The following is a 288358-nucleotide window of genomic DNA, read 5'->3' as shown; positions in this document are numbered from 1 at the left end:
CTTGGACACTTGTGCAGGACAATTAATAACTGTGGCTATAAATGCTACAAAAACCACCTTTTCACAATAAGTGTATCCAGATCACTTGATTGAAGTATAACATTTGCTGTGGCCTCTTGCCCTTTCAATGCTCTTCACTGCCTCCACATAGGAGATTTGCTGTACAGCCTTGATCCTTGACACCTCAACCCCTTTCACCCTAACAGGGCACTCAGGGAATTCGGGAAATATGATCCCCACCACAGTTGCAACATTTTACATTCACAGACTCTTCAATAACATATTCCTTCAGTCTGCAAACACTTGACACATGGCCAAACTTTTTACACTTCTTTCATTGCATCAGGTTTTGCACAAACGCTCTTACGGCGATAAATACTCATCAAACATCAATAATACAGATAAACTTAGCTCCCTTTTCCCCCCATACCAGTCAAGCGACGTACATTCTCAACTCTTGGATTTTTTTGCCAAAGATATTGATTATCAATGTCCAATGGACGCCAGAGATGACACCTTTTACTGGTGCCCTGCTCTGAAAATCAAAGCTGTTCACTTCATGTGTCGATAATTTCATGAGGCACAATGCACACTCCTTTTGCTCTTTAGATACACACCATATCAACACCATATCACTCCTGGTTACTTTGACTACATCCACTTTTTCCAACGACGCCTTCACAATCCTTGTGACTTCAAAAGAGTTTCCCAAATAAACATCCTTATCCAAAAACGTATTCCAACAAGCAATGATTCATCAGACTAATTTTCCACAACAATTTTAGCCCTTTTTGTTCCATTCTGGGAGCACTGTTGTCCACTCATCTTTCTCGCTAACTGTACTGGATGTCCTTTCAGCTTCAAACAACACTTCTGCTTCCGCCATCTTACGGTCCTCGCTTTCCGGCCACAAACTGATTCCATGGAGGGCCTAGTGTATGCTGGTTTTTGTTTTTTCCTTTCAAGTAAAACCTAGACAACCAGGTGAGGGGAGATACTTACAAATTAGTGACCTTAATTCATCAATCAAGTACAAGGGAGGAGCTATGGAATGAGTTTGACATGTGGATTAGAGGAACTCTGTGGCACAGGAGGTTGGTGGCACCTTAATTAGGGAGAACGGGCTCGTGGAAATGGCTGGAGTGGAATAAGAGGAATGTTATCAAATAAACTCAGCAAAAAAGAAACGTCCTCTCATTGTCAACTGTGTTCATTTTCAGCAAACTAACATGTGTAAATATTTGTATGAACATAACAAGATTTGACAACTGAGACATAAACTGAACAAGTTCCATAGACATGTGACTAACAGAAATTGAAGAATGTGTCCCTGACCAAAGGGGGGGGTCAAAATCAAAAGTAACTGTCAGTATCTGGTGTGGCCACCAGCTGCATTAAGTACTGCAGTGCATCTCCTCCTCATGGACTGCACCAGATTTGCCAGTTCTTGCTGTGATATGTTACCCCACTCTTCCACCAAGGCACCTGCAAGTTCCCGACCATTTCTGGGGGGAATGGCCCTAGCCCTCACACTTCGATCCAACAGATCCCAGACGTGCTCAATGGGATTGTGCAGGTGTTGTTACACGTGGACTGCCACTGCGAGGACAATCAGCAGTCCGTCCTTTCTCCCTGTAGCGCTGTCTTATGCGTCTCACAGTACGGACATTGCAATTTATTGTCCTGGCCACATGTGCAGTCCTCATGCCTCCTTGCAGCATGCCTAAGGCACGTTCACGCAGATGAGCAGGGACCCTGGGCATCAAATCAAATCAAATGTATTTATATAGCCTTTCTTACATCAGCTGATATCTCAAAGTGCTGTACAGAAACCCAGCCTAAAACCCCAAACAGCAAGCAATGCAGGTGTAGAAGCACGGTGGCTAGGAAAAACTCCCTAGAAAGGCCAAAACCTAGGAAGAAACCTAGAGAGGAACCAGGCTATGTGTGTTTTCCAGAGTCAGTAGAAAGGCCTCGTTAGTGTCCTAAGTTTTCATAACTGTGACCTTAATTGCCTACCGTCTGTAAGCTGTTAGTGTCTTAACGACCGTTCCACAGGTGCATGTTCATTAATTGTATATGGTTCATTGTACAAGCATGGGAAACAGTGTTTAAACCCTTTACAATGAAGATCTGTGAAGTTATTTGGATTATTACGAATTATCTTTGAGACAGGGTCCTGAAAAAGGGCCGTTTCTTTTTTTGCTGAGTTTACATCAAACATGGCTTCCATGTGTTTGATGCCATTCCATTTACTCCGTTCCAGCCATTATTATGAGTCGTCCTCCCGTCAGCATCTTCCTCTGGTACGTGGGGTCCAGTTCCAGAGCTAGGCTTGGGCTGGAACATTGACAACCGTATCCTTTCACTTTCACTATAGTCTCTACAATCAGAGCAAATCACAACCCCGTGATCTCGTCTGACTAAATAAATAGTGATTGGGAATAGAGGCTAGTAAAGGCTTAGAAAGAGTGACTTTAGAAAGTGAAATATGTGTATATTTGGTGAGCAATGACGACATGCCCTCTGCACTGTGGTTGTATGATCTTCATACATGCCGTTAACAATCCCATTACTTTGTGAGTTTATACTTATTATAAACAATCCAAATATGCAACCTGTAGCCTACTGTACCTGACGATCCACCAACAACTGCTGTCTGACTGTACTAATGACAGCTGGAAAGCGGCCACATTGCAGGAAGACATGCAACTCTGTTGTAAAATCAATAATATTTTGAGTCGAGACGTACAGTATCAGTCAAAAGTTTGGACACACCTACTCATTCAAGGGTTTTTCTTAATTGTTTTTATATTTTCTACATTGTAGATTAGTAGTGAAGACATCAAAACTATGAAATAACACATATGGAATCATGTAGTAACCAAAAAAGTGTTAAACAAATATCTATTGTAAATTTGGGATTCTTCCTAGTAGCCACCTGTTGTATTGATGACAGCTTTGCACACTCTTGGCTGTACTTGGTAGTCACCTGGAATGCATTTCAATTAACAGGTGTGCTTTGTTAACCTGTTTAGGATAGGGGGCAGTATTGACACGGCTGGATAAAAAACATACCCGATTTAATCTGGTTACCACTCCTACCCAGTAACTAGAATATGCATATACTTATTACATATGGATAGAAAACACCCTAAATTTTCTAAAACTGTTTGAATGGTGTCTGTGAGTATAACAGAACTCAAATGGCAGGTCAAAACCTGAGAGATTCCTTTACAGGAAGTGGCCTGTCTGACCATTTCTTGAACTTCTTTTCCATCTCTATCATTTACTAAGGATCTCTGCTCTAACGTGACACTTCCCATGTCGTCCATAGGCGCTCAGAGCCCGGGAAAAAACAGAATGTCGTCATTCCAGCCCCAGGCTGAAACACATTATCGCCTTTCTCAAGTGGCCGATCAAGGGACACTGGCTTATGCGCGTGACCCCGACCGCCCCCGCCTTTGGGATTTTTTCCTCTGTTTGCCGAAAAGGAGATTCCCTGTCGGAATATTATCGCTTTTCTACGAGAAAAATGTCGTAAAAATTGATTTTAAACAGCGGTTGACATGCTTTGAAGTACGGTAATGGAATACTTAGAATTTTATTGTCACGAATTGCGCCATGCGCACGACACTTCTTTACTATTTCGGATAGTGTCTGGAACGCACGAACAAAACGCCGCTATTCGGATATAACGATGGATTATTTTGGACCAAACCAACATTTGTTATTGAAGTAGCAGTCCTGGGTGTGTATTCTGACGAAGACAACAAAAGGTAATCAAACTTTTATAATAGTAAATATGATTATGGTGAGTGCTAAACTTGCCGGGTGTCTAAATAGCGAGCCCGTGATGCCTGGGCTATGTACTTAGAATATTGCAAAATGTGCTTTCACCAAAAAGCTATTTTAAAATCGGACATATCGAGTGCATAGAGGAGGTCTGTATCTATAATTCTTAAAATAATTGTTATGCTTTTTGTGAACGTTTATCGTGAGTAATTTAGTAAAATGTTAGCGAATTCCCCGGAAGTTTGCGGGGGGTATGCTAGTTCTGAACGTCACATGCTAATGTAAAAAGCTGGTTTTTGATATAAATATGAACTTGATTGAACAAAACATGCATGTATTGTATAACATAATGTCCTAGGGTTGTCATCTGATGAAGATCATCAAAGGTGAGTGCTGCATTTAGCTGTCTTCTGGGTTTTGGTGACATTATATGCTGGCTTGAAAAATGGGTGTCTGATTATTTCTGGCTTGGTACTCTGCTGACATAATCTAATGTTTTGCTTTCGTTGTAAAGCCTTTTTGAAATCGGACAGTGTGGTTAGATTAACGAGAGTCTTGTCTTTAAATGGCTGTAAAATAGTCATATGTTTGAGAAATTGAAGTAATAGGATTTTTAAGGTTTTGAAAATCGCGCCACAGGCTGGCAGTGGCTGTTACGTAGGTGGGACGAATTCGTCCCGCCTAGCCTAGAGAGGTTAAAAGTTAATTTGTGGAATTTCTTTCCTTATTAATGCTTTGTTGCCAATCAGTTGTGTTGTGACAAGGAAAGGGTGGTATACAGAAGATAGTCCTATTTGGTAAAAGACCAAGTCCATGTTATGGCAAGAACAGCTCAAATAAGCAAAGAGAAACGACAGTCCATCATTACTTTAAGACATGAAGGTCAGTTAATCATGAACATTTCAAGAACTTTGAAAGTTTCTTGAAGTGCGATCAAGCTTTATGATGAAACTGGCTCTCATGAGGACCACCACTGGAAAGGAAGACCCAGAGTTACCTTTGCTGCAGTGGATAAGTTCATTAGAGTTACCAACCTCAGAAATTTCAGCCCAAATAAATGCTTCAAGTAACAGACACATCTCATCATCAACTGTTCAGAGGAGACTGTGTGAATCAGGACTCCATGTTCGAATTGCTGCAAAGAAACCACTACTAAAGGACACCAATAAGAAGATACTTGCTGGGGCCAAGAAACATGAGAAATGGACATTTAGACGAGTGGAAATCTATCCTTTGGTCCGATGAGTCCAAATGTAAGATTTTTAGTTCCAACCGCTGTGTCTTTGTGAGACACAGAGTAGGTGAACAGATGATCTCCACATGTATGGTTCCCACCGTGAAGCATGGAGGAGGAGGTGTTATGGTGTGGGGGTGCTTTGCTTGTGACAGTGTCGGGATTTATTTAGAATTCAAGGCACACTTAACCAGCATGGCTACAGTACCACAGCATTCTGCAGCGATACGCCATCCCATCTGGTTTGCGCTTAGTGGGACTATCATTTGTTTTTCAACAGGACAATAACCCAACACACCTCCATGCTGTGTAAGGGCTATTTGACCAAGAAGGAGAGTGATTGCGTGCTGCATCAGATGACCTGGCCTCCACAATCACCCGACCTCAACCTAATTGAGATGGTTTGGGATGAGTTGAACCACAGAGTGAACGAAAAGCAGCCAACAAGTGCTCAGCATATGTGGGAACTCCTTCAAGACTGTTGGAAAAGCATTCCAGGTGAAGCTGGTTGAGAGAATGCCAAGAGTGTGCAAAGCTGTCATCAAGGCAAAGAGTGGCTACTAGGAAAAATCGAAAATATATTTTGATTTGTTTAACACTTTTTTTGGTTACTACATGATTCCATATGTGTTATTTCATAGTTTTGATTCTACAATGTAGAACATAGTAAAAATAAAGAAAACCCCTTGAATGAGTAGGTGTGTTCAGACTTTTGACTGGTACCGTATGTGAAAGCGTATTGTGGCTACACAAGCTTTTAGTGCCAAGTGGCTTCAAACAGTTTTGTAAGAATTGTGCTTTGTATTCTTAAGTGAATTCTTTAATGAATGCAAGCATGTTGTATGTACCAGCTTGTATATTTTCTGTCATAACTAATGCCGGACCATTTTAAAACTGCAGCGGTCTTTTTTCTGCTAGGTTTAGCACTTTAGCTAGCTAGCCTACTCTGTGGTCAAGATACTTGTTAAAATGAGTTACGAAGCTGTACTTTATTGGGCTTGGGTTAGTAGGTGCAAAGGACATCACTGTAAAGGGATTAGAAATTGTAAAGCAATGAATTTGTGTCTACCAGGAAGCCTACACGTCCATTTTGACAGTTGGCAAAGATGCACTGGTATGGTTAATATTATGTACTACTTGTGAATGCGGTGACAGACTGACAGTGATATTGTGAGAATGCTACAATCCCTCGATCACCTGTACATTTTGAAGTCAGCCCTCATGTAGTCCAGAGCAGGTGATAACTGCATCAGGGTACAATCCCTTCTGAAGTGCATGTTATTGACTTTGCTTCTAGTTTCAGATCAAAACAAGAGTATTGGTATAACATTACATTCATGTTTCTTTAGCTGAAATGACCATTGTAGTGAGTGGCTGGAAATCTTACAGACTGCGGCTTCAGTGATAGTTCCTACTCCTAGTGTTTTCTTAAAAATGGAGTAAAGGTCACAAATTGTATAGTTTATAGACACACACTGTATGTTTGCTAAACAACAGCTCAAGCTGGCAGAATGGGGACAAAGGTTGCCATCAGATAAAGTGAATCCATTATTGCATATAACATGACACCACTGTTTTTCAAGCAAATTCAAAGACATTGTGTGTTTTGAGTGTGATGATCTTTGACCTTAGGAGGACTATGGACGGAAGCTGATACTGGCCGACAGGGACATGGTGGAACAGAAGGCTGATGAGCTCCTGAAAGAGTCTGAGGTCAGTGATGTGGAATATCTTGTGGTGGGAGATCCATTTGTGTAAGGGAGGCCATTGATTACTGGACTTGTTTTTTATGCTGGAAAAGTTGTTCATTAACCTATGTCATGACTACTATCATAGGCTAGTTTCAAAAGTTCTTGCAGTGAACAATGGCAGGCCCTGGCCTTAGCCAAACTATCTCACCACTGTTCCAATAGGATCAAGCCGACTTGGGGGAGATCTTAAAGAGCCTAGGATTGTTACACTATCGCCTCTGTCGCAGGAGAGCATGTCCCCACACTTCACTATACCAAGTCCCTCATGTATATGTCTCACAGGCGCCATCCTACTTCAGACACCAATGTAGTGAATAGCATCAGTGTAATGCATCTTGTGGTTCTTGAAATCATGTCTCCCTGGCAGTGGGCAGAACAAATCAGTAACACTTTACTTGAAGTGCTGTTCAAAATCATGACGCATCCTTAACAGTAGCTAAGTTTCCATCCAATTGGCGACAGATTTTCATGTGAATATTCTGTGGATGGAAACGTGCTTAGTGTCATAACCGCATCTTAAAATGTTTCATTTTTATATAAAAAGCTTATGTCAACTGGAATGACATGACTTATTGTATATGTGCCTATCAAACCTTATTATATATGTGCCTGTCATGACCTATATATTTACGCTAAGGAGAGATCTCCATCTGATCATTATAAATTCATGTTTACCTCAGGCTGACGTGGAGAAACACTTACACACGCCCAAACATATCGTCCCTTGTGGCTCAGTGGGTAGAGCATGGTGCTTGAAATGCCAGAGTTGTTGGTTTGATTCCCACTTGCTGTAAGTTGCTCTGGATAAAAGCATCTTCTAAATGACTGAAATGTACTTTTCCTGTTTACACTGCTCTAATGAAATTAATGTACTAACACTTCTTGACACACCGTGATTGACTATTGTGAGATGTTATATCACACATACTGTACACACATCACTCACCATCATAAGTTAGTAAGTATATACAGTAACCTCATTATAAACAGGTTAGAATCTGGTTGAAATAACATCATTACAAACTGGTTGAAATAAGTTGCTTTGATGAACACCACTGTTTTACCTCTAAACTTACAGTTGATGCTTGCCATCATTTAAGCAACATCGCATGCCACAAATATTTTAAATCTCATGACCTTGGTATGTTTCAGTCCGCAATGGCTATCAACTGCAGTTTCCATTTGCTTTCCATACAAATGGAAACGGAACTAATTGAAATTGCTACAAATCACTATCTCACAAAATCGTTTGGTATGACTGCGATGTTCAACGGAGCACCACACAATTAAGCAAAGTGTTTTTGCAGCTATTTTCCTCCAAAGCCAATGGGGAAATGTTCTATGAAAACTAGTAGGACAAAACTGGACCTAACTGCTGTGTAAACACAGCAAAGTCTCTGGAAAGATCCACTGATTCATTGTACTGCACTCCCATCTGCTAGAGCCACTTGAATGGTACTCAACGTCCTGGTGAAGATCAGCAGAATGTTTGTCTCTGCTCTTTTCCCCTCCAAAACCACTGACCAGGAGGAGGGGAGCGAGGGTTCAGTCAAATTCTCCACTTTCCATCATGGTCACGATTTGCTCCAAGGAATGTTGGGGTTTAATAAAGTTAATGACATCTAAAAACCAAGGATTCTGTTTGGGCCAAGTTTGGCTTTTGAAATAAATAAATCAAGCAGTCGAACAATAAGAGTCTCACTGCCCAAAGTACATCCAAAACCAACCTTACTGTAGCAAACAGCCAGTTGGTTTGGAATGGAAATAGAGCAGCAAAGTGAAATGGTAGACTTTTGCTTTGTTGTCAGGTTTCTAAGGCAGCATCAGGCCATGTTTTTAGTAACACTTGATGTTTATTTGGTTCTACCGCCACCACCCACAGCGACATGGTCCTGAGAGAAGTGAATGCTGGAATACAATGCAGGGTCATCCATAATGCCTCCATGAACGCAGCTGAATGCTGTGGCCTCCAGGTACGTCCACTCAAAGACATGTTGTAACCTAAAACTCACTACATCCCCACAAACATTGTCAAAATTTGTCAAAAGAGCCATCATATTACATCTGGTCTACTAAGCCCCTTCATCTTAACCATTCTGTAGCAACGTCCCATGAAAGCAATCAAAGAACATAAATGCCATTGGGAAAGAATATCCTTGCATAGTCTATGAACTGAGACGGCAGAGCAGCACCAATCCCGCTGAATGTCCAGGCCGGCCCAGGACATCCATAATGTAGCCCTGCATTGACCTGTCAGGGGAGCATTGTGAGCATGCGGGCCCAGCTATCCCACCCTGCCTCTGATGTGGGGGCTGCTAGCTTAGCACAGCTGTGTCTCTCTCCAGTACCTCACGGATTAGCGTCGCTAACGTCAGTGCTGGCAATTGCCAGGGTCTTCATTAGCGGGTAGTGGAGCGCATCAGACGCACTAATTGGAAGCGATCTGGCATCTCAAAGCCATTGCCAGTGAGCAATGACCGAATAGAAGGAGGCTTTGCTTTTCTAATGAAGTGCCCAATGCCCGTCGGATGGGTCAAGGTTTGGTGTGTTTTCCCTGCCTGTGGAACACGCACTGTTTCTACTGTGTTTCACCATCTCCCTCAGGGGAGGGTATACTATTCTATACTATATTTGCCTGTAGAATTGACCTTTCTGTTTTAAATGTATTCCCTGTGATACTACTAATAAGACATTTCAAAAATCACCAACTTGAGCTCAGATTACTTGGAATATGTGGGTGGAGAATTAGCATATTTTGTAAAACATTAGTGTAACAATTTGACATTGGTTTCAAATAAGAGGTAAATAGATGGCTAAAATTAGCTATTACAACTGCTCTCTAACTCAGCTTTTTAAATGGTAAGAAATATATGATGAAAATGCCAGTTTAATGTGTCTTATCAGACCGGCCCTATCAAACAGTGTTTTGTTCTTGCACTGCAGTGTTCTTGTGTTAGCTTATTGGGGAAAGGGGTGGGTTTGGTAGTGTCCTAGTGCATGTTTTGGGTCTGCGTGCTTGCATGTCTTTGCCATGTGATTTTTCACACACTGAAAAACAAAGTCAGTTAAAAAAAAACACACACACACACACACACACACACACACACACACACACACACACACACACACACACACACACACACACACACACACACACACACACACACACACACACACACACACACACACACACACACACAATCGATAAGCTCACAGGAGCACTAAGACGCATTGATTCTCAGACAAGTGAACCAGAACCACAAACTCTTTATTTGAGAAACTGAACATTCTTGCCCACTGCTGTTGTACCCCATCAGAACGCAAAATATAAGCTTGTTTTACTCCAATGTTTGTAAACAATGTAAATGTAAACAAAAGCAGTATATTCTCAACATGGTTCAAAATATTGTCATGATATGGTCATCCATGGCTCTTTCTATGAATGTGAGTGGTTACCTTTCTCCAGGCCCATCCCTCAGCTTTTTACCAAACCAGAGGCAGGGTGGCTGCTTTGTTATTGTTTCAAATAAGGATTCTAGCTTTAAATCATGTTGTGTACATTTCTTTTGGACAGCTGTACAACTTTGGAGAGACAGTGTCCATTGTGTTCTGGACAGACACCTGGAGAGCGGAAAGATTCTATGATAAAATAAAGAAGAACAGGGACTTAGGGATGCACACACTATGCCTGATTGGTGAGTGCTACAATCTCTTTGAAGTTATCAATACAAACATCTAGATTTCCAAAGTGGAAAATCTGTACAGAGTAGTATGCATACACCACCCCGTTCATAGATCACGCCTACAGACAGTGAGTCAAGTGGCCATGGCTTGCTATATAAAGCAAGCAGACAGGCATCCAGTTACTGTTTGATTGAACGTTAGAATGGGCAGAACAAGTGACCTAAGAGACTTTGAGCATGGTATGATGGTTGGTGCCAGGCGCGCCGGATCCAGTATCGGCCGCCCTCCTGGGCATTTCACGCATGACACTGTCTAGGGTTTACCGAGAATGGTGCGACAAACTAAGAAATCCAGTCAGTGGCAGCCCTGTGGGTAAAAACAACTTGTTGATGAGAGAGGTCGAAGGAGGATGGCAAGAACTGTGCATGCTAACAGGGTGGCCACAAACAGACAAATAATGGCTCAATAAAACAGTGGAATGAAGAACGGCATCTCGGAACGCACAACTTGTCGATCCTTGTCAAGGATGAGCTATTTGCACGGACCCTACACACATTCACTAGACTATATATATACACACCATATGCACACTCAGTCATATATATATATATACATACACACACACACACACACCATTTACAGACTCATTAGACTATATACAGTTGAAGTCGGATGTTTACATACACCTTAGCCAAATACATTTAAACTCAGTTTTTCCACAATTCCTGACATTTAATCCTAGTAAAACTTCCCTGTTTTAGGTCAGTTAGGATCACCACTTTATTTTAATAATATGAAATGTCAGAATAATAGTAGAGAATTATTTCTTTCAGATTTTATTTCTTTCATCACATTCCCAGTGGGTCAGAAGTTTACATACACTCAATTAGTATTAGGTAGCATTGCCAATTTTCTATAGGATTGAGGTAAGGGCTTTGTGATGGCCACTCCAATACCTTGACTTTGTTGTCCTTAAGCCATTTCGCCACAACTTTGGAAGTATGCTTGGGGTCATTGTCCATTTGGAAGACCCATTAGCGACCAAGCTTTAATTTCCTGACTGATGTCTTGAGATGTTGCTTCAATATAGCCACATAATTTTCCTATCTCATGATACCATCTATTTTGTGAAGTGCACCAGTCCCTCCTGCAGCAAAGCACCCCCACAACATGATGCTGCCACCCCCGTGCTTCACGGTTGGGATGGTGTTCTTCGGCTTGCAAGCTTCCCCCTTTTTCCTCCAAACATAACGATGGTCATTATGGCCAAACAGTTATATTTCTGTTTCATCAGACCAGAGGACGTTTCTCCAAAAAGTACGATCTTTGTCCCCATGTGCAGTTGCAAACCATAGTCTGGCTTTTTTATGGTGGTTTTGGAGCAGTGGCTTCTCCTTGCTGAGTGGCCTTTCAGGTTATGTGGATATAGGACTCGTTTTACTGTGGATATAGATACTTTTGTACCTGTTTCCTCCAGCATCTTCACAAGGTCTTTTGCTGCTGTTCTGGGATTGACGGCAGCGTGGTCCCATGGTGTTTATACTTGCATACTATTGTTTGTACAGATGAACGTGGTACCTTCAGGCGTTTGGAAATTGCTCCCAAGGATGAATCAGACTTGTGGAGGTCTACAATTTTTTTTCCTGAGGTCTTGGCTGATTTCTTTTGATTTTCACGTGATGTCAAGCAAAGAGGCACTGAGTTTGAAGGTAGGCCTTGAAGGTAGGCCACCTCCAATTGACTCAAGTGATGTCAATTAGCCTATCAGAAGCTTCTAAAGCCATGACATAATTTCTGGAATTTTCCAAGCTGTTTAAAGGCACAGTCAACTTAGTGTATGTAAACTTCTGACCCACTGGAATTGTGATACAGTGAATTATAAGGGAAATAATCTGTCTGTAATCAAGTGTTGGAAAAATTACTTGTGTCATGCACAAAGTAGATGTCCTAACCGACTTGCCAAAACTATAGTTTGTAAACAAGAAATTTGTGGAGTGGTTGAAAAACGAGTTTTAATGACTCCAACCTAATCATTTCACGTTAAAGTCTACACCTGTTGTTTTCGGCGCAGGTAACAAATAAAGTTTGATTTGATATTTGATATTCTGTTATAATATCCACCCTGCACAGCCAGAAGAGGACTGGCCACCCCTCATAGCCTGGTTCCTCTCTAGGTTTCTTCCTAGGTTTTTGGCCTTTCTAGGGAGTTTTTCCTAGGGAGTTTTTCCTAGCCACCGTGCTTCTTTCACATGCTTTGCTTGCTGTTTGGGGTTTTAGGCTGGGTTTCTGTACAGCACTTTGAGAATATCAGCTGATGTACGAAGGGCTATATAAAAATAAATTTGATTTGATTTGATATTTTTGATTTTGTGTGTGTCATTCATTTCTACACACTTTCAACCTTGGGAGGCTGGGACTGAACAAAGCCCTCATATTATGACTGTATTTGGAACAGAAACAAACAGACCTTCCCCCTGTGTGCCATCCCTGGGTGCATATTAAACAGGCCTCAATCACAGTCACAATGGCGGACTGTTTGTTTCTGTAATGGGGAGGCGGCTATGAGGCAGATGGCCCGAAAGCTCATCATTTATATTTATTTGAGCGAGCGAAGTGCACACGGGAGAGCCCTATAATTTGAGGTAATGGATGCTGGTTGAAGCGGAGTCTGTTAGTTTAGGGTCACTCCCCTAAGTGTCCTATGTGTCCCCAGCTGTAGAAGGGTGTATGTGTGGGTTTGTATATATGCAAGCTCTCTGATGTTAACCACATTGACATTAACCCCATTATTCAATTGTGTAACTGGGGAAGCCTGGCATTAGCAAAGTCACCTACCCACCCCAAAAGGGTGAAGAAGCGCAGATAACAAAAGCAGAGGCATGCATTACTCTGATTGGGTCATCTATCATGATGACTCCCTCAGACAACATGTACTCCATAATTCTACATGACAAAGAGGGAATCTCCATCACTATAATGGAACTAGCAGGACCATTGTTGATGGTCTTTGTGTAAGCGTCAGTGAAATTTGATGTTTCATATTACTCAACAAAATGATATATGACTATTATGCTGGTGTGGTTTTGCATTCTCCAGAAGCATTTTCCTGAAAATGCAATGGTGCGAAGGTGACCAGAGAAGGCTGAAAGAGACAGATAATCAGATTGGCCTTGGGTCATTTGACAAGAGGTTGTTCATGGCCAGTTTAAGGGAAAAAACAAATGGTCCACATCTGTGGAATGGTTCTTCACCCCTTAGAGCCCCCCCCCCTTCCAGATATCAGAGTCAAAGAGCAGTCCATGGAGAACCTGATGAGGTACGTTTTTCTCCTTATCCCTCTCCTGTGCTGGGCTGTCTGTGAGTGAGTAGTCTGATTTATATCTGGTCAGTGTTTTCACCCAGCATGGCTCAAACGGAGCAGCTTTCAGGTTTATTGCAGACGTTCACTTAACATACGTACTGTATTGGCAGCTGGAGACGGGCCAGGCCAGTGAGTTATGAAACACTAGCTTGTTTGACTTGGACTCACAATCTGTTATTAATCCCCTGCATGTGTTATCAAAAAAGAAGTATGACTGCTCTCTTCACTTTGTAAATCAACTGTTTTGGACAACAGTTAATCTTATGTCACACTAATGCTTTTCATGTATCATATATCGGTTTCGTCAGGAAGGTTGTAAACTCCTTGTTCAGTCTATATTTCTCCCAGATTTACTGGTGCATATATATGTGCATATATACACACACACTACTGTTCAAAAGTTTGGGGTCACTTAGAAATGTAATTGTTTTTGAAAGAAAAGCAAATTTTTTTGTCAATAAATATAACATCAAATTGATCAGAAATACAGTGTAGACATTGTTAATGTTGTAAATGACTATTGCAGCTGGAAACGGCTGATCTTTAATGGAATATCTACATAGGCGTACAGAGGCCCATTATCAGCAACCATCACTCCTGTGTTCCAATGGCACGTTGTGTTAGCTAATCCAAGTTGATCATTTTAAAAGGCTAATTGATCATTAAAAAACCCTTTTGCAATTGTGTTAGCACAGCTGAAAACTTGTGCTGAATAAAGAAGCAATAAAATTGGCATTCTTAAGACTAGTTGAGTAGCGGGAGCATCAGCATTTGTTGGTTCGATAACAGGCTCAAAATGTCCAGAAACAAAGATCTTTCTTCTGAAACTTTTTAGTCTATTCTTGTTCTGAGCAATGAAGGCCATTCCCATGCGAGAAATTGCCAAGAAACAACGCTGTGTACTAATCCCTTCACAGAACAGTGCAAACTGGCTCTAACCCAGAATAGAGTGGGAAGCCCCGGTGCACAACTGAGCAAGAGGACAAGTACATTAGAGTGTCTAGTTTGAGAAACAGACGCCTACCTGCAAAACACCAGTCTCAACTGAAAAAGCGTGTGCAAGCAAGGAGGCCTACAAACCTGACTCAGTTACACCAGCTCTGTCAGGAGCAATGGGCCAAAATTCACCCAACTTATTGTGGGAAGCTTGTGGAAGGCTACCGAAACGTTTGACCCAAGTTAAACAATTTAAAGGCAAGGCTACCAAATACTAATTATGTAAACTTCTGACCCACTGGGAATGTGATGAAAGAAATAAAAGCTGAAAGAAATAATTCTCTCTACTTTTATGACATTTCACATTCTTAAAATAAAGTGGTGATCCTAACTGACCTAAGACAATTTTTACTAAATGTATAAGGTGTATGTAAACTTCCGACTTCAACTGTATATCGCTTTTCTTGTAGGCATTTTCTGACTGTAGGAGATTTACATGAGACTCCACTGTTTATTATAAACTGAACAAAAATATAAACGCAACATGCAACAATTTCTAAGATTTTACTGAGTTACAGTTCATATAACGAAATCAGTCAATTGAAATAAATTCATTAGGCCCTGATCTATGGATTTCACGACTCGGCAGGGGCGCAGCCATGGGTGGGCATAAGCCCACCCACTGGGGAGCCAGGCCCAGCCAATCAGAATTAGTTTTTCCCACATAAGGGCTTTATTACAGACAGAAATAATCCTCAGTTTTATCAGCTGTCTGGGTGACTAGTCTCAGACGATCCGGCAGGTGAAGAAGCCGGATGTGGATGTCCTGGGCTGGATTGGTTACATGTGGTCGACGGTTGTGAGGCCGGTTGGACGCACTGCCAAATTCTCTGAAACGACGGAGGCGGCTTATGGTGGAGAAATGAACATAAACATTTTTTGGCATCAGCTCTGGTGGACATTCCTGCAGTCAGCATGCCAATTGCATGCTCCTTTAAAACTTGCCATTTTTAGAGTGGTCTTTTATTGTCTCCAGCACAAAGTGCAGCTATGTAATTATCATGCGGTTTAATCAACTTCTTGATATGCCACACCTGGTAGGTGGATGGATTATTTTGGCAAAGGAGAAATGTTCCCTAACAGGGATGTAAACAAATTTGTGCACATAATTTGAGAGAAGCTTTTTGTGCTTATGGGAAATTACAGGTATCTTTAATTTCAGCTCATGAAACATGGGACCAACACTTTACATGTTGCGCTTATTTTTGTTCAGTATAGTTCTGATTCAGCACCAGAATGAAGCACTGGCAAAAAAAACCCAGCTAGATTTCAATGTGCTGAAATAAAATAGCGATGTTATGCCAGTATTGGGTGCTTGGCATAAGGCCGTGTCTTTATTGCTTACAAAGGGCTTGTCTTGTCTACACCTGTCAATTAGATGCAGCTTTTAAATTCCGAACAAGATGTCTCCTCCACAGCACTTGTAGCAGTGGAAGCTGCGGAGGGGAGGACGGCTCATAATTACGGCTGGAACAGAGAATGGAATGATAACAATCCGCTCCAGCCATTACCATGAGCCCGTACTCCCCAATTAAAGGTGCCACGACTTCCTGTGACTTGTAGGTCTGGTCAGTATGAACCCATTGGCCTGACATTACTCCAGACCTCCAGGGCTGCCATTTCATTGCTTTTCAAATGAAGATGTGGGCTTTTAATGTACACATAAAAGCAATACCACTGATTGTCCCTCTCCCTCCCTCTAGTCATCACTGAGAAGATATGCGTGGGTCTGGCCAGGGTGGGAGCTGAGGACCAGGTCATCCGCATGGGGACGCTCTGTCAGCTGGTGTCTTGTGACCTGGCGGCCCGCTACATTCCATGATCGTGACGGGTCACCTGCACACGCTGGAGGTAGACATGCTTTGTCTGTCAGACGTCACTGCAGGACCTCATGACAGACAGCTCAACGTACACCTAATGCGCACACCCCATCTCAAGATGGACTCTCAGGATCTCTGAAGGTTCTCCACAAAGACAGTCTGAGACAGTTACACCCAGGGCCATGTGTTGTATAGGCCTACCAACTCTTATCCATACCGTTGTTGACTTGACTCGCCTAACAGATGAATGACACAAATGCAGCAGTAGGGTCTGGGTGATGGGTCAACATCATGCCATAAAAGGAGAGCCAGTGATTACTTTAGGGCTATTGTACTCTGAATACTCCAATGTATCCCGTAGTTTAATCTCACTATGGCCTTGGAACAAGGGTCAACAAATTATCTTGACGCTCACTGGTCGTTGTCTGTAGTGTGTGTCATAAAATGTCATTAACCCGATTGAGGAAATGAAGAAAAAAGTCACGGAGGAACAACTGCTCAGTAACATCAGTGTCTTGGTAAAAAGTGAAGCTGTTCTGTAGTCTAGTATTGGAAAATGACAACACAGACTAAGGCAAATGCAATCAGTTATTTTAGGGCCAGTTACCCAGACCCAGATTAAGCCAATTCCTGGATTTTAAAACCCCTTTTTAATAGAGATTATCCAAAGAGAATGCTTTTAGGTGATCAAATTGTTACGAGTGTTTGCTACTTCCTATTGTTATTTTCTTAGGCAATCGGAGTTGCACAGCGCGACTACAAAAAAGACAACCTGGAATGCTAGCTACCTTTTTCTGGGTCTGTAAAACCAGCCTTAAGAGTGCGAGATTTGGTAAAGTAATTATTTACAGATAGGAAATCATGGATGACAAACAGAGCAATTTCCTTGTTTAAAGACATGCAGCACCTCTGTCAAACATGTAACAATTAACAGTGGAACTAAACAAATATTGAGATAGACAAGCTTAGCCAAACCTTTTCAAGGTGAAGTTTAAACTATTATCCCATGTCAACCTCCATTCCTGCAACACAAATAATGAGAGAATATAAAATGTGCAGTAAAATCATTTATTACATTGCAAAAGAAGATTGGAACTGGCCAACTGCAAACTTAATGAGGACAAAATCCTGGGTTTTAGGCTAACTTCATTTTGATCTGTTTCAACCACCCCCTATGACAAGGTGGTAAGCAGCTGTTCATGGTTCAAATAAAGCTGCTGTGTGCCGTCCAGGGAATTATGTCAAGCGTGGTCAAGAGGAATTCTTACTTTCCCTTAGGAAATATTACCCTGACAAGGATGTTCGATCAAAGATGGAACCAAAGAGTTGGAATAAGACCCATGTCGCCATCTGATTCCCTCCGGGTCTTGAAGGACATGATGATTCCAGTCGCACATACGTAAACGAATGGCTTCTCACATGAGGATATGACTGATTGTCCATTATTTGATTCAAAAGGCACTTAAGAAACCCAGAATGACAGTTGAATGGCTCAAGTGTGCAAAGTGCAACTAAATGGCCAAACGGAATATGCCCCCTAGTTAATTATGTGGGACTGGTATGATAGATGTACAAACGTTGATTATTGATGGATCTTACATGATTGCAGGGCTTAACACAAAACATCCATTGAAGTGTACTTAAACTCCTATCAGACAATAGTTTAATTAAAACCCCATCTCAATGGAAAAAAGGATCTAACCAAGACATACAGTATGGCCCGTGAGTTCTCAGACATTATTAAGACAAAGAAACGTCCTAAACAGTAGAATGGGTTGAAGTGTGTGTGTGGGTGTGCTGTGTCTGAAGCAAAGTTCTTGTTTTCCTCGCAGACGTCGCATAATTGGCAAGTTTTGGTTTCCATCGTTTTTTTGTTTCCCCCCAAAAGTCAGTGTACTTGTCCTATAGCTGCTTCCGTCTTGGTCCTTGGTTTGGGATGTAAACTTTGAGACCCAGAGAGATGTGGGGGGAACATGGTGGGGAGGAACCCCCACAGCAGCACAGAGGGCTTTGGTCCCAGGACTCCCGGGGACATAGAGAGGAACGAGTCCCCCTACATCGCTGCCACTTCAATCTGGACATACAGTTGCCGTATTCCAGCCTGTGGATAAGTACAATTGAGACAAACAGGCAAGCTTTGCATCAACATCCGTCACAGTGAAGATTTTTTCCTTTCATGTCTCTGACATTTGTGGTCCGTCATTACCTAGTACAGGTGTAATGTCATTCTAATGTTAATAACACAGTATAGTGGTCATTTGTGGTCCGTCATTACCTAGTACAGGTGTAATGTCATTCTAATGTTAATAACACAGTATAGTGGTCATTTGTGGTCCGTCATTACCTAGTACAGGTGTAATGTCATTCTAATGTTAATAACACAGTATAGTGGTCATTTGTGGCCCGTCATTACCTAGTACAGGTGTAATGTCATTCTAATGTTAATAACACAGTATAGTGGTCATGGCAGAGCTCTTAATACCCAGCTTGTCGAACTCTGCTGCTACATCTTTGTTTCACACCTTCCACCTGGACTTGAACAGACTGATCTGCCCATAAACCAAGGAGCAACTTCCTTTCGTCTGCTGAACAGTTGGCAGTTGTTTTCAAATGTTACCAGTGATTTTGTGGTTTCCTATCTGCTGCTGGCTAATCAGTGTGTGTACTTGTAGGAGAATGGCCATGTGTGTGAAATTACAAAGGGATGGCTTCCATTACTACCTGTGTGAAAATGTTATGCGTTTGGCTAAGAATCCATTTGCCATCAGCATCGGGTGCGATTAGCAGCTTGAGTGTGCCGATGTAGACATCTGTGCATAGGGTCCAGAAGTGAGGCTCCTGCAGGTTGTACACACCCTGTAACTGCTGCACCTGCAAACAGACACACACACAGATTTAGAGTGCCATTTCCCACCATGTTTTCAGCTTTGATGTGAGGGTATGGTTGAGGCATGGTTGTGCAGCACTTACCCTCTGGTAGCACTCTGGCAGGGCGTTGTCCAGAGAAGGCGGAGTTCGCTGCATCAGAATCCCAATGGACTCCCTGAGCAAGGGCACCACACTGGCAGAGGGAAAGCAAGAAATAAAAGTTCAGCGTGACTTATTTACCCCAACCCTACACTTTCCTGTTAACACTCATTAACCTGGCAGGCCCAGGGCCAAGGCATGTCAAAGTGATATCGTGCCACTGGGGCAGGAGTCAAGCTGAACAACATGAACCCTGGACAATGACAGAGCTTGCTCGGCGAGGCAGGCAGGGACCCATAACACAGGAGTGACAAATGTTATTTTAATTTGTGGAAACATGGGTAATATTTCTGCTCTAGGGCTCTATTCAAGCCCCATCCCGCAAGTTCAGCTTTACATTGTGATTTAAATTTAAACGCCAATGTTCCTGCTCTAGCAGAGACTGCAATAATGGTAAATGCTGCATATGAAGGCTGTCGGAAATTCCCTTCCCATTTCTATCGCGGAATCTGTAACGCTTCAGCTTTCCAGATTGAATAGAGCCCCCAAGTCTCTTCGTTCCAACATAAAACCTCTGAATTATCTGGAATTCCTCACAAATGGCAGGCCTAGGTCAAATAGGAATGTTTTGCCATCAAACCACCTAGCAGAGTTGGAAGTCACAGAAGCTGCTTTCAGAGAGCAGGGGAAGTGCTTTGCAGACCAAGCCGGCTGCAGCCGAAACTACTCGCATAGTTGAACAGTGCCTTCACGAGGCTGGACAGTGCCTTCACGAGGCTGGACAGTGCCTTCACGAGGTTGGACAGTGCCTTCACGAGGCTGGACAGTGCCTTCACGAGGCTGGACAGTGCCTTCACGAGGCTGGACAGTGCCTTCACGAGGCTGGACAGTGCCTTCACGAGGCTGGACAGTGCCTTCACGAGGTTGGACAGTGCCTTCACGAGGCTGGACAGTGCCTTCACGAGGCTGGACAGTGCCATGCCAGCCCCTCTTGCTCCTTTCTTTCATCTTCTCTCAACAATCTTGCGCCCACAGTCTCAAAAAGCCCATCTGTCATGGCACGTTCCGCCAGACCTGTATTCCAAAGCCACAAGGCCAACCACCACAGCATGTGTGAGCCATTACAGGGTTTGGCGTCTTTCCCTGTCCCCAAAACCACACCCCCTCCATCATCCCAGAATCCCCCCCTACAACCCAACCTTGCCAACATGGGCAAAATAAATGTTGCCCTTCCTCCACGTCTACAGTCTTCCTTGCACTACTGTACACCACACATTAGTAACACACTACTATAACCAGCTCATCAGCATAATGTGTTATTTAATCAGGCAAGTCCATTAAGAACAAATTCTTACTTACAATCACGGCCTGGCAAGAGGCGAAAGGCCTGACACTGACAACAGCAAACAAACGGTGTGTGTGAAGTAAAACGTGCTTCCATACATAAGGCAACACAAACTAGTGATATGGGGTGACAACTACATGTCTCAAACTATCAATTTGTCCTTTGAACTCCTCCAGGGACACCAGGTCCTGTAGTTTTAGGTTGGTTTGGAGGGAATTCCAAGACCAGAGTAATGAAAGGACCTTTTTCCATGCTTGGTTCAAATTTTCGGGACTGTTAGCATAAAACAAGATTGAGATCTGACCTTGTATGTGTTTTCATTTCGAGCTAGGAGAGAGGATAGATAAAATGGCCTTATAAATAAGAATGTACCAGTGTTTGAGCCTGCTTGTTGCTAGGCTGCTGTACATTCTTCAGCTTCGCCTTTGATGAGTCATATGGGTCTGGTCCAAATGTAGCAAACATCTCTCTACCCTACAATCCACCATGTAATTATGAAACGGAATATGGGTGATGAGAAAAGAGAACCTTCGAGGAAATTTGAAGTCAGGAACAACTTCAATCTGCAAACAGATTTCTACTGCACTAGTCTGAAGCCAAACAGAATATGTAGAACAATAATTGTAATAACAGCCATGACATTTTTGTTTTCAGTGTCATTTTGTAATAACTTGGAAAAGCCAAACAATAATTGACTAAATGTCCTTGAATTGCAGCTAAATGAATACATTAAAAGTTTGTTTACGTCCGTCTGTACTTGTAGAATAAGAGCTTACTCGGTAATACAGAAGTTACGATTATGAAGATAAGGGCAGCCATTACAGAAGCTTTTATTTGTGCCAGCCTGACATTAACAGTAATGAGGAGCCTTTTAGTGATCCATCCATTTCCTGACTGCTCAGGAAAGCTGGCCAGTAAACTGTGGTACCACACTTAACAAATCAACACACACGAGATTTGTATAATATGTGTGTTGTACTGAACCATGTATGCTACTGGGGAAGAAGCCAATAACCTCAGTGTATTAAGGTCATAATGTATTGCTTGAAAAGTCATTTTCGTAGTCAGGAGCTTGTCTCTTCTTGTTTCGCCTCATGATTTGATTCAAGTAAGTAAGTCACGTAGAAAGATTTATTCTGTTTTCCAGAAGTACCATGCTCTTCAATCATAAATTCATAACTTTTTGTGCTTAATGTCTGCTGAAATACAAATGTTCATGTAATGTGACATTTATGACCTACTCAGCTGCCTCCATGTTTGCCAATACTCTGGACAATCATCTGAAAACAGGAAAGCTCCCAGCACGAGGAGATTGTGCTCTGACATCATACTATTGTTCCAAGCCTTCCTGTGTAGCCGAGTAGAATCACCAGAGGCCCACATAGCGAAGCTTAATCATAATAATTCATATAGCCCTTTTAACAGACTTAAAATCGCCTTACATTGTATTGAGTTATGTTGCACATTCACTACCAATGTATAACAATACCTTGGGGCAATTCACACAGTCAGACCTACATTGCTCAATGCCTCGGACTGAACAGTCTTGGAGTTTAACAATAAAGCAAAACATAGGATGCTCCACCATGAAAAGCTCAGAAGAAAAACAGCCCTCCAAGCAAATAACTGCAGGTCTCACGGTAATTTACCGTTAATTAACATGAACACATTTAGCTTCTCCTGGCTTCCACAGCCTACAAGCCACTGATATCCTGATGTCAGGTCCTGATCTGGCAATGCCACATATGGCTGTGGCCTACACTAGTTCATTAACAGACAAGATTTTCTTAGAATTCCACTGCATATTTTATAGTATAAAGAACACAATTGAACAAAGCTGAATAAAATTGAAAGGATATTCTCTCCAAACGATTTGAGGGAGTGCGCACATACGGCTATTCTGTGTTGAGCGGTTAGAGAAATAGGTTCTCCTATATGCTTAATTGGCTTGAAACGGGGGGGTGGGGGGGGGGGGGGTACATGGCATCTAGGCACTTACAGTGCTTTCCGAAAGTATTCAGACCCCTTGACCTTTTCCACATTTTGTTATGTTACAGCCTTATTCCAAAATCGATTAAATCAAAAGAAATCCTAAGCAATCTACACACAATAGCACATAATTGAAAGCGAAAACAGGTTTAGAATTTTTTTCAAATGTATTATAAATAAAACATGTAAAGGTATTTCTAAGTATTCAGACCCTTAGCTATGAGATTCATAATTGAGTTCAGGTACATCCTGTTTCCATTTTTCATCCTTGAGATGTTTCTACAACTTAATTGGAGTCCACCTGTGGTAAATTCAATTGATTGGACATGATTTGGAAAGGTACACACCTGTCTATATAAAGGTCCCACAGGTGACAGTGCACATCAGAGCAAAAACCAAGCCATGAGGTCAAAGGAATTGTCCGAGGCACGTCTGCAGAAGGGTACCAAAACAATTCTGCAGCATTGAAGGTCCTCAAGAACACAGTGGCCTCCATCATTCTTAAATGGAATAAGTTTGGAACCACCAAGACTTTTCCAAGAGCTGGCCAACCGGCCAAACTGAGCAATCGGTGGAGACTGCCTTGGTCAAGGATGTGACCAAGAACCTGATGGTCACTCTGACAGAGCTCCAGAGTTCCTCTGTGGAGAAACTTCCAGAAAGACAACCATCTCCGTAGCACTCCACCAATCAGGCCAGACGGAAGCCACTCCTAAGTATAAGGCACAGCCCGCTTGGAGTTTGCCAAAAGGCATCTAAAGACTCTCAGACCATGAGAAACAAGAGATTCTCAAGATTGAACTCTTTGGCCTGAATGCGAGGCGTCACATCTGGAGGAAACCTGGCACCACCCCTACGGTGAAGCATGGTGGTGGCAGCATCAGCATTTTTCAGCGGCAGGGACTGGGAGACTAGTCAGGATCGAGGCAAAGATGAACGGAGCAAAGTACAGAGAGATTCTTGATGAAAACCTGCTCCCGAGCACTCACCGTCCTCAGAATATAGAAAAGGATCACCTTCCAACAGGACAACGACCCTAAGCACACAGCCAAGACAACGCAGGAGTGGCTTCAAGGACAAGTCTCTGAATGTCCTTGAGTGGCCCAGCCAGACCCCGGACTTGAACATCTCTGGAAAGACCCGAGTTTGGTACATTTACATTTTAGTCATTTAGCTCTTATCCAGAGCGACTTACAGTAGTGAATACATACATTTCATGCATTTTCTTTTTTTTGTACTGGCCCTCCGTGGGAATCGAACCCACAACCCTGGCGTTGCACACACCATGCTGGCGTTGCAAACACCATGCTCTACCAACTAAGCCACAGGGAAGACCAGGCTACTAATGACCATCAGCAGCATCAGAGCTTGGAGAAGCCTAATTACCCTGACTAAATGGTCACATGAATTTGACTGCCTTCATGACTATACAGTCACCGCAACAGCCCTACCTCCATCCACACATTCTGAACGGAAACATATGTTCATCATTACAACACATAAAAAAAGGGACACAGACCCACCATGAATAAAGTGGGCTGAGAAGTTAGCCATTTTGAGAAGGCAAGATGGATACATAAATAATCTCAGATGCAAGGCTTTGAACATGATACTGACCAAGGCTACTGAAAAGAGGAGGATGAGGCGAAATAAGAATTCAAAGGAACTTGGAAACCTGTAATTAACGAAATGGAGAGCCAATGGCAATGCATGACATGCTAGTGAAATCTCTGCCCCACAACCAAGACCAACGCTTCTATCAGAAGTCCCTCTGATTGAAAGGAGCATGTGAAAACCTGTTATTACTGTTGGCTACATTAGGATGGTTACATTAAACAAAACGGGGGAGCGAGGGAGACAGGGGAAGCAGAAGCTCCTCTACATTGTCATCCAACAAAATGTAATTAAAACAAAATAACTGCACATTTATAAGAAACTTCAAAATAAGTGAATACTGGTAGCTTAAGAGCTATTATGCATTAACTCCTTGAGTCAAGAAAACGTGAGGGAACAAAGAGAATGAAAGATTGAACAATGTAAACATAGCGTCCTATGTGACCACCAGAAAGGGCTTTCACACTAGTAATGTGGAAGAAGGGTTCCATTTCTCCCTTGGCCATTACCTGACCTCAGCCTGAAACCTCACATTCATTACCAGCCAAAACGATGTCTACTGCCAGGTCCAGTTCATGAGAGGGAATGATGGAACAGAGGTTAAAACGTAAGAGTAGGCCTTTTTGACTAATTGTGTCATTATAGTGGGTATAGAAGTGACAAATCTTAGAGAACGCTTTCCATTTCTATGAGGGACTTGTTCGTTAAGCCTTCAACAATTGGGTCAATATATACTCACGACCACTCAACCCTGTTAGGCCTTTATGTTATCTAAATGAACCTTTGTATGGCACCTGGGTATGTACTGTACAAACACATCTGTGACAATGAGTTGCCACACTAACACGAATCCCTCTCAGCACACAATCTCTAATCAGCATTACCATACAGGGTCTTCACACTTGGTATTTTTTACAAAAAATCTCCGACTACACATAATGGAATGTAAACTTGTCACGTCTTAACCACTACCTCCAGAGGTACAACACTCTCCCGACAGTTGCCCCCCTCTTAGCAGGGCAGTGTAAACGCAAATGTCTCGTTGAGCCAACAATCTTAAGGTGTTTTCACACTTGGTGTGGATGGGGAGCTGTTCGTGGACTATAGGAGGAAGAGGGGAGAGCATGCCCCCATACACGTCAACGGGGCTGTTGTGGAGCGGGTTGAGAGCTTCAAGTTCCATGGCGTCCATAACACTAAGGACTTAACATGGTCCACAAACCCACAGTCGCGAAACGGGTATGGCAGCACCTCTTCCCTCTCAGGAGGATGAAAACTGCCCCATCGATAGCATCTTGACTGGCTGTATCACTGCTTGATATGGCAATTGCACCACCCTACAAAGGGCGGTGCGGACAGCCCAGTACATCACTGGGGCCGAGCTCCCCATCATCCAGGACCTCTATATCAGGCGGTGTGAGGAAGGCCCGACTGTTCACTCTGCTACTGTCCGGCAAAAGGTACCGGAGCATCGGCTCTCGGACCAACAGGCAGACAGCAGTCTTATGGCTTGGGAGTAGAAACTAAATACCGTAGTTTCCGGACTATTAAGCGCACCTGAATATAAGCCGCACCCACTGAATTAAAAAATATATATTATTTTGAACATAAATAAGCCGCACATGTCGATAAGCCGCAGGTGCCTACCGGTACATTGAAACAAATTAACTTTACACAGGCTTTAACGAAACACGGCTTGTAACAAAAATAAATAGGCTTCAACGAAACACGGCTTGTAACAAAAAATAAAAAATTAGTAGTAAGCTTTAGTTGTCTTTTTGCACTGAGTCAATTCCTCACGCTGCTGTTTCCAACGTCTTATCATCGACTCATTAAGACCAAGCTCCCGTGCAGCAGCTCTATTTCCTTTTCCAACAGCCAGATCAATCGCCTTCAACTTGAAAGCTGCATCATATGCATTTCTCCGTGTCTTTGCCATGATGAGGGTGACAAAATGACTACCGTAATCAGAATGATGGGAAGTTTGAGAGCGCTCGATTTAATCTAAACAGTAAACAAAAAAGTTGTTTGACCTTAACCCGTTCGGCAATTTCATTGGTCTAATGAAAGCTTCATGCCTCCAAAAAAACTGAGCACGTCACAGAATGTTTTTTTTTTTTTTTTTTTTTAATTGAAAGCCGGAAAAATCCATATATTAGCCGCGTCATTGTTTAAGCCGCGAGGTTCAAAGCGTGGTAAAAAAGTTTTGGCTTATAGTCCGGAATTTACGGTAGTTAGTTTGGGTACCATAATTATCTGCAATGACTATCTTGTACTGACCCTGGGCACACTCACTAGACCTAGATATATATATACACACACACACACACACACACACACACACACACACACACACACACACACACACACACACACACACACACACACACACACACACAAAACCCTCACACATTCAAACACTACATATGCACACAAACTGACAACACAAACACACATTTGCTGTTGCTACTCTGTTCTTTATTTTACTCATTATTATTCATCCTGATGTCTAGTCACTTTACCCTGCCTTCATGTACATATCTACCTCAAATACCTTATTATTATCTATCCTGATGTCTAGTTACTTTACCCTGCCTTCATGTACATATCTACCTCAAATACCTTATTATCTATCCTGATGCCTAGTTACTTTACCCTGCCTTCATCTATACATCTAAGTACCTCATACAGTTGAAGTCGGAAGTTTACATACACTTAGGTTGGAGTCATTAAAACTCGTTTTTCAACCACTCCACACATTTCTTGTTAACAAACTGTTTTGGCAAGTCGGTTAGGACATCTACTTTGTGCATGACAAGTAATTTTTCCAACAATTGTTTACACAGATTATTTCACTTAATCACAATTCCAGTGGGTCAGAAGTTTACATACACTAAGTTGACTGTGCCTTTAAACAGCTTGGAAAATTCCAGAAAATGTTGTCATGGCTTTAGAAGCTTCTGATAGGCTAATTGACATCATTTGAGTCAATTGGAAGTGTACCTGTGGATGTATTTCAAGGTCGACCTTCAAACTCAGTGCCTCTTTGCTTGACATCAAGGGAAAATGTTAAAAAAATCTGCCAAGACCTCAGAAAAAAATGGTAGACCTCCACAAGTCTGATTCATCCTTGGGAGCAATTTCCAAACGCCTGAAGGTACCACGTTCATCTGTACAAACAATAGTACGCAAGTATAAACACCATGGGACCACGCAGCCGTCATACCGCTCAGGAAGGAGACGTGTTCTGTCTCCTAGAGATGAACGCACTGTGGTGCGAAAAGTGCAAATCAATCCCAGAACAGCAAAGGACCTTGTGAAGATGCTGGAGGAAACAGATACAAAATAATCTACATCCACAGTAAAATAAGTCCTATATATCGACATAACCTGAAAGGCCGCTCAGCAAGGAAGAAGCCACTGCTCCAAAACTGCCATAAAAAACCCAGCCTACGATTTGCAACTGCACATGGGGACAAAGATCGTATTTTTTGGAGAAATGTCCTCTGGTCTGATGAAACAAAAATAGAACTGTTTGGCAATAATGACCATGGTTATGTTTGGAGGAAAAGGGGGAGGCTTGCAAGCCAAAGAACACCATCCCAACCGTGAAGCACGGGGGTGGCAGCGTCATGTTGACGGGGTGCTTTGCTGCAGGAGGGGCTGGTGCACTTCACAAAATAGATGGCATCATGAGGGAGGAAAATTATGTGGATATATTGAAGCAACAAGATTGGTCGCAAATGGGTCTTCCAAATGGACAATGACCCCAAGCATACTTCCAAAGTTGTGGCAAAATGGCTTAAGGACATCAAAGTCAAGGTATTGGAGTGGCCATCACAAATCCTGACCTCAATCTGATAGAACATTTGTGGCAGAATTGAAAAAGCGTGTGCGAGCAAGGAGGCCTACAAACCTGACTCAGTTACACCAGCTCGGTCAGGAGGAATCGCCCAAGATTCATCCAACTTATTGTGGGAAGCTTGTGGAAGGCTACTCGAAATGTTTGACCCAAATTAAACAATTTAAAAGCAATGCTACCAAATACTAATTGAGTGTATGTAAACTTCTGACCCACTGGGAATGTGATGAAATAAATCACTCTATTATTCTGACATTTCACATTCTTAAAATAAAGTGGTGATCCTAACTGACCTAAGACAGGGAATTTTTACTAGGATTAAATGTCAGGAATTGTGATAAACTGAGTTTAAATATCTTTGGCTAAGGTGTATGTAAACTTCCGACTTCAACTGTACCTCTCTCTGCACATTGATCTGGTACTGGTGCTCCCTGTACCTAGCTAGCTCAGTCAGTCAGTTGTCCAAATGAATGTGCACTGTCATAGGACACGGTGCACTGGGTGGGTTTCACGGAAGAATACTGTACCAAGTTATCTAGCTGAATAAACTAAGTTTAATCCTATTTCTGGTAACATTGAACCACTGTAATTTACATCAATTATATTTCTAAAGTGGAATTTGGAAAAGTTATGAGTGTTTCAGTGAATGGTTAGTGAGGGAGGCCCTGCGCTCTCGCTTCCCCAGTTGTTTAGTTCATTTTCATTCCAATCTCCTTTGTATTAGCGTAGCCTGTCAACTATGTGTCTGTCTATCCCTGTTCTCTCCTCTCTGCACAGGCCACACAAACGCCTCACACTGCGTGGCCGCTGCCACTCTAACGTGGTGGTCCCAGCGCGCACGTCCCACGTGGAGTTCCAGGTCTCCGGCAGCCTCTGGAACTGCCGGTCTGCAGCCAACAAGGCAGAGTTCATCTCAGCCTATGCTACCCTCCAGTCCCTCGACTTCTTGGCGCTGACAGAAACATGGATTACCACAGAAAACACTGCTACTCCTACTGCTCTCTCCTCGTCTGACCATGTGTTCTCGCATACCCCGAGAGCATCTGGTCAGCAGGGTTGGTGGCACTGGAATCCTCATCTCTCCCAAGTGGACATTCTCTCTTTCTCCCCTGACCCATCTGTCTATCTCCTCATTTGAATTCCATGCTGTCACAGTCACTAGCCCATTCAAGCTTAACCTCTCTAGGGTCGGTGGGACGAATCGTCCCACCTACGTAACAGCCAGAGGAATCCTGTGGCGCGTAATTCAAATACCTTAGAAATGCTATTACTTCAATTTCTCAAACATATGACTATTTTACATCATTTTAAAGACAAGACTCTCGTTAATCTAACCACACTGTCCGATTTCAAAAAGGCTTTACAACGAAAGCAAAACATTAGATTATGTCAGCAGAGTACCCTGCCAGAAATAATCAGACACCCATTTTTCAAGCTAGCATATAATGTCACATAAACCCAAACCACAGCTAAATGCAGCACTAACCTTTGATGATCTTCATCAGATGACACAACTAGGACATTATGTTATACAATACATGCATGTTTTGTTCAATCAAGTTCATATTTATATAAAAAACCAGCTTTTTACATTAGCATGTGACGTTCAGAACTAGCATACCCCCCGCAAACTTCCGGTGAATTAACTAAATTACTCACGATAAACGTTCACAAAAAACATAACAATTATTTTAAGAATTATAGATACAGAACTCCTCTATGCACTCGCTATGTCCGATTTTAAAATAGCTTTTCGGTGAAAGCACATTTTGCAATATTCTAAGTAGATAGCCCGGCATCACAGGGCTGGCTATTTAGAAACCCAGCAAGTTTAGCCCTCACCAAAGTCAGATTTACTATAAGAAAAATGTTATTACCTTTGCTGTTCTTCGTCAGAATGCACTCCCAGGACTTCTACTTCAATAACAAATGTTGGTTTGGTTCAAAATAATCCATAGTTATGTTCAAATATCCTCTGTTTTGTTCGTGCGTTCAAGACACTATCCGAAGTGTAAAGAAGGGTGATGCGCACGACGCGTTTCGTGACAAAAAAATTCTAAATATTCCATTACAGTACTTCGAAGCATGTCAACCGCTGTTTAAAATCAATTTTTATGCCATTTTTCTCGTAAAAAAGCGATAATATTCCGACCGGGAAAGCGTGTTTACGTTCAAAGAGAGAGAAAATAAAAACATGAGATCCCCTCGTGCACGAGCCTCAGTCTGATGGTCCTCTGATAGACCACTTAGCAAAGGCGCTAAGGTTTTTCAGCCTGGGGCTGGAATTACATCATTCAGCTTTTTCCCAGGTTCTGAGAGCCTATGGGAGCCGTAGGAAGTGTCACGTTACAGCAAAGATCCTCTGTTTTCAATAAAGAGAGCCAAGAAGCCCAAGGAATGGTCAGAGAGGGCACTTCCTGTACAGAATCTTCTCAGGTTTTGCCTGTCATATGAGTTCTGTTATACTCACAGACACCATTCAAACAGTTTTAGAAACTTTAGGGTGTTTTCTATCCAAAGCCAATAATTATATGCATATTCTAGTGACTGGGCAGGAGTAGTAACCAGATTAAATCGGGTATGTTTTTTATCCGGCCGTGCAAATACTGCCCCCTATCCCCAACAGGTTAACATCCATATCATTTATCGCCCTCCAGGTTCCCTTGGAGAGTTCATCAATGAGCTTGACGCCTTGATAAGTTCCTTTCCTGAGGATGGCTCACCCCTCACAGTTCTGGGTGACTAACATCCCTACGTCTACCTTTGACTCATTTCTCTCTGCCTACTTCTTTCCACTCCTCTCCTCTTTTGACCTCACCCTCTCACCATCCCCCCTACTCACAAGGCAGGCAATACGCTTGACCCCATCTTTACTAGATGCTGTTCTTCTACTAATCTCACTGCAACTCCCCTCCAAGTCTCCGACCACTTCCTTGTATCCTTTTCCCTCTCCTCCAACACTACTCACTCTGCCCCTACTCAGATGGTATTGCGCCGTCGCAACCTTCGCTCTCTCTCTCCTGCTACTCTCTCCTCTTCCATCCTATCATCTCTTCCCTCTGCTCAATCCTTCTCCAACCAATCTCCTGATTCTGCTTCCTCAACCCTCCTCTCCTCTCTTTCTGCATCCTTTGACTCTCTATGTCCCCTATCCTCCCGGCTGGCTCGGTCCTCCCCTCCTGCTCCGTGGCTTGACGACTCATTGCGAGCTCACAGAACAGGGCTCCGGGCAGCCGAGCGGAAATGGAGGAAAACTATGCCAGGCCTCCCTGTGGACCTGGCATCTTTTCACTCCCTCCTCTCTACATTTTCTTCCACTGTTTCTGCAGCTAAAGCCACTTTCTACCACTCTAAATTCCAAGCATCTGCCTCTAACCCTAGGAAGCTCTTTGCCACCTTCTCCTCCTCCCCCTCCCCGCGGATGACTTTGTCAACCATTTTGAAAAGAAGGTTGACGACATTCGATCCTCGTTTGTTAAGTCAAACAACACTGCTCCTGCTCACGTTGCCCTACCCTATGCTTTGACCTCTTTCTCCCCTCTCTCTCCAGATGAAATCTTGCAACTTGTGACGGCCGGCCGCCCAACAACCTGCCCGCTTGACCCTATCCCCTCCTCTCTTCTCCAGACCATTTCCGGAGACCTTCTCCCCTACCTCACCTCGCTCATCAACTCATCCTTGACCGCTGGCTATGTCCCTTCCGTCTTCAAGAGAGCGAGAGTTGCACCCCTTCTCAAAAAACCTACACTCGATCCCTCTGATGTCAACAACTACAGACCAGTATCCCTTCTTTCTTTTCCCTCCAAAACTCTTGAGCGTGCCGTCCTTGGCCAGCTCTCTTGCTATCTCTCTCAGAACGAACTTCTTGATCCAAATCAGTCAGGTTTCAAGACTGGTCATTCAACTGAGACTGCTCTTCTCTGTGTCACTGAGGCTCTCCACACTGCTAAAGCTAACTCTCTCTCCTCTGCTCTCATCCTTCTAGACCCATCTGCTGCCTTTGATACTGTGAACCATCAGATCCTCCTCTCCACCCTCTCCGGCGCGGCTCACTCTTGGATTGCGTCCTACCTGACAGGTCGCTCCTACCAGGTGGCGTGGCGAGAATCCGTCTCCGCACCACGTCCCCCCACCACTGGTGTCCCCCAAGGCTCAGTTCTAGGCCCTCTCCTATTCTCGCTATACACCAAGTCACTTGGCTCTGTCATATCCTCACATGGTCTCTCCTATCATTGCTACGCAGATGACACACAATTAATCTTCTCCTTTCCCCATTCTGATAACCAGGTGGCGAATCGCATCTCTGCATGTCTGGCAGACATATCAGTGTGGATGACGGATCACCACCTCAAGCTGAACCTCGGCAAGACGGCGCTGCTCTTCCTCCCGGGAAGGACTGCCCGTTCCATGATCTCGCCATCACGGTTGACAACTCCATTGTGTCCTCCTCCCAGAGTGCTAAGAGCCTTGGCGTGACCCTGGACAACACCCTGTCGTTCTCCGCTAACATCAAGGCGGTGACCCGATCCTGTAGGTTCATGCTCTACAACATTCGCAGAGGAAGCGGCGCAGGTCCTAATCCAGGCACTTGTCATCTCCCGTCTGGATTACTGCAACTCGCTGCTGGCGGGGCTCCCTGCCTGTGCCATTAAACCCCTACAACTCATCCAGAACGCCGCAGCCCGTCTGGTGTTCAACCTTCCCAAGTTCTCTCACGTCACCCCGCTCCTCCGCACACTCCACTGGCTTCCAGTTGAAGCTCGCATCTGCTACAAGACCATGGTGCTTGCCTACGGAGCTGTGAGGGGAACGGCACCTCCGTACCTTCAGGCTCTGATCAGTCCCTACACCCAAAGAAGGTCACTGCGTTCATCCACCTCTGGCCTGCTCGCCTCCCTACCTCTGCGGAAGCACAGTTCCCGCTCAGCCCAGTCAAAACTGTTCGCTGCTCTGGCACCCCAATGGTGGAACAAGCTCCCTCACGACGCCAGGACAGCGGAGTCAATCACCACCTTCCGGAGACACCTGAAACCCCACCTCTTTAAGGAATACCTGGGATAGGATAAAGTAATCCTTCTAACCCCCCCCCCCCCCGAAAAAAATATATAGGATGTACTATTGTAAAGTGGTTGTTCCACTGGATATCATAAGGTGAATGCACCAGTTTGTAAGTCGTTCTGGATAAGAGCGTCTGCTAAATTACGTAACTGTAAATGTATTCAACTGAAATGCGTCTTCCGCAATTAACCCAACCCCTCTGAATCAAAGAGGTGCGCCGGGGATTCAATCTAGCAATCTTTCTGTTACTGGCCCAACGCTCTAACCACTAGGCTTCCTGCCGCCCCAAAGATTGCCACTTTAAGTCTACCAAAAGGTGTTTGAATTTGAGCATGTTTCCATTAGACCTATGGATAAAAAAAAATCAACATGAATTAGATTGAGTAATAAAAGCCCTACTTTTATTCCATAGGCTGGGATCCACCCTTCGCAGCTGTTGCAATAGTGCTTTTTCACTGGCTGTCCACTAGTTTTAAAAACAATGATTGATAGGCAGCTTAAAACTTATTGAATTCTCAACCGTTACTGGGTTCAAATACAGATTTAGATTTGTGAACAGCCATCCACAACAACAATTTGTAAGGCGCAAATAGCTAAATGAGAAAGCAGCAGTGTTATGCCTTCCCTGTGGCTCAGTTGGTAGAGCATGGTGTTTGCAACGCCAGGGTTATGGGTTTTTCTTCCCACGGGGGGCCAGTACAAAATAAAATATGCATGAAATGAAATGGGTGCATTCACTACTGTAAGTCGCTCTGGATAAGAGCGTCTACTAAATGACTAAAATGTAAAATGTGTTATTCACATCAATGCGCTACGTAGATGTCAATAATAAGTGATATCCGTATCACCGTAGACTACATCACTGCTGTCATCCTTACCTCCAAGTGTTTTTTTCAAGTTGGAAAATCTTTGGGTGCCGACAGCAGTCGCACCATTGGAAGACATAGCCTACAAAAGCCTCTTCCTGCAATCCATCTAAAACATTTGGTGTGCCATCATAGTGGTCTCTGATTTATGGTTAGACTCGCTCACGTTGTACAAATTTAAACTTGCGCTTTTTTCAGATTTGAACGTCATTTGGAAAACTGAAAAGGGTCAATGATCCTTTGAATTTAAATGTAATCCTGAAAGTATCATCAAGTTTTTCAAAAGTATCTGTAATCTGATTACAATATTTTTTGCTGGTAACGGATTACAGGTAGTTTTTTTGTTGTAATCCCTTACATGTAATCCGTTACTCCCCAACCCTGGTTTTGGAAGACAATTTGCTTGGATTGTGAAATAGTTTACTGGCCACTAGCCAGTAAACACAAACCTGTGATATTCACGGTCAATTTGAGCTGCAGACCAAGAACGTCACATTGCCAGTCACAACACAAGGCAAGGATGTAATGCGAATTGAAAAGTAGAAATCTCTTTCGCCACTCCGCTCCTCAGAATGTCCATCTCTTGTAGTGGGAATAGGGCCATAGTCATCCATATAATTTCAGAGCCAAATCACCATGCCCAAAGGCCTTGATTAGTGCTTGTATTTACATAGCCCGTGCTAATTTATTCACACCTACCATATCTGGTTTCCAGGCTTTCACCTGGAGTCATTACCTAGCCTTTGGCTGCTTTTCCTCCCACAGGAAGAGAGGATTCTCACCCTGGCTCTTGGTCCCACATGGGGTCCCAGCAAACACACAACGCCATAGAGAGCCAAGGGGGCTGGAGGGGCCTCTAACCACTGCTCTCCACTCACTAATCACAGGCTGCGCAGACTGTTCCATCTGTCCTCAGCCAGCCCAGATACCCCTCCCTGGTGTGAGGCCAGCAGCCACCAGGCCTTACATTTTAGTCATTTAGCATACACTCTTATCCAGAGCAATTTACAATTAGTGCATTCATCTTAAAATGGCTAGGTGAGACATCCTTCAAGGAGGAGGGAGAAGCTGCCCCCCTCCCCTTAATTGTCCTCCAGCCTCAAATGTGGTCAACGTCAGTAAAAGATACAGCGCAAAATGACATCCATTTCTCCAAACAACCCACTGTCCCTCTGCCGGTCCAATAACAAAAACTCATGAATTCGCACTAGAAGAACTACGCTCCATTTCACTGGGTAATCAAATAGTAAATTATATCTGTGGGCCAATATTGTATGAATCTTGAATCCCACAATCGATGATGGCCATTCAATTCCTTGGCGCAAAGAACTGTAGCGAATATAGGCTACTTCAAGTAATTACATGTTCTCTTTCCAAATCTCTCACTTTTGACTTCTGGAATTAATTCAACACTGTTTCCAGTGCCGACATTTTTAATCAAGATATCACAACACAAGGCCCCAAAGCAACTTTACACGGAACTTTAACCTGTTGGGGCTAGGGGGCAGTATTTGCACGGCCGGATAAAAAACATACCCGATTTAAACTGGTTACTACTCTTGCCCAGAAACAAGAATATGCATATAATTAGTAGATTTGGATAGAAAACACCCTAAAGTTTCTAAAACTGTTTGAATGGTGTCTGTGAGTATAACAGAACTCATATGGCAGGCCAAAACCTGAGAAGATTCCATACAGGAAGTGCCCTGTCTGACAATTTGTTCTCCTTCTGCGGCATCTCTATCGAAAATATAGCATTCCATTGGCTTCCATTGGCTCTCAGAAGGCGCCAGAAAGTGGAATGACGTCTCTCCAGTCTATGGGCGAAAAACAGCAGGAGATTTTGTGAGTGGTCAGGCTGAGAACAGTGACACTGGAGATGCGCGTTCATGTGAATTCTCCATGTTTTTCTTTCTCTCTTTGAATGAATACAACGTCGCCCGGTTGGAATACTATCGCTATTTTACGAGAAAAATGGCATAAAAATTGATTTTAAACAGAGGTTGACATGCTTCGAAGTACGGTAATGGAATATTTTGACATTTGTCACGAAATGCGCTCGCGCATCACCCTTCGGATACTGATCTGAACGCACGAACAAAACGGAGGTATTTAGATAACTATGGATTATTTCGAACCAAAACAACATTTGTTGTTGAAGTAGAAGTCCTGGGAGTGCATTCTGACGAAGAACAGCAAAGGTAATCAAATTTTTCTTATAGTAAATCTGAGTTTGGTGAGTGCCAAATTAGCTAGCCGTGATGGCCGGGCAATCTACTCAGAATATTGCAAAATGTGCTTTCGCCGAAAAGCTATTTTAAAATCAGACACCGCGATTGCATAAAGGAGTTCTTTATCTATAATTCTTAAAATAATTGTTATGTATTTTGTGAACGTTAATCGTGATTAATTAAGTAAATTCACCGGAAGTTTACGGTGGATATGCTAGTTCTGAACATCACATGCTAATGTAAAAAGCTGGTTTTTGATATAAATATGAACTTGATTGAACAAAACATGCATGTATTGTATAACATAATGTCCTAGGAGTGTCATCTGATGAAGATCAAAGGTTAGTGCTGCATTTAGCTGTGTGATTATTTTTGGCAGGGTACTCTCCTGACAATCTAATGTTTTGCTTTCGCTGTAAAGTCTTTTTGAAATCGGACAGTGTGGTTAGATTAACGAGAGTCTTGTCTTTAAAATGGTGTAAAATAGTCATATATTGGAGAAATTGAAGTTATAGCATTTGAGGTATTTGTATTTCGCGCCACGCGATTCCACTGGCTGTTGACTAGGTGGGACGCTTGCCCAGGGAGGTTAACAGGAAGGTGATTAATCTCAAAACAAAAACAAATATTCACGGCAAAACATGACATATACCAAGGCCTGTGGAAAATGCATCTCTGAACCCGCACAACATTCTGAGTGGGGGACAAAATGGCCACAAAGGGGACATTTTTTCAAATCCCTGGTTGACAGCCTCCCTCTCTCTCCCATCCAGCCAATTAACAAACACAAGCTCAAAAATTCTGAAATAATACGCCAAGAACTGTTGCAGATGAGGTGCTTTTACAAAGTTAAGGTTAATTGTATGTTTTTAAATTTGTCTTAGATTGGGGCTTACATCTGCTTCTCATTGTTTTATGGACTATTTAATTGCTCCTCCCCCCTTTTCCTTCTTCCCTCACTTGTCCCATATCGCACCTGTATTAAAATGAGTCCTTCATGAGACTCGCTCTGTTCCAAGAAGGAACGCAACATGCTGTAAAATAGGCCTAGGCGGGTTCCCTTGTCCTTACTGTCTAACATGTGAACTGTAAAAAAATAAATAAATAGCCTTTCATGGATGGCTAACGACAAAAACTCTTTGGCTTAAGTCTCAATGACAAAACCCCACTCAGGCAGAGAAAGATGGAGAAATTCACACTCAAGGATGGCTTTGTTCACAGATATGAACAGAACAGTCACATTCCAGATAGGAAGAAAGAGTTGACTCAAACGCTATGAAATGGAGAACAAGTCTACCAGAGAGGCTGTACTCACTGAGTTTATCATTTGCATAAAGGGGACCACTCCCTGAACGCTTTGTCTTTACTGTACAACTTCAGAGGACAGTGGCACACCAAGGAAAATCACCCTAAAACATGAGCGGCAGAGCCACTATGGAGACTACTCATGCCTCTTTCCTGCTCTGGGTCTCGAGACCCATTCCTCACCAAATAAAGCCTCTGGATCACAGTAGTTCCATCAATCACTGGGTAACAAAATATGAAAAGCAAGATATATTGTTAAGATGCCAAAATGTCACCTCTGACTTCTCGTAGGGCCACACGCTGACTACTATTTGGGCTACAGCACCTACCACTGTCTCTGTTGGGAATGGCGAGGTGATCAAGGAAAAGTTATGTTGGGCTGAAACCTGATGTAATCACAAGTCATGTTGACTTCAGCTCCCTAAGTCAGATACAGACTACACAGAGCATCCCAATTAATGCTGGGCATTCTTTAGGGCTGGGTTCAATCTGTATCACTGAAGATCTGCGTTAAAATGTAAAAAGGTCATTTCCGATTGAGCCGACATATGCAGCATTTACCGTGAATGCAGTCTCCGCGAAAGAGGGAATATTGCATTTAAATCGAGCTATAACGCGGATCTTCCGCAATACTTCGGTGATTCAGATTAAATCCAACCCTTTGTGTATAGAGCATGAATCTTACACAGCATAAAAAAGTCTACTTGGCAGCATCATGGCAGTAAATGTTTGAAGAATGCTACAAAGCGGGACAGAGAATGATTTCTGGGATGCCATATGTTCTGGGAGACACAAAGACCCCTTACAGTGGTGGTGGCAGCAGCGTTTGAGAAAGATTAACAGCGGACAGTTTGAAGCAGCGAAACATGACTGAATGCATGCAGGCCTTCTCTGTCATTCCATCTTGTTCTGCAGCACCAGGAGCAGTGTGTCTACGGTGAAGACTGATCCACCACTAAAGACTAGGGCCGGGACAATACCAGTATCGCGATACTCGTTAGTGTCGTGGCAAAGAAATAAAAAGATTTTAGTTCTTTAGGAAAACTAATGTTGGAAACAAAACTTCATTAGGTTGTCATCCAGAGTCAAAATTATTTATTTTGCAAGCTAAAGCACACAATATTTTACATACAGGTTTTTAAAGGACTGTTGAAATATACTTACTCATGTTTCCATACTAGAACTTATTGATTACTTTACATGTATAAGGAATGTATAGGTTGGGGTCAATGAAAGGTGGATAGGAATTTGAGCTATGGAAAGTTACTGAGTGAGACAAGGGGAAATGCAGAAAGTTCATATTCTGGTCCTATGGAGGAAGGCAAAAGGGCAACAGTCTAGTTTTAATTCCTGATAAGGCAGGTTGTCTGGAACTATGGAGGGAGGGAGGAATTTGGCTCGAGGTCAAGTCAACAGATGATTTGAGAATTAATTAATTAGTTGAGAAACCTCTGGGAGGGGGGCCCCCCACAATGACTCACCTACTACAGTCCTCTATCACAAACATACAGTACCAGTGAAAAGTTGGACACCTACTCATTCAAGGGTTTTTCTTTATTTTTTACTATTTTCTACATTGAATAATAATGAAATTATGAAATAACACATATGGAATCATGTAGTAACCCCAAAAAGTGTTAAATTGATAAACATGCACCTGTTAAGAAACTGACTGTTAGAACTGTTAAGGCTCCATTGATTGATGAGGAATTGAAAAACTATTGTTGAAAGAGGGGAAAACGGAGTGGCTAATAAGTCTGGCTGTACATCTGACTGGCTTACTGCAAATTATGTGACTAAACTCAACAAAACAAAGAAACGTTATTATGAAGCCAAGATCAATGATATAAAGAATGATGGAACAAACTTGAAATTATGGGAAGAAAGCCAAATTCAACATCTTTCATCGAATCAGATGGCTTATTCATCACAAAACCATTTGATGTTGCCAATTATTTGAATGATTATTTAATTGGCATAGTGGGCAGACTTAGGCAGGAAATGCCCACAACAAAGTGAGCAATTATATTCATGTATAAAAAATAAATAATGGAAGAAAAGCAGTGCAAGTTTGAATTTTGTAAAGTTAGTGTGGGAGAGGTGGAAAAATTATTGTTAACGATCAATAATGACAAACCTCCTGGCATTGACAACTAAGATGGAAAGCTACTTAGGAGTGGCTATAGAGTCAGCTACCATCCTCTGTGTCATATTTTTAATCTTAGCCTAGAGGAAAGTCTTTGTCCTCAGGCCTGGAGGGAAGCCAAAGTAATTCCGCTACCCAAGAGTGGTAAAGCGGCCTTTACTGGTTCTAACTGTTGGAAAAAATGTGTTTGACCAAATACAATGCTATTTCTCTGTAAAGAAATTAGCAACAGACTTTCAGCATGCTTATAGAGAAGGGCACTCAACATGTACTGCACTGACAAATGACTGATGATTGGTTGAAAGAAATTGATAATAAGAAGATTGTGGGAGCTGTACTGTTAGATTTCAGTGCAGCCTTTGATATTATTGACCACAACCAGTTGTTGAAAAAACTTAAGTGCTATGGCTTTTCAACCTCAGCTCTGAATCCACGATATGGCAATCTAATAGAACTAAAAGGGTTTTCTTTAATGGAAGCGTCTAATGTCAAACATGTAAAGTGTGGTGTACCGCAGGACAGCTCTCTAGGCTCTCTACTCTTTTCTATTTTTACCAATGACCTTCCACTAGCATTAAACAAAGCACGTGTCCATGTATGCGGATGTTTCAACCATATATGCATCGGCAACGACAGCTAATGAAGTCACTGAAACACTTAGAGTTGCAGTGTGTTTTGAAATGGGTGGCCAGTAATAAACTTGTCCTGAACATCTCTAAAACTAAGAGCATTGTATTTGGTACAAATCATTCCTTAAGTGCTAGACCTCAGCTGAATCTGGTAATGAATGGTGTGGCTGTTGAGCAAGTTGAGGAGACTAAATATCTTGGCGTTACCTTAGATTGTAAACTGTCATGGTCAAAATATATAGATTCAATGACTGCAAAGATGGGAAGAGGTCTAGCCGTAATAAAGAGATGCTCTGCTTTTGACACCACACTCCAAAAAGCAAGTTCTGCAGGCTCTAGTTTTGTCTAATCTTGATTATTGTCCAGTCGTGTGGTCCAGTGCTGCAAGGAAAGACCTAGTTAAGCTGCAGCTGGCCCAGAACAGAGCGGTACGTTTTGCTCTTAATTGTAATCAGAGAGCTAATACTATGAATGCCAGTCTCTCTTGGCTAAGAGTTGAGGAGAGACTGACTGCATCACTTCTTTTTATAAGAAACATTGTGTTGAAAATCCCAAATTGTTTGCATAGTCAACTTACACAGCTCTGACACACACACTTATCCCATCAGACATGCCACAAGGGGTCTTTTCATAGTCCCCAAATCCTGAACAAATTCAAGAAAACATACAGTATAATATAGAGCCCTTATTGCATGGAACTTCCATTTCATATTGCTCAAATAAACAGCAAACCTGGTTTCAAAAAACAGATAAAGCAACACCCCGCGGCACAACACCTCTCTCTTATTTGACCTAGTTTGTGTGTTTGCATTGATATGTAGACTACGTGTGCCTTTTTAAAAATGTATGTAGTTCTGTCCTTGAGCTGTTCTTGTCTAATGATGTTCTGTATTATGTTTCGTGTGGACCCCAGGAAGAATAGCTGCTGCTTTTGCAATATCTAAATGGGGATCCTAATAAAATACCAAAAACCAAACAAATCAAAATACATTTTATATTTGAGATTCTTCAAAGTAGCCACCCTTCGCCTTGATGACATCTTTGCATTCTCTAACCAGCTTCATGAGGTAGTCACCTGGAATGCATTTCAATCAACAGGTGTGCCTTCTTAAAAGTTAATTTGTGGAATTTCTTTCTTAATGCGTTTTAGCCAATCAGTTGTGTTGTGACAAGGTTGGGGTGGTATACAGATGATAACCCTATTTGGTAAAAGACCAAGTCCATATTATGGCAAGAACAGCTCAAACAAGCAAAGAGAAACGATAGTCCATCATTACTTTAAGACATGAAGGTCAGTCAATGCGTACATTTCAAGAACTTTGAACGTTTCTTCAAGTGCAGTGGCAAAAACCATCAAGCGCTATGATGAAACTAGCTCTCATGAAGACCGCCACAGGAATGGAAGACCGAGTTACCGCTGCTGCAGAGGCTAAGTTCAATAGAGAGTTAACAGCCTCAGAAATTGCAGCTCAAATAAATGCTTCACAGTTCAAGTAAGACACATCAACTGTTCAGAGGAGATTGCGTGCATCAGGCCTTCATGGTTGAATGGCTGCAAAGAAACCACTACTAAAGGAAACCAATAAGAAGAAAAGACTTGCTTGGGTCAAGAAACACGAGCAATGGACATTAGACCGGTGAAAATCTGTCCTTTGGTCTGATGAGTCCAAATCTGAGATTTTTAGTTCCAACCGCCGTGTCTTTGTGAGACGCAGAGTCGGTGAATGGATGATCTCCGCATGTGTGGTTTCCATCGTGAAGCATGGAGGTGTGATGGTGTTGAGGTGTTTTGCTGATGCTGCCACCACCATGCTTCACTGTGGGGATGTTGTTCTCAGGTTGATAGTTTACGCCAGACATAGCGTTTTTCTTGATGGGCAAAAAGCTACATTTTAGTCTCATCTGACCAGAGTACCTTCTTGCATATGTTTGGGGAGTATCCCACATGCCTTTTGGCAAACACCAAACATGTTTGCTTATTTTTTTCTGGACACTCTTCTGTAAAGCCCAGCTCTGTGAGAGTACAGCTTAAAGTGGTCCTATGGACAGATAATACAAATCTCCGCTGTCGAGCTTTGCAGCTCCTTCAGGGTTATCTTTGGTCTCTTTGTTGCCTCTCTGATTAATGCCCTCCTTGCCTGGTCCGTGAGTTTTGGCGGGCGGCCCTCTCTTGGCAGGTTTGTTGTTGTGCCATATTCTTGGATTGGATTTAAATGGTGCTCCATGGGATGTTCAAAGTTTGATATTTTTTTTAGAACCAAACCCTGATCTGTACTTCTCCACAACTTTGTCCCTGACCTGTTTGGAGAGCTCCTTGGTCTTCATAGCACCACTTGTTGGTTGTGCCCCTTGCTTAGTGGTGTTGCAGACTCCGGGGCCTTTCAGAACAGGTGTATATATACTGAGATCATGTGACACTTAGTTAAAGTCCACCTGTGTGCAATCTAATTGTGACTTCTGAAGTTAACTGGTTGCCCCAGATCTTATTTAGGGGCTTCATAGCAAAGGGGTGAATACATATGCATGCACCACTAACTTCTAGAATTTTTTGAAACAAGTTATTTTTTTCATTTCACTTCCCCAATTTGGACTATTTTGTGTATGTCCATTACATGAAATCCAAATAAAAATCCATTTAAATACAGGTTGTAATGCAACAAAATATGGAAAACGCCAAGGGGGGTGAATACTTTTCCAAGGCACTGTAGTGGGACTAGCATTTGTTTTTCAACAGGACAATGACCCAACATACACCTGCAGGCTGGGTAAGGGCTATTTGACCAAGAAGGAGAGTGATGGAGTGCTGCATCAGATGACCTGGCTTCCACAATCACCCGACCTCAAACCAATAGAGATGGTTTGGGATGAGTTGGACTGCAGAGTGAAGAAAAGCAGCCAACAAGTGCTCAGCATAGGTGGGAACTCCTTCAAGACTGTTGGAAAAGTATTCCTCATGAAGCTGGTTGAGAGAATGCCTGGTGTTCAAAGCTGTCATCAAGGCAAAGGGTGGCTATTTGAAGAACCTCAAATATAAACATTTATTTTGATTTGTTTAACACTTTTTTGGTTACCACATGTTATTTCATAGTTTTGATGTCTTCACTATTATTCTACAATGTAGAAAATAGAAAAATAAAGAAAAACCCTTGAATGAGTAGGTGTGTCCAAACTTTTGACTGATACTGTGCATTTCACCCCCACGAAGGTTCTAGCATCAGGCAGGGCCATGACTACACCAGTGAGAGGAACCAATTAAGTTCCTGACTAGCTACAGAGATGTATTATTGGCTGTCTAGATGTGTAAGGATTGACCCCACTTAGGAGGGTATAAATATATGTGATTGTGTAATCATGCTTTGTCTTTGCAGCTGTATGACCCAGTGGGTGAATAAACTTGGTTTGAGCTTTTTCTAGTTGTCAGTTTGAGTTGTTACGCTGTTTGTTCAGAACCTAAAAGGATCAGAGTTCATTTTTGCCATTGAAAAAATATTGTAATACTGGCATCATCACAGCCCTACTAAAGACATTAAGCTGGATACGAATACATATATTCAGTGTCATGGGAGAAGCCAGTGTGCAATATTCCTTGGGTGTGGCCCTACTTGTGGAGCATTCAATGGATGGGGATTGTGAAATTTCTCTGGAGTTCTCTGCTACCATGGCAAGTCAAAAACAATCAAAGTAAACTACACTAATGAGTCCAAAATCACAACTTATGGGTCGTGTTTTAAGAAGTGTTTGCACTAGTGCAAAAATCAAACAAAGAAAGGTTATATAACTTAAAAGGTATGTCCTGGTTTGAGCTGTACTTAAGGTATTTTGTTCCATCCTGAAGATAATGCTTCCAAACTGTACTGGTGAAAAACCTTTCTAAACCTAGCCCTGAGTGTATGTGCTACTTTCCTGCAGGAGTTTGACGATGGCCTTTAAGTTTCTCTTTTATGGGAATATCTGTAAAATGAGTGTGTGTGACCTGTTGAGAATGTACTGTTGTGTACGGTCATCTCACCTGACTCCGATCAGAATGGAGATGCACATGGAGCAGATGGGGTCAGCGATCATCAGGTCATACTTCTGCATCAGGATGGCTGAGATGATCACTCCAACGCTGCCCAGAGTGTCGGCTACAATATGTAAAAACACTCCTGCAAAACAACATTGGTCGTCATAAGTATTTCATATCATCCTTATCTACAAATAAGTCCCGCAAGCAATACTGGGCAGAAGTAAATAAATAAAAATACATCCTTTTTAACATTCATGCTCAACGCATAAGTATTCTGACTTTGGAAATCAAGCTACTGTGTCAGTTACAACTGAAGTTTTTTTTAACCCAGTTGAGCAGGAGGTTGGTTTGGACTGTATGTAAGGCGCAGCTCTGACACTGGACTCACTTCCACTGACATTATCATGTATGTCACAGTGTTCCCATGGGCTTATGCATTGCTCCGCTCTCCTTGAGAGCAAGCTACAACTTCCCTCCACAGCCCCAAGGTCAAAAGGTTATACAACTCTAATTTCCCCACAACACAGCCTTTTGTTTAGTCCTTTCATATTCACGTCGATTGAAACATTACATGAATGGCATTACTGTTGGAGATCGGCTGGGGTTAGCCTTCAGAAGTTGAGATATAGGCGGCAGGTAGCCTAGCGGTTAGAGCGTTGGGCATGGAACCGAAAGGTTGCTGGTTTGAATACCTGAGCCGACAAGGTAAAGAAATCTGTCGATGTGCCCTTGAGCAAGGCACTTAACCCTAATTTGCTCCAGGGTCGCTGTACTACTATTACTACACATTTCACTGCACCTATTCGGTGTGGAGAATAAAAACAATTATGTTTAAAGGCTAAGACAGTGAAATTATATTAATTGATGCACAAGAAAAGTTTTAGCCTCAAAACCTTTTCCAGGTGTTTTAAAGGGGCACTTCAACCACAAACTATAAATTGCTACTGTGCCTATAACTTTGATTTGGGGCATTTTCTGAAGCCCAATCTAGCACTGCAATTGTACAGGAGCCATAATATTACAGTGACATAGGACCTGTGATGTGGCAAGGTTTTTGATGAAAACTGAAGTTGAAAAGGAATGTTGAGGAGGAAGTCATTCTATGCCAAAAGTACCGTGCACTTTGAATATAGAAAACACAACGGCTGACAAAGAAAATATCAACCAACCTCCTGGGATAGACTAGCTTCATAACAATTCAATCCGTAGCAGAGGAAAGGTCCTCAACCAATGGCTAAACAGGGACAGGGGTTAAGTCACCTATCGCACTGTCACCCCCCTTTCTTTCTCCCATCTCCCTCCATTCTCCAGAGCTCCCTCTGCCACCCCAACTTCTGTGTGGGTCCAGTGTTTCCCCTGAGTAGGCCTCCAAAGGCCCCATTCTTTTGCTCTCTCTTAATTTCTCTCTATGCGCTGGGTGAAAGGGACAAACTGCTTTCTCTTCTCAGCCCTTTCCCATAAAAGCCTGGACAAAGCAGTTTAAAGTGACAGTGCTCCTGGACTCCTCCTCAGATGTACTTGGTGCCTTGAGTGTTCCCCACCAACGACCAGTCCCATATAATCTCACACCATTTCAAATGTTTTGGCTGCGATGTCAGAAACACAATCAAACAGATAGACATAAGGTTTTAAGTAGGCCTATGTATAAAAAGGAAGACTTCAAATCGAGACAATACATTTTTTCTCTTGAACTGGATGACAATTCATGACTACAATCTCAACACTAAATCGGCCATTACGGAGGTGACGGATGGTGGTGTAAGCAAATATTTAAAGAAAAATAAAAAAAATAAATGTGCGCAGTATACATACAGTAGGTGAACAAATTAGTCAATAGCTGGATTAGGCAAATTAGCCAAGTCATTTAAATATTCAGTACCTTGCAAAATCTGTTTGCTGGAGCCCTTGCCTGGTGTGTGCAGTTCATCTGGAATAAATAAATACAGCAGACAATTAGTATTAACTATAGAAAACAGGGCAAACAACAAATTAGATTCACAACAGCATTTCAACTGCCTGCATAGGTTCACCGAGACTTCTGTTGGGACACAATATATAATAACAACAACAAGCCATTTGGCAGACGCTTTTATCCAAAGCGACTTACAGTAATTACGTATGGGTAGCCCCGGGAATCGAACCCATAACCCTGGCAGTGCAAGCGCCATGCTCTACCAACTGAACCATACAGGACCATGACTGAAAAGGTGAGCGAAGTGCTGCCACATACACAAAGTGCCAGCTCACATGTCAAATCATGTAGTGCGAGCAAAGACTGAATTGTGGTAAAAGTGATAGACAACGGTGAGTGCACAGTCATTAATTGCACACACTGAACAGTCAGGCCTTATAAACAGCTCCCTCTTCCCAACAGTACATCTTTGAGTCCCGCTTGTAGAGCTGACAAGATTTGGAAGGTATCAGCAATGTGGTAATAGCGCCACCTAGCGCTGTAGGCAAAAAGTAATTTTCAGCTGGAGGGACACTAATTCAGTGTGTAGAGATTTAAAGTGGAAATATGCTATTCAAACAAAGCGGCCACCCCGCCACTGATTTGCTAAATAGCTGAGGTATGGGGCTGGAAAAATGTGACCACTTAAATTCATAGACAGCTATGGATGCAAGGACTGACCATCCATGGTATCAAAATTATAGCTTTAACAATATTTTGAGGCTATACAGTGTTTACAATGGGGTAAAACAAGCATATATTTGGGGTTCTGATGGGGTACGACAGTTGAACTAAGCTCATAGGCATTTATAAGTTACCCAATGATTCTTGAAGAGTGTATCATGAATTTAGCAACCCTGATTGCAAATTTAACAAGGAATGAGTAGGAATTGATTTGGGATTGGACCCCTAAATAATGCCAACACATTGAGAAGCAGAAAACCTATCTTCAATATGAATCTACATTTTTGGGAAAATGTTGCTGGTGTTTACATTTTCATTCACTGCATATTCACTCTCCTCAAACGTTTTATGCATTTACCTAAATGGAGATATAAAACATTGCAACCCACTGAAATAACTACCTATTCTGGAACAAGAGACAGTGTGAGAATTCTCACACTGCATTACAGCCATTTTGTTTTCTGTGCCAGGTGTGGTCTCACCATGGCAGTGGGGGTCATCGTGGGAGTGCCCGTGCCCATCTCCGTGGCTGTGCCCGTGCCCATCTCCGTGGCTGTGCCCGTGCCCATCTCCGTGGCTGTGCCCGTGCCCATCTCCGTGTTTGGACTCATGCCCATGCCCCCCATGGCTGTGTCCGTGACCCGTACTGCCATTGAACAAAGAGTGGCTGTGGCCATGACCTGCAGAGATAGAAGACACAGATTATTATCATTATTACTGAAAAAATATTCTTGTGCTCAAACACCTACAGCTAAATCTGTGTCAAGAGGAAAACATGTAAATCAGTTGACATTCTATTGAACATAAAGGTGAAAGAAAACACTTGGCCTTGGTGCTCTTCTATTCAGGGTGCTCCCTGCTTGAGGAACGCATTCAGCTAATTAACCTGAAAAAAGTCATACTAGAGTAAATGTCAAATCAAATTGTATGTCACATGCGCAGAAAACAACAACAGGTTGTTTTCTACTTACAAGTCCTTAACATTTATTTTTCTTAACTGCATTGTTGGTTAAGTAAAACATTTTTTAAAAACAAGGGGGTCCCGGTACAGAGTCAATGTGCGGGGGCACCGGTTAGTCGAGGTAATATGTACATGTTGGGGGGGGGGGGGGGGGGGTCAATGCAAATACTCTGGGTAGCCATTTGATTAACTATTCAGCAGTCTTATGGCTTGGGAGTAGAAGCTGTTAAGAAGTCTGGCGCTCCGGTACCGCTTGTGCGTTAGCAGAAAGAACAGTCTATGACTAGGGTGGCTGGAGTCTGACAATTTTTTAGGACCTTCCTCTGACACCGCCTGGTATAGGGGTCCTGCTACCGAAGCTTGGCCCCAGTGATGTACTGGACTGCACGCACTTCCCTCTGTAGTGCCCTGTGGTCGGAGGCCGAGCAGTTGCCATACGAGGCAGTGATGCAACCTGTCAGGATGCTCTCGATGGTGCAACTGTAGAACTTTGAAGATCTGAGGACGCATGCCAAATCTTTTCCCATCTCCTGAGGGGGAATAGGGTTTGTCGTGCCCTCTTCACAACTGTCTTAGTGTGTTTGGACCATGATAGTTTGTTGGGGATGTGGACACCAAGGAACTTGAAGCTCTCAACCTGCTCCACTAGAGCATGCTCGGTCCTCCTTTTCCTGTAGTCCACAGTCATCTCCTTTGTCCTCGGAGAGACAGAAGAACGGAACCAAAGAAGGTGGAGTGAAGGTGAGCACAAGCAGGAGCTATGTTGTTTGCTAAACGGTGAATTGCAGGACATTTACATTTACGTCATTTAGCAGACGCTCTTATCCAGAGCGACTTACAGTAGTGAATGCATAAATTTCAATTCATTTCATACCAGGACGTAGGCAGGGCAAACCCATTTTGGTGACTTCTGGTATATCATCAAAATAAATCAGAAATCGCAGCACGTTTTTGGACAGCTGTTTTAACCTGATTAAGTACAATACCATTGGAAAGTAATGTTGAAAGTTACATTTATGTTCCTAAAACTTAAGTGGAAAATGATGCTGTCGCTGCTTCCTGTCGACAAGACATTTGGATAAATATCAGGTTAACGTGTCCAAATCAATAACCAATATGCAGAAACAGTGTGATGTATTGAAAATATAAACTGTACTATCTACACAGAGTTGAAGTCGGAAGTTTACATACACTTATGTTGGAGTCATTTAAACTTGTTTTTCAACCACAAATTTCTTGATAACAAACTATAGTTTTGGCAAGTCGTTTAGGACATCTACCTTGTGCATGACAAGTAATTTTTCCAACAATTGTTTACAGAACTTCAAACTCGGTGCGTCTTTCCTTGACATCATGGGAAAAATCAAAAGAAATCAGACAAGACCTCGAAAAGAATTGCAGACCTCCACAAGTCTGGTTCATCCTTGGGAGCAATTTCTAAACGCCTGAAGGTACCACGTTCATCTGTACAAACAATAGTACACAAGTGTAAACACCATGGGACCACGCTGCCGTTATACCGCTCAGGAAGGAGACGCGTTCTGTCTCCTAAAAATGAACGTACTTTGGTGCGAAAAGAGCAAATCAATCCCAGAACAGCAGCAAAGGACCTTGTGAAGATGCTGGAGGAAACAGGTACAAAAGTAACTATATCCACAGTAAAACGAGTCCTAAATCGACATAACCTGAAAGGTTGCTGAGCAAGGAAGAAGCCACTGCTCCAAAACCGCCATAAAAAAAGCCATACTACGGTTTGCAACTGCACATGGGGACAAAGATCGTATTTTTTGGAGAAATGTCCTCTGGGCTGATGAAACAAAAATAGAACTGTTTAGCCATAATGACCATCGTATGTTTGGAGGGAAAAGGAGGAGGCTTGCAAGCCAAAGAACACCATCCCAACCGTGAAGCACGGGGGTGGCAGCAGGGTCATGTTGTGGGGGTGATTTGCTGCAGGAGGGACTGGTGCACTTCACAAAATAGATGGCATCATGAGGTAGAAATATTATGTGGATATATTGAAGCAACATCTCAAGACAGCAGTCAGGAAGTTAAAGCTTGGTTGCAAATGGGTCTTCCAAATGGACAATGACCCCAAGCATACTTCCAAAGTTGTGGCAAAATGGCTTAAGGACAACAAAGTCAAGGTATTGGAGAGGCCATCACAAAATCCTATAGAAAATGTGTGGGCAGAACTGAAAAAGCATGTGCGAGCAAGGATGCCTCCAAACCTGACTCAGTTACACCAGCTCTGTCAGGAGGAATGGCCCAAGATTCATCCAACTTATTGTGGGAAGCTTGTGGAAGGCTACCCGAAACATTTGACCCAAGTTAAACCATTTAAAGGCAATGCTACCAAATACTAATTGAGTGTATGTAAACTTCCGACTTCAACTGTACATGTGCAACAATAGCAATCATATTACTTGTATTTTTTTAAACAAGCACCTTAAAACTGCACACGCACCAAATACCTGTTGTTTTGACAAGTGGCAACAAATCCCCGATATCGAAATTAGATTCCATGCTGTTCAAAATAACTAAAAAAACTAAATGGAAACTGGAGATATTTTTTTAATCACTGGGTAGAGAACAACCTGCAGAAGAGTGATGCATTTGGATTTGGGGGTCACCAAAACGGAAAGAGAAACGCAACACTTATTTGTCAATCACTCATATCGTGCAACACAGCTCAAAAACCACACGGATTGTATAAGACATTTTGAAGTGTTGCATTTTGTTTCATGTGGGTCGTAACACGGTAAGTTTGCGATTTCTTTTGTTAATCACTTCCATTAATATCACACTGAAATCAATAGAACGTGGGAAAACGTTTGTGGTGTAGCGCTGTTTGAACTAACACTGTTCAAAGGCCACAGGGAAACTTGGAATAACCTATACATGGCTGGTTAGATGACAACTTGTAAAAGGCTTATGTATATTTTGGAATGTCGGATGTTTATTTCGGGAGGCTGCCATCATGGAAAACGGAACATACAATTTTTTTCTGTTAGTTAACTTAAACGAATCACAACGCGGCATAGAATACCAACACTGACAACGGTTGACTGCTATTTAAGTGAAGGATTTGACAGTCAAATCTGTGTATTGTTGTGTGGCTAGAGACTTAACTTTTCGTGCGATTTCATTAACAAGTTTTAAGTCCTGCGCATCCCAGTGCGAGTGACAAAAATCAAATGGCACAAACCCAAAGATATTGATCTGTTTTAAGCAATCAATCTTATGTCATCGTGATGACTAAACTTTTATTCTAACATCACCAATCTGAGATAAAACGGGTAATTCCAGTAAATTTTATGGGGTGAAAATGCAACCTTGTGTAAAGTAGTAACAAACTGTCCACATTAGCAAAATTCACACAATAATTTAATATGGAAAAATAATTTAACATGTAAACTCAAACTTTTACAACAACGACATCTATTTCTCACTCATTTAGATTAAAAGAATGCTCTCGAACACAGCTGACTGTTAGCTGCATATCATGTGCTGCAGCTTCAAGTCATGTGCATGTGGTCTGACTAGTTTCCCACCAAAACTAGTTTTCCATCATACAGTATATGAGACAAGCTAATATTAGGGTGTTTGAAAAGGGTACAGGGACTGGTGACTTCAGAGTGGACAGGGGTTAGGCGGAGAGCAGAGGGTCTTGGGAAAGAGAGAGAGAGATACTTGGGAAAGAAAGAGTAGAGAGAAAGCCTAAAACATGAGCCTGGGGAGGATTTGAGTGAACAACTTGGGGGACCACCAAGTAAAGGAACCTTAGGAGAAAAATTGATGGGTGCATAAGGCAAATCACCACATGGCTCCACCCCAATACTATATGCTTTTAGACCTAGCATAGAAGCACAAGGAGGAAGGGCAGGAACTTTGAATAGAGAAATTATCAGGAAAGGCCTGACCACTTGGGAGAGTGTGATGATTAGGGGATCATGTAGTGATATGGAGGTGCAAAGTGACACTGGAGAGAGAGAGAGAGATGTTGAACCTTCATCCCCGCCGTGAGAGTGGCCGTGGCCCCCGTGCTGGAACACAAAGATGCCAACCAGGTTAACCAGCAGTCCAGCGACGGACACTGGTAGCAGGCGATCGTGATTCACGTGTGGCGGCTCCAAAGCCCTCTGTCAGAAGCAGCAGGAGACAAGACCAGTCAAACAACATCACAAGAACGTTATTCAGAATGGATCATCTTAAATAAAAAAGGTAGATACAATTGTCAATTTCAGTAAAAAAAAAAAAAAAAACATTGTCCAAACACTAGGCCCATCAAAATCAACCTGGTTTCATTATGTGATATGATGAAAATGATTGTTCTGTGACATACCTCTACACCTTCTGAGAAAATGAAGAAGGCAGTAAAGATGAGGAACAGGCCATTCACAAACCCTGCCAATACCTCTGCCCTCACATACCTGGAAAAACATAAGAATGAGAAAGACAATACACAAAGGTAAACAATAAAGTCTAATCACCTATCCAAATACCAATAGGATTTAAAACAACTGCACCACATTTGTTACATGAGTAGCAATACACACATCCAAATGTGTACTGAAGGTAGGGCTGTGACAGTCATGGAATTTTAGATGTCTTATTTGTCAGTCAAATGACCACCGTTATAGTCGTTCATGAAGCACATTTTCTCCTCTCCTCCTAACTGTCACAGAGTGTGCCCTGTTTTTGGTAAGCCATTGGGTGCATGCATTTCATGATACTAGTTTGCAACAAAACCTTGCTGAAACAAGGAGCAATGAAGTTATATCACGTTGTAGAGAGTCCATGTGCCCATGGAAATGGAAACTTCCGACTTCAGCAGTCTTCCATCAGCCGTTTGCTCCACAACACAAAATTCTAAAACTTTGTCTCCACTCCTCTCGCTTTATATCAGCTGTTATGTGAAGCAGGCTTACTTTTACTTGACTACTTTCGGGTAGAGTTTGTCGACTTAAAAATTAAGTTCACAAAAAATAAATGGTTATGACCTATTTTATTTTCATCACAGTCTTCATCCATAATCGTCGGTTACACGATTATACAATTACCGCGCCAGCCCTAAGTGAAGGTGCACATTCTGTCACAGAAAGTTTTAGTGCTCACCAGGAGGATTGGCAACCCTGGATATCAATAAAGCCATAAGATCAGAAATAATGCAGGTATGCGTATACGCTTTGAGAATGGAGACGTCACAAACGTCAATGTAAACATTAGCAGACACCTTATTAGTTTCAGACGACGTAACCTTTGTAGCTTCACTCTTCGCTAGCACTCTACATCAGGGGAGTAAAACTCCATTTGCCCCACCGACCGCATATAGTCTTAGTTGAGGTCTGGAGGGCCGCTCTTAAAAATGTGGTATATTTGTTTGTAATGGGAATATTTAAGATGAATTAAGTTAACTGAATATTAAGAGTAATTAACACAATACTTAGCATATTTATAGGTTTTCCCTTTCTGCAACACACATGATTTTCCAGTGTTCTGTTTGTGACACTGATTTGATGGTCACTAGATACTGAATGTTATGGGTTGTTCTCGTATCATTTGATAGTGATTGACGTCAGAGCTACTGAAGGAACAAGCACTGATTATTATAAACTCAGCAACAACAAAAATAAACATCCTCTCACTGTCAACTGCGTTTATTTTCAGCAAACTAACATGTGTAAATATTTGTATGAACATGACAAGATTCAACAACTGAGACATAAACTGAACAAGTTCCACAGACATGTGACTAACATAAATGGAATAATGTGTCAAAGAACAAAGGGAAGTCAAAATCAAAAGTCAGTCAGTATCTGGTGTGGCCACCAGCTGCATTAAGTACTGCAGTGCATCTCCTCCTCATGGACTGCACCAGATTTGCCAGTTCTTGCTGTGAGATGTTACCCCACTCTTCCACCAAGGCACCTGCAAGTTCCCGGACATTCCTGGAGCGAATGGCCCTAGCCCTCACCCTCCGATCCAACAGATCTCAGACGTGGTCAATGGGATTGAGATCCGGGCTCTTGGCTGGCCATGGCAGAACATTGACATTCCTGTCTTGCAGGAAATCACGCACAGAACAAGCAGTATGGCTGTTGGCATTGTCATGCTGGAGGGTCATGTCAGGTTGAGCCAGCAGGAAGGGTACCATATGAGGGAGGAGGACAGCGTTCAGATTGCCTGCAATGACAACAAGCTCAGGCCGACACACTGCCCCAGACCATGACGGACCCTCTACCGCCAAAACGATCCTGCTCCAGAGTACAGGCCTCGGTGTAAAGCTCATTCCTTCGACGATAAACACGAATCCGACCATCACCCCTGGTGAGACAAAACCGTGACTCATCAGTGAAGAGCACTTTTTGCCAGTCCTGTCTGGTCCAGCGACGGTGGGTTTGTGCCCATAGGCGACGTTGTTGCCGGTGATGTCTGGTGAGAACCTGCTTTACAACAGGCCTACAAGCCCTCAGTCCAGCCTCTCTCAGCCTATTGCCGACAGTCTGAGCACTGATGGAGGGATTGTGCGTTCCTGGTGTAACTCAGGCAGTTGTTGTTGCCATCCTGTACCTGTCCCGCAGGTGTGCTGTTCGGATGTACCGATCTTATGCAGGTGTTGTTACACATGGTCTGGCACTGCAAGGACGATCAGCTGTCCGTCTTGTCTCCCTGTAGCGCTGTCTTAGGCGTCTCACAGTACGGACATTGCAATTTATTGCCCTGGCCACATCTGCAGTCTTCATGCCTCCTTGCAGCATGCCTAAGGCAAGTTCACGCAGATGAGCAGGGACCCTGGGCATCTTTCTTTTGGTGTTTTTCAGTGTCAGTAGAAAGGCCTCTTTAGTGTCCTAAGTTTTCATAACTGTGACCGTAATTGCCTACCGTCTGTAAGCTGTTAGTGTCTTAACGACCGTTCCACAGGTGCAAGTTCATTAATTGTTTATGGTTCATTGAACCAGCATGGGAAACAGTGTTTAAACCCTTTACAATGAAGATCTGTGAAGTTATTTGGATTTTTACAAATTATCTTTGAAAGACAAGGTCCTGAAAAAGGGACGTTTCTTTTTGTACTGAGTTTAGTATTGATGACATTATAAACACTGATTCTGTAGCAGGTGGCATAGTCACAGCCTTTTGTTTTGTCTTCATACAAGCCTCTCGGGCTGATGTTTAGAGAACATTTGGTACTGTCCGATTAGAATATAAAGGCCGTTGCCAAGAGGCCTGTTAGACATTTTCTCTACTTCTGTTCTGGAGATGTCTTCCTGCTGCAACTGATCAACGACTCCGCTTCTTTTTTATTCACCAAAATGTCCTTTACATAATAGCGACGAGGATGGGATGCTAAGGTTTTTAGCCGTGTTGGTTGAAAGAAGCTTCAGAATCAGCTCTCTGGAGGGGAGTCAAACGTGAGTACTCCTCTTTTGTGGAACCTTCTGTTGTTTCTCTTACTGAGGGGTTTTCTTCCCTTGGCATCTAAAGAGTACCACGCAAGAGCCTTGTGTTGTCAATAAATAATCTTGGTTTCATTAAAGCCAACTTGGTTAATATGATACCGGTATAAAGACACTTCTGGAGCCGTACGACAGTGTAGTCTGTTGGTACGTGGTGGAAAAGCCTCTAGGAGCAACACTGAAAACATGGGAGACGGGTACGTGAGTGCTCGGTGTATCTCAATTAAAATAACTTGCAAACTCCTTTCGATACTGCTATAACAAAAGATCAAACCACCCACGGACCGTATGTTTGAAACCCCTGGTCTACATTGATTGCATACGTACCCATATGAGAAGGAGTCATTCGACCTCCACCTGGAGATCACGGAGGCTGCAAGTCCGGCTAAAAGTGCAGTGCAGTCGAAGAACATGTGAAAGGAATCTGATATCAAGCCTAAACTGAGAGCAAAAAAAAAAAATACAGTACTTAAATGAATGACTAAGTAATGGCTGATAAAACAATAATTTATTCTTGCACATATTAGTTCTAGCTAGCTATTTACTTGTCTATGGGAAGACATTAACTTTATGATAGTGACATTTGAATACTAGCCTGGGAGACCAGACAGATAATCAGCTGGTTCCAGTTAATTTGAACACATGTTGCAGAGAGGATGTCCTGGCAGAAATGAATGCACAGACGTCAAGCTAAATAGACATTTTAATACAGATTGGGGAATAACAATTAGCAAAGTAGCTCAAATATATATAGTATGTGGTGCATTCCCACTGATAGGGGCAGTGCAAGCAACGGTTTATGGCACAATGCTTAGACATACGTGGCACATCCTGAAATAAGAGTTGCGTGTTTTTCGATTTATATACGGTCAGAACTCACCTGTTACTCCATATGCCGTACGATAATTCCACAAAAGCAAAGGACAGATTCAGACAGAGAAAGAAAAACAAATTGCGTGATGTTGTATCAGATAGGATTGATCTGGAAAATAAGAAATTGCACTGAGTTAGAATCCCAGTTGATGAAAGCCGCAAGTTAGCGCGAGTTATCAACCAAGCTAGCCTTGCGCTAATCACAACAGTCGAGCGTATTGCTTTTGTATGGCAGTTTATGAATGAGAAGTAACGTTAGCTATGTCAAATATTGCATCCATTTTGCTGTAAAGCATGTTGACCGCATACAAATATTATACAACCGCCCTAGGTTAGATAACTACAACTAGATAGCTAAGTAAGTCGGAAGTAACGTTAACGTTAGCTAACTTCCAGCTGTGTTGGCTAGTTAAGACATCCATTCCGGCATCTGAAGCTAAGTTAGCTAGCCAGCTACTGTCCCCTATAAATATTTGTCTATGTAACGTTAGCTGACAACAATATCTCTCTGGTCAACCAATATAGATTGTAAAGTAGCTAGCTAATAAATCCATTATGTTTCAGGAAGCATCATTTTTTGGCATGATTTTCAGATATCTGAATTAGCATAGATTCAAAATAGCTAAATAAACATAAAAAGACAGTACAAATACAACAACTTACCTGAACCATCCTGAAATTTTGGCAAGGAGGTTGAATTTGGCTGGCTTGTACTCGTCGTCTTTTATAGATAATGGTAACATTTTAGCAGTCCCAGATTGTGGCTAGCTAGCGACTGTTGGTTTGTGCTGCAACCACCAACTCAGTTCCTTCAAGCAGGAGATGAGACATGCATCCGGTCAACAGAGGCCACTCGCGCTGCCAAACATGTTTTACTAGAAACCATACTGCCTGCCTAAAGCAAGTATGGCACAGGTCAAATACAATAATAAGGTGGATAGGTTTTGAGACATATCTAAAATAAAGCCAATGATATGTTGGTGTATGGATACAGTTGGCTATCCTACATTCAGGGGTTCTGTTCCCCATCAGATTATACTGCTACCCAGAATCCTTAATTGTAATAGAATGCTATGCTGCTCCCCATCATATAGTTATCGTTCATTTGCAGTGATGGGATAAGACTGTAACTATCAATTGGATATCACGAAATTGGGGAGAAAAAGGGGTAAACACTTTAAAATAAATGTATTATTTTGTTGAATAAATCAGAAATTACTGTGCAACACAGGGTAAACACATTTGTAATTACTTTTTGTAATGATATTGCATTTGTAAGCACTATTGTGCAATCAGGGTAATGTAGCCTACTCAGGGTGAAGAACTGTAGGCTGAATTGATCTGAGACAGTATCTGATGTGATGGTTAATATGAATGAAAAACAACATGCTCATGGAAGCTTATAATTCACATTTCCCAAATAAAGTCTAAAATGGAACAAAGTTTACTTGAGTTCCTCATTTAACAACCTAGTATTAAGGTTGACAAAATTCAGTTTTCCATTATAGGAAAAACATAGGCTACCCTATGTAATTTTTTTTCATATAATAGAAAACTTGTGTTTGTCAACTTTTATGATCAGAAATGTATTGAAATTAAGCCCTCAATAATGTAATGCAATTTTGTTCAACTTTAGGCCGAGTTTGCTAAAAGAAAGGTACAACATGCAATATGAAGAATGTACCAATGTATTTATCTTTTTGACCACTAGATACCCCCCAAGCTCTGGATAAGCAAGCTAGACCCCATTGCTGGTGATGGCATGAAATCTATATTGCTGTTTAGGCTGTTGAATAAAAGAGACTGACAAAAAGTAGAGCCAATATATTTAGAAAACATAAGACTGGCTATACATTGGACCGCAAACACTACAAAACATTGATTCTTCCACTGTGAGAATAGTGCTGCAAGTGCATCCATATAGGCACTCATTTCCTGCTCTTCTTGATTTCATTATAAAAGAATAATGCATGAATCCCAGTGAGGATACTACATTAGGGCAACCAGGGAGTGCTGGGAAATAACCTTCATCTATCAGGAATCAAGGTAAGACCCAAGTGCCGACTGTGTGAAGTAACAATGTTTATTGTAACCACAGGGGCAGGCAAATGACAGGTCAAGGCAGGCAGGGATCGATAATCCAGAGCAGAGGCCAAGGTACAGGACGACAGGCATAGGTCGGTAATCCAGAGGTGGAGGAAAGGTACAGGACGGCAGGCAGGCGGGTACAGGGTCAGAACTGGCAAAAGTCAAAAACCAGGAGAACGAGAACCGCGCGACTAGGGAAAACCAGGCGCTGAGACAAACCACTGGTAGGCTTGAACAAAGAAGATGAACTGGCAACAGACAGACAGAAAACACAGGTAAAAATACACAGGTGATAATGGGGAAGATGGGCGACACCTGGAGGGGGATGGAGACAAGCACAAGGACAGGTGAAACAGATCAGGGCGTGACATCATCTCAAATTTGGCAACTTCCTGTGCTTATAAAAAGATCCAAGGAAGGTCCTCTCCTCCCCTGTGTTTCCCACCAACACTATTTCCCTCCTTTGCTTAGAGAAGGATCATGTCTGTGCTACATGTTTGTTGTTATACGTTATTCAATGTAGGTATGCTGGCCAATGCAGTAACTGTATCTGTCTGCTGAAATAAAATAGGAAAGTGGAAGCATACAGTAGGTGACAAAGAGACACTTCACAAACATGAGAGCTGTTGGATTCTGCGATAATCAAGCAACAAGCGAAGGTAATGATGAGAAACTGGGCATAAGGGCTGAATATTAAACAGTTGAAAAAAAAGCAATGTTTGTGAACATTAAAACTGTGCTTCCAGAGGGGAAATGTTCCCATGGTAACTGTGTCTGTTGATCCAAAGGGAAGAACCAGACACGCACAATACATGTCTGCTTTGATAAAATCCCAGAACTGATGAAAATACAAAAAAGTTTGGGTGCCTAAAAAGTTAAACGACACCCATACCCATCTCATAAATTGCCACTAGGACAATGTTGGCTAGGTTTGATTTAGTTGAACAGTTGTTCATCTGTGAAAAAAGTTATTTTTTTGCACAATTTGCAAAAGTATGGGAACTGGCATCCAAACTGGTTGTCACGTTGCAGTGCCATAAATTTGCTACCCAAAATTGGGTAACATCCTTCACCTAATGCCAAGCCTTCATTTAGCCTCTGAAATTGTAATCCTTATTAAACTGTTCATACACTTTGAATAATCTTAGGATTATTCAACAATCTGAAATGAAGAAAGAGAAGTATGGTACCAAAACTTTATTGTATAATGACTCATATTCTTTTGCCATTTTTAATCACAGTACAGTACTGATCCAAAAGACAAAGAGACTGGTGATAAGGCAGAGTATAAAATAAGTGCCAACATCTTCAAAGTCTTACTTCTTTCATTCAATAACTTCATGAATATGCATTACAACAGTATAATAACAAGTGCTTTGTTTGGTAGTATAACACATAAATCGTGACTGTCAATTAATGGCTAACCCATTCTGGTCTCATTAACATGAAGTGGTCTGCAAAACAACAAGTCACATGATGTTGTCTAATAAATGAAGCAGGAACAAGTTCCTATTTTATGTCTATAGAATAACAGATGCTCCTCAGATGGAAAAATGTACACAAGGTTATTTTGTAAAGGATCCTGTTCCACACATCCCCTGATTCTGTATGTCACCTATGATCTGTCTTGCCTGTTTATTGCTAAAGTTGTTTCATCTGAATAGAAATGAGCCTTTGTCAAAACAACCGTACACAAGACATCCAAACCTTGCCAGGATTATTTTCAGCCCTTGTGTCCATGGTACAAGCTATGTGTTTTTGAACATCTTGCATAATGCATTATTGAAATAATACTTAGTAAATTTAGAGTATAGTACAGTATAGATTTGGATGGAGAATTGGAGCGTCCTCCTGTTAAGAAATGGCCCAGATTGTATGTTTTCATCTCCAGACCACCATCGCACAGTTCATCTCTCCAAAGGCAAGTCTGACTAAAATAATTGTGTTTACCTTGGCACTTCTCCAGCAACCAGACACTGGGTCAGAGTGTAAGCCAGCCTGGTTTCAGTTTGCACACCCATTTCTAATCAAAGTCCTGAAGAATGTGAGTCTCTTCCTTTACAAGACTGGGAAATCACTATATACAGTAAACCATCACTTATAAACCACCACTTTTGTGCTGAAATCTTTTATTATGCTTATGATAAATTGGCATACTAATGCATGCATGTCAAATTTGTACTTGGTCCTTGGTGAACTTGTGAGATATAGTTGCCAGTCCAATGGTGCCCTTTAAAAGGGCTGCATTGATGTCGATTCAACCAAATGTTTGGTTTTCTTGTTTACAGGGAGATGCGTGCACAAGGCATTCTAAGGTCATCACAAATTATGCAGCCTGTTGCTCTCCAAGAGCAGAGAACACACAGACAGTACACATTTCTGCTTAAGTAAGAATGCAAGTCTTGGCCAAGCATTTTAATCATCATTGTTAAACTACTTTAACCAAGGTAGACACGTGGCAAGACCAAGTATCCATTCAATGGGTCAAGTACTTCGGCCAAAGGCTAAGTTCCACCGTAGATTAATAAAACATTTTATTTTATATATTTTTTATTTAACCTTTATTTAACTAGGCAAGCCAGTTAAGAACAAATTCTTATTTACAATGACGGCCTACCCCGGCTAAACCCGGACGATGCTGTGCCAATTGTGCGCCGCCCTATGGGACTCCCAATCACGGCAGATGTGATACAGCCTGGATTCAAACCAGGGACTGTAGTGACGCCTCTTGCACTGAGATGCAGTGCCTTAGAGAGCTGCGCCACTCTGAGTAAACAAACCCATCTGCAGCAGGCAACAGGAAAGCAAGCATAACTTTGGTGTCACTTTGAATACAAGCTGACTCCGGCTAGACGGTGTTTCCTTCAAACATTGGTGAGGCTGGCTTCCGGGTTAAGTGAGCAGTGTGTCAAGAAGCAGTGCGGCTTGGCAGGGACGTGTTTCGGAGGCAGCATGGCTCTAGACCGTCGCCTCTTTTTTATTTTTTTATTTCACCTTTATTTATCCAGGTAGGCAAGTTGAGAACAAGTTCTCATTTACAATTGCGACCTGGCCAAGATAAAGCAAAGCAGTTCGACACATACAACACAGAGTTACACATGGAGTAAAACAAACTTACAGTCAATAATACAGTAGAAAAATAAGTCTATATAAATGTGAGAAAATGAGGTGAGATAAGGGAGGTAAAGGCAAAAAAGGCCATGTTGGCAAAGTAAATACAATATAGCAAGTAAAACACTGGAATGGTAGATTTGTAGTGGAAGAAAGTGCAAAGTAGAAATATAAATAATGGGGTGCAAAGGAGCTAAATAAATAAATAAATACAGTAGGGGAAGAGGTAGTTGTTTGGGCTAAATTATAGATGGGCTATGTACAGGTGCAGTGATCTGTGAGCTGCTCTGACAGCTGGTGCTTAAAGCTAGTGAGGGAGATAAGTGTTTCCAGTTTCAGAGATTTTTGGAGTTCCCTTCCAGTCATTGGCAGCAGAGAACTGGAAGGAGAGACGGCCAAAGGAGAAATTGGCTTTGGGGGTGACCAGAAAGATATACCTGCTGGAGCACGTGCTAGAGGTGGGTACTGCTATGGTGACCAGTGAGCTGAGATAAGGGGGGACTTTACCTAGCAGGGTCTTGTAGATGACCTGGAGCCAGTGGGTTTGGCGACGAGTATGAAGCGAGGGCCAGCCAACGAGAGCGTACAGGTCGCAGTGGTGGGCAATATATGGGACTTTGGTGACAAAACGGATGGCACTGTGATAGACTGCATCCAGTTTATTGAGTAGGGTATTGGAGGCTATTTTGTAAATGACATTGCCGAAGTTGAGGATCAGTAGGATGGTCAGTTTTACGAGGGTATGTTTGGCAGCATGAGTGAAGGATGCTTTGTTGCGAAATAGGAAGCCAATTCTAGATTTAACTTTGGATTGGAGATGTTTGATATGAGTCTGGAAGGAGAGCTTACAGTCTAACCAGACACCTAGGTATTTGTAGTTGTCCACATATTCTAAGTCAGAACCGTCCAGAGTAGTGATGCTGGACGGGCGGGCAGGTGCGGGCAGCGATCGGTTGAAGAGCATGCATTTAGTTTTATTTGTATTTAAGAGCAGTTGGAGGCCACGGAAGGAGAGTTGTATGACATTGAAGCTCGTCTGGAGGGTTGTTAACACAGTGTCCAAAGAAGGGCCAGAAGTATACAGAATGGGGTCGTCTGAGTGGAGGTGGATCAGAGACTCACCAGCAGCAAGAGCGACATCATTGATGTATACAGAGAGTTGGCCCAAGAATTGAACCCTGTGGCACCCCCATAGAGACTACCAGAGGCCCAGAAAACAGGCCATCCGATTTGACACATTGAACTCTATCAGAGAAGTAGTTGGTGAACCAGGCGAGGCAATCATTTGAGAAACCAAGGCTATTGAGTCTGCCGATGAGGATGTGATGATTGACAGAGTCAAAAGCCTTGGCCAGGTCAATGAATACGGCAGCACAGTATTGTTTCTTAGCGATGGCGGTTACAATATCGTTTAGGACCTTGAGCGTGGCTGAGGTGCACCCATGACCAGCTCTGAAACCAGATTGCATAGCGGAGAAGGTACGGTGGGATTCGAAATGGTCGGTAATCTGTTTGCTGACTTGGCTTTCGACCATTCTGTCTGTTCCCCAGCTCACTAGCCTTGTTTATACCTGATTCTAACATGCATCCTATGTCCTGATCTTGTCCACATTCTGATTGTGCCCAGATTTTCCGACATGGGCTTACACATGGTGTTAAAATGTGTCTTTTAACTGTCAATTGTGATCAGATTTTTTGGTCCCTCCCTGTATGCAAATTATCGGACAGATATTTTTTCAAAATAATATTGTATTATTTATTGTAAGAAACATATTGATGCCGTAAGTCAACGGTGCCACCTTTCAATGATTTTAGAGGGCAGGATAATTATGATTTAAATGGTTTCACAGTCCAGATCCGTCTACACTTGAAATATATCCAGACACGATGGGTCCCTGATTACCTCTGAAGACGGTCGGGAAGATATTTTCACAATCACAATGTGTCTTTTAATAATCTACACCTGTCTCAAAATGTGGAGACAAGATCAGGACAAAGGACACATGTTAGAACAAGACATAAACAAGACTACTGTCTCCATTTCTACATTCCGCTGTCCTATCTGCCAAAATAAATAGAAATATGAAAGGGGGTCAGAATCTCTGATCCCCTTTAAAAATAAAAGAATCAAAAGCAGGTGTTGACCATTCATCTTAGAAACTACAACTCTGCGGTGACATTTTGAGCAAGAAGTGAACAGGACCTCAGAAGACCCTAGAACGTGAAAATGTTAGCTTATAGTTTTTCATGTAAAACAACCTGTATGGCTCAAATAAGTGAAAACAACTTTTAGTTCCATAGGGAGTTGTACCTGACCCTGTTTTCTAGAGGCCAAAATGTGATTTTTTTTGGCATGTTTTGTAGTGATCTTGCTTTTATAAAATATATTGATCACATTGATATTGATGCTGTATTTGACTCAACCTTTGCCGACAGCAAAGGCCCGATTCATTCATTCATTCATTCAAGTAGGCTATTTCATAGGTTATTATACTGTAATTACAATTTATCAAGTCCTTTCTGAGTACATACTTGGTCATTTATGTTCTGTAATATTAAGTGCTACCAAATTGCAATCAACAGAACATAATACATGGGGGAAAATGTGCTGACACCAGAGATAAAGCACCTCCACATAAAACATAGCCTGGTCCCAGATCTGCTTGTGTTCTTTCGCCAACTCCTATAGTCATTGGCAAGACCGCATTAACAGATCTGGGACCAGGCTGTATGAAACGACCCTGGTGCAACCGACATCTTCTGAACCACAGGGGTCCCCCTCCATAAAAAAGGTTGGAGTGGTAATCAAACAAACAACAACCCTCGGCAGCAGCTTTAGTCTAGTTCTAAAATAAAATATGTCTATTGAGTCTAGTTCTAGTTATAAAATATATGTCATCACAAATCTGGAACGAGCGCTGTTGCTTACTACCAGCGCCGTTGCTAACTACCAGCACCGTTGCTAACTACCAGCGCCATAGCTAAATACAAATGCCCATTGCTAACTAGCGTAGCTGGTCCCAGAGCCATATATTTTTACATATTTATTAACTTATTTCCGGATATCTTTGGAACTACCCACAATACACATTTCTCAACGTCATATGGAGAACCGGTGCTACCTATCTAGTTCCAGCTGGCTAATGTTAGCTACTAGCCATGTTAGTGTTGGCGCGACTATGTACATCCATGAAGAAGAAACCATATAAATGAATGCAAAAAACTGAAGCTCTTTTTCTCCTGTGCGTTTGGTATTGGTGGTCCAGCAAACGAGTGAGTGTTGTAATAGTTTTCCATCATTTGTAGCTGGTGCAGTAATACCCACATAGTGCAGGGGTTACAACTCATTTGTGGCCCAAAAACGAGAAGCAAGCTTTGAAGTCGGAATGGTTTGCCCAATTGAACCGAGCAGGTTGGAGTATGAGAACCATGCCCACATCTACTGTATGCAGTGCTCATTTCACCCTAGAGGGCTTATAGACAGGACAGCAGGATTTGGTCAGTTGTGCACCGTGGCCTCCCACTCCTCTTTCTATTCTGGTTAGAGCCAGTTTATGCTGTTCTGTGAAGGGAGTAGTACACAGCATTGTATGAGATTTTCAGTTGCTTGGCAATTTCTCGCATGGAATAGCCTTCATTTCTCAGAACAAGAATAGACTGACGAGTTTCAGAAGAAAGTTCTTTGTTTCTGGCCATTTTGAGCCTGTACCCTCCGTATTTTTCCTACCTTTTCTGTGTCTAGAGTCAACCATGTCTGACTGCCCCTTGTCTTCTGTTTCTAGGCCCATCCCTCCCCCCGTGTCATCGATGGCCAGCCAGCGTACACGGTGAGACGCCTCCTGAGGGTTCGACCACGGGGCAGGGGTTTCCAGTACCTGGTTGACTGGGAGGGTTATGGCCCGGAGGAGAGGTGCTGGGTTCCCGCTAAAGACATCTTGAACCTGACCCTCATCGCCGACTTTCACCGCTAGCACCCCAGTCAACTAGGTATCCGCCCAGGTATCCTGGCGTCCCTGGGGGGGGGGGGGGTACTGTCACACCCCTGATCTGTTTCACCTGTCCTTGTGCTTGTCTCCACCCCCTTGAGGTGTCGCCCATCTTCCTCACTCTGTGTTTTCTGTCTGTCTGGGCCAGTTCGTCTCGTTTGTCAAGCTTACCTCTCCTCCAGCGTTTGTTCCTGTCCTGTCAGCTCCTGTCTTTTCCCAGCCTCTCTTTTTCTCGTCCTCCTGGTTTTCGACCCTTGCCTGTCCTGACCCTGTACCCGCCCGCCTGACCGCTCTGCCTGTCCCTGTCCCTGAGCCTGCCTGCCGTCCTGTACCTTTGCTCCTACTCTGGATTATTGACCCCTGCCTGCCTTGACCTGTTGTTTGCCTGCCCTTGTTGTTACAATAAACATTATTACTTCAGTCTGCACTTGGATCTTACCTTGATGCCTGATAATTGTGGTGTTTGATGCAAGAAACCACTTGACAAAATAAAATGCATTATTATTCCTATATCATTATTACAGAGAATCAGACAAATGATGTTAGCCTCTGTCCCGTTAAGACAAAAAAAAAGCTCTGTCTAGAAATGTACACGTTTTGTGCTCTTGTAGGAAGCTCTGACGGAAACCGTGAGGCCGATACGTAAGCTTATTAAAGATCAGTGATACTATCAAGAGCAGTGTGCGGCTTCCTTTTTCCTTCATCTTGTTCAACTGTTGCCATGCACATGCAAAAAAGATTGCTCAGATATGCGAGTGCCTTCTGAATTTTGTGCTCTTGTAGGAAGCAATCACTCCCCTATTGCAGACTACAAATGATCTAGAACTGGGCTAATAACTAACTAGCTAAATATGTGCACACTTGGCTACATGCAGCTCTCACTTTGATCTCTAAACAAGTGCATCTACTCACAACCACAGCTGTAAACACAGTTCAGTTAAGATATGCAATCAGATTGGAAACACTTTTTAATTCCCTAAACATTTAAAATAATTCTCTCTACAGAGCAATACCAATTGCATGGGATCGATTGATGATCGATTGTGGGGAAGAATCTCACCCAGTGTCATATATACCGCAAGGATTTTGTGTTTTTTCTTACCTGAGCCTAGAGGATTTACCACTTCAAATGCATCCTGGTAGAGATTGATAGACAATGATGAGAGAGACTCTTGTAACCGTACATTTTCCTTTACATTTTTTTAAGTAAAACAGGGCTAAGTTACTCAAGCGTGCCCCTTGGTCAACTTCATCAACTACATCATCTTTATCAACATGTGCATCTGTGAGTGTGACAGTCTCATCATCTACTATATTTTCTGCATTTTGTCTGACATGAATGTGATCTGCAACCAGCTCCTTATGTTTTCTGCTCAGATGAGAGTTAAATGATGACCCGACCCGGAAATATCTGGAGCAGCCTCTATGGGGACAAGACACCTTTTTCCCATCTCTGATATGCCATCTCAAGTGAGCACACAAAATTGAAAAAAAATAGGGTTCTGAAATGAGCATCCCTGAACCTGGCAGGTCCATGGGAATTCCCCTTGTTGAGTCACCTCATTCTGAGGTTTTGTCGTTTTATGATGCCTATATACAGTTGAAGTCGGAAGTTTACATACACCTTAGCCAAATACATTTAAACTCAGTTTTTCACAATATCTGACATTTAATCCTAGTAAAAATTCTCTGTCTTAGGTCAGTTAGGATCACCACTTTATTTTAAGAATGTGAAAAGTCAGAATAATAGTAGAGAATGATTTACTTCAGCTATTATTTTTTTCATCACATTCCCAGTGGGTCAGAAGTTTACATTCACTCAATTAGCATTTGGTAGCATTGCCTTAAATTGTTTAACTTGGGTCAAACCTTTTGGGTAGCCTTCCACAAGCTTCCCACAATAAGTTGGGTGAATTTTGGCCCATTCCTCCTGACAGAGCTGGTGTAACTGAATCAGGTTTGTAGGCCTCCTTACTCATACATGCTTTTTCAATTCTGCCCACAAATATTCTATAGGATTGAGGTCAGGGCTTTGTGATGGCCACTCCAATACCTTGACTTTGTTGTCCTTAAGCCATTTTGCCACAACTTTGGAAGTATGCTTGGGGTCATTGTCCATTTGGAAGACCCATTTGCGACCAGGCTTCAACTTCCTGACTGATGTCTTGAGACACATTATAATAATTTTCCTACCTCATGATGCCATCTATTTTGTGAAGTGCACCAGTCCCTCCTGCAGCAAAGCACCCCCACAACATGATGCTGCCACCCCCGTGCTTCACGTTGGGATGGTGTTCTTTGACTTGCAAGCATCCCCCTTTTTCCTCCAAACATAACGATGGTCATTATGGTCAAACATTTCTATTTTTGTTTCATCAGACCAGAGGACATTTCTCCAAAAACTACGATCTTTGTCCCCATGTGCAGTTGCAAACCATAGTCTGGCTTTTTTATGGCGGTTTTGGAGCAGTGGCTTCTTCCTTGCTGATTGGCCTTTCAGGCTATGTCGATATAGGACTCGTTTTACTGTGGATATAGATACTTTTGTACCTGCTTCTGCCAGCACAAGGTCCTTTGCTGTTGTTCTGGGATTGATTTGCACTTTTCGCACCAAATTACATTAATCTCTAGGAGGCAGAACGCGACTCCTTCCTGAGCGGTATGACGGCTGCGTGGTGCCACCATGGTGTTTATACTTGCATACTATTGTTTGTACAAATGAACGTGGTACCTTCAGGCATTTGAAAATTGCTCCCAAGGATGAACCAGACTTGTGGAGGTCTACCTTTTTTTTCTGAGGTCTTGGCGGAGTTCTTTTGATTTTCCCATGATGTCAAGCAAAGAGGCACTGAGTTTGAAGGTAGGCCTTAAAATACATCCACAGCTACACCTCAAATTGACTCCAATTATTTCAATTAGCCTATCAGAAATTTCTAAAGCCATGATATCATTTTCTGGATTTTTCCAAGCTGTTTAAAGGCCCAGTCAACTTAGTGTATGTAAACTTCTGACCCACTGGAATTGTGATACAGTGAATTATAAGTGAAATAATCTGTCTGTAAACAAATTAGATTTCCTAACCGACTTACATTTAACATTTACATTTAAGTCATTTAGCAGACGCTCTTATCCAGAGCGACTTACAAATTGGTGCATTCACCTTATAATATCCAGTGGAACAACCACTTTACAAGTCTGTGACTTGCCAAAACTATAGTTTGTTAACTTGAAATTTGTGGAGTGGTTGAAAAACGAGTTTTAATGACTCCAACCTAGGTGTATGTAAACTTCCGACTTCAACTGTACATTGGATTTAAAAGCAGAGAAGTTCTTAAAAATGAAAAGGCACTCCTCGACCCCACAAGTAAAACTGTTTTTTTTGCCACATTTCTATGTTTTTTCCCATGAGTAAGGAATGCTTTAATATTTATATTTAGGCAACAGAAATGGCAGGATTTACACCTGTACATTCCCAATGAAGCTACTTCCAGCTACCAGGCAGCCTGCAATATGGAAATTACACTACCCACAGCCAACAAATTGCATGCACACACCTGAAGAGCTATCAAGCTTTACAATGCAACTCATGCTAACCACACAATCTCAAGAAAAACATTTGTAATGGACTACAAGGCTAAATAAAATATCAGTGTGTGCCTGATGTTTCAGATATACTTCATTTAACGTTGCCTAATTAATGGATGGATAAGAATATCACCTGAAAGATTAGCAAAAGCACGAGGAAAATTCAACTTTTGCGGGAAAATGCCACGACCATGGTCCTGAATAATGCTAGAGAGCTAACCACACAAACCGGAGAAAATGAAAATATAAGAAAACTTTAATATCCTGCAGGGCAAAATATCAGTCTGTGCCTGTTGTTGCTGAATTTATTAATTTAATGGATTAATAATGATAAAAATCAGGGGGGATATTCTACTACACTTCTAATAAATCACATGCACCCCCAGACAGAATAGAGCTAATCAGAGATATTTGGGGAAAGGTTAGGGAAAGCTGAAATGCTAATGTTGTTCCCGACGTTACTCTACCTATATACAACCAGGCCTGCCCTGAGAACAGTCTTGATTTCCACTAATGCGATGCTCGGCGCCAAACGGTCTGTGAGGGAAGACGCATGAGAAAATAAGCTTTCTGTTCTACTCGAGCTATTTTATTAGTCATTTTCTTGGAAAAGTCACCTAAATATTTTTGAGCAGCTGCTAGGTATGTACTAATTCCACATACTATATAGTTCCATATACCTACTGCAGGTTTTCTTAACTAAGCAACTAACCTAGCTAGCTAGCTTGTTTGGATTGTGTTAGCTAGCCAAGTTGACATGTCGGTCAGTTGCGTTGATCTTTCTTGCTGACAAAATAATCAGTGATATTGTAGCTGTAGAGAAAATCCTTTTAGTATTAACAACGTGCAGAAATCCATATGTGTGTTTCTTTGGATAGGCTACTTAACTGGTGGGTGCATGACATGGGTGGCATGGAGCTAACGCTATGGTGGAAGAGTGGTCGTGGCGACACCGGACAAAAATACTGTTCGTATAGGGAGGGAGCAAGTGTTTAGCTAGCTAGGTCGAATGCACCTTTAGTTTGACAGCAGGCACAGACTGACATTTTGCCTTGGGATGTATAATTTTGCTGTGTTTTGTAGTTGGAATGAGGGTCTTCTCAGATGAAAGGGCAATGGTGCTTGCTAACGTTAGCTATAGCTCAGAGATGGGGAATTCCATTAAACCCCTTTCTGTAATTATTCTAACCTGCTGCGTTAATTCTCGTAACGTGCTACGAAAAATCACTTCTGCTAGTCAAAACTGGCAGACCTGCCCTGAGAACAGTCTTGGTTTCAACTATGCGATACAGCTCTCTTTCTCTCTATCTCACACACACCACAGACCGTTTGGCGCCACCAACTACAGCAGCGTTCGGGTACTACTGTACAGGAGGATTACAATTACAGTTAATAACAGTACTTTTCAGAATTTTACCCATAATGCAATGCAATCTACAGCATTAATGCTGTAAAACACATTTAAGGTATTTTACTGTGCATTCTACAGTATTTTACTGTTGAAATTACAGAAAAGTCTTACAGTGTGGCATTGTGTTGTATGACAAAACTACACATTTTAGAGTGGCCTTTTATTGTCCCCAGCAGAAGGTGCACCTGTGTAATGATCATGCTGTTTAATCAGCTTCTTGATATGCCACACCTGTCAGGTGGATAGATTATCTTGGCAAAGGAGAAATGCTCACTAACAGGTATGCAAACAAATTTGTGCACAAAATCTGAGAGAAATAAGCTTTTTATTTTAGCTCATGAAACATGGAACCAACACTTTACATGTTGCTTTATATTATTGTTCAGTATAGTACATTTGTATTTGGTAAGCAAAGTACGTGAGGATGGCTGGGGAGTGGTGATTATTAGGGGGGTTATTAGGTCCCCCGTCCTAAAGTTGGAGAATTTTGCTATTTTTTTTCCCTCTCACTGTTCAAATAAACCTACCATTAAAATTATAGACTGATCATTTCTTTGTCAGTGGGCAAACGTACAAAATCAGCAGGGGATCAAATACTTTTTTCCCTCACTGTACCTAATACACACAAATCTAAAGGGAGGAATAAGAATATGTAAATCTAAATATATGGATGAGCGGCATAGGCATGGTGCAGTAGATGGTATAAGGTACAGTATATACATATGAGATGAGTAATGTAAGATATGTAACATTATTAAAGTGGAATTGTTTAAAGTGACTAGTGATACATTTATTAAAGTGGCCAGTGATATGAGTCTCTATGTAAGCAGCAGCCTCTCTGAGTTAGTGATTGCTGTTTAGCAGTCTGATGGCCTTGAGATAGAAGCTGTTTTTGCTGCATATCAAATGAGATTTTGTTTTACTACAATGTAAAAACAATTTAAACTGAGCCATGTTGGTTTAAAAAGCTGACTCTTCAAAATGAAAAATTGATCAGTTGATCACTGAGACAGAAGCTGTTTTTGCTGCATATCAAATTAGATTTTGTTTTGCTACAATGTAAAAACAATTTAAACTGAGCCATGTTGGTTTAAAAAGCTGACTCTTCAAAATGAAAAATTGATCACTGTTAATTGTTAATCGTTCAGGTGACGAAAATAAAAAAGACAAACCCGAGAGGTAGACTGCCATCTCTTGGATTCCATCCTAAGTCATGATCTGAGATTTCCGTCTAGATGGTAGTAGGGTGAACAGGCAGTGGCTCAGGTGGTTGTTGTCATTGATGATCTTTTTGACCTTCCTGTGACATCGGGTGCTGTAGGTGTCTTGGAGGGCAGGTAGTTTGCCCCCGGTGATGCGTTGTGCAGACCGCATTGCCCTCACCCTCTGCAGTTATGGGCGGAACAGTTGCCATACCAGGCGGTGATACAGCCCGACAGGATGCTCTCGATTGTGCATCTGTAAAAGTTTGTCAGGGTTTTAAATGAGAAGCCACATTTCTTCAGCCTCCTGAGGTAGAAGAGGCGCTGTTGCGCCTTCTTCACCACACTGTCTGTGTAGGTGGACCATTTCAGTTTGTTCGTGATGTGTACGCCGAGGAACTTAAAACTTTCCACCTTCTCCACTACTGTCCATTCAATGTGGATAGGGGGGTGCTCCCTCTGCTGTTTCCTAAAGTCCATGATCATCTCCTTTGTTTTGTTGATGTTGAGTGAGCGGTGTCACTCTGAGTGCCCTCACCTCCTCCCTGTAGGCTGTCTCGTCATTGTTGGTAATCAAGCCCACTATTGTGTCGTTTGCAAACTTAATGATTGGGTTGGAGGCGTGCATGGCCACGCAATCATGGTTGAACAGGGATTACAGGAGGGGGCTGAGCACGCACCCATGTGGGGCCCCAGTGTTGAGGGTCAGTGAAGTGGAGATGTTCTTTCCTACCTTCACCACCTGGGGGCGGCCCATCAGAAAGTCCAGGACCCAATTGCACAGGATGGGGTTGAGACCCAGGGCCTCCACCTTAATGATGAGCTTGGAGGGTACTATGGTGTTGAATGCTGATCTGTAGTCAATGATCAGCATTCTTAAATAGGTATTAGTCTTGTCCAGATGGGATAGGGCAGTGTGCAGTGTGATGCGATTGCATCGTCTGTGGACCTGTTGGGGTGATATGCAAACTGAAGTGGGTCTAGGGTGCGTAGAACTATCCTGCGCCAGTTCTACGCACTGTGTCGCCAGTGCGCCTGCACAGCCCAGTTCGTCCTGTGCCAGCGACCTGCCCTTGCCGGACTAAAGTAAGCATCCAGCCAGGACGGGTTGTGCCAGCCATAAGCTCCAGACCTCCAGTGCGCCTCCACAGCCCAGTATACCCTGTGCCTGCTCTGTGCACCCAGTCTCCTGTGCGTTTCCCCAGTCCGGTGAGACCTGTTCCAGCTCCACGTAAGAAGCCTCCAGTGATGATCTATGGTTCAAAGCCTCCAGTGATGATCCATGGCCCGGAGCCTGTAGTGATGATCCATGGCACGAAGCCGCCAGTGATAATCCATGGTCCGGAGCCTCCAGTGATAATCCATGGCACGAAGCCTCCAGTGATGATCCATGGCCCGGAGCCTCCAGTGATGATCCATGGCAAGAAGCCTCCAGTGATGATCCATGGCGCGGAACCTGTAGTGATGATCCATGGCACGGGGCCTCCAGCGACGTCCCCCAGTCCGGAGCCTCCAGCGACGTCCCCCAATCCGAAGCCTCCAGCGACGGTCTGCAACCCAGAGTCTTCAGCGGCGGTCTGCAGCCCAGAGTCTTCAGCGGCGGTCTGCAGCCCAGAGTCTTCAGCGGCGGTCTGCAGCCCAGAGTCTTCAGCGGCGGTCTGCAGCCCAGAGTCTTCAGCGGCGGTCTGCAGCCCAGAGTCTCCAGCGGCGGTCTGCAGTCCAGAGTCTCCAGCGGCGGTCTGCAGTCCAGAGTCTCCAGCGGCGGTCTGCAGTCCAGAGTCTCCAGCGGCGGTCTGCAGTCCAGAACCTCCGGCGATGATCTACGGTCCGGTTCATCCAACGACGATCCACGGTTCAGAGCTTCCGGCGATGATCCACGGTCTGGTTCCTCTGGTGACACAAAAGCGGAGGGATCAGCGGGCGGAGTGGGGGATACGCCCCGAACCGGAGCCGCCACCAAGGGTAGATGCATACCCGGACCCTCCCCTATATTTTCAGGTTTGCGGCCGGGAGTCCGCACCTTTGGGGGGGGGGGGGGTACTTTCACGCCCTGACCTGAGAGAGCCGTTTTCTCTGTTTAGTTAGGTTGGGTGTGATATGGGGTGGGCATTCTATGTATTGTATTTCTTTGTTTTGGCCGAGTATGGTTCCTAATCAGAGGAACCGTTGTCTCTGATTGGGAATCATACTTAGGCAGCCTTTTCCCACCTGTGTTTGTGGATAGTTGTTTTCCGTTTAGTTATCTGTTGCCTGACGGAACTGTTTGCTTTCGTTTTGTTTCTTTGTTTAAGTGTTTCGTTATAGTAATAAATATGAGCACTTACCACGCTGCGTTTTGGTCCCCTTCTCATTACGACGAAAGCCATCACAAACACTTAAGATTTTCTGGGCTAACAATGTAAGAAATGCAAACAAAATACTGCATAGTTTCCTAAGGACTCGAAGCGAGGCGACCATCTCTGTCGGCGCCATCTTGCTAAGGTAGCCTAGCGGTTAGATTGTTGGGCCAGTAACGGAAAGGTTGCTGGTTTGAATCCCGAGTCGACAAGGCTCTGTTGATGTGCCCTTGAGCAAGGCACTTAACCCCAATTGCTCCTGTAAGTCACTCTGGATAAGAATGTGTCTGCTAAATGACAAAATAAAAAAACACAACCCAACGCTATCACAGGAAAGCTTTTTTAAACGGAAAAGCACTCAACAGTGTTAGCCGTGAGATATTTATCTCCTTTAATACCACTATGGCACAGGCCAGTGAAGCAAGAGAGCAGCTCATGTGCTTCACCATGTACAGAACTGTCCTTTACTCCCCTACACGTGTTGAACGTTAGCTGAGTTCCATTGATTTACCATAGCTAATTGGTTAAAAATGCTTTGTAAATCTTTTCCATTATTATTATCTTCTTTGAGAAAACATTTCTGGTAACTCTTCTTCTAGCGTAGGCCAGCCCTAGACTGGCCAAGTGCATTCTTATACAATACCAACTTGCTGAGCAGCATATCAATGCACACCTCACATGCCCACTCTAATATGTTCAAAGTTAGGCTGTGGAGAGAACCTAATACAACAATAGATACTATAGGAAGAGTTTTCAGTTGCACATCTGACCAAAATGAGATTCAAATGTGATTTTTGATCAAAATCATCAGTGATATTTATTTCCAAAATCCCTCAATATGCTTTTTCACTCCTTATTCAGGTGTAAGTACAGGGCTGCTTATATCGAAAACCAATCAAATCATGAAGTCTATTATATAAGTCTTTATAAATTAATAACACTATTTCTACTTAATGAAGGTGAACAGTAAATGTATTCCAATGAAACTGCTTGCGAACACTTATTCATTCCAGAGGACTGTTTTTTTTCTTCATATTCAGCAACATGCATTTTTAACCCATTCAGCAAAATAGCATTTTTAACCCATAGTCTTGGGATCCATATGATCACAAAATAGACCTACATCCAAGGAGATCCTCTTCACTCTTAACATGGTCCGCTACCAATGGGTCTCTCGCTCACTGTCTGTAAAATTTGAGACATCAGTGGCCTGGATAAACCTACATCAGTGGCCTGGATAAACCTGCCATCTCTCCAAAACAGACCACAATGCTCCATTTGCACCTCCCCTACTCTCCCACATGTCTTTGTCCTCGGGGGTTGTCTTTGTCCTCTTTGTCTTTCCTTCTGAAGCCAGGCATCGGGGCTGCTTCCATGGCGACTAGCCAATATGGTGGAAAGGGAAAAGAAAATCAATAGACAATGTGCTGAAGAAAGGAGCTGGGAACATGATAAAGACTTGTTAAAGCAGCAATGCCTTGTCCTGATTTGTCCACCCTGATTTATTTGCCATATTAAGCACATTGAGAACGACTATCAGTGCCTATGGGGGCTCAATATACGTTTGATTAAAGACATCAATGGCCATCATTTAAAGTAACCTTTAAAGACAGAACATGGAAGCGTGTTATGGACACTAATGATGTTGAAACCCAATGATTTAACAGTTTAGTTTGGCGTGACACATCCTCAGTGTGCTAGAACTCTCTGAACATGCAATCTGATTGTGTAAGACACCTGGGCCTCTTTTCACTACATAATTGAGAAACTCAATGTTCCCTGTAATTAAGAATAGATACTACACTCTTAAAAATAAAGGTAACAGTTGAAACCAAATAAGGTTCTTCAGAATGATGCCATAGAGGAACCTTAAAGGGGCATTTCACTGCTGCTCTAGTTAACAATATATGTCTATTAATATGTTATTGACATATCATATGTTTCATAGAAATCGAGAATTTTCTCACTACATGCAAATACGAGCGTTTCTTCATTTCAGCGGTAGAAACAGGCCAACTAAATTTCCTGGTTGTAAGGAAACCACAATGTCCAGAATTCATGTTGATTTCGGGACATGGAGGACCGCCCCGTTGAGGTGTATCCAGTTGATGTGAAAAATATAGAAATGTGTCGCACCAGCCTTCACTTTGGCTTTCTCTCCTGTCCAGCTCAGGCGTTTGGCCTTCTAGCTGCTGCCAAACATACTGCTGGCAAACGACCTTCACTCATCAACCCCGGACTTGTCTTGTCATCATTACACACACGTGGTTCCAATTCCTACTCTATCACTGTATATATACTCCCTCTGCCGTTTGTCTTTGTCGGTCATTGCAAATGTTACTTGTTTTCCTGAGAGGAATCTCACCTACTATTTCCTGAGTACTTTATATTTTGCACTTTGGGTGCCTTTTTGTTTATGAAGATATATATATTTTTTTTATTTCACCTTTATTTATCCAGGTAGGCCAGTTGAGAACAAGTTCTCATGTAAAACTGCGACCTGGCCAAGATAAAGCAAAGCAGTGAGACAACAAACAACACAGAGTTACACATGGGATAACCAAAAGTACAGTCAATAACAATCGAAAAATCTATATACAGTGTGTGCAAATGGAGTAAGGAGGTAAGGCAATAAATAGGCCATAGTAGTGAAGTAATTACAATTTAGCAAATTAACACTGAAGTGATAGATGTGCAGATGATGATGTGCAAGTAGAAATACTGGTGTGCAAAAGAGCAAAAAAAGTAAATAAAAACAATAAGGGGATGAGGTAGGTAGTTGGATGGGCTATTCACAGATGGGCTGTGTACAGCTGCAGCGATCGGTGAGCTGCTCAGATAGCTGATGCTTAAAATTTTGAGCACAACAGTGTTTGGGTTTCGTCCCACTTTGATCTATGGTGCTTTAAATAAACTCACTAGTTCTAAACCTGCGACTGCCTCCTGCCTCCTCTCTACACCAAAATGTCTGTGTTTGTAGCCAGCGCTTTCAGCCAGCTAGGAACTGAAGACTCAACTGATGGGGATGCCGTGTCGTCGAACGTTGAAAGTGATGCTATTCCATCGAGTTTACCCTTCACTTCAAAGAGGAAGGTATCTGATCAGCCAACATTAGCACAGCAGAAGAGAGGGCAAGCTGCATTAAGGTAGCGAACTACATTTCTTTATCTAAACCAAAATATAGCTATCTAGCTTTCATAATACACTGGCAAGACATTCCAAAGCATGCCAATGTAATTAGCCAGCTGCTATCTGGCGATGAGATTTTAACTTTGCAAGCTAACATTAGCTTCTCAGGTTACGTAACCATTAGCCATTAGCTAGCTAACTAACTACCGCAGATGCTAACGTGACTATATGTGTTCTATTCCATCAACATTTGAAGAGGCTTCAACATCAAGCTCAGCACCAGGAACTAGTGTATGTCACCTAAAATCGACTAAATCTTTCCATGACGAGCAAATAAATCTACTGGAGCCAGGCATAAACATGGTCCGTGTCTTGTCATAGTTGGTGTGTTTACAAGTAGGCTATAACATCGCCAAAACCTGCTAAACCAGCTACCATTACCAACACAATAAGAGGTTCACCAGCTGAAGAACATTCTGGAACCTGCCTGGAACATTCAACCAACACAACATCCATATTCAGTTAGACTGACGTTGTAGTACAATATGGAATGCTTAATATGCTCACAACTGAATTGTGATATAGATATTTCTAGCTGTTGAATGTATATAATGGTGTTTTATATATATTTTTTTACAAGTGTACTGACAAGTGACAAAATGATTCCAGCTGCATCGGAAACTAATGAAGTGTTGACTTCAAATTCAAATAAAATGTTATTTGTCACATGCGCCGAATACAACAGTTGTAGACTTTACCGTGAAATGTTTACTTACAAGCCCTTAACCAACAATGCAGAGTATGAAAATATTTGCTAAATAAACTAAAGTAACACAATAAAATAACAACGTGGCTATATACAGGGGGTACCAGTACCGAGTTAATGTGCAGGGATACGGGTTAGTTGAGGTAATTTAGGTAATATGTAGATCGGGGTAAAGTGACTATGCATAGGTAAAAAGCGAGTAGCAGCAGCTTAAAAAAGGGGGTCAATGCAAATAGTCTGGGTAGCCATTTGATTAACTGTTCAGCAGTCTTATGGCTTGGGGGTAGAAGCTGTGAAGGAGCCTTTTGGACCTAGACTTGGCGCTCTGGTACTTGCTTTGTGGTAGCAGCGGTAGCAAAGAGATCAGTCTATGACTTGAGTCTTTGACAAAAATGAGGGCCTTCCTCTGACACCACCTGGATTAGAGGTCCTGGATGGCAGGAAGCTTGGCCCCAGTGATGTACTGGGCCGTACGCACTACCCTCTGTAGTGCCTTACGGTCGGATGCCGAGCAGTTGCCATACCAGGCCGTGATGAAACCAGTCAGGATGCTCTCAATGGTGCAGCTGTTGAGGACCTGAGGACCCATGCTAAATCTTTTCAGTCTCCTGAGGGGGAATAGGTTTTGTCATGCCCTCTTCACAACTGTCTTGGTGTGTTTGGACCATGATATTTTATTGGTGATATGGACACCAAGGAACTTGAATCTCTCGACCCGCTCCACTACAGCCCCGTTGATATGAATGAGGGTGTGCTCAGTCCTCCTTTTCCTGTAGTCCACGATCAGCTCTTTTGTCTTGCTCATGTTGAGGGAGAGGTTGTTGTCCTGGCACCACACTGCCAGGTCTCTGATCTCCTCCCTATAGGTGGTCTCATTGTTGTCGGTGATCAGGCCGACCACCCTTGTGTCGTCGGCAAACTTAATGATGGTGTTAGAGTCATGCTTGGCCACGCAGTCATGGGTGAACAGGGAGAACAGGAGGGGACTAAGCACGCAACCCTGAGGGGCTCCCGTGTTGAGGATCAGAGCGGCAGATGTATTGTTACCTACCCTTACCTCCTGGAAGTGGACCATCAGGAAGTCCAGGATCCAGTTGCAGAGGGAGGTTTTTAGTCCCAAGGTCCTTAGCTTAGTGATGAGCTTGGAGGTCACTATGGCGAACGCTGAGCTTTACTCAATGAACAGCCTTCTCACGTAGGTGTTCTTATTGTTCAAGTGGGAAAGGACAGTGTGTTCAATAGAGATTGCTTCAACTGTGGATCTGTTGGGATGGTATGCAAATTGGAGTGAGTCTAGGGTTTCTGGTATAATGGTATTGATGTGAGCCATGACCAGCCTTTCAAAGCATTTCATGGCTACGGACGTGAATGCTACGGGTTGGTAGTTATTTAGGTAGGTTACCTTATTGTTCTTGGGCACAGGGACTATTGTGGTCTGCTTAAAACATGTTGGTATTACAGACTCGGACAGGGAGAGGTTGAAAATATCAGTTGGTCAGCGCATGCTCGCAGTACACGTCCTGGTAATCCGTCTGGCTATGCCTGAAACACCCTGGAAAAACACTCCAAATAGTGTCTAGCGGTGAGGTTTCCCTTTAAATGGGATGGTTATTTGAAAACCATACAAAAATCAAGAGCTCCAAAGAACCATTATTGGTTCTACAATAATATGGAACCAATAATGGTTTTTTTGATGTTTTTTGGGGTGTTGTTTTGGGTGTTGAGCCTGATTTGCATATTTCCCATGATGCATTTAGAGAGAATTTTAGAGTAAACATTATCTATATATTGACAAGATATTGGATTGACCACTTTAACAATGCAATTAAATGTCTGCAAAGGCTGAAGACAGGCGGTAGAGGCAGGAACATTCTAGCCAACGTTAGGGCAGACACACGTGCACAACAGGCACAACTCTGATATAAATAGTTTTTCTGAAAGTTGCCGTGATGCCATGTGCGTCCACTTATATCAGTACATTCTAAACAACCTAAACATTACGAAACTTATATTTGATCATATAAGCCCCACTTAGCAAATTAGGAATTACATTTTATGTTGACCAAATTCAACACTCTCATTGACCTTCAGGCAAAATATCCCTATGTCACGCTTTATTGTCACACAGACAAATTTTAGGGTGGAGTCAGCCCCGGTTCGCTTCTTCCGCTTCTTTTGACTACGGCATAAGAGCAACGCAAGATCTACATTTTCCAAAATTCCTAATCTTCTATTGTCATCAACGTATGATTCAAAACAGGATTCAGCCCTTTACCTAGCCTTCTGTGAATATCAACATCCCACTATATTATATATAACATCCCAATTAACCAGTCATGTGGCTTTTTCCTAAGTGAATATGCTATCATTACATTATTTAACACGATACAATACATATTTCATAAGGCCTTATTTTGAGGGCCTAGTTTACCCTAATACAGTGGCCTGCAACTCATGGTTTGCAGGCCACATCAGGCCAGCAAGTCGCATTATACTGGCTTGCAAAGTGATGTGTAATTCCGATTGAAATCCAGTCAGAGTGGGGATAGCTAACATTTTGAATTTTTAAGAGTTAAGAAGACTAAGATAAGAGACTACATAAAGGATCTAAACTCTGCATCGTTGGGAAAGAGCTTGTAAGTAAGATCCCGAGTGGCGCAGCGGTCTAAGGCACTGCATCTCAGTGCTAGAGGCGTCACTACAGACCCTGGTTTGATTCCAGGCTGTATCACAACTGGCCGTGTTTGGGAGTCCCATAAGGCGGTGCACAACCCAGTGTCGTTCGGTTTAGGGTTTGGTCGGGGTAGGTCTTCATTGTAAACAAGAATTTATTCTTAACTGACTTGCCTAGTTAAATAAAGGTAAAATAAAAATAAATAAAGCATTCAGTGACTCATACAAAAGCCCCTGATACTTGTTTGTCACGTCCTGACCAGTAAAAGGGGTTGTTTGTTATTGTAGTTTGGTCAGGGCGTGGCAGGGGGTGTTTGTTTAGTGTGTTTCGGGGTTTTTGGCCAATGGTCTATGTTAGTATATTTCTATGTCTGTGTCTATTTAGTCTATTTCTATGTTCAGGGTTTTTGGTTTGGCCTTCAATTAGAAGCAGCTGTTCTTCGTTGCTTTTAATTGGAGGCCATATTTAAGTAAGGGGTTTTTGTCACTGTGGTTGTGGGTTGTTGTTCTGCGTATAGCCTTACAGGACTGTCTTCGTCGTTTATGTTTTATAAGTATTTTGTTTGTGTTTTTTCCTTCTAATAAAAGAAGATGAGTATACACATTCCCGCTGCATTTTGGTCCCATCAATATGACGAACGTTACATTGTTGAAACGTTCCCTGGCTTTCCCCACTGCAACAGGAGACCCCAAAGCTCCTATTTCAATGAACAGATTTTAGTTATGGAAATAAATATTTAATATTGAACATCTCTACAAACATACAATTCAAACACAATTCACAAAAAATAGGGCAAAACATATTCACAACATACAAAGGAGTATGAACAGTCACAAACATAACAAATACATTCTACATAGGCTTTGATTTAAAAACAACAGCTTCTTTAATCACGTACCAAACCGGCTCTAATATCCCACAGCAATAAAGTAAATGGTGTGGGACAAAAATACTCCATGCACATTGCACACTCTCCACACATGCAAACACTTCTAGTAAGTGTCCACATTAAAGCTGGAATCCTTAACGGTGAAATTGCCACATCCGTTTGCGATATTACAACAACCAAATAAGTTAATGCAAACAACAAACACTGTTTTTTTCCCCGCCGCGGACATGATTGCACGCGCGAAAGAACACCAGCATATGTACTGCATTTTTTTGTTACTACGACGCTCCCCAGCTCTGCTTCGTCAACAAAACAAAAACAATAACAACAACTGTGGGGCGGACAGTGGCGCTGTTTCCCCTACTGTGGATTCCATCTTTAAAGACCTATATACAAAAAAACCTATGAGGCAAATACAGTTTGGCTTGCTTCTCTATATTACATTACCACAATACTGACTTCACCTATTGTTGGGAAACCACCTTCCCATACTGATATAACAAAGTTAATTTAAACTGTACTTTTCAAATGCATTGTAATTAACTCGTTAAACAGTTCAAGTTTTTATCACAGCCAATTACAAATTGTATAATTTTGTTTAAAAACATGTAGCATATTGCATTTATCCAATAGTTGTGACACTTAGACATCAATGGGTTCAACAATAGCTGCAAAGAAGTGAAAAAAGGAGCAAATGATAGTTAGTTGCAGACAGTTAGATTATTACATTTTTTATTGACTTTTAGCTTAGGTTTAATAGAAATGAAAAACATCCAGAAGACCACACCTCCTTAAAGGTACTTCTCTTTTCCTCTTCCAGTAACATCCAAAGGTCATACGGCCTTGTCCTCTGCCCTTCATATGAGACCTGACACTGGACGAACCTCTCATCTGTTCCCTCTCCCCTCCAGGTAAGTCTATGCCTTGGTATGCCTCTGCACACAGTGTAAAAGTCATTTTGCCTGAGGAACCACAAAACACTCACCGATGTGATACTCATACAGTACATGGTCATTTTGGTAGCACAAGTGGGGGCCACAATCTGGCTCCGGACCACAGGTTTTAGACTCCTCTAGTCTATGCAGACCCGGGCTTACACTTGGCCAGCTCATAGAAGCCCTTCCTCCTGGCTCTCCTCAGGTAGTCCAGGACTAGGCCCGTGGTGGTCACCATGATACCCACACAGACAGCAGGAATGACTATGTGGTTCCAGTCTGGTGAAGTACTGGAGTGCTTCTCTGGAGGCCAAGGGAGGAGGGGAAGAACAGGGAGACAGTGAGGACGAGACAGATTTGCTAACATTTTGGATTTTATGTTTTTACAGCATTCGAGTCCTCTCAAATAACACCAGTGTTATTGGTGGATGGAATTTCCTTGGCTTTTGCAAGCTTCACTGTTCTCAAACTACTGTACACTGTTGTCAGGTCTATCTCCGTAGTCACTGTTCCCAATTTCTCAGTTCAACATGGGGTTCAAAGTGGTTTCAAGTAACTGGTTTTGCTGTGAATTATATTTTATATAATAATAACAAATATAATAATTATATTTGTGGTGAAGGGAAATAAAGAGCTCTCCTGTTTCTTCTAGCATGCCAAGCTAAAGAGCGAACACTGAACCACATCACTCACCTATGACGTTGATGCTGAAGATCTCGGTCTCGTAACCCAGGTCATTGGTAACATTCACCTGGTATAAGCCTGTATCATTGGGCGCAAGGTTAACCAGCAGGAAGTTCCCATCCGGGGAGTAGAGCTCTGTGCCATTATCCAGTTTCCTTAAAACCACAGCAGGTGGGGGGAAACTGACAGAGCGACAGCAGATGGTGACATTTTGGCCTTCCTGCACCTCAGCAGATGGATATATCAGGACTGTTGTGTTCCTAGGAGGTGCTGGACACAAGGAAAATAGAACACACATCAATACTGAGGGAAGACACTTGAGACTGCCTTGAGACAACAAAGGACAAAATTGTATGAATATAGTACAGTTATAGTCTGAAATACTGTACGACATTTAGTCTATTGGCAGTTTACAATGCAACATACAATATTTATACAAAAGTATGTGGACACCCCACCGTCATAGGATGCCACATTTCCAACAAGCCAGTTTGTCAATTGTCTGCCCTTCCAGAGCTGTCCCGGTCATCTGGTAAGTGCTGTTATTGTGAAGTGGAAACGTCTTGGGGCAACAAAGGCTCAGCCACGAAGTGGTAGGCCACATAAACTCACAGAACGGCACCGCAGAGTGCTGAAGCGCATAACAATTGTCTGTCCTCGGTTGCAACACTCACTACCAAGTTCTAAACTGCCTCTGGATGCAACGTCAGCACAAGAACTGTTCGTCGGGAGCTTCATGAAATGGGTTTCCATGGCCGAGCAACTACACACAAGCCTAAAATCACCATGCGCAATGCCAAGCATCGACTCTGGAGCAGTGGAAACGTGTTGTCTGGCGTGATGACTCACCATCTGGCAGTCCGACGGACAAATCTGGGTTTGGCGGACACCAGGAGAACGCTACCTGCCCCAATACATAGTGCTAACTGTAAAGTTTGGTGGACGAGGAATAATGGTCTGCGGCTGTTTTTCATGGTTCGGGCTAGGCCCCTTAGTTCCAGTGAAGGGAAATCTTAACGCTACAGCATACAATTATATCCTAAATGATTCTGTGCTTCCAACTTTGTGGCAATGGTTTGGGGAAGGTCCTTTCCTGTTTCAGCATGACAATGTCTCCGTTCACAAAGGCGAGTCGAGGTCCATGGAGAAATGGTTTGTCAAGATCAGTGTGGAAGATTTTGACTGGCCTGCACAGAGCCCTGACCTCAACCCCATCGAACACCTTTGGGATGAATTGGAATGACTGCGAGCCAGGCCTAATCACCCAACATCACTGCCCGACCTCACTAATGCTCTTGTGGCTGAATGGAAGCAGGTCCCCAGAGCTATGTTCCAACATCTAGTGGAAAGTCTTCCCTGAAGAGTGGAGGCTGTTATAGCAGCAACTCCATATTATTGCCCATGATTTTGGAATGAGATTTTCGTACCATTACCGTTTGTTATATTGTTGATTACTGAGCAAAATGTGTGAAACTACTGACAACAGTGTGAAATATCAATGAGGAATGTTCTATAGAACCCATTATCTAGAATGACTTTATGTAATTTCATGTTGTTGAGTTCCTGTGCAGTGTTAAGTGTGGTTTAAGTGTGATATTCTATTTTGGTACAGTGTGACAACAGCTCAGCCAATGACAAACTTATAGAGCATGTTCTTAGATACTGACAGCTCCCCAGGGGTGGAAAAAGTACTCAATTGTCATGCATGAGTAAAAGTAAAGATACCTTAACAGAAAATGACTCAAGTAAAAGTCACCCAGTAAAATACTACTTGAGTAAAAGTCTAAAAGTATTTGGTTTTAAATATACTTAAGTATCAAAAGTAAAGGTATAAATCATTTCAAATTCCTTATATTAAGAAAAACATAATTTTCTGTCTTGTTTTTTTTTTTTACGGATAACCAGGCACACATTCCAACACTCAGACATAATTTACAAACAAATCATTTGTGTTTAGTGAGTCTACCAGATCAGAGGCAGTAGGGATGACCAGGGATGTTCTCTTGATAAGTGTGTGAATTGGACAATCAAAATGTAAAAAGTACATTATTTTCTTTAGGAATGTAGAGAAGTAAAAGTTGGCAAAAATATAAATAGTAAAGTACAGATACCAAAAAAGTTCTTAAGTACACCACTGCAGCTGCCACATGACAATAGAACGGCCACACTCCAACAAATGAGAGCAAATACAAGACCGTAAATAAGAAGCGAAAACAAGAGATCTGTGGGTGTAGAGAACAGTAACTTCATTGAAGAAGCAAAAAAAAGCTTATCAGGGTTAGGGAAGGTTTACTGTTGTTGCCAGTATGAATGCGTGGGAGCGGAATAAAGACTTGTTGTGGTGTGTTCTTGCCAGAAGCTTGGCACCCACCTTTGACTGTAATGTGTGTGCTAGCTCGCTGGCTGCCGTGCTCATTGAAGGCCTCGCACTGGTAGAGAGCAGAGTCTGCTAGCAGGGCAGAGGAGAGGGTGAAGGAGGTGGAGGAGCCGTTGCTGGACTGGAGTTCTACATCCTGGTCCTCAGAGAGTCTCCTCAGCACCATTCGTCCCACCGGAGCCCCGTCCGACAGGCAGGACACCGTCACGCTCTCCCCTTCCTTCACCTCACTGGCTGGGCTCACTGTGATGGTGGTTCCCCTGGGGGCATCTGCACAGCAAACATCAGACTCAGTTTAGGTTTATAAACACAGACATAGGTTATAAACCCTCACTACACAACTGCCATTCATACCTCAAGGACTGAAGTTCAGCATAACGGATTCCTTAAGTTGAAGGCACCAAGGGGGTGGACACCCCACCATAAACACAAGTGATTCAAGCAATTAACTGTTCATGGTCCTCCGTTCAGAACACAATGTGTGGAATCCGGTGTGTTATAATGCTGGGGCGGAACAAAATCCTGTACCACCTTGTGGCTTTCTAGGACCATCCCAATCCTTATCTACCCCATGGCCATAAAAAGTTAATGATTTTATTCAGACTTCAACCACTTACAGTGGAGCTCCAGTACAGTCACCGCCTGCCTCTCTCTCCCACTCTGAGGGATTTCGTCCATCTGAAGACTGACTCTGCAGGTGATCTGTCTGCCCTGGTCCTCCGGTCCAACCGAGAAAGAAAGCGTTGACGTCACATTCTGGAGTTCACTGGAATACTGTCCCATCTCGGAGGCTAGCTCGATTTCCCCATCGAGCCACTGGATCTGCAGGAGTCTGGCTGGGTAGACGTCGGCTACCGAACAAAAAAAGGTGCCGACACCGTGTTCCAGAAAGGGGCCAGTGTTCTCAATGATAGGGTCCGAGGGGAAAGCTGGGGGAGGAGAGAGAAATGGGTAGATTAAAATATTAATATGTGACTAAAAGAACCTGAGACCAGATAGAGATGTGAGCGAGTTAGTCAGGCATGTTGAACGGTAGACTCTTAACTTTGAAGGTTCATAGATGGGGTGTTTCAGATCCTAATGTTGGGACCTGACAAATTCCCATAAGATACCGTTTTTTTTTAATTACTCCCAGTAAGGGAGGCATTAATCCACACAACTTGTGAAACATCCCTCTGGATATAATCCTGGGTCAAAGACCTGGAATACAGCAACCCTTACCCCCTTCAACACAATGACTTTCACATCTAGGAAATAGGAAATGTCTTCACTTCAGTGACCCTGGAGTGTATTTATCATTCTTCACTCCTTGGTGATCCCTCTCTCACATTGAACCAGACTACTGATCCCAGTGCAATCCGACAAAAGCAAACTGGACCTCTGCCTATGTTATGTGGAAGAGCAGCATGAGGGATCATTCAAGCTTTAAGTCTTACATTTGGTTTCATAAGAGGAGGACTATTCTTCTAACCTCCTACAAAGCGTCACTGTACTCTTTCCAAGTCAGTGAAGTGAACCTAAGCATTACCCAAAACTGAGCAAAACAGTTACTGTATCAACATAAACCTGTAGAATTTAATGTGGCCATGGTACCACTGAACAAGTGTAAGGCAAAAAAACACACAACCCCAACTAACTTTGTTTTCAACTGGACATTTCCAAATATGCTTGAATTCATCGTATCAATCTGGCATTGGACTTCTGTAAAAAGGTGGCCGATGCAAAGCACGTTTCAAAGCAAATACATTGAACTTAACCAAGCCATCTTTCTGATGATGTACAGTGGCAAGAAAAAGTATGTGAACCCTTTGGAATCACCTGGATTTCTGCATAAATTGGTCATCAAATTTGATCTGATCATCATCTAAGTCACAACAATGGACAAACATAGTGTGCTTAAACTAATAACACACAGCGTAGGTTGGAAAAAGTTTGTGAACGTCTAGGCTAATGACTTCTTCAAAAGCTAATTGGGGTCAGGATTGGAGTCCAATCAATGAGACGAGATTGGAGATGTTGGTTAGAGCTGGCTTGCCCTATAAAAAAACACTCACTAAATTTGAGTTTGCTATTCACAAGAAGCATTGCCTGATGTGAACCATGCCTTGAACAAAAGAGATCTCAGAAGACCTAAGATTAAGAATTGTTGACGTGAATAAAGCTCGAAAGGGTTACCAAAGTATCTCTAAAAGCCTTGATGCTCATGAGTCCACAGTAAGACAAATTGTCTATAAATGGAGAAAGTTCAGCACTGTTGCTACTCTCCCTAGGAGTGGCCGTCCTGCAAAGATGACTGCAAGAGCACAGCGCAGAATGCTCAATGAGTTTAAGGAGAATCCTAGAGTGTCAGCTAAAGACTTACAGAAATCTCTGGAACATGCTAACATCTCTGTTGATGAGTCTAAGATATGTAAAACACTAAACAAGAATGGTGTTCATGGGAGGACACCACGGAAGAAGCCACTGCTGTACGTCTGAAGTTTGCAAAAGTGCACCTGGATGTTCCACAGCGCTACTGGCAAAATATTCAGTGGACAGATGAAACTACAGTTGAGTTGTCTGGAAGGAACACACAACACTATGTGTGGATAAAAAATGTCACAGAACACCAACATCAAAACCTCATCCCAACTGTAAAGTATGGTGGAGCTGCTTTGCTGCCTTAGGGCCTGGACAGCTTGTTATCATCAACGGAAAAATGATTTCCCAGGTTTATCAAGACATTTTTTAAGAGAATGTTAGGCTATCTGTCTGCCAATTGAAGCTCAACAGAAGTTGGGTGATGCAACAGGATAATGACCCAAAACACAGAAGTAAATCAACAACAGAATGGCTTCAACAGAAGAAAATACACCTTCTGGAGTGGTCCAGTCAGAGTTCTGACCTCAACCCGATTGAGATGCTGTGGCATGACCTCAAGAGAGCAGTTCACACCAGACATCCCAAGAATATTGCTGAACTGAAACAGTTTTGTAAAGCGGAATGGTCCAAAATTCCTCCTGAACGTTATGCAGGTCTGATCCGCAACTACAGAAAACGTTTGGTTGAGGTTATTGCTGCCAAAGGAGGGTCAACCAGTTATTAAATCCAAGGGTTCACATACTTTTCCCACCTTGCACTGTGAATGTTTACACGGTGTGTTCAATAAAGACATGAAAACATATAATTGTTTGTGTTATTAGTTTAAGCAGTCTGTGTTTGTCTATTGTTGCGACCTAGATGAAGATCAGATCAAATGTTATGACCAATTTATGCAGAAATCCAGGTATTTCCAAAGGGTGCACATACTTTTTCTTGCCACTGTATAGTATACTCACAGAAGACCTTGACCTCAGCGTGCTTGGCCTTGATGACAGAGCCACACTTGGCCTCACAGGTGTAGGCTTGCTCGTTGACCAGCCCAAGTGGGCCCAGGTGGAGATGGGAGAGGGAGTCCTGGGTGTGTGCACGGCTATGGACGGCCATGTCCAGCATGCTCCTCCAGTAGAAGGCTGGCTGGGGACAGCCCAAAGCCCGGCAGGAGAGCACCAGGTTGGATCCCATCTCAGCCGTCACCCCCACATCCATCGCCACCTCCAGGGGATACTCTGAGAGAATAAAACCACAGGAGAGAGGATAGATGACGTCGCAGTTTCTATGCTCAGTTCAATTGAATAGAGATAAATTCAGTTCAATTTGATTCTGTTCCATTTTGGGAAAATTCTGTTCAGTTATTTGAATTAAATTAAAACTACTATCCTGCAAGAAAAGCTCTTAGCAAAATCAAATATCTTTACATCTTAATCGACAAAAGAAAAAACAAGGCAAACATTACAGTATATTAAGAAGAGTAAACACACATCACAAAGTAAACTTTCATCACAAAAATAATCTGATGGGTAACACAATGAACATTTTGCCAGAGCCCTCCACTCCACATGATCATCAACAATAGTATTAGAAAAATGTACTTTATTTAGCAGATTCTCTTATCCAGAGCAACTTACAGGAGCAATTAGGGTTACGTGCCTTGCTCAAGGGCACATCAGCAGCTCCTGTACTTATCTCAACTTACCTGGAGGTGTGAAGCCTATCCTCAGAGTAAAAATAGCAGCAATCCACATTGGAGAGTCTCTCAAACGTCTGTACGAGTGTGAACAGATCATTTACTATTTCTGCTATCTGCTATGCCACTGTTCTATGGCTCTTCTACCCAGAGGGGAACCTACTGGCTTGGTGATGCAACACTGTTTGCTTCCCAGAGAATTTGGGTTGTCAGTACGTTTACTAAGACAAATTCCCCATTTCCGATAGAACATGTATTGTTCTATTGTTCTACTGTATTTAGGTTACACTTTACATTGAAATATATTATGCAGCTACTTGGGTAATTACATGTAATATACTGTAACAAGGCAACTATTTTGAAAAATAATTTGTCCAGTTTCCATTATTAGAATCCTGCCCTTGTTTAATGTACAAAGCTGCAATTACATAATTCAAATCTGGTAACTAAAGTAGTTATAGTAACTACTGCGCAAAAGCATAAAATCAACTTAAAATGTAATATTACCCAAATGTAAAAAAAAATCTCACCTTCAACAGAGAGCAAGGCGCTGACTTTCTGACTGCCGTGTTCATTGAAGGCCTGGCACTGGTAGAGAGCAGAGTCTGCTAGCAGGGCAGAGGAGAGGGTGAAGGAGGTGGAGGATCCGTTGCTGGACTGGAGTTCTACATCCTGGTCCTCAGAGAGTCTCCTCAGCACCATACGTCCCACCGGAGCTCCGTCCGACAGGCAGGACACCGTCACGCTCTCCCCTTCCTTCACCTCACTGGCTGGGCTCACTGTGATGGTGGTGTTGGTTGGGGGAGCTGCCAGAAGGGAAATCATCCAGGACAGAGAACACAAAACAAAACTTTAGCTTGCTAGTTTAGATGTTGCTTTATTGAGATTGCTCCTCCAAACAGACTTTTTAGACAAAGCTATAAAGATTACTCCTAACTATTAAACTATCACAAAGTGACACCAAACAGTAATGATCCAAAATACAAAACCAAGGGGAAATTCAAAGTCATCCTACCTTGAACAAGGACGTTCACGCTGGCTGTGATGTTTCCAATGGTGTTGCTCACCACACACTCATATTGACCAGAATCCACCAGTGTCATCTCTGTAAGGACAAGCTCCTCGCTCTGCCCCACAATAACAGCCTGTCCATCTGGACCAATGGCCTTCCACTGTGTATCTGGTCTGGGGCTCCCTTCAGCATGGCACGACAACGTGAGACTGGAGCCAACTCTCACAGCAGTCGGCTCAGATATTGATATATTCTGTGGTGCATCTGGAGAAAATAAAGAATACATTTTTGATGTGGTTGTTGTAGGTAGGCCTCAATGTAATCCTTATTCATGACTCAAATTCCATTGCATTCCATTGAGACATTGCTAATTGCTAAACTGCACATGGTAAGTGTATCTTTTGTATTCAAAAGATTATTTGTTGCCGTTATGAAAGTTAAGTTCCAAATGTTTCCAAACTGTATAGTAGTTCACTTGAACCAGTTGTCCTGGGGGAGTCCTGGGTGTGTGATTTTCCTTTTGTGAGGGTGGAGACAGAACTCTCAATTTCTAACACATATAAACAGAAATTAATCGCACAGCTGACCAAATTCCGCAAGATTTTACACTGGGTTAACAGAGATTACCCTTTGTCTAACATTTACACTTTAGTAACTTACAAAGCACTGTGAGAGACACAGTGGTTTCCTTGGTCTTCTCTTCATCAGGCACACCATCCTGATCGTGAGAGGCTCTGCATGTGATGCTTGCCTCTTTGTCCTCTGGGGTGGGCATGAACCTGTAGGTAGATACAACGGACTCTGCGTCTGTCTGGAGCATGCTGTCTCCTCGCAGCCACTCAAGTCGCAGGTGCTCCGCGGGATAAGCGTCTATCACCTCACATGTCAGAGTGTTGGACTGGCCCAAGAGAAGATGGTCGTAGCCTGATATGACAGGAGCCTCTGGAAATGCTGGAATATAAAATGTCGATCGTAGGGCAGCTACACATGTTTGAAACTGAAATTCGTAGACCTACTTTCAACATGTACTGTACATGTACAGTGCCTTCAGTGCCCCTGGGGCGGCAGGGTAGCCTAGTGGTTAGAGCATTGGGCTAGTAACCGAAAAGTTACAAGTTCAAATCCCTGAGCTGACAAGGTACAAATCTGTCGTTCTGCCCCTGAATAAGGCAGTTAATCCACTGTTCCTGTCATTGAAAATAAGAATTTGTTCTTAACTGACTTGCCTAGTTAAATAAAGGTAAAAAAATAAATATTCATACTCCTTTATTTATTCTACATTTTGTTGTGTTACAGCCTGAATTCAAAATGGATTAAATTGATCACCCATCTACACACAATAACCCATAATGACAAAGTGAAAACATGTTTTTAGATAATTTAGCACATCTATTGAAACTAAAATGCAGAAATATCTAATTTACCTAAGTAATACATGTTAGAATCACTGTCGCCAGTGATTATATCAGTTTTGAGTCTTTCTGGGTAAGTCTTTAAGAGGTTTGCACACCTGAATTGTACAGTATGTGTTCAATATAAAAATTCTTAAAGCTCTGTCAAATGGGTTGTTGTTCATTGTAGACAGCCATTTTCAATTCTTGCCATAGACTTTCAAGCCGATTTAAGTAAAAACGAACTAGTCCACTTAGAAACATTCAATGACATCTTGGTAAGCAACTCCAGTGTATATTTGCCTTGTGTTTTATGTTATTGTCCTACTGAAAGGTGAATTTGTCTCCCAGTGTCTGTTGGAAAGCAGACTGAAACAGGTTTTCCTCTAAGATTTTGCCTGTGCTTAGCTCTATTCCATTTATTTGTATTCATAAAAACTCCCTAGTCCTTGCCATTGACATGACAAGCAAACCCATAACATGATGCAGCCACCACCATTCTTGAAAATATGAAGAGTGGTACTCAGTGTTGTGTTGGAATTGCCCCAAACGTAACGCTTTGTATTCAAGAAATAAAGTACATTTCTTTGCCACATATTTAGCAGTTTTACTTTAGTGCCATATTTCAAACAGGATGCATGCTTTGGAATATTTGTATTCTGTTCAGGCTTCCTTCTTTTCACTCTGTCATTTAGGTTTGTATTGTGGAGTAACTACAATGTAACTCCTCAGTTTTCTCCTATCACAGCTATTAAACTCTGTAACTGCTTTTATGGGGTATTGTGTGTCGGTCAGTGACACAAAACCCAAATTTAATCAATTTTAAATTCAGGATGTAACACAACAAAATGTGGAAAAAGTCAAGAGGTGTAAATACTTTCTGAAGTCACTGTAGAACTGATTCAATTGGACTGATTCAATTCACTAATGCATTAAGTTACATACTGCTAACTTTATAATATGTTGTGTGATTATTAAAGTATTAATAAAGAATTTATTGATCCATTCATATTTCATTTATAAGCATTTATAAGTATGATAAGCATTACAATTCATAAGCATTCATAATATTTATAATAATCATTGAAAAACTTATAAGCATTCATATGCATTTTATATTGGCTTATTACAATGGTTTATGATGGCTTAGTGAATGAAGTTTAATGGACTTACAGTACACTTTGACAACCACACGCTGTTGTTTGGTCAATGCTCCGCAACTGACTTTGCAGAGAAGAATGTCATCATGTACTGTCATCACAGGGTCAAAGGCCGCCACGGATTCCGACCCTGAGGTGTGTATTTTAGCAAACATGGGCTTATCCCCCAGCAAAGCCCAGGACATAGTAACCTTTTCGTTACAATCCTTCACCGAACATTGCAGCTCCTGCCTATCACCAACTCTGAAAAATGCACTCTTTGGTTTTAGCTCCACATGAAATGCAAAGGCTGAAATGTAAAATAAGAATGAATTAGAATTCACATTCATAATCAATAACACATAACGGTAACTATAAAGTAGTCTAAGGAACGTTGAGGTCATGACAGTCAATTATTAGTTATAAGGTAGGCATCTTAGTAAACTAGAATATTTAGCCTATTATGGCTGCATATGTACATATTGTCAAGTACAATAGAGACATTTTCTGATTAGTTCATATCGCAAGCCTACCCATAATCATATTAAAATGTATGAAACACAGTAGGCTACCTACAGTATATAGATTGAAGACAAGTCACACTGATTGTAAAGTATAAATCTGTTGGAATTAAAGAAAAATAAGCTTACCTGTTACTGGTAGTATCAATATCCATAACAGAGACATTGAGCTAGACTGTAAATTTCCTTAGTATTCCTTTGTTAGGCTGTGGATGTTGTGTCTGGTCTGCCCAGTGTCCAGATCCAGAGCCTGTGGATTTATCACTTGTAATAGGGGGGATACCAACAGGGGGAAAATATATATTTAAAACACCCCCTTAAAATACCAAGGATGAATTCCCCCACTCCTTGAGTGGCCTTTAGTCTCGGTCTCTGTCTCTCTCGCTCTTCTTTCTCTCTCTCTTTGTCTGGTTTGGTTGTGAATGACAACCCCCTCTGCTGGTTTAAATGGAACACAAGATGGTTTCCTTTAAAACGTGATTAAATTATATTTTATCAGAGGAGCAAGATATTTGGGATCCCTCTGAAAATCCCAGACATGATATGTTAACTGACATAGACATGTTCCATACATTAACTATATTGATGTATTTGATCTGTCTGGTTGCCTGCCTGTCTGTCTGTCATGTATTTTTTTATTTAATTTAATTTATGCCTTTATTTAACTAGGCAAGTCAGTTAAGAACAAATTCTTATTTACAATGAAAGCCTACCCTGGCCTCCCCTAACCCGGACGACACTGGGCCAATTGTGCACTACCCTATGGGACTCCCGATCACGGCCGGTTGTGATACAGCATGGGATCAAACCAGGGTCTGCAGTGACACCGCTAGCACTGATATTCAGTGCCTTAGACCGCTGCACCATTCGGGAGCCTAAATGTATACAACATGTATTGAGCTAAATTAAATCTCCATTAACATAAATATGTGTAGGCTATCTAATCAAATTCAAATCAAATCAAACGTATTTATATAGCCCTTCGTATATCAGCTGATATCTCAAAGTGCTGTACAGAAACCCAGCCTAAAACCCCAAACAGCAAGCAATGCATGTGAAAGAAGCACGGTGGCTAGGAAAAACTCCCTAGGAAAAACTCCCAAGAAAGGCCAAAAACCTAGGAAGAAACCTAGAGAGGAACCAGGCTATGAGGGGTGGCCAGTCCTCTTCTGGCTGTGCCGGGTGGATATTATAACAGAACATGGTCAAGATGTTAAAATGTTCATAAATGACCAGCATGGTCAAATAATAATAATCATAGTAGTTGTCGAGGGTGCAACAAGCACGTCCGGTGAACAGGTCAGGGTTCCATAGCCGCAGGCAGAACAGTTGAAACTGGAGCAGCAGCACGGCCAGGTGGACTGGGGACAGCAAGGAGTCATCATGCCAGGTAGTCCTGAGGCATGGTCCTAGAGCTCAGGTCCTCCGAGAGAAAGAAAGAAAGAGAGAAAGAGAGAATTAGAGAGAGCATATTTAAATTCACACAGGACACCGGATAAGACAAGAGAAATACTCCAGATGTAACAGACTGACCCTAGCCCCCTGACACATAAACTACTGCAGCATAAATACTGGAGGCTGAGACAGGAGGGATCAGAAGACACTGTGGCCCCATCCGATGATACCCCCAGACAGGGCCAAACAGGCAGGATATAACCCCACCCACTTTGCCAAAGCACAGCCCCCACACCACTAGAGGGATGTCTCCAACCACCAACTTACCGTCCTAAGACAAGGCCGAGTATAGCTCACAAAGATCTCCGCCACGGCACAACCCAAGGGGGGGGGGGGGGGGGGGCCAACCCAGACAGGAAGACCACGTCAGTGACTCAACCCACTCAAGTGATGCACCCCTCCCATGGACGGCATGGAAGAACACAGTAAGCCAGTGACTCAGCCCCTGTAATAGGGTTAGAGGCAGAGAATCCCAGTGGAGAGAGGGGAACCGGCAAGGCAGAGACAGCAAGGGCGGTTCGTTGCTCCAGCCTTTCCGTTCACCTTCACACTCCTGGGCCAGACTATACTTAATCATAGGACCTACTGAAGAGATAAGTCTTCAGTAAAGACTTAAAGGTTGAGACTGAATCTGCGTCTCTCACATGGGTAGGCAGACCATTCCATAAAAATGGAGCTCTATAGGAGAACGCCCTACCTCCAGCCGTTTGCTTAGAAATTCTAGGGACAATTAGGAGGCCTGCGTCTTGTGACCGTAGCGTACGTGTAGGTAGGTACGGCAGGACCAAATCGGAAAGATAGGTAGGAGCAAGCCCATGTAATGCTTTGTAGGTTAGCAGTAAAACCTTGAAATCAGCCCTTGCCTTAACAGGAAGCCAGTGTAGGGAGGCTAGCACTGGAGTAATATGATCAAATTTTTTGGTTCTAGTCAGGATTCTAGCAGCCGTATTTAGCACTAACTGAAGTTTGTTTAGTGCTTTATCCGGGTAGCTGGAAAGTAGAGCATTGCAGTAGTCCAGCCTAGAAGTAACAAAAGCATGGATTAATTTTTCTGCGTCATTTTTGGACAGAAAGTTTCTGATTTTTGCAATGTTACGTAGATGGAAAAAAGCTGTCCTTGAAACAGTCTTGATATGTTCTTCAAAAGAGAGATCAGGGTCCAGAGTAACGCCGAGGTCCTTCACAGTTTTATTTGAGACGACTGTACAACCATCCAGATTAATTGTCAGATTCAACAGAAGATCTCTTTGTTTCTTGGGACCTAGAACAAGCATCTCTGTTTTGTCCGAGTTTAAAAGTAGAAAGTTTGCAGCCATCCACTTCTTTATGTCTGAAACACAGGCTTCTAGCGAGGGCAGTTTTGGGGCTTCACCATGTTTCATTGAAATGTACAGCTGTGTGTCGTCCGCATAGCAGTGAAATGTAACATTATGTTTTCGAATGACATCCCCAAGAGGTAAAATATATAGTGAAAACAATAGTGGTCCTAAAACGGAACCTTGAGGAACACCGAAATTTACAATTGATTTGTCAGAGGACAAACCATTCACAGAGACAAACTGATATCTTTCCGACAGATAAGATCTAAACCAGGCCAGAACTTGACCATGTAGACCAATTTGGGTTTCCAATCTCTCCAAAAGAATGTGGTGGTCGATGGTATCAAAAGCAGCACTAAGATCTAGGAGCACGAGGACAGATGCAGAGCCTCGGTCTGACGTCATTAAAAGGTCATTTACCACCTTCACAAGTGCAGTCTCAGTGCTATGATGGGGTCTAAAACCAGACTGAAGCGTTTCGTATACATTGTTTGTCTTCAGGAAGGCAGTGAGTTGCTGCGCAACAGCTTTTTCTAAAAGTTTTGAGAGGAATGGAAGATTCGATATAGGCCGATAGTTTTTTATAATTTCTGGGTCAAGATTCGGCTTTTTCAAGAGAGGCTTTATTACTGCGACTTTTAGTGAGCTTGGTACACATCCGGTGGATAGAGAGCCGTTTATTATGTTCAACATAGGAGGGCCAAGCACAGGAAGCAGCTCTTTCAGTAGTTTAGTTGGAATAGGGTCCAGTATGCAGCTTGAGGGTTTAGAGGCCATGATTATTTTCATCATTGTGTCAAGAGATATAGTACTAAAACACTTTAGTATCTCCCTTGATCCTAGGTCCTGGCAGAGTTGTGCAGACTCAGGACAATGGAGCTTTGGAGGAATACGCGGATTTAAAGAGGAGTCCGTAATTTGCTTTCTAATGATCATGATCTTTTCCTCAAAGAAGTTCATAAATTTATTACTGCTGAAGTGAAAGCCATCCTCCATTTGCGAATGCTGCTTTTTAATTAGCTTTGCGACAGTATCAAAAATAAATTTCGGATTGTTCTTATTTTCCTCAATTAAGTTGGAAAAATAGGATGATCGAGCAGCAGTGAGGGCTCTTCGGTACTGCACGGTACTGTCTTTCCAAGCTAGTCGGAAGACTTCCAGTTTGGTGTGGCGCCATTTCCATTCCAATTTTCTGGAAGCTTGCTTCAGAGCTCGTGTATTTTCTGTATACCAGGGAGCTAGTTTCTTATGACAGATGTTTTTAGTTTTTAGGGGTGCAACTGCATCTAGGGTATTGTGCAAGGTTAAATTGAGTTCCTCGGTTAGGTGGTTAACTGATTTTTGTCCTCTGACGTCCTTGGGTAGGCAGAGGGAGTCTGGAAGGGCATCAAGGAATCTTTGGGTTGTCTGAGAATTTATAGCACGACTTTTAATGCTCCTTGGTTGGGGTCTGAGCAGATTATTTGTTGCAATTGCAAAGGCAATAAAATGGTGGTCCGATAATCCAGGATTATGAGGAAAAACATTAAGATCCACAACATTTATACCATGGGACAAAACTAGGTCCAGAGTATGACTGTGGCAGTGAGTAGGTCCAGAGACATGTTGGACAAACCCCACTGAGTCGATGATGGCTCCGAAAGCCTTTTGGAGTGGGTCTGTGGACTTTTCCATCTGAATGTTAAAGTCACCAAAAATTAGAATATTATCTGCTATGACTACAAGATCCGATAGGAATTCAGGGAACTCAGTGAGGAACACTGCATATGGCCCAGGAGGCCTGTAAACAGTATATAAAAAGTGATTGAGTAGGCTGCATAGATTTCATGACTAGAAGCTCAAAAGACGAAAACGTCATTGTTTTTTTTTTTTGTAAATTGAAATTTGCTATCATAAATGTTAGCAACACCTCCGCCTTTGCCGGATGCACGGGGGGTATGGTCACTAGTGTAACCAGGGGGTGAGGCCTCATTTAACACAGTAAATTCATCAGGCTTAAGCCATGTTTCAGTCAGGCCAATCACATCAAGATTATGATCAGTGATTAGTTCATTGACTATAACTGCCTTGGAAGTGAGGGATCTAACATTAAGTAACCCAACATTAAGTAACACAATCTCTTTCAATAATGGCAGGAATGGAGGAGGTCTTTATACTAGTGAGATTGCTAAAGCAAACACCGCCATTTTTAATTTTGCCCAACCTAGATCGAGGCACAGACACGGTCTCAATGGGGAAAGCTGAGCTGACTACGCTGACTGTGCTAGTGGCAGACTCCACTAAGCTGGCAGGCTGGCTAACAGCCTGCTGCCTGGCCTGCACCCTATCTCATTGTGGAGCTAGGGGAGTTAGAGCCCTGTCTATGTTCGTAGATAAGATGAGAGCACCCCTCCAGCTAGGATGGAGTCCGTCACTCCTCAACAGGCCAGGCTTGGTCCTGTTTGTGGGTGAGTCCCAGAAAGAGGGCCAATTATCTACAAATTCTTTCTTTTGGGAGGGGCAGAACACAGTTTTCAACCAGCGATTAAGTTGTGAGACTCTGCTGTAGAGCTCATCACTCCCCCTATCACTCCCCCTATCTCTATGGTTTACCACCTAAATGTAGCATTAAGTATACCAATAGCAATATAACTAGTGTCGTGTCTTTGGCTATGCCGGATTCATATAAATCATATAAATGTAATTAACTAGAAAGTCGGGGCACCACGAAAGAGTGTTTATAGAGCTGTTATCTTCCGAATAAACTCTTAAAGACCTAGTAATATTTTACATCAATAGCAGTCAATATTAATCGTCACCTTATTTCAGTCTCATCTGAAAGTTGTAAATTCTTGGTTATCTTCATGAGCCCTGGCTAACAAGTTGAATCAGCAATACAAAATTGGGTTTACTTATTTATTTACTAAATACCTAACTAATCACACAGAATTACATATACACAGAATGCAAATTATGTCATACAGAAAATGTCCACCAGGGACGTGTATGATGGCTTGTTACTCAAAGAGAGGGGGTTGGGCTTGAATGAAAGAGCGGGAAGACTGAGGAACAAAGGGAGAAGCTGTGCTATCGTAAATACAGTATCTTATGCATTCTAAATTACCGCCCATTTGGAAAAGGAAAATGCAATAAATATTTACTCTGAGCTGCCCTTCGGTAGGTTGGTCGTAGATGCTGGCCGTGTTGGCCAACAGAGATCTTCCTGTCCTCGGAAGAATGTCTCTGGTGGTAAATTGTATACGTTGTAGTATCTTCGTTGTGTGTTAGACTGGATACCTCGTCCGTCCTTTCCTAGCCCACGTTTACAGCTGCTGTTGCTAACTCAACAGCTAGGATGTCTCACTTCTTTAGTGAATAAGAGTTCAAAGTTCATACCATTCACAACCAAAGCTCACGCTGAGGTTGGCTTAGTTCTGTAGTTGACATGTTAGTCCTTTTTAACGTATGGACCGTCGTCCTATCGTACTCGGAACAGAAAGTTATTCTTTCGTCAAGGGCTTATATAGTGGAGGGAGAGAAGGGTGTGTTTCATAGTTTATAACCAATGTCTCTTCACAGGGGCGGGCCACTGATTAAGCAGAGCTCTAACCTTATGAAAACCCAATTCTCTCATTTGGAAGCTAAAATTACATTTAATCTTTTCACAAATACTTTCATTTAAATTGCATTTAAATTGCACAAAAATTCCATGTGAATCTGATAACTATAATGTGTAGACTTTCCCAGATACAGTTTATGTCGTCCTGTCATCAGTCATAATGTCTCAGATGACAACCGAACAGACATCATATTCATTAAGTACCAACGCATATTTACAACTGGATCTATTACCAAAATATGGTTCCTTTCCCCCCACTTGTTTGATGTTCCCAGACTCTCTATGTTTAACAAAGGCTATTCAAGAGTCCTTCAGTAGAGTCAGAGAGAGAGGGAAGGGAGAAAGGTATTTATGGGGGGGGGGGGGGGTCAAAAACCTTACCCACAGGCCAACATCATGACACTAGAATGTATTTCTAGGACAACACCAATGCATCTGAGGATATAGACGTCCATGTGATAAGACCAGTCTGATTTACAGACCAGTATTGTCCCACATACAGTGCATTCAGAAAGTATTCAGATCCCTTGACATTTTCCACATTTTGCTACGTTACAGCCTTATTCTAAAATTCAATCCATAGTTTTTTCCCCTCATCAATCTACACACAATATCCCATAATGACCAAGCAAAAACAGGTTTTTAGACATTTCTGCTAATCTATTGTCACGTCCTGGCCAGTATAAGGGTTAATTGTTATTGTAGTTTGGTCAGGACGTGGCAGAGGGTATTTGTTTTATGTGGTTCGGGGTGGTGTTTTTCTAGAAGGGCATTTGATTTATGTATTCCGGGGTTTTTGGGCACTGTTTGATATTCATGTAATTCTATGTTTAGTCTAGTGAGTCTGGTTCTATGTTTAGGTAATTGGGGTGGAGACTCTCAATTGAAGGCAGGTGTGGTCTATTTGCCTTTAATTGAGAGTCCCATATATTAGGGTGTGTTTGTATTTTGTGGGAGATTGTTCTGTGTTTAGCCGTGTGCCTTGCCAGACTGTTATTTTGTCGTAGTGTTTCAGTGTACGTGTTTGTTGTTTTCAGTTTTCCTTCTTTATTTAATAAAGAGGATGAGTACACTTGTCTCTGCTGCATTTTGGTCCTCCTTTCCCGACGACAACCGTGACATCTATTAAAAATACAAATCTGAAATATCACATTTACGTAAGACCCTTTACTCTGTTGAAGCACCTTTGGCAGCGATTACAGCCTCAAGTCTTCTTGGGTATGACGCTACAAGCTTGGCACACTTGTATTTGGGGAGTTTCTCCCATTCTTCTCTGCAGATCCTCTCAAGTTCTGTCAGGTTGAATGGGGAGTGTCGCTGCACAGCTATTTTAAGGTTTTTTCAGAGATGTTTGATTGTGTTCAAGTCCGGGCTCTGGCTCGGCCACTCAAGGACATTCAGACTTTTTCCGAAGCCACTCCTGTGTTGTCTTGGCTGTGTGCTTAGGGTCATTTTCCTTTTGGAAGGGGAACCTTCGCCACAGTCTGAGGTCATGAACACTCTGGAGCATGTTTTCATCAAGGATCTCTGTAGTTTGCTCTGTTCATCTTTCCCTCAATCCTGACTGGTCTCCCAGTCCCTGCCAGTGAAAAACATCCCCACAGCATGATGCTGCCACCACCATGCTTCACCAGATAACAGCTGCACCCCCACCCCCAAATGACTTCCCGTGGCTATGGTCAGGCGCCTTTTGGATAGTATGAAATTGCTGTGGTATCTCAATGAGATTTCAGGGGGGGCTGGAGGGTGTGGAAGAGCACTGCCCTGGTATAGAATGTACACTCTAAATCAGTCTTAATTGTTGAAAAAGACAATCTAGTACACAGAGTGCTCCGTGTTCATCATTTCTAATAATAACTTTTAGCCAGCTGAGTGCACAAAGTTTCTTCAGGAATGTCCTATTCTTGTTGTTTCGTTTTAAAATCTCAAATTTAAATAGTTGTAATCCGCTGATTCTCTTCACGGCAGATCTAACCAATCACACCCCTCTTTTTAAGAGGGCCACTTGTAACGGCCATCGTCAAAATGAGACCAAGGTGCAGCGGAGGATGTGTTCATCTTGAAAGATTTTAATGGACCGAATGAACACTTACAAAATAAACCAAAAAGGACCAGCAACAGTTCTGTCAGGTTACAAAACTACACAGAAAACATTCACCCACAAAACCCAAAGGAAAAACAGGCTGCCTAAGTATGACACCCAATCAGCAACAACCATGTACAGCTGTTCCTGATTGGGAGCCATACCCGGCCGAAACAAAGCAATCCCAAACATAGAAAAACAGACATAGAATGCCCACCCAAATCACACCCTGACCAAACCTAAATGGAGACATAAAAAGGATCTCTCAGGTCAGGGCGTGACACCACTATGCTCCAGATCGCCTTATGTGCTCAGAGGTCCTTGATGAGGATCTACCCTATCAATACCCCATGATCTATTTTAAATGTAAGACTATGTTGCATATTTAAACTTAAATTGGTGACTATGGAAACAAACAGAATGTAACGGTTGTCGTCGGGAATAGAGGACCAAAACGCAGCAGGAATGTGGATGCTCATCTTGATATTTATTTTAAATAAAGTGAACACCAAAAACGAAAAACGCACAAACAACAAAACAGTCTTGTCAGGCACACTCAGCAAAACAAGAAACAATCTCCCACAACACCAAGCCAAACAATTACCCATATATAGGACTCTCAATCAGAGGCAACGAGAAAGCACCTGCCTCCAATTGAGAGTCCAACCCCCCATCAACCTAAACATACAACAAAGGTTCAAATCCTTCCATTGAAAACAAGCATTCCATTTATTTCCATTTGATTGGTTAAGAACAACCTGTTATCTTTACAATATACACTGAGTGTTCAAAACATTAGGAATATCTTCTTAATATTGAGTTGTACCCCCTTTTGCCCTCAGAACAGCCTCAATTCTTGCGGTACCGAGTGGCGAGCGGTCAAAGGCACTGCATCTCAGTCCAAGAGGCGTCACTAGAGACCCAGGTTCGACCCCGGGCTGTATCACAACCAGACATTGAATATCCCTTTGAGCATGGTGAAGTTATTAATTACACTTTGGATGGTGTTAGGTTCTAATTTTTCAGAGTAAATAACTCACCGACACTAGGGCTTAACCAAGTTTAATTCTTCCCAAAGGGTCGTTACAGCTGTATTCAGACAAAATAACATTTCTCACCATCACAATTATATATACCCCACTTTAGACTCTCCTCCTGCTCTCCAATCCTTACATCTTATGGTTCCACAGGAAGCGGGTAATAGGGTAATAAACCCTTATTACTCCCTTCAGGGGATCTGACCTGACCTCCTGACCTCAACCCCTCCATCGTAATAGCACAGCTCCCCTATAGCAATCCTGTGATCTCCTCCCGTCCACCCAACACATTCCAAAGCCCCTCTCTTCCTACAGAAAACCATTAACGTCTGACATAAAACCCAGTCTCTTTCACTCCTTATAGTCTATGCTTCTCATCCATAATTTATTTCATATCTCAATGTTCAGAGTTTATCCCGATTCCAACAGTCCCTCCTCTTGAACAATAGCGTCCTAATGTTCAATTTACATAAACTTGGAAATGACTTATAAATGGATAAACAATGATAATAAAACATGTATTTAAAAAAACCTAACAAATGATTATAAAACATGAATTAAACAAACTAACAAATGGAACAAACAATGAACAAACATTCACCGTCAGGTTTACAAATTCAGAGATTTATGACATCTGTACTATGATCACGTCATACACATTTTTATTTCCATCTCTCATCACACAACAAAATGCCATTCCAGCTGAATCTGCTGTCTTGTTCCATGTCAGATGGAACGCTTTTTGTTTCTCCACTTTCGCCTTCTGGTTCCTAAGAGAGTGATAGCATAAGACTTGGAAAGCAACAAAAAGACACACAGAACATAACAGTATTAACAATGTGATAAGCTATACATAATTATATATGCATGAAAACCAAAGTCTGAGACCCTGACAATTCCCACTCTCTCTTCACCTGACTCTATGCCTCCAGGATACTTTCCTGTTGGGTTCCACAAAAATGAAAGCTCTAAAAAAAACTTCCTCATGCTTTCGCCCAGTCTTCCCCTTTCGGCCGCCAGGTTCCGAGAGGTGTTCCCAAGTCATGTCATTTTCACTTTGTCCTTATCTCCTCCATTTCACCAGATAGGCACGTCACCTGATATGCAAGTGCGTATCCCTAATCAACGTAGCACTGTATATGCTTTCACATCAATGCCTTCAACATTTTGTACAATTACCCAAACATCTATTCTCTATCATATGATGCATTAACCAATAAAGCAGCTAACCCTAACCAAACTATGATGTTTAAAGTAGCTCCCAGAACCAACATATCTCTATGTCTTACAGTGAAATCTAGTCTCTCTCTTTCGCTCTGTTTCCTCTGTCATGGTGTCTTCAAGCTCACCCATTATGCTGCTGGACCTCACTTCACGTGAGAACTATTCACCCCCCCAAGGAGAGACATGACGATCTTTAATGCTGCAGGTACTGTACGAAGTAGGATGTGTGGCCCAAACCAATGCTGTCCCAACACCCCCGCCTGGTGTCTCTTGATGTACACTCAATCTCCAGAATTCAGCCCGTGCCCTTGGTTATCGCTGCTTTCACTGAGGATATACACACTGCAACACATGGGTCATTTCCTGACAACATAAACTCCCCTCCTATGGCAAGATCACTAATTTGTGACATTTGAAAAACAGCCTCCCCTGTCCTCCCATCGGTCTCCCAGTTACCAGTTATCAAACCATGTGGCACAAGTCCTCATAAACTGTGATCCCAACAATGCTACTAAAGTAACCCTTGCTACTACCAACATGGTCCATGATTATAGTCTCACAATACCCCTCATTTGCACAGTAGTCCAGTTCCATGCTGTCAATATAGCATCCTTCGCTACTAGTACTGCTCCTTCAGTTACTGTCCCTACCGTGACTGCCATGAGAATAACTCCTGCATGTAATCTGTCAAATGTTTGCCGGCTGTTAGAAATTGGGGAAAAGATTAATGATTTGGGAAAAATATCCAACTTAACAAAACTCACAGGTCACAGGTGTCCTGAAAGTTTACCATAGTGTCTGCAATGCCACCACTATCTCTTCTACTCTCACCATGAGCTAGGTATGTGTAATGTTCAACTAATTCCCCATATTGTGTACAGTTAGCTGTCCTCCCTCTTCTATGAGCTATCTCCTGTAACAATATACAGTCTCTGGGAATGATACTCCTCTATCATTACATCTAACCCATAACACACGATACTCCTCTATCATTACATCTAACCCAGAACACACGATACTCCTCTATCATTACATCTAACCCATAACACACTAGTCACTACTCCTAATGCATGTTCTACAGATATAAACATACTAACACATTCTCAAATCAGTTAGTCAATATACATCATTCTCTCCTCTGGAACAATGAACACCCTCATGTTCCACGAAACCTAAAAACATATTGACTTTAAAGAGAAAAAAAGTACATGTTTAATAACTTAACGCCATCCATTGATGCGATGTAACATTAAAATTCTGAATACAGGGTAAAACAAAAGAGAACAAGAAACTTTCATGGTTGTCCCAAGCTATCATCCAGTGAGTCCCCTAACAAACCACCTCCCTTCAGGATGACACTTAGAGGTAAGGTTTCTGGAGACTCTTTCGGTGCCCCCACCCCTCATCATTCTGTAGGAATTCTCTCTCGCTGTATCCCAATGTCACGTCCTGACCAGCAGAGGGTGTAGTTGTGTAGTATTTTGGTCAGGACATGGCAGAAGATGTCTGTGTATGTTTGTTCTGGGTTGTATGTTTCTATGTTGGTCTGTGTGGCTCCCGATCAGGGACAGCTGGTTATCGTTGTTCCTGATTGGGAGTCATATATTAGGTGTGTGTTTTTCACTTGGGTTTGTGGGTTGTTGCGCTAGCACTGCTATTATTTTGTATGTATAGCCTGTTAGCATGTCGTGAGTCGTTCTTGTTTATTGTTTTCCGTTTTTGTGTTCTTCTTTATCATTAAAGATGAGTATCCACATCCCGCTTGCATTTTGGTCATCCATTCCCAACGACAGCCGTTACAGAACAACCCACCAAAATAAGACCAAGCAGCGGAAGAAGGAGAAGAGGAACGCTGAGTATATGGACTATGCTGAGAAAATGGATTTTGACATGGACAATCGCGAGAAGTGGACTTGGGAAAAGATTCTGGCCGGAGAGGGCCCATGGAAGAAGGCTGGGGAGGACCGGGAACGCTACCGGGGTACACGACTGGTGAGGAAGCCGGAGAGGCACTCCCAATAAAACATTTTTTTAGGGGGCACACGGGTAGTTTGGCTAGGCCAAGGAAGAGCCATAACTAGACTAGACTAGACTGACTAGAACCAAAAAATTGGATCATATTACTCCAGTGCTAGCCTCCCTACAGTGGCTTCCTGTTAAGGCAAGGGCTGATTTCAAGGTTTTACTGCTAACCTACAAAGCATAACATGGGCTTGCTCCTACCTATCTTTCCAATTTGGTCCTGCCGTACATACCTACACGTACGCTACGGTCACAAGACGCAGGCCTCCTAATTGTCCCTAGAATTTCTAAGCAAACGGCTGGAGGTAGGGCTTTCTCCTATAGATCTCCATTTTTATGGAATGGTCTGCCTACCCATGTGAGAGACGCAGACTCAGTCTCAACGTTTAAGTCTTTACTGAAGACTTACCTCTTCAGTAGGTCCTATGATTAAGTATAGTCTGGCCCAGGAGTGTGAAGGTGAACGGAAAGGCTGGAGCAACGAACCGCCCTTGTTGTCTCTGCCTTGCTGGTTCCCCTCTCTCCACTGGGATTCTCTGCCTCTAACCCTATTACAGGGGCTGAGTCACTGGCGTACTGGTGTTCTTCCATGCCGTCCATGGGAGGGGTGCGTCACTTGAGTGGGCTGAGTCACTGACGTGGTCTTCCTGTCTGGGTTGGCGCGGAGGGGTGTAGCACAGTCTGGAGGGCAGTAGGCCAGAACCAGAGCCACCTCCAGGATAGGTGGGTTGGGGAGGAGGGGTGTAGCACAGTACCGTCGTTGACGGCAGCCACCCTCCCTTCCCTCCCTTATTGTTTAGGGGGTATTTATTTTTGTTTTGTTGTGGTATTGGGGATTTGTTGTTTCTTTTTAGGTGCATTCGGGGTATGCACCTTGAGGGGGGGGGGGGGGGGGGTACTGTCACGTCCTGACCAGCAGAGGGTGTAGTTGTGTAGTATTTTGGTCAGGACGTGGCAGAAGATGTCTGTGTATGTTCTGGGTTGTATGTTTCTATGTTGGTCTGTGTGGCTCCCGATCAGGGACAGCTGGTTATCGTTGTTCCTGATTGGGAGTCATATATTAGGTGTGTGTTTTTCACTTGGGTTTGTGGGTTGTTGCGCTAGCACTGCTATTATTTTGTATGTATAGCCTGTTAGCATGTCATTCTTGTTTATTGTTTTCCGTTTTGGTGTTATTCTTTATCATTAAAGATGAGTATCCACATCCCGCTTGCATTTTGGTCATCCATTCCCAACGACAGCCGTTACACCCAATCACAATTAAAACATTTTATAAATGATCCAACCCAAATTTAGAATGACAGTCCTCAATACTTACTTTGAGTCTAGGACTTGAATTCCAGCTTCTCAATTTAGCACACATCATCCCTGTTAGAACATACATTTATAAACAACCTTTTTTTGCTGGTAATAACTCTTCTCATTACAGCCCCCCCTGGTCCCTGTTTTCCTGTCACGAGTGGCCTGGTAATGAAAGATCAGTATCTTAATGCCTTCTTAGTCTAAATAGTTAGCAGGGTGTATACCACTACCACCACCCCTTTCCTTCACCCGGCACTTATCATTCTAGCGTGTCTTCTTCAGATATCATTTACAGTTCATTTTCCCAACGGCACATGTAACTTTTGCCTGTCACATTTCATGGCCCTTGATAATGTCCCGATTTTAATATCCAGGTAGATACTTCCGTTTCTCCCACGTACACGAGTCTCTCACCTGAGCCGTTCTCTCTCTCTCCACGCTCACTCCACACGCGCTCTCAGCACCCCTGCCCCGGTTTATGGCTCGGACTCAGATAGGAGTGGTAAAAGTCACTGTCTCTCCTTGCACGCCTTCGCCCGTCTTTCTTCAGCCGGTTAGGGAGGGTATTGAGGTTTACACACACTGCCTGTGGTCAAATTATTCCTACCATGCATTAAGACACGATCTGACGTCACCTTCCATGATAACCTAAAAAATAAAACACAGATCATAACAGTTAAATTCATTTCATTTCTGTTTACAGGAAATTCAGACAAACATTAACTATATGACAAATGATTACATTAACCTTCTCTTAACCTGTTGGGGCTACGGGGCAGTATTTTCACGGCTGGATAAAAAAAACGTACCCGATTTAATCTGGTTACTAATCCTACCCAGTAACTAGAATATGCATTTACTTATTATATATGGATAGAAAACACCCTAAAGTTTCTAAAACTGTTTGAATGGTGTCTGTGAGTATAACAGAACTCATTTGGCAGGAAAAACCCTGAGACATTTTCTGACAGGAAGTGGATACCTGATGTGTTGAATTACCTTTAAGCCTATGCCATTGAAACACACAGGGGCTGATTAATGTTTTGGCACTTCCTATTGCTTCCACTAGATGTCACCAGCCTTTACAAAGTGTTTTGAGTCTTCTACTATGAGATCTGACCGAACAAGAGCCTTGGAACGGTGATGGCCGATTAGACTCTGGCGCGCGAGGTCATGTTGGGTACCCTCGTTCCAATACGTTTTAAAAGAGAATGCATTCGTCCACCTTGAATATTATTCATGTTCTGGTTAAAAAAGGCACTAATGATTTATGCTATACAACGTTTGACATGTTTGAACGAACGTAAATATATTTTTTCCCCTCGTTCATGAAGTGAAGTCCGGCGGGCTTAGATCCTGTGCTAACAACACGGAGCTTTTTGGACATAAATGATGAGCTTTTTTGAACAAAACTTACATTCGTTATGGACCTGGGATTCCTGGAAGTGACATCTGATGAAGAGAATCAAAGGTAATGGATTATTTACATAGTATTTTCGATTTTAGATCTCTCCAACATGGCCGTTTGTCTGTATCGCAAAGCGTATTTTTCTAGGCGCAGTGCTCAGATTATTGCAAAGTGTGATTTCCCAGTAAGGTTATTTTTAAATCTGCCAAGTCGATTGCGTTCAAGAGATGTAAATCTATAATTCTTTAAATGACAATATAATATTTTACCAATGTTTTCTAATTTTAATTATTTAATTTGTGGTGCTGACTTGACTGACGGTTATTGAAGGGAAACGATTTCCTGAACATCAACGCCATAGTAAAACGCTGTTTTTGGATATAAATATGAACTTGATAGAACTAAAAATGCATGCATTGTCTAACATAATGTCCTAGGAGTGTCATCTGATGGAGATTGTCAAAGGTTAGTGCATCATTTTAGCTGGTTTTATGTTTTTTTGTGACGCCTGTCTTTGAATTGACAAAACATTACACACAGCTATTGTCAATGTACTCTCCTAACATAATCTAACTTTATGCTTTCGCCGTAAAACCTTTTTGAAATCGGACAATGTGGTTAGATTAAGGAGATGTTTATCTTTCAAAGGGTGTAAGATAGTTGTATGTTTGAAAAATTTGAATTTTGACATTTATTTGGTTTCAAATTTGCCGCTCTTGAAATGCACCTGCTGTTGATAGGGTGCACCACGGGTGGCACGCTAGCGTCCCACATAGCCCCAAGAGGTTAATAACGTCTCTAAGACAAATGTCAAAAAGCATAACATACTGTTACTGCTAAAATCATTTTCTCAATTAGTCCATACTCCCTTATTCTACCCATGACCCCTCGGAAGAGTTACCAGATTATGAAGTTAGCACCCTAACCCCTCGCAGAATTCCCCACTCCAGGATCCCAATCTGGTGAAATTTGTATCCAAACAAAAAACACAAAAGGAAATCAGCCATACATACAGTTGAAGTCGGAAGTTTACATACACCTTAGCCAAATACATTTAAACTCAGTTTTTCACAAATCCTGACATTTAATCCTAGTAAAAACTCCCTGTTTTAGGTCAGTTAGGATCACCACTTTATTTTAAGAATGTGAAATGTCAGAATAATACTAGAGAGAATGATTTATTTAAGCTTTTATTTCATTCATCACATTCCCAATGGGTCAGAAGTTAACATACACTCAATTAATATTTGGTAGCGTTGCCTTTAAATTGTTTAACTTGGGTCAAATGTTTTGGGTAGTCTTCCACAAGCTTCCCACGATAAGTTGGGTGAATTTTGGCCCATTCCTCCTGACAGAGCTGGTGTAACTGAATCAGGTTTGTAGGCCTCCTTGCTCGCACATGCTTTTTCAGTTCTGCCCACAAATTTTCTATGGGATTGAGGTCAGGGCTTTGTGATGGCCAGTCCAGTACCTTGACTTTGTTGTCGTTAAGCCATTTTTCACAACTTTGTATGCTTGGGGTCATTGTCCATTTGGAAGACCCATTTGCGACCAAGCTCTAACTTCCTGACTGATGTCTTGAGATGTTGCTTCAATATACAGTTGAGGTCGGAAGTTTACATACTCTTAGGTTGGAGTCATTAAAACTCGTTTTTAAACCACTCCACAAATTTCTTGTTAACAAACTATAGTTTTGGCAAGTCGGTTAGGACATCTACTTTGTGCACGACACAAGTCATTTTTCCAACAACAGTTTACAGACAGATTATTTCACTTATAATTCACTGTATCACAATTCAAGTGGGTCAGAACTTTACATACACTAAGTTGACTGTGCCTTTAAACAGCTTGAAAAATTAAAAAAATGGTATGTCTTTAGAAGCTTCTGATAGGCTAATTGACATCATTTGAGTCAAGATGACATCATTTGAGTCAAGATGACACAAGTATGATCTTTGTCCCCATGCGCAGTTGCAAACCGTAGTCTGGCATTTTTATGGCGGTTTTGGAGCAGTGGCTTCTTCCTTGCTCAGCAACCTTTCAGGTTATGTTGATATAGGACTAGTTTTACTGTGGATATAGATACTTTTGTACCTGTTTCCTCCAGCATCTTCACAAGGTCCTTTGCTGTTGTTCTGGGATTGATTTGCACTTTTCGCACCAAAGTACGTTCATCTCTAGGAGACAGAACGCGTCTCCTTCCTGAGCGGTATGACGGCAGCGTGGTCCCATGGTGTTTATACTTGCGTACTATTGTTTGTACAAATGAACGGGGTACCTTCAGGCATTTGGAAATTGCTCCCAAGGATGAACCAGACTTGTGGAGGTCTACAATTTTTTTTCTGAAGTCTTGGCTGAGTTCTTTTGATTTCCCCATGATGTCAAGCAAAGAGGCACTGAGTTTGAAGGTAGGCCTTGAAATACATCCACAGATAGACCTCCAATTGACTCAAATTATGTCAATTAGCATATCAGAAGCTTCTCAAGCCATGACATAATTTTCTGGAATTTCCCATGCTGTTTAGAGGCACAGTCAACTTAGTGTATGTAAACTTCTGACACACTGGAATTGTGATACGGTGAATTATAAGTGAAATAATCTATCTGTAAACAATTGTTGGAAAAATGACTTGTGTCGTGCACAAAGTAGATCTCCTAACCGACTTGCCAAAACTATAGTTTGTTAACAAGAAATTTGTGGAGTGGTTTAAAAACGAGTTTTAATAACTCCAAACTACATGTATGTAAACTTCCGACTAATGCACAGATGTCCATCCGCTCCCCTATAGCAATCCTGTTATCTCCTCCCGTCCACCCAACACATTCCAAAGCCCCTCTCTTTCTACAGAAAACCATTAACTTCTGACATAAAACCCAGTCTCTTTCACTCCTTATATTCAATGCTTCTGATCATTTATGTAATATCTCAATGTTCAGAGTTCATCCTAAATCCAACAATGGTGTATCAATACACCCAGTCACTACAAAGATACAGGCTTCCTTCCTAACTCAGATTTTAATGGCTGTGATAGGAGAAAACTGAGGATGGATCCACAACTCCAAAACACTAACCTAAATGACAGAGTGAAAAGCAGGAAGTCTGTACAGAATAAACATTTTCCAAAACAACACATCACAGAGTACCACTCTTCCTATTTTCAAGCGTTGTTATGGGTATGCTTGTAATCAGCAAGGATTAGGGAGTTTTTTGGGTTAAAAAGAAATGGAATAGAGTTAAGCACAAGCAAAACTCTCGAGGAAAACCTGGTTCAGTCTGCATTCCAACAGATACGTCCTGAGAGTCAAATTCACCTTTCAGCAGAACAATAACCTAAAACACAAGGCCAAATATACACAGGAGTTGCTTACCAAGACAACATTAATGGTTCCTGGGTGCCCTAGTTACAGTTTGGACTTAAACCGGCTTAAAAAAAAAAATCTATTTAATCTATTTTGAATTCAGGCTGTAACACAACAAAATGTGGAATACATTAAGGGGTATGAATACTTTCTGAAAGTACTGTACATTAATCGCTGTTAAGCTCTGCTGTATGAATTGAGTAAGGCACTCTGGTTGAGACCATCTGAATGGCTCTGCAATAGATCCCACACAGTGAGGTGATTTAAGGTAGCATCACTTCAGCCATTTAGCTAACATGAATCCTGCCACGATCCCTCCTGTGATTCCGCTGACAAGACTGCCAGCCACTGCGCCCACCAACTGAGTGAACACCTTAGACTCGGGCTCCGCTGCAGGGACAACAGAGGGACACCACAGTTAAATAACATGGCATTTTAGGGAATGGAGTGCAAGTAGTGCAAAAGCCTGTATTACTAAGCTGTTTAAACATGTGGAACTGGCAATATTAACAGCATTAAGCTTTGACTGGTTAGTCTCCATGTAAAAACCTCCACGTTTCCTTTTTACAAATGACTATCAATCTATAAATCAGTTCTCTTTAACCACTTCATTGCTTGATAGCATGTTCTATTTACTTATACCAGGGCTCTCCAACCCTGTTCCTGAAGAGATACCGTCCTGTAGGTTTTCACTCCAACCCTAATCTAGTGCACCTGATTCTAATAATTAACTGGTTGATAAACTGAATCAGTTAGTCACAACTGGGGTTGGATTGAAAACGGGACGGTAGCGCTCCAAGAAGAAGGATGGAGAGTCTTGACTTATACATAGACTGGTCATTTTGTGAATCAATATCAACTTATTGATGGAGGAAATCATTACAAGGCAGCAAATATGACAACACACAGGTGGCTATATCGTACCTTGTACAGAGGCGGTATAGAATGCTCTCTCTGTATTCCCACTGTGGTGAATCACTCTACATTCATAGATGCCTTGGTGGTGCTCTTGGAATTTATCTATGATTAAATGGCTGTTTGTAACCATGGCCTCCTTGGGTAGGGCCATATCTGGGATCCTGGGCCAGATGTACTGTTTGGCTTTGGGGTACATGTCTGACAAGCATGTAAGGTTCAGCTGAACCCCAAAGGAAATGGCCTGCAGTGAGAAGGACTGGATACTTGTGTTTTCTGGTCCGTCTGCAAAGATCAAACAAATGTTGTAAAAATGCATAGATAATATGAAAGTATATACACTGAACAAAAATGTTATATTTCAGTTTCAAAGATTTTGCGGAGTTACAGTTCATATAAGGAAATCAGTCAACTGAAATAAATTCATTAATCTCTTATCTATGGATTTCACATGACTGGGAATACATTGTGCATCTGTTGGTCACAGATACCTGTGGATAAGAAAACCAGACAGTATCTGTGTGACCACCATTTGCCTCATGCAGCGCGACACATCATGTTTGCATATAGTTGATCAGGCTGTTGATTGTGGCCTGTGGAATGTTGTCCCACTCCTCTTCAATGGCTGTGCAAAGTTGCTGGATATTGGTGGGAACTGGAACATGCTGTCGTACACGCCAATCCAGAGCATCCCAAACATGCACAATGTGTGACATGTCTGATGAGTATGCAGACCATGGAAGAACTGGGACATTTTCAGCTTCCAGGGATTGTGTACAGATCCTTGCGACATGAGGCCGTGCATTATCATGCTGAAACATGAGGTGATGGCGGCGGATGAATGGCATGACAATGGGCCTCAGGATCTCGTCACGGTATCTCTGTGCATTCAAATTGCCATCAATAAAATGCAATTGTGTTCATTGTCCGTAGCTTATGCCTGGCCATACCTTAACCCCACTGCCACCATGGGGCACTCTATTCACAAAGTTGACATCAGTAAACCGCTCGCCCACACGTCTGCCATCTACCCCATACAGTAGAAACCGGGATTAATCCGTAAAGAGCACAATTCTCCAGCATGCCAGTGGCCATCGAAGGTGAGCATTTGCCCACTGAAGTCGGTTACGGCGCCGAACTGCAGTCAGGTCAAGACCCTGGTGAAGACAACGAGCATGCAGATGAGCTTCCCTGATATGGTTTCTGACAGTTTGTACAGAAATTCTTCGGTTGTGCAAACCCACAGTTTCATCAGCTGTCCGGGTGGCTGGTCTCAGATGATCCCGCAGGTAAAGAAGACGGATATGGAGGTCCTGGGCTGGCGTGGTTACACGTGGTCTGCGGTTGTGAGGCTGGTTGGACATACTGCCAAATTATCTAAAACGATATTGGATGTGGCTTACGGTATAGAAATCATTTAATGTTTATCTGGAAACAGTTCTGGTGGACATTCCCGCAGTCTGTGTTGCCAATTGCACGCTCCCTTGCAACTTGAGACATCTGTGGCATTGTGTTGTGTGACAAAACTGCACATTTGAGTGGCCTTTTATTGTCTCCAGCACAAGGTGCACCTGTGTAATGATCATGCAGTTTAATCAGATTCTTGACATGCCACACCTGTCAGGTTGATGAATTATCTTGGCAAAGGAGAAATGCTCACTAATAGGGATGTAAACAAATTTGTGTACGAAAATTTGAGAGAAATATGCTTTTTGTGCGTATGGAAAATTTCAGGGATATTTGATTTTCAGCTCATGAAACATGGGACCAACACTTTACATGTTGTGTTTACATTTTTGTTGAGTATAGCTGTCATAATGTTGTCATTTGTAAATGCAAATAGTACAATTATGAATCAAAAGATGATGCGGACACGGTCAACCACCCACCACTGCGACTTGTATGCTCTAGTCGGCTGGCCCTCGCTACATATTCATCGCCAGACCCACTGGCTCCAGGTCATCTATAAGTCTATGCTAGGTAAAGCTCCGCCTTATCTCAGCTCACTGGTCACGATAACAACACCCACCCGTAGCACGCGCTCCAGCAGGTATATTTCACAGGTCATCCCCAAAGCCAACACCTCTTTGGCCGCCTTTCCTTCCAGTTCTCTGCTGCCAAAGACTGGAACGAATTACAAAAATCGCTGAAGCTGGAGACTTATTTTTCCCTCACTAACTTTAAACATCAGCTATCTGAGCAGCTAACCGATCGCTGCAGCTGTACATAGCCCATCTGTAAATAGACCACCCAATCTACCTACCTCATCTCCGTATTGTTTTTATTAACTTTTCTGCTCTTTTGCACACCAGTATTTCTACTTGCACATCACGATCTGCTCATCTATCACTCCAGTGTTAATATGCTAAATTGTAATTACTTCGCTACTATGGCCTATTTATTGCCTTACCTCCTTACTCCATTTGCACACACTGTATATAGACTTTTTTTTCTTCTCTATTGTGTTATTGACTGTACCCTTGTTTATTCCATGTGTAACTCTGTGTTGTTGTCTGTGTCACACTGCTTTGCTTTGCTTTATCTTGGCCAGGTCGCAGTTGTAAATGAGAACTTGTTCTCAACTGGCCAACCTGGTTAAATAAAGGTGAAATAAAAAAAATAAAAACGCATTGTCATAACAATTAGCGTGGGGATATTATTACAGTTCCAGTACCATCAGATAAGGTATCTTAAGCTTAGCATTGTGGAACCCCTGCTTGTTGGCCCCTGGCTAAAGTAGTTAGTAGTACACTTACATTGCACCTCCAGTTTCATCTCTTCCTTTGCCTCGGACACCACATTCTTGGCCACACACTGGTAAACCCCTTGGTTGCTGCGGTGTAGCCGGCCCGTGACGTTTCCTTGTGCGTGTCGATGCAGATTCTTGGGCCAGAGCTCCCCTTTTCTCTCCCACTCAATAGTGGGGGTGGGGTGGCCATTACTTCTGCAGCTCATCACCACTTCCTCCTCTTCCATCCCAGATGAGGAAGCACTGATGTTGATCTTGGGTGCATCTGGAACACAACAACACGTTACTATGAGATATCTGAGGACGATTACAAGGTTTTATACCTCAGCCTATTATCATAATGCTTCAGGATCTATCTGATCCTGTCTGATCTACGACTGCCCAGGGAGTGGCGCCTTTAGGGCGATTAGAAATTCAGCATAAGTCAAACAGTTCAATAGCTCAAGGATTAAGTGTACCGTATTGCCATCAAGGCTGGAAGGAGACATCTTTGAACACAGTGAATCATTTCGGTAACACTCTACCGAGAGCATCCAGGTAAAATGGTTTCTAACTTGTTAAAAGCATGTAGGAGCCTTTATAATGTCTTATAACAAGTCTTACAATGCATAGCTGCATCATAATGCATTATACATGGATGCTTTCAGTAACGTGTTACCATTATTTATTCACAAATTAACTAGGGACTATCACTAAGACACCGTATACCCATTCTGAAGTGAATCTGAATTGTAATAAGGTACTCACAGTGTATGTCGAGACCTGTTTTGAGTTATTTCTCATGTCTGCTTTCACTTCACAGGTCAGATTCTTCCCAGTATGGTCCCTCAGGGGAGTAAGAGTCAGTGTGTCTGACACGTTAGCTGCATCCAAAGTCTGCTGTGTTTCATTTTTAAGAAGCTCACTTCCTAGATACCAGCTTATGTGGACACGGTCAACGTGGTCAAATGCATCAACACTGCATGTTACATCACAAGCCACATTTTCCGTCCAAATACTTGGCATCACCAACACAGGTTGACTAAAAGCTGTAAAATCAGAGAGAAGTTGATATAGAGTGATTTTGCTCTTTCACATGATGGCAAAACAAGTTATTTAGGCCTTGGCTGAAGTAGACTAGCATTATAATTTACAGTGTAAATATGTCAAATTATTCAAGACATTATTCAAGGCATTGACAGTAGTTTTTGAGGTTATGTCATCACATGCTACAATTATTCTACTTACCATAGACAGTCATCTTGACAGTTTTTAGTTTTTTCTCTGAACTGCCATCGCACTTTGCATCGCAGGTATATCTACCCGCATCCTCAATCCTCACGCTGGAAAATTTGAGAGTGCTGTTTTTGGTCAGCATACCATCAGAGTCAGTAGTAGCTCTTGTCCACCTGAACTGTGGTGTCTTACAACTACTAACGCAAGCACAGGTGAACTGGAAGGCTGAACCTGCCAGCACAAATACCTCTTTCCCAGGAGGTGAAATGGCGACTTCTTCTATCTGACTACAGACTACAAAACAACAATACATACATTCATTGAATACATAAAATATCCATAGCATAAATGGAATGAATAATATTAATTTATTGATCAGAGAAATGATGTTTACCTGTGACATGGAAGAAGGCACACAGTTGAAGAAGTTGCATCTTTTTCATATCCATTTTTCAGGTAGAATATTGAGCTTGAATGTATAGTTTTGCTGCAGAGCTTGGCCACTCAGTGTAAGGTATCCACCCTTTACTTTAAAAAGACCGGACTGGATATTCCATGATTCTGATGCCAAGAAGGGATAAGCTAGATCTTTTCCTGTTATTATGGGCTCCTTAAGCCATTTCCAAATGAAAACATTGATGGCCACAGGAAACCGTGTGTGTGTGTGTGTGTGTGTGTGTGTGTGTGTGTGTGTGTGTGTGTGTGTGTGTGTGTGTGTGTGTGTGTGTGTGTGTGTGTGTGTGTGTGTGTGTGTGTGTGTGTGTGTGTGTGTGTGTGTGTGTGAGAGAGAGAGAAAGTGATGATAAAGAAGCCCCTAGTCTCCTGTAAAGGCCAGATGTGACAAAAAGTGTTGCACTTAAAAATTCTGCTTTATTAAAATGAACACAAACTGATTTACAATTTGCATATAACACTATTACAACCATGGTCCATAAAACAGTATAATGAAAAATAGATGAAACTAGACAAACTAGTGTTATACACAATGTTTTTACAAATCATTTACTAATTTGTTGAGTGTGCTTCCAGTTGACAGTGTATTCCATAATGGACCTACAGAATAACGCTTTAATAACAGGATCACTAACATTTTCCAATTGAGAGCAACATTATAGTGTCATTTTTGATTGAGTTGTCAGGTAGGCTTTCTAAAACACTGTAGCAGCTGTATCCTTACAATAACCAATGTCAAAGCAGTTCAGATTACGTTCAGCCAAAAATGTGACTATTTTGTCTTGGGACAAGGTGAGATATTGTATTCATCGTAATGGGCTCAACCCCAACTGCAGACCCTCTCCAAAATTCTCCCTTGAGCACGGATCTTTCCTAAACTCCTCGTTCTTCCACGTGTAGAGAAATGGGTTTGTAACAAAGATAGTGCAGAAAATCATCCATGAACATGTCCTAAGTGCCAATGGAACCATGGTAAAAAGTGCTGTTAATAACACCCAGAAAAGAGGCTCTGTAGTGAGGATGAATATGAAACACACTGCCAACACGTAGAACCCCAAACGTTTGTCCTTTCTGGGGAGCGAACAGGGAAGGTTATTCATGATAGGAAAATGTAATATGCTGATCCTCTTCACACTGATCTGCACCCTTCAAAATACACTGCTCAAAAAAATAAAGGGAACACTTAAACAACACAATGTAACTCCAAGTCAATCACACTTCTGTGAAATCAAACTGTCTACTTAGGAAGCAACACTGATTGACAATACATTTCACATGCTGTTGTGCAAATGGAATAGACAACAGGTGGAAATTATAGGCAATTAGCAAGACACCCCCAATAAAGGAGTGGTTCTGCAGGTGGGGACCACAGACCACTTCTCAGTTCCTATGCTTCCTGGCTGATGTTTTGGTCACTTTTGAATGCTGGCGGTGCTTTCACTCTAGTGGTAGCATGAGACGGAGTCTACAACCCACACAAGTGGCTCAGGTAGTGCAGCTCATCCAGGATGGCACATCAATGCGAGCTGTGGCAAGAATGTTTGCTGTGTCTGTCAGCGTAGTGTCCACAGCATGGAGGCGCTACCAGGAGACAGGCCAGTACATCAGGAGACGTGGAGGAGGCCGTAGGAGGGCAACAACCCAGCAGCAGGACCGCTACCTCCGCTTTTGTGCAAGGAGGAGCAGGAGAAGCACTGCCAGAGCCCTGCAAAATGACCTCCAGCAGGCCACAAATGTGCATGTGTCTGCTCAAATGGTCAGAAACAGACTCCATGAGGGTGGTATGAGGGCCCGACGTCCACAGGTGGGGGTTGTGCTTACAGCCCAACACCGTGCAGGACGTTTGGCATTTGCCAGAGAACACCAAGATTGGCAAATTTGCCACTGGCGCCCTGTGTTCTTCACAGATGAAAGCAGGTTCACACTGGGCACGTGACAGACGTGACAGAGTCTGGAGACGCCGTGGAGAGCGTTCGGCTGCCTGCAACATCCTCCAGCATGACCGGTTTGACGGTGGGTCAGTCATGGTGTGGGGTGGCATTTCTTTGGGGGGCCGCACAGCCCTCCATGTGCTCGCCAGAGGTAGCCTGACTACCATTAGGTACCGAGATGAGATCCTCAGACCCCTTGTGAGACCATATGCTGGTGCGGTTGGCCCTGGGTTCCTCCTAATGCAAGACAATGCTAGACCTCATGTGGCTGGAGTGTGTCAGCAGTTCCTGCAAGAGGAAGGCATCGATGCTATGGACTGGCCCGCCCGTTCCCCAGACCTGAATCCAATTGAGCACATCTGGGACATCATGTCTCGCTCCATCCACCAACGCCACGTTGCACCACAGACTGTCCAGGAGTTGGCGGATGCTTTAGTCCAGGTCTGGGAGGAGATCCCTCAGGAGACCATCTGCCACCTCATCAGGAGCATGCCCAGGCGTTGTAGGGAGGTCATACAGGCACGTGGAGGCCACACACACTACTGAGCCTCATTTTGACTTGTTTTAAGGACATTACATCAAAGTTGGATCAGCCTGTAGTGTGGTTTTCCACTTAAATTTTGAGTGTGAATCCAAATCCAGACCTCCATGGGTTGATAAATTGGATTTCCATTGATTATTTTTGTGTGTTTTTGTTGTCAGCACATTCAACTATGTAAAGAAAAAAGTATTTAATAAGATTATTTCTTTCATTCAGATCTAGGATGTGTTGTTTAAGTGTTCCCTTTATTTTTTTGAGCAGTATATTTTGAAATAGCAATACAAAACGACCATTGTCTCACCAATAATAGTCAACAGCAGGGTACCAGCTTCAAATGGGTCAGAGAGAATGGACTTCCTTCCTGAGCACAAATTCCCAGAAATGGTGAGCACTGTTCCTGATAAGAAATAGCACAGGCAAAGTAGATTATGAAACCAGGCAGAGGGGGAGATAAAGGATGGTACTCCTGAGTCAATACCCTCCATGATGGACATACAGTCGTGTACACATGTTTTGTTTTCATCCTGTATGTTGGATACATAAAGTCACAACCTGTCATTCCTATTTCAGAAAATGGCAGCCCTAACACTTTTTATATCTACAACCTTTTGATTTTTATGTGTAAATTCCAAGCTGAGGCAGCAAAGGGGGTGCATACCTTCTACAGGCATTATGCTACTGAATCACAAGAACGTGAGTCTGTGTGAGATCTCCCTTAGGTTTGGCTAATCATAAGCATTTAAACTGAGTATTTACTCATATTTAGCCTGTATTTTATTTTATTATGGGTCAGGCACATAGCCGCGGGAAGTCATGTTGCTGAGGGTGCTGCAGCACCCCCTGAAACCCCACCCCCCCAGTCGGCAAAATAAATACTGCACCCCCACCCCCAAATGACTTCCCGCGGCTATGGTCAGGCGCCTTTTGGATCGTATGAAATTGCTGTGGTATCTCAATGAGATTTCAGGGGGGGCTGGAGGGTGTGGAAGAGCACTGCTCTGGTATAGAATGTACACTCTAAATCAGTCTTACTTGTTGAAAAAGACAATCTAGTACACAGAGTGCTCCGTGTTCATCATTTCTAATAATAACTTTCAGCCAGCTGAGTGCATAAAGTTTCTTCAGGAATGTCCTATTCTTGTTGTTTCGTTTTAAAATCTCAAATTGATAAAGTTGTAATCCGCTGATTCTCTTCACCGCAGACCTAACCAATCACACACCCCTCTTTAAGAGGGCCACTACGCTCCAGATCGCCTTATGTGCTCAGAGGTACTTGATGAGGATCTACCCTATCAATACCCCATGATCTATTTTAAATGTAAGACTATGTTGCAGATTTAAACTTAAATTAGTGACTATGGAAACAAATAGAAATGTGATTAACAATATTTTCAACATCCAACTTTATCCTCTGTATTACTTTTTACAGTAGGTAATAAGCTGTAGCAAGGTGGTCATTATCAGGTTATGATTAGGTCTTAACTATGACCAGTAGGCTACATAATATAGCACCTAATATAGTGGTCAGAATTATGACCAGCTGGTCAAATAGAGGTCACAATGTCGACCAACTGGTCGTATGGTTGTCAGAAAAAGTCATACTGACGTCTTTTTAACCAGGTTTTACCGACTGGGTTGTTTCTATAAAACCATAAACAACAAAACACTGGCAGCTAAAAGCACAGTGGCTCTTCTTGGAGAAAAGCTATAAAACACTTTGATTGCAATCTGGTATGAAACAATCAGAAGCAAAACAAAGGACCTCTTGAACTTCCTTGAATTGTTTTTATATCTGGATTACTATTCATAACTTGGAAATCTTCTTGCTTCAAAACATTACAGAAATATAACAAGTGTGTGTTTGGGGTGGGGGGGGAAGGGCACCGATCATATTTGCAATAGAGATGGTATAGCATTACAGTAAAGCCCATACACAACCTATGTTGTAGACTTTCTGGTAAGGTTCAAATCCTTCCATTGAAAACAAGCACTCCATTTATTTCTGTTTGATTGGTTAAGAACAACCTGTTATCTTTACAATATACACTGTGTTCAAAACATTAGGAATATCTTCTTAATATTGAGTTGTACCCCCTTTTGCCCTCAGAACAGCCTCAATTCTTGCGGTACCGAGTGGCGAGCGGTCAAAGGCACTGCATCTCAGTCCAAGAGGCGTCACTAGAGACCCAGGTTCGACCCCGGGCTGTATCACAACCAGACATTGAATATCCCTTTGATAATGGTGAAGTTATTAATAACACATTGGTTGGTGTATCAATACACCCAGTCACTACAAAGATACAGGCTTCCTTCCTAACTCAGAGTTTAATGGCTGTGATAGGAGAAAACTGAGGATGGATCCACAACTCCAAAACACTAACCTAAATGACAGAGTGAAAAGCAGGAAGTCTGTACAGAATAAACATTTTCCAAAACATGCATCCTGTCTGCAAAAAGGTGCTAAAGTAAAACTGCAAAAAAATGTGGCAAAGAAATGAACTTCATGTCCTGAATACATAGCGTTATGTTTGGGGCAAATCCAACACAACACATCACAGAGTACCACTCTTCCTATTTTCAAGCATTGTTATGGGTATGCTTGTAATCAGCAAGGATTAGGGAGTTTTTTGGGTTAAAAAGAAATGGAATAGAGTTAAGCACAAGCAAAACTCTCGAGGAAAACCTGGTTCAGTCTGCATTCCAACAGATACGTCCTGAGAGTCAAATTCACCTTTCAGCAGAACAATAACCTAAAACACAAGGCCAAATATACACAGGAGTTGCTTACCAAGACAACATTAATGGTTCCTGGGTGCCCTAGTTACAGTTTGGACTTAAACCGGCAAAAAAAAAAAAATCTATTTAATCTATTTTGAATTCAGGCTGTAACACAACAAAATGTGGAATACATTAAGGGGTATGAATACTTTCTGAAAGTACTGTACATTAATCGCTGTTAAGCTCTGCTGTATGAATTGAGTAAGGCACTCTGGTTGAGACCATCTGAATGGCTCTGCAATAGATCCCACACAGTGAGGTGATTTAAGGTAGCATCACTTCAGCCATTTAGCTAACATGAATCCTGCCACGATCCCTCCTGTGATTCCGCTGACAAGACTGCCAGCCACTGCGCCCACCAACTGAGTGAACACCTTAGACTCGGGCTCCGCTGCAGGGACAACAGAGGGACACCACAGTTAAATAACATGGCATTTTAGGGAATGGAGTGCAAGTAGTGCAAAAGCCTGTATTACTAAGCTGTTTAAACATGTGGAACTGGCAATATTAACAGCATTAAGCTTTGACTGGTTAGTCTCCATGTAAAAACCTCCACGTTTCCTTTTTACAAATGACTATCAATCTATAAATCAGTTCTCTTTAACCACTTCATTGCTTGATAGCATGTTCTATTTACTTATACCAGGGCTCTCCAACCCTGTTCCTGAAGAGATACCGTCCTGTAGGTTTTCACTCCAACCCTAATCTAGTGCACCTGATTCTAATAATTAACTGGTTGATAAACTGAATCAGTTAGTCACAACTGGGGTTGGATTGAAAACGGGACGGTAGCGCTCCAAGAAGAAGGATGGAGAGTCTTGACTTATACATAGACTGGTCATTTTGTGAATCAATATCAACTTATTGATGGAGGAAATCATTACAAGGCAGCAAATATGACAACACACGGGTGGCTATATCGTACCTTGTACTGAGGCGGTATAGAATGCCCTCTCGGCAGGGTAGCCTAGTGGTTAGAGCGTTGGGCTAGTAACCGAAAGGTTGCAAGTTCGAATCCCCTAGCTGACAAGGTACAAATCTGTCGTTCTGCCCCTGAATAAGGCAGTTAACCCACTGTTCCTAGGCCGTCATTGAAAATAAGAATTGGTTCTTAACTGACTTGCCTAGTTAAATAAAGGTAAAAATAAAATAAATACAATTCCCACTGTGGTGAATCACTCTATACTCAAAGATGCCTTGGTGGTGCTCTTGGAATTTATCTATGATTAAATGGCTGTTTGTAACCATGGCCACCATGGGTAGGGCCATATCTGGGATCCTGGGCCAGATGTACTGTTTGGCTTTGGGGTACATGTCTGACAAGCAGGTAAGGTTCAGCTGAACCCCATAGGAAATGGCCTGCAGTGAGAAGGACTGGATACTTGTGTTTGCTGGTCCGTCTGCAAAGATCAAACAAATGTTGTTAAAAATGCATAGATAATATGAAAGTATATACACTGAACAAAAATGCTGTATTTCAAAGATTTTGCTGAGTTACAATTCATATAAGGAAATCAGTTAACTGAAATAAATTCGTTAGGCCCTAATCTATGGATTTCACATGACTGGGAAAACAGTTGTGTATCTGTTGGTCACAGATATCTTAAAAAAAAGGTAGGGGGGTGGATCAGAAAACCAGACAGTATCTGTGTGACCACCATTTGCCTCATGCAGCGAGACACATCTTGTTCGCATATAGTTGATCAGGCTGTTGATTGTGGCCTGTGGAATGTTGTCCCACTCCTCTTCAATGGCTGTGCAAAGTTGCTGGATATTAGTGGGAACTGGAACACGCTGTCGTACACGCCGATCCAGAGCATCCCAAACATGCTCAATGGGTGACATGTCTGGTGAGTATGCAGACCATGGAAGAACTGGGACATTTTCAGCATCCAGGAATTGTGTACAGATCCTTGCGACATGAGGCTGTGCATTATCATGCTGAAACATGAGGTGGGGTGGTGGATGAATAGCATGACAATGGGCCTCAGGATCTCATCCCGGTATCTCTGTGCATTCAAAATTGCCATCGACAAAATGCAATTGTGTTCGTTGTCCGTAGCTTATGCCTGTCCATACCTTAACCCCACTGCCACCATGGGGCACTCTATTCACAAAGTTGACATCAGTAAACCGCTTGCCCACACGTCTGCCATCTACCCCATACAGTAGAAACTGGGATTAATCCGTAAAGAGCACAATTCTCCAGCATGCCAGTGGCCATCGAAGGTGAGCATTTGCCCACTGAAGTCAGTTACGGCGCCGAACTGCAGTCAGGTCAAGACCCTGGTGAAGACAACGAGCACGCAGATGAGCTTCCCTGATATTGTTTCTGACAGTTTGTACAGAAATTCTTCGGTTGTGCAAACCCACAGTTTCATCAGCTGTCCGGGTGGCTGGTCTCAGATGATCCTGCAGGTAAAGACGACAGATATGGAGGTCCTTGGCTGAAGTGGTTAATAACACCCAGAAAAGGGGCTCCTGTAGTGAGGATGAATATGAAACACACTGCCAACACGTAGAACCCCAAACGTTTGTCCTTTCTGGGGAGCGAATAAGGAAGGTTATTCACGATAGGAAAATGTAATATGCTGACCCTCTTCACACTGATCTGCACCCTTCAAAATATTTTGAAATAGCAATACAAAACAACCATTGTCTCACCAATAATAGTCAACAGCAGGGTACCAGTTTCAAATGGGTCAGAGAGAATGGGCTTCCCTCCTTTGAGCAGTGATGCTGCGGAAGCAGGGAGATATGAGCATCCTTTCTGTGGGTACCGCGAAGACGTGATCCAGGGTAGTAGAAATCCCAGCGCCGAAAGCCACGACGCAATTAGCATCCATTCTGTGTGTATTTTTTGGTAGATGGACAGATAGGTCTGTAGTGATTTGGTGTGGTTTTGGTGTGATTGGATCTGTGTGTATTTTTTGGTAGATGGACAGATAGGTCTCCAGTGATTTGGTGTGGTTTTGGTGTGATTGGATCTGTGTGTATTTTTTGGTAGATGGACAGATAGGTCTCCAGTGATTTGGTGTGATTGGATCTGTGTGTATTTTTTGGTAGATGGACAGATAGGTGTTGATTACCAAATCACTAGAGACCTATCGGTTGACGGCTATGAGGGAATGGGAGAGAAGAAAGACAGTGATGCCGAGGAATAGGACTTCGTACCCAGCCGGAAAAGGACTACCAGAAGAAATCTCCACTGCCTCGTGCGGCATCCAAAATGCGCACACCAACAGCCGTTCACAATGAACGCATTGCTAGCCGTCCAAAGTTTCTTAATGTCACGACCAGGTAGACAACCAAAAGGTTTCAAATTGTCCCAAACAAGCACATGAGAGAATAGACTGCCGCAAGGCTGATCTTGGCATTGTGTCCCACATCGCAGTCTATCAGTTGCGATGATTCGTTTGGCATGTTTGAAGAATAAAAAAGGTTTTTCATACGAAAAAACGGGAAGGAGTCCTTATGCAATATTGTTTATGCTAATCTCCTATTCAGTGGATATGTTCCCCATGTTAATGCGGCAGTGATACAGTTGCATGGGGGGTAATAGACTATGGGCGCAGCGCGCCTGTGGTGATGCTACAGAGTGCAGACACTAGCTCAACAAAGACCTATAAGAAGAAGAATGGAACAGCACGCAGGTTCATGTTAACACTTAGCCTACACATCTAGCCTATTGCACCCAGCGTCTTCATTAATATTGAATGATTTCCAGGTACTGAAATAACTAGAAGCGCAAATAGGCAGGGACGGATTAATGCAGGCAGGGTAAACAGGGAAAGGCCCTGGGCCCAGGCCCATAGAGGGCCCAATAGGCAAAAAATAAAACTATTAAAAAAGAATTATATACAGTATATATTATATATATACAGTATACAGTTGAAGTTGGAAGTTTACATACACCTTAGCTAATTACTTTTAAACTCAGTTTTTCACAATTTCGTCCTAGTAAAAATTCCATCTTAGGTCAGTTAGGATCACCACTTTATTTTAAGAATGTCAAATGTCAGAATAATAGTAGAGAGAATGATTTATTTTGGCTTTTATTTCTTTCATCACATTCCCAGTGGGTCAGAAGATTACATACACTCAATTAGTATTTGGTAGCATTGCTTTTAAATTGTTTAACTTGGGTCAAACATTTCGGGTAGCATTCCACAAGCTTCCCACAATAGGTTGGGTGAATTTTGGCACATTCCTCCGCAAAGATCTGGTGTAACTGAGTCAAGTTTGTAGGCCTCCTTGCTCGCACACGCTTTTTCAGTTCTACCCACACATTTCTATAGGATTGAGGTCAGGGCTTTGTGATGGCCACTCCAATACCTTGACTTTGTTGTCCTTAAGCCATTTTGCCACAACTTTGGAAGTATGCTTGGGGTCATTGTCCATTTGGAAGACCCATTTGCGACCAAGCTTTAACTTCCTGACTGATGTCTTAAGATGTTGCTTTAATATATCCACATCATTTTCCTTCCTCATGATGCCATCCATTTTGTGAAGTGCACCAGTCCCTTCTGCAGCAAAGCACCCCCACAACATGATGTTGTCACCCCGTGCTTCACGGTTGGGATGGTGTTCTTCAGCTTGCAAGCCTCCCCCTTTTTCCTTCAAACATAACGATGGTCATTATGGCCAAACAGTTCTATTTTTGTTTCATCAGACCAGAGGCGGTTTTGGAGCAGTGGCATCTTCCTTGCTGAGCGGCCTATCAGGTTATGTCGATATAGGACTCGTTTTACTGTGGATATAGATATTTTTGTACCTGTTTCCTCCAGCATCTTCACAAGGTCCTTTGCTGTTGTTCTGGGATTGATTTGTACTTCTCGCACCAAAGTACATTCATCTCTAGGAGACAGAATGCGTCTCCTTGTTGAGCGGTATTTTAAATGTTTATATTATTTAATCTTTATTTAACTAGGCAAGTCAGTTAAGAACAAATTCTCATTTTCAATTACGGCCTCGGAACAGTGGGTTAACTTCCTTGTTAAGGGGCAGAATGACATTTTTAGCTTGTCAGCTCGGGATTCAATCTCGCAACCATTCGGTTACTAGTCCAAAGCTCTGATCACTAGGCGCCCCAATAGTATGACGGCATGACGGCTGCATGGTCCCACGGTGTTTATACATGCTGTGACAGACCAGGGGGTTGGGTCAAGACGTTTACACAGATCAGACACAGACAGAGTATGATTAGCTCGGTTTCAAGGGTGTTAATTAAATAATAAATCAAAAGAAAAGGATAGGTCTCCCCCATGAGACCCTCTCCGGGATACCGTCTTCTGGGCTCCGGATCTTGCTGTATCCTGTCGGGCACACAAACTCAAACTCCCTCGTCTCCAACTACACGGAAGTCATCTTACTTCCCCCAGTCCTCTCCTGTGTGCTGCCCTTCTGGCAGCGTTATGGGGCTTGTACAACTGGTGAGCAATTAGCCCTTGATTACTCACAAACTTCCCGGCCCCAGCCGGCGGAGGCCCGTCGAGACCTGGCACGTCCAGAAGACAGAGCCATCGCCTCGTGATGTATACTCCGTCTGTCACCAGGCCTCGACGAGTCTCCCCCTGGTGGCTGACCTGCTGTACGCCACAATGCGTAGTATTGTTTGTACAGATGAACGTAGTACCTTCAGGCATTTGGAAATTGCTCTCAAGGATGAACCAGACTGGTGGTCTACAATTTTTTTTCTGAGGTCTTGGCTGATTTATTTTGATATTCCCATGATGTCAAGCAAAGAGGCACTGAGTTTGAAGGTAGGCCTTGAAAAACATCCACAGGTACACCTCCAATTGACTCAAATGTTGTCAATTAACATATCAGAAGCTTCTAAAGCCATGACGTAATTTTCTGGAATTTTCCAAGCTGTTTAAAGGCACAGTCAACTTAGTGTATGTTGACTTCTGACCCCCTGGAATTGTAATACAGTGAATTATACGTGAAATAATCTGTGTGTAAACAATTGCTGGAAAAATTACTTGTGTCATGCACAAAATAGATGTCCTAACCGACTTGCCAAAACTATAGTTTGTTAACAAGAAATTTGTGGAGTGGTTGAAAAACGAGTTTTAATTACTCCAACCTAAGTGTATGTAAACTTCCCACTTCAACTGTACATGTTCATATCTTTTTTATGCAACTGCCTACCACAGGATGACTCAGGAGCCCGCTCTGAATGAGTGTAGACAGCCTTCTGCTGCTTTGCTATTTATCAGATGGGGGAGGAGAGGAGGTAGGGGGCCCACGTGGGTAACTGGGGGGCCCCGTCTTGGTTGGGTAACTGATTCAGGACCGGCCCTTGCCTTTTGGGGGCAAGATATGGTTGTGGGGGAGCTCCCCACCTTGCAGGCAAAACACAAAACACGGCAGAGAGAAAGATAATTTCCGCAATTCTACACATGCCATGAGGCCTATAGAAAATGTTGCCATTTTAAAATCAAGTTTTCTGCAATTCTAGACATTTTGCCATGGTGCAGAGTCATTTTTGCGGTTTTAAAGCTAATTACCTGCAATTCTACACATTTTGCCATGACTTCTGCCATGTTAATGATATCTGAGTGAGGGTGACTAACAAAATCAATAGGGGCCCCCTGGAGGTCAGGGCCCCCTGGTCACATAAAACTTGTTAGCTGACATGGCTAATTGAGTGACTGTCAGTGACTGATATAACAAGATTAAACTGCGGATGCACATTACAAATTGCACCTACTATATCCTACTATTCTAACTCAGTAAGTTGACTACAAAAAAACCCCCAGGGCCTATGATTTGTTAATCCGGCCCTGCAAATAGGTCTAGTCTACCCTGCCTAGGCCTACATAATATAATCTAAAGCAATATAGCATAGGCTATCCTCATAATAGAATAAGGAACATCCATAAAGTGATTATCTGGCAGGCAAGTGTCATAAAACCAATGCATCCCCAGAGACTGGCGGATGGCCTGATATTTAATATTAAATGAGATGAGTCGGGGATGCCTTTTGAACATCTATGGTATCAGCCAAGCTAAAAAACAGTTTGTTAAAAAAGTATATATTCCAGGACCTTCCTCGTGGCGGCGCGGTCTAAGGCACTGCATCGCAGTGCTTGAGGCATCACTACAGACCAGGGGTTCGATCCCGTGCTGTGTCACAACCGGCTGTGTCCTACACCACCTTTTGTAGTTTTGATGGATCATCATTGACGGGTTTATATAATTGCTAAAACCCACACCAGTCAATGGCATTCCTCTCATTTCCAAACATGACTGCAGCATTTCAATAGCTAACAAGGCATTCACATGAAAAATAATCAACTTTGGAACAAGCTGAAGGAAAGATAAGGCCTCATGAATCTGAATCAGTTTCAAATTATTCAACAGCGGGTGTCTAACCATAGCTTATACAGGACACTGCACTTTCATACACTATAAAACACTAACAATCACATGTACTTATTTAAAAATAATGTAGAGTACATTATAGGTTACACTTTATGTAATCTCCAACGGTTGATTTAGAGCAAATCATGTAATTTAAAGCAATGTTTTGTAAAAATATATAATTCTGTATCTCTTCACTGCTAAGAAATCTGGACTTCAGCTCCAAACATCCAACGGTCCTATTATGTGTACGTCATTTACAAAACCAGGAGTTTCACGTACACAGGAAGAAATAAATCCAATGCTTCCTTATCTTGAAAGTAGTAAACTCTGCAAAAAAAGAAACGTCCCTTTTTCAGGACCCTGTCTTTCAAAGATAATTCGTAAAAATCCAAATAACTTCACAGATCTTCATTGTAAAGGGTTTAAACACTGTTTCCCATGCTTGTTCAATGAACCATAAACAATTAATGAACATGTACCTGTGGAACGGTCATTAAGACACTAACAGCTTACAGACAGTAGGCAATTAAGGTCACAGTTATGAAAACTTAGGACAGTAAAGAAGCCTTTCTACTGACTCTGAAAAACACCAAAAGAAAGATGCCCAGGGTTCCTGCTCATCTGCGTGAACTTGCCTTAGGCATGCTGCAAGGAGGCATGAAGACTGCAGATGTGGCCAGGGCAATAAATTGCAATGTCTGTACTGTGACACGCCTAAGACAGCGCTACAGGGAGACAGGATGGACAGCTGATCGTCCTCGCAGTGGCAGACCACGTGTAACAACACCTGCACAGGATCAGTACATCCGAACATCACACCTGCGGGACAGGTACAGGATGGCAACAACTGCCTGAGTTACACCAGGAACGCACAATCCTTCCATCAGTGATCAGACTGTCCGCAAAAGGCTGAGAGAGGCTGGACTGAGGGCTTGTAGGCATGTTGTAAGGCAGGTCCTCACCAGACATCACTGGCAACATCACCTATGGGCACAAACCCACCGTCACTGGACCAGACAGGACTGGCAAAAAGTGCTCTTTACTGACGAGTCGTGGTTTGTCTTACCAGGGGTGATGATCGGATTCTCGTTTATCGTCGAAGGAATGAGCGTTACACCGAGGCCTGTACTCTGGAGCGGGATCGATTTGGAGGTGGAGGGTCCGTCATGGTCTGGGGCGGTGTGTCACAGCATCATCGGACTGAGCTTGTCATTGCTGGCAATCTCAACGCTGTGCGTTACAGGGAAAACATCCTCCTCCCTCATGTGGTACCCTTCCTGCAGGCTCATCCTGACATGACCCTCCAGCATGACAATGCCACCAGCCATACTGCTTGTTCTCTGCGTGATTTCCTGCAAGACAGGAATATCAGTGTTCTACCATGGCCAGCCAAGAGCCCAGATCTCAATCCCATTGAGCACGTCTGGGACCTGTTGGATCGGAGGGTGAGGGCTAGGGCCATTCCCACCAGAAATGTCCGGGAACTTGCAGGTGCCTTGGTGGAAGAGTGGGGTAACATCTCACAGTAAGAACTGGCAAATCTGGTGCAGTCCATGAGGAGGAGATGCACTGCGGTACTTAATGCAGCTGGTAGCCACACCAGATACTGACTGTTACTTTTGATTTTGACCCCACCTTTGTTCAGGGACACATTATTCCATTTCTGTTAGTCACATGTCTGTGGAACTTGTTCAGTTTATGTCTCAATTGTTGAATCTTATGTTCATACAAATATTTACACATGTTAAGTTTGTTGAAAATAAATGCAGTTGACAGCGAGAGGACATTTATTTTTTTGCTGAGTTTATTTATGCACCAGAAGAGACTAATTGACCCTTTCGGTTTCGATTGACTATGTAGTATGGCAAACAAAATGCATTAAAAAAAATAGTAACTATTTCAAGTGCATCTTCGTGGAATATTATACAAAGGTATTTGGTCATCGACGCTCATGATAACGATTGTCTGTGGCTGTTTAAAATCTCTTTCAAGATAAGAAATGTAGGTTTACTACCCAGCTTAGCAGAGTTGATGCAGAGCTGTTATTGCAATAGAATGCTCTGAGTTGATGTGCCTTAGTTGTTGTCATTGGAAATAAATATGCTATTTATAAAGAGATGCTATGTTCAGTTAGCGTTTTCAAATAAAGCATTTAACCTTTTTGACAGCTGAAAGGACAGAACAGCTGTCAAACCAAGACAACCAGAATCAGTCAGAGCTTGTGTTCCTTCCTTTGCTATAATGAAAAAATGTGAATTCTTATCTGTCAAGATGGCAAGAGTTCTAAAGAGACAGTAGGAGCAAGAATAAATCATTTACAGAGGCAAGAATTTTGAAGTCTTTTTTTAATTGTGTTACCTCCTTCAGCAACCTCTGTTCCCCGTAAAATATACACATGTAGTACAGTAGACATTTTACTATGCTTACTGTATGAAAATGAAAAATTCTAATCTACAGTTATACATTTTCTTTACATACTGCTTGAAAAAATATATGCAAGTACGAATTTTACAGCTATAAATTGTACATTTCAAGGAGGTAGAATACCTGCATTATTAAGATTCTCCCATCTCGAAACAAAGAAACGCATTTCACTGCCAGGAATGTACAGAGCTCTAACAATAAAAATAATAATAATCCTTGCAGCCATGAACAGGCGCTTCCGTACACATTCATTTAAATCAACTTTGAAATTCAAAAGTTTAAAAAGTAAAAAGCATAGAAATATAGGGACTCTTATAAGGTCCAACAGAAAATGGATGTCAGTCGAGCCACAGTAGGTCATATTCATTGGTAAAAAACAAGCTTTGATAATGACTGCTGCATTGTACACACAATGACATTCAGCAATGGGATTTTAAAGACGGTATTTTGGGGGACAGTTGTGCTTTTCAGTTTTTTTAGGAACCTCTACCTGCAAAGCGGAAATGTTTTTTTCTTCTTCTACAGTCTGAAAGAATCGTAATACGCAGGAAAAGTTTCTGCGTTGTTTTTACATTCTCGACACAAACACAAAAACTGGGAAATATTTCAGTAATAGCGACGAACATCTGTTACCAATGTGCCTTGACGATAACACAACTAACATAACTGGTTCTACAGTAGGTATGTGTTAAAAATAGGCTGCCACAAATCAAGTTCCATCATCCACAGCGTGTCGAATAACACTGAAAATGTGCTCCTTTTCCTTTCAAAGAGCCTTATTGCAGTGGGATCTTGTCTGTGGAGGGGATTGCTACGCTGCCTGGTGTATGGTATACTGCAGGGACTGAGGCTTATGTTGTGTGTGGTGTTGGTCCAACAACACAATACTACATTTTCTCTACTAATGACCACTGTTCATCATGCTCAACATACCTAGTCACAATAACCTAGTCTGGTTATTGGTATGACTTTAGTTGTCAAATCATTGACCTGTGAGGGTTTATGAAATCAGCTACATCCTTTTTGGTGATAATATTCTGTATTTATCCTTTACTTGACCATGTGAGTCCCATTGAGATGCAAATCTTTTTTTCAATGGAGTGATGTAGGCTTGCGACAGAGGAGAACATTAAGCATTAATTAGTTCCAATTGGGGGTTACCAAATCCCACCAGTTCATTGAATCGATTGAATCAATAAAAATAAAAAACTATTTCAAATAGTGAAGAGGAGACAACACTCATCTCTTCCCTATACGTCATTCTCTTCTCTCTGGAGACCACGTCACCCTTTCATTCCATGAGCAGAGGACTGCACACACATGGTTTCCAGACACACTCACTGCTCAGTCTCAGTCTCATTCACACACGCTCACATAGGTATGTACCTACAGGTTTTCATACAGTCTATGGTACATACATTAGCGTGCACGCACACGCGGTCTACATTCTCACACACAAAACAGAATAAGAAATGCAAGAGCACGTCACCCTGAGCCTGGTCCTGTGCTGCCAATACATTGCTGATTAGGAACCTCTCCATAAACCCCTCGCATATTTGGATGTTGTTAGTGAAGTAGTAACACTCAGACAAAAATAGAATTGTGATAAACCAAAACATGTTCATTAACCCACTTGTAAATATAAACATAATTCTTTATCCAGGCAACACAATTGTCATGTTTCATGTATAAAATCCTCTCGTCTAAAAATATCCTATTTTTTCAGTACATGTCATGTGTTGTGTACACAGTAATTTTGCTTAGCACATGTACACATAAATAAAAACGGAAAACTGTGATGCAGGGAAGCAGAGAGCCTCCAGTCTACTGTATATGGCCATATCTCAGCTTTAAAGAGACAGAGCACTCACATAGTTACAGCCTGGCCAAGCCTAACTACAGCCGGGTAATCTCCCTTTGTTAGCATTATACAAACAGTGACTTCAGTTAAGGTGGATGGAGGCCGTCTGAAGCTGACAGAAGAAGCTCAAAACTCAAAGTTCCATAAGCCCTTGTGAGTTTGTGGCTGTCTATGTGCCTGCCCCCAAAGATCACAGCCATCCAGATGCCAAGAGAGAAGAATAAATGTCATACGTCATATAGCGCCTCCTGGCTTATTCATTTCCCTTTTCAGTATGTGGGAGAAAGCAGGGAAGAAGGGGGAAATGGAGAGGGGTGGGAGACTCCATCGCGCCCAGTTCAGTTGTCACGATGGCTGTCCAGTCTTGGCCAACGCACAACCGCAGCTTTAGTATTGAACATATTCAGATTGAAGGGACTGCAAGAGGTGGAGAGGGGAGACAGAGACACAATATGACGTTGAGTATAATGAACGTGAATCACAGGGCATCATAACAACACAACCTATGGCATCATAACACAACCTATGACATCATAACACAACCTATGGCATCACACAACCTATGACATCATAATACAACCTATGGCTCCATGGCAAATGTAAAAGCACATTGCTGCATGTAATTGTTTTCAAAGTGTTGACGGCAGACAAAGAACATGCAGGGAGAAGGTTGTTATATAACAAGCCTGCATGAAATATTATATTCTAACAGGGTACAATAGAACGGTTGGTTGCAAAGGTCCAGAAAAGCCATTCAAATAGACAATCCTTAAAATTCCAAATGCATTTTCCTGAACTAATGAATAGATTTATGGTGGACAAGACAGACAGGGTGTCTCTGTGTGTATGCAGCTAGAAAAGGAATTAGCAGGACTGACAAACAGATGGGGGGAGGCATGTTGCAAGAAGGGAGCAAACGAGAGAGAAGGAAAAAGCTTATGTTATTCTGATGAAGCCACAACTCCACTGACTGGCAAAACAAAGAGACGAGAGGACAGCTGAGACATCCATAACAGATAGTCATCCAATATTCCCCATTGTCAACCACTCCCTCTGCCATAACCCCTCACTATCCGTCACATCACCGGTTACCTCCTATTCACACGATGTGTGGGCCGGTGGCTGCCAGAATGGTGTGCCACTATCACCTAGGAAGGGTTAGGGGAGTATATTTGAAGATGATGCGATTTCATCTACACTTTATTTATTTTGTAGGCAAGGTGATAGCGAACAAACGTGAATTAACTTGATATCTGTGCAAGGGTAGCAGCTTTTGAGTCTGTCCCTCCTCCAATGCTAAATTAATGACAATGGTGCAACACTCTAGGTTGCCTGAGAAGCAGTGGTGAGAATGCTGGCACAAAGCAGCATTCCTATATGACCAAAATGCTACCAGTGGTGTAGAATGAGAAATAACGTCAGCTTACCCGGTGTAATCCAAAGACAGTGATACTGCACCAACCTTATTTGTCTGAACAGAGTCCTTCTATTCTGAGCGGAATCAAGTGTGGGAAGTTCTGGGAATTAGCCTTAGATGTCTGGCCCTCGTGGTCGGGGCCTATGAAAGTCCCCCTCGTGGTCGGGGCCTATGAAAGTCCCCGTCGTGGTCGGGGCCTATGAAAGTCCCCCTCGTGGTCGGGGCCTATGAAAGTCCCCGTCGTGGTCGGGGCCTATGAAAGTCCCCCTCGTGGTCGGGGCCTATGAAAGTCCCCCTCGTGGTCGGGGCCTATGAAAGTCCCCGTCGTGGTCGGGGCCTATGAAAGTCCCCCTCGTGGTCGGGGCCTATGAAAGTCCCCCTCGTGGTCGGGGCCTATGAAAGTCCCCCTCGTGGTCGGGGCCTCCAAATATTCATTATAAAGGAAGAGGATTACTAGGCTGGCCTCTCAGGGAATGAGTGAGCGCTACAGTATGGCTGAGCGTGTCAAATCCTTGTAATAGCAGAGAGCAGCACCAGACTGCCAGCCTAATAACGTAATTTTTTTTATTTAGCACACTCTTATCCACATAGTCTAGATTTAATAATAATGGTTACAGAAAGTGCATCTTTGGGGGAAAAAAAGTTTAAATTAAAAATATGTATACAAAGGCCTTCGGTTGGCCAGCGTCGAATGGAAAAAAAGCACAAAAGTCAGGATGAAAGAGATTTAAAAAAGTTTCCAGGACCGAATCAATTGGAAGTGGAAATGAGTCAAACTATAATCTCTCTTAGGCATATGATGGCCTACGACGTTGGGGGGGAAATTATGGTGTGATCAGCCTTCCCTTGCATCTATCGAACACACATGTGAATATCTTTCAGTTCTTATGTTTCAAGTGTTGTTAGATGGCTCAGATATTAGATGTCCTCATGTTAAAGCCAAACCCAGAAACCGAAATGAATCACCCTGAAATCCAGCCAATCACCCAATGAAATGACCTGCACATCAGCCAATGAGGCCACAGTGTCGAATAAACCTTTGCTTACCCAGAATCCACCTGGTTAGTAGTTAAAGCACATTTTCAGTTTAGTGTTCATTCTGTTGATGAGCTTATTATTTTTAATTGGTATGTGATGCTAGATCCACTCAATAGAGGTGAATACAGTAAACAGCCTAGGAAGAACAGAGCCGCAGAATAACACTCCACCAACACACATTTGAAGAGGCACCATTGTTCATAACACTAATTAGACCTCTGCCCAAATGTGTCAGTAAATTATTTTAACTGGAGACGGGTAGCTAGTGGGAAATGGCCTAATAGCCATGGTTAGTGTGTATGAAGTAGGCATTTAGACTGGAACTAGGCCATCGCAGGTCCTGTTTCAGCACCATGCAGACAACAGACAAGGAACAGAGAGGAGTTCAGTGGAGCCGCCAGAGAGTTAGACACACACAGTGGAGAGCCTGCAGCAGCAGCAGGGATAGGACAAGAATTCCGACTGGCTACGATTATAAATAGACATCATCTACACAAAAAGGGAAGACACTCGTGTTTGACAGAAGTGCAGAGAGGAAATATGACAGTTCAAAATACGGGTAAGAGAGTAGAAATACCAAAAAGATGGTGATGTTGGAGTATTTTTGGGGGCGGGGCACACACTTACGGGGATTGAGCGGCTGAGGTAGCGGCCGGAGGGTCCGCTGAGCCCGGAGTAGCCCTCCTGCTGGGGTCTGAATGGGCTGTACTTATCAGGCCCGGGGCCCAGCCTGCCTGCAGCATGTTGGGGGGCCCCCGCGGGGCTGAACACCCCAGTAGGGGAGGAGTTATACTGATTGTTGTTGACCTCATGATGGTGGTAATTGGCGCCGCACACGCCATTAGCCACGTAGCCGTGAACGGAGACGGCCCAGCCCGACGGAGGGATGGGGGTGGTGACGATGGAGGGAGGAGAGGAGGAAGAGTGTGATGAAGAGGGCGTGTACGGCAGCTTCCTATTGCCCTCGCTCCCGTCAGCTGCGTACAGGTTGCCTAAGGAGCTGGCTAGCCTGCAGTTAATGAAGGAGCTGAAGGAAAGGTAGATGGGAGCGGGGAAGGGGACATAAATACACAGGACACATCCCAAACACCAAACAAACAATGACAAGAGGACTGCCTTCTTTCACAGGCTCAGGAGAGGACGGCTGCCTACTGTGGACTGGTACTGTGGATCTAATAGTGGATTGATTTACTATATTTTCACTAGGGCTGTCACCAACTAAAACAAAATCTTGGTCGACCAAGTGCCATCTGTTCTTTCGACCAATCTACGAAATGTTAAAACGTGTATTTTTCCATATATAGACACACTGTATGTGTTTAAATAAAATCAACTATATGTAAGCTACTCAGCTTGTCTGAGTAGTCTACATAAGCGCACTGTGATTAAATAATGAAGACAAATGACACGAGGGATTCCGAGATCAAGACAGCCTAACCAGAAGAAAGAAACCTGTTCCTGAACCACCTCCTCCTGCTGCTGGCCTTCTCAGATTCTGCCATTAGCTCCTTGCAGGTAATAGGCTACACCAGGGGTCAGCAACCTTTTCCATTCGGAGTGTAAAGTTATCTTACCATTTCTACCAATCTGCGTGCCAGTTACTTTCGTGGAACAGTTTCATTTATTTTATAATAAAGTCTTTACATCTCAAAATCCTTGTCATGTGATTAATAAAAATTATATCGAAATGAAAATTATACAAATCTAAAAGTAACTTCTATTGCCAACTATGTAAAAATAGCTGACATAAAGGCAACAAATAAAAACATTGCATCCTGCAGGTAGAAAAGATCCTGATAAAAATAAATCACATCGCCTATGCATGATCTGACTTGAAACATTGTATCAACTATCAACTTGGTTCAGCCCAAAGCTTACATTAATGATCTTGCATCGTTGTATAAAATATTCTGGACCCTCAGCGTTTCCTGGCCAATGATCTCTGGACAGACACAGCTGTATTTGTGCAAGAGATAACAAGTAACCAGGTAGGCTATTTTATGACGCTTCCACCGGATCAGAGCATGACATTTTTTCCCCAATTCACACCAAGTGGTGGTTATTGAAAGTGAGAGAGCTGGAAAGATCTTTCAAATAGGCTACATTGAGGAACTATTGTCATTCTCAATGGATGTAAAAACAGACTTTGTTTACTTGCTGTTTGAAGTGATGAAAAAATAACTTTGAGAAGATCCACAGCTTATTAGTGGTGGTGAGTTATGACAATCAGAAATATCAGATCCCCAAATGGGAACATTTATAAGACTACATTTGCACGCAGGCCAGGTAGACTAGTCCTACTTCTATGTGTAATCAGGTGCATGTCCTTACTCAACATTGACAGGAGCACTCCAAAAACAAAACAAAATGAATAGATTGACAACTCATAAATGGAATGAAATAAACCAAAACTTGTTTCTCACAAGTGTAGCCTAGATTGTGCTCTCTGCAAACAATGTGTCCACTCCTACAATGAAAACAGTAAGACTGTAATAATATATGTAATGCGTTAACAGAAATGACGGTAACCAAACAGACATTGTAGGTTAGAAATTATGGGAATTAACGTTAAATGTACTACTTGTGATACTGGTGTGCCACCTCTGCAATGGATTAGTCTACTGAGACAGGCGTCAATCAAGACTTGGCGTAAACATCTTTTATTTATTTCTTAACTGCTCGACAAACCCTATCGACCAAACAATCGACCAGTCGACTAAATGGGATCAGCCATATTACACACAACCGATTTACACTGACGGCAAGCAGTCTACATTAGTGGATTGAGTAGGATAGTAATAGCAGATTGATTCAGCCAATCTATATTGCCATGGCTACCTACATACACATTTACTGTTGAATAATTTGATAGAAAAAGACAATAACAAATCCTGAAAAGAGCACAAAGTACAGTAGGTCTGGTACCGCTCCAGAGGAGAGATTGTTGTGGCATATTTCTGTGTTGTGTTATCTGCTAGTCCCTGTCTCTAGTGGTGCAGAATGCGGGGGATTTAGATTTGGTCTGTTGGGAAAGCTCACAGCCTGCAGCGCGTCAACCCTCTCTGTGAATCGGTCTGGTCACTGAGACACACTGCACACGTGTTCCCTGTCCTGCGTATCCTTCCACCTGCAACTTGCTCTCAGGACATGGGGTAGTCACAGACAGGCAGAAACACAACCAGGGGACTGAGACAGCCAAAAAAGGACAGGACAGGAAAGAGAGGGAAAGAGAAATGTTAAAGGAGTAAAAGACAAAATCTTCAGGAGTCAAGAGAAAGGGTAAGTGGATAAATGGAGGGATGGGAGGCTGCGCAGTATTAAACAGAAAGAAAAGGGAGGAAGAAATGGAAGGAGGGGGAAGAATGGAAAAAAGAAAATGAGTCGATAAAAGAGGAGTAAAGGGTAAGACGTGTCGGGGGAGGGGGTCGGGCTCACCTCTTGAGGTTGGACGCCGAGGACGAGGAGCTACGGCTGATTCTCTTGGCCGTGGCGGAAGCAGAGGATGATGGGACTTTGGAGGACTTGAGGGGGGAGATGGTACCCTGAGTGCCCACTCCAAGGTTCATCCTACTGGGAGAGAGAAAGAGATCGAAGAGAGAGAGAGAGACAGACAGAAGGAAAGGAAGAATAATTGGATATACATCGTGTGAGGTGAAATAAAAGTAAGAGCTGTTAACTTCTCTAGGGTAGGGGGCAGTATTTTGACGTCCGGATGAAAGGCGTGCCCGTAGTAAACTGCCTGCTACTCAGGCTCAGAAGGTAGGATATGCATATTATTAGTATATTTGGATAGAAAACATTCTGAAGTTTCTAAAACTGTTTGAATGATGTCTGTGAGTATAACAGAACTCATATGGCAGGCAAAAACCTGAGAAAAATCCAACCAGGAAGTGTGGAAATCTGAGGTTTGTAGTTTTTCAAGTGATTGCCTGAACAGTATACAGTGACTTAGGGTTAATTTTGCACTTCCTAAGGCTTCCACTAGATGTCAACAGTCTTTAGAACGTTGTTTCATGCTTCTACTGTGACTGGGGAGAGAATAAGAGCTGACTCAACAAGTGGACTGCCTGAGGCCAATGAGTGGTTTACTGTGCGGTCACGCAGGCGCTCCGTACCCTTCTTTTTCCTCTGTGATGAATACGCTATTTCCCGGTTGGAATATTATCGAAGATTTATGATAAAAAGACCCTAAGGATTGATTCTATACATTGTTTGACATGTTTCTACGAACTGTAATGGAACTATTTTGACTTTGTCTGAATTTAATGCGCGAGCACAGCGCATTTGGAGTACTTGACCAAACGTCCGAACAAAAAGGAGGTATTTGGACATATATATGGACTTTATCGAAACAAATGAACATTTATTGGGGAACTGGGATTCCTGGGAGTGCATTCTGACAAAGATCATCAAAGGTAAGTGAATATTTATAATATTATTTCTGAGTTTTGTTGGCTCCACAAAATGACGTGTTTGGTTTCGTGTCTGAACGCTGTACTCAGATTATTGCAAAGTGTGCCTTCGCTGTAAAGTTTTTTTGAAATCTGACACAGCGGTTGCATTAAGGAGAAGTGTATCTATAATTCTTTGAATAACAGTTTAATATTTTAATCAACGTTTATGATGAGTATTTCTGTAAATTGATGTGCTCATTCACCGGAAGTTTTGGGAGGCAAAACATTTCTGAACATTACACGCCAATGTAAAATGGGGTTTTTGGATATAAATATGAACTTTATCGAGCAAAACATACATGTATTGTGTAACATGAAGTCCTATGAGTGCCATCTGATGAAGATCATCAAAGGTTAGTGATTAATTTTAGCTGTATTTCTGGTTTTTGTGAATCCTCTCCTTGCTTGGAAAATGGCTGTGTGGTTTTTCTTGTTTAGGTGCTGTCCTAACATAATCTAATGTTATGCTTTCGCCGTAAATCCTTTTTGAAAATCGGACAATGTGGTTGGATTAACGAGAAGTGTATCTTTAAAATGGGATATAATAGTTGTATATGTTTGAGAAATTTGAATTATGAGATTTTTGTTGTTTTGAATTTGCCACCCTGCTATTTCACTGGCTGTTGAATAGTGTGTCCCGCAGGTGGAACGCTAGCGTCCCACATAGCCCAGAGAGGTTAACCTGTTTGGGATAGGGGGCAGTATTTTCACGTTCGGATGAAAAGTGTGCCCAAAGTAAACTGCCTGCTACTCAGGCCCAGAAGCTAGGATATGCATACAATTGATAGATTTGGATAGAAAACACTCTAAAGTTCCTAAAACTGTTAAAATAATGTCTGTGAGTATAAGATAACTTATTTGGCAGGCGAAACCCCGAGGACAAACCATCCAGGAAGGTTTTTTTTTTTTTAGTTCACTGTGTTTTCTATGGGAACATAGATTTCTGTGGCACTTGGTTGCAGTTCCTATTGCTTCCACTAGATGTCAACAGTCTTTAGAAATTGGTTGATGTTTTTCTTTAGAGAAATGAAGAAGTACGGCTATTCAGAAGGAGGGTCCAGCCTAGTGTACTCTTGTTTGGGGCGCACGACCTGAAGCTCACTCCACTTTCATTTTAGCCGCAATTGAACACAGTGTATTACGTCTTAAATTTTATTGATTATTTACATTTTAAAATACCTCAAGTTGGATTAGGAAAGTTGTTTGAAATGTTTGGACCAAGATTACAGGTAACTTATTAGATATTTTGTAGTCATGTTGGGCGAGTTGGCATCGATATTTTTCTGAATCAAACGCGCCAAAAAAATGGACATTTTGGAGATATAACGACGGAATTAATCGAACAAAAGGACCATTTGTGATGTTTATGGGACACATTGGAGTGCCAACAGAAGAAGCTCTTCAAAGGTAAGGCATGAATTATATCGTTATTTCTGAGTTTTGTGTCGCGCCTGGCGGGTTGAAATATGATTGTCATGTGTTTGTTTGATGGGGTACTATCCTCAGATAATCGCATGGTTTGCTTTTGCCGTAAAGCCTTTCTGAAATCTGACATGGTGGCTAGATTAACAAGAAGTTAAGCTTTAATTTGGTGTATTGCACTTGTGAATGTATGAAAGTTAAATATTTCAAATATTTATTTGGGAATTTCGCACTCTGCAATTTCACTGGATGTTGTGGAAACCTTCCGCTAGTGGAACCCCCAGTCGTAACAGGTTAAAGCAGTCTGGCCGCTGCTTGTGGATGTCTGTGATCTGTCTGTCAGTACTGGGCTGAAGAACTTCCAACGTCATTCAGGACGGTACAGCAATTAGAGGAGACTGTGCTAGTCGGAGTAGCCTCGGCCTCTTTCAGTGACACACACACTCGCGCGCAGACAACACACACACAGACACCCAGACAGACACCCAGACAGACACCCAGACAAACAAACACACAACAAACACACCTACACGCTAACCTTTGAGTAGGTGAAAGAACCAGGGCTAAAGGAGTGGGAGGACGGAGAGCTTTGTAGAGCCTCTTCGAGGAAAATTAATTAAGGGCTGTACTTTAGCACAAAAGAGGGAGTTCCATTTCCATCACTGTTCACACTCCCAAGTCGCCTCTCCTCCTCTACCTCTGACCATCCAGCACTTTGCTGCAGGTAGCCTAGTTACAGCTTGAGTTGAGCTATACTTCGCACCGAATTGAATGAAATATAGACAGGCATGGTAGCATGTGTGAAGGACATTGTGTGTGCAGAGATATGTGTTGAGACTCGAGAGAGAGAGAGAGGTGTCGATGCAACTTATATTGAGGAGACTGTTTTGTGATAGCTAGGATACACCCCTGCCACTTAGACAAACCGCATAGTCAACACTATTGTAAAGGTACCTAAAAGGTTGGGACGGTGACCTGGTGTGCATTTTCATGTCTTCAAGTCTGAAAAAAAAGAGCAAGAAAGATTAATGAGGGTTCACTTCCAGAGATAGCATGTTTGCACACTTACAGTGCATTCGGAAAGGATTCAGACCCCTTGACTTCTTCCACATTTTGTTACATTACAGCTTTATTCTAAAATGGATTAAATAAAACATTTTCCTCAATCTACACACAATACCCCATAATGACAAAACGAAAACAGGTTTTTGAAAAGTTTGCAAATGTATTAAAAATACAATCAGAAATAACATGGGAGTCCACCTGTGCTAAATTCGATTGTGGGACATGATTTGTAAAGGCACACACCTGTCTATATAAGGTCCCACAGTTGACAGTGCATGTCAGAGCAAAAACCAAGCCATGAGGTCAGGGGAATTATCTGTAGAGCACCGACACAGGATTGTGTCGAGGCATAGAGCTGGGGAAGGGTACCAAAAAATGTCTACAGCATTGAAGATCCCAAAGAACACAGTGGCCTCCATCGTTCTAAAATAGAAGAAGTTTAGAACCACCAAGACTCTTCCTAGAGCTGGCAGCCCGACCAAACTGAGCCATCGGGGGAGAAGGGCCTTGTTCAGGGAGGTGACCAAGAACCCAATGGTCACTCTGACAGAGCTCCAGAACTCCTCTGTGGAGATAGGAGAACCTTCCAGACGGACAACCATCTCTGCAGCACTCCACCAATCAGGCCTTTGTGGTAGAGTGGCCAGACGGAAGCCACAACTCAGTAAAAGGCACATGACAGCCCGCTTGGAGTTTGCCAAAAGGCACCTAAAGGACTCGCAGACCATGAAATACAAGATTCTTTGGTGTGATGAAACCAAAATGTAACTCTTTGGCCTGTATGCCAAGCGTCACATCTGGAAGAAACCTGGCACCATCCCTGAAGCACGGTGGTGGCAGCATCATGCTGTGGGGATGTTTTTCAGCGGCAGAGTCTGGGAAACTAGTCAGGATCGAGGGAAAGATGAACGGAACAAAGTACAGAGAGTTCCTTGATGAAAACCTGCTCCAGAGCGCTCAGGACCTCAGACTGGCGCGAAGGTTCACCTTCCAACAGGACAACGACCCTAAGCACACAGCCAAGTCAATGCAGGAGTGGCTTTGGGACAAGTCTCTGAATGTCCTTGAGTGGCCCAGCCAGAGCCTGGTCTTGAACCCAATCGAACATCTCTGGAGAGACCTAAAAATAGCTGTGCAGCATTGCTCCCCATCCAACCTGACAGAGAAGAATGGGAGAAACTCCCCAAATACAGGTGTGCCAAGCTTGTAGCGTCATACCCAAGAGGACTCGAGGCTGTAATCGCTGCCAAAGGTATTTCAACAAAGTACTGAGTAAAGGGTCTGAATACTTATGTAAATGTGATATTTTAGTTCTTGATTTTTTTATAAATTTGCAAACAATAAAAAAAAACTGTTTTTGCTTTGTCATTATGGGGTATTGTGTGTATATTGATCAGGGAAAAAAACGATTTAATCCATTTGAGAATAAGGCTGAAACGTAACAAAATGCGGAAAATGTCAAGGGGTCTGAATACTTTCTGAATGCACTGTATATGTACTTCGTGCACTGGGAAGTGGAAAAGTAGCGATCACTAGCCTAACATTCAAAGCACTTTCCTGAGTCATGTAGGCTACATGACTAAAACCTCAAACGAAAAGCTCAAAAACTACTTTGAGGTTTACAAAACAAAGCAAGTATTTAACAGAAAACCCCAGCATGACACCAAGCCAATATACTGGATAACCTGCCGGACGGTGCCTGTGTTATTTCAGCGGGGTAACCATGGAAACCAGAGCCCTGAATCAGATCACAGAGCCACAGGCTGTCTCACTAGCTAGGAGACAGCGCTAGACAAAGTCAGATAAATCCAAATCATTCCATTTCGTTGGACGATGTATACCATGCATTTCCCGTACATACGACTAATACAACTTGAAACCTCCTTGACACTGAGCCCGGCAGGGCGGTGGTTTCCATGCCAACCAGAACTTGTCGTGCCAGCTAAAATACACTGAACAAAACTACAAACATGTAAAGAGTTGGTTCCATGTTTCATGAGCAGAAAGAAAAAAAATCCTAGATTTGTTCCATATTCACAAAAAGCTTATTTCTCTCAAACGTTGTGCACAAATTTGTTTACATCCCTGTTAGTGAGCATTTCTCCTTTGACTAGATAATCACTCCACCTGACAGGTGTGGCATATCAAGAAGCTGATTAAACAGCATGATCATTACACAGGTGCACCATGTGCTGGGGACAATAAAAGGCCACTCAAATGTGCAGTTTTGTCACACAACACAATGCCACAGATGTCTCAAGTTTCAAGGGAGCGTGCAATTGGCAACACAGACTGCAGGAATGTCCACCAGAACTGTTTCCAGATAATTTGATGTTAATTTCTATACCGTAAACCACCTCCAACATCGTTTCAGAAAATTTGGCAGTATGTCCAACCAGCCTCACAACCGCAGACCACGTGTAACCACACAAGCCCACGACCTCCACATACAGCTTCCTGCGGAATTGTCTGAGGGGGGTTGGGGGGGCTGGGGTGCTGAGGAGTATTTTGGTCTGTAATAGAGCCCTTTTATGGGGAAAAACTCATTCTGATTGGCTGGGCCTGACTCCCCAGTGGGTGGGCCTGTGCCCCCTAAGGCCACCCATGGCTGCACTCCTGACCAGTCATGTGAAATCCATCGATTAGGGCCTAATTAATTCATTTCAATTGACTGATGTCCTTATATGAACTGTAACTCAGTAAAATCGTAGAAATTGTTGCATGATGCGTTTATATTTCTGTTCAGTATACTTCTGGTTTGATTTCTATTTACTTCAGCATTTTGTCTCAGTGCCTTGACGTATACCAGGGATCATCAACTAGATTCAGTCGCGGGACAATTGTTTCTTGAGCGGATGGTCAGGTGGCCGGAACATAATTACAAATAATTCATAGACTGCAAATGAACCGCAAGAAGCCTTAACAGATATAATATTGGAATAAAACATAAATCTTGCTTCCATTTGTTTATGATCACGTGTCTCTATTATTAGTGGAAATACTTCGGAACAGATTTCCCAAATTAAAATCACCTGATTTCCTGGTGTTTTTACATTTTTTATATCCAACAATGAAAATGCAATTTTTATTTATTGCTCAGAAAACTTAGGGGGGGGGGCAAATAAAACCACCCGCCAAATTCGGGCCCGTGGGCTGCCAGTTGGGGAACCCTGAAGTATACTGATCTGATATCTCCTATATAGACCTTTAACCTCTGATAGAAGCTGTAATGACATTATGGTTGAGTAACTGAAACGTGTCCAACTGAAATGTCTAACTGAAATACTTAAATATGTATTACTTTCCATAGAACGGAGGGCAGAGTTCAAACGTGACAAGCTATACAGCTAAAGGAGAAAAGTCCTTGAGATCTCAAAAAGGTGGAAACTAATAAGGTGGGAGGATCTTAAAGGGGACGTTTGGAGTATCCCAGGCAGCTCTTACCTTAGGGCTCCTGTTGTGGCCGACCTGGGCTGGCGCCGGCCCTTTAAGGCACGCAATTTATCTCCTTGGGTCATGCATAGGCCGTTCTCCCCAATATAGTCGTTCTGTGGAGAGAACACATGACCACATAAGATAATGTGGCTAAGTATCTACAGTAGATTGGATTAACAGACCAGAATATGGTACTGTTTTGTGTATAAGAACAATTGTTTATAAAAAATAAATCCTCTAGTCCAGGGTTTCCCAAACTAAGTCCTCGGGATCCCAAGGACTGCACGTTTTGGTTTTTGCCCTAGCACTACACAGCTGATTAAATAATCAACCAATCATCAAACTTTGATGATTGTGTAGTGTTAGGGCAAAAACAAAAACGTGGGGTCCCGAGGACAGAGTTTGCGAAACGCTGCTGTAGTCTGTTTAGTGCTGGTTTGATTAATAAATTAAACACATTCCATTACAGGTATGTACTAAATAATACACCACAGACATCACAGATTTTCTCCAATCAACAGAGAGAACACTAAAAAGGTAGGAGAATATCTGCAGCCTCTTAGCTGGAAACAATGCAGATGTACATCAGATCCACAGGGAAAATGGGGCATTGTCAGGGTCCGGTTCATTAGGCACCAAACGGAAGAGAAACTCAAATTTTGGTTTCAGCCTGTTTTATTCCGTTTGTTGCCTAATGAACAGGACCCAGGGCAGGGTTGTGGGTGGCGCTGACCTCTTGAAGGCGGTCGGTACTGTGGGACCTGAGGATGCCAGCGGGGCTGCTGGTGGTAATAGAGGTGTGGGTTGGTCTGAGGGTGAGATCGTCCATGCTGGAGATGAGGTGAGACACGCCCCTCGGCTGCTTCTGCTGCGAACGCTGCATGTCCCCCTGCATCCACATGGCTGCCTGCCTCCTGAGACAAAGAGAGAGAGGGAGGGAGAGGGAAGGAGAGAGATGGAAAGTTGGAGAGGTTGCATTAGGAAATCCTCGCCTACCATGTGACATTAAGTCTATAACACCGTGTCACTTGTGGCCTGACCAGAGAGAGACCGATACAGACCAGCTTGTCCATCCATACCATTCCATTGCGCTGGGATGGAAACTATGCCAAGAGATAAGACCATAACTGCTGTTGAAGGATTGAATGGAGTGGAGGAAACAGAACCCCATTTAATCTTTACCCTTTGTTCACCCCAGAACATGGACAGATTGGAGAATTAGGAAAACAACATTTACATTGTAGTCATTTGAAAGAAGCGGTCAGGTCACACCTTTAACTGAACTGGTATATATATATATTTTTTTTTTGTAAAGAAAAAAGTATTTAATAAGATTATTTCATTCATTCAGATCTAGGATGTGTTATTTTAGTGTTCCCTTTATTTTTTTGAGCAGTGTATATATATATATATATATATATGTTGCAGGCACCAGACTCTGTCACGTCTGTCACATGTGCTCAGTGTGAACCTGCTTTCATCTGTGAAGAGCACAGGGCGCCAGTGGTGAATTTGCCAATCTTGGTGTTCTCTGGCAAATGCCAAACGTCCTGCACGGTGTTGGGCTGTAAGCACAACCCCCACCTGTGGACGTCGGGCCCTCATACCACCCTCATAGAGTCTGTTTCTGACCGTTTGAGCAGACACATGCACATTTGTGGTCTGCTGGAGGTCATTTTGCAGGGCTCTGGCAGTGCTCCTCCTGCTCCTCCTTGCACAAAGGCGAAGGTAGCGGTCCTGCTGCTGGGTTGTTGCCCTCCTACGGCCTCCTCCACGTCTCCTGATGTACTGGCCTGTCTCCTGGTAGCGCCTCCATGCTCTGGACACTACGCTGACAGACACAGCAAACATTCTTGCCACAGCTCGCATTGATGTGCCATCCTGGATGAGCTGCACTACCTGAGCCACTTGTGTGGGTTGTAGACTCCGTCTCATGCTACCACTAGAGTGAAAGCACCGCCAGCATTCAAAAGTGACCAAAACATCAGCCAGGAAGCATAGGAACTGAGAAGTAGTCTGTGGTCACCACCTGCAGAACCACTCCTTTATTGGGGGTGTCTTGCTAATTGCCTATAATTTCCACCTGTTGTCTATTCCATTTGCACAACAGCATGTGAAATGTATTGTCAATCAGTGTTGCTTCCTAAGTGGACAGTTTGATTTCACAGAAGTGTGATTGACTTGGAGTTACATTGTGTTGTTTAAGTGTTCCCTTTATTTTTTTGAGCAGTATATATAAGATTCTCCCCTGCCAAAATCTACAACATTTCGGAACAATTCAGCATTTAAATCAGAGGGGAATTCACAGATTGCTAGTCGGGAGGGATGAGACGAGGTGAGGAGGGGGGATGATTAAAGATACTCTGATACAAGCTGTGGAGGACCAGGACAGGAGTCTGTTCAGCTTCACAGATGACCGAATAGGAACAAGACCCGAGCACTGTGTTTAAACCAGCGGTTGGAACCGGTTCAGGGAACAGAACAGAAAACCGGAAAATAAATGTCATTTTTCAAGGAACAGAAACGTAACCGGCAACGAACATGAACTGTTATTTTAAAAGCAGTTCCATGTTGTCATGGCTCTATGTAGTACTGTGCGCCTCCCATAGTCTGTTTTGGACTTGGGGATTGTGAAGAGACCTCTGGTTTCATGTCTTGATCTTTGCAAGAGGGAAGGAATCTGATTTCATTGGTCCTCAACTCAGTCGTCATTTCATTCAGGGTAAGTGGGGTTAGCTGTGAGTTAGCCTGCCCCGGAGCAGGTTAGTTCTGAAGGATTCGTTGCCGTAGAATTTACCTGGCTAAAAGGTGGGCCACTTTCATATGACCAGTTATCCCGAGTTGAACGCAGAGTTGACTAAAGTTACCTCGCCAAGTCCTCAAACCCAGTGCTTAATTTGAGACGGATCCTGCCGGAACAGGATCCGCCACCTTTCAGTTTTGGACTGTTTCGTTCCGGAACCCATTTTACAGGATTTGGTACCTCTCTTGGCATGAAAAATTATTTTCACTGTTTGCAATGTAAAAATTCAAATAAAAGCGATCAGTGTTCATTCGAGTTGCCTCCTCTGTAAATTCTCCTGCCCCCTTAAAAAAACGTAATGTGAAAATGTGCCTGATATTCTAATAACTGATTCGTGTTGGGCCGGCCCGGGTTCATGGTTTGCGCAACATTGCAGCCTAGAGACCAACACCTGGTCGTTGCTGTGGTGAGAGAGAGAAGCGCACCTGAATCTCTCACATAACTAGAGTGAGATTCACTGAAATGATAGAATTAACAATACTACAATACTAGGAGTAATTTAGCCTCAGAGGATCAATAGCTTATATAAACATCCAAGATGGCGTAGCAGTCAGACGTCTTCGTTCTTCGTCTTGTGTCCTATGTATATCTTTTTCTTAGCATATCTTTTTATATTTTTCTAAACCTCAACTTCAAAATACTCTCCTGCAACCCGCCTCACCCAATGTGGTGTGGATCTGTTTTTTTCTAAAGTATTTTTATTTACCTCGGAACCGGAATCCCCCAACAGATTGTTGTTGTTATTCTGTCTCTCACTGTTCAAATAAACCTATCATTAAAATCATAGACTGATCATTTCTTTGTCAGTGGGCAAACGTACAAAATCAGCAGGGGATCAAATACTTTTTTCCCTCACTGTACCTCATCTCCATACTGTATTTATTTATCTTGCTCCTTTGCACCCCAGTATCTCTACTTGCACATTCATCTTCCGCACGTCTACCATTCCAGTGTTTAATTTGCCATACTGTAATAATTTCGCCACTATGGACTATTTATTGCCTCACCCCCCTTATCCTACCTCATCCTGTAGGCTACCAAAAGATTTGACCAACTTCCAAAAAGGCATGTCGTTGCATTGTTTTACAAAGTAAAACAAGAGAGATTAGGCTTTTGGAACGAGCGCGCCGGTCATCGGCCAAGCTTTTTTAGGACGGTAATTTCCTCCTATTGTACAATATGTGCGTCTCCACACACACAGGTGGATTCATCATGAGGTCGTTTTTATTGATCTCAGATTCTGCGTTTGTCAGTGTCTAAGTACCCTGTCATTTCAATCATTTCTGAGGTATTAAAAAAAATGCATTCATAAAAAGGCCATATTATTCCTGGACAATAGGCTACAACAACCAAAAAATCCCCATGTGTGCAACTTCTGCAAGCGCCTCTACACTACTGCTCTATGCCAGTACGCAAAAGCGATGATAATGCATGCAATGCTTTATTATGAAAGGTGATTTTTTTTATATGTAATCCGGTACCTTAGAGCCCCCCAGGTCACCCTCCTATCTCGCTCACTTTTTGTTCCGGCACGTCCCGATTTACAAATCAAACATTGCTCAAAACTGGTCATAACCTGAGGCACGAACAATTGGTACTGCAAACATTTTCAGGCACCCTCGACAGCAGCAACTGACTGACCTGTACGAACTGAAAGAACAAGTCGAACTGGCAGTCAAAGGCAAGAAAACAACTTCATGACAGTCTTGGCACCTAATTGTGGAACCAGCTTCCCTCTAACGTCACAGAGTCACAGCAGAGTCCCTACCCATCTTCTGAAAACGCCTGAAACCCTACCTCTTCAAAGAGTATCTTAAATAAACCCCCACGACCCCCCCAAAATAACAAGTGTAATTCCCTACTAACACTGACTTTGCTGATAATTACTTTATTGAGGAATAATGTACTTGCTCGACTGTGATGTGGTTGTCTCACCTAGTTATCCTAAAATGAATGCACTAATTGTAATTCGCTCTGGACAAGAATGTCTTCTAAAATACTATAATGTCAAATGTTTAAAAAATAATATAAAAAATATAAACGCAACATGTAAAGTGTTGATCCCATATTTCATGAGCTGAAATAAAATATCCCCAAAATGTTCCATACATACAAAAATGCTTATTTTTCACAAATTTTGTGCACACATTTGTTTACATCCCATCTAGTAAGCATTTCTCCTTGACCAAGATAATCCATCCACCTGACAGTAGTGGCATATCAAGAAGCTGATTAAACAGGATGACGGTCTAAGGCACTGCATCGCAGTGCTAGAGGCGTCACTACAGATCCGGATTCGATCCCGGGCTGTGTCACAGCCGGTCCCGGCTACCAAACACGGTCACCAGTTGTACAGTTTCCCCAGGTGCCGAAGACATGGATGTCAATTAAGGCAGCCCCCCGCACCTCTCTGATTCATTCACATTTCAGTTGAAGGCATTCAGTTGTACAACTGACTAGGTATCCCCCTTTCCCTTTACAGCGTTTCCACCGGCACATTGGCACGGCTGGCTTCCGGGTTAAGCGAGCAGTATGTCAAGAAGCAGTGCGGCTTGGTGGGGTCTCGACCTTTGCCTCTCCCGAGTCCGTACGGGAGTTGCAGCGATGGGACAAGACTAACTACCAATTAGATACCACAAAATTGGGGAGCAAAAATAAAATAAAAAATAGATATACCTCATTACACAGGTGCACCTTGTGCTCGGGACAATAAAAGGCCACTTTAAAATGTGCAGTTTTGTCACACAACACAATGCCACAGATGTCTCAAGTTTTCAGGGAGCTTGCAATTGGCATGTTGACTGTAGGAATGTCCACCAGAGCTGTTGCCAGAGAATTAAAATGTTAATTTCTCTACCATAAGCCGCCTCCAACTATGTTTTAGAGAATTTGGCAGTACGTCCAACCAGCCTCACAACCTCAGACCACGTGTAACCACGCCAGCCCACATCCGGCTTCATCACCTGAGGGATTGTATGAGACCAGCAACCTCGACAGCTGATGAAACTGTCGGTTTGCACAACTGAAGAACTTCTACATAAACTGTCAGAAACAGTTTCAGAGAAGCTCATCTGCGTGCTCGTGGTCCTCACCAGGATCTTGACCTGACCGCAGTTCGGCGTCATAACCGACTTCAGTGGGAAAATGCTCACCTTCGATGAACACTGGCATGCTGGAGAATATTTGTAATTTTTTTAAGGCATCTGCAACCAACAGATGCATCTCTGTATTACCAGTCTTGTGAAATCCATAGATTAGGGACTAATTAATTTATTTCAATTAACTGATTTCCTTATATGAAATGGAACTCATTCAAATCTTTAACATTGTTGCATTTATATTTTTGTTCAGTGTATATGAATGAGACATGTAGCTGAATGAAACTGATCTAGGACCAGCTATTAGGAGTACTTACTCCTCCAAGAAGTGCTGCTGAGGGCCGATAACGGAGCCTGGTCGGCAGACCCTGATCCAGGCGATGGTCTCTGCTGCCGTGAAGTGGTAGTGCTTCATTAGGTAACAGCCTATCAGGGTGCCAGTACGCCCAAGGCCAGCTGATGACAAGAATGAGCGAGTGAAAATAATTAGAATTACATTTTTCATAAATAAGGAATTGAATAGAACATATTAAAAGTAACAATGTCATCATCAGACTTGATTGAGATTATACGCACACATGTCAAAAGTTTGGACACATACTCATTCCAGGGTTTCTTTATTTTCCACATTGTAGAATAATAGTGAAGACATCAAAACTATGAAATAACACATATGGAATCATGTAGTAACCAAAAAAGTGTAAAACAAGCTACATATATTTTATATTGGAGATTCTTCAAAGTAGCCACCCTTTGCCTTGATAACAGCTTTGTACACTCTTGGCATTCTCTCAACCAGCTTCATGAGGTAGTCACCTAGAATGCATTTCAATTAACAGGTGTGCCTTGTAAAAAGTTCATTTGTGGAATTTCTTTCCTTCTTAATGTGTTTGAGCCAATCAGTTTTGTTGTGACAAGGTAGGGGTGGTAGGATTATTTTCATCTCATATTGCTCAAACAGCAAACCTGGTGTCAAAAAACAGATAAAGCAACACCTTGCGGCACAACACCTTTCCCCTATTTGACCTAGATAGTTTGTGTGTATGCATTGATATGTAGGCTACATGTGCCTTTAAAAAAATATATATATGTAGTTCTGTCTTTGAGCTGTTCTTGTCTATTGATGTTCTGTATTATGCCATTCTGTATTATGTTTCATGTTTTGTGTGGACCCCAGGAAGAGTAGCCGCTGCTTTTGCAACAGCTAATGGAGATCCTAATAAAATACCCCAAAAATACAAAACAATAGCCCTATTATGTAAAAGACCAGCTCCATATTATGGCAAAAACAACTCAAATAAGCAAAGCGAAACGACAGTCCATCATTACTTTAAGACATGAAGGTCAGTCAATGCGGAACATTTCAAGAACTTTGAAAGTTTCTTCAAGTGCGGTCACAAAAACCATCAAGTGTTAAGTTGAAACTGGCTTAAATGAGGACCGCCACAGGAAAGAGTTACTTCTGCTGCAAAGGATAAGTTGATTACAGCTCCCGAGTGGCGCAGCAATCTAAGGCACTGCATCGCAGTGCTAGAGGCGTCACTACAGACACCCTGGTTTCGAATCCAGGCTGTATCACAACCGGCCGTGATTGGTAGTCCCATAGGGCGGCGCACAATTGGCCCAGTGTCGTCCGGGTTTAGCCGGTGTAGGCAGTCATGGTAAATAATAATTTGTTCTTAATCAACTTGCCTAGTTAAATAAAAATATACAAATTTATATATTTATATTTATATATATAATATAAAAAGTTAACTGCACCTCAGATTGCAGCCCAAATAAATGCTTCAGAGTTCAACAGACAGACACATCCTCTGTTCAGAGGAGACCATTACTGAATGACACCAATATGAAGAGACTTGCTTGGGCCAAGAAACACGAGCAATGGACATTAGACTGGTGGAAATCTGTCCTTTGGTCTGATGAATCCAAATTTGAGTTTGGAATGAGATGTTCGACGTGCAGGTGTCCACATACTTTTGGTCATCACCGCCTGGTACGGCAACTGCACCGCCCACAACCCACAAAGCTCTCCAGAGGGTAGTGCGGTCTGTACAACGCATTAACTTCTCACCTTTCTGGACACCTACAGCACCCGATGCCATAGGAAGGCCAAAAAGAATCATCAAGGACATCAATCACTAGAGCCACTGCCTGTTCACCCCGCTATCAGCGAGGTCAGTACAGGTGCATTAAAGCTGGGACCAAGAAACTGAAAAACAGCTTCTATCTCAAGGCCATCAGACTGCTAAACAGCCATCACTAGCACATCAGAGGCGGCTGCCTATAGACATAGATTAAGAATCACTAGCCACTTTAATAATGTTTACGTATCTAGTAGGGTTGCACATTTTGGGGAATATTCAGAGGTGGAAACATTCTGTGGGAATTAACAGGAATATATGGGAACTAACAGAAATATATGCAAATTAATATTAATACCATTTTAAGGTAGATGTTTTTTTTGCATTGGATATATTTACCATATCATACGGAGACAGAAACATAAACCTTTTACCTTAAATTCCAGACTATAAGCCGCAACTTTTTTCCCACGCTTTGAACATCGCGGCTTAAATAATGACGCGGCTAATATATGGATTTTTCCCGCTTTCAAATTTTTTTCTCCTCAAAAAAACACATTCTGTGACGTGCTCAGTTTTTTGGCAGCATGAAGCTTTCATTAGACCAATGAAATTGCCGAACGGGTTAAGGTCAAACAACTTTTTTGTTTACTGTTTAGATTAAATCGAGCGCTCTCAAACTTCCTAATCATTTTGATTACGGTAGTCATTTTGTCACCCTCATCATGGCAAAGACACGGAGAAATGCATATGATGCAGCTTTCAAGTTGAAGGCGATTGATCTGGCTGTTGGAAAAGGAAATAGAGCTGCTGCACGGGAGCTTGGTCTTAATGAGTCGATGATAAGACGTTGGAAACAGCAGCGTGAGGAATTGACTCAGTGCAAAAAGACAACTAAAGCTTACTGCAAATTTTTTATTTTTGTTACAAGCCGTGTTTCGTTAAAGCCTATTTATTTTTGTTACAAGCCGTGTTTCGTTAAAGCCTGTGTAAAGTTCATTTGTTTCAATGTACCGGTAGGCACCTGCGGCTTATAGACATGTGCGGCTTATTTATGTTCAAAATAATATATTTTTTTTTTAATTCAGTGGGTGCGGCTTATATTCAGGTGCGCTTAATAGTCCAGAAATTACGGTACCTTTTCATAAGTAGACATAATTGCAAAGTATTATATCCTTCCAAAATAAAAAAATTTTAATAAAAAAATGTTACGAATTTAACTTTAAATGAGTTGACTCTTCAAATGGGATGATTTCACTGAACAACAAAAGAAAGGGAATATTGAATGATTCCCAATGGTCCATCGCATCTCCCAAAAACATTTTCAACATACATCTGTAAAATGATAGTCTTATTAAATGATTAAATGATACTTATTAACTGAAAATAGATTTATTTCATTACGAGTACACAAGTAGCATTGTCTAGTTGTGGGAATGAGTGAATTTTTCAGCCCATCCCTTAAGTCTATGCTTTCCTGTTAGTTTCACTTTGAATCCTTCTCTTAAAACAACCTCTTAGCCTGACCAGCATTAACACAGCCTTAGCCATGTAATTAAACTAGTCTTAGTCGCCCGATACTCGGGTTGTAGAATGGGAGTGTCTGTATGTTATTATTAAACCACTGAGCCCAGCCTGGTCTCATAAACTAGACGTAACATAGTAAAGTTAAATCAGGGACACTCAAATGAGTATGATACTGTATGTTACGTTTGGTATGGTTACTTAACGGAAAGGAGAGGTCGATGTGTGGGCTTATAATGCGAACGTCTAGCGACTCAAAGGTTGCATGTTCGAATCTGATCACGGACAACTTTAACATTTGCATTTAACTACTACTTTTAAGCTACATTGCAACTATGCAGCTTGTTAGCTAACGCTTTTCCTAACCCAGTGGTCACCAACCGGTCGATCGCGATCGATCAACTTGTCGATCTCCAAGGCATTTATTTTCGAATGCCAAGCATTTCTGTAAAAAACCTAACGATAAAGCCTTGTGTTCCTATTTTGTTTTGTTAGTCTCGGGCTGTTGGTGGTAGGTGCAGCCAATTCCGCTGCCCTGCGTGCCGGGTAGGCAACCTGTTGCCATTTCATGTGTCTGAAGGTACCAACTCTGCCTTCCCGGTGGGCCTGGTGAGGAAATCAAGTGCACTATGCTACCGCTGGTCAATCAGATGACCGAGTCTGCAGTAACGTAGCAGGCAATAAAAAATGAAAAAAGCAATGGCAAAATTGATACTGTGAGATTTCAAAACCATGACTAGAGAGAACGTCAACGAATACAGCAAAGAGCTGCTGTTTTTTTTGTTGAGTGAATTCAAGTTTAATTTCTTACTCAGCACTGTCAACACTTTGTATTCAACACTTTTATAAGCCATAAAATGTGTCTTCTTCCTATTTCCTCTCAGGGCTACAACAAGCAGTGCAGCAGTAATGAATGAGTAGGAAAGTGTATCTAAAGGCTTGCGTTGTTATTAGCCTAGCTAACGTTAGCGGCAACAAGTCGGAATTTGTAACATTTTATACGTATTGCAAATTCATAACACATTGTACAAATTGCTATTTGTAACATATCATACGAAATGGATGATGGACACACATTATGAAATGTAATATGTATTAATGTTTGTATCATACTAAATGGAAAGGAAAGATTTACTATGTTACATCTACCCAAGGTAGTCAAGGTTGCTGAGCCTGGGTAGGTTCCTCTTTCAGCACTGACTAATTACATATAAGCCTAAATCTTCCTGGCTTCTGTCAGGCTAGGTTGCACATTTTGGGAATATTCAGAGGTGGAAACTTTCAGTGGGAATATATGCAAATTATTATTAATACCATTTAAATGTAGCTGGTTTTTTTTGCATTGGATATATTTACCTTATCATATAGAGACCGAAACATAAACATTATACCTTATCATAAGTAGACATAATTGCAAATGATTAAATCCTTCCAATATAAATAAAAAAACAATTTAGTTACGAATTTAACTTTAATTAAATGAGTTGACTCTTCACATGGGATGATTTCACTGAACAACAAAAGAAAGGGAATATTGAATGATCACCGAAGATCAAATGGCATCTCCCAAAAACATTTTTAACAAACATCTGTAAATTGATTGTCTAGAAACTAAAGCTTTGGTTGTCTTCCTCTCAGGCTTCCATGTCTTCTCCCTGGACCTCCTCAATGTCCACCTCTTGAACATCAGACTCTGAGGCCTCATCTTCACTGTCACTTTCCAACATTGTTGAGGATGCCTCGTTGTCAGGCTCAAAAAGCCTCAAATTTGCCCAGGTGGCCACCAATTTTTCAAACCTTGTATTGGTCAGCCTGTTGCGTGTGTGTGTGTGTGTGGGTGTGTGTGTGTGTGTGTGTGTGTGTGTGTGTGTGCCCAAAAAAGGACCAGTTGCGCTCTGAGGCGGCTAATGTTGGTGGGATTTGTAGGATGATGGAGGCAACAAGGGAAAGAGCCTCAGATCCACAAAGTCCCTTCCACCAGGTGGCTGATGAGATATGTTGGCACGACTGCCATATTACATCTCCATCCCAAAGCCCTTGCTTGGAAGTGTACTTCGCCAGACTGCCAAGAACATTGCCCTCATCCAGGCCAAGGTGGCGAGACACGATAGTGATGACAGGCCTTGCTGATCTCTGCACCAGACAGGATGCTCTTGCCAGCATACTTGGGGTCCAACATGTACGCTCCGGGGTGTAAGGGCTTCAGGCAGAAGTCTTCATACTTTTTGATGTATTTCAGAACTGCAGTTTCCTCTGCTTGGAGCAACAGTGAAGTGGGCAGGGCAGTACGGATTTGTTCTCTTACATCTGCAAGCAGAGTCTGAACATCAGACAGGATGGCATTGTCTCCCTCAATCCGTGCAATGGCTACAGGTTTCAGGCTGCTTACCACTCTCTCCCAAAATACATAATCCAGGAGGATCCTCTTGATGGGGCTGTCAATATCAGCAGACTGTGATACAGCCATTTCTTGGAGAGACTCCTTCCCCTCCAGGAGACTGTCAAACATGATGACAACACCACCCCAACAGGTGTTGCTTATTCTTCTCACTTTGCTTGGTGAGGTAGATCGCTGCTATAACTTGATGACCCTTCACATACCTAACCATTTCCTTAGCTCTCTTGTAGAGTGTATTCATTGTTTTCAGTGCCATGACGTCCGAGGAGCAGATTCAATGCAAGAGCAGCACAGCCAAGGGGTGTGACGTGAGGGTAGGACTCCTCTACTTTAGACCAAGCAGCCTTCATGTTCGCAGCATTGTCTGTCACCAGTGCAAATACCTTCTGTGGTCCAAGGTCATTGATGACTGCCTTCAGCTCATCTGCAATGTAGAGACCAGTGTGTCTGTTGTCCCTTGTCTGTGCTCTTGTAGAATACTGGTTGAGGGGTGGAGATGATGTAGTTAATTATTCCTTGCCCACGAACATTCGACCACCCATCAGAGATGATTGCAATACAGTCTGCTTTCTCTATGATTTGCTTGATCTTCACTTGAACTCTGTTGAACTCTGCATCCAGCAAATGAGTAGATAAAGCATGTCTGGTTGAAGGGGTGTATGCTGGGCGAAGAACATTCAGAAATCTCTTCCAATACACGTTGCCTGTGAGTATCAGAGGTGAACCAGGTGCATACACAGCTCGAGCAAGACATTCATCAGCATTTCTCTGACTACGTTCCTCCATTGAGTCAAAAAAACAATCTGATTCCAGGAGGACCATGAGCAGTTGCTATCGATAAGGTGTCTGATTGATCATTTTCACCTCAAATAGATATAAAGGGAGTTTTATCAGAGGTTGGTTGTTGTGAGCGCTGAGGGAACTTTATGCACTTGCCCAGATGATTCTGCATCTTTGTTGCATTCTTCACATTTGATTTGGCACAGTATTTGAAAATGTACACAGCTTTTCCTTCTACATTAGCTGCAGTGAAATGTCTCCACACATCAGATAGTGCCCATGGCATTTTCCTGTAAAGATTAGGAAAAAAATGAGTAAAATAAACAAATACATTTCCATGTACAGATAAATAGTTAACCTCTCTGGGCTAGGTGGGACGAAATCGTCCCACCTACGCAACAGCCAGTGTAATCCCGTGGCGCGATTTTCAAATACCTTAGAAATGCTATTACTTCAATTTCTCAAACATATGACTATTTTACACCATTTTAAAGACAAGACTCTCGTTAATCTAACCACACTGTCCAATTTCAAAAAGGCTTTACAATGAAAGCAAAACATTAGATTATGTCAGCAGAGTACCCAGCCAGAAATAATCAGACACCCATTTTTCAAGCTAGCATATAATGTCACAAAAACCCAGAAGACAGCTAAATGCAGCACTAACCTTTGATGATCTTCATCAGATGACACACCTAGGACATTGTGTTATACAATACATGCATTTTTTGTTCAATCAAGTTCCTATTTATATCAAAAACCAGCTTTTTACATTAGCATGTGACGTTCAGAACTAGCATACCCCCCGCAAACCTCTGGTGAATTTACTAAATTACTCACGATAAACGTTCACAAAAAACATAACAATTATTTTAAGAATTATAGATACAGAACTCCTTTGTGCAATCGAGGTGTCCGATTTTAAAATAGCTTTTCGGTGAAAGCACATTTTGCAATATTCTGAGTAGATAGCCCGGCCATCACAGGGCTAGCTATTTACACACCCACCAAGTTTAGCCCTGACCAAAGTCCGATTTACTATTAGAAAAGTGTTGATTACCTTTGGTGTTCTTCGTCAGAATGCACTCCCAGGACTGCTACTTCAATAACAAATGTTGGTTTGGTCCAAAATAATCCATCGTTATATCCAAATAGCGGCGTTTTGTTCGTGCGTTCAAGACACTATCCGAAAGTGTAAATAAGGGTCACGAGCACGGCGCGTTTCGTGACAAAAAAATGTCTAAATATTCCATTACCGTACTTCGAAGCATGTCAACCACTGTTTAAAATCCATTTTTATGCCATTTTTCTCGTAAAAAAGCGATAATATTCCGACCGGGAATCTGCGTTTAGGTAAACAGACGAAAGAAAACAATGCATGAGGTTGACTCGGGCACGCGCCTGAGTCTCACAGTACTGTAACCAGCCACTACCCAAACGCGCTACTTTTTTTCAGCCAGAGCCTGCAAAGCCACGATTCAGCTTTTTGCCGCCTTCTGAGAGCCCATGGGAGCCATAGGAAGTATCACGTAACAGCAGAGATCCTCTGTAATGGATAGAGATAATCAAGAAGGGCAAGAAATTGTCAGATAGGGCACTTCCTGCATGGAATCTTCTCAGGTTTTGGCCTGCCAAATGAGTTCTGTTATACTCACAGACACCATTCAAACAGTTTTAGAAACTTTGGAGTGTTTTCTATCCAAAGCTAATAATTATATGCATATTATAGTTTCTGAGCAGGAGTAGTAACCAGATTAAATCGGGTACGTTTTTTATCCAGCCGTGTCAATACTGCCCCAAAGCCCTAACAGGTTAAGCAGTTAGATTAAACCACTCCTTTGTAAGATAAATGTTCTAAAATGAAACATGTATGGAAACAGGTGAATTAACACTCCTCAGTTAGCAAGCTCAAGCAAGCTAAAACCCACATGGTAGCAAAAACTAGCTAGCAGAAATTGTTAACAAGTTAAAATTTTTTAAACACTTTGCTGTAGACTACTATTTACTAGTTAACCTCTCTAGGGTAGGTGGGACGAAATCGTCCCAACTACGTAACAGCCAGTGGAATCCTGTGGCGCGTTATTCAAATACCTTAGAAATGCTATTACATCAATTTCTCAAACATATTACTATTTTACACCATTTTAAAAAGACAAGACTCTCGTTAATCTAACCACACTGTCCGATTTCAAAAAGGCTTTACAACGAAAGCAAAACATTAGATTATGTCAGCAGAGTACCCTGCCAGAAATAATCAGACACCCATTTTTCAAGCTAGCATATAATGTCACATAAACCCAAACCACAGCTAAATGCAGCACTAACCTTTGATGATCTTCATCAGATGACACTTCTAGGACATTATGTTATACAATACATGCATGTTTTGTTCAATCAAGTTCATATTTATATCAAAAAACAGCTTTTTACATTAGCATGTGACGTTCAGAACTAGCAAACTTCTGGTGAATTTACTAAATTACTCACGATAAACGTTCACAAAAAACATAACAATTATTTTAAGAATTATAGATACAGAACTCCTCTATGCACTCGCTATGTCCGATTTTAAAATAGCTTTTCGGTGAAAGCACATTTTGCAATATTCTAAGTAGATAGCCCGGCATCACAGGGCTAGCTATTTACACACCCACCAAGTTTAGCCCTCACCAAAGTCAGATTTACTATAAGAAAAATGTTATTACCTTTGCTGTTCTTCGTCAGAATGCACTCCCAGGACTTCTACTTCAATAACAAATGTTGGTTTGGTCCCAAATAATCCATAGTTATATCCAAATAGCGGCGTTTTTCATTGATGTAGCATAGATTTTTAAATCAATTTAAGTGAAAATTGTAACTCGGCCATTCAGAAACATCTTGGTAATTAACTCCAGTATATATTTTGCCATGTGTTTTAGGTTATTCGCAACAAAGCATCCTTCACTCATGCTGCCAAACATACCCTCGTAAAACTAACCATCATACCGATCCTTGACTTTGGCGATGTTATTTACAAAATAGCCTCCAAAACTCTACTCAGCAAATTGGATGCAGTCTATCACAGTGCCATCCGTTTTGTCACCAAAGCCCCATATACTACCCACCACTGCGACCTGAACGCTCTCGTTGGCTGGCCCTCGCTTCATATCCGTCGCCAAACCCACTGGCTCCAGGTCATCTATAAGTCGTTGCTAGGTAAAGCCCCTCCTTATCTCAGCACACTGGTCACCATAGCAGCACCCACCCGCAGCACGCGCTCCAGCAGGTATATTTCACTGGTCACCCCCAAAGCCAATTCCTCCTTCGGCCGCCTTTCCTTCCAGTTCTCTGCTGCCAATGACTGGAACGAACTGCAAAAATCACCGAAGCTGGAGACTCATATCTCCCTCACTAGCTTTAAGCACCAGCTGTCAGAGCAGCTCACAGATCACAGCACCTGTACATAGCCAATCTGTAAATAGCCCATCCAACTACCTCATCACCATATTGTTATTTATTTTGCTCGTTTGCACCCCAGTATCGCGACTTGCACCCATCTATCACCCCAGTGTTTAATTTGCCATACTGTAATAATTTCGCCACTATGGCCTATTTATTGCCTCACCCCCCTTATCCTACCTCATTTGCACACAGTGTATATAGACTTTCTCTATTGTATTATTGACTGTATGTTTGTTTATTCCATGTGTAACTCTGTGTTGTTGTTTGTGTCGCACTGCTTTGCTTTATCTTGGCCAGGTCGCAGTTGTAAATTAACTTGATTAACTTGGCTCCGCCAACATGGCAGCCAAACTACATTGAACTGAAGAGTGAACTCTAAAATCCCTCTTCACATATTTTAAATAGTCAGGGTGCGCGTGATTTAGCTTACCAGGCACACCAATGCAATACATCAATATAGTCCCAAAAAATCAGAGTCCATATGCCAGGCAAGCCATTTTAAATATCTCAACAGATACTGCAGTGTGTGTGTGTGTGTGTGTGTGTGTGTGTGTGTGTGTGTGTGTGTGTGTGTGTGTGTGTGTGTGTGTGTGTCTCACCCTTGCAGTGAACGGCCACGGCGCCATCGGTGCTCTCGCAGATGTGCAGGAATCGGCGGGTGATGACGTCGTTGGGTGTGCTGCCATCCACAAAGAACAAGTCGTAGTGGTCGAAGCCGGCATCCGTGAAGCGCTTGGCGTCATAGATCTTCTTGTTGAGCCGCACCACCGTGGTAATGTTGTGTTTCCGGAAGTAGGGGAAGTACGCCTCTGGGGCATGGAGAGGGTAGCCTGGGTTGGGGTGGGGAGGAGATTAAAGGTAAGCTAATTTGTGTAAAACATAGGTAAGGAAAACTGATTATGTTGAAGCATAGAGCAATCTTCCTTAGTATGTTGTCAAATGTATTACTACACTAATGGTGCCATCTGCTGTTACAGAAGAGAAAGGATTAGCAAGAACAGATGCATAGGGAAAGTCTATGTGAATCTAAACCTGAACCCTGTCAAGGTTCAACGGTCGAGACAACTGTACTAAATTACTCTGGAACAACGGTTGTTTTTCTTAAAAGGGGAAGAGCACATAAAAGGTCAAGGACTGAATCCAAAACTCGTCTCACCATTCTCTATTTTACTTTTGGGATGGGGTCCACTGAAGGCCAGAAACTTCCCCGGCACGATCCAGTTGAAGTCACCGTTTTCCACTCGCTATAACACAGAGAGAAGGGAGAAGACTGATTGTCTCGACTGATTGGAAATGTTGTGAATCTGTATAATTGTGTACATGCAGGGATCCCTTGTAAAGAAGGCTTTGGTCTCAATGGGATTTCCCTGTTTAAATAAAAAAGGTACAAAAATAAAAAATAAAAGGACACATCAAACAGGGGCCTAGACTGATATGGACATTTTGCTCTGACTGAAAAATGTTCCTAAGACTTTAGCCTTTACTTAATCAGATTGGCCTCCAGTTAGTAGCCATCTTCAGTAACCTTACACTGCAGGTGGGCAAGACTGCACAAACCGATCTGGCAAGACGGCACAGACAGGCTAGTTTGGTATGCAATAGGTCATTATCAACAACCGCTCAATTTGCAAATGACAATTCCCTCTTCTTTGCTGCTTTTGTTTTAGTGACCAAGTGCCAAACACTTTTTTTCGGTGACAATATTCTGTCTGTTTTTGCAGAGTTGGGTCAAATGAAACTGATGACGCTCACAGAAGACTATTCATGAATCTAAAAGGTCACGTCAGGTCGTCAGTGGAGCTCAAAGTTTCGTAACATCTTAGAGTGGGATTGTGAATATTGTAGGGGTGCTGCGGTTTGCCTTTACAGATGTTTCGCCGTTCAAACTGATGAGCGGGCACTTATTATTGGAGCGGGTCCAAGGTCACCATGACAACATTACCTCGTAGTGCTCATATTCGTCCACGTCAAATGTCTCAAAGTCAAAGAATCCATGTTGCAGGGCCTGGAGAAAAGAGAGCAGAGACAGTTTAATATATATATATATATATATATATATATATATACTACCCACCACTGCAACCTGAACGCTCTCGTTGGCTGGCCCTCGCTTCATATCCGTCGCCAAACCCACTGGCTCCAGGTCATCTATAAGTCGTTGCTAGGTAAAGCCCCTCCTTATCTCAGCACACTGGTCACCATAGCAGCACCCACTTTGGGTCACCCCCAAAGTATATAAATATATATATACACTGCTCAAAAAAATAAAGGGAACACTTAAACAACACAATGTAACTCCAAGTCAATCACACTTCTGTGAAATCAAACTGTCCACTTAGGAAGCAACAATGATTGACAATACATTTCACATGCTGTTGTGCAAATGGAATAGACAACAGGTGGAAAAAAATAGGCAATTAGCAAGACACCCCCAATAAAGGAGTGGTTCTGCAGGTGGGGACCACAGACCACTTCTCAGTTCCTATGCTTCCTGGCTGATGTTTTGGTCACTTTTGAATGCTGGCGGTGCTTTCACTCTAGTGGTAGCATGAGACGGAGTCTACAACCCACACAAGTGTCTCAGGTACTGCAGCTCATCCAGGATGGCACGTCAATGCGAGCTGTGGCAAGAAGGTTTGCTGTGTCTGTCAGCGTAGTGTCCAGAGCATGGAGACGCTACCAGGAGACAGGCCAGTACATCAGGAGACGTGGAGGAGGCCGTAGGAGGGCAACAACCCAGCAGCAGAACCGCTACCTCCACCTTTGTGCAAGGAGGAGCAGGAGAAGCACTGCAAGAGCCCTGCAAAATGACCTCCAGCAGGCCAAAAATGTGCATGTGTATGCTCAAATGGTCAGAAACAGACTCCATGAGGGTGGTATGAGGGCCCGACGTCCACAGGTGGGGGTTGTGCTTATAGCCCAACACCGTGCAGGACGTTTGGCATTTGCCAGAGAACACCAAGATTGGCAAATTCGCCACTGGCGCCCTGTGCTCTTCACAGATGAAAGCAGGTTCACACTGAGCACGTGACAGACGTGACAGAGTCTGGAGACGCCGTGGAGAACGTTCTGCTGCCTGCAACATCCTCCAGCATGACCGTTTTGGCGGTGGGTCAGTCATGGTGTGGGGTGGCATTTCTTTGGGGGGCCGCACAGCCCTCCATGTGCTCGCCAGAGGTAGCCTGACTGCCATTAGGTACCGAGATGAGCTCCTCAGACCCCTTGTGAGACCATATGCTGGTGCGGTTGGCCCTGGGTTCCTCCTAATGCAAGACAATGCTAGACCTCATGTGGCTGCAGTGTGTCAGCAGTTCCTGCAAGAGGAAGGCATCGATGCTATGGAGTGGCCCGCCCGTTCCCCAGACCTGAATCCAATTGAGCACATCTGGGACATCATGTCTCGCTCCATCCACCAACGCCACGTTGCACCACAGACTGTCCAGGAGTTGGCGGATGCTTTAGTCCAGGTCTGGAAAGAGATCCCTCAGGAGACCATCCGCCACCTCATCAGGAGCATGCCCAGGCGTTGTAGGGAGGTCATACAGGCACGTGGAGGCCACACACACTACTGAGCCTCATTTTGACTTGTTTTAAGGACATTACATCAAAGTTGGATCAGCCTGTAGTATGGTTTTCCACTTTAATTTTGAGTGTGACTCCAAATCCAGACCTCCATGGGTTGATAAATTGGATTTCCATTGATTATTTTTGTGTGATTTTGTTGTCAGCACATTCAACTATGTAAAGAAAAAAGTATTTAATAAGATTATTTCTTTCATTCAGATCTAGGATGTGTTGTTTAAGTGTTCCCTTTATTTTTTTTGAGCAGTATATATATATATTATATATATAGATATATAAAAATATACAGTACCAAAAGTTTGGACACACCTACTCAAAGGGTTTTTAATTTGACTATTTTCTACATTGTAGAGTAATAGTGAAGACATCAAAACTATGAAATAACACATGTGGAATCACATAGTAACTAAAAAAAGGGTTAAACAAATCAGAATATTTTTTGATATTTGAGATTGTTCAAAGTAGCCACCCTTTGCCCACTCTTGGCATTCTATCAACCAGCTTCATGAGGAATGCTTTTCCAACAGTCTAGAATGAGTTCCCAAATCTGCTGAGCACTTGCTGGCTGCTTTTCCTTTTCTCCGCGGACCAACTCATCCCAAACCAACTCAATTGGATTGAGGTCGGGTGATTGTGGAGGCCAGGCCTGTGTGTGTGTGTCTCAACTGATTCATGACCAAGCAAAACTAGTGACCCAGGCAGCCCCAGAACTACATTGACCTCAAACCCTCGGTCTGCTGGGAAGCCTGATGCAGCATCATGATGACGGATTATAATCTGTTATGGCAGAGATCAGCAAAGTGATCCCCGCAGACATTATCAGCTGTATCAAACTAAGCCATGTTGATAATTGTTGCTTAAAAGGACAGGGATAGTAAAGCAATAATAAAAACAAGATGGTATGTGGTACTGTAATTGTTGGCAGGACAACGTGACACGATGCGGTCGCTAAGTACGAGGCTAAATCACTAAAGATAATCATTTGTGCACTTTAACCTCTAATACACTGAGTATACCAAACAATAGGAACACCTTAATATTGAGTTACACCCCCCCCTCTTTGCCCTCAGAGCAGCCTCAATTCATCAGGGCATGGACTATACAAGGTGTCGAAAGCATTCCACAGGGATGCTGGCCCATGAGGTTTCTCACAGTTGTGACAAGTCAGCTGGGTGACCTTTCTTGATACACACGGGAAATTGTGGAACGTGAAAAACACAGGATGGATGCAGTTCTTGACACAAACCGGTGCTCTTAAACCTTTTGTCTTGTCCATTCACTCTCTGAATGGCAAACACAAAATTCATGTCTCAAGGCTAAAAAAATCCTTCTTTAACCCATCTCCTCCCATTCAGCTACACTGATTGAGGTAGATTGAACAGGTGACATCAATAAGGGATCATAACGTTCACCTGGATTCACCTGTTCAGCCTGTCATGGAAAGAGCAGGTGTTCTTAAATGTTTTGTACACTCAGTGTATAGTGTTAGTGATGATAGGTACACAGTGAACAGTCAGCAACCAACCGAGTCAGCATCCAGCCACCATGTTCATGGTGCGCCTGAGGAGAACATGATATCACCATGCTCCTTCCCAGTATTCTATCCTACTCCACACCACTGTGTCCCTCTTGTCTAAGGCCTGTGACATTTGTGGCAGTGGTGTCAAATAGGGAGGGTCTGATTATAAGAGTGAGTGAAGCCAGGACTACACTGTAAGAGCCATATGCTGTAGAACTGTTATCGATAAGTATTAGGTGGTCGTGATTCACACAACACTGTACAAGGAAGTTAATTATTTAGTGAATTTTATAGTTCGGCTGAGCGCCCCCTTCTTTTTATTTTTTAGCTCAAGTCCTGGAGGTCCGGAAGTTTAGACTGGTTCTTTATCCACCGGAAATCAATTATCAACTGGTTTAATGGACTGGACACCGACTTCACAGTTCTGGTTTCTCATGTCTAGATCAGTCACAGACTCCAAAGTCAGTATAATAGCCTAGGAGATTTTTTTATTTACTTTTATCCAGTTGATAAACCAAAAAGTGAGATAGACGGGAAGACCAGGGCTTTGTTCTTAAATCAAAACTGGTTGTGAACAAATTATCCCAGCCATGTGCTGTTCACTCCCTTACCGTGGGGCAGACAGTATCAGAGCATGAGGTCTGATAGAAACTGTCTCTGAGCCTGTTGGTATCTACAAGCCATCACACTGCCGAACACTTGAACTGGACTGACCGCCTGCTCTGATTCTCTGCACTTTAGCAAACATGCACTCACACACCCACAAATGTGTAAATATTGGACTATAAACTGTACCTTCCTGTATCATACTCATGCTAAAATGTTTATTATAGTCAGAGCCATTTACTTTATTTTCGTATTCTTATCTTTTGTTGTTGTTGCATTGTCGCGAAGGAACCTGGAGGTAAGCATTTCGTTGGGACGGTGTATACCATGTGTATCCCGTACATATGACTAATAAAACTTGAAACTTCTACACTGAGCAGGCTAGGCGGTGGTTTCCATGCGAACCAGATAGACTAAAACTATAGCATGTCATGTCACCAGTTGAGTCTTAAAGGGATAGTGCGAGACTTTGGCAATTAAGCCATTTTTCTACTCACTGATACAATTTATTTGTGTGTGCTGTTTGAAGGAAGTTCAAATTGCAATGGCCGGTGCACATTTCAGGGAGGGCGCCGCTCCATATCAAACATCTTGGTTGTAAAATAGTTGCTATTAAGCCAAATAGAGTTGACATACAGAAATGATACCTCCAGAAATCTGAGACCCTCCTCTCTTTGACAGGGACAAGGGGACAAAGCTTCCAAAGCGGTGTTTTTTCCTGCAACTGCATTTTGAAATGTTATACAATCAGAGCACGTTTTTTTTTGCATTTGGAGGAGAGTGGTTTGCTCATCACAGCAGCATGCCCAGGTGAAACAGGCACAGGGCAAAAACTTTCATTAAAAGATGACAATGCACTTTACTGTTTGATAAAATCAGGGTTTTAGCAGCCCCAAAAATAGGTTGTTTTGAGTGAGGTGACAATGTAGAATGTGCTCTGTCTACTTTTATAGGGAGCCTTCCCGTTTTTTACAAACCACAATCTGGGCTGAGAGTCGGATGACAGAGTCGGAGAAAGTCTCTTCGCTGATGCCGCTTTTTAACTTTGAATGTGAGAAACCCAGGCCGGTCCATCTTGGTCAGGGGGCAGCTGATCAGCCAAAAGCTCATTATAGATAAGTAAAGAAATTGTGCAAAAAAATAAAACAATATTAGCAGGCCCATGGGCCGCTGGCCATGTCATGTTTTATTTCTTTTTCCCCTTGATCAAATATTTTTGTGTGTCAATTTTGACCAGCCCATTAAACAAATAGTGCTGCCCATCTGGCATTTGCCAGAATTGCTAGATGGCCAACTCTGCTCCTCACATAACACCGACATGAGCTACTCTGTTACGCATTTCCTTTCCGGTCAGGCATTTACAGGCACTCGTCACACATCTTCATATCACCATTCCCCTGTCCCAGTTTAATAAGACTTGAGTAGTTTATTAAGGCTTTAGTTGAAACATTGTCGGTGAACTTCACAACCATTTAGTCGCATTTTGCGACCCTTTGACTTGGCTGTCAATAATAAGATGTAGTGTACAGCGCAGTCAGGAAGTATTCAGACCCCTTGACTTATTCCACATTCTTTTCCTTCACATTTGTTACGTTATTCTAAAATGGATTCAATTGTCCCCCCCCCCCCCCCAATCAAATCTACACACAACACCCCATAATAACAAAAAAATACAAAAGAGGTTTAGAAATGTTTGCAAATGTATTAAAAATAAAACTGAAATATACACTGCTCAAAAAAAATAAAGGGAACACTTCAACAACAGGTGGAAATGATAGACAACAGGTGGAAATTATAGGCAATTAGCAAGACACCCCCAATAAAAGGAGTGGTTCTGCAGGTGGGGACCACAGACCACTTCTCAGTTCCTATGCTTCCTGGCTGATGTTTTGGTCACTTTTGAATGCTGGCGGTGCTTTCACTCTAGTGGTAGCATGAGACGGAGTCTACAACCCACACAAGTGGCTCAGGTAGTGGAGCTCATCCAGGATGGCACATCAATGCGAGCTGTGGCAAGAAGGTTTGCTGTGTCTGTCAGTGTAGTGTCCAGAGTATGGAGGCGCTACCAGGAGACAGGCCAGTACATCAGGAGACGTGGAGGAGGCCGTAGGAGGGCAACAACTCAGCAGCAAGACCGCTACCTCTGCCTTTGTGCAAGGAGGAGCAGGGAAAGCACTGCCAGAGCCCTGCAAAACGACCTCCAGCAGGCCACAAATGTGCATGTGTCTGCTCAAACGGTCAGAAACAGACTCCATGAGGGTGGTATGAGGGCCCGACGTCCACAGGTGGTGGTTGTGCTTACAGCCCAACACCGTGCAGGACGTTTGGCATTTGCCAGAGAACACCAAGATTGGCAAATTCGCCACTGGCGCCCTGTGCTCTTCACAGATGAAAGCAGGTTCACACTGAGCACGTGACAGACGTGACAGAGTCTGGAGACGCCGTGGAGAACGTTCTGCTGCCTGCAACATCCTCCAGCATGACCGGTTTGGCGGTGGGTCAGTCATGGTGTGGGGTGGCATTTCTTTGGGGGGCCGCACAGCCCTCCATGTGCTCGCCAGAGGTAGCCTGACTGCCATTAGGTACCGAGATGAGCTCCTCAGACCCCTTGTGAGACCATATGCTGGTGCGGTTGGCCCTGGGTTCCTCCTAATGCAAGACAATGCTAGACCTCATGTGGCTGCAGTGTGTCAGCAGTTCCTGCAAGAGGAAGGCATCGATGCTATGGAGTGGCCCGCCCGTTCCCCAGACCTGAATCCAATTGAGCACATCTGGGACATCATGTCTCGCTCCATCCACCAACGCCACGTTGCACCACAGACTGTCCAGGAGTTGGCGGATGCTTTAGTCCAGGTCTGGAAAGAGATCCCTCAGGAGACCATCCGCCACCTCATCAGGAGCATGCCCAGGCGTTGTAGGGAGGTCATACAGGCACGTGGAGGCCACACACACTACTGAGCCTCATTTTGACTTGTTTTAAGGACATTACATCAAAGTTGGATCAGCCTGTAGTATGGTTTTCCACTTTAATTTTGAGTGTGACTCCAAATCCAGACCTCCATGGGTTGATAAATTGGATTTCCATTGATTATTTTTGTGTGATTTTGTTGTCAGCACATTCAACTATGTAAAGAAAAAAGTATTTAATAAGATTATTTCTTTCATTCAGATCTAGGATGTGTTGTTTAAGTGTTCCCTTTATTTTTTTTGAGCAGTATATTTCCATAAGTATTCAGACCCTTCACTCAGTACTTTATTTATGCACCTTTGTCAGCAATTACAGCCTCGAGTCATCTTGGGTATGTCTACAAGCTTGGCAAACCTGTATTTGGGGAGTTTCTCCCATTATTCTCCGCAGATCTTCTCAAGCTCTGTCTGGTTGGATGGGGAGCGTTGCTGCACAGCTATTTTCAGGTCTCTTCAGAGATGTTCGATTGGGTTTAAGTCCGGGCTCTGGTTGGGTCACTTAAGGACATTCAAAGACTTTTCTAGAAGACATTTACATTTAAGTCATTTAGCAGACGCTCTTATCCAGAGTGACTTACAAATTGGTGCATTCACCTTATGATATCCAGTGGAACAACCACTTTACAATAGTGCATCTAAATCTTTTAAGGGGGGGTGGGGGGGGGGGGGGGGGGGTTAGAAGGATTACTTTATCCTATCCTAGGTATTCCTTAAAGAGGTGGGGTTTCAGGTGTCTCCGGAAGGTGGTGATTGACTCCGCTGTCCTGGCGTCGTGAGGGAGCTTGTTCCACCATTGGGGTGCCAGAGCAGCGAACAGTTTTGACTGGGCTGAGCGGGAACTGTGCTTCCTCAGAGGTAGGGAGGCGAGCAGGCCAGAGGTGGATGAACGCAGTGCCCTTGTTTGGGTGTAGGGCCTGATCAGAGCCTGAAGGTACGGAGGTGCCGTTCCCCTCACAGCTCCGTAGGCAAGCACCATGGTCTTGTAGCGGATGCGAGCTTCAACTGGAAGCCAGTGGAGAGAGCGGAGGAGCGGGGTGACGTGAGAGAAGCTACTCCTGAGTTGTCTTGGCTGTGTGCTTAGGGTCATTTTCCTGTTGGTAGGTGAACCTTCACCCCAGCCTGAGGTCCTGAGCACTCTGGAGCAGGTTTTCATCAAGGATCTCCCTGTACTTTGTTCCGTTCATCTTTCCCTCGATCCTGACTACTCTTCCAGGCTCTGCTGCTGAAAAACATCCCCACAGCATGATGCTGCCACCACCATGCTTCAGCACAGGGATGGTGCCAGGTTTCCTCCAGACGTGACGCTTGGCATTTAGGCCATAGTACTCAATCTTAGTTTCATCAGACCATAGAATCTTGTTTCTCATGGTCTGAGTGTCCTTTAGGTGCCGTTTACTAAGGAGTAGCTAGCGTCTGGCCACTCTACCATAAAGGCCTGATTGGTGGAGTGCTGCAGAGATGGGGGAACCTTCCAGAAGGAAAACAATCTCCATAGAGGATCTCCAGAGCGCTTTCAGAGTGACCATTGGGTTCTTGGTCACCTCCTTGACAAAGGTCCTTCTCCTCAGTTTGGCTGGGCAGCCAGCTCTAAGAAGTCTTGGTGGTTCAAAACTTTTTCCATTTAAGAATAACGGCCACTGTGTTCTTAGGGACCGTACATTTTTTTATTAATTCGTAAAAAACAATCAAATGTCAAATCACTTTATAAAACAGAAATCAACAGAAAGGCAGAGTAGGAGACTACCCAATTCAGACAGGGAAACAGAATGGACAAAGATGCACACAAACAGATACGTGAACGTGCCGTGGGCACGTGCACGCACACAGTCTTTTTCCATCCCCTATTCTCCCTGTCAGGTCTGTAGTGTTGACCGCTGTCTGTGAGCTGCTCTCTCCCCCAGGTCTGTGTTATGTACCTGTTCTCAGTTCTCCTGGGCAGTAGGTACCACAGTGAATGAAGCCCTCTGCCAGCCACAGTAAACAATGGTGAAAATGTACTACTCCTGCTCTGTGCCATGTTAAGGTTAACAAAGGAAGGAAATCCCTTTAAAACCTCTTAAGGATCCACCCTTTTGTTTTGTTTTTTCACCTAAAATGACAAATCTAACTGCCTATAACTCAGGACCTGAAGCAAGGATATGCAAATTATTGATACCATTTGAAAGGAAACACTGAAGTCTGTGGAAATGTGAGAGGAATGTAGGAGAACAACAGAGCTTGTAAAAGAAAATACAAATAAGAAAATACGTTTGTATTTTTTTGTACCATCATCTTTGAAATGCAAAAGAACGGCCTTAATGTATTATTCCAGCCCAGTCGCAATTTAGATTTAGGCCACTAGATGGAAGCAGTGTATGTGCAATGTTTTAGACTGATTCAATGAACCACTGCATTTCTGTTCAAAATGTTGTATCAAGACTGCCTAAATGCGCCTATTTGGTTATTAATAACTTTACGTTCATAACTGTGCACTCTTCTCAAACAATAGCATGGTATTCTTTCACTGTAATAGCTACTGTAAATTGGACAGTGCAGTTAGATTAACAATAATTTAAGCTTTCTGACAATATCAGATATGTCTATGTCCTGGGAAATGTTCTTGTTACTTACAACATGCTAATCGCTTTAGCCTACGTTAGCTCAACCGTCCCGCGGGGGACCCACCGATCCTGTAGCGGTTTTAAATAGTTTATACTGTGGTGTCTGACCCACCTGTCTCTGTGTGCTGTATGTACACCTATGTACATTTGTGCGTGTGTACCATGGTTTACGTTAGGAAAATTAGGCGCCGGACAACGTGACCTGCAAGATTTTCATTTACCATACATTCGAGAAATTTACCGAACATCCATATGCATTGGGTGTGTACAGCTTTAGGACGTCCACCCACGGTGCTCAGAATCACATTTAGATTATGGTCATTCATCAGAATAGAAAATAGCCTCAAGGTGTAATAAAAAAGTAGAATGACCTTATACCAACAACAGGTTTTATTGAAAAGTTGTCTTCATCCCCGCTATAAATTTATTTTCATTTAAAGAAAAAAAAAAACACTTATCCTAGTAGAACAAGTTGCCGACAGTAATACTGGAACCGTAAAATCCTTGATTTCATGCATGTTAACATCAGCCTCCTCCCTAAGTTTATTTTACTCACTGCTTTAGCACACTCCGCCAACCCTGATGTCCTTGCCGTGTCTGAATCCTGGCTTAGGAAGAGATTTCCATCCAACTACAACATTTTCCGTCAAGATAGAACTGCGAAAGGGGGAGGAGTTGCAATCTACTGCAAAGAATGACAGAGCTTGCAGGCTTACTTTCCAGGTCTATGCCCAAACAGTTCAAGCTTCTAATTTTAAAAATGAATCTCTCCAGAAATAAGTCTCTCACTGTTGTTCGTTCTGTTAGGTGACCAAACTGGGATATGCTTAACACCCCAGCCGTCCTACAATCTAAGCTAGATGCCCTCAATCTCACACAAATCCTAAAGGAACCCACCAGGTACAACCCAAAAAACGTAAAATGGGCTCCCTCAGATATTATCCTGACCAACTTGCCCTCCAAATACACCTCTGCTGTTTTCAAGTCAGGATCTCAGCAATCACTGCCTCATTGCCTGCATCCGCTATGGGTCCGCGGTCAAACGACCACCCCTCATCACTGTCAAACACTCTAAAACACGTCTGCGAGCAGGCCTTACTAATCGACCTGGCCCGGGTATCCTGGAAGGATATTGACCTCATCCCGTCAGTAGAGGATGCCTGGTTGTTCTTTAAAAAGTAATTTCCTCACCATCTTAAATAAGCATGCCCCTTTCCAAAAATGTAGTACTAAGAACATATAGCCCTTGGTTCACTCCAGACCTGACTGCCCTCAACCAGCACAAAAACATCTTGTGGCGTACTGCACTAGCATCGAATAGTCCCCGTGATATGCAACCTTTCAGGGAAGTCAGGAACCAATACTCACAGTCAGTTAGGAAAGCAAAGGCTAGCTTTTTCAAACAGAAATTTGCATCTTGTAGCTCTAACTCCAAAAAGTTTTGGGACAATGTAAAGTCCATGGAGAATAAGAGCACCTCCTCCCAGCTGCCCACTGCACGGAGGCTAGGAAACACTGTCACCACTGATAAATCCACGATAATCGAGAATTTCAATAAGCATCTCTACGGCTGGCCACGCTTTCCTCCTGGCTACCCCAACCAAAAGCTCCGCACCCCCTGCAGCTACTTGCCCAAGCCTCCCCAGCTTCTCCTTCACCCAAATCCAGATAGCAGATGTTCTGAAAGAGCTGCAAAACCTCGACCCGTACAAATCAGCTGGGCTAGACAATCTGGACCCGCTTTAAAATTATCCACCACCATTGTTGCAACCCCTATTACTACTCTGTTCAACCTCTCTTATCGTCTGAGATTCCTAAAGATTGGAAAGCTGCCGTGGTCATCCCCCTCTTCAAAGGGGGTGACACTCTAGACCCAAACTGTTACAGACCTATATCCATCCTGCCCTGCCTTTCTAAACTCTTCGAAAGCCAAGTTAACAAACAGATCACAGACCATTTCGAATCCCACTGTACCTTCTCCGCTGTGCAATACAGTTTCCGAGCTGGTCACGGGTGCACCTCAGCTACGCTCAAGGTACTAAACGATATCATAACCGCCATCGATAAAAGACAGTACTGCGCAGCAGTCTTCATCGACCTGGCCAAGGCTTTCGAATGTCAATCACCGTATTCTTATCGGCAGACTCAACAGCCTTGGTTTCTGATAGAAGAATTTTAATGTTTAAAGGTAATGACTAAAGCATTCCACCCAAAACTGTATAACTGTGAAATGTGTTAGAATCATAAGAAGATAATCTGAGGATGTGTGTAGCTCTGTTAGAATTCTAGAACTAGGGCATTATCTTATGTAGATATGCAAGCAGGGTGCAGTTGTAAAACAGATAACAGAAAACCATTAGAGGTTTTCAAACCAAGGGGCCCCAACGGAGGAGGAGAAATGAAAGACTTGAAGAATGTGACAAGATTGATAGTTCTTTCTCTATTCTGTGGTCAGTGGAAAAATACTGTTTGTTTGAACAGGGAGTAGCCAAAGATAAGGATTTGTGTGTGTATAAAAGACTGGCTCGCTTTTGAGGGACAGAGCGCTCTCTGAATAAAGTGCTGATCCTTTGTATGCTGGACTTTGTTTATTAAAACAGAGCTTTACAACCTCTAAGATACAGATGGAGTATAAAATTGTTCAGTTAGAACATTGAGATAGCAAAATTCTCATGACAGTTTCTCAAATGACTGCTTCGCCTGGTTCACCAACTACTTCTCAGATAGAGTTCAGTGTTTCAAATTGGAGGGCCTGTTGTCCGGACCTCTGGCAGTCTATGGGGGTAACACAGGGTTCAATTCTCGGGCCGACTCTTTTCTCTTTATATATCAACGATGTCGCCCTTGCTGCGGATGATTCCTTGATCAAACTCTACGCAGACGACCCCATTCTGTAAACATCTGGCCCTTCTTTGGACACTTAACAAACCTCCAAAACGAGCTTCAATGCCATACAACACTCCTTCCATGGCCTCCAACTGCTCTTAAAACGAAATGCATGCTCTTCAACCGATCGCTGCCCGCACCCGCCCAGCATCACTACTCTGGACAGTTCGGGCTTAAAATATGTGGACAACTACAAATACCTAGGTGTCTGGCTAGACTGTAAACTCTCCTTCCAGACTCACATTAAGCATCTCCAATCTAAAATTAAATCAGACGGCTTCCTATTTCGCAACAAAACCTCCTTCACTCACGCTGCCCAACATACCCTTGTAAAACTGACTAGCCTACCGATCCTCAACTTCGGCGATGTCATTTACAAAATAGCCTCCAACACTCTACTCAGAAAATTGAATGCAGTCTATCACAGTGCCATCAGTTGTCTCCAAAGCCCCATATACCACCCACCACTGCGACCTGTATGCTCTCGTCGGCTGGCCCTCGCTACAGATTCGCTTCCAGACCCACTGGCTCCAGGTCATCTATAAGGCTTTGCTAGGTAAAGCTCCGCCTTATCTCAGCTCACTGGTCACCATAACATCACCCACCCGTAGCATGCGCTCCAGCAGGTATATCTCACTGGTCATCCCCAAAGCCAACACCGCCAAAGCCAACACCTTTGCTAAATTGTAACTACTTCGCTACTATGGCCTACTTATTGCCTTACCTCCTTACTCCATTTGCACACACTGTATATAGATTTTTCTATTGTGTTATTGACTGTACTTTTGTTTATCCCACGTGTAACTGTTGTTTTTTGTCGCACCGCTTTGCTTTATCTTGGCCAGGTCACAGTTGTAAATGAGAACTTGTTCTCAACTGGCCTAACTGTTTAAAAGGTGAAATAATAAAAAATAAAAAAATACATACTGGATTTTGTTTTATAAATGTATCATTTTTGAAGGACCTGGCCTATATGTTATCTGTACAAACAGATTAATTAATAAATGACAAAACACAGCAGTTTCAAAATACAATTTAGGCCTCTCTAATTTAATTTAGCCCAACGCACTCCAGACGGCCAAAAATTGAAGAAGTTCTAAAACTGATGTTGGACAATCAAATTCGATATGTAAATAAACATTTGTTAAGGCTGGTTCATTGAGAGAAAGCTTATTTTACAATGCTCCTGTGAAACGAGGCCAGCGCCATGCATTTACAAAAGGAAACATGCTAATTCATGTTATGTTTATTGTAATTTGAACTATCGTGGGGTCATGACTGGTGTCATGTGTGATATAGGTGGCTTATTGATAACAACTCTGTTTCATACTATAGGCAATAGGCAGCCTAATGATTGCAACTCTCCGATGTGACTAGTTGGCAAAAATGTTTAGTTTCCAAGTGCGACTGAATAAGCTCAACTGAAATGCACCAATTGCGCATGATACACATTATTACTCTAGTCTATCAATCCATTCCAAAACTTGATACTATACATGAGGGGCAGCATATGTTGATCTGGCCTAGGGTGGCAGCAGAACTGCTAGGACTGGGCCTGATGAACACAATAATGTGCTTCTAATTTTCTCGCGTTTGCAGCAGACCTTTGCCTGATCAAAGTGAACCACTGCAGTTGGGAAGTAAAAACTGTTAACTCCTTGGTACAGCTTTACAGCCATCAGCCTCATTACTTTGTCCTCAAGGCACGATCGTGAGGCAGTCTTGGTTGGTTTTGGAAAATAATTCCCTCTCGGCGGGCACACTGGACACAGGGATAATCAACACAATTTATGCCAATTTTGCCCAGTCAAGGTACACTTAGGCACTATAGCTATGAGGACCTCACATCTTTTGCGTGAGTAAAAATAGAACACACCTAACACTAATTTCCAAGCAGCTTGAGGATTTATTAGCCTATGAAGTATATTTCACTTTGAAGTTGGAGGATATCGACTGGTATTTCCATGAATGAATAAAAAGCATTATTTTGCAATGGATTTTTTTTTTTTCTCCAGACAACTTAACTTCTTAAAGTATAGGGGGCAGTATTTTCACGGCCGGATGAAAAACGTACCCAAATTAAACTGGTTACTACTCTTGCCCAGAAACGGGAATATGCATATTATTAGTCGATTTGGATAGAAAACACTCTGAAGTTTCTAAAACTGTTTGAATGGTGTCTGTGAGTATAACAGAACTCATATGGCAGGCAAAAACCTGAGAAGATTCCAAGCAGGAAGTGGCCTGTCTGACAATTTGTAGTCCTTCTGTTGCATCTCTATCGAAATTACAGTATCTGTGCTGTTACGTGACACTTTCTAAGGCTTCCATTGGCTCTCTAAAGCCTTCAGAAACCGGATTGGACAGATAACAGCAGCAGAGTTTGTCAGTGGACTGCCTGGTGACAGAGACCGGAGATGCGCGTTCACGAGACCTCGCCATTTTTTTCTTTCCCTCTTTGAATGAATACAACGTTGTCCGGTTGGAATATTAATCGCTATTTTACGAGAAAAATAGCATAAAAATTGATTTTAAACAGCGCTTGACATGCTTCTTAGTACGGTAAAGGAACATTTTGAATTTTTTTGTCACGAAATGCGCTCGCTATATTTGGATATAACTATGGATTATTTGGAACCAAAACAACATTTGTTGTTGAAGTAGAAGTCCTGGGAGTGCATTCTGATGAAGAACAGCAAAGTTAATCAAATTTTTCTAATAGTAATTCTGAGTTTAGTGAGCCCCGAAGTTGGCGGGTGTCTGAATAGCTAGCCTGTGATGGCCGAGCTATGTACTCAGAATATTGCAAAATGTGCTTTCGCCGAAAAGCTATTTTAAAATCTGACACAGCGATTGCATAAAGGAGTTCTGTATCTATAATTCTTAAAATTATTGTTATGTATTTTGTCAACGTTTATGATGAGTAATTTAGTACATTCACCGGAAGTTTTTGGTGTGTATGCTTGCTCTGAACATCACATGCTAATGTAAAAAGCTGGTTTTTGATATAAATATGAACTTGATAGTTATACAATACATGCATGTTTTGTTCAATGTCCTAGGAGTGTCATCTGATGAAGATCAAAGGTTAGTGCTGCATTTAGCTGTGGTTTGGGTTTTTGTGACATTTATGCTTGCTTTGAAAATGGCTGTGTGATTATTTTTGGCTGGGTACTCTCCTGACATAATCTAATGTTTTGCTTTCGCTGTAAAGCCTTTTTGAAATCGGACAATGTGGTTGGATTAACGAGTCTTATCTTTCAAATGGTGTAAAATAGTCATATGTTTGAGAAATTGAAGTTATAGCATTTTTGGGGTATTTGTATTTCGCGCCACGCGATTCCACTGGCTGTTGAATAGAGTGGGACGCTAACGTCCCACCTAGCCCATAGAGGTTAAGCACGACAACGCGGAGTGCCTGGATACAGCCCTTAGCCGTGGTATATTGGCTATCCCCCAAGGTGCCTGATTGCTATTATAAACTGGTTACCAAAGTAATTAGAACAGTAAAAATATGTTGTTTTGTCATACCCGTGGTATACAATATACCACGGCTGTCTGCCAAATCAGCATTCAGGCCACGAACCACAGTTTATAATTGGTCCTATGAGACAGATGAAAGACTAATTTGTAACCCCGTCACACTCCAAGACTCATCCTAACCCATTAAGTTGAAATAGGTCTAGATTTCATCAGTTTAGGCTGAAGGTGTCACTAACTTCAGGTTATAATGCATAAATACCATGTAGATGTTTGGGGTTTCAAATAATTTGGTAACTCATTCAGAATTACGGTAATTACACATACTACGCATGTCAATGTTGACCTAAGGACAGAACTAAAATAAGTACTGTGTTTATATTTAGGCCACCATGGTAGTTACTGAGTAACTAAAGGCCAGCATCACTTCCTGTAAAGTGTTGGCTTGCCTTGGATATAAGAAAGTACTTAGAGGGAGGAAGAGAGGGCGCAGCTTGAAAGCAATCAAGATGTTACAAAAATTATTAAGTTTAATTTAACATTAATTTACGTTTATCCAATAACTCCATAAATACACTAAACTCACTTTCCGGATTCCTTGTAGGCAGTCGAGAATCGTCAGGTTGTATGTGCAATTTCCAAACGAGGCATCCCTGAAAAAACAAAGAGATGAAGGCGTGAGTGAACGATTAATTGAAAAATGAGTGATAAGAGTGTCACAATGAACACATCAGAGATTGGAAAAGCTGGAGCCCACACATGGGTACTGTATAGGTAGAGCTATGGATGGATAAGAGGGTATACAAGGTGCTCTTTGAATAGGGTAGGCTATATATTCTCCATGTTTTCCTAAGTACTTCAGAGAGATTGGAAGAGGACAGCCAATGTAGCATCCTCATATCAACCCTCCAGAGACACAACCATATCAGATTCAAAATACAGCCAACATCCACATTGCACACAGACACAAATAAGCAACCCTCTATCCAAACCTATAAAATCATGATATCATCTTCGTGGGACATGGGTACCAAGAGGAATGCTCCAATTGAACCAGGCATTGCACCAGGAAAACTTCGATGTCACCATACACTTCTCAGATGACATCCTAGATCTAGAACCCCTGATATACAGGCTGTGGGTGACACAGTCACCTTGGAGACAATTACCATTTGGAGTGTCTCATATTATGTGATAGATGGACACTAAATAATAGGCCAGTGACAAAGGAGAATAAAAAATAAAAAAAAACATTGTTTTCAAAACAGAGCTTGAAACAGGACTGTATATTCATGGTGCAAAGCGTAAGACGTTCTTATGGGGATGTTGCGTGCAGAGTTGGCCCTGAGAGAGGACACCAGACAATGTGGGAGAGATCTTTCTAGAGATATTTCACAAAATCCAAGCATTTGCATTGCAGCCCTATTTGGCATAGCCAATAACATAGTTTCTGTCTCAAAAACACATTTACGCATACACAAAATGAATGTACATTATGCGCGAGTTTACTTGATTCCTCATTTCATATGCATATTGTAGATGTCAGAAATAATCTGGGTCAAATTCAGCTGTTGTGTTCCCTTTCCACTCTAGGTTGGAGTGAAGCTGCAGGCTGAGTGTTCTGCTACTGACAAGAGCATCAACGTGAATGGGAGAGGTTCAACCAAGAACCTTCAAGAGGCCACCTACACAAAACAATGCGTCGGAAGCATGAGGAGCTCAGTTACCGTGACACCACACACAGAAAAAACATTTGTGCATGTGTGTGATTATATGCCACAATGTGTTGAGTCTCTGTACCGTAATGTGTATCTATGTACTACTGTGCATGTGTGGGTCCGTCCGTTTCCCTGTCATGGCAGTGTAACAATCCCATCTCAAACTCCAGTCTGCACACAGCTAAAATAAGTCAACCACTAATTAGTAGGGCTGTGATGATACCAGTAGCGTAATATTTTTTCCATGTAAAAAATTAACACAAAGCAGGTCAAACTCCTTGGTCCTTTATAAACCTGCAGTATGTAAAATATTGCATTCTATAGCTTGGAAAATAAATACATGTGAATCTGGATGACAACATGATAATTGTTTCCAACATTTGGGCCGTTTCCCTAAACAATTCAAATCCGCTTCCTATTTTATTTCTTTGCCACGATACTAGTGAATATCGCAATACAGGTATCGTCCCTGCCCTACTAATTATGGGAGCTGAGGATCAGGGTACCGTCTGTCCGTCCATCACCCCCTCTACGACCCTCTCCCTCCATCACCCCCTTGCGAACATTCTAACCACACCGACTGACCCTCTGAAGGGAACCACTGGGGAGAGACGGAGGAAAAGTCAAGGTCAAAGGCCCAGTTAGAAATAGACTTTCTAAAAGTAGCTCAGAGATATCCATCAAACCCAGTTCAAAAGGATACTAAAAAAAGTGCTGGCTTCGCCGAGTGGAGGGAGGGTTGGTCCAGCCTCTTTGCACAACTATGTAAAACGAGGCCTATATGTTATAGCTTAGTTGGGAATGCTCACACAGCTCTTAAAGTAATTAAAATTGCTGTTTGACTTTAATCGTTTGTGTTCGTAATTCCTCAAGCTACCACTGGGAGAAATTAAATGAACATTACAGTTTAAAGTGCTGGACCAGAGAGCCTAATAATGGAATGATGAGAACACCATCCCCCTTATTCGCCATTCTCCCCTTGTTCATTCTTCACCAATTTCAACATATTATGCAAGTGCCATCCCATTTGCTAGAGGCCCATTACAACTGGTCAAGTAATCTGTCAAAAGCTCCATTCTCCCTCCAAACAAGCAGGCAGGTTGAGACAAGCCCGCAGGGCCAATATCTGTCACTATCATAACTCAAGCCAACAATACCCAAATCAATCCTAGAGCCTGGCTGCCAACCCGTATCACAGGGCAATGAATCACAGTCCTTGTGTACAAGAGTAAAGAAAGCAGTCATACAAGTCAATGTAGTGGCAGAGAGTGGGTAAAACATCTCGACATGCCTTCACTTTATTTACCATATGACGGAACCGCGCTCTGTCCCTTTCCCGCAACACATTAAATGTTCCCCTCCACCCCAATTCCTGACCTCCATGTGGAGCTGGGTTGGAATGCCGATGGGACGGTGGTCATGAGGGTGTGACTCACTCCACAGTGAGTCAAATCCTGGTATTTGTTATCTGATCAAGGAAAAAGGTCAAACTAACACGGAGGTGAACATAATTCCAAATTAAAGATCCTAATCTAATCCAGTTATCTATTCTAAACAGTCCACTCCATCCAGATGCATGAAAACTGGTTGTTTGTGTTATATGACAAGACAAACAAACCAGGCCAACATCAGGATTAAAGAACGTGTGCACGTAACAGCGGTGTGAGTGATAAATCTTTTTTATTCCATTTGTCACTTTCACTCCTCTGAAATGCAGTCCAATCCTATTAAAAAGAGTGAGTCCGCTGATCCACAATAGGCATAGATATCTTATGCTACGGGAAAGCAGATTAGTCCATGTTATGCTAGGGAGAGAGCGGTTGGAATATGCAGAGTAAAAAAAAAAATAACAAATGTGCGTTCTGTTTCAGAGTAGGGCAGATCTAATAACTGAAGAAGAAAAAATGTTCTGGCTAAACTTGTAGGATATAGAAAATGTTTTGTCATTGCCTCAAACCTACCTGGGAAAACCACAGACCTTACTATATGAAGTATAACTACTATCTGAGAGGGCATCGAAGCAACTGCTTTTTCAGGTCTAATACCTGACCTGGTTGAACGACACGAAACACTTCGGAAGTTATTTGAGCCTCACAGGTAATACATCATTATGTACACATACAGTAGCAGTCAAAAGTTTGGACACGCCTACTCATTCAAGGCTTTTTATTTTTTTTTACTATTTTCTACATTGTAGAATAATAGTGAAGACATCAATACTATGAAATAACACTTGGAATCATGTGGCAATTTAATTTTTTTATTTAACTAGGAAAGTCAATCAAGAACGAATTCTTACTTACAATGACGGTCTACCCCGGCAAAACCCAGATGACGTTGGGCCAATTGTGTGCCGCCCTAAGAGACTACCAAGCACGGCTGGATGTGATACAGTCTGGATTCGAACCAGGGATCTTGCATTGAGATGCAGTGCCTTAGACCGCTGCGCCACTCGAGCGCCCAGTTCCATATATTTTTTATTTGTTTAACACTTTTTGGGGTTACTACATAATCCCATTAAATAATATGTTAATTCATAGTTGATGTCTTCAGTATTATTCTACAATGTAGAAAATAGTAAAAATAAAGAAAAAGCCTGGAATGAGTAGGTGTCCAAACTTTTGAATGGTACTGTGTACACACAGGCCCAATCTACTGTAAGACGCACACATTCTGTTAATAAGAGGATGATGACAGGTGGCGCTGTGACCCAGGTCTTTGTCGTCAGGTGGCGCTGTGACCCAGGTCTTTGTCGTCAGGTGGCGCTGTGACCCAGGTCTTTGTCGTCAGGTGGCGCTGTGACCCAGGTCTTTGTCGTCAGGTGGCGCTGTGACCCAGGTCTTTGTCGTCAGGTGGCGCTGTGACCCAGGTCTTTGTCGTCAGGTGGCGCTGTGACCCAGGTCTTTGTCGTCAGGTGGCGCTGTGACCCAGGTCTTTGTCGTCAGGTGGCGCTGTGACCCAGGTCTTTGTCGTCAGGTGGCGCTGTGACCCAGGTCTTTGTCGTCAGGTGGCGCTGTGACCCAGGTCTTTGTCGTCAGGTGGCGCTGTGACCCAGGTCTTTGTCGTCAGGTGGCGCTGTGACCCAGGTCTTTGTCGTCAGGTGGCGCTGTGACCCAGGTCTTTGTCGTCAGGTGGCGCTGTGACCCAGGTCTTTGTCGTCAGGTGGCGCTGTGACCCAGGTCTTTGTCAGGTGGAACTGTGATGTAAGGCAATTAGCCAAGATGTGCTTCCTAGACAAATAACAAATTATTGTTTCTGTGGTTAGAAATCATGCTGCTGTGTAGTAGAGTGGACATGGCTGGTCTGGTCTTACCTGAAGGGAAGATATGAAGCATTGGAGCCTGAGATCAGAGCCCTGTAGGCCTCCTCTGGGGTCTTCTTTAGGTAGATTACCTGGTAGATAGACAGAAGAGAAAGAGAGAAAAAGAAAGAGAGAAAGTGACAGAGGAAGTGTGAAAGAACGCAGTTAGTAAACCATGGCTTGGAATCACTGAAGCCACAGTTTTAATTCCCTCATTTTGGTAATCCTTCAGCTTCCTGATTTACTCTGGTTTTGAAAATATTTGTTCTTAGAGCACTAATATAAAACAGGGAATATAATGAGGACAGGCAATATAACAGGGAGAGAGAGACATGGAGACATTGTGTCACATGAGATTCCCCAGGCATCAGCCTAAATAGGCCAGTAAGGGGCCAGACGGCATGGTCACAGCACGACAGGCTCGCCATACATAAACACACGGTAGCCAACTCATCCATCCACGAACGTGCTGCTCTCCCAACCCCAGGTCAGAAAAGCAGGGCTCATCTGAATCAACACCTCGGCATCCCACATCCATACAAGGAGTTGTAACGACAGAGAGTGGAGGGCAGAGACAAGCAACACGTCTGCTATTTCAGTTCCACTGAAGATCTAGAGAATTAGGCAGAACTATGAACAAAGTAAACAAAGAACATTGACAAACCCCTGGAAATAACAAAACTGGTCTCAGAGCATTTCGTATTATTCTGTACGTAAATCCGGGACACTTCATTTAAAAAAAATAAGAATTCAACATGTAAAATATTGGTCCCATGTTTCATGAGCTGATATAAAAGATCCCAAAAATCATCCATACACACAAAAAGCTTACTTCTCTCAAATTTTGTGCACAAATTTGTTTACATCCCCATTAGTGAGCATTTCTCCTTTGCCATGAGAATCCATCCGACAGGTGTGGCATATCAAGAAGCTGATTAAACAGCATGATCATTACACAGGTGCACCTTGTGCTGGGGACAATAAAAGGCCACTCAAATGTGTTGTCACAGAACACAATGCCACTGATGTCTCAAATTCTGAGCGAGAGCGCAATTGCATGCTGACTGCAGGAATGTCCACCAGAGCTGTTGCCAGAGAATTGAATGCTCATTTCTCTACCATAAGCCGCCTCCAAAATCGTTTTATAGAGTTTGGCACTAAGTCCAACCGGCCTCACCACCGCAGACCACGTGTATGGCGTCGTGTGGGCGAGCGGTTTGCTGATGTCAACGTTGTGAAAAGAGTGCCCCATGGTGGTGGTGGGGTTATGGGCAGGCATAAGCTACGGACAACGAACACAATTGCATTTTATCGATTGCAATTTGATACCGTGAAGAGATCCGGAGGCCCATTGTCATGCCATTCATCCGCCGCCATCACCTCAACTTTCAGCATGATCATGCTGTGACCAAAAGATGCATATCTGTATTACCGGTCATGTGAAATCCATACATCAGGGCCTAATGAATTTATTTAAATTGACTGATTTCTTTATATGAACTTTAACTCAGTAAAATTCTTGAAATTGGATTTGTTTACTTTAAGTTTAGTCTAGGAGACCAGGCTGAAATAACAGGTTCGAACAGCCCTGCTGTGAAAATCTGGCCATTTTGCAAAGGTCGACTGAAAGATTTGCCTTGACTAGGAGGCTTGTATGGGAGAGTGGGCTTGTGTATGCAGTTTGTGTGTCAGTAGGTCTGGTGACATGGAGGCCAAGCAGTGCATGAAGCCTGTGTCCCCTCAGCAAATAGAACAGAGCTTTGTTATTCCTGCTCCCACTTCATGAAATATTCACCAGTCAGACAATTGGATACTGCTGAAATGCACCAGCTGAAATTCTACTGCTGGTGTTTGTGTGCTGTCCCACGTGATCCACGTGACACAGAATTTGGAGTCCCACAGGGACAGCTGTTCGTCCCAAAACATATAATCCTCTTGGGTTCAAAGCGGGTCATTTGTATTAAAACATCTGTAACGAGAGCAGGGCCAGGAGGACTCAACGGAGCCCACACAATCACCTGACCGGATCAATGTTGACCCACTTGGAGAGAAAAACAGGGAGGAAAGCCCTGCCACCTTCCCTGCACGTTCTCTCATTATTAAAGACAACACAATCCCCCTAGGCTAAATAGCTAGACACACAGCAGAACAGAGATTACAACATTGCAGACAAACCTCACATCCCATCTAAGTGGATAAACGCAGTTCGTCAGGCTCGATATTGATTTCTGAATGCTATGTCTTCTGCGTGCATTTGTGAGCCAATGACTCGTGCAGAAGGAAGAAATTATGTGGCCTGGTTTTGAAAGAGGTGCTGATATTTCAGTGTCATTGAATGAGGAGTTCATATTGGGCTTCGGGTCAGGGTTCAGGCTAAATTTAGCGGAGCGCTTCGCCTTGTGCATCTACCCTTGAGAGATTGTCTAGGAAGGAATAAATGACATCAGCTTTAATAGGGTCACTGAGTGACAGATTAGACACCATCATTGCAATTCAACTCCCACAACCCACAAGGTCATCAGTCTCCTATTGGCCAATACAGGAAATGTAAAGGGAAAAGTGACAGGATCTATTTGGTGAGTGGATCAAATGCTATTTTTGGTTGGAAAGCACTGTACATACATTATTTCTAGCATGGACAGACATTGACAAGCATCTGATCATGTGTCAATATGGCTAGACATGCTGACAGGACTAAACTAGCATGGGACTTTGTGAACAGCTAGGATAGCATGATGTACAGGGTTCACCTCAGGGGTAGGTGTTGGGGGGGGGGGGGGTATTATGGCATGCAACTGTCCTCCTGCCACTGTCAACCAGGATTAGAAGCCAAATCCAGATTATAATCCAGCAAGGCCCCTGCTGCAACGATGCTTCAAATCTCCTCCCAGAGCTATGAGACTGGGGCCCTGCCTGGGTTGCTAACAAGACAGTTCTGGGGACCAAGGTCCTTATTCAATCCAACCCTGGCCATTATAAGAATACACTTTGGGATGTATATAGACTAGCTAGTTAAGAAAAACATGTTTACCATGAGAAACTCAACAACTGCATTTTACCAATCACTGTCATAGCCATTAAGGGCCAAAACCAGAAGGGTTGATATAGCCTATATCATGTTTCTAGTCCAGGCAGGGCATCACAATGGAAAAATATTCAGAGAAGGGCCTTAAATTACATGCAAAGTATGTCATGACAGTTGCTGTTCCTCTGTCTGTTCCCTTGGGGTAAGGACTGGGCACAGTCCACTGAGTAAATACTAGTGACCCACATTGCCTGAGAAGATCATCATCATGCCATCGCCGGGCTCTGTCATAAGGCATGTCCTCATCATAGCATAACAACAGAAGAACCGGATAAATCCCCTCATTTACTGCCATGTGACAGAGCGGCCAGCTGGCAAGGGATGCCGTCACACATTACAGTCAAGGCTGGTATCTGACTGGGAGTGAAAGGACAGCCTTCAACCATGGCTGGCAGCAAGAGACCAAATGAATAGGGACTAATGCAACAGGAGCTGCTGGGCATTCAAAGGGGGCAGGAAGATGGGGCCACTGTGGCAGGACAATAGGGCTGTCTATAGCAGTCCTCTCCCATCCGTTTCTCCAAGAGTCAGAGAGAGACCTGGCTGGAAGGGGTTGTGCCACCTTAAAAGGAAAATCAGCACTGACTGAAAGTAGACCTGAAAAAAAGGCCTGGGTCGACAACAATACTGCAGATACAACAAAAACAACATGCTAGGGGAAAAGTGCATTGGGGCCATCTGGGTACATTGATACAAATGCAAAATGAGTTGAGCTGCATTTTTTTTGAGGGGTGCAGCATGACGCAACGGCCCAAAATAAGCTTTTTTCTCCTTGCCTAACTTCCTTCCCTGCAGAGAGAGGACAGTGAGAGAAAGGAGGGAATACTCACAGCATAGGCAGCGATTAAAACCGCTGCATTAGCCCTTTCCCGCTGGTCAAAGCTGGTGTAGTGTACGATTCGCTTTCTGGTCAGTGTGAACGACTGCAGACAAAAGGAGAAAATACACGTAAGAAAAAACTAAAATCACATTCATTTAGAACATCTTCACATTAAAAGTTATTTAAGATTTTAGAATCATTGATAAAGATATGCACAAACACTGGATGACGCACAACAAACTCAACTAAACCACGTCTAAACAACAACTGTTAGGTGACCAAAGGTTGTACAGTACTGTGTATGATGTATTTCTATCTAGCTTAGAAATACACTAGTCCTATAAATACTAGTGTTAATGAAACATACAGAAATCAACAACGATAAACTCGGCAGGCTCCTATCTTGCACTCAAAGAGAAAGACGCAAGAATGTGGCAAGTTTGGGTCTAATTAATAGACCTAAAGGCACATCTGGTTCTGGCTTGTATATGATATTACATTAGGCTATATTATTTGGACAGATGCAGATAGACGCTGACGTAGCTGCTGCTCAGACGCTCAGGACACCACCGATCCGCTAGGGATGCAGGAAGAGGAGCCGCTGGCAGAACAGGTGGGCTGCCGGTGTGTGCCGCTGTCAGTGTTCTCGTTCAGAATCACTGCCCGAGTCGGCCAAAGCACTCAGAAGCAGCACAGGCAAGCTAGAAGATAGACGCATCCATCCATACACACAGTCACTGCTACACACGGCTAAATCAGCGATATGAGGAACAGCATGCTTGAGTCTCTAGCCTAAGTGAAGTTTGGTATGGAAATGAAACCACAAAGGCTTGTAAGGACAAACCCAGTCCCCCCCCCACCCATTGTGGGTCATCATGCAAATTATGTTTACAGGGGTGGATCCCAAAATACATGTGTAAAGTGATAAACTAATTAAGTCAGTTGTTCTAGACATTTTATAGTTAAAGTAGCATGTTGCCTTTTTTTCCTCCTATGACAAAACACAAGCTGATTCAAAGGGGGTGTGGCAGATTTCAAAACTCTTCCACAAAGGACTATCCTCAATGAAAAGGTGGCCATCGAGGAGGGGAGGTCACTTTGACCAGTTTCTTGGTCACAGAGAAGAGAGGACGGAGGTGAGAAGGTGGAGGATGGACTTTTGCACAAATGAGAAAGCCTGAGGGAAGCAACCTAGTTCTTGCATTCAATGGCAACAATATGCTAGTCTTCATAGGAAAAAAAATGCTATATCACAGAAAAATGTAGCCTACTGTCAGAGTTTCCAGTACATTGATGGCTATGAGCAATAGGACATAGCCTACAATGCACTGTGGGGGAAATAGACCCAATCTGCTCAAATACTTTCACTTGATATGTAAAATACTTCAACAGACTAACAAGGCTTCTAGAGGATGTAGGCCTCTGGGTAAAGGTCAGGGTTAAAACAGGTGAACTGCGTCGCTAAGCAGGTTAAGCCAGACCAACCGGAAGCCAGGCCAGACACAAGCATGAGTGGTGAGAGGATGTGGAAATAAGGTAGGTGAGTGGGGGCAACACATATCAAATGGGCTCTGTAAGCCCCAGATCAAGTCCCACAGGTGTGGGATGTTCACATCCTCCAAACGGTGTCATTTCTCAAATCAGGGTTGTCCACTTTTCCTGTCGTTTTTTTTTACATCTCAGCTTTCATGTACCAGATCCAAACCAATGGAGGATCTAAGGAATGCTGTCCCTAAGGCAACACACTGTTCACAACACAAACATTGGAGGGCAAAGCGTGGTGGTGTGGACGGGGAGGGAGGGAGGGAGAGACAGCCATAAAAACATCATGCTTGCTTGAGACTTTACCTTCAACACTGACCAACACCTACATATGACAGACCTACAGATCGTCTGCTTCGACAGAAAAATGACAGGACAAAAAGACGCAGAACCTCTATTAATGAAACTCTCCTGAGAGCAACATTCACATGGGGGTAGAAAGGCATGAGTTAGACAAAATTGGCAACTTTATTGGTGTGTGTGTCTGGGAAGTTGGGAGCTCCCCTTGACCAGGGTCTTATGAGGTTTTGGCCAGGTGGGCTTTTAAAAAGGGCAATTGAGAGCTAAAAATTGAGTAGGCATAGCAAGAACTTCACATCTCCTTTACCTCACATACCTCTGAATATAATTGAGATTGCTTAACAATAAACATATTGGGAGAATTTAAGCACCCAGAATGATAACAATAACTCAAATACTCAGGTTAGCCTAACAGCAACTGAATTCATGTAAAAATTGGCATTAGTGTCATAAATCGTGAACAGCAGAATTGTTGTTACGACTCCTGGATAAAAGCCAGGCCCTGATTGAACTCAAATTATTTATAATGCACATCCACAAACAAGAACAAAGACAGCTTTATAAACCACATGCTATGTACTTGACAGGCATGACCATAACTAGCTAGGTTTCCACCCAATCGGCAACAGATTTTTATGCAAATATTCTCAAATATGCATTTAAACAACATTTTCCCACCGGAGATGTGTTTCCATCAAATTGACTTGATGGGGATAAAAGAATGTGCGTGATGACGTTGTGCACATAAAAATCCCTTCTTGCAGTTAAATCCCCCATGTAACGAATCAAGTTAAATGGGTTTCCATTGTATTTTCTACTCTACTGACAGTTTTCTCACAAAAAAGTTTGCGTTACATAGCAAGTGTCCCCACGCTAGTATTGGCATGTGCGCTGTAGCCAACAGCTCGCATATACTGTGCTGGTATAGCATACATGAGATTATTATGGACAAAAGGGCAAGATTATTTGTTTGTCAAATGGCAAGCATTGATGATAATGTCACCTGAATAAAACCCTGGATATTTAATAGAAAGAAGCATCAAGCTCATCACCTTGCACTTTCACCACCCTGTGAAGGTCATCATAACTTATTATTTCATCTGTATCCTAATAAACAGCATGCTTTCCTGACGAGTTGAAGGAGGACCACACAACATATCATGTGACTCCAAGTTTACTTCACTTTTATGCGCAAATATTGATAGTCATATCGATTCCACCAACATTTTACGCAGACACAGAAGGATCCCACCTTGTCTAGCATATTTTGTTTTGTCAACATTTGGAAAGTTTACCGACAAATATTCTGTTTCCATCAAGCCTGTAATGAGAATTTCTATCAGATATTTACTTTACTCGCATAAAAAGGTAAGATGGAAACCTATTTATAGATTTTTTTTAAAATTATAATACTTTCATTTTAATTGACTATGTATGCCAATAGCCATAGACTTTTTTTTCTGGATGTCGACCACACGCTTATCAATAGTGGTAGCCTAATAAATCACTGCAGATTTTGGTTGCACCGAACATGACAAACAGTAGTATCTAAACATACTTCGGGGAGGCTCCAGAATAAACCAACACACAGTTTACCTATGTTCCTGAAATTGGTTTGTGACCAATGTTCCCTCAAATTTTTCGTCATAGAGCAAATTTCAGGTCTGCTGAGCACAAACTTCAACTTTCGGAAAATGCTGTGAAACTTCCAACGTGCATTTACTGTGAACACTGAGTCTGTACCCGCTTTAAGTTAGAGTTTTAACAGTGACCAAGTTGGCTACTGTGGCTATTTGATCATAATGTAGGCCAACCGGAGTGTCCTACCGTCAAAAACAATGGAGAAAATGCATCCCATAACATTTTAACATTGATAGAACAGCCATTTCCTTCAGCCTACAGTAGCAATGTGTGGTGGTCAATGTAGGCCTACATTCCATGAAACTTCTGAAACACGCAGGGCTCGACATGAACCTGTTCATCCACTTGTCCGTCAGACAAGGAGGTGACTGAAAATGTTTGGGTTGTTTGATGCTGCATGCAGCTCTTAGGTTGATCTCAAAACAAGCACATCAACTCATGACCACAGCTGTAAACACAGTCCAGTTCAAAGTAAACGGCACAGATCCACATATGGCATGTTCTATTTGCATATAGGCCTACTGCAACTTTGATTGTTTATGCCGGTCTAGGTAGAGTACAGGCCGAGTCATGACCATGAGACCCCTATAACAAAACCTCTTGCGTAGTTTGTTTAGTTTTGGTAAGTTGCATCGAAAGTGGCTAATACTGGGCAGATTCTATCACACTTGCCACAGTAAGGGGAAATGTTGATAGTGTTAACTAACAGGGAAAACTCTAGAAAGGTGAGTGAAATTGAATCTTGTGCTTCTCTCCATGAGCTGATAGTTGTTCTGCACTCTTGCCCCGGGGAGCTGTGCAGCAGTCTATGGCTACTTCACACCTGTGCAGGCACACAGCTTAGAAGGAACATTGTGAGGCAGACAGGCATCAAGACATTCAGTTACTGTTTGATTGAATGTTAGAATGGGCTAAATGAGTTACCCAAGTAAGTGTGGTATAATTGTCAGTGCCAGTACCTCAGAAACGGACAGCCTCCTGGGCTTTTCACGCGCAACATTTTCTAGGGTTTACCGAGAATGGTGCGACAAATAAAAAACATCCAGTCAGCGGCAGTCCTGTGAGCAAAAACAGCTCGTTGATGAGAGGTCAAAGGTGAATGGCAAGAATCATGCAAGCGGGCCACAAACAGGCAAATAACAGAGCAGTACAACAGTGGTGTGCAGAACAGCATATCGGAACGCAACAGTCCTTGTCACGGATGGGCTATTGCAGCAGACGACCACACCGGGTTCCACTCCTTTCAGCTAAAAACAAGAAGCGACTCCAGTATGCACGTGATCACCAAAACTGGACAATTAAGGAGTAGAAAATGAACGCCTGGTCCGACGAATCCCTGTTCCTGTTCCGTCATGCTGATGTCAGAGTCAGGATTTGGCGAAAGCAGCATGATTCCATGGCCCCATCCTGCCTGGTACAGCCTGGTGGCAGTGGTGTAATGGTGTGGGGAATGTTTTTCTTCCACACGTTAGGTCATTTGATACAAAATGAACAACATTTCCATGCCCTGAAGAATTCAAGCTGTTCTGGAGGCAAAGGGGAGTCCAACCTAGTACTAAATGGGTGTACCTAATAAACTGGCCACCGAGTGAATATTGTAGCCTACACTACGAGCTGGAGCAGATTGTGTCAGCCCACACAGATTATCCTGGCATCTCTAATGACTCTGTGTCCGAGGGAAAGTGCCAACACAGCTTTGGGACAGGTGAGTCAGTGGCTAAAAACAGAAAGCCAATTACTTTGCCAAAGCTTTGATTTAAATGGTCTGAGGACTTGTGTTTTATCCATTAATTCCATACCTACCCTTCAAGTTTCACAATGGTTTTAAAATGACATGCAGACAAAGAGAAAAAAAGATGCTCATATACTACAGCTAGAGGCCTCTCTGTATTTAGTATTGTCCTTGCAAGTAGCTAAACTCTAGCCGAGGGGGCAGTGTGTGGGTTTTGTAATTATCTAATAACTAACCCCATAAACTACACTACTGTATGTGTTGGCATGTTTTCAAATGCCACAGACCTTGCGGTTGTTGTCAATGAGGGCGTGTGAAGTAGAACTACACAAATTGGTTTTGTTTTCACAGATCCATAATGTACATTCTTAATGAGGGAAGAAAGGCATGAATAGAGAGGCACATGACTTACCTTCAGCTTTTTGTTGAGTTTACAGCTGTATCTGAATAGCATGGCTAGATTGAGTGGTCCAAAATCCGCATAGAAGCTGAAATATAATTAACATAAAAAAATGTCAGACTGGACTGGTTAAAACATTTTCATTCATGATAGAACTGCCTAATATTGAGATGACTTAGCTATCCTAATTCAGGAATGATTTTTCTTATCAATTACATTTTTGTATTGAACTACAATTTTGTGTTTTACTTTCCTGTTCACAAGTTCAACAGGGAGAGTTAATCAAACGCTTGCATTATGTAAACCCGGTATTCCCAAACTGGGGTACACGTAGACCCGGGGGTAAAGAAAATAAAAATAAGATTCCCTTTTTAAAAATATACAGTTTTTTTTTCCCTTCACATTTTCAAACAGTCCATTTATATTTTCCAACGGGGCTATACATTTGGGTGAGGTTTTTTTCTCGCCTGAGTAGCCTCGTTTCACTGCCCAAAATAAAATTAAACCATCTAGTGTTCAGCGAAATAACAACACAATGTCAAATACAGGTAGCCTAGTCAAATAATTAACATCCAATCACATGAACCGTTACTCTCTCGCGGGAATTACACTAACGGTCCGTATGTAGCTGCTGCTCATGTTGGTATCTGTACTGATGGTGCAAAAGCCATGACAGGGAGACATAGTGGAGTGGTAACATGCATGCAAGCAGTTGCTCCTGACGCCACTTGGGGGCACTGCAGTATCCACTGAGAGGCTCTTGCTGCCAAGGGAATGCCTGACAGCTTGAAAGACGTTTTGGACACATCAGTGAAAATGGCTAACTTTGTTAAAGCAAGGCCCCTGAAGTCTACTGTATTTTCTGCATTATGCAATGATATGGGCAGCGGCCATGTAACGCTTTGCTTATCAAGGGGCAAAGTATTGACACGGTATTAACACGTTTTTTTTTTATTGAGAGAAGAACTTAAAGTTTCCTTTACAGATGATCATTTTCACTTGTCTGACTACTTGCACGATGAGTTTCTCATTAGACTGGCCTATCTGGGTGAAGTTTTTTCTTGCCTGAATGATCTGAATCTAGGATTACAGGGACTCTCCGCAACTACATTCAATGTGTGGGACAAAATTGAGGCTATGATTAAGAAGTTGGAGTCCTTTACTGTCTGCATTAACAAGGACAAGACACAGGTCTTTCCATCATTTGTATGATTTTGTGTGTACAAATGAACTCAAGCTTACGGACAATGTCAAATGTGATATAGCGAAGCACCTGAGTGAGTTGGGTACGCAATTACGCAGGTACTTTCCCAAAAAGAATGACACAAACAACTGGATTCGTTATACCTTTCATGCCCTGCCTCCAGTCCACTTACCGATATCTGAACAAGAGAGCCTCATGAAAATTGCAACAAGCGGTTCTGTGAAAACTGAATTTAATCAGAAGCCACTGCCAGATTTCTGGATTGGGCTGCGCTGAGTATTCTGCCTTGGAAAATCGCGCTGTTAAGACTAGAGGTCAACCAGTTACGATTTTTCAACGCCGATACCGATTATTGGAGGACCAAAAAAAAGCCGATTCAATCGGTCAATATATATATATATATATATATATATATATATATATATATATAAATAAAATGCTCAAAAAAATAAAGGGAACACTTAAACAACACAATGTAACTCCAAGTCAAATCACACTTCTGTGAAATCAAACTGTCCACTTAGGAAGCAACACTGATTGACAATAAATTTCACATGCTGTTGTGCAAATGGAATAGACAACAGGTGGAAATTATAGGCAATTAGCAAGACACCCCCAATAAAGGAGTGGTTCTGCAGGTGGGGACCACAGACCACTTCTCAGTTCCTATGCTTCCGGGCTGATGTTTTGGTCACTTTTGAATGCTGGCGGTGATTTCACTCTAGTGGTAGCATGAGACGGAGTCTACAACCCACACAAGTGGCTCAGGTAGTGCAGCTCATCCAGGATGGCACATCAATGCGAGCTGTGGCAAGAAGGTTTGCTGTGTCTGTCAGCGTAGTGTCCAGAGCATGGAGGAGCTACCAGGAGACAGGCCAGTACATCAGGAGACGTGGAGGAGGCCGTAGGAGGGCAACAACCCAGCAGCAGGACTGCTACCTCCGCCTTTGTGCAAGGAGGAGCAGGAGGAGCACTGCCAGAGCCCTGCAAAATGACCTCCAGCAGGCCACAAATGTGCATGTGTCTGCTCAAACGGTCAGAAACAGACTCCATGAGGGTGGTATGAGGGCCCGACGTCCACAGGTGGGGGTTGTGCTTACAGCCCAACACCGTGCAGGACGTTAGGCATTTGCCAGAGAACACCAAGATAGGCAAATTCGCCACTGGCGCCCTGTGCTCTTCACAGATGAAAGCAGGTTCACACTGAGCACATGTGACAGACGTGACAGAGTCTGGAGATGCCGTGGAGAACATTCTGCTGCCTGCAACATCCTCCAGCATGACCGGATTGGCGGTGGGTCAGTCATGGTGTGGGGTGGCATTTCTTTGGGGGGGGCCGCACAGCCCTCCATGTAGCCTGACTGCCATTAGGTACCGAGATGAGATCCTCAGACCCCCTGTGAGACCATATGCTGGTGCAGTTGGCCCTGGGTTCCTCCTAATGCAAGACAATGCTAGACCTGCACATCTGGGACATCATGTCTCGCTCCATCCACCAACGCCACGTTGCACCACGGACTGTCCAGGAGTTGGCGGATGCTTTAGTCCAGGTCTGGGAGGAGATCCCTCAGGAGACCATCCGCCACCTCATCAGGAGCATGCCCAGGCATTGTAGGGAGGTCATACAGGCATGTGGAGGCCACACACACACTACTGAGCCTCATTTTGGCTTGTTTTAAGGACATTACATCAAAGTTGGATCAGCCTGTAGTGTGGTTTTCCACTTTAATTTTGAGTGTGACTCCAAATCCAGACCTCCATGGGTTGATAAATTGGATTTCCATTGATTATTTTTGTGTGATTTTGTTGTCAGCACATTCAACTATGTAAAGGAAAAAGTATTTAATCAGATTATTTATTTCATTCAGATCTAGGATGTGTTATTTTAGTGTTCCCTTTATTTTTCTGAGCTATATATATATATATATATATATATATATATATATATATATATATATATATATATATATATATATATATATATATATATATATATATATATATATATATATATATATAATAATTACAATTACAACAGTACTGAATGAACACTTATTTTAACTTAACATAATACACCAATAAAATCTATTTAGTCTCAAATAATGAAACATGTTCAATTTGGTTTAAATAATGCAAAAACAAAGTGTTGGAGAAGAAAGTAAAAGTGCAATATTTGCCATGTAAAAAAGCTAATGTTTAAGTTCCTTGCTCAGAACATGAGAACATATGAATGCTGGTGGTTCCTTTTAACATGAGTCTTCAATATGCCCAGGTAAGATGTTTTAGGTTGTAGTTATTATAGGAATTATAGGACTATTTCTCTCTATACCATTTGTATTTCATATACCTTTGACTATTGGATGTTCTTATAGGCACTATAGTATTGCCAGCCTAATCTCGGGAGTTGATAGGCTTGAAGTCATAAACAGCGCAATGCTTGAAGCACAGCGAAGAGCTGCTGGCAAATGCAGGAAAGTGCTGTTTGAATGAATGTTTACGAGCCTGCTGCTGCCTACCACAGCTCAGTCAGACTGCTCTATCAAATCATAGACTTAATTATAATAACACACAGAAATACGAGCCCTAGGTCATTAATATGGTCAAATCCGGAAAATATAATTTAGAAAGGAAAAAAAAACGTTTCTTCTTTTGGTGAAATACGCAACCGTTCCGTATTTTATCTAACAGGTGGCATCTCTAAGTCTAAATATTTCTGTTACATTGCGCAACCTTCAATGTCATAATTATTTACAATTCTGGCAAATGAATTACGGTCTTTGTTCGGAAGAAATGGTCTTCACACAGTTCGCAACGAGCCAGGCAGCCGAAACTGCTGCATATACCCTGACTCTGCTTGCACAGAACGCGAGAGAAATGACACAATTTCCCTAGTTAAAAGAAGTTCATGTTAGCAGGCAATATTAACTAAATATGCAGGTCTAAAAATATATACTTGTGTATTGATTTTACGAAAGGCATTGATGTTTATGGTTAGGTACACAGGTGCAATGACAGTGCTTTTTTCGCGAATGCTCTTGTTAATTCATCACCCGTTTGGCGAAGTAGGCTGTGATTCGATGATAAATTACGAGGCACCGCATCGATTATATGCAACGCAGGACAAGCTAGATAAACTAGTAATATCATCAACCATGTGTAGTTAACTAGTGATTATGTTAAGATTAATAGTTTTTTCTAATTTAAGTTTAATACTAGCTAGCAACTTACCTTGGCTCCTTGCTGCACTCGCATAACAGGTGGTCAGCCTGCCACGCAGTCTCCTCCTGGAGTGCAATGTAATCAGCCATAATTGGTGTCCAAAAATGCAGATTACCGATTGTTATGAAAACTTGAAATCGGCCCTAATTAATCAACCTGTAGTTAAGACACTGATGCCCTTTGCAACAACGTACCTATGTGAGAGTGGATTCTCAGCCCTCACTAGTATGAAAACCCAATACAGGCACAGACTGTTTGTGGAAAATGATTTAAGACAGACTCTCTCCAATACAACCCAACATCGCAGAGTTAAGCGCATCCTTTCAAGCACACCCTTCTCATTAATCTGTGGTGAGTTATTCAACATTTTTGATGAACAAATAAGGTTTTATATGTAAGATAGCTAAATAAAGAGCAAAATGGTTTATTATTATTATTATTATTATTTGTGCCCTGGTCCTATAAGAGCTCTTTGTCACTTCCCACGAGCAGGGTTGTGACAAACTCACACTCCTTCAAACAGTCAACCTCCAGCTGCGTACCAAGGCACCAGGGTCAGTTCACTTTCAAATGTTTTTTTGCCATCATGGTAAGCCTGCCACGGCTTACCATGATGGCAAAAAACAACATTTGAAAGTGCACTTACCCTGGTGCCTTGGTGCACAGCTGGAGGTTGAATGTTTGAAGAGGTACAGGACTATAAAAAGTTTGGGAACCACACCAACTACTCCAAGCCGAGTGGAACACAATGGCTTTATTAATCTGAATTGGAAAACGTTCAATTAAAAGCTGTTACATAATTGCAGTGAAAGCTCTTCAGCAGCCCCAGCGACACTTGTTGGCTCTGTCCAGTGGACCGTTGCTAAACAAATGCACTGAAGCTAATGAACGTGCGAAGAGACTGCGAGGGAGAACAAAACTTACTTTTCATAGATAAATTCGTCATCTGTGCAGAAGTAGTGCGTGTTTGCAGTGCTTTTTGGCTTGCTTCTTAGGGTAGCAAAATATAATCGATCTGAAGAAGAAAAAACATGGGTACATGTATGAACAGCAAACCTTCAGGGGCCATAAAAACGGACATCACAACATAGAACTGAGGTTTAGTTATATATAAAAAAAATCTTTAAACACACTTCACCAAGGAAGACTTGGAAACATTGTTTACTCATGCGACTGTCACTCGCTTTCCGCGAGCTGTGATTACAAGGTAGCTAGCTGACTTGCCGTACAAAACTACATTAATCTCAAAATATCATATTCATTCGCTATCTTAGTTTACTTTGAAAATAAGAAAATATACGTTTCAAGTTAGCCAGTAACGTTAGCCATAGCTAGTAGTTCTCGAACCAATTCATGTCAATCACAGACTGCTTAGACTGGCTCGCGAGATGCAAAAGAAGGCTAGCTAGCCAGGTTGGCGAAAATACTCGCGTTGACTTAATTAATTAGCAGAAAGTTTACACATAGCTAACTAGCAAATGTTCACTTACCTTTTATTAATTCACAGGCTCCTATCAATTCAATGTCGTCTGCCATTTTAAACAAAGTTGAAAGGATAGGAGAATGTTTAAGACTGTCGAGAGTCATCGACACAAACAAGTTGCTAACTGACTAACTAGTTAGCTTTTTTACCAGTTAAATGATATTAGTAAACATTTTTTTTAAATCAGAGTAGCTAATGAAGTTTGGATAGCTTCTATCCAACTAGTAGCTAAGTTAGCGGTTTGCTAGCAGCCACGCACTTTGCTCCGGCCAAAATAATAAATTAGACGTAATTTGCCAATATGAAATCCATGACCAAGAAAAAGTAAAGGTCTGCAGAAGAAAGTATTTGCGTGCCTCTTGGTTTCATTCAGCGCTGAGGAAAATATCCATGCATTACAAATAACAGATGTCCTCTTGACTTATTTCCTACCCAGACAGTGCACAAATCTTTTCTCTGAATCCCTGCCATGATTGCGGATAGTCATTCGACTACAAGCAAACATCTTAAAGGGACATCACACAGAAACCCAATCGCCACACAAAGGCACGTTGCCAGGGAATGGTCTCCCTCAACCAATCAGCGATCAAATACGTTGTCTGAACTCGACAATGGAGGGAAGGACACAGTAACACACTTTGATTATGCCTGTTCAGCATGGCCCAGTGGATTACATACAAAAGTTATAGGATGCAGGAAAAAACATCATGACATGCTATAAACCCCGCCCCAGAACTATATAAGTAAATAAATATATAGTTCGAGATGAGCAACTGAAACTTCTGTTAATATTGTAACAACATTTGCCAAACGCCTACTTGGCGACCTCATCAATAATTTCAGACCTCTTGGAGTAACAAAATGTTGGTTGCTGATTTGATTAGATTAGATTTGCTGGACCTAGGATCATGGAGTCTGGGCTATAAATCGGGGCTATAATAGTATAGTAATAATAAAGACCTTTTTTGTGCAAGACATCTTATAGATAAAACAATAGGTAGCATATTGTTTTTAAATGTGTGCATGTTTTTTTCTGACAAAACAAAAACTGATTCAAAAGGGGTGTGGCAGATTTCAAAACTCTTCAGCATTTTCGAATCTGAGAGGAAAATAGAGCCGAACATATTGATAAAAGTAACCTTGTACTTGAGAAATTTACACGGTTATCAAAAAGTCACACCAGGTTAAGCCTACATGAAACACATCCCTTATTTTAAGTGTTTCTAAAATCCCCTATGGGAAAATGAATGGTGGAGAAACCATTGGAACTATTTTCCTGTTTGACCGCTAGGTTTTATGGGTATTATGACTTATACTGTGGTACACTATACATCCCTCCATTTTACTATCCTTACTGTTTTACTAACTTCAACTGTAGATAGAACCTGCCTTAGCTTGAACTACCCCCAACATTTAGTTTTTTGACAATACAGGAAGTAAGTAGAACTGGAGTTAAATGTTATTTGTAAAATGTCTACTGATGTTGCCCTAAAAAGAAATACTTTACCCAAGAGTATAATGATATTTCCCATTGACTGATCATGTTTTTTCAGATCCCCTAACAATACAGTTTGCAGGTCAATCTGAACTCAGATATTATGACATAACAACCATTCACGGGCCGGACTCCAAAAGCAAGCCACCAATGGACAGTACCAGAAAATATGTTATTTGATTATGTTTCCTTGTGTCAGAGTCTGCACAAGGCTGACTGTTCAATGCCCCATATACTGAGCATCCTTTTTGTATCAAGTATTTTATATAATAGCTTAAATTGAAATGAATGGATTGTTGTGTCAATTGTTGATTTACAGTGCCTTCGGAAAGTATTCAGACCCCTTCACTTTTTCCACATTTTGTTACGTTACGGCCTTAATCTAAAATGGATTTTTTTTTTTTTTATCCTCATCAATCTACACACAATACCCCATAATGACAAAGAGAAAACATTTTTTTTTAGAAATTCCTTATTTACATAAGCATTCAGACCCTTTGCTATAAAATTGAGCTCAGGTGAATCCTGTTTCCATTGATCATCATTAAGATGTTTCTACAACTGGATTGGAGTCCACCTGTGGTAAATTAAATTGATTGGACATGATTTGGAAAGGCACACACCTGTCTATATAAAGTCCCACAGTTGATAGTGCATGTCAGAGCAAAAACCAAGCCATGAGGTCGAAGGAATTGTCCGTAGAGCTCCAAGACAGGATTGTGTCGAGGCACATATCTGGGCAAGGGTGCCAAAAAAAGTATGCAGCATTGAAGGTCCCCAAGAACACAGTGGCCTCCATCATTCCTAAATGGAAGAAGTTTGGAACCACCAAGACTCTTCCTAGAGCTGGCCCCCCAGCCAAACTGAGCAATCAGGGGAGAAGGGCCTTGGTCAGGGAAGTGACCAATAACCCAATGGTCACTCTGACAGAGCTCCAGAATTCCTCTGTGGAGATGGGAGAACCTTCCAGAAGGACAACCATCTCTGCAGCACTCTACCAATCAGGCCTTTATGGTAGAGTTGCCAGACAGAAGCCACTCCTTAGTAAAAGGCACATGAATGCCCGCTTGGAGTTTGCCAAAAGGGACCTAAAGGACTCTCAGACCATAAGAAACAAGATTATCTGGTCTGATGAAACCTAGATTGAACTCATTGGCCTGAATGCCAAGCGTAACGTTTGGAGGAAACCTGGCACCATCCCTACGGTGAAGCATGGTGGTGGCAGCATCATGCTGTGGGGATGTTCCCTGTGGCTCAGTTGGTAGAGCATGGTGTTTGCAACGCCAGCATGGTGTGCGCAATGCCAGGGTTGTGGGTTTGATTCCCACGGGATACCAGTACAAAAAAATGCATGAAATGAAATGTATGCATTCACTACTGTAAGGCGCTCTGGATAAGAGCGTCTGCTAAATGACTAAAATGTAAATGTAATGTTTTTCAGCGGCATGGACTGGGAGACTAGTCAGAATTGAGGGAAAGATGAACGGAGCAAAGTATAGAGAGATCCTTGATGGAAACCTGCTCCAGAGCGCTCAGGACCTCAGGCTGGAGTGAAGGTTTACCTTCCAACAGGGCAATGACCCTAAGCCCACAGTCAAGACAACGCAGGAGTGGCTTCAGAACAAGTCTCTGAATGTCCTTGAGTGGCCCAGCCAGAGCCCGGACTAAAAATAGCTGTGCAGCATCACTCCCCATCCAACCTGACAGAGCTTGAGAGGGTCTCCAGAGAAGAATGGGAGAAACTCCCCAAATACAGGTGTGCCAAGCTTGGAGCATCATGCCCAAGAAGTACTAGGTAAAGGCTCTGAATACTTATGTAAATACGATATTTTATTTATTTAAAAATCAATCAATTTGCAACAATTTCCTGTTTTTGCTTTGTCATTATGGGGTATTGTGTGTAGATTGATGAGGGGGGAAAAATATTTAATACATTTTAGAATAAAGCTGTAACCTAACAAAATGTGGAAAAAGTCAATTGGTCTGAATACATTCCGAAAAGAACTGTATGTCACTTGATAGGAATTTAATAGGATCTCCATGGGTATCATCCTCTCGTGCCAGTATTTATGTGGGTCACCCCCAATGAGAGGGAGTAAGTGAGTGAACTGAAAGCAACCCCTTGTTTTTGTTGCCATCATGCACAGTTTGGGACTACACAGAATTTATGCCTCCGGAGCTGCTCTTGAGTCAAAAAAGTCCCCTAAATTGACAGAAATATAATCCAGAACTTGACCAGGACAAACTCTGGCCTTTCAAGGTAGGCTTATTACCTAGGCTTGTATCAACCCTATGCGCATACTCAGGTTTATTTGGTAAGTACATTATATACATTTGTATTTTAATGAACTGTCGTTTAAAGACGGAATCCGCAGTAGGGAAACAGCGTCGCTGTTGTTTTTGTTTTGTTGACGAAGCAGAGCTGAGGAGCGTCGCAAATTGCGCACATTTTTTGGTTGTTGCTATTGTTCTGTAGCATCGGGAATGATGTCCAAGGGAGAAAAAAAGTGTTCATTGTATACAGTAACCTCTTTGTTGTAATATCACAAACGGACGTGGCAGTTTCACTATCTGTAATAGCATGCCTTTATAATAGTAGCTGTTTGTTTCATTTTCATTCAATCACAGGATTGCAATAAAGACCGTGCCTGTTTTCGCCTCAAAGTCCCATAATACAGTTATTGCCAATCAATAAGTGGAGCTTAGAAGAGATACCACATAAAACAAAGCCCAATCCCAGATATAATACTCATTGATCCTAGTAAAGGTTGATGCCTCTGGCAGAAGTTAGGGAGAGAATGTGGTTTTCCATGGATCTAGCTCACCTGCTATGAGAGAGATCCAGACCCGCTGGGGGGCTGATGCTGCGGCTGCAGGCTGGCTCCAGTCACCGTGCTCCTGGGTCCTCCAGGATGCAACGTCTGACATGCCTTCATTGGGGTGCAGCAAAACGGGAGGTTTGGGGGCCACCCGGGACCTCAGCGACAACTCTATGGATCACTGTGCTGCTCCAACCCCAGAATATAAACAAGTCGATGTTTACCAAACGATAGAAAGAGGGGCTTTGTGAGTGCTGTACCCCTGAGCATGCCAGAGGAACACAAAGCTAGCAAGGTGAGATCAGGTAACCACCTCAGGTTACTGCAATGTGATCAGCCCTCACATGGGGCTCCTGTTCCTGTTACACAGCAGCCAAGGTGTGAATTTCAAGCTTCCTTGAGTTCCCTCTCCGATTGATCAACCACTAATGTGCCATTTCCTCTATGTAGATAGAAATCCATCTGCCCTATAAATGCTGCTCACTTGTCATCTAATTGCTGTGCTGTGTATTACAGTATTTCACACACACCATGCATTGACGAGTTGTTTGTATTTGGTGTTGTGTCAATCGGGCACAGGTTGAGACGACTTAATACTCTCCACATCTGACATCATGGAGAAGAAGGACAAGCAAACCTGTACCTGTAAAGCAGTGGACGGCTCATAAGAATGGCTAGAACGGAGCAAATGGAATGGCATCAAACTATGTGTTTGATACCATTCCACTGATTCCGCTCCAGCCATTACCACAAGCCCGTCCTCCCCAATTAAGGTGACACCAACCTCTGTGCTGTGAAGAGATGGCTTACCTGCACTGTGCAACAAGGAAAGCAATTTCAGACAAGAGAATGTTTGGATGTGCATAGTTTCCTCTCATCAGTTTATTCTAAAGAACCACCAGACAATAGGAGTATTAGATCAAGAGAGTTGTCTTGACAGGGTGTTTTGCGAATTTAAAACAGTGACGTGATGCAATTTCCCCAACCTCTCAGTGTTAGTACTGGTTTTGAAACATAGGCTTTTATGGCTCTGCCAACTCTGAGTAAATCTTTTCACTTCAGAAGTGTGTTGACAATAATCCCTTATGCAACCATTGTAAGGGCAGTTCAGAAAGGTTACGCAATGGTTGACGAGGAACAACATACAAGTGTGTATATTTGACAAATACAGGTTACAGTATATTGTTTACATTGTACATTTTCAGGCCTGTTCTTTCATGTCACCCTACACTATGAACCTGATAAGATGTCTATAGTTTGTTTTTCTTGCTTTATCTGCAGTAAAAATGACACAACGGCCCTAAAGTCATGTGGTGTTGACATACTGTATCTATCAGCACCGCCACGGTTTGTGAACGCACAGAGATGACTGATTGTAGGCCTGCGGTACTGTAGCAAACAAATCTTTCTCATTATCATACTTTCAAGTCCTTCTACATCAGCTCCCTAAATGGTCTTTACGGTTTGGAACCTTTTATTGCATCCGAGAACAGACAAACAGGATGGGTGGAGAAAAAGGAAGGACGATGAAAAGATGGAAGGAAACAGGACGAGATGATAACTGATAAGATTACACAATATCCCGTGCCGTGAATACATAGCCAGGACCTGGGGTGTCCCTGAAATAGACAAAGCAGCCTAAAGTTTATATAGTGCTGCTATTATGGGTGTAGTACTTTTGGACTATGTTTTTATTCATGAGAATTTGTAGTTTTATGTACTGTAAAATCAGTATACAATGACTGAGCTACCAATAAAAACAATATCAGTTTCAATCTAAAACAATAGCGTAAAATTAGGAAGTTTGTGGCTACCAGCAACACACGTAGATTACTGTTGTGAATAACTGGAGATTGAGCTTTTTTTTCAATGTTCACAACAACCTCACCAATGACATGTCTACACATTTGGTGGTGAGTGAAGAGAATTGGAATAGGCCACAAAAATAGCTAAGCAACAAGCCTTGCAGTCAACCCTCATGCCCTCACACATTCACCACTTTCATAACCACTCAACAAGCAAAGCTAAAACGTACCATAGTTTACCTTCTCATTACTTTGAGAGCTTGTCAAACGTTGTCAAGTAGTTGCAGACGGGAGGACAAAAAGTCAGCTTTGCTGAGAGAATTTACATAAGGTTTTTCACAGGTCTACACTTCACTCCTGAAGACTTCAAGTAGTCACATGCACAAGTACAGTGAAATGCTCAAGGTGTCTGACTGCATGCTTTCCAGTCAGACAACCCTGCAGCTATTTCTGCTAATGATCTGGAATAAGATCACTAAGCACCTCAACAGTTGTAATGGCAAAAAGCAAAGGTTCTTGCTGGTGAATCATTAGTTGCCAAGTATTACATGACCATGCTATCAAGCTGGGTCAGCTAGACAGTTATTAGCTATCAGACAAGCAACTCCATGCTATGGCTATGTACTCTTCAGCACATCTAAGATTCCTGGAACGAGTCATTCACTGGAATTAAATAGTCTCCTGTACTAAAACAGTTTGAATCACTACCATGATATGTAAAGACATGGATTTACTTTTTTAATGCTATGAAGGGGCTATGAGTGATGACAGATGTCCAGCTACACATTTCTGGGGGTGAGAAGATATCTGAATAAATCCATGATCTGTCAGAAATCCTTTACTCAAGATCACCTCTTGTTCAGATCAGGCAAAAATAAGGTATTTTATTCATATTTTCTCAAAACAATGTGGAAAACAAATCTCCAAATTGTCTTTTAAACATTATCTGACTAATACAGTAGTCAACACAACTCTGCAGTCTAATCTGCATTACCTGAGTGACAAACAATGCACCAAAAAAAAAATCTAATAAGTGAAATAATTGACTTAAAGGAAAACTCCACCCAAAAACAACATATTGGTCTTTGTTTCATAAGTCCATTGTTGTCATAGCCCCAAAATGTTGCCTGTTAGCAATCACGTTTTCAAGACATATCTTTCAAAATACAGAAATCCTCCCCGTATGAAGCAAAATGGAACTACAATGATCAACTAGGGACAGAGACCATGAACAATGTTTTTTTGCCATAAAAGCCTGTATGCACTGAGGCGCTTCAACAGACTGCTGAAACGTACACCCCTTCTACACAGAAATCTAATGTTTTTATTATAACAGTGTAAGGCATTAATACCCTGAGTTATACAAGCTACGAGGGTAATGACAGTTAATGCAATAGGGGGAAAGGACAACGATGACCAACTGTCATGTGGCTGTGCATTTGTAAACCAATAATTCATTTGCTTGAATATCGTGCCATAATAAATCCTAATATAAATAGAAGCAGCATCCGACCGTTAGGTGACACAGTAGTGTCTCCAGTGCCTCTTCTATCCACGGCTGCAGGTGGAGACAACATAAAAGGGGCGGTTAGACACATGGGCGTGGCTAGAAATGAGGGTTGGTGACACCCACTCCTTGGCACTCGATGATGTAGGTGTCATTGCTGGCATTCTCGTCATCTGCCTTGGTCACTGTAAACTTGGCCTGGGAATAAGGAAAGAATTTGATATAAAAAAGTTGACTTTATAAAACCATGCACCGAGTACTCATTTTCCCATCAATTGAGTCTTTGGAAATCAATTAAAATGTGTTTTGGACCCACCTGGGTGAGCTGTTCTGCCACATGGATGGCAGTCTTCGTGTGTAGGGTGACTGGGCCAGTGCGGATTCTGGAGATGCCGTTCGCCAAGGCCATGAAAAGGATGAGCTGCCAGAGAGTGAAAGAAGAAGAGTTCAGCAGCTGACTCCAAATAGAGTAAGTTCAAGTGGCTGCGGTGAAATGGACAGTGAGGAAAAGAGAGGTGTGGTGTCAAGCACCTATTCTTAACTTGAATTTGGAAGTACACGTTAATTACAATGATTCTAGATTACTTACAGGAGGACACCTAAGCTTGCTTTGTGAAATACCCCTGTGTGTGTGCGTGGTACATTGCTAACCTGGTCCTGCAGAAACTCGTCCACACAGCCGTTGTGCCTTATATTCCTGAGCAGCATCTCTGCAGCCTCGAAGCCCACTTTGTCTGGGTAAACACCTGAGACATTGGGGGGGGGGACCAGCGTTAGACAGCCAATCCACTCAGCATTTGTTATAATTTTTTCCAAATTATTTTATCTGGGCCCGTATTTGTAGTGTCTATCTAGGATCAGGCCTCCCTAGAATAATCTAATCATATTATGATCTAAAAAGCAAAACTGACTCAAAATCAACAGATATCTTACTCTTAGATGATTTGAGAATACTGGCCCAGAGGTTATCGGTGTGCGAGGGGGTACCAGAGAGTCACAGGGGAGGTGCAAACCAGGTCATTGGATAGAGCTGGGTTGGATATTTAAATCATTCAGATACATACACTTCCTAACTCTGCCCCCAATAGAACAAACTGTGTTCTTCATGTAACGGTCACAACATTAAAAAAACTACGTACAGATGCATATGATAGCAATTTGAAAACTTTAGCCAACAATATTTTCCTTTTTCTCAATATTTCCCTATTCTCTGCTGTTGACTGCTTACCTTATATGGCCTTAGCAATGCTTATGTTGAAGCACAACTTTACTCACCATCCAAGCTTATATACAGTTTCACATCATAACATTGCCTAGCAAGCCTTTCTTTGTAGAACGTTGCCCACTAGTGGTAGATATTGGTCTGTACACTTCACTTCATAGACCAAACTAGCACAAGAACAATGGATTTCTCACCTTTCTTGCCAAGAGCTGACCCTGCAAATATACAGCCTGTGGAAGACTCTGCGATGATTCTGGGGAGAATAGAGACAACATATCAAAAATGTGGTAGAGGTGGATAGCATTTAAGATGAGCGAGGGAAACCGGTGGATTACTGAATCAAGCACGCCAACTAAACTTACTTTTTTGGGATATAAAGGACTTTATCGAACACTCTTGGGATTGCAAACAGAGGAAGATCTTTAAAGGTAAATTATTTCTTTTAAATTGCCATTTCTGACTTTCGTGACGCCTCCGCTTGTTTGGAAAATGTTGAATGCTTTTGAACGCGGGTCGCTGTCCTCAGATAATCGCATGGTCTGCTTTCGCCGTCAAGCCTTTTTGAAATCTGACAAAGCGGCTGGATTAACAAGAAGTTAAGCTTTTAAACGATGTAAGACACTTGTATTTTCATGAATGTTTATTACAAATTTTGTATTTTGAATTTCGCGCTCTGCAATTTCACCGGATGTTGGCGCACTGATCCGCAATAAGTTAAGGACGGTATAACTAAATAACTATCTCTGAAAGTGTACGCATTCACAGGGTCAGGTTTACATCTAAATGTTGTACAACTTAGATGATTAAATATGAAACTATTTGTGAGAAGATGAAATGTGATTTTAGCCTTCTAATTTAGATTGTTTTTATATAAATACTTTTTGCCAAGTCAGTAACCATGCCCTTCGAAGGTGAGTGCATAAAAGAACTCCTAATAAAATTTACAGTAGACCAGAACACGTTGAAATGGTTGCAATTTAAATATACACCAGTTCATTGCCGGGTATACGCGAGCTGAATACGTGACAAATGGTCTAAAACTACAAGACACTCTCGACAAGTGAAGGCGAAGACTATACCAAACATTCTCAGTCTACAGCTGGGTAATGTAGTCTAGAACTTTGAGCAAAGACACGAGGGAGATCTCAGCAAACGACCATTGTGTACCTTTGATGTATCCATTCTAACAAAAACTTCCAAAACAAAGAAAGACGACAACAAATACAAAGGACATTGTGACCTCTGGTGGACAAACCAGAGACTTCTGTCGAATGACTCAATAGATGGACCGGGCGATTTCAACAGAGACAACAAAGACATACAAGCGTAAATATATACACCATTGCAATTATTTTCGAATGAGCGGTCGTTCATGTGCAAAGTATTCATATTCCCATGAGCATAGCTTCCACATGCATGTACAATAAATGTACTGTCTCTTCTCCTTACATGCCCCTCCCTTTTCATTGTGTACCAAGCTGTCATATCAGGTTAGTCCACTAGAGACTTTTCATTGCATTATGTTAGTAGTCAACATATAATCTATCGTGTATGTGTTTATGTAATTCTGTGTGATTATTTAGTTAGTAAATAATGAAGCCAATTTGTGTATCACTGAATCATTTAGACTACGGTTCATGCAGATTTTAAGTCAACGACGTTCAGAAAGACTGATGAGGTAATAATAATTAATGGATGACTAATTTTACAATATATTCTTTAGTTAATTCGGGAAACGGTAACTCATTAAACAAACTTTGTGGTGCCCCAAGATTGCTAATGAGTTAATTGTTACATGATTAATTTAATCACGTAATAATTAAACCGTTAACTGATTTGATAAAATAACCATCACGATAGTCACTACCAATGAAGCATGTTCAGATGACATCCAAGATCCTCCACTAGTGCAACTGTTTTGACAAAGATCTTCACAGAAAACATTGCCATTGATTGTGATTGATCCAGGTTTACTGGGGTCATACAGGTATAGACATCTTTGAACTGTTTTTACAGTTTTATCTGGTATCCCTCTAATTCTCCCATCGCTTTCCCCTCCCGGAGGACCATCTGGACTGATGACCCCTGGCTGTCCCTAGTCCACCTGGTTGTGCCTCTGATCCAGTTTCTGTGGCGATGGAAAACCTGACCTGTTCACCAGAGGTGCTACTTTGTCCCGGACCTGCTGTTTCGACCCTCCCTCTCCCTACACCTATCCCATCTGCTGTCTCGACCTCAAAGCCAACTGACATTTACTCCTGAGGTACTGACCTGTTGCTCCCTCTACAACCACTGATTATTATTTCACCCTGCTGGTCATCTATGAACGTTTGAACTTCTTGAAGAACGATCTGGCCTTAATGGCCATGAACTCTTATAATCTCCACCCGGCACAGCCAGAAGAGGACCCCTCAGAGCCTGGTTCCTCTCTAGGTTTCTTCCTAGGTTCCTTCCTTTCTAAGAAGTTTTCCTAGCTATCATGCTTCTACATCTGCATTTCTTGCGGTTTGGCGTTTAGGCTGAGTTTCTGTATAAGCACTTTGTGACATATGCCTATGTAAAAAGGGCTTTATAAATACATTTGATTGATAATGCAATGGTTAATGTCATGTAAATACACTCACATGATGCCGTTGCCGCTTCCACAGGCCATGTCCTTCTCCTGCAGTGTTTGGATGTTGATGTAAAGGTCCTTTATCTCTCGCCTGATAACTCTTGTTGCCGTCGTTGCCATGTCCTTGGCAAGCTGGAGGAAAAGGAGTATTTGAGCTCACTCAAATTTGATCTCAGAAACTACTTCATTTTATCATCATGTGCATTTAAGTCCAGAGGGATAGCAGATGGATAGGAAACTGCTCCATCACATGCATGTCACCTGTCCAGAAAGGTCTAATCCGTTGTTTGTAAGTACACAAGTGGAATAAAGACCAAACCGTAAAATTAAAATGTTACTTTATTTGTCACATGCGCCGTATACAACAAGTGTGGACTTCACCGTGAAAAGATTATACAAGGAGTACCGGTACCAAGTCAATGTGCTGGGGTACAAGGTAGTTGAGGTAATATGTACATGTAGGTAGGGCTAAAAGTAATCACTTTAGTACTACATTAAAGACATGCCCTGGTATTTTGGTGACTACCTCCCTCTTTGGGCTGGATGTGTCAATGTGTAGGTCATACATTAAGATTTTTTATTTAACCCTTATTTTACCAAGTACGTTGACGGAGAACACGTTCTCATTTACAGCAACAACCTCGGAAATAGTTACAGGGGTGAATGAGCCAATTGTAAGCATAATGTCTTACCTCAATTAGCCACGAAATCACTAGTTTGAAAGAAACGTTTTCTTGAAGCTGCGCCATTTTCCCTACATTTCCACCCCATGTGGGCCAGCCCCCTAGGAATTTGAATTCTACCCAAAGAGCTTCAGCCCCTCGCATTTGAGTGACAGCTACCAAAAGCCTACCCAGGGTTAACCAATGAGGTTGCAGGGCAGGCCCAACAGCTCAGTGGACACAGCAGAGAGAGAGCCGGAGAGCAATGACATAGTACACAGAATCTCTTTCATACACAGGCACAGACTGTGGTTTTTTTGTTCGTTTCTTTGCATTGTTTGGAACTTATATTTTTTACATAATGTTGCTGCTACCATCTCTTATGACCGAAAAAAACTTCTGGACATCAGAACTGTGATTACTCACCACGAACTGGCAGGATCCTTTTTTCCCTTTAACGAGTCCGACGTGAATGACATACTGCTTTCCCGGGAACAGGCCCAGATCCCCGTCATTTGCATGAAGAGAAGACGGAGAAAATGGGACCGGAGGGCAGGCTGCCTTCTGAGAATTCGTAGGCAAACGAATAAACCCCCACTGCCTGTCATTCTGCTAGCAAACGTGCAATCTTTGGAAAATAAAATCGATGACCTACACGGACGATTAAACTACCAATGGGACATTCAAAACTGTAAAATCTTATGCTTCACGGAGTTGTGGCTGAATGACAACATCAACATACAGCTGGCTGGTTATACGCTGTACTGGCAGGATAGAACAGCGGCGTCTGTTAAGACAAGGGGAGGCGGACTATGTATTTTTGTAAACGAGCTGGTGCACAACATCTAAGGAAGTCTCAAGGTTTTGCTCGCCTGAGTTAGAGTATCTCTTGATAAGCTGTAGCCCACACTATATACCAAGAGTTGGTGTATTTTTCGTAGCTATCTACATAAGACCTCAGATTGATGCTGGCGTTAAGACCACCATAAGCAAACAGGAAAACGCTCCCCCAGAGGCGGCGCCACTCTTGGCGGGGGACTTTAATTCAGGGAAACTTTTTTTATTTATTTATTTATTTATTTATTTTTTTTTTTTTTTTTAAATCGCCCTCCATTTGGCAAATCTGACCATAATTATATCCTCCCGATTCCTGCATACAAGCAAAAATTAAAGCAGGAAGCACCAGTGACTAGATCACCACATCAGTCATTGGCTTCATCAATAAGTGCGTCAATGACGTCGTCCCCACAGTGACCATACGTACATACCCAACCAGAAGCCATGGATTACAGGCAACATCCACACTGAGCTAAAGGCTAGAGCTGCCGCTTTCAAGGAGCGGGACTCTAACCCGGAAGCTTATAAGAAATCCCGCTATGGCCTCCGACAAACCATCAAACAGGCAAAGCGCCAATACAGGACTAAGATCGAAACGTACTACACCGGCTCTGATGCTCGTTGGATGTGGCAGGGCTTGCAAACCATTACAGACGATTAAGGGAAGCACAGCCGAGAGCTGCCCAGTGACATGAGCCTACCAGATGAGCTAAACTACTTATATGCTCGCTTCGAAGCAAATAACACTGAAACATGCATGAGAGCACCAGCTGTTCTGGAAGACTGATCACACTCTCCGCAGCCGATGGGAGTAAGACCTTTAAACAGGTCAACATTCACAAGGCCATGGGGCCAGACGGATTACCAGGAGGTGTACTGCGAGCATGCGCTGAACAACTGGCAAGTGTCTTCACTGACATTTTCAACCTCTCCAAGTCTGTAATACCAACATGTTTTAAGCAGACCACCATAGTGCCTGTGCCCAAGAACACCAAGGTAACCTGCCTAAACGACTACCGACCCGTAGCACTCACGTCTGTAGCCATGAAGTGCTTTGAAAGGCTGGTCATGGCTCACAACACCATTATCCCAGAAACCCTAGACCCATTCCAATTTGCATACCACCCCAACAGATCCACAGATGATGCAATCTCTATTGCACTCCACACTGCCCTTTCCCACCTGGACAAAAGGAACACCTATGTGAGAATTCTATTCATTGACGACAGCTCAGCATTCAATACCATAGTGTCTCAAAGCTCATCAATAAGCTAAGGACCCTGGGACTAAACACCTCCCTCTGCAACTGGATCAGGAACTTCCTGATGGGCCGCCCCCAGGTAGTAAGGGTAGGTAACAACACATCCGCCACGCTGATCCTCAACACATTGGCCCCTCAGGGGTGCGTGCTCAGTCCCCTCCTGTACTCCCTGTTCACTCATGACTGAATGGTCAGGCACGACTCCAATCGTTAAGTTCGCCGATGACAACAGTGGTAGGCCTGATCACCGGCAAGACAGCATATAGGGAGGTCAGAGACCTGGCCATGTGGTGCCAGGACAACATCCTCTCCCTCACCATGATCAAGACAAAAGACAAAAACAAAAAGACAAAAACCCTACCTCTTCAAAGAGCATCTTAAATAACCCCTCTCCTTTTTACGTATGCCTTTTTAAAAATGTATGTATTTCTGTCCTTGAGCTGTTCTTGTCTAATGATGTTCTGTAGTATTTCATGTTTTGTGTGGACCCCAGGAAGAGTAGCTGCTGCTTTTGCAACAGCTAATGGGGATCCTAATAAATACCAAATACCTTGTTTTTAATAATACAATAAAACAACTTTCCTAAACCAGCACTTGCACTTCACAAAAGTCTTGCCATAGATTTTCAAGCAGATTTAAGTCAAAACTGTAACTTGGCCACTCAGGAACATTCAGTCGTATTGGTAAGCAACTGCAGTGTAGATTTGGCTTTATGTTGTAGGTTACTGTCCCGCTGAAAGATTAATTCCTTTCCAAGTGTATGGTGTAAAGCAGACTGAAGCAGGTTCTCTTGGATTTTGCCTGTGCTTAGCTCAGGATTTCCCAAACTCGGTCCTCTGGACCCCAAAGGGTGCACGTTTTGGTTTTTGCCCAAGCACTACACAGCTGATTCAAACAATCAACGAATCATCAAGCTTTGATCACTTAAATCAGCTGTGCAGTGTTGGGGCAAAAACCAAAACGTGTACCCCTTTGGGTCCTGAGCACCGAATGTGGGAAACACTGGCTTAGCTCAATCCTGTTTCTTTTCATCCTGAAAAACTGCCCAGTCTTTGCCGATGTCAAGCATACCCATACCATGATGCAGCCACCACCATGCTTGAAAATAAGGAGGCAGTTACTCAGTGATGTGTTGGATTTTCCCCCAAACATAAGGCTTTGCATTTAGGCCAAAAATAGCATTCCTTTGCCATGTTTTTTTCTTCCTCGGTTTTCTCCCATCATTGCCATTGAACACTGTAGCAGTTTTAAAATCCCTAATGGCCTTATGGTGAGTCCATATAACTTGTGATTTGTTAAGCCAGTTTGCCTAAACAAACTGTGTAATTTGTAAAATGCGTAGAATTCTCTTTTCACTTTGACATTATGGAGTATTTTGTGTAGTACAATTACAATCTTCTTAAATCCCACTTTGTAACGCAACAAGATGTGAAAAAAGTTCAAGCTGGTGTGGACTTTCTATTGGCACTTAAAGTAAAATTCATAGGCAACTAACCCAAAGCCATTGCTTGGTATGGTACCTTATAGGGTAAAACCCCAGCAACAAAGGACCTTCCATAGATCTTGGAGATGGTTCCTCGTTCGGTCATGTTGACAGGGCTCAGCTCGCTCACTGGGCTAACCTTAGCCACCACCTCACCTCCGCCTTTGGGGTAGTAGCCCCTATTCAAGACAAGAACACGTATGGTCATATTTTGGGGACCAGGCAGTATTTTTTTTTTTTACACCAACACTAATCTAACAGGGGGGACGATACTAACCTCATTCTCAAGTCACAGTTGAAATGTACACCAAACTTCTCCACAATGGGCTTGAATACCTGGAGGAAAATGTAAAACTGACTTTAGGAGTACATATAATGGTAACAAAACCTGGACAAAATGCGTGAACAAAAAGGAGGTATTTGGACATAAAGATGAGCTTTATTGAACAAAACGAACATTTGTCTAACATGGAGACCTGGGAGTGCCATCAGATGAAGATCAAAGGTAAGTGATTAATTTTAATGCTATTTCTGACACCTCTCCTTGGTTGGAAAATGGCTGTATGGTTTTTGTGGCTAGGCGCTGACCTAACATAATCACATGGTGTGCTTTCACCGTAAAGCCTTTTTGAAATCGGACACAGTGGCTGTATTAACAAGAAGTGCATCTTTAATCGTATGTATAACACTTGTATCTTATATCAATGTTTATGATGAGTATTTCTGTAATTTGATGTGGCTCTCTGCATTTTCACCAGATGTTTGTTTGAGACAATGCATTTCTGAACATAACGCCAATTTCAAATGAGGTTTTTGGACATAAAGATTAACTTTATCGAACAAAACAAACATTTGTCTAACATGGAGTCCTGGGAGTGCCACCAGATGGAGATCAAAGGTTAGTGATTAATTTTAACGCTATTTCTGACTTTTGTGACACCTCTCCTTCTTTGGAAAATGGATGTATGGTTTTTTGTGGCTAGACGCTGACCTAACATAATCACATGGTGTGCTTTCACCGTAAAGCCTTTTTGAAATCGGATACTGTGATTGGATTAACGAGAACTTTATCTTTAAAATGGTGTATAATACTTATATGTTTGAGGAATTTTAATTATGAGATTTCTGTTGATTGAATTTGGCGCCCTGCAATTTCACTGGCTGTAGGCCAGGTGTTCCGCTAGCTGAACCCCCTTCCCAGAAAGGCTAACTGCCTTGCCTAGTTAAATAAAGGTAAAATAAAAAAATGGAATTACAAACACTGGTACCTCTCCCAACACAGGTTAAGGTTAGCCATACCTTGATGGTGTAGTCAATCTGCGGGGCCATGTCCGCGTTGGTGCCCCCCTTCAGACAGAGCTCAGAGGGGCCATCAGCATACAGGGCACAGGGTAGAGAGACCTGCAGCAGCAGCCCCACACTCCTGGAACAGAGCAAGATAGAAGTATGAGATAGATAGGGAAGGTAAATGGGATACCTAGTCAGTTGTACAACTAAATGCATTCAAACAAAATAAACGCAAACCCTCTGAATCAGAGAGGTGCGGGGGGCTGCCTTAAAATCGACATCATAGGTGCCCAGGGAGCAGTTGTTGTTGGGGGTTAACTGCTTTGTTCAAGGGCAGAACAGCAGATTTTTCCACCTTGCCGGCTCGGGGGATTCAAACCAGTGATCTTTTGGTTACTGGCCCAATGCCCTTACACGCTAGGCTATCTGCCGCCCCAGCAGATTAACAGGGGGTTCCATACTCCCAAATGTAAATATCCCCCATCGTTATACACAAAATGAATTTACATTTAAAAATTGACAGTGAAGTATATTGTATCATCTGAGGCAAAATTTGTTTTTTTTTCCTATTTTGTGAAATTGTCAAACTCTACATAGTTTTGGGTAATGTTTATATGGGTATCAAGTATCATGTCAGCTTGATAGTAACAAGGTTTTTAACAAGTGCGTTTGGATAGCCATCCACAGCTCTGTCTTTCTTTGGGGCGGCAGGTAGCCTAGTGTTTAGAGAGCTAGGTTGCTAGATCGAATCCCCGAGCTAACAAGGAAAAAATCTGTTGTTCCGCCCCTGAACAAGGAAGTTAACCCACTGTTCCTAGCCCTTCATTGTAAATAAGAATTTGTTCTTAACTGACTTGCCTAGTTAAATAAATAAATAAAAGTAATTATTGTCTGAGATTAGGAACCAAAACTCTCTGTCCCATACTCCCATTGAATGTGTGCCGTCAGGAATAACGGTGGTGCAGCCTAACATGATTTACCCTGCCGTTTGTGGGTCTGCGGTGTGATTCCCAGCTTTTATTTTCCCAGGGGTGAGTGTGACTTCTGTAGATCCCACTGAGCCTCCCTCAAGATTTCCACAACAAATGTCCCTCACCAACTCCAACCCTGACAGATGCTGTGGTCTAGTAGTGAAAAGGGGAAGGGGGGCAAGGGGTTAACAATGAAAGGAAAAAGACTTAGCTATTTCAATTGAATAATGACAATATGTAGGCTATGATATTATCTGCGCTGAATAACACAAGGCAATGAGGGAAAAGTTTTCTAGTTCAGTTGTTGATAGAAATAAGTCAACTGCCATGTGCTTGCACATTACCAACAAAGGATCACATGAAAAATGTAGCTATGAGGGTGGGCATCTGCCATTAAATATTAAACAAAAGTTAAGACAAGTTATAGACCATGGGCTGTAAAACAGTTATTAATTGTCAGAGATTAAAGTTGACGCTCTATCTATCTGCTTGGAAAATAAAGGTCCTATAAACCAACTTTGCTTTGTTTTCTGATTAACTGAACTTCAGTCTGGAGACGCCGGCGATTGCCCCAGGGCAATAGACTACAACTCGAATGAAGCGTTCTTATATTAGTAGGATGACATGTGGCTTTTGTTGTCATCTAGCCACATAATCTACAATATCATGACATGGATTTAGGAAATGAATACCTTAATCCTGGTGTACCTCTACCTGCGCGAATTTTGTTTATTCTGATGGAAGCGCCGTTGATGCAACTCAGTGCGGCAGATACTCTCAAAATTTGCCCGCCCTGAAAGAGGACAAAACATAATATACATAGTAAAGACATATTCTATGTTCAATGTCAAATCATGTTGATAAAATATGTAGTAGAAAGTGTATTTTAATCGTGTGAAATACTCACACCCTCCATTATACTTCCGTCCATTTCCACCATTGCTGCGGCCATTTTTGAAACAAGAAGAAAAATATTTATGTTTTTCAATGACTTCCCCACTATACGAAATGTATGATGTCTGTCCCTAAAGATGTCAAAACACGCAAATGTGGATGGTCTGCTCTGAAGTAGCTTTTTACAGCGCTTGATGTAACAGACACTCCGCCGGCGTCTGGGGTAGCTACTCCAATTGTGAACTTCCCCCAACCGTCACTGCGCAGTGCGGTAGTTATCAATGAAAGCAATTTCTTATTACTTGGGAGAGAAAAAAAGGAAAATCCCACAACCATACGGAAAAACGGGTTATATTTGAACTGCGATGTTCACGTGTTATTCACATTTTTCCATGAAATGTTGCTCAGCATTAAGGCTGCTACTCTTGATCGTATTGACTGTTAGCACATGCGCAATTGTGATCAGCAAGCAATCCATTGACTCACCCTCTCCCTGTTCAAAGTTGTAAAAGTTGTGGGAAAGGCCTAGAAAAAAATACCAAAAAATCATAACAATTAATTAATGCATAGGCATTAAAGGGATGGTTCACCAACATTACATTGGTTTCCTTACCTTAGATATTTAGCATTTTCGTGCTTCATGACCAAATCATCCTAAAGTATCTAAAAATGAATTGTGTAATTCAACCGCACTTTAATACGCATTACAGTGTGTGTGTGTGTGTGTATGTGTGTGTGTGAAAGAGAGCGAGAGAGCGTTTATTAAGTCATGGCATTGCAACGAGCAAGACCGCAGATATTGAGATGAGCGAGATGCAAGACTTCGCTCTCACACGGTCACACACAGTATCTGCGCAAGCGCACGTGTTCGCTTCACACTGTAACAGCTTAAAAGCCACGGGACTGAAACTTCGGAGAAGTTGAGCCTCGCGCTTGTTGAAGGAAATTGACCTAATATGCTGTTTACTTTCTGCGTCTACGTCATATTGCTGAGTCTACCTTAATAAACACTGCCACACATTTTTTAAGTCTATATACAAAATGCTAATTTCTCTAAAATTTTGTGCAAAAATTTGTTTACATCTCTGTTAGTGAGCATTTCTTCTTTGACAAGATAATCCATCCACCAAGCGTGCAATTGGCATGCTGACTGCAGGAATGTCCACCAGAGCTGTTGCCTGAAAATGTTGTGTTAATTTCTCTACCATAAGCCACCTCCAATGTCGTTTTATAGAATTTGGCAGTACATCCAAGCAGCCTCACAACCGCAGACCACATATAACATGGCGTTTTGTGGGCGAGTGGTTTGCTGATGTGAACAGAGTGTCCCATGGTGGTGGTGGGGTTATGGTATGGGCAGGTATAAGGTATAAGGTACGGACAACGAAGACAATTGCATTTCATTGATGGCAAATAGAACGAGATTCTGAGGCCCATTCATCTGTCGCCATAACCTCATGTTTCAGCATGATAATGCACTGCCCCTTTCGCAAGCACCTGTCTCATTTGTCTCAAGGCTTAAAAATACTTCTTTAACCTGTCTCCTCCCCTTCATCTACATTGATTGAAGTGGATTTCACAAGTGACATCAATAAGGGATCATAGCTTTCACCTGGATTCACCTGGTCAGTCTATGTCATGGAAAGAGGTGTTCTTAATGTTGTGTATACATTTACATTTACGTCATTTAGCAGACGCTCTTATCCAGAGCGACTTACAAATTGTGGAGTAATTACGACTTACAAATTGGTGCATTCACCTTATGATATCCAGTGGAACAACCACTTTACAATAGTACAGCTATATCTTTGTTTTTTTTTTGGGGGGGGGGGGGGGGGGGTTGGAAGGATTACTTTATCCTATCCCAGGTATTCCTAAAAGAGGTGGGGTTTCAGATGTCTCCAGAAGGTGGTGATTGACTCCGCTGTCCTGGCGTCGTGAGGGAGCTTGTTCCACCATTGGGGTGCCAGAGCAGCGAACAGTTTTGACTGGGCTGAGCGGGAACTGTGCTTCCGCAGAGGTAGGGAGGCGAGCAGGCCAGAGGTGGATGAACGCAGTGCCCTTCTTTGGGTGTAGGGACTGATCAGAGCCTGAAGGTACGGAGGTGCCGTTCCCCTCACAGCTCCATAGGCAAGCACCATGGTCTTGTAGCAGATGCGAGCTTCAACTGGAAGCCAGTGGAGTGTGCGGAGGTGTGGGGTGACGTGAGAGAACTTGGGAAGGTTGAACACCAGACGGGCTGTGGCGTTCTGAATAAGTTGTAGGGGTTTAATGGCACAGGCAGGGAGCCCCGCCAGCAGCGAGTTTCAGTAATCCAGACGGGAGATGACAAGTGCCTTGATTAGGACCTGCGCCGCTTCCTGTGTAAGGCAGGGTCGTACTCTGCGAATGTTGTAGAGCATGAACCTACAGGATCGGGTCACCGCCTTGATATTAGCGGAGAACGACAGGGTGTTGTCCAGGGTCACGCCAAGGCTCTTAGCACTCTGGGAGGAGGACACAATGGAGTTGTCAACTGTGATGGCGAGATCATGGAACGGGCAGTCCTTCCCCGGGAGGAAGAGCAGCTCCGTCTTGCCGAGGTTCAGCTTGAGGTGGTGATCCGTCATCCACACTGATATGTCTGCCAGACATGCAGAGATGCGATTCGCCACCTGGTTATCAGAAGGGGGAAAGGAGAAGATTAATTGTGTGTCGTCTGCGTAGCAATGATAGGAGAGACCATGTGAGGATATGACAGAGCCAAGTGACTTGGTGTATAGCGAGAATAGGAGAGGGCCTAGAACTGAGCCGTGGGGGACACCAGTGGTGAGAGCACGTGGTGCGGAGACGGATTCTAACCACACCACCTGGTAGGAGCGACCTGTCAGGTAGGACGCAATCCAAGAGTGAGCCGCGCCAGAGATGCCCAACTCGGAGAGGGTGGAGAGGAGGATCTGATGGTTCACAGTGTCAAAGGCAGCAGATAGGTCTAGAAGGATGAGAGCAGAGGAGAGAGAGTTAGCTTTAGCAGTGCGGAGAGCCTCCGTGACACAGAGAAGAGCAGTCTCAGTTGAATGACCAGTCTAGAAACCTGACTGATTTGGATCAAGAAGGTCATTCTGAGAGAGATAGCAAGAGAGCTGGCCAAGGACGGCACGCTCAAGAGTTTTGGAGAGAAAAGAAAGAAGGGATACTGGTCTGTAGTTGTTGACATCAGAGGGATCGAGTAGGTTTTTTGAGAAGGGGTGCATCTCTCGCTCTCTTGAAGACGGAAGGGACGTAGCCAGCGGTCAAGGATGAGTTGATGAGCGAGGTGAGGTAGGGGAGAAGGTCTCCGGAAATGGTCTGGAGAAGAGAGGAGAGGATAGGGTCAAGCGGGCAGGTTGTTGGGCGGCCGGCCATCACAAGTCGCAAGATTTCATCTGGAGAGAGAGGGGAGAAAGAGGTCAAAGCATAGGGTAGGGCAACGTGAGCAGGACCAGCGGTGTCAATTGACTTAACAAACGAGGATCGAATGTCATCAACCTTCTTTTCAAAATGGTTGACGAAGTCATCCGCAGAGAGGGAGGAGGGGGGGGAAGGGAGGAGGATTCAGGAGGGAGGAGAAGGTGGCAAAGAGCTTCCTAGGATTAGAGGCAGATGCTTGGAATTTAGAGTGGTAGAAAGTGGCTTTAGCAGCAGAAACAGAGGAAGAAAATGTAGAGAGGAGGGAGTGAAAAGATGCCAGGTCCGCAGGGAGGCTAGTTTTCCTCCATTTCTGCTCGGCTGCCCGGAGCCCTGTTCTGTGAGCTTGCAATGAGTCGTCAAGCCACGGAGCAGGAGGGGAGGACCGAGCCGGCCGGGAGGATAGGGGACATAGAGAGTCAAAGGATGCAGAAAGGGAGGAGAGGAGGGTTGAGGAAGCAGAATCAGGAGATTGGTTGGAGAGGGATTGAGCAGAGGAAAGAGATGATAGGATGGAAGAGGAGAGAGTAGCAGGAGAGAGAGAGCGAAGGTTGCGACAGCGCAATACCATCTGAGTAGGGGCAGAGTGAGTAGTGTTGGAGGAGAGCGAGAGGGAAAAGGATACAAGGTAGTGGTCGGAGACTTGGAGGGGAGTTGCAGTGAGATTAGTAGAAGAACAGCATCTAGTAAAGATGAGGTCAAGCGTATTGCCTGCCTTGTGAGTAGGGGGGGACGGTGAGAGGGTGAGGTCAAAAGAGGAGAGGAGTGGAAAGGAGGCAGAGAGAAATTAGTCAAAGGTAGACGTAGGGAGGTTAAAGTCACCCAGATCTGTGAGGGGTGAGCCATCCTCAGGAAAGGAACTTATCAAGGCGTCAAGCTCATTGATGAACTCTCCAAGGGAACCTGGAGGGCGATAAATGATAAGGATGTTAAGCTTGAATGGGCTAGTGACTGTGACAGCATGGAATTCAAATGAGGAGATAGACAGATGGGTCAGGGGAGAAAGAGAGAATGTCCACTTGGGAGAGATGAGGATTCCAGTGCCACCACCCCGCTGACCAGATGCTCTTGGGGTATGCGAGAACATGTGGTCAGGCGAGGAGAGAGCAGTAGGAGTAGCTGTGTTTTCTGAGGTAATCCATGTTTCCGTCAGCGGCAAGAAGTCGAGGGACTGGAGGGTAACGTAGGCTGAGATGAACTCTGCTTTGTTGGCCGCAGACCGGCAGTTCCAGAGGCTGCCGGAGACCTGGAACTCCACGTTGGTCGTGCGCGCTGGGACCACCACGTTAGAGTGGCAGCGGCCACGCGGTGTGAGGCGTTTGTGTGGCCTGTGCAGAGAGGAGAGAACAGGGATAGACAGACACATAGTTGACAGGCTACAGGAGAGGCTACGCTAATACAAAGGAGATTGGAATTAAAATTAACTAAACAACTGGGGAAGCGAGAGCGCAGGGACTCCCTCACTAACCATTCACTGAAACACTCAAATATAACTTTTCCTACTTCCACTTTAAAATGATAATTGATGTAAACTACAGTGGTTCAGTGTTTCCAGGAATAGGCTCAAACTTAGTTTATTCAGCTAGATAACTTGGTACAGTATTCTTCCGTGAAACCCACCCAGTGCACCGTATCCTTTGACGCCGTAGCTAACTAGCATGCTAGCATCCAATAACACACGGTTAGCACCAATACTTGGTTACAGCAAACTACCAATGGATCATTCGTGTCCGTGTCTAGTTCCTTTCATAACGCTGAAGTAATTTAACGTTGGCTAGCTAACACAAAGTCAGTCCTGCTAGCTACACAAGTGGACTACACGTCTCGAAAGTTCAGAAAGTTAAGCTTACGTTGCAAAAATCTTATTGACTAAAAATGATACAATACTGCTAGCTGGTAGAGTTGGCTAGCTAGCAATGGCTGCGAACGAATACAGCTGGCTAGCTAACCTTGTTAGTTTCTCAAAGCTACACCTTTATCCTTGATACAAAGACAGCAAAGACAACTATGTAGCTAGTATATATATATATATATATATATGTTGTTGATACATCCTCAAAATACATTTTATATTTTATATTCTTGCCTTGATGACAGCTTTGCACCCTCTTGGCATTCTCTCAACCACGAAGGGTCAACGATCCACACACAATACTCTGTAATGTCTTAAGTGGAAGAAAAATTATACTATATACTATTATACTAAGTATTCAACCCCCTGAGTCAATACATGTTAGAATCACCTTTGGCAGAAAATTACAACTGTGAGTATTTTTGGGTAAGTCTCTCTTGGGTAAGAGCTTTGCATACCTGGATTGTACAATATTTGGCCGTTATTCTTTTCAAAGTTCTTCAAGCGCTGTCAGGTTGGTTGTTGATCATTGCTAGACAGCCATTTTCATGTCATCGATTTCAAGCAGATTTAAGTCAAAACTGTAGCTAGGCCACTCAGGAACATTCAATGTCGTTTTGGTAAGCAACTGACAGTGTATATTTAGCCTTTTAGGTTTAAGGTTATTGTCCTGCTGAATGGTGAATTTGTCTCCCAGTTTCTGTTGTAAAGCAGACTGAACTAGTTTTTCTTCAAGTATTTTTCCTGGGCATAGTATTATGTTTGCTTTATCCTAAATAACTCCCTTGTCCTTGCCGATGACAAGTATACCCATAACATGATTCAGCCACCACCATGCTTGAAAATATGAAGACTGGTACTCAGTGATGTGTTGTGTTGGATTATCCCCAAACATAAGTTAATTTATTTGCCACATTTTTTTGCAGTATTATTTCAGTGCCTTATTGCAAACAAAATGCATGTTTTGGAATATTTTTGGCTTCCTTCTTTTTACTCTGTCATTTAGTTTTGTGGAGTAACTACAATGTTGTTGATACATCCTCAGTTTTCTCATATCATAGCCATTAATCTGTAACTGTTTTAAAATCCCCATTGGCTTCATGGTTAAATCCCTGAGTGGTTTCCTTCCTCTCTGGCAATTGAGTTAGGAAGGACGCCTGCATCTTTGTAGTGACTGGGTATATTGATACACCATCCAAAGCATAATTGATAACTTCACCATGCTCAAAGGGATATTCAGTGTCTGCTTTTTTTATTTTCACCCATCTCACAATAGGTGCCCTTCTTTGCAATGCATTGGAAAACCTCCCTGGTCTTTGTGGTTGAATCTGTGCTTGAAATTCACTTCTTGACTGAGGGACCTTACAGATAAATGTATGTGTGTGGTACAGAGGTGGGGTAGTCATTCAAAAATCATGTTAACCACTATCATTGCACACAGAGTGATTCCATGCAACTTATAATGTGACTTGTTAAGCACATTTTTTAAAATGTAGGCTTGCTATAACAAAGAGGTTGAATTCTTATTAATTCAAGACATTTCAGCTTTTCATTTTTTATTAATTTGTATAAAATTCTAAAAACAGAATTCCACATTGATAGTATGCGGTATTGTGTATATATCAGTGACACAAAATCTCAATTGAATCCATTTTAAATTCAGGGTGTAGCACTACAAAATGTGGGAAAAGTCAAAGGGTGTGAATACTTTCTGAAGGCACTGTATTTCCATGCCAAAAGACACATCACGAATCTACAGCCATCAACATACTGTCCTGCAAATCTAATGTGCTTCCTCTACCTATCATCAGGTACTGACATTGATTGTATTATGTACTATTTTTGTCATTGTTTTGATGTTTGATTACAAAAAACCTAGTCTGATACTGACTGACAAGCAACGAATCACAAATCTACAGCCATCAACATACTGTTGTCCTGCACATCTAATGTTCTTCCTTGTGTCTATCGTCAGAATAAACACCAATAAACCTCGATCGCTGGCTGGACAGTCCTTTCTTTAAAAACACAACACAAGAGAGTTACAAAGTACAATGGCATCTTTTACATGAACATCCCCTCAAATAGTTGTACTGCGTATGTGTTATGAACTTGCTATTACATTTGACATTTTAGTAATTTAGCAGACACTCATACACAGAGCTACTTCCTGGAGCAATTAGGGGTAAGTGCCTTACTCAAAGGCACATCAACAGATTTTTCACCTAGTCGGTTTACCTCATCACATAGTCGGCTCAGGGACTCAAACCAGCAACCTTCAATTACTGGCCCATCACTATTAACCCCATTAACATCGCCTCAAGTAAAGTTGTAACACAGACATAAGACAAATATTTTTTTTAGAACTAACCCAAGACAGAGTGTGAGATGGAACGAGATGGATTTTGGCCGACATTCTGCACATTTTCTCGTCGATTAAACATTTTATTTCAAAACCGTTTTCTTAGCCCAAAACTAAAATCTGTTATGAACTGAGTGGACAACGTTTTTGTAGACTTTACCGTTTGCAAAAGTTTTAAAAAATCGCAATGTTTAGGAGTGCAAAGGCGAATGTAGTTTCTGCACAGGCGCAATTCACATAATATGCGTTCCCTAACGGAAATATGCAGATATATGCTGGAACGCGCCAATAGGATCTCGCTAGCTCGTGCTTGTATCTGCCCACCTCATTGCTTTTTCTGTCCACTATGACTCATTTATTCCCATTGAAAACAATAGGCTGTGGTCTATCTTGGTTCAGTTGTAAAACTCTTTGGCTGAAGCATCCGTTTAGAACGTTTTCTCACCCCCAAATATGGTAGTGAGAGGCAGTCCAGTCACGGGTTACTTAGCTCAGTAAATACATGTATGTTCCTTAAACTAGAATATGTTAAAATCACAGTGCACTTAGTTTTATAGATTTGACGAGCAATTCACGACGGAGGCGTTCCCCTACGGCGACTGATCTCTGGTTGGCCATTGAAAGGGGTGTGCATTGTTCGTCAGATCCGGACGGAACAAAGATGGCGGCATTTACTAGAGGCTCATTCACATTTATGAGACGCTTGGTATGTTTGTTTGAGTTTTTCCAAATGTTAATCCCCACCTGAAAGTTTTGCATAAATAGTTGATGATGCACAAGTATCTTACATTTATAAAATCTGCCACTATACCTCAATCTAGAGACTTTACCCATGCAGCTGCTAGCAAACAAGCTACCTAGCTGAATGGCTAACGTTAGTTAACTAGTCTACACTACAGTGGGATTGAAATGAATGTTTCGTCATTGCTTTGTATTGACAAAAATTGCTATCTGCTCGCTACTACTAGCCAAAATATGTAGTTAGCCAACAAATTGACTCAAACTCTTGACGATGTGTGTGATGACAGAATTGAACATGCATGCCAATGTCAAACCTCGGTTACAATGTCTTTTCAACAAGTTTCCAGTTAACGTTAGCTAAAGTAACTTTGATAAACAATTTAGCCATGAATGGCTACAACACTTTGGGATTGACGATTTAACTTTGTTGGATGTTAGGTTGGTTAGATAATAAATAACTTTAACTTGCTTTGCATCTAGTTAACTTTTGATAGCTACCCAACAGTCATGCAATATAATAACTGAAGATGCTGTGTATAGAAGTAGCGAGCTCCCGCAGTGCCCAGCCCCATCAAATTAATGATAATCACATGGATCTATTTGTCAGCGTTTATCATCCCAGATTTTGGAATATCGGCACAAGCGTTGCTGCTCCAGGGTCCAAACTGGCCGACCAGACTACACCCTCCATCCCCACCATGTCTTCGTCCCTCAGCTGTGCAGCGCTAGGTTTTTTCGCACAAGTTATGGTAGGTAGGCTTCTGCACTAACAGTATATTCCAACTGAGTTCTTTTTGTAGGTCCCGGTGCTGGGGGCTGGGTTAGCTTTTTTTTTTTTTAGACCATTCCCTTGGTCCTTAAGTTAAATCTCCAACCACCCTGGCATTGTACCATGCAAAACGAACTAGCCCAATGAGGAAGAACGCTGTTGACAGTGTACACACAGGCTGTAAACAATCAATCTTACAGGTTCAAATTATGTAAAAAATATTTTATTTTAAATAATTGGGTTCTATTACAACAGATGTTATAGACATAAGGCTATGTGGAAGTTATAGGCTAAATAATTAATGTTGTTTTAATGATCACTTGTTCTCTTTACAGGCACACCAGGACCAATTGTGCCATTCAAACTTTCAGATATTGGCGAGGGCATCATGGAGGTGACGTTGAAGGAATGGTATGTTTTCAAAATATGGTACACCGATGTGAGCACCACTTTTTTATGAATTAGGTTTTTATAAGAGTTGCCACTAGAAGGCACACAAGTTCAATTATTACAGGGCTTTGCTGCTCCAAGATTTGCTGCTCCAAGATACATATTTTGTTTAGGTTCAATGTCTCTTTCTCTTTCTGTAGGTATGTAAAGGAGGGAGACAAGGTGTCTCAGTTTGACAGCATCTGTGAGGTACAGAGTGACAAGGCATCTGTCACCATCACAAGTCGCTATGACGGTGTCATTAAAAAGCTCTACTATGAGGTGGATGCTACAGCCTTAGTGGGCACAGCGCTGGTGGATATTGAGACAGAGTCCGGTCCGGGTAGGTAGGGCACCAACACTAGAGTAATGGGAATCTCCCAACTTCTTACGTATGAAGTCGTTGACAGTGAACATTTTCAGAACAGTTGGAACTGGAAACCTTGAAGCCATTTCCTTTACCTTTTTATATTACCGTTCATCATCAAAATAAACATTTAGGAACACAACAGAATATCTGGAAGTCCGAAAACAACATTGACTCCCATTGGTTGGTGGTGGTGATGACTTTGTGGTCGATCTTTCAGAGGTGGCCAATGAGGAGGATGTTGTGGAGACCCCGGCGATGTCACACGATGAGCACACACACCAGGAAATCAAGGGACACAAGACCCAGGCCACCCCTGCAGTCCGTCGTTTAGCTATGGAGAACAACGTGAGTTATTAAAACACACACTGTCAACACAAAGTATAGCAGCACACTGCCCCTTTAAACCAGTGGTACCAATGCTCATCCTAGAGAGCTAATGGGTGTGCAGGATTTTGTGGATGTCCACTAGGGCTGGGAATTGCCAGGGACCATATGATGTTATCACGATACCTAGGTGCTGATATGTATTGCATTATGATGTTCCAAATATATTGCTCGCTATATGTCTACTACAGAGAGACAAGAGCATGAGAAAATTAGTTTTGATCAGTCAGGAAAATAAGTGCTAAAAACATGGTGTCTCACTGTTTAAAAAGAAGATCGACCACAAGTTATAGTTAGGAAAATACCACCATTTTGGCGCAGGTACAGCTGACTAGCGCTATCTACAGTAAAAATATATATAAAACAAATAAATAACATTGCGATATGTAAGTGTATCGACCACCATCACTAATGTCCACCTGTCTGTCCTTTTACCTCATTGCCACTCCCCATTATTCCTTTACCTCATGTCCACCTGTCTGTCTCATTACTCCTTTTCAGATCAAGCTGAGTGAAGTGGTTGGAACGGGGAGAGACGGACGGATCCTCAAAGAGGACATCCTCAACTTTCTGGCCAAACAGACAGGGGCCATCTTACCCCTGACCCCATTCCACGAGATTCAGCCCCCACTTCCCACAGCATCCGCCCCCTCTTCGGCTGTCAAGCCAAAGGCGAAGCCCCCACCAAGTGTCCCGCTCCCTGCAATCTCTAGGCCCGTCTTCTCGGGCACGGACAGCACTGAGCCCCTGAAAGGTAGAGGCAGTTTTACAGAGATGGTTAATGCTTCCAATAAATGTATTTGCTTTCTGGGATACATCTCTGATTCAGATAATAATCACTATGGGTGATGGGCTGCTCTTTCATCAAAACTTTATCCCTTTTTCCCATTGTATTCCTTGGAACGACCAGGTTTCCATAAAGCGATGGTAAAGACCATGACTGCTGCCTTGAAAATCCCCCACTTTGGGTACTGTGATGAGGTGAACCTGACCAGGCTGGTACAGCTGCGCAAGGAGCTGAAGGGCCTGTCAGAGGCTCGTGGTGTCAAGCTCAGCTACATGCCCTTCTTCATCAAGGTGACCTTTGACTCCCAACATAATATAATGACGTTGTAAGGTGACATTTGGGTGTCAAGGTGGTACTATTGTCAAAATGCACTATAACACTTTATTTGACATGATTGTTATGACATTGAAATGAGTGTTATAAGCTCATGTCAATTTATGACCACCAATGCCAAATGACATATTATTGTTATGACAAATTAAATGGCTTCTGTTATGACTGAAGTGATTTAACATCTTGGAGAGCAACCTCACTGCAACGGGTGTCATAAGTCTCATGATGCAGTGGGATGCATCATGCCATACCAAAAGGACTATGTTGGAGGATTTGGAGAAATAGTCTGTTTTTGCTGTGATGGTGATAAATATCTTGTCTGTTTGAGCAGGCTGCTTCTCTGGGCCTACTCCGTTTCCCCATCCTCAACGCCTCGGTGGACGAGGCTGTTCAGAACATCACCTACAAGGTAAGGCTGCCGGAAGGTCCCCCAGATCTAGATATTGCAGTGTTATTGAAGACAATGATGCATCAAAATATTCAAATAAATGGTGTATTTGTGCTTGCTCATGGCGAGCACAATTCTGGACGGTAGAAATAGAATGAATCATTAACATGAACATGAAGAGAGTTTAAACTTCTCAGATCTCCCCCGTCGAAAAGATTGAGAACCCAAACTGGGTCTGAACTTCTTTTTCGTCTCCTCCACCAGGCGTCCCACAACATTGGCCTGGCCATGGACACGAGCCAGGGTCTGCTGGTACCCAATGTGAAGAATGTGCAGGTGCTGAGTGTGTTTGAGATCGCCGGGGAGCTCAACCGCATGCAGACCCTGGGCGCCACGGGCCAGCTGGGCACGGCCGACCTCACAGGAGGCACCTTCACCCTCTCCAACATCGGCTCGGTGAGCTGGGGAGAGGGGGTGGGGTTTAGGGACCTTGGGAGAAACTAATGCTAAAGCTGGGAGAATGAGCTTGATCAATAAGTAATACTGATAAATCAAACTGGTTGGCCTTTGTGGTAGCCATCTAGTAATGCTTACTTGAATAGTAATTGACTGCTAGCTACTGCGTTATTTGTTTCCTATGCTTGCTTGGGTCGCTTGTTCAGTATTTACATGTCATGTATTTGTGTATTCCCTTGAATCAGATTGGAGGCACGTATGCAAAGCCAGTGATTTTGCCTCCTGAGGTGGCGATTGGCGCTCTGGGAAAGATCCAGGTTTGTGAATCGTAAATGACTTTATCAGCTACAGTTGAAGTCGGAAGTTTACATACACCTTAGCCAAATACATTTAAACTCAGTTTTTCACAATTCCTGACATTTAATCCCAGTAAAAATTCCCTGTCTTAGGTCAGTTTGGATCACCACTTTATTTTAAGAATGTGAAATGTCAGAGTAATAGTAGAGAGAATGATTTATTTCAGCTTTTATTTCTTTCATCACATTCCCAGTGGCTCAGAAGTGTACATACACTCAATTAGTATTTGGTAGCAATCCCTTTTAATTGTTTAACTTGGCTCAAACGTTCCGGGTAGCCTTCCACAAGCTTCCCACAATAAGTTGGGTGAATGTTGGCCCATTCCTCCTGACAGAGCTGGTGTAACTGAGTCAGGTTTGTAGGCCTTCTTGCTCGCACACTCTTTTTCAGTTCTGCCCACAAATTTTCTATGGGATTGGGTCAGGGCTTTGTGATGGCCACTCCAATACCTTGACTTTGTTGTCCTTAGGCCATTTTGCCACAACTTTGGAAGTACACTTGGGGTCATTGTCCATTTGGAAGACCCATTTGCAACCAAGCTTTAACTTCCTGACGGATGTCTTGAGATGTTGGTTCAATATATCCACATAATTTTCCTACCTCATGATGCCATCTATTTTGTGAAGTGCACCTGCAGCAAAGCACCCCCACAACATGATGCTGCCACCCCCATGCTTCACGGTTGGGATGGTGTTCTTCTGCTTGCAAGCCTCTCCCTTTTTCCGCCAAACAGTTCTATTTTTGTTTCATCAGACCAGAGGACATTTCTCCAAAAAGTACGATCTTTGTCCCCATCTGTAGTTGAAAACCGTAGTTTGGCTTTTTTATGGTGGTTTTGGAGCAGTGGCTTCTTCCTTGCTGAGCAGCCTTTCAGGTTATGTCGATATAGGACTTGTTTTACCGTGGCTATAGATACTTTTGTAGCCGTTTCCTCCAGCATCTTCACAAGGTCTTTTGCTGTTGTTCTGGGACTGATTTGCACTTTTCTCACCAAAGTACGTTCATTTCTAGGAGACAGAACGCGTCTCCTTCCTGAGCGGTATGATGGCTGCGTGGTCCCATGGTGTTTATACTTGCGTACTATTGTTTGTACAGATGAACGTGGTACCTTCAGGCGTTTGGAAATTGCTCCCAAGGATTAACCAGACTTGTGGAGGTCTACAATTTCTTTTCTGAGGTCTTGGCTTTCTTTTGATTTTCCAATGATGTCAAGCAAAGAGGCACGGAGCTTGAAGGTAGGCCTTGAAGTACATCCACAGGTACACCTCCAATTGACTCAAATGATGTCAATTAGCCCATCAGAAGCTTCTAAAGCCATGACATAATTTTCTGGAATTTTCCAAGCTGTTTAAAGGCACAATCAACTTAGTGTATGTAAACTTCTGACCCAATGGATATGTGATACAGTGAATTATAAGTGAAATAATCTGTCTGTAAACAATTGTTAGAAAAATTACTTGTCATGCACAAAGTAGATGTCCTAACCGACTTGCCAAAACTATAGTTGGTTAACAAGAAATTTGTGGAGTGGTTGAGAAACGAGTTTTAAGGACTTCAACCTAAGTGTATGTAAACTTCCGACTTCAACTGTATGTTGTCCATGATGGCTATGGTGAGAAGCACAAGGGTACGGAACTCTGCTGATAATGGGAGCTGAGTGTTGGTGTTGGTTCTTAGTTCAGTGGGCAGGTGTCCGGCTGACTGAGAGGTGCAAACACAATACAGACGCCTGACTGAGCCTCATGACTCTCTCTGTACTTGTTACATTATATTTATTTGGTGGTTATGGATGTCTTGATTGCTTTATGAATAATAGTCTCCTGACATGTTCATGCCCCTTTCAGGCCCTGCCGAGGTTTAACTCGAGGGACGAGGTGGAGAAAGCTCACATCATGAATGTCAGCTGGTCAGCAGACCACCGGATCATCGACGGGGCCACAATGGCGCGGTTCTCGAACATGTGGAGGGACTACCTGGAGAACCCAGCATCAATGGTCCTGGACCTAAAATGAGCCTGCGGCACCCTGGACGGCCTCCTCTGGATGCAGCCCTGCAACACAAAACCAGTCACCATGATTATGTGAAAATGTTCTACTGTACTCTGACTCTCTGGGTAGTCACATTGACTGGGTGTTACTGGTCCCCATACTGCTCCCGCCTCCTTGGCCTTCCAAAACCTTTCTTCCTCAGAATATGAATGGCTGCACATGCCACAGACACTACAAGTTACCTACTACTCAACATTGTGAAACTAATATCTAGTTGCAGGCTGTTTTATCTTTGTGTGTGGCCTTAGTTTTATTTCTCTCTTCCGGTTGCCTTACTGATATAGGATGGTTATAAAAAGTAGTGATTTTTGCTGAAGAGCTGAATGTTGGAAAACAGACCTTTAGTAAACCTGTATTTCTGAAATACTGTATGTCTCTGTTAAAAAAAAGAAGAAAAGGCCGAAACCATGGAATAACCTTAAAGGTGCAGGGCCTTTTTTATGTTTTTATGGCCCCACACATTCCCTCAACACTAGAAAGCTCTTTTCAAGAGAATGTGTGTTTTAGTGATTCCCCTTGAAAAGCATCATTGCACAACACGCACTTGTGAGTGTACACATCTGCTATGAGAATGGACATAAGGCTCCTACAATAGTTCCACAATTGTTAGTTTGATCAATTTATCTGTTACAGTTGCTGCTTTTCTAGAATGGTGCTTTTATTGCTGTCTGATAATGTATTGCTTTAAAAAAAAGTATAAAGTAATGGTTGGAAGTGAACACCTAGTGTAGGATTTGGGGGAATGGATTTTGGGAAATGTGTACTGTGATCTCTCTGTACTTAAGTGAGATTGGCATTTCTCCTGTCCCTTTAAATAATACAGACTGACTCAACAACCACTGTTCTTTCTGATAGTGTGGATCCTGAAAAGTTTAAATCAATTTAATGCGTAAAGATTTGCTTTGTTGTGTTGTACATTATATGTTCCCCAAAACTCGTGAAGCTCAATATTTTGGTAAAATAAAGCATTTCATTTATCTATATCACGTGTCAATCTCATTCCACAAAGGGCGGAGGGCCAATTTGTAAGTCGCTCTGGATAAGAGCGTCTGCTAAATGACTTAAATGTAAATGGGGTCTGCGGGTTTTCTCCTTATCGATCTACAGCTATGTATGTCAGCTCAATTTGGAAATGACCTTAGTTTCTGTAACGTTTCATCAATACAGATTGAACAGAGCCCTAGGTCTTCATTGAAAGGAAAAAAACAGCAGACACTAGGACAGGGATCAACTATACTGAACAAAAATATAAATGCAACAATTTCAAAGATTTTACTGAGTTACAGTACATAAGGAAATCTGTCAATTTCAATAAATGCATTAGGCCCTGATCTATGGATTTCACATGACTGGGAAAAGTTGCGGGCCTGGGAGGGCATAGGGGAGCCAGGCCCAGCCAATAAGAATGAGTTTATCCCAACAAAAGGGCTTTATTACAGACAGAAATACGATCCCGCAGGTGAAGAAGAGGGATGTGGAAGTCCTGCGCTGGCATGGTTACACGTGGTCTGCTGTTGTGACGATGGTTGGACGTACTGCCAAATTCTCTAAAATGACGGAAATGGCTTATGGTAGAGAAATTAAACATTCAATTCTCTGGCAACAGCTCTGGTGGACATTCCTGCAGTCAGCATGCCAATTGCGCGCTCCCTCAAAACTTGAGACATCTGTGGCATTGTGTTGTGTGACAAAACTGCACATTTTAGAGTGCCATTTTATTGTCCCCTGCACAAGGTGCACCTGTGTAATGACATGCTGTTTAATCAGCTTCTTGATATACCACACCTGTCAGCTGGATGGATTATCTTGGCAAAGGAGAAATGCTCACTAACAGGGATGTAAACAAATTTGTACACAACATTTGAAAGAAATTAGCTTTTTGTGCATATGGAACATTTCTGGAATCTTTTATTTTAGCTCATGAAACATGGGACCAACACTTTACATGTTGTGTACATATTTTTGTTCAGTATAGATTCAGCCGTGGGCCGATTTTGTTCTTGAACAGAATTGCTAATAATTTGTAATCCTGCAAATTTACCACAAGAAGCCCAAACATACAATATGTGACTGAAACATAATAATTTGTAACCTTGCTTAGATTTGTATACGAGCACATATCTCTATGATGGGAATTATTTGGAACAGTATTCCAAAATTAAAATCACAATTTTGCTGGTGTTTTTACAGTATTTTTTGTCCAACAATAATGGAAAAAAATATTATTCTTTTTTTTTGGGGGGGGGGGGGGGGGTGCAAATTTGGCCCGAACCTTGCACTAGGCCCTCCATGGAATGAGTTTGACTGCCCTGATCTATAGGAAATGAACAGTTGTTACCAAACCTGAAAGTAAAGCATGGGACAGAAGTACAGGTTGAAAATTCCCAGTATTTCTTTATGGCTAATAAAAGGTCTGTAGATCACATAGGCCTACAGTCTATTTAAAATGTAACCATCTTTCCATTGACCATTGCTCAGTCTTTTAGTCTATCTTTCAGATTTTGAAACAAATAGAGCTGATCCTAAATTATTCTTATTTCACTCCCCGTTAAACAGAGGACAAACATGTTGCATGGACATTGAAGGTTTTCCAACACAAACTATTTCACTCTGTTCGTCCTACCATTTTCTGAAAAAATGTGTGGTCAGGGGCGACAGAAGTCCATGTGCCAAGTTTAGCATGTGACCACCAACACTATTTTCAGTGTTCTACCCCTGACTAAAATTAGACCTCCTCTAGGGTCACGTTTCATCAAGGAACACCACTGACAGACATGGGACGAGGTCTATTGCTACTCTTACAAGATTTTCAAAGCAAAGAAGCTATTCCGTCAACACAATGGAATACACTGAAGAGATTTGTGAGGAATTTATTACAAGGGTTTTCTTGATGCAAATTTGTCCAATCTAGAAAGTACTATTTTACAATTTCTTACAGGACTACTACAGCTGTGCTCCAATCGGTTTTGAACTCGCACATTGTGTTAGTGCTTCCTTGAACTTTACAGTCTATTTGGGGTGACAGATGTATTTAATCATTTTTGTCAATTATGTGAAAGAGTTATCTACTCTTGATATGGAAGATGAATGAAGATCCTAATAAAAAACAGGCTACATAATCTTATGTTATCAATCATCATTATGAGTGAGTTTCCTTCTGCAGTCAAGAAATCTGAGCAGAGAATTTCCTGCATCTGTCCTTGTCTAGCTCTGTCCATCTAATTAAGGGAAGCAGTGATCAACCAGACTCCAGTCCTGTTTTGAGTTTAGACTTTTTTGGGAGCTGTTTGAACAGTTGGTGTAGGGTCACCATGACCGGGGTGGCAGTGTGCAGTGGCTCTGTCAGCTCTATCAAGTCCCTTTGGGAGACTAGAATTAAGAAAACAAAACAAGATCTGCAGAAGCAACAAGAACAAAGGGCCGGTGTAGGTAGGTGAGTGATATTTATCCATCATTTTATTGAATATTTAATACCCATGGGTAAGCCAATAGGCTTAATTGAAAGTGAATGAGCCCAAACCCACTGAGATAACTTGGACCTGTCTAATACTTATTGCTCTACATCTATACCAAAGGGTGAGACATAACTGGGAAGATCGGATAATATTGGCCAAGCTGAAAGAGAAGGTGGTGACAGAGGAAGGACGTGTCATTTTAAGGATAGAGAAAGAAGAATGGAAGGTATCTTCCATCATCTTAACTCTATGTCGTATGATTGTGTAAAAACACTTGCTGTTCTATTTTGATGACAAATTCTACTTTTGGGGAAAATTGACAAGCATACCACCAGATAACCCTTTTTTTATGTTGACTACTCTTCTTTGACAGACTTTGCCTCGAGCCTTGGTTCACTTTCCTCAGCTCATGGAGTGGCAGCTTCACAGGGTTGGACTACAGACAATCCCCCGCTTCATTTCCAGCTTTGAGAATCTGCTTGTTCTTGACCTGTCCCGAAATGCCATCACAGAGATCCCAAAAGAGATTGGTCAGTAAACCAGTTGCATGTAACATGCCCTCAATGAATGTATCACAGGCGCTGCCCACTGGGCACACACTGGTTGAATCACGAAGTGTCCACGTAATTTCATTGAAAGTATGTTGAACCAACATGGAATAGAAATTGAATTGTCGTCTGTGCCCAGTGGATGATGACTTGTGCTTCATGTCAGAACACATGGCCTACTGTGTAGCTTTCTCTCTCTAGGTAAACTGACCAGGCTAAGGGAGCTGCTGGTGAGCTACAATAGAGTGCAAAGTGTTCCAGAAGAACTGGGCTGTTGTGAGAACCTGGAGAAACTGGAGCTGGCAATGAACAGGGACCTTGACGAGCTGCCTTCAGAGGTACCCAACATGGCATGATTGTTGGTTTAATGTTAAAGGGAAACTAAACCATTTTTCAACTTCATATTCATCCTCTCCAGCACCACCCCACCATCAACATATGTGAAAATTGTGCTTTTTTATGTTTTGTAATAAAAAGGATATAGGAATTGAAGTGTTTCCAATGACATCATTGGTGTGCATCGTGTGATTTTGACCAATTGTGAGTGGGCATTGCCTACTAATTTGTTGATGTCATTGGAAACGCTCATCTTTCTCAATATTTTTTACTACAAAACATAGAAACGCGCCATTTTCACATATGTTGATGTTGGGGTGGTGCTGGAGATGATGAATATGAAGTAGTGTTTTTTTAATTTTTTATATTCCTTTAATGGAACCTTCTAGGTACATGATGATTTATGTGCGTGTCCCTCACTGTGCTAATTTCCCGTTCTGTTGTCCTCAGATTGGCAACCTGAAGAAGCTTTGCCACTTGGATCTCTCCATGAACCAGTTCACCGAGATCCCAGAGAGTGTGGTGAGTCTGCCTGCCCTGGAATGGTTGGATATGGGTGGAAATCGGCTGCAGAGCTTACCACATGACATCCACAGGTAGGCTTACACACATCTACCATAACCATATATCCAAGCACAGCATATTGATAGAAATACACGAGAAAGAAAAAAAACGACATACATATGTGCTTGCTCTGTCCAGAATGGAGAAGCTGCATACTATGTGGCTGCAGAGGAATGAACTGGAGTTCCTGCCTGACAACATCTGTTACATGCGAAGCCTGGACACGCTGGTGCTTAGCAACAATAAGCTACATGACATTCCCTCAATGATGGAGGATATGAACAACCTCAGGTGAGAGCCATGTCTAGGGGTGGGAGCTATTGGTTGTTTTGGGGATGAGTGGACTGTAGACAAACAAATGTATTGGCCCAGATCGGCAACAATTAACCTAATAAAAGCGGGTAAACAAATATGTAAGCCAGGAGTCATTAATTGTATTTACAAATGCTTTATATTCATATTAAAACTAGCAAAAGATTTCCACCAATGTATTTTATATCAAAACAAATTAATCTTCATTCATCATGTTCGCTATACTTGCAGGTTTGTGAATTTCAGAGACAACCCTCTAACATATGAAGTGGAGCTGCCTGCTGCCCCGAAGAAATCTGAGGATGAGGAAGAGGATGACAGAGAGATGTTTGGCCGAGATTTCATGCGCGTCTACTGCCAGGAGGCACGGAAAAGAGTTAACGCCATGCTAAATATGCATCGTGTAAATCGTATGTACCAACAAATATGTACTTGAACTGTATGGTGATCTGTTGACTAATAGCAGGGTAAGCTGACATCTTATTGAAACGTTTATTCCAGTTAAATGCACGCAGAAAAACATGCTAACGTTACCACTCACAGTCCAAGAGGTGAGAAAAGTCCTCAACTCATCCAGCTAACGTTACGTTCTGTATCAAAGCGAACGGTGCCATCTAGTGCAGTTTGACTCACTAGCTAGCTTCCAAGACACGTTGTCATTTGCTGACTACTATGAATATTTATGAGGGATATTACTAATTGTTCCTGGAACAAATCATGCCAAAAGGTATTTGCATTTTTGTAGACCCCCCCCCGGAATTGCTCTTTAATGACACTGTCCTTTTGAAATGTCTGTTTCAGCACCTGAGTCAAACTACACCTCAGAACTAAATGTGATCCTTGAAGCTGTGGCAGAATCTGCACCGTCATTGTGACCTACTGTAGCAGTCATTCATGTTGGCCTCTGTCGGTTCCTGCCTTGTCCGTTGTGGACAGCGTCTCGTCCTCCGTGTGGTGACGGCCTGGTCTTGTCAAGCATGTCCTTCTGAGCATTTCTTCATCTTTTTGGGAAATCTAACTTGTCCAACATTGGGGTCAAATCCACTTAAATTTCCTGGACATTTTTAAAATAATTTACAAAAATTAATTGACTACACTTTAAATGGAATTGACTCCAACCATAGTCTTGTCTGCTATGTCCTGAGCTTTTTGCCCTGTTAACAGTCTGTTTTCTTCTGTTGCCAGTCTGTTTTCTTCTGTTGCCAGTCTGTTTTCTTCTGTTGCCAGTCTGTTTTCTTCTGTTGCCAGTCTGTTTTCTTCTGTTGCCAGTCTGTTTTCTTCTGTTAACAGTCTGTTTTCTGTAACTGCAAACAGGTTGCTTGCTTTCTTGGCTTAAAAAAAAAGGGAAAAGTATCAAGATAAATAGCACTGCTCAAAATAGAGAGTTGTGCTGTCCGTGCACCGCGCATGTTGCACTGTCAATGGAATTTATTTTCACCGCGAGGCGGGAAGTGCAGTTAGCAACACGTTTTCTAGAGAAACGTCTGAGCTGGTGTAGTAGAGTAGGCGGGAGTCAAATCCCTTCTGCTGCAGGAAGTGAACCCTGCCCTGGTCAATCAGCAGCTTGCACAGGCGTCCTATGTGTTCACGGTCCTCAGCATTCAACACTCTAATAGTACAGAAGAAAATAAAAGATGAAGCAATTGAGGTTTATGTTGGACACAATGTGATGACAGGTCTTCAGTCTATGTTACAATGACTATGCGACATGGGTGCAATTTATGTCTACAGCTCAACGGCAATACTCACCCTTCCAAGCTGTCTAGTTCAGCCTCTTCTGTCGCCTCGTGCTCCTCTTCCTCAAACGTTTGGTCAGTTTGACCTTGTGGTGGAGAGGTCTGTCTTGCTTGTCTCGAGCCACAGGTCGCCCAACTTGACATGCGCAGGAAGGCAGCGAACTCAGAGGCACCTAGTCCTTTCTCCTTGAAGAACTCCTTGCCTACATAATGCCTCCAGTCACAGCGGTGGTGGCAGCACAAGGCGATGGCCACCCCACCTACCCTCAGCTCCTGGCCAGCAGCAGTCTCCCCTGCCGCCCTGGGAATGGGCTGTAGCTCCGGTCCTGTAGACTCTCCAGGCTGCTGCTGGAGCTTTGAACGCTTGCTGGGTGGCTGATCTTCGATCCCATGGGGCGCAGTCTCCGGGTTGCCCAGTAGGCATTGAAGAGCAAGGTCTATTCAGTGCGGTGGAGGTTAGTGAGCAAGGAGTGAATCAAAGACGCATTAATAAATAACTATTCTTTTTGGAACCACTTCTATGATGCCTTTCAAAATTCAACACCATTCAAGATTCCAGTACAAGATCTTACCCCCCTGGTGAGACCTAGTACTCAGATGTAGTGCCTGGTCTTACCTGTTGCTGCGCCACACAAGTGTTTGCCCACTCCAACCACTGGAAGTCCCTTTTCTTGGAGGAGAGGAACTTTACCTAAAAGGCAAATAACAGGAAAAGGTTTCAGAAAAGCTCAACTCATCGTGCCTGCTAGTGCTTTGTTCAATTCTTAAATCAACTCTGTACTTGGCTGTACAAATCCTTCTAATCTTCATAATATATAAGTGTGCTTCCCAGGCAATTTGTCAGTGCCCACTTGTGTTTGAAGGGTGATCTCATCACGTACATTTTTAGAGGGTGTGGCATCTCTTTCACTGTGTTGAAAAGTATAATCCACTTCACCTCCAGAAAACACTAACAGGGTAGGGTGCCTGTATGTGATGACGTCTTACATGATAACTGATTGACTGTTTTATGTGAATAAATATTATTCAAATTAAATGTGGCTTTTAAATTTAGTTACTTACGCAAATCAAGGTGCTGAATATCCACTTGTAGTCTTTCAAATTTGGTATCAGAATTTTGGTGTTTGCCATCTACCTGAATGAGATAATGAATTGGGGGGACAATTACCTAACAGTGAAGATGTGTGCACAGCCAAATAAATCACTTTATGTATAAACGGTTTGAAAGATAAAACATAGCTTAACAGGTGGTGTTATACTTTAAAACGAGCGCTTGATCTTTCCACAAGCAGGAAATGGATGTCGTCATGGGCTTTCAGAGCGACATGGATCCAGTGGGAAAGCTTGCCTTTCCCTGCACCAAACTCAACAAAACACCTGTTAGGTCCAAGCAGGTGCAAATCCTCCATGTTTCCTAAAAGGGACGCCTTTTAAAACAGGCAAATCATACATTAATTTATATCGAAAGATAATGTATATAAATAAATGCAAATCATGTGAGATTAAAGTACCTGTTGCTTCAGGTGTTTGAACGCAGAGTCCCCATTCTTTGGATCATTCAAAGCTTCATGGAGAGCAGGGTGAGATTGTATATTTTCTTCATGTTTGCATTTGAACCCTGCAGAAACATTGGGGGCTCATACATTAAACACCACATTGGATTAATCATGTTAAGCATGTCAGTGAATGCTGTTAGGTATTGCTTACCTTTGACGGCAGTCTTCAGTTTTTTTATGAGCAGGTTCAACTCTGCTTTGCTGCGATCTGATAAAGGTACCTAAATAAAAGTGAATCATGTAAGTATGGCCTTAATCATGGTGTGTCTCTATTGTAGGTCATGTCAGCATCTTTCTAAGGTTCTGCTCATAAGACATACACCCAGTTTCTAGTAAATAATGTCACTTTAGTGACTAAATGCTGAAATCAGCTAAGCTTCCAACACTAGCAAAATGTTGAGAATTCCCTTTCATGTCAATGTGTATGCGTCTTTGACATTACCTCATCTTTGGGGGTGTCCTCAACAATGGCTGGTCCAGCATTAATATCTTGCACATAGAACAGCTACATTTGCATAGGAGAAAGAAAGATTCATAATTTTAGGCAGATAGAAGGGATATTTAGGCCAATGTATTTGAGATACCTGGGTATGTATTCTCATAATTACACTGAACAAATGGGGAATACAGATATGCATCTTTTGGTCACAGATACCTTTAAAAAAAAGTGGGTTATGGATCAGAAAACCAGTCAGTATCTAGTGTGACCACCATTTACCTCACGCAGCGCGACATATCTTCTTTGCATAGAGTTGGTCAGGCTGTTGATTGTGGCCTGTGGAATGTTGTCCCACTCCTCTTCAATGGCTGTGTGAAGTTGCTGGATATTGGTGGGAACTGGAACACGCTGTCGTACACGTTGATCCAGAGCATCCCAAACATGCTCAATGGGTGACATGTCTGGTAAGTATGCAGGCCATGGAAGAGCTGGGACATTTATCTTCCATGAAATGTGTACAGATCCTTGCGACATTTTCAAGCTGAAACATGAGGTGATGGCAGCTGATGAATGGCGCGACAATGGGCCTCAGGATCTCGTCACGGTATCTGTGCATTCAAATTGCTATCGATAAAATGCAATTGTGTTCGTTGTCCGTAGCTTATGCCTGCCCATACCATAACCTCACCGCCAACATGGGACACTCTGTTCACAACACCGACATCAGCAAACCGCTCGCTCACACGACGCCATCTGCCCGGTACAGTTGAAACTGGGATTCATCCGTGTGCCATCGAAGGTAAGCATTTGCCTACTAAAAGCGTTTACGACATCAAACTCGAGTCATGTCAAAACTCTGGTGCGAACAACGAGCACGCAGATGAGATTCCCTGAGATGGTTTCTGACAAATTGTCCAGAAATTCATCTCAGAAAATCCTTCAAGTGAAGAAGCCGGATGTGGAGGTCTTGGGCTGGCGTGGTTATGGTTATGAGGCCGGTTGGACGTACTGACAAATTCTCTAAAACAACGTTGGAGGCAGCTTATGGTAGGGAAATAAACATGACACTCTCTGGCAACAGCTCTGGTGGACATTCCTGCAGTCAGCATGCCAATTACACCCTACCTCAAAACCTGAGACATCTGTGGCATTGTGTTGTGTGACAAAACTGCATGTTTTAGAGTGGCCTTTTGCCCTCAGCACAAGGTGCACCTGTGTAATGATTATGCCGTTTAATCAGCTACTTGATATGCCACACCTGTCAGGTGGATGGATTATCTTGGCAAAGGAGAAATGCTCACTAGCGGATTTGTGCACAAAATTTGAGAGAAATAAGCTTTTTGTACTTTGGAAAAATTTCTGGGATCTTTTATTTCAGCTCATGAAACCAACACTTTACATGTTGCGTTTATATTTTTGGTCAGTGTATATTCAACTTACAGGTTTGGGTTTCTCTCTGGAGTTGCACTTCTTCAGATGTTTTGCTAAAAGGTCTTCGAATACAGTGCTACAAAGACAGAAGAAATCATAGATTTAGAGATTCTCCTGAAATTGTACAATTTACCTTTTTAAAATTCTGGATTTTGTCTCTCCCAAGTACCAACTCACTGTTTTGGATCCAGAGGACATGGTATTCTTTTTTTCTCACAGTCCTTTTCCTAAACACAGCACAAGAGAAGAAGTTGCCATATGAAACTTATAATCACTCCCACTAGCTAGGTTTTCATCCAATTGGCGACAGATTTTCATGTGCATATTCTAAAATCTGCATAAAAACATATGAGATGTTGATGTTCCATCAAATGTACAAAGAAAAGGCGCTGCGTGACGACGTCATGCACATAAAAATACCTTTTGCAGTTAAATTCCCATGTACCGAATAAAAACTCAAAGTTGAATGGGTTTCCATCGCATTTTCAACTCTACTGATGGTTTTCTCACATAAATGTTTGTTATAAAGATTGGCTCTAGCCAAAAGAATGCAGATACAGTATTGCCCGCTGTTAGCTAGAGCGCATCTATAGCCTATATCAGGGGATTATTATGGACAAAAGAGCAAGATTATTTTTATTTGTCAAATGGCAGCCTAGTATCGATGATCATGTCACCTGAAACCCTGGATATTTAATAGAAAGGAGCATCAAGCTCATCACCTTGCACTTTCACCACCCTGTTAAGGTCATCATAACTTATTTCATCTGTATCCTAATAAACAGCATGCTTTCCTGACGAGTTGTAGGAGGACCACACGTCATCACGTGACTCCAAGTTTACTTTGATATGTTATTATATCAATATTTGCGAATAAAGGCGTTTCCACCAACATTTCTCGCATAATTAATTTTACAGACAAAGATACCTTGTCTAGCCTATTTTGTTTTGTCGACATTTGGAAAGCTCAACATTTTTCCCATTTCCATCAGGCCGGTCATAAAAAAAGGTACTGTACTCGCATTAAAAAAGGTGAGATGGAAACCTGCTTACTGTTGCCATCTCATGAGTTAGCTAGCTGTTCCTTGTATTGTAAACATCAACCACAGTAGCTGACTAAATTCCACTCCATGGAGCTGGAAGTGTCTGATCAACATTATCAGCTTTATGGAATTCAGCTCAGACTTCATCGATTCGTCCAATGTCAAAACTTAAACGCTTACCGTGTACCTATTTTTGTTCTCTGTAGTTGCGTTCCTTTCTTTGTTTGCTGAAATAGATCATTTTCTAATAAACGTTAATCAAATACAACTGACTGTTTGTTCATTGCTGTTGCTCTAAGATGGCAACTCAGTGCAAATGCACATGTGCCAATTGAATCTCAACAAGGAAACAGTTGTGGTTGTATCTGATTAACGTTTATTGAAAAAGTATGGATTTCTGCTAACAAAGAAAGCCACGGAACCAGAGGATAAACATAGGTACAAGGTAAGTGTTTCAGAATGTAATCTTTTTTTAAGTATTGACCTTGGACGAATCCAGGGAGAAACGACTGCCACCTCGCATTGAGGATTTCAGGTTGAAGGCCGACCGCGGTACCGCAGTGTCATGACTTCCGCCGAAGTTGGTGCCTCTCCTTGTTCCTGCAGCGTTCGACATCACTGGCTTTCTAGCTGATCACTGATCATGGTTTTGTGAGTGTTTGTTCTTTGTTTAGTGTTCAAGACTTCTGTGAGCTGGTGTGTTTTTCCCTGCGTGGAAATTGTTGTTTCTTTTCGAGTAAAGTACGTCTTTTACTCAGTTCTGTGTCCTGCGCCCGACTCCGTCCTACCCGCTGCACACTGACACCAGACAGAAATACGCACCTAATATGGAGTCAGCAGGTGCACCCAGTCCTCCGTTACCAGTGGAGGAGCCCGTCCAGCAGCACGCGACGATGCTCCAAAATCTTGGCACAGCCATGGATCGCGTGCTGCACACCATGGAGCGATGGGAGAGAGGTTTTCCCACACCCCCATCAACTTCACCCCAACCCACAACGCTGTCCACCCCTCCGTCACCTGGACCCAGTGGGATTCGGCTCTCGCTCCCGAGGGCATATGATGGGACGGCTGCTGGGTGCCAGGGGTTCCTGCTCCAGTTGGAGCTCTACCTGGCGACCGTCCACCCGGCTCCCTCGGGACACGAGAGCGTGTCCGCCCTCATCTCCTGTTTGTCGGGGAAAGCGCTTGAGTGGGCCAACGCCGAATGGGGAGGAATAGACGCAGCATTGGTCTGCTATGAGGATTTCACCCGCCGCTTCCGGGCGGTCTTCGATCATCCACCTGAGGGGAGAGCGGCGGGGGAACGCTTGTTCCATCTCAGACAGGGGATGAGGAGCGCACAGGACTTCACACTGGACTTCAGGACCCTGGCTGCCAGAGCGGGATGGAATGAGAGGGCCCTGATCGACCATTACCGGTGTAGTCTAGGTGAGGACGTTCGTCGGGAGCTGGCATGCAGGGACACCACCCTTACCCTCGATCAGCTGGTGGATTTATCCATCCGGCTGGATAACCCGTTAGCCACCGGCGGACGTCCGGATCGGGGTCCGTCCATTCCATCCCGCAGCACCTCCGATCCTACACCTATGGAGCTCGGAGGTGCTGCCCTAAGGGTGACCGGAGGGGAGGAGGGGCGTTTCCTGCACCACCTGTGGCCGCAGAGAGCACACTGCTGGTCGGTGCTGGGGAGGTTCCCCAGGGAGTCGAGGCAGCAGGCAGGGCACTGGTGGATCATCCCAGGTGAGTAGGCACCCGACTCATCCAGAGCTCCCTGTTGCACACGTGTGTATGTATAGAATTTCCTGAGTTTTCCCTGCATTCCCAGCATAAGGCGCTAGTAGATTCAGGCGCAGCTGGGAACTTTATTGACTGTTCATTTGCACTTAGATTAGGGATCCCTATTGTTCCTGTTGATGTGCCCTTCCCGTTACAGTGAGGGAAAAAGTATTTGATCCCCTGCTGATTTTGTACGTTTGCCCACTGACAAAGAAAGGATCAGTCTATAATTTTAATGGTAGGTTTATTTGAACAGTGAGAGACAGAATAACAAAAAAATCCAGAAAAACGCATGTCAAAAATGTTATAAATTGATTTGCATTTTAATGAGGGAAATGAGTATTTGACCCCCTCTCAATCAGAAAGATTTCTGGCTCCCAGGTGTCTTTTATACAGGTAACGGGCTGAGATTAGGAGCACACTCTTAAAGGGAGTGCTCCTAATCTCAGTTTGTTACATGTATAAAAGACACCTGTCCACAGAAGCAATCAATCAATCAGATTCCAAACTCTCCACCATGGCCAAGACCAAAGAGCTCTCCAAGGATGTCAGGGACAAGATTGTAGACCTAGACAAGGCTGGAATGGGCTACAAGACCATCGCCAAGCAGCTTGGTGAGAAGGTGACAACAGTTGGTGCGATTATTCGCAAATGGAAGAAACAAAAAAAAAACTGTCAATCTCCCTCGGCCTGGGGCTCCATGCAAGATCTCACCTCGTGGAGTTGCAATGATCATGAGAATGGTGAGGAATCAGCCCAGTACTACACGGGAGGATCTTGTCAATGATCTCAAGGCAGCTGGGACCATAGTCACCAAGAAAACAATTGGTAACACACTACGCCGTGAAGGACTGAAATCCTGCAGCGCCCGCAAGGTCCCCCTGCTCAAGAAAGCACATATACATGCCCGTCTGAAGTTTGCCAATGAACATCTGAATGATTCAGAGGACAACTGGGTGAAAGTGTTGTGGTTAGATGAGACCAAAATGGAGCTCTTTGGCATCAACTCAACTCGCCGTGTTTGGAGGAGGAGGAATGCTGCCTATGACCCCAAGAACACCATCCCCACCGTCAAACATGGAGGCGGAAACATTATGCTAAGGGGGTGTTTTTCTACTAACGGGACAGGACAACTTCACCGCATCAAAGGGACAATGGACAGGGCCATGTACCGTCAAATCTTGGGTGAGAACCTCCTTCCCTCAGCCAGGGCATTGAAAATGGGTCGTGGATGGGTTTTCCAGCATGACAATGACCCAAAACACACGGCCAAGGCAACAAAGGAGTGGCTCAAGAAGAAGCACATTAAGGTCCTGGAGTGGCCTAGTCAGTCTCCAGACCTTAATCCCATAGAAAATCTGTGGAGGGAGCTGAAGGTTCGAGTTGCCAAACGTCAGCCTCGAAACCTTAATGACTTGGAGAAGATCTGCAAAGAGGAGTGGGACAAAATCCCTCCTGAGATGTGTGCAAACCTGGTGGCCAACTACAAGAAACGTTTGACCTCTGTGATGGCAACAAGGGTTTTGCCACCAAGTACTTAAGTCATGTTTTGCAGAGGGGTCAAATACTTATTTCCCTCATTAAAATGCAAATCAATTTATAACATTTTTGACATGCGTTTTTCTGGATTTTTTTGTTGTTATTCTGTCTCTCACTGTTCAAATAAACCTACCATTAAAATTATAGACTGATAATTTCTTTGTCAGTGGGCAAACGTACAAAATCAGCAGGGGATCAAATACTTTTTTCCCTCACTGTACATGCCTTAGATAGTCGTCCTTTAGGGTCGGGCCTGATTAGGGAGGTCACAGCTACACTATGTATGATAACGCAAGAGGGTCATGAGAGAATTAGTCTCTTCCTGATCGATTCTCCTGCGTTTCCTGTGGTGTTGGGGCTTCCCTGGTTGGCCTCTCATGACCCCACTATTTCGTGGCAACAGAGGGCTCTCAAGGGATGGTCACGTCAGTGCTTAGGGAGGTGTGTAGGTGTTTCCATAGGTTCAACTACGGTGGAGAGTCCAAACCAGGTCTCCACCATGCACATCCCCCCCGAATATGCCGATTTGGCTCTCGCCTTCTGTAAAAAGACGGGGGGGGGGGGGGGGGATTGTAAGTCGCTCTGGATAAGAGCGTCTGCTAAATGATGTAAATGTAAATATCTAAAATGATTGTGCGATAAATCTCCTGGTAGATGCAGCACTTCCCAGGAGTCAAGTGTATCCTCTGTCACAGGAGGAGACTGCGGCTATGGAAACATATGTCTCCGAATCTCTGGGACAGGGATACATTCGGCCTTCCACTTCACCTGCCTCCTCGAGTTTCTTTTTTGTGGAGAAGGAAGGAGGTTTACGCCCGTGCATTGACGATCGAGGTATAAATCAGATCATGGTGAAGTACAGTTACCCGCTGCCTCTCATAGCCAGTGTGACAGAGTCACTGCAGGGGGCGCGCTTCTTCACCAAATTGCATCTCAGGAGCGCTTACAACCTGGTGCGTATCCGGGAGGGGGATGAGTGGAAGACGGCATTTAGTACCACCTCTGGGCACTATGAGTACCTCGTCATGCCGTACGGGTTGATGAATGCTCCATCAGTCTTCCAATCCATTGTAGACGAGATTTTCAGGGACCTGCACAGGCAGGGTGTAGTCCTGTATATAGATGACATTCTAATATACTCCGCTACACGCACCGAGCATGTGTCCCTGGTGCGCAAGGTGCTTGGTCGACTGTTGGAGCATGACGTGTACTCAAGGCTGAGGAATGTCTGTTCTTCCAACAGTTCGTCTCCTTCCTAGGGTACCGCCTGTCCGCGTCAGGGGTGGAGATGGAGAATGACCACATTTCAGCCGTGCGTAATTGGCCGACTCCAACCACGGTAAAGGAGGTGCAGCGGTTCTTAGGGTTTGCCAACTACTTCTGGAGGTTTATCCGGGGCTTTGGTCAGGTAGCGGCTCCCATAACCTCCTTGCTGAAGGGGGGACCGGTGCGACTGCAGTGGTCAGCTGGGGCGGACAGGGCTTTTGGTCACCTGAAGGCTCTGTTTACCTCGGCTCCCATGCTGGCTCATCCTGATCCCTCCTTAGCATTCATAGTAGAGGTGGACGCATCCGAGGCTGGGATAAGAGCTGTGCTGTCTCAGTGCTCGGGTACGCCACCAAAGCTCCGCCCCTGTGCTTTCTTTTCGAAGAAGCTCAGCCCTGCGGAGCGAAACTATGACGTGGGGTACCGGGAGCTGTTGGCTGTTGTCAAGGCTCTGAAGGCGTGGAGGCATTGGCTTGAGGAGGTTAAACACCCTTTCCTCATTTGGACTGACCACCGCAATCTGGAGTACATCCGGGCGGCGAGGAGACTGAAACCTCGCCAGGCAAGGTGGGCTGTGTTTTTCACCCGTTTTGTTTTCACCCTACCCTACAGACCAGGTTCCCAGAACGCTAAGGCAGACGCACTGTCCCGGATGTATGACACAGAGGAGCGGTCCATGGGTCCCACTCCCATACTTCCGGCTTCTTGCCTGGTGGCACCGGTGGTATGGGAGGTTGACGTGGACATCGAGCGGGCGTTACGTACGGAGCCCACTCCCACCCAGTGTCCAGTTGGGCGTCTGTACGTTCCAAATGATGTACGCGATCGATTGATCGGTTGGGCCCACACGTCACCCTCCTCTGATCATCCTGGCATCGGTCGGACAGTGCGCTGTCTTAGTGGGACGTACTGGTGGCCCACTTTAGTTAAGGACGTGAGAGTTTATGTTTCCTCCTGCTCGTTGTGCGCCCAGTGCAAGGCACCTAGACACCTGCCCAGAGGGAAATTACAACCCCTACCCATTCCACAACGGCCGTGGTCACACCTATTGGATTTTGTGACGGATCTTCCTCCGTCACAGGGAAACACCACAATTCTGGTCGTTGTGGATCGGTTTTCTTAGTCCTGCCTCCTGTCTCCTTCCTTTGCCCGGTCTCCCTACGGCCCTACAGACTGCGGAGGCCCTGTTTACTCACGTCTTACGGAACTACGGGGTGCCTGAGGATAGTGTCTGATCGGGGTCCCCAGTTCACATCGAGGGTCTGGAGGGCGTTCATGGAATGTCAGGCTGACCGAGACCCCCAGACCTCAGGGTTTCACCCCGAGAGTAATGGGCAGAGTTAACCAGGATGTGGGTAGGTTTCTGTGGTCCTATTGCCAGAACCGTCTGGGGGAGTGGGCGGCTTTCATCCCTTGGGCAGAGATGGCCCAAAACTCCCTCCGCCACTCCTCCACTAACCTGTCTCCGTTTCAGTGTGTACTAGGTTATCAGTCGGTCCTGGTACCGTGGCATCAGAGCCAGATCGAGGCACCTGCGGTGGATGAATGGTTTCGGCGATCGGAGGAGACATGGGACGCTGCCCATGTGCGCCTGCAACGGGCCATCCGGCGACAGAAGGCGAGCGCCGACCGCCACCGCAGTGAGACCCCGGTGACCAGGTCTGGCTCTCGACCCGAAACCTGCCCCTTCGCCTGCCCTGCCGGAAGCTGGGTCCGCGGTTTGTGGGGTCATTTAAAGTCCTGAGGAGACTGAACGAGGTATGTTATAGGTTACAGCTCCCCCTGATTACCGTATTAACCCCTCGTTCCATGTGTCTCTCCTCAGGCCGGTGGTGGCTGATCCGCTCCAGCAGTCTGAGGTGCGGGAGGTTCCTCCGCCCCCTCTGGACATCGAGGGGGCCCCGGCGTATACTGTGTGAGCTATCATGGACTAAAGGCGTCGGGCGAGGGGCCTTCAGTACCTCGTGGAGTGGGAGGGGTACGGTCCAGAGGAGAGATGCTGGGTGCCGGTGGAGGACATCCTGGACCATTCCTTACTGCAGGAATTTCACCGTCTCCACCCGGAACGTCCTGCGCCTCGTCCTCCGGGTCATCCCCGAGGCCGGTGTCGACGCGCGTCAAGGGGGGGGGGGGTGTAATGTCACGACTTCCGCCGAAGTTGGTGCCTCTCCTTGTTTGGGTGGCGTTTGGTGGTCGACGTCACCGGCTTTCTAGCTGCCACCGATCTACGTTTCTTTTTTCAATTTTTGTCTTGTCTTGATTGTACACACCTGGTTCCCATTAAGTTATAATTTATTCCCTATTTAACACTCTGGTTCCCACATGGTTTTGTGCGTGTTAGTTCTTTGTTTAGTGTTCAAGACTTCTGTGAGCTGGTGTGTTTTTCCCTGCGTGGAAATTGTTGTTGTTTCTTTTTGAGTAAAATACGTCTTTTACTCAGTTCTGTGTCCTGCGCCTGACTCCGTCCTAACCGCTGCACACTGACACTTGACACGCAGGCATTGTTTCCAGATAACAGGATTCCCCCATTATAGTGAATGAGGAAATGGCAATCTTCGTGGTCAATATTCATGGATATATATAAAAAAGAAAATCAGAACACAATCATTGCTTCTATTTCACTAGATTTTTGTATTTGAACTAGTGATGCACTGATATGACATTTTGGGCCGGAACCAATAAACAGACACCGATAACCGATATTTAACATTTTAGCTGCCTTTTAAGCATTCTAGTACAGTTAAATAGTTAACACACACACACGGACGCAGCGGTCTAAGGCACTGCATCTCAGTACAAGAGGTGTCACTACAGTCCCTGGTTAGAATCCAGGCTGTATCACATCGGGCCGTGATTGGGGGTCCCATAGGGCGGCACACAATTGGCCTAGCGTCGTCCGGGTTTGGCCTTCATTGTAAATAAGAATTTGTTTTTAACTTCTATGGGCTACGTGGGACGCTAGCGTCCCACCTGCGGGACACAGCCAGTGAAATATCAGGGCGGCAAATTCAAAAACAGCAAAATGTCATAATTCAACTTTCTCAAACATACAACTATTTTACACCCTTTTAAAGATCCACTTCTCCTTGATGTAACCACATTGTCCGATTTCAAAAAGTCTTTACAGCGAAAGCAAAACAGATTATGTTAGGAGAGTACATAGACAAAAATAATCACACAGCCATCCATTTTCCAAGCAAGGACGTGTCAATAAAACCCAAAACACAGCTAAATGAAGCACTAACCTTTGACGATCGTCATCAAATGACACTCCTAGGACATTATGTTGCACAATACATGTATGTTTTGTTCGATAAAGTTCATATTTATATCCAAAAACAGCATTTTACATTGGCGCGTGATGTTCAGAAAATGTATTCCCACCAAAACGTCCGGTGAATGTGCACATCAATTTACAAAAATACTCATCATAAACGTTGACAAAATATAACAATTTTTTAAAGAATTATAGATGGACTACTCCTGGATGCAACCGCTGTGTCAGATTTTAAAATAGCTTTACGGAGAAAGCACATTTTTCAATATTCTGAGTACATAGCTCAGCCATCACGGCGAGCTATTCAGACACCCGCCAAGTTCGGGGCAACCTAAACTCAGAATAAGTATTAGAAATATTGTCTTACCTTTGCTGATCTTCGTCAGAATGCACTCCCAGGACTTCTACTTCCACAAGAAATATTTTTGTTCGAAATAATCCATATTTATGTACAAATACCTCAGTTTTGTTCGTGCGTACAGATCACTTATCCAAAGGCATAACGTGTGAGCGCGGAACCAGAGACAAAGTCAAAATGTTCCATTACCGTATTTAGAAGCATGTCAAACGCTGTTTAAAATCTATCTTTATGGTATTTTTAGAGTAGTAACCTGTTTAAATTGGGTACGTTTTTCATCCGGCCGTGAAAATACTGCCCCCTAGCCCAGACAGGTTAACTGACTTGTCTAGTTAAATAAAGGTTACACACACACCAAAAAGTTATTTTGTTGGCATTGACGTATGTCCCCATTACCAGTAAAACATAATCAAAACCTGTTTATTTCACTTACTTGTTTCGTTGTTCATTTTCAACCAGGACTTCTATGGAACGCCCTTTGGTCTTTGCGTGTCAAAAAAGATACACGTCAAACTATTTTTTTCAAGTAACACTATTTGACGTGTCAAATAAGCTTGTTGACCAATCAGGACCTGAATATGACTGCACGACACAAAATAATTGAACTCGTTCATGAATTTTTTACGCAGTTATTACATATTGATTACACTATAACTCGTACTTCATATGTCACAACGATTCATCGATACGTATGCTATGAATGCTGGTCGTAAAAAAAGCTAACTAGCTCATGGATGCAAACAATGTTCTTCCCCAAAAACATAGCAAACCGACAATCTTTTTCAGTAGCTATAGTTAGCTAGCTACAGTTGAAGTCTGAAGTTTACATACACCTGAGCCAAATAAATTTAAACTTAGTTTTTCACAATTCCTGACATTTAATCCAAGTAAAAATTCCCTGTTTTAAGGTCAGTTAGGATCACCACTTTTATTTTAAGAATGTGAAATGTCAGAATAATAGTAGAGAGAATGATTGATTTATTTCAGCTTTTATTTCTTTCATCACATTCCCAGTGGGTCAGAAGTTTACATAGACTAATTGAGTGTTTGGTAGCATTTCCTTTAAATTGTTTAACTTGGGTCAAACGTTTCAGGTAGCCTTCCACAAGCTTCCCACAATCAGTTGGGTGAATTTTGGCCCATTCCTCCTGACAGAGCTGTAGTAACTGAGTCAGGTTTGTAGGCCTCCTTGCTCGCACACGCTTTTTCAGTTCTGCCCACAAATTTTCCATAGGATTGAGGTCATGGCTTTGTGATGGACACTCCAATACCTTGACTTTGTTGTCCTTAAGCCATTTTGCCACAACTTTGGAAGTATGCTTGGGGTCATTGTCCATTTGGAAGACCCATTTGCGACCAAGCTTCAACTTCCTGACTGATGTCTTGAAATGTTGCTTCAATATATCCACATAATTTTCTCTCCTCATGATGCCATTTATTTTGTGAAGTGCACCAGTCCCTCCTGCAGCAAAGCACCCCCGTGCTTCACGGTTGGGATGGTGTTCTTTGGCTTGCAAGCCTCCCACCTTTTTCCTCCAAACATAACGATGGCCATTATGACCAAACAGTTCTATTTTTGTTTCATCAGACCAGAGGACATTTCTCCAAAAAGTATGATCTTTGTCCCCATGTGCAGTTGAAAACCATAGTCTGGCTTTTTTATGGCGGTTTAAGAGCAGTGGCTTCTTCCTTGCTGAGCGGCCTTTCAGGTTATGTCGATTTAGGACTCGTTTTACTGTGGATATAGATACTTTTGTACCCGTTTCCTCCAGCATCTTCACATGGTCCTTTGCTGTTGTTCTGGGATTGATTTGCACTTTTCGCACCAAAGTACGTTAATCTCTAGGAGACAGAACATGAGCGGTATCCTGAGCGGTATGACGGCTGCGTGGTCCCATGGTGTTTATACTTGCGTGCTTTTGTTTGTACAGATAAACGTGGTACCTTCAGGCATTTGGAAATTGCTCCCAAGGATGAATCAGACTTGTGGAGGTCTACAATTTTTTTTCTGAGGTCTTGCCTGATTTCTTTTCATTTTCCCATGATGTCAAGCAAAGAGGCACCAAGTTTGAAGGTAGGCCTTGAAATACATCCACAGGTACACCTCCAATTGACTCAAATTATGTCAAATAGCCTATCAGAAGCTTCTAAAGCCATGACATAATTTTCTGGAATTTTCCAAGCTGTTTAAAGGCACATTCAACTTGGTGTATGTAAACTTCTGACCCACTGGAATTGTGATACAGTGAAATATAAGTGAAATAATCTGTCTGTAAACAATTGTTGGAAAAATTACATGTCATGCTCAAAGTAGATGTCCTAACCGACTTGCAAAAACTATAGTTTGTTAACAAGAAATTTGTGGAGTGTTTGAAAAACAAGTTTTAATGACTCCAACCTAAGTGTATGTAAACTTCCGACTACAACTGTAACTATATAGCTAGGTGTCATGATTTAAAATAACCCTAATTTATAAGACAATTCTTATTTGATTAATTGTGGTCGGACCAATCTATGTGGAGCTAGCCACAATAGGAATTAGCCACAGTAGTGGACTTTGCGGTTAGCCTTCAAAATAAAATATGTCATTGACAGTGATGCAAATTAATACAAATAGTAGAATTATGCTATAATTGAATAAATCCTGCAAAACAAGGTTGGAATGTTATATAAAGTCAAAAGACAATAATTTGTTAATTTGACAAATCTGTTGAAATCACACTGGATGTATTATACTTTATAATTGCATTGGGGGCATACTTATTTCACTGTACAGCCTTACCCCATGTCATTGATCCACAATCCATAGGTATCTACTCAGTGACACCCAGAGAACATTAGTGTCGTAGCACTTATTGCGGGACTCTGAAACAACTGAATTGAGCTACATTTATTGTCAACCTATGTGTATTGAACAGTATTCCAGAGGAAAAACAATACTGCGTGGATGTTTTGGAGTCTGATAACTTTGAGGTGGACTTTGGGAAAACATATATTGGGTATTGAGTAAACTGATACCACATTTCATTGATCCCCAATCCTTAGGTAAAGCTGTACAGTGCAATATGAATGTCAATACACAATTGGCTGACTGGGGAGGTGATTTCACAGTCACAGTTCTGTGATAAGAGCTACAATGCTAATATTTGCGTAAACTCTTCCCAGTTGTGTTCTGTGGGTGTCACCGAGTAGACGGATACCCACTTCATTGCTTCACATTCCAATCTTGTTTAATATTATCTAGTCTAAATATGGTATGATTCCACCAATTGTAACCTTCTGCATCACTTTCAAAAAGGTACTTTTATTTTGAAGGCAAATCACAAATTCCACTATTGTGCCTAATCCTTATTGTGGCTAGCTTCACAACATATAACCCAGTCCGGTGGAGCATCACTAGCCAGATGAAGCTAGTTGGCTGCTTATAACGTTAGCTTTGGGCAACAGGGTTAAGTAGCTGGCTAGCTATTTATTTTCATGAACTGATAATGAAAATGACTGCAGTTTCTACTGGTAATTGTTTTCAGGGTGGTTGTATTGGTGCTCGTAAGGTACCAAGGTAAAGCTAGCTAGCTACCCCAGAAGTTGCGGTCGAACAAATAATGCTTTATTACCAATGCGGTATTGTAAACACATCGTTTGTGGCTTGTTTTCAGACTTTTTTGTACAGCTTTGACAGTGCTACTGATAGTAGTGGTGGAGCTTGGCTTGCATGTGCAAATTGAGAGCACACAACATTCTATAATAGAACTGTGTTATTTGACAAGTGTCAAATTAAAATCTTATTTAATGCGTCAAATATTGTTATTTGACGTGTGTCTTTTTTGACACGCAAAGACCCAAATGGCGTTCCATAGTATGTCGTGAAGCTAATAGCAGTGACGCTATTACCTTGTAACTCCGGTAGGTCAACATCTGAAAAATAGCATGCATGGTAGTGTGTACCGGTGCTCGACCAGTCGCGAAAGCCAACATCACCCACGACAGAGAACAGTTGATTGTCAAGGGCAATGAATTCCATTATCTTGGCTTTAATGGATTTCACCTTTGAGCTGTCTCGCTGAAATATTCTTCCTCTTTCAAATGACTGCTCGACTTGTTGACTGCTCGATCCACACAGCAGACGTTGTGGGCTAGGTTAGGAATGCTGTGTTGCACATGTAACGCAACATTTTACGTGGCGTCATAACGTAGGTACATGACGTAATATAGGTATGCACATCAGCTTTGACATCGGTCTTGCACATCGGCGTTAAACTAGACATCGGGCCGATACCGATGTTGGCATTTTTAGCTATATCGGCCGATTACGATATGTTCACCGATATATTGTGCATCCCTAATTTGAACCAATTACTTTAAAATCATACACAGACAATGTTATAAGGATAATTTTGTTGCTAATGCCAGCCTGCAGTACCTTGGTCAGCATTCAACTTGAGTTACTCCATGAGCGGTGGCAGCACTGAGCTAGTCTGCAACATCACTTCTTAGAGCAGGGATCATCAACTAGGTTCAGCCTCGGACCGATTTTTTTCTTGACTAGATGGTCGGGGCCGGAACATAGCTACAAATAATTTGTAAATTGCAATTTGACTGCAAGAACCCCAAATAGATCATTTCAAACCTTGCTTACATTTGTATACAAACACGTTTCTCTCTATTATGCGTGTGAATACTTGGGAACAGATTTCCTAAATGAAAATCACTTGGAGCTGATTTCCTGGTGTTTTTACAGTCTTTTATGCTTAGAAAAATTGTGGGGCCAAATAAAAACCACCTGCATGCCAAATTCGGCCTGCGGGCCACCAGTTGGGGAAACCTGTCCTAGAGTAACTCAAACTGTACATGCAACGTTTCCAAAAACTCCTCCATGTAGTAAGATGATGACCTGCTGAAATGACTTCCTGATAATCAAATGTGCCACTGAGCATTCTCATAACAAACAATGGGGTAATGGCTTCATCCATATTTTTTTGGGGTCTGGTTCACGTTCTAGTCGGAACTAGGAAACTCGGAAGTTCCGACTTGCTAATTGGTTGTAGTTATACACGTGCTGCGTCTAACATTTTCGAGGTCCCTAGTTCCGACTGGCACATGAACGCGGCATTTGCTTCATCCATATTTTGTTACAGTCTATGGCCGAATCGATGTAGTCGGAGATTAATTTCACTTAGCCTGGTCTCTGCATCACTCCGTTGGTGGAGTTAATCTGAAACTTCATTCACCATGGAGTGGAGTTTAGTCACCTATCTTCAGTTGCCATAACAGTAGCCTACACCAATCCCCCACGGTCAGGTGGTAGTTTATGGGGCTAACCCTGGCTGGGAATACGTTGACAGTTGTGTCAAACAGTGTGGTGGTGTCCTGCTCTACTTACCGCATTAGCATGTTCCCCACAATATGCTTTTCCACTTCCAACTATCATTTTGCAGTATCGTTTTTTCTTTTCCACGTAAAAAGCACATCTTCCAGGCAGAGGTGCAGACAGGCCGTCCGCGGTGGGGAGCTCCATGTTTACAACTTCCGTATAGTTACCGCGTCATCAAACTACAGTACCATAGAATGGGGACGCGTTCCAGGTGGTCTACATTTCACGAAGCGGCAACTCAATGACTGAGTATGTTTTACACATTTATATCCAGTAGTAGCTATGGCGTGTCGTTAATTTGGTGTTGTAGTAGTTTGACTGTAAGATCGACCAACAAGTGAAGCAGCACATTGTGCTACTCCACCACTCGTCTGCAATCTAGACGATCTGGAACGCGCACATTATTTTTCGACGTTACTTCCGTCGCCTCTTTCTCGAGTGGATGTTTCCCCAACGGTTATTCGCGGGAGAGAAGCGCCAAACTCGAAATTGAAGAGCCTATTTATTTTTTAACAAAGGCCATACAAATCTAACCTTGGAATTTGCAATTTAAACACTACATTTTTGGGAGTATGAAACAATCATGACAGAAACACTTTTTAACAAGCGATTGCAAGTGCACGTCAAATGCAAAGATTGCGAAGAAAGGTAAGTTCGATTGATTGCTAACGTTACCGTAAACTAGCTAACATAATTAACGTTAGCTAGCTACTGTAACTAGCTAGATATCAAGCAATATCGACACTTGCGGCCTAACTAGATAGCTCATCAATTTGATATAGCCGTGTTTGGGCATCAGCTAGCTACAGACTATCCAGCAAGCTGTGCTACGTGTTACATTGCTAGCTAGCTAAGTTAGCATGTTCAGTAACGTTAAATGTCATCTTCGCCACTCGCCAGATGGCGCTTGATGATAACAAATATCCCTAAATATACGACTAAAAATACATTGATTGAATCTTTCTTGCTAACTTTACATTACAGGAGAGGAAATATCAGAGTCGGCATTGAGCTTCAATTAACAACTAATCCAGTCCACAAAAGGGTAAGTGGTGCTCACAACCTTGGTTGGTGTTTTACAAGACTGGATTATTTTCCCATCATCACCCTCCCTCCTTTTATATAGTGTGAATGAGCAGTGTTTCAGAAACCAGTGCATTGATCTCGAAATGCATTGCTTACTACTGTGGGCATGCATAAATACCCAACTTAAAGATAGACTCATCAATACAACATCATACCACAGCGGGGTAACTTCCTCAGAACAGACATCAACACAATGTTTCCAGTCTCTCACTTCATGGTAAAACGCCATGGAGAAGCACCAGTCCTAATTAGCAATGCAGCGTTACAGCCACATAACTGTTAGTGGGTGTTTTAATGGAAGTGAAAGTTGCAAAAGGGTGGCTCTCTGGGGAGGCATGTATGGATTAGGCTATTCATGGACCTTAATGGTTTTCAAGGGCTGACCTACAAACATTAGCGACTGGATTCTGCATAATGATTGACGTTAGTTGACGATGCACGTCCCCTGTTCAAGGGATTTCCTATCATGTCTGCTTTTCCCAAATGTCAGTCCTTCCCTCAAGGTAGTAAGTAGTTAGTGACAAAGCCACTGTAACTAACACAACTTTGCGTTCTAGGATCTGCTGGTGAGACTGACAGATGACACCGACCCTTATTTTCTGTACAACCTTGCCATATCAGAGGAGGACTTTCAAAGGTATCTTACAATTCAGTCATTGTGCCCACTATAATGAGCATACACTAATCCTACGTCTTCTCTGTCATCAGTTTGAAAGTTCAACAGGGCCTGTTGGTAGACTTTGCGTCCTTTCCTCAGAAGTTTATAGACCTGCTAAACCAGTGTATCTCGGAGCAAGACAAAGAGAATCCAAGGTGAGAAGACTCTCTCAGCTTGTTGATTGTCTCCGCTAACTGTGAGATCATGGACGTGACGTCTCTTTGCTCTCCTTTCCCTAGATTTCTGCTCCAGTTGTCATCTCCATCATCCCCAGTATTAGACCACAGCCCTGCCAACCTCAATGTTGTGGAGACCAACGCATTCAAGCACCTCACTCACCTGTCTCTGAAGCTGCTACATGGCACTGACGTGGAGATCAAGAAGTACCTGGCAGTTTGTCTCTCCTGTGTGAAGGTAAGTGAATCTCCCGTAACTCCCTCAGAAACACTAGTTTCAGGGACACAGATTTAGCCTAGTCCTGGATTTAAAAAAAAAAAGATACATTTTTGGTGGAGTTTTTCCATTGAGGTTGGTTTTAGTCCTGGACTAGGATTCATCTGTGTCTGGGAAACCACCCCTAGTTGTCTTTGTGACCTCAGTCTTGGGAATGGTTGATGGCAGACCTATGAAGGAGATTCCGTGAAGCAACACAGACTGCAGTATACTAAAGTCTGAGATACTTCTTCGTTGTATTTTAAGTTATCCCCCCATTTTGATCTGTCAGGAGGAGAAGCAGCAGTTGGAACAGAGGCTGAAGAAGACTGAAGATGATCTCTCGAGGCAGCTCAGCTACACACAACAGGTAAAGCAGTAGTTGATCTGAATTGATTGATTCATCTAAAAATGTAGGCGGGAGAAGTAACATCTTAAGTGGGTCGCGATTTTTGAAACGGTCACCTTTCATATAAACGTGTCTTACAGACTCTGTCGGAGAAGAGCAGAGAGCTAGACAAGCTTCGGTCTGAGTGGACCAGCCAAACAAGCGCTCTGTCGAGCCGCCACTCTCAGGACCTCACTGCAGAGCGGGAGAATGCTTTGGAGGTATCAAGTAACTTCTCATATTATAAGTCTGATGTTTAGTTAACTGCCTGAAGTAGTCTAAGTGCTATTCCAGTTATCAGGAGCCATAAAACCTTGAATGTTTTTTTTATCTATTTGAGATGACGGGGGTCTTCAACAGGTTTATAGCGAGCTACCAGTAGCTCACAGCCCACCTATGAGAAGCTCGCCAAACAATTCTGAAATTACATGCAATTTTCACGTGTTCCACCAAAAACTGTCATGAACAAATCTCACAAGTAGACACCGCAAGCTCCCAGCTACTATCTAATCAACACAACATTGAAATTATCCCGCCCTTGGTTAGCCACTATTGGCTTAAAAAGCCAAACCTAACACTCAGCCAATTGATTTCCAGAAATATTCCCCTGTCTGTCTGTATCGTGCGCGTGTTTGTCTCACTCCATGTGTGGCCAGTTGATGTGATAATTGTCTTGTGGGTTGACAGAAACTTAACCAAAAACCTTCTCAATTAAATGTTAACTGCAAAGTAGGTTTACCTGGGAGAATTATATAATGAGTAAGTATATCATTTGTATCTATTATTTATTTGTAAACTTTGCTGTGAAATGAGCAGCAGCAGCACAGAACCATCACTAGACCAGAACATTCAATGGCACATTCCTCACTCGCTAGATGCACAATTAAAGGGCCAGATGCGCAATTAAAGGGGAATCACACACAAAAATCTACCCAGACGTAAAATAAATGGTGTTCTGTGATTTAAGCATTGACATCAACCCAGAACATCTGTTTCTTTATGAACTATTGTAATTTTGAGAGTGAAAAACAAAAGAAATCTAAAACCCGGAAAAATAAACTGAGAAACAGAATTTGGGAAAATATAAAACAGAATTTGGGAGAGAAAAAAGGGCCCCCTTAGAGTTGTTTATTAATAAACCATTATTTTACTATGTATATTGACAGAAAACATGGTACACTACTTTCTCTTGTACACTGAGAAGCTCACTTCTTCTTTTAAAGTAGTTCTCATGCTACTAGGTTTTATATGATTTCTCTCAAAATAAGTGGTTTTCTCTTGTGGTGTTTCTCATCTTGCCCTGTGCAGACACAAACCAGGCTGCAGCAGCAAAACGAGCAGCTGCGCCGGGAGCTCGAGGGAGCCCACACTAAGAGCACCCAGCAGCTGCAGAGCAGGCTGGCCGAGCTTGAGGCCTCCAACAGGGACCTGACTGAGAAGAGATACAAGAGCGAGTCCACCATCCGCGACTTCAAAGCCAAACTAGTGGGACTGGAAGAGGTGAGGGGGGGAAGCAAGGGGCCTTCAGTTAGTGGGGGAAATTTCACAAAAACTGCCACTTTTGTGAACAGTTAAACCTTTTAAGTCTGAAACGCTCCTAGGATAAGTATCTGTCGGTTCATATCATGCGTGTTTTTTTTGGACATCCATATTGAATTCCTGATTTGATAGAGAAATTTAAATCTTGCCGCCATGTTGACCACCAATGTCTAAATAACCTGCTGACGTGTGTGTGAGTGAACAGGAGTCTCAGCGAGCGAAGCAGCAGGCCCTGTCTCTTCGGAGGGAGAACGGCACCCTGGACACGGAGTGTCACGAGAGGGAGCGTCAGGTGAACCAGCTGCAGACGCGCGTGGCAGTCCTGGAGCAGGAGATGAAAGATAAGGAGCAGCTCGTGCTCCGCACCAAGGAAGTGCTGGAAGCCACTCAGCAACAGAAGGTATGTAGTCAGTCCCCTGGGCAAATGGAGAGCATTTACCCCCTCAATACTGTCAGAAAAGCCAGGATCTTTGTTAAAATGAATATTAATGAATTATGTCAATTATGACATTCTGTGTTTGTGTGTAGAACTCAGTTGAAGGAAATGCCGAAAGCAAACAACTCCAAATAGGAAAACTGGAAGCCACAGTGAAATCCCTGTCTGAGGAACTCATAAAGGTGGGTTACTTACATTTCCAGTCATGGCTTTTTGTTATGCATGTCATGGTCTGAAAATACATGGTCACAGACTCAATCCAGTCAAGTTCAAATCCACAACTCCTTGTCCACCCATGCACTTATTTGAGTCTAAATATTGATACCAATTTTGTCTTGGGTCTGATCACGTCCCCTTTGAGAAAGAACACGGTGGGGGTGAAGTATCGTCTTGACACTACTTCATGTTGACTTCCTAGGCCAACGGCATCATCAAGAAGCTGCAGGGAGAGCTGAGGGGCCTGGTGGGGAAGATCAAGGTGAAGAACACTGTGATGGTGTCTCAGGAGAAGGTGCTTCAGGAGACCCAGGAGAGGCTGCACAAAGCCCAGAGAGACCTCCAGGACACTCAGCAGCAGCTCAAGCATAGAGACGAGGAGGTGTGTGTTTCCATTAGTGTCTACTACCTTAAATGCGAATCTGAGGATAACAAAAATTGTCAGAAATGGCTGCCGAAAGACCGTGTGTGTGTGCAAGCCAAGTTCTGAGGAGTAGTGGGCGCTGACATCATTCTTGGTGTCAAGTTTGGACTGATCTTTTTTGTTGTAACTTCCACTGTAGGTGTCGAAATTGAAGAAACAGTTGGAAGAGACGGTTCAGAAATTAGACGAAAGCAGGGAGGTGCTGAAAACAAACGAGAATGGTATGGAAGGTCTTTTAAAGAAATGGTTCACACAAAATACAACTACATGATTTTGCGCTTAACCTTGGCTGTTATCAAATGACCTACTGTTTGTATTCCTTTAGTCTTCCCCCTCAACAATGGATTTGTTTTATCCTTCAGTTATAATGTGGCTGAACAAACAGCTGAATGAGAACCAGTTATCCAGGAAGCCGGAGACCCTTGGAAAGTTTGAGACTCCTTCAGCTCTCTCAGCCTCAGCTGGACAGAGGATGGGCAGTGCATCTCACAACATGGTAAGCACTAAACATGTCATAGTACACGTTAAGATATTGGTTTGATATGTTTTAGTTGCAGTGGGTATTGTGTTTGTTTTTAATTGCAGCTTTAGATACGTGTGTCGATTTTTAAAGTTAATTTGAGTTGTATGCATGCATCTTAAAGGCAGATTGCAATAAGACATCATACACAGGCAGGGAAACGTCCTGCTTATAGACTTCAATAAAAGTTGAATCTGCTAAGACGATCTGCTGCTATTGGCATTTGGCAGATTTAAATATGATTGTTTTCTGTTAGTAGGGACGTGTTACGCAGGCGGCAAGACACAAAGATTTGGAGTTTTCAGATATATGAATAAACTTGCCTCCGACATGTATAACAAGGAATCATGTCGGCTCTATTCATTGTATTTCTATCTGCAAGTTTCGACAATGTTGTGAATGCTATCATATTGTCAAGTCTACCTTTTTTAAAGTTACGATTCAACCAGCAAAGTGCACACAATCAGATCAGCTCAAGTCATATGTGCTTGACTTTGTTTTCAGCTGGACAGCCGAGCATGTCCCCCCTCGGCCGGACAGGGCTACCCCATCACATCTACGCTGAACTCCAAACTCCCTCTGTCCAGCCGCTCCGTCTTCTCACTACACAACCAGGGCCCTGGAGCCAAGGCAGGCTCATCTTTTCTCCTTTGTTACTCTGAATTCTAATTAAACTTTCATGCTATATTTAGAAGTGTGTTGAAATAGGTGTGGTTTTGCAATGACACAGCCTTGAATTTGGCCCACATCATGAATAGCAACCTGGATGATTTACCTAAACACTAATAATTAAGTTTCCTTACGTCGACGATAATTTCATCCTGGAAGAACCAATACAATTCTATGAGGTGTGGGTTAAGGCAGCTTGAACTCAATTGTATGTTGTGGTTTCTAACTCGTTTCAACTGTATTCGGGGGTTTGCTTGAATTCTGACTCTTTTGTTGACCTGGACTGAATTGCAGGTCCAGTTTAACCCCATGAGTACCAAGCCCGGCATGTCTCCTCTGGATGTGAGGGACGGGAGCCCCACAGTACAGCATCCCCTTCAGCCCTCCAACAAAGAGAAGTGAGTCCAGCTCTTTGTTTGGGGATTCCATGTGTGGTTCCAGTTTACGTTGTGCTTTCAGCATCAGAATTAACTTGGAAGTGTTCAGAAACGTTTTCTCTGCTCACTGTTACACGAAAGTAGCTCCCGGTTTATTGGATGGTGCATCACCATCAGCAAGAGCCCAAGACCATCTACGTTATTCTCTGGGCCTTCCATTCAGACTGCCTTTTTCCCACCTTCATAACTGTCTTATTCTTCTTTCTCTTTTTTGAACTTGTAGTGGCGAGCCTGCTGGGTTGGAGTCCAAGTACTTCGAGAAGCGAGACGACAGCATTCCCCTCCGTGGTCTGTTGTCTGGCATGCACCTCAACAGAGGTAAAACCACATCCATACCTGCTTTGTAGACACTGGGGGTTATTTGTTTTTGAGTGATTCATGCCAGTTTATGAGGGGAAGTTCACTCTACATGCCTCTTAATAAGTCCCTTCCCACTGGGCACATCATTTCAACATGGAAATGTGGGTAATATTTGGTTGAGACGTTGATCAATGAGATTTCAACCTTTTTAAATGTAATCTCAACTGCAATCCAGGTCATGTGGTTCTGTTATTAGATGAAGCACAGTGAAACTTAAAATGGGTGAATAAAGTACATGGTGCAAGAGATCAAAGTTGTTTGAGATTCTGCACAGATTATTATAGCAATCCACAGACCTGCAACATTTGCATGCTATCTAGAACATGCATGCTTTCTATGATAACAAGACATTACTAGTTAGGCTACTACAGTAGGCTAACCTCAATGTGGCCATGGATGTGTTACTCATTTTAAGGTTGAATAAATACTGTTACATTAGTTTGTAAGTCAGCCTTAACTTTAGGCTATTTACTATATTATATTTGGTTGATAACGCAACCAAATATTAACATTTTAATGCTTGGATCGTTTAATCTGAGCCACTGGTTTAATCCTATTCTTTTAACTTTTTGTTTTAGTTGGAGACAGGAATCCAACACATCATTTGTTAAGTTAATAGGTTATTTACTGTATTGCAAAAGTGATATTGAAGGATATGTATCTTTTGACACTGACTTAGTCTGATTTTAATTCCAGTTTATCAAAAAATGTATAATTTGATATGTTGGCTTCACGTCTCCATCTCAACCAAAAATCCAAGTTAAAGAATAGGACTTAATATAATCAGACTTAAATAAAGTTTGATTTGATTTATTCCTATTCTTTAACTTAGATTTTTGTTTAAAATCAACCAAAGCTTGAAACCCTAGGCCTATATGTATTGTCAATTTTTCTAGTTTAACCCTTGGTTTAATTGAAACTAGTGGAGGATGACTTTGCAAATGCTATATAGGCCTAAATACTATCATTGATTATATATGACTTCTAAAGTATGGTTGCATTTAATTTGCTCTGTTAAACCTACCCTTTGGAATGACTTCGATAGGAACAATAAATATATTTAGTTATTAAGAGATCTCTCAATCATTCTCATGATGGCACATTGGTAGTAGTCTGTGACAAAGTGTTGGAGCAAAATAATTTTATTAGTCTAATGCTGTTGAGACTGCAAAATGTTTTTGTTACAGTCACTGGTCATTTCCCACAGCTGTCCAGTAATCTCGTCATACACTCAACAAAGGAGTGATTTGTTATTTGTTCCTTATCTCTGTGGCACTGAAAGCCATCCAGGTTTGAATTCTTCTCCTGTCTGTTTAGGCTCTAAAGCTCATCACTCCCCTATCTTAAGACACATAGGCTGTAAGAACTGGTTAGAACCTGTTTTTGTTTGTTTGAATTCTTTAAGGCAGTATAACTAATTACCCTTATGTATCTCTTTTGTAAGCTTGCCTCCCTCTTTGAGGGATAAGAAGCTTTTTGTGTTGGTGGAGCATATAAAGACTGAGGGACTTGTAAATAGTCAAGATCCTATCTGGGTTTATCCTGAGAGGGAGATCATCCTTGCAATTGCTCGAATAAACCTCGTATTGCTGATAGGAGTTCTGCCTGATTCCATGACGCAGAGGTCTAAGGCACTGCATTGTCACTACAGATCCGGGTTCACACAATTGGCCCAGCGTCGTCCGGATTAGGGGAGGGTTTGGCTGGCCGGGATGTCATTGTCCCATAGTGCTCTAGCGATTCCTGTGGCGGGCCGGGCGCATGCACGCTGACACGGTCGCCAATTGTACAGTGTTTCCTCCGACACATTGGTGCGGCTGGCTTCCGGGTAAAGCGAGCAGTGTGTCGAGAAGCAGTGCGGCTTGGCAGGGTCGTGTTTCGGAGGACACATGGCTCTCGACCTTTGCCTCTCTCTCTCGAGTCCGTACGGGAGTTGCAGCGATGGGACAAGACTGTAACTACGAATTGGATATCACAAAATTGGGGAGGAAAAAGGGGTAAAAAATTTTTTTACCTTGGATGGGAGACCAAATCAGTAGGAGGTGCTGCCCAGCCTGTACATCTAATTTAAAAAAAATTAGATGGTAAAGTTTGCACTTAGTGTACAAAACATTAGGAACACCTTCCTAACATTGAGTTGCACCCCCCCTTTTGCCTTCAGAACAGCCTCAATTCTTCGGGGCATGGCCTCTACAAGATGTCAAGCATTCCACAGGGATGCTGGCCCATGTTGACTCCAATGCTTTCCACAGTTGTCAAGTTGGCTGGATGTCCTTTGGGTGGTGGACCATTCTTGATACACATGGGAAACTGTTTAGAGTGGAAAAACCCAAACAGCGTTGCAGTTCTTGACACACTCAAATCGGTGCGCCTGGCACCTGCTGCCATATCCTGTCCAAAGGCACTTAAATACTTGTCTTGCTCATTCACCCTTTGAATGGCACATATACACAATCCATGTCTCAATTGTCTCAAGGCTTAAAAATCCTTCTTAAACCTGTCTCCTCCCCTTCATCTACAGTTGTGGCCAAGTTTTGAGAATGACACATTCATTTCCACAAAGTTTGCTGCTTCAGTGTCTTTAGATATTTTTGGTCAGATGTTACTATGGAATACTGAAGTATAATTATAAGCGTCAAAGGCTTTTATTGACAATTACATGAAGTTGATGCAAAGAGTCTATTTGCAGTGTTGACCCTTCTTTTTCAAAACCTTTGCAATCCGCCCTGGCATGCTGTCAATGAACTTCTGGGCCACATACTGACTGATGGCAGCCCATTCTTGCATAATCAGTGCTTGGAGTTTGTCAGAATTTGTGGGTTTTTGTTTGTTCACCCGCCTCTTGAGGATTGACCACAAGTTCTCAATGGGATTAAGGTCTGGGAGTTTCCTGGCCATGGACCCATAATATCGATGTTGTTCCCCGAGCCACTTAGAGCACCTTGCCATAAGGCAAAAGTGATAACTATCATTTTTTTCATTTTCGTCATTTAGCAGATGCTCTTATCCAGAGCGACTTACAGTAGTGAGTGCATACATTTCATACATTTTTTTCCCCGTACTGGTCCCCCGTGGGAATCGAACCCACAACCCTGGTGTTGCAAACACCATGCTCTACCAACTGAGCCACACTATCATGCTGGAAAAGGCATTGTTCATCACCAAACTGTTCCTGGATGGTTGGGAGAAGTTGCTCTCGGAGGATGTGTTGGTACCATTTCGTTATTCATGGCTGTGTTCTTAGGCAGAATTGTGAGTGAGCCCACTCCCTTGGCTGAGAAGCAACCCCACACATGAATGGTCTCAGGATGATTTACTGTTGGCATGACACAGGACTGATGGTAGCGCTCCAGACAAGCTTTTTTCCGGATGCCCCAAACATCGGAAAGGGGATTCATCAGAGAAAATGACTTTACCCCAGTCCTCAGCAGTCCAATCCCTGTACCTTTTGTAGAATATCAGTCTGTCCCTGATGTTTTTCCTGGAGAGAAGTGACTTCTTTGCTGCCCTTCTTGACACCAGGCCATCCTCCAAAAGTATTTGCCTCACTGTGCGTGCAGATGCACTCACACCGGCCTGCTGCCATTCTTGAGCAAGCTCTGTACTGGTGGTGCCCCGATCCCGCAACTGAATCAACTTTAGGAGACGGTCCTGGCGCTTGCTGGACTTTCTTGGGCGCCCTGAAGCCTTCTTCACAACAATTGAACCGCTCTCCTTGAAGTTCTTGATGATCTGATGATATGGTTGATTTAGGTGCAATCTTACTGGCAGCAATATCCTTGCCTGTGAAGCCCTTTTTGTGCAAAGCAATGATGGCACGTGTTTCCTTGCAGGTAACCATGGTTGACAGAGGAAGAACAATGATTCCAAGCACTTAAAAAAAAAATGTTGTCCAATGTACTTTACACAGATTCCATGTCATAATACTGTAACGACCCTGGGTTTATAAGCGTGGAAATCGACTCTGCCGCTCGAGCATGCTATTGCGGCACAGTCGATAGGCGCCTGACTTCGGGCTTTAAGGTCGAGGGTTCGAGACCTGCTCCCTGCCTGCTGTTTCATTACAATACGTTGACAACTTGCATTGAAACAAAGTTGATTCAACCAGTTTGTGCCCGGTGGGTTTGTTCTGCATTTTTTTCTTTTTTAGCGTGAGTTTAAATCATACACATTAGCTGTGTTCGAATACCCATACTAACATACTGTATACTACATAATGAGTGTATATACTGTAAGTTAATTTTAGTATACTGTAAACGAACAGTATCCTTTCAGTTGAGCGTACTAGCTCTTTGCCGGTCTACCGGAAGTTGATGCTGTTGCTATGCAACCTCTTGCTAGCTAGTTAGCATTACAAATGACTAGTTAGACATTTTACGACTTCGGGTGTGGTGTTAAATTCAATCTGGATTGTCGCTCCCGGAGCGCACACTGGACGCTCCGCCGAGGAATAGGGTTGATTTGAGCGTTCTGACTTTACAGCGGCAGTCAAGCGCCCAAGCTAATGTTGGCTAGCTTGCTAGCTACTTCCAGACACAAGTGAGACGACTCTGACCATTTTACTCGCCCTAGCAGAGCCGGTTAGGCAGTTTATTATCCAGAGCGTTTGTGACTGTAACTGTGCTGCTGGCAACAATTTAATTACGCTTTTTTTGGCCGACGTTTACTGACACCGGCCACATTCAACGGGTGTTGAGCGCTCGTAAATTCATTATTCTGCGCTCTGGTACACTCAGACGAGAGCGAATTTACGAAAGCAGCAGAATGTCCATTGAACGCACAACGACGATACCATTTAGCTGAGAATGACGTGAATAATCAAGTCAAAACGTTGTGTAGTTAGCCTATACTTATCATACTGTCAAGTTTGCTGTATTATTAGCCAACTGACGTTAGCTTATATACAGGTGCATACGGTTGTAATGAGGTTCGTAAGGACAGCGTAACTAACAATTTGTCAGCGAACATAACATGTAAGGTAACTTATTTGAAAAGTCATTACTTTTTTACATGGTTTAACATTGTCCTAATTAGTTAAAGCAATGAATTTGTATCTGCTGTCGTTGTACTTTGGCTGCATATTTTCCGCCATTTTCTTAAAATCTGAAAATGACTGAAGCCACGCCCATTTCCTGAAGAGTTGCAATATGGTCCCTAAAGTACAGAAATAGTGTACTCTTCATGTATACTTAATATTTTGGTGAATTTAGTACGACAGCCAGGAACTTTGGCATACTAACTATCCATATTAATAATAAGCATACTATATACTCAATTAACGTCACAAATAGTGCATTTAGTATGTGTATTTGAACACAGCTATTGTCTTGCACATTATGTCAGTAACCTTGCTGAATTAAGATTCAGATTTTGTCTGTCATACAACTTCATTTTCCCCCCCTGTTGTCTCTAGATGTTCCAAGGCCACCACCAGCCAAGCCTGGCCTGCACTCTCTGTCGTCCGCTTACTTCCCTGGCTGAGAAGGAATGGAGCCAAGAACTACTGTAATGTCCACTCCACAACACACCACTGAATACAACAGTGACTAAGGAGAGTGAACTGTTAGACCAACCACAGATTCTCACAGTACCTCCACCTATGTTAATGTTTTTAACTTGTGCTGTGTTTCCAAGTATTTATTAAAAAGATAACCAATCAATAGTAATTAAGCCACTTGATCGGTTTGCCAAATATTACAGTTGTTGGTTTGTTTAAAAAATAACTTTGTCATCACGTCTTACTCGTAATTAGCATTGACATAACTAATGCTGTCATCATGTTGCTCTGGGTGTTTTCATAACTTTTAACACTCAATAGTACTCAAGTCCTGGTACGAATGATACTTGAGCCAGTGTGAAAACATTCTACCAACGAAAAGCTGCCGTCTGTTCACATGGTGCAACAATTTGCTAAAAGATAACCATAGAGTTAACATGTACATGCTAATCGCAAGTCATCACCAGCGTATTGATGAACAGAGCCTCAACGACAGAATGATTGCTACTGCAGTGTTTGCTGTGTAAAAACTGTACATATGGGTGTATGAAATGGATCATTAATGTGTGTATATATCTGTAGATTAAAGCTTTTTGTTTTCAGAATCTGTTAAGTCTCTCTCTGATCAACTAGCTACAATGAACAAAAATATAAACGCAACATGTAAAGTGTTGGTTTCTTGAGCTGAAATAAATGATCCCAGAAATTTTCCATATGCACAAAAAGCTTATCTAATCTTGTGCACACATTTGTTTACAGCCCTGTTAATAAGCATTTTTCCTTTGAATATACCATCCACCTGACAGGTGTGGCACATCAATAAGCTGATTAAACACCAGTCTCAACGTCAACAGTGAAGAGGCGACTCCGGGATGCTGGCCTAGGCAGAGTTCCTCTGTCCAGTATCTTTGTTCTTTTGCCCATCTTAATCTTTTATTTTTATTGGCCAGTCTGAGATATGGCTTTTTCTTTGCAACTCTGCCTAGAAGACCAGCATCCCAGAGTCGCCTCTTCACTGTTGACGTTGAGACTGGTGTTTTGCGGGTACTATTTAATGAAGCTGCCAGTTGAGGACTTGTGAGCTTTCTGTTTCTCAAACTAGACACTAATGTACTTGTCCTCTTGCTCAGTTGTGCACCGGGGCCTCCCACTCCTTTCTATTCTGATTGTGTGGAAAGTCACAGTCCCCAAGTCCAGAACAGACAATGGGAGGCACACAGTACTACATAGAGCCATGACTACGTGGAACTCTATTCCGCATCAAGTAACTGACGCAAGCAGTATAATTAGATTAAAAAAACACCTTATGGAACAGAGGGGACTGGGAAGCAACACAAACATTGGCACAAACATGCATACACACACGCGATAACATACACACTATACATACACATGGATTTAGTACTGTAGATATGTGGTAGTGGTGGAGTAGGGGCCTGAGGGCACACTGTGTTGTGAAATCTGTGAATGAATGTTTTAAAATTGTATAAACTGCCTTAATTTTGCTGGACCCCAGGAAGAGTAGCTGCTGCTTTGGGGACGATGAATTGATGAAGCTTGTGACTGATGTGGTGTACTCCTCAATGCCATCGGAAGAATCCCAGAACATTTTCCAGTCTGTGCTAGCAAAACAGTCCTGTAGCTTAGCATCTGCTTCATCTGACCAGTTTTTTATTGACTGAGTCACTGGTGCATTCTGGTTTAGTTTTTGCTTGTAAGCAGGAATCAGGAGGATAGAATTATGGTCAGATTTGCCAAATGGAGGGCGAGGGAGAGCTTTGTAGAGGTCTCTGTGTGTGGAGTAAAGGTGGTCTAGAGTTTTTTTCTCCTCTAGTTGCACATTTAACACGCTGGTAGAAATGATGAAAACAGATGTAAGTTTCCCTGCATTGAAGTACCCGGCCACTAGGAGCACCGCCTCTGGATGAGCGGTTTCCTGTTTGCTTATGGCCGTATACACCTCATTGAGTGCTGTCTTAGTGACAGCATCAGTTTGTGATGATAAATAGACAGCTACGAAGAATATAGATAACTCTCTTGGTAGAGAGTATCTCATGATAAGCTGTAGACCACACTACCTCAGGCGAGCAAAACCTTGAGACTTCCTTAGATATCGTGCACCCGCTGTTGTTTACAAATATACATAGACCGCCACCCCTTGTCTTACCAGAGGCTGCTGTTCTATCCTGCCGTTAGTGTATAACCCGCCAGCTGTATGTTATTCATGTTGTCGTTCAGCCACGACTCGGTGAAACATAAGATATTACAGTTTTTAATGTCCCGTTGGTAGGATATACGTGCTTGTAGTTCGTTCACTTTATTATCCAGCGATTGTACGTTGGCCAATAGTACCGATGGCAAAGGCAGATTAGCCACTCATTGCCGGATCCTTACAAGGCACCCCGATCTCCTTCCGCGATATTTCTGTCTTTTTCTCATGCGAATGACGGGAATGAGGGTCTTGTCTGGAGTAAAACCCTCTCGCCCGACTCATTAAAGAAAAATGATTTGTCCAGTTCAAGGTGAGTAATTGCTGTTCTGATGTCCAGAAGCTCTTTTCGGTCATAAGAGACGGAAGCAGCAACATTACGTACAGAATAAGTTACAAACAATGCAAAAAACAAACAAAATAGCACAGTTGGTTAAGAGCCCATAAAACGGCAGCCACCCCCTCTGGCCCCATCTTCTATGGCCAATGAGCAACGATATGTTTTATGTGTAATTTATTTTCATTATTTATCTTCATATGACAAGGATTGAAAAGGATTTGCCAGTAGATTGTCGACTTGATTCATGACGATGACTGCTTGTCTAGCAAGATTTTGAAAGTATGTTGATATGATCAGTCCAATGAAAGCGACGGTATATATGTGATTTGACAACATTTTAGTTGTGGCCAATGATCTTAGATGGGTACTTCTAATGGAACTCTATGGCAGCACCCAAGAGGCTTGAATTTGAGGTACCCCCCATAGATTTTGTATGACGTAGTGTCCCCATGAGTGACAGAACACTGAGCCAAGCATTGCACAATTAGAGAACATGACCAACCCCTACGCTCCGTATTTTCCGCTGGCTTCCCCTCCTGCATTGAATGACGGTCGCCACTGGGCCTGCATACTCAGCATACATGTCACCCATTTGTGATACTCTGGATCGACAGCGTGTTCCAGTTCCCGCCAATATACAGTAACTTCACACAGCCATTGAAGAGGAGTGGGACAATATCAACCCTATGTGTTGCCCTGCATGAGGCAAATGGTCACACCAGATACTGACTGGTTTTCTGATCCACACCCCTACCTTTTAAGGTATCTGTGACCAACAGATGCATTCGGAAAGTATTCCGACCCCTTCACACATTGTTACGTTACAGCCTTATTCAAAAATTGATTAAATCGTTTTTTCCCCCTCATCAATCTACACACAGGAGCCCATAATGACAAAGCAAAAACATTTTTTAGTTTTGCAAATGTACTACAACAAAAAAAACGGAAATATCCCATTTACATAAGTATTCAGACCCTTTACTCAGTACTTTGTTGAAGCACCTTTGGCAGCGATTACAGCCTCGAGTTTTCTTGGGTATGATACTACAAGCTTGGCAGCCCTGTATTTGGGGAGTTTCTTCCATTCTTCTCTACAGATCCTCTCAAGCTCTGTCAGGTTGGATGGGGAGCGATGCTGCACAGCTATTTTTAGGTCTCTCCAGAGATGTTCGATTGGGTTCAAGTCCGGGCTCTGGCTGGGCCACTCAAGGACATTCAGAGACCTGTTCTGAAGCCACTCCTGCGTTGTCTTGACTGTGGGCTTAGGGTCATTGCCCTGTTGGAAGGTAAACCTTCACTCCAGCCTGAGGTCCTGAGCGCTCTGGAACAGGTTTTCATCAAGGAACTCTCTGTACTTTGATCGGTTCATCTTTCCCTTGAGCCACTGAAAAACATCCCCACAGCATGATGCTGCCACTACCATGCTTCACCGTAGGGATGGTATTGGCCAGGTGATGTGCGGTGCCTGGTTTCCTCCAGATGTGACGCTTGGAATTCACGCCAGAGTGGTTTCATCAGACCAGAGAATCTTGTTTCTCATAATCTGAGAGTCCAAGCGGGCTGTCATGTGCCTTTTACTGACATGTTGCTTCCATCTGGCCACTCTACCATAAATGCCTGATTGGTGGAGTGCTGCGGAGATGGTTGTCCCTTTGGAAAGTTCTCCCATCTCCACAGAGGAGCTGTCAGAGTGACCATTGGGTTTTTGGTCACCTCCCTGACCAAGGCCCTTCTCCCCCCGACTGCTCAGTTTGGCCAGGAAGAGTCTTGGTGGTTTCAAACTTGTTCCATTTAAGGATGATGGAGGCCACTGTGTTCTTGGGGACCTTCAATGGAGCAGAATTTATTTGTTACCCTTTCCCAGATCTGTGCCTCGACACAATCCTGTCTCAGAGCTCTTCGGACAATTATTTTGACCTCATAGCTTGGTTTTTGCTCTGACTCAACTGTGGGACCTTATATAGACACCTTTGTACCTTTCCAAATCATGTCCAATCAATTGAATTCACCACAGGTGGACTCCATCTCAAGGATGATCAATGGAAACAGGATGCACCTGAGCTCAATTTCGAGTCCGTTTTCACTTTGTCATTATGGGGTATTTTGTGTAGATTGATTAGGATTTTAAATTTTTATTGAATCCATTTTAGAATAAGGTTCTAGCGTAACAAAATGTAGATAAAGTGAAGGGGTGTGAATACTTTCAGAATGCACTGTATCTCTATTCCCAGTAATTTAAAATTCATAGATAAAATTCATAGGGACAAATGTATTTATTTAAATTCAGTCAATCAATCAAATGTACTTATAATGCCCTTCTTACATCAGCTGATATCTCAAAGTGCTGTACAGAAACCCAGCACAGTGGCTAGGAAAAACTCCCTAGAAAGGCCAGAACCTAGGAAGAAACCTAGAGAGGAACCAGGCTATGAAGGGTGGCCAGTCCTCTTCTGGCTGTGCCGGGTGGAGATTATAACAGAACATGTCCAAGATGTTCAGATGTTCATAGATGACCAGCAGGGTCAAATAATAATAATCACAGTGGTTGTCGAGGGTGCAACAGATCAGCCCCTCAGGAGTAAATGTCAGTTGGCTTTCATAGCCGATCACATTCAGAGTATCTCTACCGCTCCTGCTGTTTCTAGAGAGTTGAAAACAGCAAGTCTGGGACAGGTAGCACGTCCGGTGAATAGGTCAGGGTTCCATAGCCGCAGACAGAATAGTTGAAACTGGAGCAGCAGCACGACCAGGTGGACTGGGAACAGCAAGGAGTCATCAGGCCAGGCAGTCCTGAGGCATGGTCCTAGGGCTCAGGTCCTCCGAGAGAGACAGAATTAGAGAGAGCATACTTAAATTCACACAGGACACCGGATAAGACAGGAGAAATACTCCAGATATAACAGACTGACCCTAGCCCCCCGACACAAACTACTGCAGCATAAATACTGGAGGCTGAGACAGGAGGGGGTCGGGAGACACTGTGGCCCCGTCCGACGATACCCCCGGACAGGGCCAAACAGGCAGGATATAACACCACCCACTTTGCCAAAGCACAGCGCCCACACCACTAGAGGGATATCTTCAACCACCAACTTACCATCCTGAGACAAGGCCGAGTATAGCCCACAAAGATCTCCGCCACGGCACAACCAAAGGGGGGGGGGGGGCGCCAACCCGGACAGAAAGATCACGTCAGTGACTCAACCCACTCAAGTGACGCACCCCTCCTAGGGACGGCATGGAAGAGCACCAGTAAGCCAGTGACTTGTAATAGGGCTGAGAATCCCAGTGGAGAGAGGGGAACCGACCAGGCAGAGACAGCAGGGGCGGTTCGTTGCTCAAGTGCCTTTCCGTTCACCTTCACACTCCTGGGCCAGACTACACTCAATCATAGGACCTACTGAAGAGATGTCTTCAATAAAGACTTAAAGGTTGAGACCGAGTCTGCGTCTCTCACATGGATAGGCAGGCCATTCCATAAAAATTGAGCTCTATAGGAGAAAGCCCTGCCTCCAGCTGTTTGCTTAGAAATTCTAGGGACAGTAAGGAGGCCTGCGTCTTGTGACCGTAGCGTACGTGTAGGTATGTATGGCAGGACCAAATCGGAAAGATAGGTAGGAGCAAGCCCATGTAATGCTTTGTAGGTTAGCAGTAAAACCTTGAAATCAGCCCTTGCCTTAACAGGCGGCCAGTGTAGAGCCTAGCACTGGAGTAATATCACATTTTTGGGTTCTAGTCAAGATTCTAGCAGCCGTGATTAGCACTAACTGAAGTTTATTTAGTGCTTTATCCGGGTAGCCGGAAAGTAGAGCATTGCCGTAGTCTAACCTAGCAGTGACGAAAGCATGGATTCATTTTTCTGCATGATTTTTAGACAAAGTTTCAGATTTTTGCAATGTTACGTAGATGGAAAAAAGCTGTCCTTGAAACAGTCTTGATATGTTTGTCAAAAGAGAGATCAGGGTCCAGAGTAACGCCGAGGTCCTTCACAGTTTTATTTGAGACGACTGTACAACCATCAAGATTAATTGTCAGATTCAACAGAAGATCTCTTTGTTTCTTGGGACCTAGAACAAGCATCTCTGTTTTGTCTGAGTTTAAAAGTATACAATTTGCCACCATCCACTTCCTTATGTCTGAAACACAAACTTCCAGGGAGGGACATTTTGGGGCTTCACCATGTTTCATTGAAATGTACAGCTGTGTGTCATCCGCATAGCATTGAAAGTTAACACTATGTTTCCAAATGACATCACCAAGTGGTAAAATATAGTGAAAACAATAGTGGTCCTAAAACGGAGCCTTGAGGAACACAGAAATTTACAGTTGATTTGTCAGAGGACAAACCATCCACAGAGACAAACTGATATCTTTCCGACAGATAAGATCTAAACCAGGCCAGAACTTGTCCGTGTAGACCAATTTGGGTTTCCAATCTCTCCAAAAGAACGTGGTGATCGATGGTATCAAATGCAGCACGAGGACAGATGCAGAGCCTCAGTCTGACACCATTAAAAGGTAATTTACCACCTTCACAAGTGCAGTCTCAGTGCTATGATGGGGTCTAAAACCAGACAAAATTGCCTGATTTCCTTATGAATTGTAACTCAGTAAAATCTTTTAAATGGTTGCATTTATATTTTTGTTCAGTATACATTAGCTGGTTTGTCATCTTCAAACTGAGAAGTTGATATGCATCTTGTGGATTTCCTGAAATCGTTGCATTGCTCAATGACCTTACCTAAAAGAAATTGTAAGATAAGAAACATAGCATGAGGTTAAATGTTTTCTTGGGAATATAACTGCCTGCAATGTATATTTGACAACAGGCGAGATGGAGTCTGCTGCCCAACACAGTATAACTTGGAAAACAAAAATAAAACAATATTATCTTAGAGTGTACAATTAAAGGATATGGGTGGAACCATAAAATGCATTGACTACCAGATGCATTAACTACAGTATGGACTTGTCATAGTGGTTTGGATTTGGCTCAATGTTCTGTTCACCTAAAACAGCACAGGTTTCCCAGCCATAAATCCAACATACATCAAAATATTCCACTTTATTGAAATGCATGGTTCTATTCTTAATGTATATTTACAAGGTCAGTCAACAATTATGTTTAAAAGGTTGAACTAAGGCAGCAAAACAATATTACAATACATGAAAAAGAAAACAGCATACAGTATTAAGAAATTGCAATGTTTTACAGAACACCAACTCATAAATAACTAGAGCACACAACTAATATTTCACAACTTTCATGATTCAATATGTACTTTTTTGGTATTTGGTCAATTAGCAAGTTAAAACAAGAGCGCATTGTTTGTACAAGTGAAATGGTTTATAGAAGGCCACTGGAGATGGATCTACGGATTCCGTAACTATGCAACGTGTTGGCTGACGACGAGATATTTAAAAAAGGCAAACCCTTCTTGTATGATCATTTCCTGTAACTGTACGATCCGTACATGTCAGGGACTTGGCCGTGTACACATACAAATGAGAATAAAAGACTAAAAATACCAAGCCAATCTGTCACACATTCCGTGATGTCAGAGAGAGCGATCAGGGGGCAATTCAAGATCTCATTGTGGTCCCGTCAAAAAGTAACACTCCCAACCCCCCAAACAGCATTTTCAAAGCCAAGGGAAGGCACCAGTCAGTCTGACGAAGTGGTAGTAGGAATTCATATAGGCAGCAGTTTGATATGAGCGTCAAAATAAAGGTTGCTTTAAAAATTCAGCTGTACCATTCCAAGTCCATTGCGTTTTCACATTCCATGGTTATGTGGATTAAGGCTTTTTATGCTGAGATCTGGGGAAATGCCACCTGAATTTCCAACTTGGCCCAGCAGTGTCTTTCTCACACCACGTTCCGTAAAGCTGAATTCTAGAGGACTAACCAGTCTTTGTGATGCGTTTATCTTTCTAGGTTGCTTTTGTTGTGCAGATGCCCTCTTCTGATTGTGGAACACTGTTCAGAAACAGCCCCGTCTTACCAGGTGTATGTCCCTGAGTGAGCTATGCCCCTGTTCAATATCATCAAAACAACGGTCCAGGGAATATTTTTGTTGTTGTAAAAGTTCAAGGAAAAAACAAAAAAAATCAATAAATATAAGCCATTGCAAATAGTGCCTTTGGATAGAACTTTCTCTCAACAACATATACTCCTATGTATACATATATAGTGGTAACTCTTAATATAGCTTTTAGATTGCTGTCTGTTATACCTATATAAGGAGCTCTCTTTCTTTGTGAAGAGGGAGGGCATCTGGCCTAAGTAGCCAGTGTTACACGTTTGAGTCCTGCAGTAGGGGCTCTTTGGCCTCCCCGGGCGGCCGCAGGCTGTGAGGGTGTCCGTGGGGAGAGCTGTGCTTCTTCCAGCTGCCGGGCCGGAGGCCTAGGTGAGGTTGCTCTGGTATGAAGAGTGCCACCAGGAGCGCTAGTAGCACTGAGCATGCTCCGAAGAGGAAGGGCGGGCCAGGAATGATGGAACTCTGAGAGGAGGAAATAAAAGGTTCACATCTTCCATACCTGAAGTGACAAAATTAGGAACATTTAACAAATTAGAGTTACACAAGTGTATTGATACTTGATAACGGCCTTCCCTGTAGCTCAGTTGGTAGAGCATGGTGTTTGCAATGCCAGGGTTGTGGGTTCGATTCCCACGGGGGGCCAGCACAGAAAAAAAATGTATGAAATGAAATGTATGCATTCACTACTGTAAGTCGCTCTGGATAAGAGCGTCTGCTAAATGACTAAAATGTAAAAAAATAAAAAATGTAAAAAAAAATAACTAGTTAACATTAAATAGCGCCCAAAACCCTCTAAGTGTGCATAGTGTCTAAATAATCATAGTAACTTTTAAGACAGGGATAGAACCTTGTTAAACTGTCTGGTCATTTTTGAGGAGGTATCCTGGCTGTCAAAACAAACCTTCAAAGTCTACGCTAACTAAGTCAAATGTATTATCTGGCTGGTTCCGGTTGTGTATTGTGAGGCCGAGTAGAGGTTTGATTGGGCCTGAAAATTCAAGCCCCATCGGGTTCGGGCTAAAGATCTAAACAATAAGGCGGAGGAGCAGAAAAGGTTGGGGATGTGGCTCTGGGGGCTAACCTGAGGGAGGAGCAGAAAAGGTTGGGGATGTGGCTCTGGGGGCTAACCTGTGGGAGGAGCTGAAAAGATTGGGGAGCTGGGGGCTAACTTGTGAGAGGAGCAGAAAAGGTTGGGGTTGGGGAGCTGGGGGCTAACCTGTGGGAGGAGCTGAAGGTGGGCTTGAGTATGGACCGGAGTGTCCCCGTTGCCATCTGGGGGCGCATCCAGCTCCACGTGGAAGATGTAGAAGATGAAGCCGTAGAGCGCTGGGCCCAGGCCGTTACACAGCCCCCGGATACCTGTCACCATCCCCTGGCCCACTCCTGTGAGATGACAGCCAACAATAATTTATCGATTGGATTGCATTCAACCTTTACTTCACCAGGCAAGTTAAAGGGATAGTTCAGAAAAATTACATATTTATAATTATTTCCTTTCCTTGAAGGAAACAAACATCTTAAAATGTAATTTCACTGAACTCCCCCTTTAATTAACTGAGAACCATTTCTCATTTCCAATTACGACCAGGCCAATAGATGAATCGAAGAACGTGCAAAATCAAATAAAAATGTATTTGTCACATGCGCTGAATACAACTTACCGTGAAATGCTTACATATGAGCCCTTAACCAACAATGAAGAGTTAAAAAGTAAAAAACAATGTGCTAAATAAACTAAAGGAAAAATAGTAATAAAATAACTACAGTATAAAGAGGCTATATACAAAGGGTACCAGTACAGAGTCACTGTGCAGCGGTATGGGTTAGTCGAGGTAATTTAGCTAATATGTTCATGTAGATAGAGGGTAAAGTGACTATGCATAGGTGCAAAATAAAACTATAACAAAGTACAAACCTTGTTGGTCTGGTTCAGCAGTGCGGGAAACCAAAGCACTGATTGCTGGGAAAGTGATGCTTGACATGGCTGCTAGAGCCCCTGCTGCCCACATCATCCTGTAGAGATGAGAGAAAACAGATTAAGTCACTTGAAAGAGTATCTCTTCATTGACCTGAATCAGATGAGTCACTTTAAAAAAGCTTACCATGGCTCGGAGCCAAACCCATACCAGGCAAGCTGTAGTATCTGGAACCCGAGGCCGAGCAAGATAGTGTTCTTGTTCCCGATGGAACGCATGAGTAAACTTAATACTACTGTCTGACAAAGGAAAGAAAAAAAATATATAAATATATATAAATAAATAATTGGAAAGCATTTATTTGAATGTTAATATTGCATATAATGAATGTTCTCATTAATGCCCAAACCAGGTTAACATAACATGGCAGAGATTGGGATTACAGCGCCTTCAGACGGTATTCATACCCCTTATTCCACGTTTTGTTGTGTTACAGCCTGAATTCAAAATGGATGAAATACCCCATAATGACTAAGTGGAAACGTTTTATACATTTTAACACATTTATTTTGAAGAGTCAATAATTTGTAGAAGCAGCTTTCAGTTATCTTGGGCATGTCTGCATCACCTTTGCTTATATTTATTAATCTGGATTTGGGGATTCCCCCCCATTCTTTCTTGCGTATTTTCACAAGCTCTGTTAAGTTAGATGGGGAGTGGCAGTGAACAGCAATCTTCAAGTCTTTCCACAGATTTTCAATGGGATTCAAGTCTGGACTGTGGCTGGGTCACTCAAGGACTTTCACATTCTTGTTCTGAAGCCTTCCCAGCATTGCTTTGGCTGTATACTTGGGGTCATTGTCTTGTTGGAACGTAAATCTTTGCCCCCCAGTCTAAGGTCATTTGCACTTTGAAGCAGGCTCTCATCAAGGATTTGCCTGTTTTCATTGTTTCCTCTATCCAGTCTCAGTCCCTGCTGCTGAAAAGCATCCCCATAGCATGATGCTGCTGCCACCATGCTTCATGGTAGGGATGGTTTTAGATGGGTGATTAGCTTTGCATAGCGCTTTGAAATCAGACCAAATAGTTACATTGTCTCATCAGACCACAGAATATTTTGCCTTATGCTCGCAGTCTTTCACATGCCTTTTTGCAAACTCTAGGCGTGTGGTCATGTGACTTTTTCTCAGGAGTGGCTTCCGTCTGGCCACTCTTCCATAAAGCCTAGATTGGTGAGGTGCTATAGATTGTTCTCCTTCTGGCAGGTTCTCCCATCTTAGCCAAGGAACTATGCAGTTCTGTCAGTGGTCATTGGGTTCCTGGTCACCTCCCTGACCAAGGTCCTTCTTCCAATTGTCTCATTCTTCCCCACTCCTCTCCTCTGTAACTATTCCCCAGGTCGTTGTTGTAAATGAGAATGTGTGGTTAGTCAACTTACCTGGTAAAATAAGGGTTAAACAAATGTTTTCCTTGGTTGCTCAGCCAGATCTAGGCAGTCTGTGTAGTTCCATATTTTTTTTATTTTATTTCCCAATGTTGGAGACAACTGTGCTCTTGGAAACTTTCAACACTGTAGAAATAGTTTTATACCCTTCCCCAGATATATGCCTCATCACAATTCTATATCAGAGCCCCACAGACAGTTCCTTGGGCTTCATGGTATAGTTTCTGCTCTGACATGCACTGTCAACTGTGGTACCTTATATAAACAGTTGAGTTTCTTTCTAAATCATGTTCAAACAATTGAATTGACAACACGTGGACTCCAATCAAGTTGTAGTGAAATCCCAAGGATGATCAAAGGAAATTGGATGCACCCAAGCTAAATTTGGAGTGTAATAGCAAAGGGGTGTGAATACTTATAAAATAATATTTATTTTTCATTTTCAATAAAATTGCACAAAAAAATAATCTCTAAACACGTTTTCACTGTCGTTATGGGGCATTGTGTGTAGATGGGTGAGAAAATAACCTATTTAATCCATTTAGAATTCAGGCTGTAACACAACAAAATGTAGAATAATTCAAGGGGTATGAGTACTTTATGAAGGCACTGTACGTGTTAATTGAATGACAACTAACCTGTGCAACGATTGAAAGCAGTCCTAGAACAGCTATGAAAGCTGCAACACTTTCAGGTGAAAATCCCATAATCTGTAGGGGAAAAAATTAAACAAAATGCATGTGATTGTACTGCCAGTGAGACCAAAGTAACTACACCCATCATCAAGCAAAGACAATGATTTAGCTGAATATACACTACATGTAGACACCCCTGAAATTAGTGGATTTGGCTCTTTCAGCACACAGCCATTCAATCGCCATAGCCAAACATTGGCAGTAGAATGGCCCATACTAAAAAGCTCAGTGACTTTCAAAGTGGCACCACCATAGGATGCAACCTTTCCAACAAGTAAGTTTGACATTTCTGCCCTACTAGAGCTGCCCAGTCAATTGTAAGTGCTGTTATTGTCAAGTGGAAACGTCTAAGAGCAACAACGGCTCAGCTGCGAAGTGGTAGCCCACAAGCACAGGACCGCCGAGTGCTGAAGCGCGTAAAAATAGTCAGCACAAAAACTGTTTGTCGGAAGCTTCCAAGAAATGGGTTTCCATGGCCGAGCAGCCACACACAAGCTTAAAAATCACCATGCGCAATACCAAGCGTCAGCTGGAGTGGTGGAAAGTTCGCCGCCATTGGACTCTGGAGCAGTGGAAACACGTTCTCTGGAGTTATGAATCATGCTTTACCATCTGGCAGTCCGACGGAGAAATCTGGGTTTGGCAGATACCAGGAGAACGCTACCTGCCCCAATGCATAGTGCCAACTGTAAAGTTTGTTGGAGGAGGAATAATGGTCTGGGGCTGTTTTCCATGGTTCGGCTAGGCCCTGTAGTTCCAGTGAAAGGAAATCTTAACTCTACAGCATACAATAACATTCTAGACAATTCTGTGCATCCAACTTTGGGGAAGGCCCCTTCTTGTTTCAGCATGACAATGCCCCCATGCACAAAGTGTCCAACCTCACTAACGCTCTTGTGGCTAAATGGAAGCAAGACCCTGCAGCAATGTTCCAACATCTAGTGGAAAGCCTTCCCAGAAGAGTGGAGGCTGTTAGCAAATGGGGGACCATCTCCATATTAATGCCCATGATTTTGGAATGAGATGTTCGACGAGCATGTAGTGTAGCTGCAAGCAGCAAAGAACAGCAATGAACAGTGTAACGGACCATTTATGAAATTACTTTGCAATGTTCTTCAAATGAACTATAGTCAAACCCCCTCGACAAGTCTGCCAAATATTTTGACTATGAAGGGGACTTGACCTCCGTGACATTGATCATGGCAATAACAACTCAAAAGGTAAATTTGTCTTATGTACAGGATACACCGTCCAACGAAATTCTTACTTGCAGGTTCTTCTCGACAATGCAACAACAATAAGAAATAATACAATATAAGAATACAAACAAAGTAAATGGTAGTAGAATAGAATAAACATTTGAGCATAATTTTAATACAGGAAGGAGGTGGACACATCTGACATGCATCTCACACACACGCACTGTTTATTTGGGCCACACGTTTGACAGAATACATTGCAGACAGACCTGTCGTAAGTAGAGAAAGAAGCTGGAGTACTGGCCAGCCTCGGGAAGGTAGGACAGGAACACTGTTATACAGATGAGCAGCACAGTGGAATCCTGGCCCACTTTCCTTAGAGACTGGAGACAGAAAGCAAAGGTTTAGATTGTACATCATATTGTTATCACCAATGAACACCCATCCACTCCTTCACACATCTCATGGCGGAAAGAAAGCCTTCTATGAGAACTGGGTCACAACCAGAGAGCAAGGGAGAGATTTCGCTCAGACTAAAAAATAATAATCCTTTAGCCTCATTGTTGTAGGTCAATCCAGGGCTCTAGACTAGCTTTTTCCACTAACCTTTTGGTCGCACCAATTTTTAAATGACCTGACTAATAATGACTAGCCATCTTCGCATGCCCTTCTGTTCTTGCATTGATTTGGATAGATTTACTCATGGTTCAATGTTAACTTTTTTCCCTCACTGGCAGTTAATGCATTGGGGTGTATGCTTTCTCTCTATATCCAGCTAGTAATAGGCTACATTTGGTTATTATTTAATTATGTATTAAAAGCTGTATGATATAATTTTACAATGCAAGACATTACTCTATTTGATACAACTGCATTAGATTAATTGCATAAATGTTTGTTTCTAAAGCAGGTCTGTAATTATTTATTACATCTCAAAATAGGATGTTGCCCCTTTAAGACCGACTGCAAAATAGATATTGATACTGTACGCCTACAGTGGGCTAGCCAAGGCCTACAGTGGGCTAGCCAAGGCCTACAGTGGGCTAGCCAAGGCCTACAGTGGGCTAGCCAAGGCCTACAGTGGGCTAGCCAAGACCAATGCTAGGTGTCTTTTTGTAGCTCTCTCTTTATAGACTATCAACAATAGCCAGTAGAATATATTTTTTTTTAATCAGTGACAAGTAAGACAACAGATGGTAGCCTATGATTAAAAAAGTAAGCCATTTCATCTAACATATCCAGAGAATTAGGGGTGTAAGGGTAAATGTATTCGTATTGAACATTCGCTATGGGGACCTTGGTTCGGTCCGCACGGTGAACCCGAATAACAT

At 42.7% G+C, this 288358-nt stretch overlaps 10 protein-coding genes, 1 long non-coding RNA gene and 1 other non-coding gene across 21 annotated transcripts in view; 5 read left to right on the top strand and 7 right to left on the bottom strand.

The window, feature by feature from the left end:
* Positions 1–17695: 17695 nt before the first annotated feature.
* LOC100195443 (zinc transporter 7) lies at positions 17696–57433 on the bottom strand. The gene is made up of 11 exons (XM_014149426.3): positions 57249–57433; positions 56593–56694; positions 56040–56153; positions 52601–52688; positions 52265–52397; positions 47777–47974; positions 46539–46586; positions 44663–44798; positions 19612–19702; positions 19363–19512; positions 17696–18742 (listed from the first exon to the last, which is right to left on the bottom strand). The coding sequence occupies exons 1-11, from the start codon at positions 57326–57328 to the stop codon at positions 18695–18697; spliced, it is 1188 nt and encodes a 395-aa protein (XP_014004901.1). The 5' UTR covers positions 57329–57433; the 3' UTR covers positions 17696–18694.
* Positions 57434–69837: 12404 nt separating this feature from the next.
* On the top strand, positions 69838–106394 carry LOC123727839 (uncharacterized). Of its 2 annotated transcripts, none has more exons than XR_006759769.2 (3): positions 69838–69997; positions 82583–82673; positions 106326–106394. It is a non-coding gene; the product is annotated as an uncharacterized LOC123727839 (long non-coding RNA). The 2 variants fall into 2 exon arrangements; XR_006759767.2 differs by lacking the exon at positions 106326–106394 and adding an exon at positions 83350–83445.
* On the bottom strand, positions 81594–94278 carry vcam1b (vascular cell adhesion molecule 1b). The gene is made up of 10 exons (XM_014149425.3): positions 93996–94278; positions 93380–93655; positions 91476–91766; positions 90819–91079; positions 90334–90609; positions 89076–89345; positions 86376–86687; positions 85753–86028; positions 83391–83651; positions 81594–83000 (listed from the first exon to the last, which is right to left on the bottom strand). Exons 1-10 carry the CDS (start codon positions 94030–94032, stop codon positions 82840–82842), a joined length of 2421 nt encoding a protein of 806 aa, XP_014004900.1. The 5' UTR covers positions 94033–94278; the 3' UTR covers positions 81594–82839.
* A 12268-nt stretch (positions 106395–118662) lies between the features above and the next one.
* Positions 118663–126706, bottom strand: LOC106573966 (G protein-coupled receptor 88). The gene is given in 6 exon segments (XM_045696801.1): positions 118663–118878; positions 118881–119042; positions 125762–126152; positions 126343–126497; positions 126500–126544; positions 126547–126706. Coding segments are annotated over 6 exon segments (1029 nt in total). The 3' UTR covers positions 118663–118762.
* Positions 126707–132955: 6249 nt separating this feature from the next.
* LOC106573944 (cell division cycle 14Ab) lies at positions 132956–208675 on the bottom strand. Of its 6 annotated transcripts, XM_045697310.2 has the most exons (17): positions 207081–208675; positions 206277–206456; positions 201398–201488; positions 196063–196138; positions 190446–190538; positions 186543–186622; positions 182098–182164; positions 165814–165876; positions 165028–165115; positions 164471–164701; positions 153962–154100; positions 148477–148657; positions 147753–147856; positions 144198–144245; positions 140803–140937; positions 137995–138394; positions 132956–135329 (listed from the first exon to the last, which is right to left on the bottom strand). In XM_045697310.2, the coding sequence occupies exons 2-17, from the start codon at positions 206377–206379 to the stop codon at positions 135300–135302; spliced, it is 1929 nt and encodes a 642-aa protein (XP_045553266.2). In that variant the 5' UTR covers positions 206380–206456; positions 207081–208675; the 3' UTR covers positions 132956–135299. The 6 variants fall into 6 exon arrangements, with proteins under 6 accessions (XP_045553266.2, XP_045553267.2, XP_014004894.2 ...); XM_045697311.2 differs by lacking the exon at positions 137995–138394; XM_014149419.3 differs by lacking the exons at positions 206277–206456; positions 207081–208675 and adding an exon at positions 201964–202502.
* Positions 208676–208939: 264 nt separating this feature from the next.
* On the bottom strand, positions 208940–221595 carry LOC106573946 (RNA 3'-terminal phosphate cyclase). 2 transcript variants are annotated; one of them, XM_014149424.3, is made up of 13 exons: positions 221427–221595; positions 221300–221338; positions 220827–220861; positions 220612–220712; positions 219929–220072; positions 218961–219084; positions 217939–217997; positions 217699–217840; positions 213429–213550; positions 210999–211057; positions 210234–210328; positions 209899–210003; positions 208940–209780 (listed from the first exon to the last, which is right to left on the bottom strand). In XM_014149424.3, the coding sequence occupies exons 3-13, from the start codon at positions 220857–220859 to the stop codon at positions 209682–209684; spliced, it is 1083 nt and encodes a 360-aa protein (XP_014004899.1). In that variant the 5' UTR covers positions 220860–220861; positions 221300–221338; positions 221427–221595; the 3' UTR covers positions 208940–209681. The 2 variants fall into 2 exon arrangements, with proteins under 2 accessions (XP_014004899.1, XP_082818881.1); XM_082962755.1 differs by lacking the exons at positions 221300–221338; positions 221427–221595 and having other exon boundaries at positions 220827–221276.
* A 7385-nt stretch (positions 221596–228980) lies between these two features.
* On the top strand, positions 228981–236498 carry LOC106573943 (lipoamide acyltransferase component of branched-chain alpha-keto acid dehydrogenase complex, mitochondrial). Its single transcript, XM_014149418.3, has 11 exons — positions 228981–229159; positions 229802–229943; positions 230299–230374; positions 230554–230735; positions 230980–231107; positions 231648–231900; positions 232057–232223; positions 232598–232675; positions 232919–233110; positions 233356–233427; positions 235312–236498. The coding sequence occupies exons 1-11, from the start codon at positions 229115–229117 to the stop codon at positions 235477–235479; spliced, it is 1503 nt and encodes a 500-aa protein (XP_014004893.1). The 5' UTR covers positions 228981–229114; the 3' UTR covers positions 235480–236498.
* Positions 235071–235209, top strand: LOC123727950 (small nucleolar RNA SNORD94). The gene has a single exon (XR_006759912.2). It is a non-coding gene; the product is annotated as a small nucleolar RNA SNORD94 (small nucleolar RNA).
* Positions 236499–238248: 1750 nt separating the features above from the next.
* On the top strand, positions 238249–243502 carry lrrc39 (leucine rich repeat containing 39). Its single transcript, XM_014149417.3, has 8 exons — positions 238249–238948; positions 239091–239196; positions 239344–239500; positions 239720–239856; positions 240305–240450; positions 240557–240709; positions 240962–241140; positions 241532–243502. Exons 1-8 carry the CDS (start codon positions 238827–238829, stop codon positions 241603–241605), a joined length of 1074 nt encoding a protein of 357 aa, XP_014004892.1. The 5' UTR covers positions 238249–238826; the 3' UTR covers positions 241606–243502.
* trmt13 (tRNA methyltransferase 13) lies at positions 240851–260806 on the bottom strand. The gene is made up of 11 exons (XM_014149416.3): positions 260532–260806; positions 246070–246119; positions 245902–245968; positions 244465–244527; positions 244174–244243; positions 243978–244084; positions 243726–243893; positions 243529–243601; positions 243083–243157; positions 242480–242903; positions 240851–242339 (listed from the first exon to the last, which is right to left on the bottom strand). Exons 1-11 carry the CDS (start codon positions 260664–260666, stop codon positions 242165–242167), a joined length of 1407 nt encoding a protein of 468 aa, XP_014004891.2. The 5' UTR covers positions 260667–260806; the 3' UTR covers positions 240851–242164.
* Positions 260807–260943: 137 nt separating this feature from the next.
* On the top strand, positions 260944–273789 carry sass6 (SAS-6 centriolar assembly protein). The gene is made up of 17 exons (XM_014149413.3): positions 260944–261170; positions 261507–261567; positions 262166–262245; positions 262317–262421; positions 262506–262680; positions 262991–263068; positions 263188–263307; positions 264395–264586; positions 264831–265025; positions 265154–265243; positions 265480–265659; positions 265841–265922; positions 266064–266197; positions 266726–266851; positions 267185–267288; positions 267551–267645; positions 273101–273789. Exons 1-17 carry the CDS (start codon positions 261106–261108, stop codon positions 273166–273168), a joined length of 1950 nt encoding a protein of 649 aa, XP_014004888.1. The 5' UTR covers positions 260944–261105; the 3' UTR covers positions 273169–273789.
* Positions 273790–281424: 7635 nt separating this feature from the next.
* LOC106573938 (solute carrier family 71 member 1) overlaps positions 281425–288358 on the bottom strand; it is a 16170-nt gene continuing 9236 nt past the window's right edge. For all 3 annotated transcript variants that reach the window (XM_014149409.3, XM_014149412.3, XM_014149411.3), the window contains 6 exons: positions 287297–287410; positions 285772–285843; positions 283876–283988; positions 283689–283786; positions 282990–283156; positions 281425–282235 (listed from right to left, as the gene is read on the bottom strand). In XM_014149409.3, the coding sequence (XP_014004884.1) occupies positions 282029–282235; positions 282990–283156; positions 283689–283786; positions 283876–283988; positions 285772–285843; positions 287297–287410 (771 nt within the window). In that variant the 3' untranslated portion in view covers positions 281425–282028. The remainder of the gene's footprint in view (positions 282236–282989; positions 283157–283688; positions 283787–283875; positions 283989–285771; positions 285844–287296; positions 287411–288358) is intronic.

This window comes from Salmo salar, chromosome 16, assembly GCF_965601325.2.
Source record: "Salmo salar chromosome 16, fSalSal1, whole genome shotgun sequence".
Classification (NCBI taxonomy): Eukaryota; Metazoa; Chordata; class Actinopteri; order Salmoniformes; family Salmonidae; genus Salmo; species Salmo salar.
This window is presented reverse-complemented; position numbering and strand designations above follow the sequence as displayed.

Bases quoted from the DNA above. Each gene is read 5' to 3' on its own strand.
- vcam1b (XM_014149425.3), bottom strand. From the start codon at position 94,032: ATGTCTCTGTTATGGATATTGATACTACCAGTAACAG. The intron at 83,652-85,752 runs GTGGGTGCCAAG...CCTTGTGTCCAG, and splicing joins CACACACATTACAGTCAAAG to CACCTCCTAGGAACACAACA. The intron at 83,001-83,390 runs GTGAGTGATGTG...CTTGGCCTCCAG, and splicing joins CTTCAGCATCAACGTCATAG to AGAAGCACTCCAGTACTTCA.
- LOC100195443 (XM_014149426.3), bottom strand. From the start codon at position 57,328: ATGTTACCATTATCTATAAAAGACGACGAGTACAAGCCAGCCAAATTC. The intron at 44,799-46,538 runs GTACTGAATATT...GTTGTTTTGCAG, and splicing joins CAGCAAACAGATTTTGCAAG to GAGTGTTTTTACATATTGTA. The intron at 18,743-19,362 runs GTAGTAATGGAA...ACTTATCCACAG, and splicing joins CGCATAACATTTTCACACAG to GCTGGAATACGGCAACTGTA.
- trmt13 (XM_014149416.3), bottom strand. From the start codon at position 260,666: ATGGAGCTCCCCACCGCGGACGGCCTGTCTGCACCTCTGCCTGGAAGA. The intron at 244,244-244,464 runs GTAATGTCAAAG...ACTTTTATTTAG, and splicing joins AGGACACCCCCAAAGATGAG to GTACCTTTATCAGATCGCAG. The intron at 243,158-243,528 runs GTAAGTAACTAA...TTTGCCTTTTAG, and splicing joins TATTCAGCACCTTGATTTGC to GTAAAGTTCCTCTCCTCCAA.
- LOC106573946 (XM_082962755.1), bottom strand. From the start codon at position 220,871: ATGGCCGCAGCAATGGTGGAAATGGACGGAAGTATAATGGAGGGT. The intron at 219,085-219,928 runs GTAAATCATGTT...GCTCTGTTCCAG, and splicing joins GCAGACCCACAAACGGCAGG to GAGTGTGGGGCTGCTGCTGC. The intron at 210,004-210,233 runs GTTAGCAATGTA...ACTCTCTGGCAG, and splicing joins ACGAGTTTCTGCAGGACCAG to CTCATCCTTTTCATGGCCTT.
- lrrc39 (XM_014149417.3), top strand. From the start codon at position 238,827: ATGACCGGGGTGGCAGTGTGCAGTGGCTCTGTCAGCTCTATCAAGTCC. The intron at 238,949-239,090 runs GTGAGTGATATT...TCTATACCAAAG, and splicing joins CAAAGGGCCGGTGTAGGTAG to GGTGAGACATAACTGGGAAG. The intron at 239,857-240,304 runs GTACCCAACATG...TGTTGTCCTCAG, and splicing joins TTGACGAGCTGCCTTCAGAG to ATTGGCAACCTGAAGAAGCT.
- LOC106573943 (XM_014149418.3), top strand. From the start codon at position 229,115: ATGGCGGCATTTACTAGAGGCTCATTCACATTTATGAGACGCTTG. The intron at 230,736-230,979 runs GTAGGTAGGGCA...TCGATCTTTCAG, and splicing joins TGAGACAGAGTCCGGTCCGG to AGGTGGCCAATGAGGAGGAT. The intron at 231,108-231,647 runs GTGAGTTATTAA...ACTCCTTTTCAG, and splicing joins GTTTAGCTATGGAGAACAAC to ATCAAGCTGAGTGAAGTGGT.
- LOC106573944 (XM_045697310.2), bottom strand. From the start codon at position 206,379: ATGTCAGACGTTGCATCCTGGAGGACCCAGGAGCACGGTGACTGGAGC. The intron at 201,489-206,276 runs GTGAGCTAGATC...TTTCTTCTTCAG, and splicing joins CTGGATCTCTCTCATAGCAG to ATCGATTATATTTTGCTACC. The intron at 165,116-165,813 runs GTAATGTTGTCA...TCTGTGTTATAG, and splicing joins ACGAATATGAGCACTACGAG to CGAGTGGAAAACGGTGACTT.
- sass6 (XM_014149413.3), top strand. From the start codon at position 261,106: ATGACAGAAACACTTTTTAACAAGCGATTGCAAGTGCACGTCAAATGC. The intron at 267,289-267,550 runs GTGAGTCCAGCT...TTGAACTTGTAG, and splicing joins CAGCCCTCCAACAAAGAGAA to TGGCGAGCCTGCTGGGTTGG. The intron at 267,646-273,100 runs GTAAAACCACAT...TGTTGTCTCTAG, and splicing joins TGGCATGCACCTCAACAGAG to ATGTTCCAAGGCCACCACCA.